The sequence below is a fragment of the Microcebus murinus genome, chromosome 10 (genome assembly GCF_040939455.1).
Source record: "Microcebus murinus isolate Inina chromosome 10, M.murinus_Inina_mat1.0, whole genome shotgun sequence".
NCBI lineage: Eukaryota > Metazoa > Chordata > Mammalia > Primates > Cheirogaleidae > Microcebus > Microcebus murinus.
In genome coordinates this window covers 73,795,531-74,054,380 of record NC_134113.1, presented here as the reverse complement: position 1 = coordinate 74,054,380, position 258,850 = coordinate 73,795,531, and the positions used below count along the sequence as shown (strand labels likewise).

The 258,850-nt window shown below is 40.1% G+C and overlaps 1 protein-coding gene, 3 non-coding genes and 2 pseudogenes across 5 annotated transcripts; 1 reads left to right on the top strand and 5 right to left on the bottom strand.

The window, feature by feature from the left end:
- Positions 1 to 11,160: 11,160 nt before the first annotated feature.
- Positions 11,161 to 11,301, bottom strand: LOC142873481 (U4 spliceosomal RNA). Its single transcript, XR_012921511.1, has one exon. It is a non-coding gene; the product is annotated as a U4 spliceosomal RNA (small nuclear RNA).
- Positions 11,302 to 44,015: 32,714 nt separating this feature from the next.
- DENND5B (DENN domain containing 5B) lies at positions 44,016 to 225,769 on the bottom strand. 2 transcript variants are annotated; one of them, XM_076007508.1, is made up of 22 exons: positions 225,437 to 225,769; positions 149,452 to 149,517; positions 146,435 to 146,544; positions 133,332 to 133,998; positions 113,863 to 114,050; positions 106,496 to 107,032; positions 103,636 to 103,867; positions 98,663 to 98,813; positions 93,465 to 93,558; positions 88,130 to 88,261; positions 86,521 to 86,673; positions 84,958 to 85,036; positions 78,248 to 78,329; positions 68,673 to 68,801; positions 66,285 to 66,406; positions 62,637 to 62,782; positions 59,535 to 59,653; positions 57,953 to 58,140; positions 53,386 to 53,468; positions 52,742 to 52,868; positions 50,579 to 50,753; positions 44,016 to 49,110 (listed from the first exon to the last, which is right to left on the bottom strand). In XM_076007508.1, exons 1-22 carry the CDS (start codon positions 225,561 to 225,563, stop codon positions 48,927 to 48,929), a joined length of 3,891 nt encoding a protein of 1,296 aa, XP_075863623.1. In that variant the 5' UTR covers positions 225,564 to 225,769; the 3' UTR covers positions 44,016 to 48,926. The 2 variants fall into 2 exon arrangements, with proteins under 2 accessions (XP_075863623.1, XP_075863624.1); XM_076007509.1 differs by lacking the exon at positions 149,452 to 149,517.
- Positions 225,770 to 237,612: 11,843 nt separating this feature from the next.
- Positions 237,613 to 237,729, bottom strand: LOC142873498 (U5 spliceosomal RNA). The gene has a single exon (XR_012921520.1). It is a non-coding gene; the product is annotated as a U5 spliceosomal RNA (small nuclear RNA).
- A 6,020-nt stretch (positions 237,730 to 243,749) lies between these two features.
- On the top strand, positions 243,750 to 243,843 carry LOC142873564 (uncharacterized; annotated as a pseudogene).
- A 471-nt stretch (positions 243,844 to 244,314) lies between these two features.
- Positions 244,315 to 244,421, bottom strand: LOC142873524 (U6 spliceosomal RNA). The gene has a single exon (XR_012921544.1). It is a non-coding gene; the product is annotated as a U6 spliceosomal RNA (small nuclear RNA).
- A 1,909-nt stretch (positions 244,422 to 246,330) lies between these two features.
- LOC105862288 (large ribosomal subunit protein uL23 pseudogene) lies at positions 246,331 to 246,808 on the bottom strand (annotated as a pseudogene).
- Positions 246,809 to 258,850: the final 12,042 nt, after the last annotated feature.

Below are 258,850 nucleotides of genomic sequence, written 5' to 3'. Positions count from 1 at the left end.
CCACCATGCCCAGCTAATTTTTTCTATATATTTTTAGTTGGCCAATTAATTACTTTCTATTTATAGTGTGTGTCTCACTCTTTTCAGGCTGGTTTCGAACTCCTGACCTTGAGCAATCCTCTCGCCTCAGCCTCCTAGAGTGCTAGGATTACAGGAGCCACTGCACCCAGCCAAGTATTTTAAATACTTGCAAACGAGAAAAAAAACTAATACCTCTCACTAAAATATGAGCTTAAAAGCGGAGATTTTAATCTTATTCATTTTTGTATTCCAATGCCTAAAACAGTGTACAGCAGATAATGGATTCTGAATAATTGCTATAAAATAATTAATGGAAACTTTCAAATTTATTATAAGTTTATTTTGAATCAAAATAACTTTAGCTTACAATTTTGCATTTGGCCTGAGTTTGGAGATTATATTAATCACTGTGATTAATACGATGGCATCCCTGTCCTTATCATAATAGAAATGAATAGACCTACTAACTGTTCCTGGGCTTCTATTGGTGGCATATTGGGCCCTAAACATAAATTCCTATCTTCTTCTTCTTCTTTTTTATAGACGGGATCTTGCTAGGTTGCTCAGGCTGACCTGAAACTCCTGGGTTCAAGCAATCCTCCTGCCTCCATCTCTCAAGTAGCTGGAACTACAGGCACATGCCACCACACAGGCAGGGCTACCTACTTTCTTTCTAAAGAGAATTTTAACCATTGCCTAGGTTGTCTCAAGTACTTATTTGGTCTATGACAGATCCTCTAAGAATAATTTCAAATTATTATATGCCTCTGAAAGTATGAAAATTGCAAGTATCATAATATTTTTTAAACTTCAATTATTGCTTACAGGAGTGTGTGTGTATAATTTTAAAATGTACCCTGAATGCTTTTTGCTTGAAAGTTTATGTAAAGAATATATATTGTAGGCCAGATGGGGTAGTTAATGCCTGTAATCCCAAAACTTTGGGAGGCTAAGACAAGAGGATTGCTTGAGGCCAGGAGTTTGAGACAGCCTGGGCAATACAGAGAGACCCCACCTCTACAAAGAAAAATGTTTTTTAATTAGCTGGGCATGGTTATGCATGTCTGTAGTCCTAGCTACTCTGGAGACTGAGGTGGTAAGATCACTTGAGCCCAGAAGTTAAAGGTTACAATGAGCTATGATCATACCACTGCACTCCAGCCTGGGTGACAGAGCAAGACCTTGTCTCTTAAAAAAAAAAAAAAAATTAAAAAATATATATTGTAATCCAGTGATGGAATAAACTCAAATGTGCAAGCAATGCAGGATTTGCAGTACACTGTTCAGATAAGAAAGTACCTGGAAGCTCTAGAGCTACTGAGTTAATATCATATAGCAAGACTTCGCTGCTGTCAAAGTAGAGGTCAAGAAGTAATCTGGGTGATTTTTGTAGGAAGGGTAGCAATAAAATCCTTAAAGAGAAATTTGAATTCCTTAGAGTCTTTTTTTTTAACAACCACCTGCTATTTTTGAACAAACAGGTGCATTCCAAAGGTTCTTTTGTTCATTTTGTTGCTTAAACATGTTGTTATGGCTGGCCCTACCCAAGGCCAATAGCTCATTTATGGGCTAGTTTAAAGTACTATTGCCTAAATTGCACAAGTGAGTTTTTCATTTAGAGAAAGAGAAAGAGAGAGGAAGGAAGGACAGGAGGGAAGGAGGGAGGAAGGAAGGAAGGAAAAGAAAGAAGAAAGAAAGAAAGAAAGAGAGAGAGAGAGAGAGAGAGAGAGAGAGAGAGAGAGAGAGAGAGAGAGAGAGAGAGAGAGAGGGAGAGGGAGGGAGGGAGGGAGGGAGGGAGGGAGGAAGGAAGGAAAGTATAATATATAAATCTGGATTGCAAGAAATTGAATTACACCATGAAAGGAAAATATCAGAGTATTTTTAAATGACTATAGTACTATATTGAACTCATAAGTTATCAAAAATTTTGAAATTGAAAATATAGCTAAGTAGCCAGGTACTCTGGTTAAGCCAACTACTTAGATTACAATATATTGCCTCACTGTAGAATATCCCTAATGCATGAACATTTTCATTCCTTTAGCACATATTTAGTAATCATAATTGTGTGCCAGATAGTGAAATCATTTCCAAACTAGAGGGGCTCAAGCCTCCTCACCTCTTCTATTTGTTTCTATATAATTCTACTTGATTTGCTACTTTTTATTTTGAAGCAGGGTCTTGTCCTGTTGCAAAGGCTGAAGGGCAGTGGCAGGATAATGACTACTGCAGCCATGATGACTGCAGCCTTTTTTAGAGTGGAGGCCTCACTATGTTGCCCTGGCTCATCTTGAAATCCTGGCCTCAAGCAATCCACCTGCCTAAGCCTCCCAAAGTGCTGGGATTGCAGGTGTGAGCCACCATGCACAGCCTACTTGCAACTTTTTCTTCTGTAGGATGCCTTGCCTCCTTTTGAGACGTCATTATTGTCAACAACTTTAGAATTTATTATAATATTCTTGGAATGGAAGATAAATTATATATAAACGACTGAAAAGGACAATTCTTGCTTGGTAATGGAGGATATTATCGGCAATTTAATAATGTTTGTAAGGACAATTCAAACTACTGATGGTTTTTTTAATTGAAGGCTGATATCGTCATCAAAGGCAGGTATGAAGAAGAATTACATAAAATCCTTTTTCTGAGCCCAGGAAAGAGCTGATTGTTATTATTAAACATTGGGTTTGGCTCCTTACTGGGTAATAGCTATAAGACTAAACCAAGAGCTCTTCTCCTCACACCAAAACAAGTACAGTATTTTGTTACTTATTTCTTTAAATCCCCTTGAACTTCAAATAGCAAGTGATCAGAGCAAATCAAATAATTTTATGCTATAAGGTGTAGAATTGGTTACGCCACCTAACATACCCCAATCCTCCAACATCAGTTGGCAGCTGCCAGAAAAAGTTATCTATTACTTAACCAAAATTAACTTTTCAAATTTCTGAACTTAAAAGACTTAAAGAACTGTCATAAACTTACTCTTAGAAAAGAATGCCCTGAATTTATAGAGATTTCAAGCTTTATAGTAGTATCATGACATTTGAATAGCATACATCATTTTTTTTTTTGAGACAGAGTCTCGCTTTGTTGCCCAGGCTATAGTGAGTGCCGTGGTGTCAGCCTAGCTCACAGCAACCTCAAACTGCTGGGCTAAAGTGATCCTTCTGCCTCAGCCTCCCGAGTAGCTGGGACTACAGGCATGCGCCATCATGCCCGGCTAATTTTTTTTGCTATATATATTAGTTGGCCAATTAATTTATTTCTATTTTTAGTAGAGACAGGGTCTCGCTCTTGCTCAGGCTGCTTTCGAACTCCTGATTTTGAGCTATCCACCCGCCTCGGCCTCCCAGAGTGCTAGGATTACAGGCATGAGCCACCGCGCCTGGCCTCAAGACACTTTTATAAGCAAAGATACCAGCCATTTAGTCCATCCCTAAGGAACTGAGGGTTCTGGGAATTTAACCATGTCAATGCAATCTTTTTTATACTAACTGAAGAAATATGGATGCCCCTTAAAAATTTTTTTAAATTAGGAAACAAAAAGAAGTCAGAGGAGCCAAATCAGGAATGTAAGTTTGGTATCTAGTGATTTCCCATTGAAACTCTTGCAAAATTACACTTATTTGCTGAGAGGAAAGAGCAGGAACATTGTCATGGTGGAGAAGGACTCTCTGGTCAAGCTTTTTCCCTGGTACTTTTCTGCTAAGGCTTTGGCTGATTTTCTCAAAACATTCTCATAATCAGATGCTATTTTTCTTTGGCCCTCCAGAAAGTCAACAAGCAAAATGCCTTGAGTATCCCAAAAACCTATTGCCATGATTTTTGCTCTTCACTGGTCCACTTCTGTATTGATTAGACCATGTCCACCTCTTGGTAGCCATTGCTTTGATTGTGCTTTGTCTTCAGGATGGTACTGGTAAAGCCATGTTCCCTCTCCTGTTATAGTCTTCAAAGAAATGCTTCAGGATTGGTCCCACTTATTTAAAATCTCCACTGAAGGTTCTGATGTCATCTGCAACTAATCTGGGTACAAGAGTTTTGGAGCCCATCAAGTGGAAAGTTTCCTTAACTTTAATTTTTCAGTCAGAATTGTGTAAGCTGAACCAATTCAGATTAGACATCTAATCGCTTCGTGTTGGCTATTGTTCGTGCTGTTCATCATCAGGCCTCTTCAGGTAAGACATGAACAAGATTAATTTTTTCCTTGCAAGTTGATGTGGATGGTCTGCTGCTACAGGCTTCCTCTTCAGTATAATCTCATCCCTTCTTAAAATGAGTTATTCATTTGTAAACTGCTGATTTCTTAGGGGCATTGTCCCCACAAACTTTTCATAAAGCATTAATGATATCAGCATTCTTCCACTCAACAACCACTTTGTTGTGGTTATAAAATAATTAGCAAAACAGCTTACATTTGTATTTATTTTCTATTCCATAATTTTGCCCCATGTTTTTTTTCTCTCAAAATCCATTCCTTTAAAAAATAAATCTGTTGCAGATGTGTAAAAAAAAAAAAAATACAGGCCGGGCGTGGTGGCTCACGCCTGTAATCCTAGCACTCTGGGAGGCCAAGGCGGGTGGATTGCTCGAGGTCAGGAGTTCGAAACCAGCCTGAGCAAGAGTGAGACCCCATCTCTACTATAAATAGAAAGAAATTAATTGGCCAACTAATACATATAGAAAAAATTAGCTGGGCATGGTAGTGCATGCCTGTAGTCCCAGCTACTCGAGAGGCTGAGGCAGCAGGATCCCTTGAGCCCAGGAGTTTGAGGTTGCTGTGAGCTAGGCTGACGCCACGGCACTCACTCTAGCCTGGGCAACAAAGTGAGACTCCGTCTCAATTAAAAAAAAAAAAAATACACTATTAATTCTGTATTTGTTCTCTCTTCAATTTTAGCAGAATTCATGTTGCTCTGATAGGGGCTCTTTTCAAACTGATGTTTTATCCTTCTTACTGCCTCAAACTAGATTCTATTCAGACACGCTGCAACAAGTTAGTATGAGTTTATTTGGCTGCAAAAAAGTTTTTACATCCACATCTAGGTTTTTCATCATACACATTTTCTATAAATTTTTGAAGACCCCTCGTGTGTGTGTATAAAGTTAATATATTAATATATACACACGCATGAATGAATATCATGCGTTTGAACATACATAACAAATGATTGCAAAGAGACATACCATAGTGCTAATCATAGTTACTTCTTTGAGGATAGAAATGAGAAAGAAAGTGGGAGGAGTGACTTTAATTTTATATGATTTTACCCTCTTTGTACTTTTATGGGCATCAATTACTTTTGTAGTATAAAATATTTTAAGACAGAAGAACACCTATTAAAACACATGCAGCACATTAGGAATACAAGCAACATTACTAAAAAAAGGTGTCTGTTAGTTTAACACATGAAATACTGAGGTAACTGTTAGCTTCTTTCCTTCTCTTCTTCTTTTTTTTTTTTTTTTTGAGACAGTCTGGCTCTGTCACCTGGGCTAGAGTGCCATGGTGACACACAACTCACAGCAAGCTCAAACTCCTGGGCTCAAGCGATCCTCCTGCCTCAGCCTCCCAAGTAGCTGGGATTACAGGTCCAGGCCACCCTGCTCGGCTAATTTTTTGTTTCTATTTTTAGTCAACCCGCTACTTTTTTCTATTTTTAGTAGTGATGGTATGTTGCTCTTGCTCAGGTTGATCTCAAACTCCTGACCTCAAGCTATCCTCCCTCCTCAGCCTCCCAGAGTGCTAGGATTACAAGCATAAGCCATTGTGCCCAGCCCACTGTTAGCTTCTTTTCTTTTTATTTATTTACTTATTTTTATTTATTTATTTTTGAGACAAAGTCTCACTCTGTTGCCCCGGCTAGAGGCCTGCAGCATCAGCCTAACTGACAGCAACCTCAAACTCCTAGGCTCAAGCAATCCTCCTGCCTCAGCCTCCCGAGTAGCTGGGACTACAGGCATGCACCACCATGCCTGGCTAATTTTTTTCTATATATTTTTAGTTGGCCAATTAATTTCTTTCTATTTTTTTAGTAGAGTTGGGGTCTCATTCTTGTTCCGGCTGGTTTTGAACTTCTGACCTGGAACTATCCTCCCACCTCGGCCTCCCAGAGTGCTGGGATTACAGGCGTGAGCCACCTCACCCAGCCCCACTGTTAGCTTTTTGAACCCAAGATTCAGATCTTGGTTTGGCAGTAGCTAGTTATATAAATAGATATAAAACCAAGGAAATCATTAAAGCTCTTCTTTCTTTCCTCTACCTGGAATTCCCTTCCCCTCATCTTTGAATATTTAAATCCTACCCACCCTTCAAGGCCTCCCTTGAAATACCAGCTCAATTTCAGACATAATCATCATTTATCGATTGCCAGCTCTGGATCCAGCATTACGCTGTGCACTCCCACGTGTTTTATCTCATTTCATTGTTTAAAATCTTCATAATAATCCTCTGACATTGACACCAGTCTTTCTCATTTACATATGAAAAATGGGCCTCCCCTGTTAAGAAGCTTAGTCATGTGTCATAATTTAGCGGTGCAGGTGAGATAGATGTGTCTCTTGACCTGGTTCCTTCTGGATTCATTCTACTTTACTCCATGGACTTTGCCCTAATCTCGCAAACAGGAAGTAATATTTTCCTGCTTCTAACTCTAACACGTTGTCAGCCTCTTAAAGTACATATTAATTTCTACTTTATATTTCAGTTATCTGTGTATAGCCTCATGTCTCTTTATGAGAATGAGAGTCGACTCTAATAATTTCAATCCTTAAAGGGCATAAAAATCACCTGTGAATTTTTTTTTTTTTTAGAGACAGAATCTCTTTCTGTCACCAAGCTGGAGGGCAGTGGTAAGATCATAGCTCACTGCAGCCTCAAACTCCTGGGCTTAAGCAATCCTCTGGCCTCAGCCTCCTGAGTAGCTGGGACTGCAGGTGAATGTCACCTCCCAGCTAAATTTTTTTAGATTTTTTGTAGAAATGAGGGTGGTTGTGGTAGGGAGTATGCGAGTCTCATTATGTTGCCCAGGCTGGTCTTGAACTCCTGGCTTAAAGAGATCCTATGCCTCCGCCTTCCAACGCACTGGGATTACAAGCATGAGCCATCATGCCTGGCACATGTGAACTTTTAAAAAACAGTTATGCCACAGACCAAAAGAATCAGAGTGTGCTATTGGTGGCTGGTTATCTGCAAATCTAAACCTTGCAGGAACCAGGGCCTGTGCCTCATGCCTGTAGTCCCAGCACTTTGGGAGACCAAGGCAGGAAGATCACTTGAGGCCAAGAGTTTGAGGTCAGTCTGAGCAAGAGGGAGAAGGCTAATAGAAAAATTAGCCAGGTGTGGTGGCTTGTGCCTGTATTCCCAGCTACTTGGGAGGCTGAGGCACGAAGATCACTAGAGCCCAGGAGTTCAAGGTTGCAATGAGCTATGATCATGCCACTGCACTCTAGCCTGGGTGACAGAGTGGGACCTTATCTCAAAAAAAAAAAAAAAAAAAAAAAACCCAGAACTGCCATTACTGGAAGAAAATCCAAGTGTTTGAGTATTTGAATACTGGGGACACCATGAGGATCAGGTGATTTAAGCTATGGCAAGCTATAGGGTGGACTGTAAAGATTAAAGGCCAGTCAAAGGTGTGCTCATACACACCTGAGATGTTAACATAGAGACAGCCTTGAGGGATGAGGACAGGCTCATCTGGTCATTCCCTTAGGCTAGAAGCTGCCCTTTCATGATGGGTCCACTCTTCCTTTTTCTTTTTTGAAGGTCACCCTAATTTTATCCAGATTACACCTGCTTAAAAGTGTTTATGATAGGCCGGGCGCGGTGGCTCACGCCTGTAATCCTAGCACTCTGGGAGGCTGAGGCGGGTGGATTGCTCAAGGTCAGGAGTTCAAAACCAGCCTGAGAGAGACCCCGTCTCTACTAAAAATAGAAAGAAACTAATTGACCAACTAAAAATATATATATAGAAAAAATTAGCCAGGCATGGTGGCGCATGCCTGTAGTCCCAGCTATTCGGGAGGCTGAGGCAGTAGGATTGCTTGAGCCCAGGATATTGAAGTTGCTGTGAGCTAGGCTGACGCCATGGCACTCACTCTAGCCTGAGCAACAAAGTGAGACTCTGTCTCAAAAAAATAAAACAAAATAAAAAAATAAATATCAGAATAAGAAATCTCACTGGAAATTTCACCAAAGATGTTGTATAGATTTGACTTGAAATGGATTTGCTTTTATTACGTAGGGATAATAGAGCTGACCGACAATTGGTAGGGTATATGCTTGAGTTGTTTTTCATAATGTTCACAATAAGAATCACTAATATTTTTTAGCTAGGCTCAGTGGCTCACGCCTGTAATCCTGGCACTCTGAGAGGCTGAGGCAGGAGGATTGCTTAAGGTCCAGAGTCCGAGACCAGCCTGAGCACGAGCGACACCCACGTTTGTACTAAAAATAGAAAAAATTGGCCGGGCATGGTGGTACATGCCTGTAGTCCCAGCTACTCAGGAGGCTAAGGCAAGAGGATCTCTTCAGCCCAGGAGTTTGAGGTTGCTGTGAGCTAGGTTGATGCCATGGCACTCTAGCCCAGGTGACAGAACAAGACTCTGTCTCTAAATAAATAAAACTGGAGGCAAGCAGATCACTTAAAATCATATTCTTATAATTTATGCAAAATATCATTAAGGACCATAACTGAGTAAGGATGAAGACTTGGGAGGTTTTTAAGGAGGGAAAAGAACAAGGACTTGGTTCTTGACTAAATCCATATGATGGAGAGCAACAAGCCTAGAATAATTGCCACGTTTCTAATTTGGATGGTTTCTCACATGAAGAGTGAGAAAACTGGGAAATGAACAGGTTTAGGGAGGAAGATGATCAGATCTGAATTGGCAAAAGGGAATGAGAGAGAACAGAAGCTAGAGAGGGATGAAAAGTCAAGTTTTGGAAGTTTCTTGTTTGTGTGCTTGTTCTGTTTTAGTGTGTGAACGACTTAAGCACCTTCATGGGCTTGGACACAGGCTTGTATTTTATGCCGCATCGTAGGAGCTCAATAAATATTTGTTGAAAGAATGGAGAGAGTCAGTGAGAGGAAGAAATTGGAGGTAAAGAGGGAGAACAAGACTGATAAAGTGAGGTCCTGGTTAAAAAATATACACACACACACACACACACACACGCACACGCACATGCGCGCAGTGGTGTCTTAGTCCCTTCAAGCTGCTATGACAAAATACCCCATAATACTGTTTGAAGCAGGTGACAATCTGTAGTTGGCAAGTTTTTCCACCCTGGCAGGACTCAGGAGTTCTAGAGTCAATAGATTATTGGATAGGTGGGAGAGAGGATATGAATACAAAGGAGCAAAGGATGTTAGAGTGTGGTTTAAACAATCAACCATGCTATTGGAATTAAAGAAGTGAGAAGGATAGGGCAATGTGGTAGGCTAAATAATGGCTTCCAAAGATATCCTAATCCATGGAACCTCTGAATGTTACTTTATGTGGCAAAGGGGACTTTGAGGATCTGATTAAACTAAGGATTCTGAGACAGGGAGGTTATCCTAAACTATCTGGATAGGCCCTAAATATCCTCACAAATGTCTCTATAAAAGGGAGGCAGAGGGAGATTTTCCTACAGGAGAAAGAGAGGGTCATGTGATGAAACAAAGAAAACAGAGATTGGAGTGATGCACTTTGAAGATGGATGAAGGGGCCACAAGTCAAAGAATATAGGTGGCCATTAGAATCTGAAAAAAACAAGTTAATGGACTTCCCCTCTGAGTCCTTACAAGGGACCAGCCCTAAAAAAATAAAATGGGGCCAGGCACGGTGGCTCATGCCTGTAATCCTAGCACTCTGGGAGGCAGAGGCTGGCGGATCATTTGAGCTCAGGAGTTGGAAGCCAGCCTGAGCAAGAGTGAGACCCCATCTCTACTAAAAAAATTAGAAAGAAATTAGCTGGACAACTAAAAACTATATATATATATAAAATTAGCCGGGCATGGTGGTGCATGCCTGTAGCGGAAATATGTATCTTTCAGGATTTTCCAGAGAAACAGAACCAATAGGAAAATATTATATATATATATATATATATATATATATATATATATATAATATATACATATGAGATTTATTTTCAGGTTTGGCTCAGGTGATCGTAAAGGCTTACAAGTCTGAAATTTATAGGGGAGGCCAGTAAAACAGATACTCAGAATTTACACAGGAGTTGATACTGCAGTCTTTTTATTTATTATTTATCTGTTTATTTATTTATTTATTTAGAAATGGGGTCTCACTGTGTTGTCCACACTGGAGTGCAGTGGCACGATCATAGCTCATTGAAGCCTCTACCTCCTGGGCTCAAGTAATCTTTTTGCCTTAGTATCCTGTGCAGCTGGTACTACAGGTGTGCATCACCATGCCCAGCTAATTTTTTCTATTTTTTGTAGAGATAGCATCTCACTATGTTGCCCAGGCTGGTCTTGAACTTCTGGGCTCAAGCAATCCTCCTGCTTCAGCCTCCTGATGTGCTGGGATGACAGGCATGAGCCACTGGGCCCAGCCTGATATTGCGATCTTGAGGTGGAATTACTTCTCTGGGAAACCTTAGTTTTTGATCTTAAAGTCTTTTGTGGGGACTCACTCAGAACCCAGAGTCGGTATAAAGATTATTTTAAGCTGAAGACATTTGAGATTCAACAGATACAGAAGGCCTTATTGGAGCTACACTTATCTGACTAAAAGCAACTTCTGGGAAATCAGGCTGCCATAAATTCCTCTTTAGGGTGGGTCTACTCCCAGAAGGAAACCTCCCCCAAATTGAGTAAAACTTACCCCACATTTCTTCTCCAGGTCAGTTATATCCCTGAAGGAGATGGAAAGACCACTTATACCTGACAGACAAACATTATCACAAACTTTTTAATCTCTTGTTTGTTCTCCTGAAAGCCCATTTATCTTTCCAAAAAGTCATTTGTTTTCCCATAATTGCCTTTCTCTCCCTCTTGTTCACCTATTAGATGATATATAAGCCCCAAATTCTAGCCACCCCTTTGAATTCCTCATCACTGAGATCTCGCATGTGTATGACATTGCATCAGTGAACTGTTCTTTTTTTTTTTTTTAACTCAGCCCACATAGGGACCATCAAAAATTACCAATGTTGACTATATTGCAAGTCATCATGGTGGGATGTTGGGAAAAATTTTCAATTAGCAATAATCGAGCCTCTGCTAAACCTCATTGGCTATGATAGTGCCACTGTGCAAAGGTAAGTTAATTGTTCTTTTCTTTCTTTTTTTTTTCTTGAGACAGGGTCTCGCTCTGTTACCCGGACTAGAGTACAATGGTGCGATCATAGCTCACTGCAGCCTTCAACTCCTGGGCTCAAGCCATCCTCCTGCCTCAGCCTCCCAAGTAGCTAAGGCTACAAGCATATGCCACCACCCCTGGCTAATTTTTCTCCCCTTAATGTGTCCTTTGTGAGTTTAATTTGCAGCCCCTAGACACTGAATCTAAGAAGACAGAGGAAAAGTCTTCTACCCCCACACTTTCAACTGACCCACCCACATTATCTTTGATAATCTCCTTTAAAGTAAACCACAGCTACAAAATACCTTCACAGAAACACCTGGATTAGTGTTTGATTAAAGGGGGCACTATAGCCTAGCCAAGGTGACATATGAAAATAACCATCACACAAGGGAAAGGAAGAATTAAGCATGCCCACCAAAAAAAATTTAAGAACACATTAGCAGGATTTGGTGATTTGCTGGATATGGAGGGAAGGAAAAAAGGAGGTGCAAGGTTTTAGGCTTAGGGGCAATATTTTGCAATTATCCATTCGCATTCTTGCCTTGTCCTACCTTTGACAAGTGCATGCACTTTTCTAACTGCTGGTTGGGGTCAGGGATGCAATGTGTGGCAATGTAACAAAGGTTTGCAGAGGGATCACCAGTAACCTTGGCCCTACAGGTGTGATGCTTAAGGTAAAAGTAATTCCAATGGAAGTATTACCCTGCCTGTTATAGAGAGATCAGTCTGTGGCCCAAGAAATGAATAAGCAGTCTCTCCAGGATGGCTATATCCCTAAAGGAGATGAAAAGACCACTGATAGGAGAAGAAAAAAGAGCAAGAAATGATGTGAAAAAATTATTTGAAACACGAGAGAATTATCACCTTCCTCCGGGCAGTGACCCGCAGACTGGTTAATGCACTTGCTTTAATCAATTGAAATTTAAGCAATTAGTATAACCTTGACCACAGGTTTCTAAGCTTTCTACATTTGACATAAGATTTATTTACCTGGGTTGGTATTTTCCCAAGTTTCATTTCTATTTTTATGTTTGGGTTTCTTTCTAAGTGACACACGGGTACAACTTGTAAATTATAAGCTTGGCATTTTGGCAACTTTAATAACGAAAACCTGAAGCATGAAGATCAAAAACCCCGCCTGGCCAGATTTTAAATTGAGTCTGGATGCACTTCACTTACTCTGTTAGACTGGTGACTTGTTGCCAACAGAAACTTAAAGAAGCGCTTTCTGCAATTAACATGTTAACTATCATTAATGGTTTTGTTTTCTCTAGACAAGCCAACAGCAGGCGTTGGTTTTTAGTCTGGATAAACTGGTTCTGAGAAGTGAAAAGCACATGTGCTCAGGAAAGAGCCTAGGACCAATGAGTCTAGCTGCAAAGTGGGTTTTACCCCTCCAAGGTGAATTGAAACCTTGAGCTTAGAAGCCAACATGACAGACTTTCATTATTGTGTCAGAAATGACTGGTGACACAAGCTTTATAGCATCCAGTCTAAACCTTACTAAAGGTGCAAACCTATTTCTGTAGCCCCTAGGGCGCCAAGCCTCAAATGCACCCACAGCTCCCCAGCTCATGGCTTCATCTTCTCCCCAGAGCCCTCACTTGCTTCCTCACACTTTCCTCAGGGCGGGCGGTGACCGACCAACTGTGCTACATTTCAGCTGCAGACCTACAGCTAAGGTAGGGGGCAGGGAGGGAAGGAGCTAATGTTTGCTAGTGGCCTCCATTCCCAAGCACTTTATCCACTTGATCTCTTTTAATCTGTCTTATCTCTTTACCTCACACCATCCCTGGGAGCTAAGTATTATGATCATCATACGCTTTTATCACTGAGCAAAATGAGCTTGAGAGAAATGAAGTCACACACCCCCGTTTCACAGCTCCAAAGCGATAGAGGTAGGCTTGGATCTGGGTCCTTCTCAATCCACAAGTGGCAGGTTGAATTAAACTGCGTTACAAACCAGCATTTCCCCTACTTAGTTTAAACCGAGTAATTTCCTGAGGAAGGGATGCCTCTCCTCAGCTTGTCTATTATTAAATGTGTGTGGAGGAGACAGACAGCTTAACCTTAGTAGACATTTTCCAATCTTTTTTTTTTTTTTTTTTGGAGACAGAATCTTGCTCTGTCGCCCCAGCTAGAGGACAGTGGCATCCTCTTAGCTCACTGCAACCTCAAACTCAAGCAATCCTCCTGCCTCAGCCTCTCAAGTGGCTGGGACTACAGGTGTACACCACTATGCCCAGCTAATTTTGCTATGCTTTGTAGAGAGGGGCATCTCGCTCTTGCTCAGGATGGTCTCAAACTCCTGGCTTCAAGAGATTCTCCTGTCACCTCTGCCTTCCGGAGTGCTAGGATTACAGGTGTGAGCCCCCTACCCCACAATTCGTTTTTTGCATTTTTTTTTTTTTTTGAGACAGAGTCTCACTTTGCTGCCTGTGCTAGAGTGCCAGGACGCCAGCCTAGCTCACAGCAACCTCAAACTCTTGGGCTCAAGTGATCTTTCTGTCTCACCCTCCCGAGTAGCTGGGACTACAGGCATGCACCACCATGCCTAGCTAAATTTTCTATATATTTTTAGTTGGCCAATTAATTTATTTTCTATTTTTATTAGAGACGGGGGGGGGGGGTCTCACTCTTGCTCATGCTGGTCTCGAACTCCTGACCTTGAGCCATCCTCCCGCTTCAGCCTCCCAGAGTGCTAGGACTACAGGCGTGAGCCCCACACCCGGCAATTCGTTTTTTACTTAGTACAAACAAGGGAGAATCAACATGGGCTTCTGAACTGTCCTTACACTTTCCAAAGGACATTGCCCATCTTCCATTTCTAATCTCCTCAGTGTGGTGGGAGAGAGACGGGCCATTGGATAAACGGAGCGCTGGCTGCAGTTGGGGGACGTCGGTAGGCACAGCAGCCTAACAGGAGATGGGGTCATGGCTCACAAGGTCCCCAGCACCAGGATGATAGGACGAGCTGCCAGCTCCTTTCCAACACCAGCACTAACACATCACACAGCAACATGCCTTTACCATATCCAAGGGGATCCCATACCCACGGTCTCATCCAAACTTCAGACACTGTTCTCAGAAATAAAGTTGTGGGAAACTTTTATCTTACCACCACCCTGTGTGCTGGAACAAGAAGAGTAATCCTATCAGCCTGTTCCTGGCTAATTGCAGTTAATAAACGCACGATTCCAGTCTGAGTGTCCACGAGAACCAGATTGTTTCTCAGTCTCACCTGAACTTGTGAGGACGTGAGCTGAATAATGTGGAGGGACAGTTGGTCCGTGGAAGATTCCCAAGCGATGAGCTCAGGGAGCTCGCAAGTGCCTTTCAGACATGGTGGTTTTCCCACCACTGCATTGAGGAAGCTCTTGACAGGGCCATGAAAATCCGTTTGCCAAAGCCAATACGCATTCTTCCATGCTCATCACACTGGACTTGTCAGCAATTGTACCCAGCAACTGCATGGAATGCCGTCCTCTGATCTCAGGCCCTGGGCTCCTTCTCATTCCATACTCTCTTCATCTATTCCTATTTTTTCCCCCAGTGATTTGCAAATTCAAACCACCAACCCAGATCTTTCATATATCATATGAGACACATGTATCCAACTAGTGTTTACCGTCTCCACTTAGAAGTCCCACAGGCATCCCAAACCTAACATGTCAAAACTGAAACAGTCTTTGAGCTTCCTTGCCCTTATGAAACGTCCTTCTCCATTATTTCTCCACCCAATTAATGGCCCTAGCAGCTTCCAGAAGCTCAAGCCAGTAACCTTGGAGCCATTCTTGACATCTCCCTCTCTGTCACCTACCACATCCACACAATGTCTCCTGTCATCAGTTCTACCTCTGACTTCTATCTCAAATCCATACTTCTCTGCCATCACCTGGTCCAAACTATCATCTTCTTTCCTCCAAACTATTATATATAAACTCCTAACTGGTCTCTCTTGTCCTTTTTCAGTTAATTCTCTCATTTTCTTTTTCTATTTCTTTTTTCTTTCTTTCTTTCTTTTTTTTTTTTTGAGACAGAGTCTCACTCTCTTGCCTGGGCTACAGTGCCATGGCATCAGCCTAGCTCACAGCAACTTCAAACTCCTGGGCTCAAGTGATCCTCCTGCCTTAGCCTCCCGGGTAACAGGGGCTACAGGCATGTACCACCATGCCCGGCTAACTTTTTTCTATTTTTTTAGTTGTTTGGCTAATTTCTTTCTATTTATTTATAATTCTTTCTTGCTCAGGCCGGTCTCGAACTTCTGATCTCAAGCAATCCTCCCACCTCAGCCTCCCAGAGTGCTAGTATTACAGGTGTGAGCCACCACATCTGGCCTAATTCTTTTTTTTTTTTTTTTTGCAGGTAATTTGAACATTAATTAAAATTTCTAAGCAGCTTTCCATTGCACTTAGGATAGAATCTACTCCTTTTTATCTTTTTTTAATTTCTCTGTTGGGGAATTGAACCCCAAGAATCTAGAATCATTACATAGGGCCTTTGCCCATCTGTCTAGGCTCTTTTCAAGCCATTCTCTTCTTTTCCTAACCATACTCCAGCCACACTTCTCTTTCATTTAGAGCCCAGCTCTTTCTGGCCACAGGGCCTTTGCATAGGCTATTTCCTTTGCAAGGAATCTTCCCTCCTGTTGCCTTCCTTACCATTCTCCTCTTCAACACACTAGTTGCCTGGCTGCCTTCTACTCCCCTTCAAGTCTCCATGTTCTTTCCTCAGAGAGGCCTTTCTTAACCTTTCAATCTAAACTGAGTCCTCCCTAACCATTCCTTCTCATAACTTTTCCTTCATAATATTTACTACAATTTGATATTACACATTTATTTTATTTATTTTTTATTTTTTATTTTTTGAAACAGAGTCTCACTCTGTTGCCTGGGTTAGAGTGCTGTGGCATCAGCCTAGCTCACAGCAACCTCAAACTCCTGGGCTCAGGCAATCTTTCTGCTTCAGCCTCCCGAGTAGCTGGGACTACAGGCATGCGCCACCATGCCCAGCTAATTTTTTCTATTTTTAGTAAAGACGGGGGTCTCACTCTTGCTCAGGCTGGTCTCGAACTCCTGACCTTGAGCCATCTGCCCACCTCAGTCTCCCAGAGTGCTAGGATTACAGGCGTGAGCCACCATGCCTGGCCATACACATTTATTATTTGTATATTTATTTGTTCAATATCTTTTTTCCTCACAGACAGAAAGCTCCATGGGAGCAGAAATCACGTCTTTTGTGTATCACAACATACCCACCCATGCCCACCAAAGTGCCTAGGACACAGTAGGTCTTTAATAAATGCTTGTTGAATGATGAATAAATTCATGTCCTCCTGACGGGGATATTCTACTGTGAAACTAGACCTCAGAGCCTGATGCCAGTGAATGTTTAAGTCAGCGTGTGCAGCTCACCCTTGCCAGGATCCTAGGCTCACCAACCAGCCTTGTGTAATTTGCCTTCTCATTTAAATTCAAATAGCCTCAGGTGCCACAGGGGCATCACTGGGTCCAGCTGAGCTTGAACACCAAAATTCCTGTTTGGGTGCCCCCCTACCTAGCCACACCCCAAGTATGTCTCAGGGTCCACTTCTTCACCCAGCCCCTCGGCTCCTCTGGATGTTTTCCTTCCCCAGGGACTCTCCGCGGCCCTTCTCAAGTGGCAAAGCCCTTCTGGACCCACTTACTGCTGCGTCTCCTTCCTCTTAACCATGCTACTCGTGTCTCCTAGGACTCTTTCCCTTCCAAGAACCTAACTCGGACTGCTTCGAGCACAAAGGAGGCCTGATTAGTTCTCGTAACCCTTGGAAGAGCCAGCACCCAGCCTTGGGGAGAGCTGGGAGCAGGAACCCCCAGGCCATCTGCCTGGCTTTTGCTGTCTGCCTCTCAGCTCCTCTCTGCCTGTCGGCTTCGTCTTCTCTTACTTCAGACAACTTCTCTTCAGGTATTCGGGGACATGGCTGCGGCAGTTTCAGGGTTTCATGTGCAAGTCCCGCATCCCAGACAGGAAAAAGCTTTCCTCCACCAGCTCTCCTGAGAAAAATCTGAGGGCAGGTCATTCATTGCCCAGTCACGTGCCCGGCTTGGGTTCCATCTCAGTCCTGTGTGGCCATGGGTGTGGACTCGAAGGTTGGGAAGGGTGAGGAAGTGTCTCCCACAGGAAGGGAGGAAGGAGGTGCACTACCAGAAGAAGAGAAAAAAGAGTTTGAAGCGACATTAATAACATGTCCACTGTACATAGTGTTTGTAGAAATAATGAGGCTCGCCCTCTTTAGAGTTGAGTGTTTCTATTAAATGGTCTTCATTGTCAATTTGTTATTGCAGCAAATGGAAGAATGCAGGATGTCTAATTTCTTATTACTACGTAATTTATTTTTAAAATATCTAAGTGTATCCCCTATAGTTACTTCTACATTAATGCTCTAGTGTAAGACCTTGGTAAAATTAAATATCAGTGTTTGTGTATCTGTAAAAAAAAAAAAAAAAAAAAAAAAGGAGGGGGGAAAGGGCATTTATTGAAACCTTAAAATTTGTACCCCCATAAAATGCCAAAAAAAAAAGAAAAAAAAAAGAAAGAAATAATGAGGCTGCCTTGGTGGGCAAAAAAGATGCATCCTAACCACAGGTACCTCAGAATGTGACCTTATTTGGAACTAAAGTCATTGCAAATGTAATTAGTTAAGGTGAAGTTACATTGGAGTAGAGTGAGCCTTTAATGCAATATGACTGGTATCCTTTTAAGAGGCAAGGAGACACAGAAAGACATGCAAGGACGCCATGTGAAGATGGAGGCAGTGATTGGAACGATGCATCTCCAGGCCAAGGGACGCCGGATTGTCAACTGTCACCAGGAGCCAGTGCCCTCAGAAGGAACCAGCCCTAGTCCAGGCGAGGTGGCTCATGCCTGTAATCCTAGCACTCTGGGAGGCTGAGGCAGGTGGATTGCTCAAGGTCAGGCGTTCGAAAGCACCGTGAGCAAGAGTGAGACCCCGTCTCTACTATAAATAGAAAGAAATTAATTGGCCAACTAATATATATAGAAAATTAACCGGGCATGGTGGCACTTGCCTATAGTCCCAGCCACTTGGGAGGCTGAGGCAGCAGGATTGCTTGAGCCCAGGAGTTTGAGGTTGCTGTGAGCTAGGCTGACGCCAGGGCACTCACTCTAGCCTGGGCAACAAAGCGAGACTCTGTCTCAAAAAAAAATATAGAAAGAAGTTAATTGGCCAACTAAAAACATATAGAAAAAAGTTAGCCGGGCATGGTGGTGCATGCCTATAGTCCCAGCTACTTGGGAGGCTGAGGCAGGAGGATCACTTGAGCCCAGGAGTTTGAGATTGCTGTGAGCTAGGCTGACGCCACAGCACTCTAGCTCGGGCAACAGAGTAGACTCTGTCTCAAAAAAGAAGGAACCAGCCCTGCTGATACTTTGATTTCCAGCCTCCAGAATTGTGAGAGAAGAAACAGACGTCTGTTGTTTTAAGCCACCCAGGTAGTGGCACCCAACAGCCCTAGAAAACTAGTATTCCATCCCTTTCTGAAGTCTGAAGGGCCATTTGTCTCCTGGGCTCAGAACCACATACTGTTTCTCATGAAACCTCCCCCTAGTTTCTGACTATCCCTCATACTCTGTGGGCTTCAAAATCAAGTTCATGAGTCTGGAAGGAGAAGCTGATGCCACCATCCTTGTGTCTGCTCTGCTGTGCTCATTTCTCTCCTCCCTGTTCCCAGCCACCACGCCCCCCCACGCCCCCCAGACACAGAGCTTTAACTTTGGCCAACGCAGGGACACATCGCTGTGGCACGGCACTGCTCCCTCACTAACGGGAACAGAATTCTTCCATTATGCTGACTCCATACCTGGTAAATTGGGCACTTATGTTTCTCAGTGGAAATGAATAATTTGGCCTTCTACTTTAGACATTCTCATCTTTGAGCTTTGTTAGTCAGTATCCAAGTTCTTTTTTTTTTTGAGACAGAGTCTCCCTTCGTTGCCCAGGCTAGAGTGAGTGCCATGGCGTCAGCCTAGCTCACAGCAACCTCAAACTCCTGGGCTCAAGCAATCCTCCTGCCTCAGCCTCCCGAGTAGCTGGGACTACAGGCATATGCCACCATGCCTGGCTAATTTTTTCTATATATATATTTTAGTTGGTCAATTCATTTCTTTCTATTTTTAGTAGAGATGAGGTCTCGCTCAGGCTGGTTTCAAACACCCGACCTAGAGCAATCTACCCACCTCAGCCTCCCAGAGTGCTAGGATTACAGGCGTGAGCCACCATGCCCGGCCTAGTATCCAAGTTCTGTTAACTTTGCTGTTAATTAATTTAAGATTATGAACCTGCAAAGGTGAAGGCCAACCTTGCTGGGGGGTGTCTAGCAGAAGGCCAGATGACACCTGTCTCCACAACATCACCTTGTTCCTATCCACGGATCAAATGGATTCGGGTCATAACACTCTTTCCTGCCCGCAGACCCTGCCCCTCAGTCCTAACTGAGGATTTAGAACAAAACGCCGCTGTTTCCCCACTTTATCCCTAAGGGCTGCTCTGATTTTCTATTTTATCTTTATTTTTATCTTACAGAAAGTAAAATGCTCCCAACAGATTCACTCTACTGTTATTTAGTGATTGCTTCAAATTCCCAAGAATACTTGTCCTTGGGCATAATATTCTCTGTGCCACTAAGTAGTAACGAGTGTCTGTTTGTGTGCGTGGACGCTTTGCTTCAAATGAGTTGCTTTTACAACGTGATAACCTTGTGCCATATGTTGGGCAAATATCTTGGCCATAATTCACAGGCAACTGACACATTAATAGATTCTCTGCCGGTTCCTATTGTGGGGACTCTGCGTTAGTGGCCTTTGTCTCCCATGGATCTGACAGAGGGGGCAGGATTAGCTTGCCGATGACGCTCAGAACACAAGTGACCGGGGATTTCGTGAAAACAAAGCCAAACAAACGAAGCAGCTTCCAGGGGCACCTGGCTGAATAAATTAAACGTGATTGAATCCTCTCTCATAACGACAACAGAAAGGGAGGTAAAATAGGCCTTTCCTAATGAGTTTCTTTACAATCATGTGCTATTTAAAACTTGCTATTCCAGGAAAGCAACAACTGTGTAAAACTACTTTGGGTCTTTAAAGCTCTGTAAAATCTCTGGGCGCAGGGAGGCATTTTGCACACTTCCTGCGAGCATAGTTATCGGACAACGTTGCTTCAAAGCCGGGGCGGGGTGGGGGGCTGGCAAGTGGACCCCACGCTCTCCTCCTCTTGGCCTGCCTGGGTTCCTAGTGGCCACGGGCGGATGGGCTCATGCAGGACACACTAAATGTGCAAGAAGGGAAAAGACGGAATTGAAGTAACAAACTAAAAAGTTTTTGCCTGAAAGGAGAAGAAAACAGCATCAAGGTTTGTTACTGAGCTTGGCATAAAGAAATGCTGCCGTCATTGAAACAACCATCACCTCTGGTCACTTCACTCTGAGTTGTCATTGCCAGCCAGCACGAGGCACCCAACTGCAAAAGTACAAAGGGAAAAAACACTTTTCTTTGCTTCGTGAAAATGAACACATAGAGGGTTACAAGCGTGCCCTTTGGAAAGGTGAAAGTCTACAGAGTGCGAGTGTAATGGGGTCACAGTCGTCCAAATAGAAATGCCCCACAACCTGCCACTGGGCTCTCCTCCTCCTATGAGTGTCCGTCATCAGAGTCCCTCCTTTGAAATACACAATGAAGCTGGCAGTGGAGGCTCCGGAAGAATTAGGGTTAAAGTATACCAGGATTAAAATGTTACTGAGGAGTCAAATGGGTAACTGAGGTTAGCATTTGCCCATTAGGACATTGAAGTCGACCAGAGAAAATTAGCTACTTGTGTTGGTAGATGTAAGATGGATGTTTAATTTCTGTCTTTTTTTGAGACAGAGTCTCAATCTGTTGCTCGGGGTAGAGTGCCATGGTGTCAGCCTAGCTCACAGCAACCTCAAACTCCTGGGCTCAAGCGATCCTCCTGCTCCAGCCTCCCGAGTAGCTGGGACTACAGGCATGTGTCACCATGCCCGGCTAATTTTTTCCATATATTTTTAGTTGGCCAATTAACTTCTTTCTATTTTTAGTAGAGATGGGGTTTTTGCTCTTGCTCAGGCTGGTCTCGAACTCCTGAGCTCAAATGATCCTCGCGCCTCGGCCTCCCAGAGTGCTAGGATTACAGGCGTGAGCCACCGTGCCCAGCCTGGTGCTTGATTTCTTATGGGATCAGGGTACCCAGCCCAAACAGGACGTGACCAAGGGTCATTTAGAGTAAACAAAGCAGGCGAAACAGCAAGAGAGGGGCAGAGAGGCAGCATGTGTGGGGAGAATACTTCCTGAACACACTCCAGAACACTGTAACTACTGCTGCTTCCTACGCTGTATACTTCAACAAATTAATTACATTTTAGGAGCCTCAGTGTCCTCATCTGTAAAGCTAGGGTGCTAATACCACTGTCCTAGGACTGCTGTGGAAGGTAATATTAATAAAATATATTGCCTGGGTGCGGTGGCTCACGCCTGTAATCCTAGCACTCTGGGAGGCCAAGGTGGGTGGATTGCTCAAGGTCAGGAGTTCAAAACCAGCCTGAGAAGAGCAGGACCTCGTCTCTACTATAAATAGAAAGAAATTAATTGGCCAACTAATATATATAGAAAAAATTAGCCAGGCATGGTGGTGCATGCCTGTAGTCCCAGCTACTTGGGAGGCTGAGGCAGGAGGATCGCTTGAGCCCAGGAGTTTGAGGTTGCTGTGAGCTAGGCTGACGCCACGGCACTCACTCTAGCCTGGGCAACAAAGCGAGACTCTGTCTCAAAAATAAATTAACAAATGAAGAATAAAATAAAATAAAATATATCTGTAAACATGAACACGTGAGACATAGTGTGCACTTTAAAACATAAACTTCCTCCCTGCTTTCTTCCGAAATAAGACACAATTGTCAAGGGGAACAGGTAAAGGAGGGCAATTGGGCACCTAAGGAAGGTTTTGGAGTGTGGGCAAAGTTAGTGTTGGCTACTTTAACTGATTAATAAAAGGCCTTCTTCATGTCACTACTATAAACAGTGCTCAGCCTCAATGGGGGTTTTTTTCAAACTTTTCCTGTAAAGGGTCAGGTAGTAAATGTTTTAAGCCTTGCAGTAAATATTTTTACTCACTATTGCAACTCATCTCAGACATTGTGGCAGAAAAGCACCCACAGACAATACGTAAATGCACGAGCATGGCAGTGTTCCAATAAAACTTTATTTATGAACACAGATTTGAATTTTATATCATGTTTATGTATCACAAAATATTATTCTTTTTAAATTTTTTCCCCAACTATTCATAAATGTAAAAACCATTCTTAGCTCGTGGGCTGTATGAAAACAGGTGGCGGGGCTGGATTTGGCCCATGGGCTGAAATTTGCTGACCTTGGTTCTGGACACTGGATTATTTTCTTCACGTTCATTATCTCCTTTAATTCTCGTCTCAACCTGATGAGCTAACGTCAGGAAAGGAACTCATTTTACACGAAAGGAAACTAACCTTGGGATCAGCCGTGTGACCTTGGGCAAGTTTCTTAGCATTTCCCAACCTCAATGTTGTCATCTACCTTGCAGGCTTAGTATAAGAATTAAATGAATTAAGACATAAAGCACTCAGAATAGCGGCTAACACGTAGTAAATACCTAATAAATACTAACGGCTGCTTCCCCAAGCATTAAAAACTCTTCTGCAACACGATTTTTAATTACAGCATAGCATTCCACATAGACTTTCATGATTTGTTTAACGAAGTCTCTAATGTTGGACATTTAACTTGTCCTTTATTTTCTTACTCCACTGAAACTCATTATTATTTTGTGAAAATTATTTTTAGAGTAGGGATAAATGAAAAATTGTTCTTAATGCCATCACCCAGAGATTATAACTATTGTTCTCATTATTATATGTGTTTTCCCAGGCTTATTATTACCTCTAAGTAAAGCTGGGGTGGTAGTGTACATGCTGTTCTGCAACCTGAATTTTCACTATCCTAATGATAAAAGGTCTTCTCAACTTCTAAGATCCAGGACTTAGAATTGCTGGTGTCTGTCTTCTATCATCCTAGTTTAACTTCTGTCTTCCCACTGTCTCACACCTATTCCCATATGGGAGACTGTGCTGACCATCTGGTCCTCTTGGCATTATATTTCTTACTGTAAAACTACAAACTGGCAGCTGGCTTGCACATCAGTCTCTTAGGAGTTTGGTTACTTTTAGCTCCTGCCGTGAGTCTGGGTGGTCACCTCAGCTGCCTTAGCAAAACAGGGGGCTTGGGGATCTCCAAAGCTGAGAACTTGGGCCTTATGACCCAAATAAAGTAATGCAATCCTGGCCGAGCAGCCATTCAAAGCCAACCAGCCTCCTTCTCTGACAACTCTATTTTCCTTTCTTTAAGTGCCATACCAATTATAAGTGATGACTAGTATTTATCATTTAAAATGGCAAACAACTCTAAATGGCTGTGGTGGAGGGCAAGTTCAGACATTGTTGCCAGAGACTGGCTGAAAGTGGAAGCCCCTTTGGAGTATTATTTGAAGTGCTGACTTTAGTTATATACAACATCAAATCACCTCTCCCACTGTCCAAATAGCCTTTATACTTCTTCTTCCTGTTTATGTTATCGAGCAGTTAGAATGGGGAGACTTTAGAACTCAAATTTTGACCTGCTCTTGATTAAGCCTTGGTTTACAGACCTAGGGTAATTTTTCACATTGTTGAGGAAAAGTTGAAAAGTTGTAATAATGGATTTTCTGTGGCTATACAAACGTCTATAGTTGATTTAAATTCCTAAAAATCTCAACATAATGTGTTTAGCTTCTCTTCTGATTATGCTTTGAGTCAGGCACTAGCACACACTAGACCATAAACGTGACTGATTTGAAAAGACCACTGAAATCCACCATCTGATATTCTGCCTACAGTGTCCACTCTGGGCAATAAAAAGAAATTTGGGTGCACTTAATGTATGAAGACAAGTGTTTGTTGATCTGGAAATGAAATGAGATATGTGGGTCCTAGAAACCCATCCATCTGCTGGTAATGGCAGAATGTATGCAGCTAATGTTAGCCGTACACAAAAGCCTGCTCCCAGTGACCTGGGCACTTCCCTTTCATCTGCGACAGGGACAGAGCAGAGACACAGAGACCTTAATACAAACATGAAAAACACTCTACCACCTGGGAGTCAGTGGCAGGTTCAGGCACATCCATTCCTCTGGCATTTGAGCAGCTGGTTTCCACAGCATTAACTCGGAACAACAGGGGTAAAATAGTCAGATTAAAAACCAATAAAACAGTAGTTTCCTCCTATCACCCCCAACCTCCTCCTTCTCCAAAACAAACAAAAAACTGAATGTGGCACTTTGTCAGCTAGATATCAAAATCCTCTTTTGCTTTATGTGTGTAATTCCAATGAAAAATTAGGAGGATTGTTAAAGTCTTTTTATTTTTTATTTTATTTTTTTTAATTTTTTTTAGACAGAATCTCACTTTGTTGCTCAGGTGAGAGTGAGTGTCGTGCGTCAGCCTAGCTCACAGCCACCTCAAACTCCTGGGCTCAAGCAATCCTCCTGCCTCAGCCTCCCAAGTAGCTGGGACTACAGGCATGTGCCACCATGCCTGGCTAATTTTTTCTGTATATATTAGTTGGCCAATTAATTTTTTTCTATTAGCCGGGCTCAGTAGCTCACGCCTGTAATCCTAGCACTCTGGGAGGCTGAGGTGGGCGGATTGCTGGAGGTCAGAAGTTCGAAACCAGCCTGAGCAAGAGCGAGACCCTGTCTCTACTATAAACAGAAGGAAATTCTACTTAGGAGGCTGAGGCAGGAGGATTGCTTGAGCCCAGGAGTTTGAGATTGCTGTGAGCTAGGATGCCGCCATGGCACTCACTCTAGCATGGGAAACAAAGCGAGACTCTGTCTCAAACAAAAAAAAAAATTTCTTTCTATTTATACTAGAGATGGGTCTCACTCTTGCTCAGGCTGGTTACGAACTTCTGAGCTCCAGCAATCCGCCCGCCTCGGCCTCCCAGAGTGCTAGGATTACAGGTGTGAGCCACTGCGCCGGCCTTAAAGTCTTTTTAAAACACTCGAGAGGAAGCATTTATTGAACACTTACTACATGCCACGTGTTGTATTAATAATATCTGTGGTTTGATTTCATCTCAGAACTATTCTGGGGAAAAGCTTAGCAGCAGCCCCTGAGGATGAGGCTCACAGGATGATCAGGTCACTAAACCAGGGCCAAGTGTCATCAACGGCAGGGCTCAGATTAAAACAGCTCTCCCAGCCTTAGGCCGGCTCCTCCCCACCGTCCGCTACTGCGCGTCTGCAGCACGGCTGTCGGGCATGTGCAGCCTGCTTAGCAACAGTGGGCAGCTGAGCAGAAAGCAATCGCAGGAGGCAGAGCCAAGAGGAAAACTGCTGAGAGCACGGAGTGGGTGGAGAGGGCAGGAGCACACACCGCAGGGTGCAGTGTTGTTTAGCTTCCTTTTCCCTCAATAGGCAGAGGTGTGTCTCCCAAACCTTCACTCCCCCTGCTCGGGCACAATGGACTTGTTGGTTGGGGGACGACGCTGGGAAAGTTGCCTCCGTGGTGGTGAGGTCCCAGGGCCACCACTGTGGAGTACGGCAAGAACAGGGTGACAGGAGTCACCAGGAGGACACACAGGAGAGCGAACCAGAGCCCACCTGTGATCTGTGGGAGGAAGGTGACCAAGGGCTTTCTGGGAACCCAGACGTGGCACTTTCTTCAGACCTCGGGGTTTGGGCAGAGATAGTGCATGGCCCGTGGGCTGAGTCTCCAGAAAATGAAAGGCTTCGTTTTTTTGGTTTGTTTTGTTTTTGCAGGGGCTCAACGGTTGGCTGGAAATAAAGATGGAGGAACTGGGCAGTTCAAAGACAGGGACTGTGTCCCCCCCCCCCATCCCCACCTTTCATTCAGAAAAGACACAAAGCTGTGCCCCGAGGGTATGTGTGAAAGGAGCGAGGACTCCACCCAGCCTCCTCCAGGAGCAAAGTTAGGCTGTGGGCCTGGTGTCTTTCCGGGTGCACGTCTGCGCATGCGTGTGTGTGCGCGTGCGCACGCTTGCTGCGTGCTCCAGGGTGCGTGTGTGGGCTGTGAACGCAGGAGAGGTAGAGGGAGGGGCAGGGAGGGAGGTGGCCCAGTAGAGATTTGGTTCTAGCTGGGCTGGTCTAGGAGTTGCTGGCTGCGCTTTGGGGCAACCCACCGTAGCCAGGAGCAGAAGAGGACTTCATAGTCCTGAGAAAGAACGTGGCGGCTTCCTCCCCTTCCTTCCTTTTCCCTACTGAGCCTACCATTTGGGGGCAGAGATGTGGACATATCTCTCATAGTCCAAGGGCTGTTGGCTGGGTGACAGATGGAAACACCATTGGCTCTACAACTCCAAAGGGCGCTGAATTTGGCGGGGAGGCAGGCAGGGGTCCAGGGGTGGTATTTGTCATCTATGGCTGGGTAATGAATTAACCTAAAGCATAGCAGCCTAAAACAACAAATGTTTATTATCTCACAATTTTGAGGGGTCAGGAATAAGGTTGTGACGTAGCTGGGTGCTGCCTGGCTGAAGGTCTTTCCTGAGGTTGCAGCTGGGGCTGCCATCTCATCTGAAGGGTCAAGAGTGGAGGGTGTGGTGGCTCACGCCTGTAATCCTAGCACTCTGGGAGGCCGAGGCGGGCAGATTGCTCGAGGTCAGAAGTTCGAAACCAGCCTGAGCAAGAGCAAGACCCCATCTCTACTATAAAAATAGAAAGAAATTAATTGGCCAACTAAATATATATGTTAGCTGGGCATAGTGGTGCATGCCTGTAGTCCCAGCTACTTGGGAGGCTGAGGCAGGAGGACTGCTTGAGCCCAGGAGATTGAGGTTGCTGTGAGCTAGGCTGACACCACGGCACTCACTTTAGCCTGGGCAACAAAGTGAGACTGTCTCAAAGAAAAACAAAAACAAACAGTGGAGGGCCCAATTTCAGGCTCCCTCACGTGGTTGCTGGAAGGGACTCAGCTGCTCACAGGGTGTGTCTAGAGGCCTCTCTCTGCTCTTTCTTTCAGGCCCTCCCCACAGGGTAGTTCACAACCTAGTGGCTGACTTTCTGCAGAGCAAGCGAGAAAAAGCCCCTAGAAAGAGGCAACAGTCTTTATATAACCTAATCTCAGAAGTGACATCTTATCACTTCTGCAATGTTCTATTATTCAGAATTGAGTCAGTAAATCCAGCCCACTCAAGGGAAAGGGATTACACAGGGGCACGAACACCAGGACTATGTATCATGAGGTCACTGGGGGCCATCTTAGAGACTGTGTGTCACAGTATCCAAGCCATGACCTGAAGAATGACCAGTTAGCCAGGAGAGAGGGAAGGAGGGCGCTGGCAACTGGCAGGGAGGAGTGGCAGCTGTAATTCAGTGTGGCTGAGCAGGGAGAGGTTCATGTGGGCAAAGATGTGTGTGGAAAGGCCAGCAGGGCCCAGAAGATGGGAGGTATTTCACCCCAGGTTTGTAAAGCTAGACTTTGGAAGCATGGGGAACCTAAAGCTGGAGGCTGAAATTTAAGATTTAGATTTAGACAGATTACACTGCTATGGGGAGAAGGAATGGAAGGAGTCTTTGAGCAGAGGCAAGCCAGTCAGGGGAGTGTGAACTAAAGGAGTGCCTGGAGGTGCAGAGGAGCAGGCTGTTAAAGAGCTGGGGCTAGGCCTGTGGCTCACACCTGTAATCCTAGCACTCTGGGAGACCAAGGCAGGAGGGTCATTTGAGCTCAGGAGTTCAAGACCAGCCTGAGCAAAAGCAAGACCCTACCTCTATTAAAAATAGAAATTAGCTGGACAACTAAAACTATATAGAAAAAATTAGCTGTGCATGGTGGCGCATGCCTGTATTCCCAGCTACTCGGGAGGCTGAGGCAAAAGGATTGCTTGAGCCCAGGAATTTGAGGTTGCTGTGAGCTAGGTGGATGCCACAGCACTCTAGCTCAGGCAACACAGTGAGACTCTGTCTCAAAAAAAAAAAACAAACTCTTGTTAATTGTCATTCACCAAAGAAAGCCCAAGGCTGCAGCATGGTGGCTCACACCTAGCACTCTGGGAGGCTGAGGCCGGAGGCTTGCTTGGGCTCAGGAGTTGGTGACCAGCCTGAGCAAGAGTGAGACCCCATCTTTACAAAAAAAAAAAAAAAAGTAAAAAAGAAAGCCCAAAATATATTGCCAGAGAGGAGAGAGGAAAGCCAGGAATCATGGGAAACCAGGAGAGGCCATGGGGCAGTGGCAGTGACAGCACCACAGGTTAGGTGAGGATTGAAAGGGGATCAGAGAATTGACCCCCATGGTGGGGGACATAAGGGAGAGTAAAGGAATATTTTCCAGAAACGCAAAGCATTACTTAATATTTTAGAAGTTAAAACTGCCATTTTTGAGCTCCATTAAAAAACAAACAAAATGTAGGTAAGCATTTGTTGGCTTATTTATTTATTTTTAGAGACAAGGTCTCTCTCTGTGGCCCAGGCAGGAGCGCAGTGGTGTGATCATAACTCACTGCAGCTTCCCACTCCTGAGCTCAAGGCCTCTTCCCTCCTGGGCCTCCCAGAGTGGCGGGATTATAGGCGTGGGCCACCGCATGGCGCCCGGCCTGCACAGACATTTAGACCATAAGTTCCCAAAAGTCCAGCTTTGTAGCAGCAAATCACCTGAGAGACTTTTAAAAATATTCCAGGTAGGTCCTGGCCCTATAAAATTAGTCTCTGAAGGGTAAGGCACGGAAAACTGTATTTTTATTTATTTATTTATTTATTTATTTACAGAGTCTCACTCTGTTGCCCAGGCTAGAGTGAGTGCGGTGACGTCAGCCTAGCTCACAGCAACCTCAAACTCCTGGGCTCAAGCGATCCTCCTGCCTCAGCCTCCCGAGTAGCTGGGACTACAGGCATGTGCTACCATGCCCGGCTATTTTTTTCTATACATTTTTAGTTGGCCAATTAATTTCTTTCCATTTTAGTAGAGACAGGGTCTCACTCTTGCTCAGGCTGTTCTCAAATTCCTGACCTTGAGCGATCCTCCCACCTGGGCCTCCCAGAGTGTAGGATTACAGGTGAGCACCCAGCCTGTATTTGTTTTAATGCCAAGTGATTTTTGAAGTGTGACAAGGCTTTAAAATTTTTTTTTTCTTTTCTGTTGGCTTTTATTGTTACTTTTAATTGACACATAACAGTTGTACATATTTATGGAGTATAGTGTGATGTAATGTTAGATTAACATATAGACATATAATGTGTAATGATCTAATTGAGGTAATTAGCATATCCATCACCTCAGAGGGTTTTGACATTGCTAATTTAAACCTCTAAGAACGACCAGTTTATATATTATATTATTAAAATATTTGACCTAGCCCTTTTAGAAGAAATAAAGTGACAAAAAAGGTCATAGGTTGCTAAGGCATTAGAAGCCAATTGTTAAATTGAAGACTTTTTTTTTTTGAGACAGAGTCTCGCTTTGTTGCCCAGGCTAGAGTGAGTGCCGTGGCGTCAGCCTAGCTCACAGCAACCTCAAACTGCTGGGATCAAGCAATCCTCCTGCCTCAGCCTCCCAAGTAGCTGGGGCTACAGGCATGCGCCACCATGCCCGGCTATTAAATTGAAGACTTTAATAGGAAATCTAAAGCAATCAAGAAAATAAACTTCCCACAAAGTTTAAAAAAACAACTACAAAACACAGGCTGAATGTTTATTTTTTTTAAAATGCTGATGGCTACTATAATTAGGACTGTAAATCGAGTTGAGAGTAAATGAGAGCTAAAATAATAAATAGAGGTGTCTGTGAACATTGGTAAATCAGCATCTTCCAGGGTGTGGTTTGTACAAGAACCGGGTGGGTAAGTGCAGAGGGGGACAGCTCCCGGCTCTGAATGGGTGAGAAGTCTTCATTGTTTCATGAAGCCTCCCAGCTGACCACCACCCTCTTCTCCAAGAACATGCCAGAGCTACACTGAGAGCAGTTTTCCAGCCTGAGTTGCACGACTGCCTCCATTTCCTCACCATGCTTCTTTGTTGCTGGAAGTTAACTTTGATTTTCAAAAGTTCAATTAAGGCCCGGTGCAGTGGCTCACGCCTATAAATCCTAGCACTCTGGGAGGCCAAGGTGGGTGGATCACTCAAGGTCACGAGTTCGAAACCAGCCTGAGCAAGAGCGAGACCCCTGTCTCTACTAAAAATAGAAAGAAATTAATTGGCCAACTAAAATATATAGAAAAAATTAGCCGGGCATGGTGGCACATGCCTGTAGTCCCAGCTACTCAGGAGGCTGAGGCGGAAGGATTGCTTGAGCCCAGGAGTTTGAGGTTGCTGTGAGCTAGGCTGACGCCAGGCACTCTAGCCAGGGCAACAGAGTGAGACTCTGTCTCAAAAAAAAAAAAAAAAAAAAAAGTTCAATTAAAAGCCCCTTCCAAGTCCTCGGGGATCCCTGGCCATATAAGCTCCACAACCAAAGTCTCTAGAGCTTTCCACAGGCCTCTTGCTCACTCCCCCCTCTCCAGGCTGGCAGGCAGACCCCTGGGAACCTGTCTGCCACCTCCTGGAAATATCCTGCAAAGTCCTCTGCTTGCCCCTCCCCCCTTGCCATGACTTTGAGTTTAAATAGTTTTCTCAGTTCCCCGTTTCCTTGTAGTTTTGAAGATAAGTATGCAGGTTTTTCATTTGTTTAAGAAAATTTACTCTCCGTCAGGAAATGAAAGCAAACACAGGGACACTGGTAAGTCACAGCTCCTCCCCTCCCAGCCCTAGCTCAGGGTCAGCCTCCCCAGCGAGGCTCACATGCTTTCATCTTAAGGCCAAAGCACGCCAAACAATAGATGTCCTTTGGTGTCACCACCCCGGGCAGATGTGCCTAGTTTCATTGGTCTTCTCTGGACTCCTTAGAGTGTTTCTTCAAAATTAGTCCAATCTTGATCTAATGAGTCCCCAAAGAGATGCAGATAAAATGAGATACCATTTTTGTTTTATCAAGAGGGCAAGAAAATAAAAATTAAGCCAGATAATACCCAGCATGCTGGGGAGCTGACTCACTTTTGTACTGCCGGAGGGGTCTGCATCAGGAGCCTTAAATATGTGCATACCCTTCAACCCGGTAATCCCATTTCTAGGAAAATATCCTGAGGAAATACTCAAGAGGTGCAGTCAAGGATTTATGAACAAAGGACATTTGCTGCAGAGCCATAATTGAGAAAAACTGGAAAGGATTTACATACCTCCCAGGTGGGGCTCGGCTCCACAAATCCTCAGGTATCTCTAAAATGGAATGGGGAGCTCCAGTCATGCAGTCATCCATGCGACAAGTATTCATTAAGTACCTACTCTGCTGCATTAGGCTACTGGCTGGGTAAACAAAGCAGGTAAGTTCCCAGTCCTCCTGGAAAATGAAGTCACTAAAATTCATGATTTTCTAAAGCAATTGAAAACCGTTCACATTAATTTAGGGAGGCGGGTGACACACATTATCAGTCTCTCAACCTCTCATCCCCCTGCCGTGAAGTTACCAAACTCAAATAATTTTTCCTTTGGACACTCTCCAGTTCGACCTCTCTTTTCCTTTCAAAAGCAGATCTTGTGCTGGGCACAGTGGCTCACACCAGAAGCCCTAGCACTCTGGGAGGCTGAGGTGGGAAGATGGCTTGAGGTCAGGAGTTCTAGACCAGCTTGAGCAAGAGAGAGACAATCCCTCCCCCCATCTCTACAAAAACAAATTAGCAGCTACTTGGGAGGCTGAGGCAGGAGGATCACTTGAGCCCAGGAGTTTGAGGTTGCTGTGAGCTATGATGACCTCACTGCACTCTAGCTGGGGGGACAGAGCCAGACCCTGTCTCAAAAAAAAACAAAAAAACAGATCCTAAAGCTCTGTAATCTGGTAACATCAGAAAGAACACCAATGTGGAGCTCAGATTGGTTTCTAGTTCCAAGAAGCTGCAGGACTTTGGGCAAATCACATCACCTCTGGACTGTTTCTAATCAGAAGGGCTGGACCAATCTTTCAGGTCCTTTGAGTCCACAATTTTTGGCTCTATGATGGAACCGCCTATAGATAAGGGAGTCTGAACCCCAAATAAAGGGAGAAGGACTGGGAAGTCCTGGAAGGTCTGGAGGGTTTCTGGACACACAAAAAATGCAAGGGGCCACCTAGAGCAAAGCAGAGTGAAAGTATGAGTAACCACATAGGCCATGGGTCATGAGCAGGGGAGAATCCCACAGGCCCAGTCCCAAGCAGCTCCCTGCACTCTGCTCTTGTCCCCCTGAGCAGACCCCAGGCTCACAGCCAGCGCCCGCAAGCATACTCGTCTGTCCTTCCAGGGGCTACTTAATACTAAATAGCAATGAACAATTATTGGGTGCTGGCTCGGTGCAATGCGTTATATAACCAGGCGATTTACTGTTCCCCGGCTTTCACCTTCTCATAATAAAACTGTGAGGGCTGTTTTACTATTCCCATTCTTCTAACGGCAAAACAGAGGCTCAGGCAGGTTACAGAACTTAGGAGAAGGGAAGTGATAGGGCAGTTGCCACTTTTATACTAGCCGGTCATCCTCTTTCTCTCAAAGGGCCCGTCTCCCATGTGACCCCACTTCCCTGCTGCAGAACCGGCAGCACAGGAAGGGTTGGTAGGTTTGTTGACTACCTGCCGGGAGACCGGGAGGAGATAAGCCACAAGCACGCAGGTCAGCCGGGCTGCACAAGTTTATGAATGATCTTAGAACCCACTGCGGCGCTCGGCTTTCGTTGGGTAACCGCCCTTCCCCCATTAGGGTGAAGGGTCGCCGGGGAACCGGCTGGGGCACCGCGGTCCCCGCAGGGACAATGAGAGTCCCCGCCCCCGCCTGGGAGAGGCGCAATTTGCAAGTCAGAGGAGCTCAGGCTGGGGACGCCTGCCCGGTTTGGACTCTGATCACTGCAGGAAGGATCTGCTCTGCGAATTTCCTGCGACCTGTTGAGGTTTGCAGCTCGCGAGCAATAAGGAGCCTTTTACGTTAATGTCCACTGAACGCAGGAACCGGAAAGGTTGAGTGTCAGCGTCCTCTGGGCTCCCTGAAATTGCGCAGGAAAGTGTGCACGTGCGCGCGCGCAGGTGCATTTACCCGGGGAGAATGTTTGCGGCTTTCCTGGGATTCTCAAAGGGATTTATAGCTGCCCAAAGGTTAAGAACTTCTGAGACAAGTGTGATAAAGGAGGAGCAGTGCCGCAAAGCCTGCGTGTGGGGAGGATGACAAGGAACTGGGAGTGGGGGTGGGAGGGCAGAGGTAAGATTCTGCATGGAGGCAGGATTTTTTTTTAGGGGGCAGGGCACGCTAACATTTTTTGTGTTTTTACTGTGCGCCAGACATTGTTCTAAATTAAATTATATGAGGATTAGTTAATTCTTGCAACAACTCTCTGAGGTAAGTAAGATGATTATTCTGGCTGTGTACATTTCATTCATTTAGTAAATATTTATCGACCGCCTACTGTGTCTCAGGCGCCCCTCCCAGAGCTGGGGATACAGCAGTAAACAAAACAGTCAAAAATGCACCTTTTGTGCCATTCGTGCCATGTGAATGACAAAAAATAAGAGGAGAAAACAGGATATACAAGAATGCAAGTGATGAATCCAAAGGCCTCGGCTTTGGAAACTTTAACCCCAGGCAGTGTGGTGCTGGGAGCTGTTTTGTCAACTATGACATAGGAAAACAAAAGAAGGAATGGATAATGAATTTAAATAATCAAAAAACTAAAAATTTATGTGCAAGAAAAACACCAAAAATTAAGAGGAAAATGAGAAAATTTCCACATCATGTAACAGGAGATGAAGAATTAATAAGTTAAACATGTTTTTGAACTAAAAGTCAAAACCAAACATGCAAATTAAAAATGAAGAGATCTGTAGTCCCAGCTACTCGGGAGGCTGAGGCAGCAGGATTGCTTGAGCCCAGGAGTTTGAGGTTGCTGTAAGCTAGGCTGACGCCTCGGCACTCACTCTAGCCTGGGAAACAAAGCGAGACTCTGTCTCAAAAAAAAAAAAAAAAAAGAAGAAGAGATAGCTGAGTGAGATGGCACCTGCCAGTACTCAGGAAGCTGGGGCAAGAGGATCGCTTGAGCCCAGGAGTTCAGGAGACCAGCCTGGGCAACATAGGCAGACCTGTTTCAAAAAAAAAAAGGTTGGACAAAGATGAATTACAATAATAATTCAGAAGAGGAAATACGAATGCTCAATAACTTTAATGCTGACTTTCCGAATTATCATCAGAACAATCCATTTATTGCTTAGGTTGGTAAGAAAAAGCATTTCCTTAGCTGAGTCCTGTAAGAGGGAGAAGGAAAAAGTCTGGATATTGATTGAGATTTTGAAGACTGCTCTAGGGCAGGTCTTTCTGTGGTGCGGGACCTTGGTTAGGGTTGAGTAGGATCATGCTATCATGGTTAAGAATCAATGGATACAGCTAGGCAAGAATTTTGAGGGGAGGAGTTTAGAAGCAAAGATGGAAGTATAAGTTTTCTTTCTTTGAAGGGGTAAGTGTCATATGCAGTCTTCACACCGGGCACTTGTTGGGGTTTGTCTATATTTCTCTGGCCTGCCGGTCAAGGCTGGTTTCGAACTCCTGACCTCGAGCGATCTGCTGGCCTCGGCCTCCCAGAGTGCTAAGATTACAGGCATGAGCCACCGCACCCGTCCTAATTTACAGTTTTTAAAAAGACTTTATTGGCTGGGCGCAGTGGCTCATGCCTGTAATCCTAGCACTCTGGGAGGCCGAGGCCAGCGGATCGCTCAAGGCCAGCAGATCACTCGAGGTCAGGAGTTCAAAACCAGCCTGAGCAAGAGCAAGACCCGTCTCTACTATAAATAGAAAGAAATTAATTGGCCAACTAATATATATAGAAAAAAAATTAGCCGGGCATGGTGGCGCATGCCTGTAGTCCCAGCTACTCGAGAGGCTGAGGCAGGAGGATCGCTTGAGCCCAGGAGTTTGAGGTTGCTGTGAGCTAGGCTCACGCCATGGTACTCACTGTAGCCTGGGCAACAAAGCGAGACTGTGTCTCAAAAAAAAAAAAAAGACTTTATTGAAGAATTGATTTGTAATATATTGCACATATTTAAAGTATACAATTTGCTCAGTTTGACATGAGTACTTACCCATGAAACCATCACCACCATCAAGATAATGAATATATCTGTCACCACCATAGTTTCCTTCTGCCTTTTTGTCATCCCAGCCCCCAGCCCCCCTCCCAGGTAATAACTGATTAGTTTTCTGGCACAGATTAGTTTGCATTTTTTGCTTGATTCCATACAAATGGAATCCTATAGTATGTATTTGTTTTGTTGCCTGGCTTTATTTTACTCAGAATAATTATTTTGAGATTTATCTATGTCACTGCATGTATTAATAGTTTATTTCTTTTTATTGCTGAGCAGTATTCCATTGTATGGATTTACCACAATTTATCTACTCCTCCATTGATGCTACTGTAACCAGCTCCATGAACCCCTATATGTTTTTTTTATAATCCTCTCCCTAGACTAATTACTGGACCTTTGAGTTGTTTCCCAGAAATGATGGACTCCTGGCCTCAAGTGATCCTCCCACCATGGCCTCACAAAGTGCTGGGATTATAGGCTTGAGCCACCACAGGATGGATTTTCTACAACACAAAGGAGTTGAGATCCTTAATGCCCCTGGTCAGACTTCCTGACTCCAAGATTCACTGCCCCCTACAACCAGCCCCCAATGGAATGGAACCAGCCCCCTCCTTTAAAAGCCCATGATGTCCCTTAGTTGGACAGCCAGGTTTAAGGCAACTTCTGTTCTCCTGGCAAGACTTCTATCCTATTAAAAATTCCTTTCTTCCTTGGCACTCTGTTGTCTCAATAACTGGATCTAGACTGAAACCCTCTTGTGGTTTCCACAATGCTTGGGTTGATTTCAGTTTTTTGGCTATTACAAATAAAACTGTGATGAACATTTATGTGCAAATATTTGTATAGATGTATGCTTTTATTTCTCTTTGGTAATTAATTATCTAAGAGTAAATGGCTGGATCACATGTAGGTGTTATGTTTGAACATGCAACCTTCTGATCTGGACTCACATGTACTGCCATTGTGCCACGAGTGCTCCTCAGTGTGTATGTTTAACTTCAAGAAACCGCTGAACTGTTTTCCAAAGTGGTTTTAATATTTTACATTCCCACCAGTATCTGATGATTCCTGTTCTATATAATCACCAACATGGTATTATGATCAGTCTTTTTAATTCTAGCCATTAAAAACAATTTTTTTGAGATGGGGGTCTCACTATGTTGCTCAGGCTGGCCTCGAACTCCCAGGCTCAAGTGATCCTCCTGCCTTAGCCTCTCAAAAGTCCTAGGATTGCAGGCATAAGCCACAATGCCCAACCTGTATTTTTAGCTTCTTAATTTAATGTGGTGAATTATATTGCTTAATTTTTTTTTTTCCGGACAGAGTCTCACTCTGTTGCCCAGGCTAGAGTGCTGTGGCGTCAGCCTAGCTCACAGCAACCTCAAACTCCTGAGCTCAAGCAATCCTCCTGCCTCAGCCTCCCAGAGTGCTAGGATTACAGGCGTAGCCACCGTGCCTGGCTAATTTTTAAAATGTTTTTAAAGCAACTTTGCATTCCTTGATAAACCCCACTGATGTCATTAAATATCATTTTTATTTATCACTAGATTTGAATTACTAACATTTAAGAAATTTTATATATATATTCATGAGGATTATTGGTCTGTATTGTTCTTTTCTTCTAATGTCTCTGTCTGATTTTGGTATGATTATTGATCTTCACAAAGAACCACTTGGTGTTTTCATTGATTTTCTCTTCTGTTTTTGTTTTCTATTTCATTGATTTATGCTTTATTCTTTATCATTTTCTGTCTTCTAGTTTCTTAAGGTGGAAGCTTTTTAAGTTGATTTGAGGCAATTTTTTCCCCTAACATAGGTGTTTAGTGCTATATTAATGTCCCTTCATGAGCTGCTTTAAATTCATCCCACATATTTTGACGTGCTTTCGTTCAGTTCAGAATAATTTCTCATTTCACTTTTGATTAATATTTTGACCCATGTGTATTTCTAATTTCCAAACATTGGAGATTTTCCAGAGATATTTGCTATTGATTTCTAATTTAATTCCATCATGGCCAGAAAGCATACTTTGCCTGTCTTGAATCCTTTCACATTTATTGAGACTTGTTTTATGGCCCAAAATATGATTAATCTTGGTAATTGATCTTTGTGTACTTGGAAAGATATGCTTTCTGCTGTTGTTGGATAGAGTATTCTAGAAATGTCAATTTGGTCCAGTTGGTTGATTGTGTTTTTCAAATTTTCTCCAGTGATTTTCCATTTACTCTTTTAATTGTTGAGAAAGGGGTGCTGAAATATCTTACCATAATTAAGGATTTGTCTTTTTCTCATTGATACCATCAGGTTTTTCCCTATGTATTTTGAAGCTTTTTTTCCCCCTCTGCACCCAGGATAGAGCACAGTTGTGTAATCATAGCTCACTGCAATTTTGAACTCCTGGGCTCACGTGATCCTCCTGCCTTAGCCTCCCAAAGTGCTGAGGTTACAGGTGTGAGCCACCACACCTGGCCTGTGTTATTTTTATTAGGGTGTAAATAAGAAATCTTGGGAAAGTTTTGGGGCATTTAAGAACACAGGTTATGGATAAATAAATGATAGACCTCAGGATTATATTAGAGAATAGGGAACATCTGACCCATACGCCAGCTCTAATTAAAGTGACTTAATTTTTAGGCTTTGCAGCCCAGATTAATTGCTCCATCTAGGTGACAGCATGTATTTTAATCAAAATATAGTGCATGTCAGGACAAAGAATCAAAAGAATTATCAAAAATACTAGGTTGGGAGTCCACTTGCTCAAGTCTTCTTGGGTGAGGCTCCAAAAAAAAAAATTAGGTTGAATCATATGGAGTTGTCAACATTTGCCTTTGACCTACAAAAATGGCAGTTCCCCACAAAGCAAGGATGTTTGTTCATTATAGTTTGTCAGGAATAGTGAAAAATTGGGAGTAATCTAAATCTCAAACAAATAGGCCGGGCGCTGTGGCTCACGCCTGTAATCCTAGCTCTTGGGAGGCCGAGGCGGGAGGATTGCTCAAGGTCAGGAGTTCGAAACCAGCCTGAGCAAGAGCGAGACCCCCGTCTCTACTATAAATAGAAAGAAATTAATTGGCCAACTGATATATATATATAAAAAAATTAGCCGGGCATAGTGGCGCATGCCTGTAGTCCCAGCTACTCGGGAGGCTGAGGCAGAAGGATCACTGGAGCCCAGGAGTTTGAGGTTGCTGTGAGCTAGGCTGATGCCATGGCACTCACTCTAGCCTGGACAACAAAGTGAGACTCTGTCTCAAAAAAAAAAAAAAAAAAAAAAATCTCAAACAAATAAATCATGCCACATCCATATGGCAAAATGAAGATCAATGTTTTAGAATATTATTTAATAACTCACTCTCTTTATGTTCTCATGAATACATGATTTAATATCGGTTTCATGATATTACATTCCATTCCATCTGTATACGCTGGCAACTCCCAAATTTATATCTGAAGTCCAGATACTGCTCCCCAAATCCAGACTTATTCAGTTTCCTGTTCACCATCTCCCCTTGGTGAGATCTTATCAATATTTGAAACTCAACATGTCCACAACAGAACTCCTGATTATCTGGAGGAAAACCTTTTGGAAAACCTGTTTTCCCACATGCTTACCTTCACAGTTAATGGCAATTCTAGCTGTATCCTTCCAGCTGTTCAGGCTAAAGTCCTTGGAGTCATTCTTGACTGTTCTTTCACTCGCCCCCTACATTCAATCCACCAGGAAATTCTCTGGCTCTAGCCTCAAAATATACCCAGCACCCAACATTTTTTACTACTTCCATTGCTATCTCTGTGGTCTTCTTTCCCTGAGATGGCAAAAGCCTCTCAAGCTTATTAACTGCAGTCAATCAATATTTTAAAAGGTAGTGATGAACACTGTATACAGTAGTCCCCCCCCTTATTCATGGGGTACCGGGCGCAGTGGCTCACACCTGTAATCCTAGCAGTCTGGGAGGCCGAGGCAGGCGGATTGCTTGAGGTCAGGAGTTTGAAATCAGCCTGAGCAAGAGCGAGACCCCCATCTCTACTAAAAATAGAAAGAAATTAATTGGCCAACTAAAAACATATAGAAAAAATTACCCGGGCACAGTGGCACGTGCCTGTAGTCCCAGCTACTTGGGAGGCTGAGGCAGGAGGATCGCTTGAGCCCAGGAGTTTGAGGTTGCTGTGAGCTAGGCAGACGCCATGGTACTCTAGCTCGGGCGACAGAGTGAGACTCTGTCTCAAAAAAAAAAAAAAAAGACCCCCAATCTGAAACCTCAGATAGTACCAAACCCTATATATATAATACTATATTTTTTCCTATAATACATACCAATAGTAAAGTTCGATTTATAAATTAGGCACAGTAAGATATTAACTACAGCAACTGATAAGACAGAACAATTGTAACAATAGGCCTGCATCACTACTCTCATACTTTGGAGCAATTAAGTAAAACCCCAGCCCTGTGATACCAGGACAGTTGGTGCGATAACCTAGATGGCTACGAAGTGACTAACGAGTGTGCAGTGTCAATAGGCTGGAAAAAGGGTCAGTCCTGTCCTAGGTGGGACGGAGAAGGACAGCATGAGATTTCATTACACAGAGCAGCGTGCAATTTAAAACTTATGAATTATTTCTGGAATTTTCCATTCAGTATTTTCAGACCTTGATTTTCTGTGGGTACCTGCAACTGTGGAAAGTGAAACCGTGGATAAAGTGGAACTACTGTACACCTGGACCAAGTTAAAACAAACATGGCAATGTCTGCTCTGACCTAAACCACGGCCTCATAAAATCTGGAGACATTTGCCTTATCTCCTCATCATCTTCTCCAGGATTTTCCCACTTTTCCCTCCCTTGCTTCCTTCTTGACTGTAAGAACTACACCGTTCTTGGCAGGTATCAATTTATTGCCTCTTAGCTTTGTATCTACTCCGCCCCCCACTCCATTGCCTGCTCAGCGACACTGGAGCTACCCTGTGGTAAGTGTCTCTCCTTTGTCAGCAGAATGCAATGGAGAGGCATTGGACGGGGAGGAGCTTCTCTGCCTGGTTCTGGAATGTTCCTCTCTGCAGGCTCCTGCAGCACGTAGCTCCTGGCTGTCGTTATACTCAGCAGCCAGCCTCAGCCAGCACCCTGGGACAACCTGCAGTGAATTTTACTCGTGTAGCATCTCTGCACGGATGGCTTTCCTGGCAGCCCACCGCGGTGGCTTCCCAGCAAGTTCTGGGGTATGTCACTCCTCATGGATGCCTCCTTGGCACCTGACAGCAGGTTCTCCAAACAAGTCCCACTGGTGCAACATCTCAGTAAACTTCTTTGCCATCCGGCAGGCCGTGGTTGTGCCCTAGTGGTCTGGCTCAACCTGAAGGGGAGCGGCTTTCTCTATGTATGCTATTCTTCTATCCTTCACAATTTTTAAAATTGCTTGGCAACAAATCTGCCATTATCCCAATTTCTTGTTATTGTTTGTGATAATCTCATTTGCCAACTTGGCTGGGCCAGGGTGCCCAGGTATTTGGTTAAACATTATTCTGGATGTTACTATGAAGGTGTTTTTTGGATAAGATTAATATTTATTTTATTTTTTTTGTTTTGAGACAGAGTCTCACCTTGTTGCCCAGGCTAGAGTGAGTGCCGTGGCGTCAGCCTAGCTCACAGCAACCTCAATCTCCTGGGCTCAAGCAATCCTCCTGCCTCAGCCTCCCGAGTAGCTGGGACTACAGACATGCACCACCATGCCCAGCCAATTAATTTTTATTTTTAGTAGAGACAGGTCTGGCTCTTAGCTCAGGCTGATCTCAAACTCCTGACCTTGAGCAATCCGCTTGCCTCAGCCTCCCAGAATGCTAGGATTACAAGCGTGAGCCACTGCACCTGGCCAAGATTAACATTTAAATTGGTGGACTTTCAGGAAAGCAGATTACCCTCTATAACGTGGGTGGGCCTCATCTGATTAGCTAAGGCCCCAATACAGGGGTCCTCAAACTACGGCCCCGAGGGCCACACGCCAGGTGTTTTTGCCACCGCTGCCTGTCCTGCTTAGCAGCCGACTTTGTCCCTGACCCACAGTGCGCATGTGTGGAATGTGCACCGCACTCTCCAACGGCCCTCCAACGGTCTGACGACAGTGAGCTGGCCCCCTGTTTACAAAGTTTGAGGACCCCTGCTTTAATATAACAAAGAGTGACTCCCCACCGCCCAGCAACCTAGCAAGAAGAAATTCTGCCAGCAGACTGCCCTTGGACTCCAACTGCAACTCTTCCCTGCTCTCCAACCTGATGGCCTACCATGCAGATTTTGGACTCCTCAAGCCTCAACTGTGTGTGCCAATTCCTTAAAATAAATTTCTCTTTCTCTTTCTTTCTCTCGTTGGTTCTGTCTCCTCTCATTGGTTCTGTCTCTGGAGAACTCTAATACATAATTCTTTACATTAAACTACCCCTGTTCAAATTGTTGTGTGGCTTCTGTCTCCTGATTGGACCCTGACAAACACATCATTATTCTCCCCCGAACTTCCAATCCATACATGCAACTGCTTACTCAGTATCCCTATTTCGATGTCTAACAGGGGTCTTAGAAGCATTTCAAACTCATATGACCAAAAGCAAGCTCTGGATGCTCCTCCCACAAACTTGTTTCTCTTACACCTTTTCCAATTTCAGTTAAAGGCCACTCCATTTTCAGTGAGACCTTCCCTGGCTAATCCATTCGTAATTGTAATCTATCTCCCTGCAGCCCCAATCATACTTTCAATCCCTCTTCTTTACTCTTAATAATATCTACGTACTATAATAATTATTATTATTATTATTTTTTTTTTTTTACTTTTTTTGAGACAGAGTCTCACTTTGTTGCCCAGGCTAGAGTGAGTGCCGTGGCGTCAGCCTGGCTCACAGCAACCTCAATCTCCGGGCTCAGCGATCCTACTGCCTCAGCCTCCCGAGTAGCTGGGACTACAGGCATGTGCCACCATGCCCGGCTAATTTTTTGTATATATATTTTTAGTTGGTCAATTAATTTATTTCTATTTTTGGTAGAGACGGGGTCTCGCTCAGGCTGATTTCGAACTCCTGACCTTGAGCAATCCACCTCAGCCTCCCAAAGTGCTAGGATTACAGGCGTGAGCCACCACGCCCAGCCTGATGTGCATTTTTAAACTGCTGTATACCCATAACCTAAAGCAATGCTTAACACATAGTAGATAATCAATCCGTGTTCATTTGCTGAATCAATAAATCTTTGCCTTCTATTTTTACTATGGACCTAATCATTTTCAAATTACATACTGATCATAGTTTATGGATTAAAAATATTTTTGCTTCTGTAGCTTGTGTTTTTCTCTTTTAATGGTATAGTTTGATGACCAGAATTTTTTTTTTTCTTTTTAGAGACAGGGTCTTGCTCTGTTGTCCAGGCTAGTGTGTAGTGGTGTGCCACCATAGCTCACCACAGCCTTGAATTCCTGGGCTCACGTGATCCTCCTGCCTCAGTCACCTGAGTAGCTGGCACTATAGGCATGTGCCACCACACTTGGCTAAATTTTTCTTTAGAGAAGGGGTCTTGGCTTTAAATTTTTCTTTAGAGAGGGGGTCTTGCCCTAGCTGCTCTTGAAGTCCTGGCCTCAAGTGATCCTCCCACTTTAGCCTCTCAAGTTGTTGGAATTACAGGTGAGAGTCACCACACCCAGTGAGAAATTCTTAATTTTAAGATAAATTTATCATACTTATCCTTTATAGTTGGTTTTAAGTGTCTTATTTAAGAAAGTTTCCATTCTAGGTATGGTGCCTCAAGAAAAAGTAATTGAAATAAAAAAAAAAATGAAATTTCCAAGTTCATAAATATAGTCCATATTTTTTTTTTGTAAAAAACTTTGCTTTGCCTTTCACATTTAGGGTTTTTTGTTTGTTTGTTGTTTCTCATGGCCTGGAGCCCTGGATGATAGTTGTTGTTCTTTCGTTTGTTTTGTTTTTGAGACAGGCTCTTACTCAGTTGCCCAGGCTAGAGTGCAGTGGTGTCATCACACCTTACTGTAATCTCAAATTCCTGGGTTCAGGTGATCCTCCTGCTTCAGCCTCCTGAGTAGCTGGGATTACAGGTACACACCACCACACCTGTATAATTTGTCTACTTTTTATAGAGATGGGGTCTCACCATGATGCCCAGGCTAGTCTCAAACTGCTGACCTTAACTGATCCTCCTACCCTGGACTCCCAGTGTGCTAGTATTATAGGCATGAGCTGCTGTGCCCAGCCAATATTTAGGTTGTTAAGCCACCAAGAATTGATTTTTCTTTATAGTGTGTGAGGTAGGGTTCAATTTTTTTACCCCTTCTGGATGACCAGTTCCTGAGCAGGTTATATTTTTACTACATAATGGTTTTATTTTTATCTCTTTGCCTTCTGAAGTCTCTTGCTCTGTGAAACACTCAGTACCAAGATTCTACAATAATGAAGCATAAACAAAGTATCAACCCCACAGTTTTATTTGTAAAGAACAAAGCATGAAAAGTCTTATTTAAATGTACTCCAAAACCTGAAAAACCCACGTCAGTTTGTCTGATATGTATGTTAAAGTGCTTCATATCACAATACTTTTTAAACTTTATATTGTGTTCAGATGAGAAAAAAAATCCAGTTCTGATGCATTTTGTTAACAATACAAAGAAAAACAATATAATTTAAATGCAGAAATGCTAACTTTTAAAAATGATACAGAACATACATTTATACATGGTTCAAGTGTAACACAGAGGATTTTTTCTATGTTTCACACCCTCATTTGATTGACAACAGAAACTTCTTACTATACCTCTCTACTGTTAACAAGATTTGGTGTTCAGAATAAAGACTGGATCCACACAAGTACATTCAAGTAATTGGACCAGGCATGATTCCCGCCTACATAACCCAAAGATACCCTGGATCCCTTCAAATGGGGAAAAATCTTAGTTGATGAATTTTTTTCACTGTAGTAGCTTAATGTGATACCTTTCTGAAGCCAATCTTTATCTTGTCCTTGAGAGGACAATCAGCTCTAATAAGATTTTGGAGAATGAAGTTCTCCTTTGTTACTTTTGATCATATTACATTAGCAACCTCTCCAAAAAGCTTGGCATTCAGTTGATTCAAGAGATTTATAAGTGTATTTTAAAAGGAATAAGGGACCTACTAGTTTATTATTCTTTTCTGTCTATTTAAGCTAAATGGTAATGTAATAAATACTTATATAAGAAACAGAGACTTCAAGAGACACAGATGACTTGGAAATAGCATTCACTTTATAAAAGTAGAGAAGGGCTCAAGACTCTCAATCAGTGAAGGTACGTTAATACTGAAATATAAATAGCTAAATTTCAGACTGTCCTCTCAACATAGTGAAAAGGAAAACTAGTTTCTGTAAACATCACAGAAAATACAGTTCCTAAATGAAAAATCTATTGAAAAACCATAATTTTTAGCAGACAGAAGGTATTTCACTATGAAGAGCTACACTCCCAATGCTGTCAAAGAAATATTTCCCTGGGGATCTGATGTCCTCGTCTGTTGCCTCATGTTTCAAAATATTTTAGGGCTGTCAATATATACTACACATAGCTGTTATGTATAGCCTTTTTTCTTTTAAGAAAAATTTCATCAGATGTGCCACACTGGAAATGTTATGTATAGTCTTAACCTTTCTTTGTAACTTAATTTACATACAACAGTGCATTATTGCCAAAAAAGAAAATAAGAGCAATTCAGTATTTCCCCTATTATCATTAATATAGTATGACAGAAGTTCATGAAAATGATTGTTTCTTAAAAAACCATGTTAAAGTAATTAACACAGGGTTTAAAAACGTAGAAAAATGTGTGAAACATTTAAAATAAATTTTAGAGGGAAATCCAAACTTTTCCAAATTCTAGGTTTCCTACATCAAATTCTCATTCCCAATGGGAAGTAGGTGGGAGTATTTATTTCTGTGCTCCCTAGCAGCCTTTTCCCACCGAGAACTCCATTTTACTACTTCACACTGAGTCTCATTTTTAAGGCGCTAATGACTTCTGACCAGGGCACAGATCTCACACGTGATACCAATATGGGTACAATGCCACTGTGTTCACAAAGGGTGAGATTAGGGATTTCAAGACATATGAAAAACACTTGGGGCCAGGCACAGTGGCTCACTAAGCCTATAATCCTACCACTTTGGGAGGTCAAGGGGGGAGGACTGCTGGAGGCTAGGAGTTCAAGACCAGCCTGGGCAACATAGTGAGACCCCATCTCTACAAAAAATAGAAAAATTAGCCAGGTGTGAAGCCATGTGCCTGTAGCCCCAACTATTCCGGAGGCTGAGACAGAAGGATCACAGGAGCCCAGGAGTTTAAGGTTGCTGTGAGCTGTGATGATGCCATTGCCCTCCAGCCCATGAAACAGAAAGAGACCTTGTCTCAAGAAAAAAAAAAAAGTAATATTTTTGGCAATATAATTTTAAAACAATTTTTTCTCAAGCTATTATTAAGCAAAAATACTAAGTATGGTCCCAGGCATTTACTTTTAAGTTATTTGGAGTAAAATAAATTAAAATTTTGATTTTTATTTACTTCCACTTTGAGGTGTGATCCTAAGGCAATATATTAATTTAAAAAATTACCATAGCAGAAAGGATACTTCTATATGATGGTCCTTCCAAAAGTCAGCTTAAAAGGTTACATATGTTTATTCTAAGCATTCTGCTACTGTTGTGTTCACAATATTTTGGTATTGACTCAGAGACAATTATAAGCCACATAACAACTAAGCCTTATTTCTTTATAATAGTACTTCTTACGTGACCTTAAACTCAGCTTAAGCATCCTTTTTAGTCATTAAATTTGGATCCTAAGGAATGTTGCTTCCAAATATTAAATATATTCTGAAAGGCCAAGATTTACCACCATTGGGTATATTCCGAAGAATGGGGTGTAGGCCAATCAGGCAGCTAACAAGGAGGGCCCCAGGTGTTCAGAGCATGGTGGCATCACTGGGGCCTAGCATCTGAGAGGATGTGTCAGTTCTGAGGTGTCCTTTTGTCAATCATTTCACTGTTATAGTCATACTACACAAAGTATGAAGATGATACTGTAGGTATTTTTTTTGCATTACTTTTTAAAGTAATAATTTTATTCACAGGCCTCAAATCCAATTTTGCTCCCAGTTTTTACAACAGATATAATTCCCAATAACTTCAGAGCAATGTGTTAAAATGAATATAAATCCTTTTAAATGAATGTTAATCCTTATTTCCTGCCTGTGTAGATGGATGAATAAAGATCCAACAGTAGAAAGAATGCCTAGGTCAGTCTCACGCAGCCTGGTATAATAAGAAACCCATGAATTCTAGACCCTTTGTTGTCAATGACCAGCTGTGGGGTGAGGGTAAGAATTTGATCTCCCTGATCCTTACATGTTTCCATCTATAAAGTGAGAAGGCTGGACTAGATGGTGCAATTCTAGCATACTAACCTAAGTGATCTCTCTGGTTGCCCATGTCAGAAGCATGCTCTTATGAAAAAGATAACAAGAACGAAGAACGAAATCCTGGGCTGAACCACTCTATAGTAGGGGCCCAGTGTGACACGAGTTCTGGCGATCCACTGTGATAGACTGACAATGTCCCTGGAACAGCCACACCACTGTAGACATACTTTAGCTTTAGGCAAACAAGTCTCTGGTCTACCCAGGTCACCCAGAACCATCTTTTTAAACCATTTCTATGTGTTTCTAAATCCAGCCATCAGCTCCCCTTTTCCTCAAGTAGGAAGTCACATGTTAAAAGGGACTGTTTCTTGGCTGAATACAGTGTTTGATAAAGGGAGTGAGGCACTTGTTTCATTAGTTTCTTCCTCCAAGAAATAAAGGAAACAACACTGTTGGCAAAAGCCCAGGACCCTCAGACTGCACACGGATTCTGGGCTATAGCTTCGCTGCTCAGCCACAACTAAGAAAAAAACCTGGAGCTCTGCTGAGGTGATTTTGCTGCTAACAATGTGCAAATGCCTAATTAGAGTTACAGGACCTACCAGAAGATGAAGACTTAAGGTAACTAGCCTACACTACATTTAACTGAAATTCTTTATAAAATAGCAAACTGGAAAGTTACTCACACCTTTTGGTCTTTCAAAATTGTTGCCTCTTGCTTTGCTTCCATTTTGTCAGGCTGTGCTGCAGTGGCTTTTAACTTCTCTGGGTCAGTTGTTTTACATTATTACCCCTTCTTACAAAGGAACATAAAGCTTGCTCTGAAACACCCAGAAAGGGTTCATTCTTTCTCTTTCCTTCTGTTATTTGCATTATCATGGTCAACAAATACTTTCACAAAAACATTCCAAGCCACCCAGAGCCCTCCTCCTCCTCAGACATTCCTTCCATTTCCTGAGGGGGGATGGGCACGGATGGCGGGGGACGACTGGAACCTCACAAAGACAGGCCTCTTGGTTACCCTGAAGAGGTAAAGGCCACTGCAGACTTTAGATGGCCAAATTAAAAGTACAGAATCAAATTGCTGCTTGCGGTTCTTATGACTATGAGTCTAACATTTTGACATTCACATTTCCCCAAAGTACCTCAAATAACAAAAATAAAAATGCCAAGAATGAAGTTAGTCTAGGCTAATCTTTCCAAAGTGTAAAGAAGTTATAATCCCACAATTTAACACACTTCTCAGGGCTTTGTGTGTTCTCTTTCTAGTTCAGCCAAGCTCCTGGGGTCTAGTATTTAAAATACTTGAATTATATCTTCATTTTGTGCCGACTTAAAAATTTATCCAAAAGACTGGAAAAGTGACTCACAATGCAAATGTATAAAACAGCTTTTAACTTAAAAGATACCAGTGAAGACTACCCATACAGTAGGTAAAGCTGTATACATTCATGATACAAAGGATCAGACACCAGGATGGATGGCCACACATGACAATGCTCTCTGGGTTCCTTTGTGATACCTGGGTGGAAAAAAGGCCCGACTGGGTTGTACTGTATTTACATGTTTACTGGCTTCTTCCTGACTAGCACCACTCTTCTCCCACAACCCCAACATTGTGAAGCTACTTATTTTAAGTCACAGGAATATTCAATCTAAGAAAAGCATCTTATTAGAGTAATATAATTTCTTAAAGAAGATAGCGTATTTACAGACATCTAACACATGAAAATACTCTATTTTATACTAAATTCTGGTTCAAATGAACTACAATACAACATTTTGCCTTGTCTGTAGAGGGAGGATTGTTCAGATTGGGGCATAAGGTGGGCTGCCCCCTCATAGTGACTCTCTACTGTCAGACAAGCCCAAATCGGTTCCCATAGTTGGGGAAGGTTTAGGAGCAAGGTTTGGACTGAGAGTTTCTAGCCAGTTGGATTACACATCCACTCCTTTGATGAGTGAGCCTTCTAAGACTATGGTGAAATCCTGAATGGTCTGCAGAATCCGGATGAGGGAGTTGACGGTCATGCGGTCTCGCAGGAGGGCGCTCTCCTCATACATTCGAGTAATGGCAGGACACTCGGCCAGCAACGGGATCCACTGTGGGAGCAGGCGGTCCCTACAGACCCAAACAGAAACAAGTCCTGAGCACTCTGGCCTCACTTGCAGGGCAGGGCACACAGAGCCGTGTTCAACTGGGAAGGTGTGGGGCTGGGTGGCACAAAATGTGGCTATGCGGTCAGGAGAGAGAAAACCAAAGCCAAGAAGTTGGATATTTACTGGCGAAAAGACAGCAATGAGACAGTGTAAAGCTAAAGAGAAAACCCATTACATTCTAAAAGTATATTACAAAATCTACACACATTAAAGACATTCTCTATTCTGATTTTACTACCTTTAAAAAGAAGCAGAATGTCATTTTCTATGTCTTTTTTCTATAGGACCATTATTCTATGGCAAGGCATGCCAGAGTATACTGACCTTTTAGAAGAAAGACTACATTAAATAGTAGGGATTTGCATTTTTTTTTTTTTTTTACTTATACAACGTAATAAGGTAAGGAACAAAATCAAAGCAGAAAAAATATTAAGTAGGATTGTATAAACCAGAAGAAGGTTTGCAGTGGTCTAATAAATCACAACAGTATAGAGATAAAAGGAGATAAAGATCATGCTCAAAAGGAACTTCAAAAGCACATCTAAAATTGGGCCCCTTTTATTAAGAAGAAATGCAGAACTCAGTTCTGTAAACCAGCTGTTTCAGGATGACAAAATCTCACATCTTCAATGTTTCCTGATCAGACTCTGACATTGGTAATCTATTGCTGCGTACCTAAGACATCTTTATTGCGCATCCCCAACCAGGCCATCCTGAATCTCAGTTTTGGGATCTCAAGGTTTAGGAAAAAACAAATAGTAAATGGATAACTTAAAAAAAAAAACAACTTCTAATGTCTGTGTGTTTCATTTTCTACAATGCTGATAGCTACTTTAAAATTAATGGACTTTATAGCTCCTATGTATCTTTTTTTAAAAACAAAAGGGTAGGAAATAGTCTTAAATAGAAGGTGACATTTATATAGCAAGAATCTATTAATTGTTATTAAATTTAAAGCAATATGGTGCTATATATACACTATACAAGGTCTACATAGTAAATACATGCACGTGCATATGTTGGTGTGTCTAATTATCTACCAACCTTCCTATTACCTATCTATCTACCTTTGGAGCCAGTACAGAGGAATGACTGAGAGCTGGGCTCTGGAGTGGGACTGGATATGACCTTGGGAAAGTTTGCTAAATTACCTTATCTATTTTCTCATCTATAAAATGGGGAAAGCAATTGCTACCCCATGTAGTGGTGGTGGTGAAGTGACGGGAATATTAAATGAGATAATATAGGTAAAATACTTAGAAGACTGCCCAACACATATAAGCACCCCAAAAGTAGTAGTCGTCTAATAAAACTTAGAATGAAAGAAACCCAAGTGAGAACTTTGCAAGGGGTGTAATCTGGTATAACCATTTTTGGATTCCTGTTCAACATGTAACAAAGATAGAGAAAGTAAGAAACTGGCTTTGTACCGTGTTCCGAGGCAAACTAAAATCTGGAATTTGCCATCCTTCCCAATGTTCCTGGGTGCAGTATTAATAGCATTTACATAGTGGCAGAAGGTTTTGCAGGATGATTTCTGAATAAGGACATCATCTTCATTGTCTATAATCTGGTCAGTTGTTTCAAAATAAGCCACTGCTCTCTCTGGGAAAGGAAACCAGAATCATATCACAATACATGTCAACACTTCATATATAGAAAGATTCATCACTTAATTTATTCTACAAACACTAACGATGCTTTTCATTATAGCTAGTCCTGAAGCCAAAATCATTAGTTTATCATTGATTTCAGAATGAATTCCAGAGTCCATGTTTCATGGTAGACCAATATGCTCCCAGTAATTTATTTTCTAATTTAGACTGCATTCCAGAAGGCTGGAAAGTTTATTCTCTTCAAAATACCTTAAGAAATGGAAATTGATAAAAAAGAAAAGAAAAATAGAAGTTTCTATTAAGAATGGAAACTTCTAGAAGTAACTAGCAATGACATGTTAGCCACTGAGATGGCACCCTGTGTTCTAGTTATATTAATAGAATGACTGGATAACACTTTGCAACACCTGAATAAGTAAAGGTGAGGAATAGAATTGTAAGTATACACATAACAGAGGCAGAACAGTAAGATTCTAGGCATTCCAGAAGAAAAAAAAAATCAGTCCTGGGGGCCTAGCTCTGTCAACTCTCTTTTCTTTGCCTAAAAATTTTGAGTTAGACAAAATCAACCACTTCATCTAGGTCTTATTTACAAAACACAAAATGATTAATTGCCTTTTTAAAGAAACTGGGAATTCTAGAAGAGCTGCATACCAAAAGAAAGATTACAGGCTTAGCAGGCTAGAGAAGCACAAATAGAGCTTTCTGTGATGATGGAAATGTTCTCTAGCTACAAGGTCCAATTTAGTAGCCACTAGCCACAGGCAGCTACTGAACACTTGAAATGTGGCCACTCTGACTAAGGAAGTGAATTCTAAATTTGATTTAAATTAAATACATTTAACTTTAAATAGCCATGTGTGGCTAATGGTTACTAAATTGAACAACATAAGAGCTAAAGAAATCTTTTAAAAAATAAATTGTATCATATTATTCCTCAGGCTCAATGGCTTCATAATTTCATTCAGGATAAAGGTCAAAGACCTTTCAGTGACCTAGAAGGTCCTACACAACATGGCCCCGGCACTAGACCGCTCCTTCCCTCAATCTCCTATTCTCTCTCCCCCTCACTCTGCTCCAGTCACACTGGTCTCCTGTGGTTCCATGAAGAGGCCAGGCATGCTTGCACCTTGCGGCCTTGGCGCTGGCAGCTCTCTCGGACTGGAGTGCCCTTCTCCCAGATATCCACATGGCTCACTTCCTTACCTCCTTAAGGTCTGTGCTTTAATGTCACCTTGACATTCAGTGGAGCCTAAAACCACCCCACTTAAAAGAGCACTCACTCCATTTCTTTTTACACTGCTCTATTCTTTTCCAGATCAATGATCACATTTCTAACATATATATCATATGAATTACATATTTATTATATTTTTATGTATTTTTTGTTCTCCCACCTGTACCAGAAAATAGGTTTGTCAACCATAGGGATTTCTGTCTGTTTTGTTTACTGATCTTGAGCATCTAGAAGACTGTTTGGAATATTGTATACAGTATAAATATTTGTTGAGTGAATGAAAAACAAAGATAGTGCTTATTTGATATATATTTTTTAATATTTGTTTTGTTTTTTTGAGTCTTGCTCTGTTGCCTGGCCTAGAGTGCAGTGGTATCATCACAGCTCACTGCAATCTCAAATTCCTGGTTTCAAGCTATCCTCCTGTCTCAGCCTCTTGAGTAGCTGTGAATACAGGCACAAGCTACCATACTCTGCATATTTTTCTGTTTTTTGTAGCAACAGGATCTCGATATACTTTATCTCACGTTGGTCTTGAACTCCTGGCCTCAAAGTGATCCTCCCACCTCGGCCTCTCAAAGTGTTAGGATTATAGGCACGAGCGACTGCACCTGGCCTGATATTTATTTTTAAAAACAGATCCCTTATCATTAACCTTTATTCACTCAAAATCATGGGTCTTTGAGTTTTCTAAGAAACATTTCAATGATCATATAATAATATACATCCGCATTATTTACCTATGAAGTCCCAGATGAAGACATTCTTGTGAAAGATGCGAGCGGATCTGAACCCGTGGTGGAAAACCTGCTCAAGTGCTGCGACCAGGCCATTTTCTCCACAGAGTAGCACTGTGAGGCTCCCTCTCTGTGGAGCATAACACACAGGGACAATGAAAAATCTGCAGCATCTATGTCTAAGAAAACACTAGAGAAGCACGTGTTGAGGGGAGCTGTATGACACATTTTTTTTTTTTTTTTGAGGCAGAGTCTCATTCTGTTGCCCAGGCTGGAGTGCCGTGGCATCTGCCTAGCTCACAGCAACCTCAAACTCCTGGGCTCAAGCAATTCTTTTGCCTCAGCCTCCTAAGTAACTGGGACTACAGGCATGTGCCACCATGCCCGGCTAATTTTTTCTATATATTTTTAGTTGGCCAATTGATTTCTTTCTATTGTTAGTAGAGACGGGGTCTCGCTCTTGCTCAGGCTGGTCTCGAACTCCTAGAGTGCTAGGATTACAGGTGTGAGCTCCCGCACCCGGCCATGAAGCATGTTTTTACAGCCACTAGGAAATAGCTCACAAATGAAAGTTAAAGCACCTCATACTGCCTTGTGTATTACATATAAAAGTATTTTTAAAAATTCGGTTTTATAGTCTGTAATACCTCTTTTTCAGGTTTGTGAAAATGTTTCACAATATTGTTCACAGCTTCTCCAATTCCTTCTTGGATCTGCCCAGCGTTGGGTTCTGTAAAATAATGAACAGTGGTTGCATTCTCATGTGAGACAAATAAACCAATGTACCAGAGGATATCAACTGTGTCTACCAAGGCAGAAAACACATCACCAGAGCAGGCTGGCTTTGCCAGTAGCTCCGTGAAACTTGCTTCTGGCCAGTTTGGTCAAGTGGGAGGGATCTTGGCACGATGGAAAAGAATCCGAGAGCCCTAGATTCACAACATCCTAGCGTTACCACTTGCAATCTGTAACTCTAGCCAATGTTTAACTTCCTCTGTGTTTGAGTTTCCTCAGCTGAAAACAGGGAAAATGCACACCTTACTGGGAAAACTGAATGAGCTACAGGTGTCAATCACCTGGCATGGTACTTGTCATAAAGTACTAGCAAGACCCCAATATGAGGAGTGAGGTTGGGAAGAGGCCCAACACCACTCCTTAGATGTTCCCTTACGTTACCTACCTCCAGCCGCTTAGTGGCCATAGAACAAGGCTTGTGAAGCTATGACTGGCTAACCTGGGGTCTGATGCTTTGCTGTTGTGTTTAAAATGAAGGGAAGATGCCAGGTACTCTGTGGCAACCCAGCCTGAAGCCTAGAACTCCCTCTCTTCCTGGTTAGTCAGTCTATCTCAGCACTGCTTTCTTCTTCTAGCCAGCATTTGTTAATCTAGGCACTGTCCTGAGCGACAGGTTGGTGGGCTGCTTAAATGTGACCTAATCCACTTTTGTCCACCAAATCTCAAGAATGATTAAAAAATAAAAAAGGTGGTAAACATTTTATCCTCTAGGATCAGAAGAAGTAACAAGAGAAAAAGTATATATTTTGGTGGACTTTTTTTTGGAGACAGAGTCTCGCTCTGTTGTCCAGGCTAGAGTGCAGTGGCATCATTGCAGCTCATTGCAACCTCAAACTCCTTGGGCTCAAGCGATCCTCTTGCCTCAGCCTCTCTAGTAACTGGGACTACAGGTGTGTGCCATCATGCCTGGGTAATTTTTTTCTATTTTTAGTTGCCAGCTAATTTTTTTTTTTTTGAGAAAGAGTCTCCTTGTGTTGCCTGGGCTAGAGTGCCATGGCATCCGCCTAGCTCACAGCAACCTCAAACTCCTGGGTTCAAGCAATCCTTATGTCTCCCAGAGTGCTAGGATTACAGGCATGAACTGCTAAGCTTGGCCCATCCCTGAGTCTTCAGTCATTTAAAATTTTCTGCTTGTAGGCTGGGCCACTGTGGTGCACACATCTCTACTAAAAATAGAAGAAATTATCTGGGCATGGTGGTGCACACTTCTAGTCCCAGCTACTCGGGAGGCAGAGGCAGGAGGATTGCTTGAGCCCAGCAGTTTGAGGTTGTTGTGAGAGTGATGCTAATGCCATGGCACTTTAGCCAGGGTGACAGGGTGAGACTGTCTCAAAAATCAATCAATCAATCAATCAATCAATCAATCAATCAATCAATCAATCTTCTGCTTATTCAGTGAGAAAAGAAAATATAACCAAAAATGTGGGCTATAGGCTGGGCCCAGTGGCTCATGCCTGTAATCCCAGCACTCTGGGACGCCCAGGTTGGCAGATCACTCAAGGTCAGGAGTTTGAAACCAGCCTGAGCAAGAGTGAGACCTACTAAAAATAGAAAAGAAATTAATTGGCCAACTAAAAATATATAGAAAAAATTAGCCAGGCATGGTGGCGCATTGGTAGTCTCAGCTACCCAGGAGGCTGAGGCAGAAGGATTGCTTGAGTCCAGGAGTTTGAGGTTGCTGTGAGCTAGGCAGATGCCAGGGCACTCTAGCCCGGGCAACAGAGTGAGACTCTGTCTCAAAGCAACAACAACAACAAAAAAACGTGAGCTATAAAGGCCTCTCAAAACAATAATACCCTATGAAACTGGAGTGATTCAGAAATTGCAATAATTTAGATGAATTAGCTGAAATCTACTTTTTAATTTTAAATCAGCATAATTAAAATTCACCATACAATAAAAGTCATCAATTTTAAGTATGCAATTTGATGAGCTTTGACAAATGTATAATCACGTAATCACCACCACAATCATCATACAGAAAATTTCCCTCATCCCCCCAAATTCCCCTATGCCGCATTTTAGTCAATCCCCTTCTCCAGCTCCCATCTCCTAGCAACCACTGATATTCTGTCTATTATTATTATATTGCCTTTTCTACAATTTAATACAATCATATAATATGCAGTCTTTTGTTTCTGGTTTCTTTCACTTAACATAATGCTTTTGTTATTCGTTAATATTGTTAGATGTAACAGTAGTTCATTTTTATCTATTGCTGAATCATATTCCAATGAGTAAGATGTACCACAATCTGTTTATCCAGTCACCAGTTGATGGATATTGCAGTTGTTTCCATTTGTGGCTATTATGAATAAAGCTGCTATGAACATCTGTGTACAAGTCTTTGTGTAGACGTACATATTCATTCCTCTTGGGTAAATATCTAGGACTCAGACTGTTGGGCCAAGGGTATGATAAGTATACATATATCTTTATAAATGACAAACTTGTTTTTCATTTTGCATCCCCTCTAGCAATGTATGAGCTTTCCGCTGCTCCATGTCCTTACCAATAATTGGTATTATCAATCATTTTAACTTTATACATTCTAGTGGGTGTGTGGTGTGAAGTTTACTTCTGAATGTAGAAAGGAATTATGAATCAAGGGAATAATTTGAACAATAATAGGGCAGATTTTTAGACTGTATCATCCCAGTAGTTAGTATACCATCATGTCCATTTGTTAGCACATGATCCCAGAGTGCTAGGATTACAAGCATGAGCTCCCACACCCGGCCAAAACAAAAGAAATTCATTCTCTCACAGTTCTGGAGGCCAGAGGCCAGAATTCGGTATCACTGGGCAAAAATCAAGGTGTCAGCAGGGCTGTGCTCTCTGGAGGCTCTAGGGAAGAACCCCTTCCTTGACTCGTTTGGCTTTTGGCAGCTATTGGCATTCCTTGGTTTGAGGATGTATCACTCCAATTCTGGCTCTGTCTTTACATTGCCTTTACCTCTGTGTAAGTGTCTGACTTTCCTCTGCCTCCCTCTGGTAAGAATACACGTGACTGCATTTAGGCCCACCTGGGTAGTCCTGGATGATCTCCGCATCTGGAGGTCCTTAACACAACTACAAAGATCCTTTTTTCAAATAAGGCAACATTTACAGATCCTAGGGGTTAGGATTTTATATTCTTGGGAGACATTATTCAGTCTACTGAAGTCCATATTAGTATAAATTAGAAGTTTATTGTACTACTAAAGATGGCACGCAAACATAGTATCCTATCCATAAAACTCACTCCTTTATAGTATTTTGTTTCATCATTCCTATAGGAAGAAAGTTGGGGGGAAGAGATAGAAAGAAATTTTAATCTCTTAGAATAAGAGGTACCACAAAGCCAGATACAGCTATCTAGGAGTATTGTAATATATGACTGTTTTATTCCTCCTTTCAGTTTCAGGTAAAATATTTATTCATATTGCCACAGCTTACTTAAAATAGCATGCAGGATTTTTTTTTTTTTTTTTTTTTGGAGCCAGAGTCTCACTTTGTTGCCCAGGCTAGAGTGAGTGCCATGGCATCAGCCTAGCTCACAGCAACCTCAGTCTCCTGGGCTCAAGCGATCCTTCTGCCTCAGCCTCCCGGGTAGCTGGGACTACAGGCATGCACCACCATGCCCGGCTAATTTTTTCTATGTATATTAGTTGGCCAATTAATTTCTTTGTATTTATAGTAGAGACGGGGTCTTGCTCAGGTTGGTTTCAAACTCCTGAACTCAAACGATCCACCCGCCTCGGCCTCCCAGAGAGCTAGGATTACAGGTGTGAGCCACCACGCCCGGCCAGGATTTTTTTTTTTTTTAATTAGATTTTAACATCTAAACTCTTCAGGCTTTTGACTGTTAATGTCTTACCTTTATTTTTATTTTTTTTGAGACAGAGTCTCGCTTTGTTGCCCAGACTAGAGTGAGTGCCGTGGCATCAGCCTCACTCACAGCAACCTCAAACTCCTGGGCTCAAGCGATCCTTCTGTCTCAGCCTCCCAAGTAGCTGGGACCACAGGCATGCGCCACCATGCCCGGCTAATTTTTTCTATATATATTAGTTGGCCAATTAGTTTCTTTCTATTTATAGTAGAGACGGGGTCTCGCTCTTGCTCAGGCTGGTTTCAAACTCCCGACCTTGAGCAATCCGCCAGCCTCGGCCTCCCAGAGAGCTAGGATTACAGGCGTGAGCCACCGCGCCCGGCCTGTCTTACCTTTATTTTTTCCCCTTTACTCCCTCCCTCCTTTTCCTTGTTTGTTTTTTTCCACTCCTTTTTTAAAGTCCCTTCTCCTAAATTAATTTTCCTCAACTTTCTTCTTTTTTAAATCTCCTTACCACAATTCATTAATGCAACTGTTTTCTGTAAAATGGTCACATGAAGCCTGCAACATTGGAGGCACACTGGAAAATAAAAAAGTCAACTACTTACTAGTAGTTTTTCCTGTCAGTGATGTGATGCTCAATCTCCTGGCCACAGTGGGCGATTTCTGCTGCGGCGGAGTCCTACACTGCTTTACCAGGTCCTCATCCGATGCTGTCGTCATCAGTTCTCCAATAAGAATTCTCTCCAGGCTCCCGTCGTCAATGCCTTTCCCCAGCCATCTCCCACATGGGAATCTGGTAGGACAGAACAAAACTTCCGAATCACCAATTTGTTTTTACTAGTTTCAATCAGACTTTTAACGATGGCACCGTGGGGAAGCCCATCATTTTAGTGCCTGTGGGTCATTTATGAAAAATTTCAAAATATAGAAAAGCAGAGAACAGTATATTAGACACCCATATTCTTTCTTATCACCTAGACACTTAACATTTTGTCATGTGCTTCATTTTTATTTTTTGTTGAAGTACTTTAAATTAGGACACTTTATCTCTAAAAACACTTCATTACAAATCTCTAAAATATAAGGACACTCCTATATAGCCACAAATCGTTATCATTCCCTTCATAATTCTTTAGTATTTTCTTATACTTAATCTGTATTAAAATTATCGGGTTAGTTTGAAAGAATATTTTCAAACTAGATATTAATGTAGGAGTTAAACCACAGAAAAAAGAGGAGAATGTTCTCATAGAGTAACGCTGGCTGTAACTAGTAGAATCTAAAAGATCTTTCCATCTTACTGAAATTATTTTAGGCTTCCTTTCTCTTTTCTCCTGAGAGTTATACCAATCTTTTCAACACTTACGGACTAAGCATTGGCAGCAAAGGCCATCTGTTTTTTTAAAAAATATTTTTTGGGGCAATTTTGTATTATTTAAACAAAAACAAAACAAAATAAACCCCAAAAAACCAAACTAAACTTCAGAAGGCAGAAGAGCTTTAGAAAGAAAATAATTTCTTTTTTTTTTCTTTTTTCTTTTTTTTTGAGACAGAGTCGCACTTGTTGCCCAGGCTATAGTGAGTGCCATGACTTCAGCCTAGCTCACAGCAACCTCAAACTCCTGGGCTCAAGTAATCCTTCTGCCTCAGCCTCCCAAGTAGCTGGGACTACAGGCATGTGCCACCATGCCCGGCTAATTTTATATATATATATATCAATTAATTTCTTTCTATTAATAGTAGAGACGGGGTCTCGCTCTTGCTCAGGCTGGTTTTGAACTCCTGACCTTGAGCAATCCGCCCGCCTCGGCCTCCCAGAGAGCTAGGATTACAGGCGTGAGCCACCGCGCCCGGCCAGAAAATAATTTCTTAAACCTTTTCTTTTTTTTTAAACAGAGTCTTGCTCTGTCACCTAGGTTGGTGTGATCAGAGCTCACTGTAGCCTTGGACTCCTTACCTCAAGGGATCCTTGGCCTTGCTAATTTTTCTTATTTTATTTTTTTGGAGAGACAAGGTCTCACTATGTTGCCAGGCTGGTCTTGAACTGGCCTCAAGTGATTGTCCTACCTCAGCTTCCCAAAGTGCTGGGATTATAGGCATGAGCCATGGTGCCTGGACCCTTAAACATTTACTTATCTGAAAAGTCTCAAAACAAAGAATTATGAGCTCCCAAGGCCATTTACTTACCTGTATGTATGTCCTGTGATTTCATTTCTGACCATGACACAATCCACTAGCCATTTGGCTAACAGTCCTGAGTTATCGTGACCAATCTGAACAGTGGTCAGCTTCCCCAAGTTCTGGCACTGTGGGGACAGGACCTTAGGTTATTCAGTAACCGATCCCATCCTGCTACCTCTCAGCTTTAGTAGGGGCACTTTGGTTCCATCTAATTTAACAACTACAGAGACCCACCCTGCAAAATGTACTCAGCTATGTACTAGAAAAACATATTTACATGTATTTCTCGCTCTCAGGGGGCTCCCAAATAATGAGACAGGAGACATATGGACATTAACTACCAAATGAGGTGGACTGTACAAGTGCTAGACTAGAAATATAAATAAGTGCTGGAAGAATGCTGGGGAAGTAACAGTTACATCTACTTGGGAATCCCAGAAACATCAGTGAAACTGTGATTTGTGCCTTGAAGGATGAGGAATTTCAAGAAGTAGGAAAAGGATGCTATTTAGATTCAGTTACAGAGAGGTCAGTAAAACAACTATCGATTTATAAAATCACACACTGAGAGCCGGGCGCGGTGGCTCACGCCTGTAATCCTAGCACTCTGGGAGGCTGAGGCGGGCGGATTGCTCAAGGTCAGGAGTTCAAAACCAGCCTGAGCGAGACCCCGTCTCTACCATAAAAATAGAAAGAAATTAATTGGCCAACTAATATATATAATATAAAAAAAAAATCAGCCGGGCATGGTGGCGCATGCCTGTAGTCCCAGCTACTCAGGAGGCTGAGGCAGGAGGATGGCTTGAGCCCAGGAGTTTGAGGTTGCTGTGAGCTAGGCTGACACCACGGCACTCACTCTAGCCTAGGCAAGAAAGCAAGACTCTGTCTCAAAAAAAAAAAAAAAAAAAAATCACACACTGATATTTTTCTGTTTCTAATAAAATACTAAGGCAGAAATGACTTTAAACCTTATCTACTAGAAGTTTTTGAAACTATTGCAATAAAGGCATAGTTATCAATGTTCTTAACTGGCCCTTTGTGGACAAGTACAAAATAAAGCAATGATAATAGGAATAGTAAAAATGAATGTTAATTAAATTCTGGCTTTTAAAATCTGATAATGAAAATATCACAGACTCTAACTAACTATGTGCCGGATGGGAACATCAGAGCTGTGAGTTCTTTCTTTCTTTTTTTTTTTTTGAGACAGAGTCTCACTCTATTGCCCGGGCTAGAGTGCTAGAGTGCCCTGGCGTCAGCCTAGCTCACAACAACCTCAAACTCCTGGGCTCAAGCAATCCTCCTGCCTCAGCCTCTTGAGTAACTAGGACTACAGGCATATGCCACCATGCCTGGCTAATTATATATATATATGATATATATAATAAATATATTTACACACACACACACACACACACACACACACACACACACAACATACATTAGTTGTCTAGCTAATTTTTTTTTCTTTTTTTTTTTTTTTTTGAGACACAATCTCGCTTTGTTGCCCAGGCTAGAGTGAGTGCCCTGGCGTCAGCCTAGCTTACAGCAACCTCAAACTCCTGGGCTCAAGCCATTCTCCTGCCTCAGCCTCCCGAGTAGCTGAGTCTATAGGCATGTGCCACCATGCCCGGCTCATTTTTCTATATCTGTTAGTTGGTCAATTAATTTCTTTCTATTTTTGGTAGAGACAGGGTCTCGCTCAGGCTGGTTTTGAACTCCTGACCTTGAACGACCCGCCCGCCTTAGCCTCCCAGAGTGCTAGGATTACAGGCGTGAGCCACCAAGCCCGGCCTGTCCAGCTAATTTCTTTCTGTTTTTTTAGTAGAGACGGGGGTCTCGCTCTTGTTCAAGTTGGTCTCAAACTCCTGAGCTCAAATGATTCGCTCACCTCAGCCTCCCAGAGTGCTACAACTACAGGCGTGAGCCACAGCACCGGGCAGAGTTCTTAAAGTACTTTACTTTTTTGTATCTCAGTAAGGCATCACAGTGATCCAGCTGAGGGATGGCACCTTTAATTAGTTGTGTAGCAGAGACAGAAAGAAGTAGGCAGATGTGAGAAAGAGAGCTTGGAAAAAGCAGTGATGGGATTTAGAGATTGTTTTGTTTTGTTTGAGGCAGAGTCTGGCTCTGTTGCCCAGGCCAGAGTGCCATGGTGTCAGCCTAGCTCACAGCAACCTCAAACTCCTGGACTCAAGCGATCCTTCTGCCTCAGCCTCCCGAGTAGCTGGGACTGTAGGCATGCGCCACCATGCCTGGCTAATTTTTTCTATTTTTAGTAGAGAGAGGGTCTCACTCTTGCTCAGGCTGGTTTTGAACTCCTGAGCCTCCCAGAGTGCTAGGATTGTAGGTGTGAGCCACCTGGCCAATATAATGTAGTTTATGTTCCATAATTCGTAGGGGAAGAAAAGCGAAGGGTTTTAATCTTTTATATACAAAGGGCTGCGAGTCCACTGCATGGATAAAGTCAAAACAGGCTCTTGGGAACATGAGAATGGAGCACTCAGTTTAGTACTACTTTCCTCCTGAAACACGAGGAGGTATTTGTCTTCTTTCTGAATGCCAGGATCAACCTGCATGTGAGGTCAAACACATGGAACTATTTCTTCAGGTAAGACCTGAAAACTGACTATAATACTGAGAGGCATTTTTATAGAATCACCCTATAAATGTCACCATGTGGCCTAAAATCCATAAGCATGGATATCAGTTCTCTTGTACTTTTGCCAAAGGATGGCCAGGTTCCGGCAGGGAGCATTTTACAGGAGGGAGGAGAACCACTGTGGGAAAAACATTTATTTCAATGTTCTCTGGTTGGCAGGCTCTATGCTAGGTTCTGGGAATCATGGGATAGGACTGGGTAAAGCCTCAAAGCACATCATTACAAGCGAAAAATAGAGTTTAACAATGAAAACAGCAACACTGAAAACACAAAACAAATTAGTATAAGCTGCTTAAGACAACTTCAGGCATATAATCACAAAAATGATCCTGCATGCTTGAGTGTTCTTTTATTTGATTCAAGGAAAAATGAAAAATAAAAACTGGAATCCTTCTGTAAAACTACATATGACACTTTCTAGTGAGGAAAGTATTAGCTGAGCCTACCTCAAAAGTCATTTCAAGGAGGTTTTTGGGAATCTGCATTATTCCTGTGTCTCCTAGCTCTCCTGATACACAGATCCAAGGGTTTGATGTGATGATAGCATTGCTCAGTTTTTTGATTGGGATAATCACTGATCTATATGGAATCACTAAAAGAAAAATACAGAAATTAGTGAAAAATTACAATAAAATTCTCCTGATAATAAAACATATATTAAGAACACTGTTGGTTTTCACCAATAATTTGATTTTTATGATCTAGTAAGATGTACTAACACAGAAAGATAAGATTGTAACCTCTTCCTGTCTAGAAACAGGTCTGGTTCATAAACCACAAGTCCCAATACTTGTGGTAGTGGTTTCCATAGCATATACATCATCGTGTACCTATGACATATATATCAGCATTAAATTTATAAACAATCTCAAGCATTGGCATCAGAATACCTGAGGACATGAACATTAACTATACTATACAGTGTTTCCATTGCTTAATATTTTAAAAATTTAATTTTGTATCAAAATCAAGTACAAATGAACATGATTACTGATACTGATGTGGTTTCATATGAAAAGAAGGGAGGACGACTTCTTGGACAGTATCATGTTGTTGCTCATTTTCTTGGGCAATGCTTTAAATCTGCAGTCCCCAAGCCCCGAGGACCAGGCTGCAGAGCTCCCCCACCCCGCCTATGGAAAAGTTGTCTTCCACGAAACTTAGGAAACTTCATCTGTATTTGCAGCCACCATCGCTTGCATCACCACCTGAGCTCTGCCTCCTCACCTCCCTCATGGTGGAAAAACTGTCTTCCATGCAACCGCCCCAGTGCTAAAAAGGTTGGGACCATTGCTCTAACGTGCTGCACTTCACAGCTTTCCCATCCCAGGTTTACAGCACAATTTGCAATGCCAAGAATAATAAACAATTTGTGGACATACCATCAAGTCTACAAACCACAACTTGGGAAGCTATTAAGAGGGCCCCAGGGAAAGAGTCAAGATGTGCAAACAGATCTGTGTGAAACCTTTTTCTTCTCAGGCTTTTTCAAAGGCAAACCACTAGGTGTCACTGTCCCATCACTGTCCTTTGGGCAAGAAAGTTGAACATTTTGTTCTCTCTTTTAAAAAAAGGTGGCTGGTTTAAATACATTAGTACATTTTGGCTATCAGAGCTATACTTTATTTATTTATTTAGAACAGAGTAGAATCAATATTTTTTGTTGGTATCCATGAGATTTCTGCTCATTTGGTCACAAGAGGAGATGTTAGAAGCCCTCCTTGAAAGATCTACATGTAAGATGAAAAACATTTACTTATATCAGTTAGGACCTGCGTTCTGCTGCAAGTATCAGAAACTTGAAAACTAGTAGTTTAAACAGCTTAGTAATTTCATTTTTCTTACATAATAAGAAATCATACTGGATAAGGTACAGTAGGGTAGAATCAATACTTTTTTTTTTTTTAATAGGGTAGAATCAATATTTTTTGTTGGTATCCTTGGGATTTCTGCTCATTCAGTCACAAGAGGGGGTGTCAGAAGCCCTCCTTGAAAGATCTACACAAAAGATGAAAAACATTTACTGGACAACGTGCCCAGATATAGCCTCACAACATGAACTCATGGTTCAGTGTTCTCTTAGAGTAGTAAAACGAATGGGATAAATGGTTTCTCTGATTTTGCAAAAGTGACTTTTTTTTATGTTAGGTGAATAACCTCCCTTTCTATCCTTTTATTTTGGCTGAAGGAAAGGAAAATGTTAGAGGAAAGGCCATACTTTCATGGTTTAGTAATCATCAGAATCAAATGGTTTTTGAAACCGAAAGCAGAAGAGGTTAGCATTAAGACTTTATTTTAGGTGCCAGAGGCTTCTCTCATTTCTTGCATTGATAGGATTAGAAAAGCTGCAGAAAAGGGCCTGTTTAGGGTCAGCAGTTCTGTGCCTGCAAAGGGCCCACGGATGCACAACAGTGATTTCATAGTTTGAACATAAAAAAAGCAATATTATGAAATTCAAACAAACTTTTCATGAAGAATTCCTCAAACTGAAAGTTACTCAGATGATGAGAAAGCTACAAATACAAGGAGGGTCTTAGGAATCCTAACAACTTCTGTTGCTATTTCTTCTCTTTTAAAAGTATATATAACATCTTAGATTCTTATGCCTGCAGTAACCTAATAAATTATTAGTAGCTTGACAGATACTGTAAGTTGGCCCAATACCCATTCTAACTCCCTTCTTCCTTGTCTACTTCTACCAGAGACTGGAAAGCAAAAACCTACACAGTCCTGGCCAGTGAAATGTGAGTGATGTTTACTGGGATGTTTTGAAAGATTATGTTTTTCTAGTAGATTCTGCCCCTTCCTCCTTGGCATTCCTTCAGAACTTCTTCCTGCTAGAAGATGGCTTGAGAACAGCCATCTTGAGACCATGATGTGATTAGCACACATAAGGATGCCTAGGAGGAAAGGGACAGGCCTGGGTCTATGATGGCATTGCAGACTACCTTGAGACTTCTTATTATGTAAGAAAATGAAAACACTATGCTGTTTAAACTACTGGTTTTCAATTTTCTGATACTTGTAGCTGAACATAATTTTAACTGATATAAGTAAAATTTTTCAAAGTAAGGAAGAGGACCCACTGCAAATAAGAATTAGTAATGGTAGATGGAATAAATGCTAGAATTCAGCTTTCTATAAAAAAATACATCTCCAATCAGCATTTTCTCCCAAAGTTCAATGATGTCCACTTATATAAGTTTATTATTATCATACACTGACTCTTTGAATTTATGTGTTTCAGTTAAGATATTAGAACATTTAATAAAATATTCCTTTTAACATCTATGATAGGTAACATTTTCCATTACAGACTGGGTTTCTTAGCAAACAGACTCTGAGTCAGATATCAGCATGCACAATACTGCCCCTAGGATAACATGTGAGGATGAAAGCAGGACTGGTTGTGGGAAATGTTGAGCTGTGATGCAGTCTCAGTGAAGTTCTCAGCTGACCCTTTGGGGAGCCCTGGAACAGCCCTTTGTTCAGTCACAGGATGCTGGCTGGCCCTGGCACAAGGGATCACCTCTGGTAAGGCAGTCCTCTTCAGTGAGGTTCTCCCCACAGACTGACAATCGAGGGCTTCTGGCAGCACTCCCAGCAGCTGGGGAATAGCCTTCATTCCTAAATGGAGATCTGGGGGTGCGTCACAGCGCCCACCTGTACTACAGTGTATCTCACTTTTTTTTTTTTGAGACAGAGTCTTGGTTTGTTGCCCAGGCTAGAATGAGTGCTGTGGCATCAGCCTAGCTCACAGCAACCGCAAACTTCTGGGCTCAAGCGATCCTCCTGCCTCAGCCTCCCGAGTAGCTGGGACTACAGGCATGCGCCACCATGCCCGGCTAATTTTTTCTATATATATTAGTTGGCCAATTAATTTCTTTCTATTTATAGTAGAGACGGGGTCTTGCTCTTGCTCAGGCTGGTTATGAACTCCTGACCTCGAGCTATCTGTCCGCCTCGGCCTCCCAGAGTGCTAGGATTACAGGCGTGAGCCACCGTGCCCGGCCTCACTTTTAAAAATACAAATGCTTTTATTCTATTAGTCACCTCAGTAACTCTTCACTTAACAGTTAATTCTCTAGACTTACTGATAGTAGTGAACACACTGGTGAAGCAGAAATAGTCCACAGCATTGAGGGAAAGAAGATGGTAAAGAAATTGTTCTCTTTCTTCTTCACAACGTAGAAAAGCATAACGCTTATAAAGCTTCCTAGGAAAGGGAAAAACAAACACAAGACAGTAGTATATTTCTCATTATGTCTTTTTTTGTATTTGAAATTTTTTTTATGTCTTGTTTAAAAATAAACTCTTTTAGAGAAACAATGAGTAGAAAATTTAATCTTACAAAAATTGATAATTCAAAAACTTTTTTTTTTTGAGACATAGTCTCACTGTCACCCCAGCTAGAGTGCAGTAAGCAATCATCATAGCTCACTTAAACCTCGAAATCCTGGGCTCAAGCGATCCTCCTGCCTCAGCCTCCAGAATAGGTGGGACTACATCCATGTGCCACCATGCCCGGCTAATTTTTCTATTTTTTGTAGAGGTGGGGTCTCGCTCTTGCTCAGGCTGGTCTCAAATTCCTGAGCTCAAGCAATCCTCTCGTGACGGCCTCCCAGAGTGCTAGGATTAGAGGTGTGCGCCACCTCGCCTGGCCTCAAAAGCATTTTTAACCTAACTATTATAGTAGTTAGAGAAATTCTATCCCTATGAATCTATTTTATCTATCAAACTAAAGTGATGACCAATGTTGACAAAGAGGCCATGAATAGCCATTCTCACAACTGGGGACTGAAAAGTTCAGGAAAGCATTATTGGTAACAATTTTTTTTTTTTTTTTTTTTTTTTAGAGAGAGGGTCTCACTGTTGCCCAGGTTGCAGTGCAGTGGAATGATTATAGCTCGCTGCAGTTTTGAACTACTGGGCTCAAGTGATCCTCCTGCCTCAGCCTCCTGAGTAGCTGGGACTACAGGTGTGCACCACCACATCCAGATAATTTACTTTTATTTTTTGTAGAGACAGGGTCTCACTGTATTGGCTAGGCTGGTCTCAAACTCCTGGCCTCAAGTGATCCTCCTGCCTCAGCCTCCCAAAGTGCTGTAATTACAGGCTAGCACCCAGCCTGGTAACAATTTTACACCAGTCATACCCCTTGACTCATTAGTTTAACTTTCAGGACTCAGTTCTAAAGATGCAATATGAAATGGGAGCAAAGATTTTATTAAGCACTTACATTTAAACACTTTTCCAAGTGTCTTATAATTATTAATATATTTAAGGTTCATGACTACTCTATGAGCTAAGTCTATTAACATCATCATTTTATAGATGGGGAAAACAGAAATACAGAGAAGGTAATTATCTTGTCCAAAGCCATTCAAATGGTAAATATTAATAGTAAAGGCAGTATTTGAAGACAGGCATTGAGACTTCAGAGTTTAAACTCTTATAGTGAAGTCAAATGTATGATACATTGTTCAGCTATAAAAAAGGGTACTGAATTACAGATATAGTATAATCTTAACTAAGAGAACATGAATAGAAGAAAGTATAGAAGAAAACACAAAATGCCTAGTATTCTTCTTTAGAGAGGATTATAAATGATTATCATTTTCTTCTTTGTACTTCGGTCACAATGGCATGAGTGACTTTTATAACTGGGGTGAAAAAAGTCAGTTTTAAGAGAACAAGATCAGGTTCACAGGCTGTATGTCATATTGCATTCCTTAAAAAATCCACTCTTTGGACACTAACACTCATTCTGAAATGCTCCAGGAATAAGAAATTCAAAGGTGATTATGTACAAATGAAAAACTACAAAAAGCACTGAGTTACCATGAGGGGATTCTAATAAACTGTCATGCTTGAGGTCTTTGTTGAATTCTCTGCATACCTTTGCTCCTGAGAACTCAAAGTCCTTAGCCTTCAAATTAGCATTACTGTACATATAAGGGCAATGTATTTCATCCAAAAGGATTTCTTGACTGAGTAATGAGAAACTACCAAAAAAGTTAACAATTAATTGACATGCATGTGATTGGTTTTCTGGCTCTAAACTAGTGGATATAAGTATTGGCAAGACTCTCAGAAGCAGTGCTTTACTGTGGACGCCCCATCCCACTTCTTTTTTACTATGCTACTTGAGGTTTTGTTGTGATTTTTACAATATGAGATAAGGTTTATGTAAGTTCGCCTTATCTTTTGGATGTTACTGTCAACTTGTGTGGACTATTTTTTTTTTATCTGAGTATAGTAGAGCAATCTGGCCTCTGGCTATGAAATTTGTTGTGTCCTCCCAGAAATGAGCACATATTATGTCAAGACAGAGTTTCTGAAGCACATGCCTGTTAGAAAAGAATGCATGTGCACAGGAATCAGCACTTCATGGTGAAGAAGCCAGTTTGTCAGCTTCTGCAATTTGGTTTGCAAGCACATAGGTCATGGAAACAGAAACGTATCAAAAGGCAATATCTTACTTGGTGAGTGGTTGGTTAGAGAGCAACTGTTTGAGATGTTGGGACAAGAGCTTCTTTTCTAGAGATAATCTTATCCATGCCCGAGCTCTTCCGACATCAGTCTTGATCTCACTCATGTTTTGAATATGCCTAAAAAACAGTGGCAACAGCAAAGATGCAGATCCTATGGATAACCCAGAACTAGAAAAGAACTAAAGAGTTAACAGTACTGGGCACACAATAGAGTTCTTTTATACTTAGAGGAAACAATGGGTAATATACAACTTATGCTGATTAAACCTTAAAAGGTTCCATCTGAATCATGAATTTATTCTTGCATCAGAATTATGATTACAACACAAGCACATGGACAACATCGTAAGATAAAGCATTTAATACTTATTCACTTGTTCAGGCTTTATTATGTCCTTGTTGCAGACTCAGAGATACCTGCTAATAGACACTGGTTTATTCCTGACCCTCAAGAAAATAAAAGTAATAATAAAACAGGCTGAATATTCGAGTTTTTATTCAAAATAATTGTTCTATAGTTTAAGTATCTGCCACAACTTTTTTTTTTTTTTTTTGAGACAGAGTCTCGCTTTGTTGCCCAGGCTAGAGTGAGTGCCGTGGCGTCAACCTAGCTCACAGCAACCTCAAACTCCTGGGCTCGAGTGATCCTTCTGCCTCAGCCTCCCGGGTAGCTGGGACTACAGGCATGCGCCACCATGCCCGGCTAATTTTTTTTTTTTATATATATATCAATTGGCCAATTAATTTCTTTCAATTTATAGTAGAGACGGGGTCTCGCTCTTGCTCAGGCTGGTTTTGAACTCCTGACCTTGAGCAATCCGCCCGCCTCGGCCTCCCAAGAGCTAGGATTACAGGCGTGAGCCACAGCGCCCGGCCTGCCACAACTTTAATCTACTGAATTATTTTTCAAGTTGCACTAGACAACATATAGAAAATATGAAATCTTACTTTCTTTGGCATTAAAGAAGACAAGCCATACTACATTAACAATCCTCAAAATTTGAAAGACTTCAAAAATTGTGTGGCCATACAAAAAAAACTGTGGCCAAACTTTGATTGAGTATTATATTTATGTGTAAATTAGTATTCTGTGTAAAAGTCAATACAATACCCAGAAGGGACTGAATTTATCTTCCTAAATGATTTCCTTTCTCGGGGAAAGGAGGATCAGGCAGGGACGGCAAGCCTGAGGGATAGGCTCTACAGTGAGTCACTGAAGTCTTTGTTACTGTGAACCACCATTTCTTCCTTCAATTTTTTTTTATGTTCAGAATGCTGCATCCTGGCTGCAATAAATATTGCAACAAACCCTTTTCTCTGATGATTGTAAGCATTCAGAATAAGAAATATCCTCACTGCAACACACACACACATATTCTTTCTTTTTTCTTTTCTCTTGGTCTCTGAATCTGAAGATGTAGGTCCTCAACACTCAGTGCTAATATATGATCAAACATGCATGATAAACAAGATACAAAAGCATATCATATTACACAGAGACACTAAAAACAAGGCAGAATGAGGAGATAAAAGAAAATTCTGTTGCCATTTTTGTGGGGCTTAGACAACCTCACTTCACCTCTAGGAATTTTCTTCAGAATTCATGACAGACTCATTTTTTAAAGAGATAATACCATCACATGTGGTCACGAAATGAAGAAAGCTGGTATCAAGCAGGACTCCTCTTGGATCCTGGTTGTTACTGGTGGTGGTGATACTGGTGGGGCATTTGGCAACCCAAGCTGGCACTTCCAGTATTAGCCTCTTCAGCAGCACTGGCTGTTCCTCAACCCTACAGATATTACTCAAATGACATAGCTGACTGAAAGTAACAAGGGAGAGTACTCAGCATTCACCACTTAAAGTTTAACAGTACTTACAAGGTACTCCCCGTCAGTGTAGTGCCAGGTTAGAGCTTACATGATCCAGGATCACCAAGTTGAAACGAAGTGTATTGACTGAAAATGAATCTATGGGGCTTGATAAGTACTTGTGTTATGGAATCTTTCCCTAAGTATTCTTCCTACTCTACAATATCAAAATCCAGTTAAATTAATTTTATCTGGCCTTATGTATCTAGGACATGGTAGGTAAAGAATGACAAAGTAGAAAATAAATATAATTTGAAAAAAATCTGTGTTTATGGAAAATAGGAAAGATCAAAATATATAAAGTAAAACCTATTTTAGGTAGTAATCAGTATTTCCATCACAAAAGTATTTCTATTAGGTTTTTTTTTTAGAAGGGACATGGGAGTTGGAAGATGAAGCTGTTGGACTCTTCCCCTCAAGCCCTTCTGAATTACTAGCACTAGGGAAATGAACCCACCTAAAATATTACCTTCTTAATGTAATTCCTTTGTTAAAGAACCTTCTTTTTTTGGGGACACCATTTCATTAAACAACATCCCAATATTAAAGAACCTCTAAAAGCTCAAAGAATATAGCCTGAACTGCTCAGGCTGGCATTCAAGTCCTACTATCTCTTGATCTCAACATATATTTCCAACATTATCTTCTTATTAAAAAAATATACCATTCCAGGACATCTGTTTTACAAGGCTTTGCATTCCATTACCTGATGTACTTACTCTCTTCCAGCTTCCCTATTGGATTGTATTCATATTTAAACTCCTAACTTCTCCTAGAAAACTTTCCTTGACCATGATAGCCTTCAATGACTTCTCCAATCTATGAATTTCTACAATCCAATTTCCTACTTAGCATGCACCACTGACTACTTTTATCATTTTCTTTTGGCATATGTTGTTCTCACCTGACATAAGCTCCCCAAGGACAAAGAGACCAATGCTTCATTGTATCCTTCTTTGAACCCTACAGGGCCTACCATACAACAGGCACACAAACAACTCTGTTGCTTTGTAGATCTATATCTAATTTTATGCTTTAAGACAATGTATGTATTCTGTGATCATAAACTTTAATCCAAACCCATTAAAAATTTGTTGTGTAGTTATACCATTTGAATCTGTTTTTGAGATATTATTATGGCATTGAGTATAATAACTGCAAAAGTATTACTTGCAAAATAGAGCCTGTTAATTCACAAAAACTCATTTATAACATAGTTTAAATAATTACTTGATTGGTTTCTAACCCTGGTACAAAGCTTACTAATTTAGAAAAAATTCTATGACAGTCTGACCATCACAATAACTGGTGAGAGAGAGATCATTGTTTCACTTTTTTTTATTAAAAAATTTTTTTAGAGATGGAGGCTCACTATGTTGTATAGGCTGGAGTGCAGGAGCTAGCTATTCACAGGTGTAATCTAGCACTCTGCAGCTTTGAACTCCTGGCTCAAACTCAAGTGATCCTTCTGCCTCAGCCTCTGAGTAGCTGGGACTACAGGCATATCCTGGCTTTCTTATGTGTTCACTTTTAAAGATGAGAAAACTGAGATTCACTGAGGCTAAGTGGCCCACTCAAGGTCACAGAGAGAACAGATATTATCCTGAAGATGCCACCCCTTTTCTACCAATCACTTCTTCCTGGCACTCACAGTCTCAGAGAAGCTCCCATTCCATAAACCCAGAAGAAAAAACTCCAGGTATCCTGACCTCAAAGCACAAGCCCCACGCTCTAGTCCCTCAAGTAGAACAGACTGTATAAGCAGCACTTGCCTGATTTAAGTGGAGCCCACCACATTTTCTCTCAGAAATTTGGAATCTGAACATTGGAAAACCAAGTTAGTTTTTGTTGAATGCTTAAAATAAGAAATGATGTTAAAGCCAGGGCTTGGGTGATCATGTGCTCGATAAAGCAGGAAAGGGAGGGAAGAGAGGGGAGGAGGGAAGATGCAGCAAGTGTGGAGGGAGAAGCAGAGACGATTTGTTTCTAGTGAGACAGGGAGAGCAGCCTGTGGCAGCACTGCTTCCAATCTAGCCAAAGTTCCTGTTCTTGGATTCTAGAAAACATCCTTACATACCTCCAATAAATCCTCCTTTTAGCTGAAGCTACTTTGAATGGGCTTCCGTTCCCTAAAGCCAAATGTTTCTGACTCAGGGAATGGCAGCACTTCAATCTGAACCCACATTTCCTGAGTCCAACATTGCTGCTTATTTCACTGACTCACCAGTGAAACCTAATAAGGTTTATTAGAGAAGTTAAGAAATTAGCCATCTTTAAGTTCACATGCTGTGCAGTCATAATATTCTTCAAAATATTCCTTCCCAAGAATATCAAAGTCAATCATTTTAGGCTGGGCTTGGTGGCTCACGCCTGTAATCCTAGCACTCTGGGAGGCCGAGGCGGGCGGATTGGTCTAGGTCAGGAGTTCGAAACCAGCCTGAGCAAGAGCGAGACCCCCATCTCTACTATAAATAGAAAGAAATTAATTGGCCAACTAACATATATAGAAAAAAAATTAGCCAGGCATGGTGGCACATGCCTGTAGTCTCAGCTACTCGGGAGTCAATCATTTTAGTGACAACTTAAAATTAAACTTAAAATTAAGACAACTTAATTTTAGTGTCAAATAAAGCCAGATGCTCATAAGCACTTGTGCATATGTTATTTATAAAAATATAAAAGAAAATATTCCTAGGATTTACTCAGACGTCCTATTCATTCAGTTAATATTCAGAGTATTTGTCCTTAGATTATAGTACTCACAATCTCTTAGGTCATATAACGTTCTATTATGGCCCTCATCATTAATTACATTTTGTTATTAAGCAAAAAAGTCTGTTTGAACAGCTACATGATATGTGCATTGCTCCTCTGGAAATAAATTGCTAATAATGGTAACACTGTTATGACAGTGTTATGTGTAGATAATGTGTACAATTATTTACTGTCCCCAGTCTTTCTCTTTAGAGAAAAAAAAAATCATTCCATTAATATTACTGATGGTTTGGTGATACTTAACACCTATGAAGGCCTTGGGAGGTCTTGGGGATTGAGATACTATGAAAGATATTAGTTTTTTGATATGTCTGTCTTGGAGTCATGCCAGCTGCTAAGAACTCTCAACAATCAGGAGGACTCGAAGTATCTACACTGCCAGTGTCTTTGCCTTAAACTTAGGAAGACAGGAGGTACCAAGAGAAGCATGTATCTGACAGAGAATATGGACTCAGAGAGGTAGACATCTTCATCGTTAGAAGATAAGATTTCTATAATTGTCCAAGTTGGAAAAAACAAAATTTAGAATATTATTTTGGGTGTTTTTTGTTTTTGTTTTGTTTTTTGAGACAAGAGTCTTGCTCTATTGCCCTGGGTAGAGTGCAGTGGGGTCATCACAGTTCACTGCAGCCTCAAACTCCTGGGCTAGAGTGCTATGTTAATATCTTGCATAACCAAACTAAGATAACACTGGTATACTACTATTAACTAGACTAGACTGACTTTACCAGTTTTCCCTCTGGTGTCCTTTCTGTTCCAAGAACTGACATTGCATTTGACTGTCATCTCCTTACTCTCCTCCAACCTTTAACAGTTCCTCCGCCTTTCCTTGTCTTTCGTGACGTTGAAACTTTTGAAGAGTTCTGGTCAATTTTTTTTTTTGGAGATGAGGTTTCATTATATTGCCCAGTCTGGATTCAAATTCCTAGGCTCAAGCAATCCTCCCTCCTCAGCCTCCAGAGTTAGTTGGGACTACAGCTGTGCTTGATTAGATTGAGGTTAAACATTTATAACAATAATACTGCAGAAGTGATATACTCTTTTCATTGTTCACATCAGGGGTACATGGTATTGATTTGTCTTATTACTAGAAAGGTTGACTGTGTCTGCAGGTACAGGTCTGGAGAAAAAAAAAAAAAGAAAGGTTGACTGTGATCATTTGGTTAGGGTGATGTCTGCTGGGTTTCTTCACTATTAGGTTACTATTTTTCTTTTCTTTTTTATTTTTTTGTAGACAGGGTCTCACTCTGTTGTCAGAACCACGGTGCACTGGCATGAGCTCAGTTCACTGCAACCTCAAACTCCTGGGCTCAAAGCAATTCTCCTGCCTTATCCTTCAACTAGCTTAGTACTACTATAGGCATGTGCCAATGACATCTGGCTAATTTTTTTAAAAATTTTTTTGTAGAAATAGGGTCTCTCTGTGTTGCCAGGCTGGTCTTGAACTCCTGGCCTCAAGCAATCCTCCTGCCTTGACCTACTAATGTGCTAGGATTATAGCAGGCATAAACCACTGTGTCGGCTTATTTTTTTCTTAATAGTAAATAAATTCTTGGGAGAGACACTTTGAGATTATGTAAATATCCTGGGTTTGCCTTAAACTTTCAACTACTATTTTTTCTACTTCATTCCTCTACATTTATTAATTGGAGCACTTATGTAAAAATGAGCTGTCCCATTCCTCCCATTTATTTATTTATTTTTTTGAGAAAATAATATCAAAGAAATTAATTCTTTTTTAATATTGGAATAGACTCATGGATATTTATTTTATTTTATTTTATGAGTTATGCTCCAATTCTATCATTATTTCTTTTGTTGCTCAAATTGTTCCATCTTTAGCCACTGGCAGCTTTTTCAGGTTGGCTCCTGTATCCTTTTGACACGACCTTATCATTTTCTGAGTACTTCCTTACTTTCTAACTCCACAAGATACACGAGGCTCATCCTATATTTTTCTTACCTCAGCCCTGGAATCATCCACTTCTCTAGGGAGCCCTGATTCCTTTCATTAGAGACAGAGAAACCAATATTGGGTGTAAGGTGTGCTCACTGCTACTAGGATAGTACTATTTCTAGGCCCTCACAGTGCAAAGAGCTTGGAAATAAACCAGTGATTGTCACAGGCAGGGAACTGGAAGAGGAGATGATTAAAAAGAAGTAGCATGGGGGCGGGGGGAGAAGTAGCATAGGGACTTTTTAGGGTGATAGAACTGCTCTATATCACAATTGTGCATTTGTAAAATCCACAGAACTACACACCAACAAAGAGTAAATTTTACTGTATATAAATTTGGGAAGAACAAAAGAGCAACCAGGATGCAGAGGGAAACAAAAATCAAATATAAACTGACAAAACAACCTAACTATATTATGAATGAATAATGTAACCACAATGAAGGGAAGGGATAAAAAAGAAAAGAACTAACTCTTAAGTTATAGAAAACCGTATTTTGACTAGATACTGAAAGGCTAATGATAAAGGAAACTAGAGCTGCACACAAGCACTGTGCTCCAAGGTAAACTTGTTTCTCACAGTGGTATGGGTTAGCAATTCAAAAACGACTTTGTGTTTATACTAGGGCTGCACAAATAAGTAAATATACTATAGATAATGAGAGGCATGTTTCTCACAATTGGAGAAGGAAATTACAAATAAGGAAATGGTGAAGGCTAGCATGAATCCCTGTTGAATTGGAATCAGAGATGCCATCATAAACTCATGGTTTAAGATTTATGTGTGTGTGTGTACACAGAAGAATATATATGCATACATATAAAGACAAACAGAAATTAAATATAGACATATATAGACTCATGCAGTATGCAGGAGTTAGTAAACATACATATATTTCAGGCCTGTTTCAGGTGTTTTATATTTATTAACTCATTGAATCTTTACACCAACTTTTTGAGAGAAGCATTATTATTATCCCCATTTACAGGTGATAAAATTGAGAGTGTAAGAAATTGCCACAAGCTACACAGCTAGTGAGCAGCAGAGCTAAAATACAAACCCTTACAGGCTGGTTCTGAAGCTCAAAGTCTTTTTCTTTTGTTGTTGTTCTTTTTTTTTTTTTGAGACAGAGTCTCACTTGTTGCCCAGGCTAGAGTGAGTGCCGTGGCGTCAGCCTAGCTCACAGCAACCTCAAACTCCTGGGCTCAAGCGATCCTCCTGCCTCAGCCTCCCGAGTAGCTGGGACTACAGGCATGCGCCACCATGCCCGGCTAATTTTTTCTCTATATATTAGTTGGCCAATTAATTTCTTTCTATTTTTAGTAGAGACGAGGTCTTGCTCAGGCTGGTTTCGAACTCCTGACCTTGAGCAATCTGCCCGTCTCGGCCTCCCAGAGAGCTAGGATTACAGGCGTGAGCCACCGCGCCCGGCTATTGTTGTTCTTTTAAGATACTCTCAAGAAGCCCAAGGTCTTAACCAACGCGTTATGTGGATTGCCTCTTACCAAGTGAGGAGAGTAAATCTAAGCAAGACCTCCCTCTTCCCCAAGAAACTAACATGAAGTAGATAAAAGTAATTTAAGAAATTGAAAGGAGCAGGGTAGCCTTATGTGATGTGACCATCCCCTAAGTAGGTTTCAGGAGTTTGACTTGAGGTCACAACTGCAAAGCTTTCAGCAACCATCACCTTAATGTGATGGCTACTGTGAAATCACTGCAGAGCACATGTGGGTTTGTTTCTCTTAAGAAAACTGGGATTATTTTCTCCTCATAAGTATCCTTCTTATGCTGACGAACAAAAGGAATTATAGGACAACATTTATCTACCAAGGAATACTAACATTTAAGATATAAATTGATTCACATGACAACCACCATTCAGTGAACTCAGTATGAGCCAAATATTTCTTTAAACTTTTGACATGCACTGACTCATTTGACTCTCATAACAATCCTATGAGATAGGTCCTGTTTCTAATCTATATGAGAGATGGGAAAACTGAGGCACAGAGAAGTTATGAAAATTGCCTAAGGTCACACAGTAAGTGGTGAAGCCAGGATGTGTTATCACTATAGTATGCTGCCACTCATAAGAATTATACTTTGTTACAGTTGACTAAGCACTGTACCTAAAGTATTTAAAAGAAAAAAGCCTCTGCCTTCCTTAACCAATAAATCCATTTTAGATATCTTGATGCCTTCTAAAGATTTCTTTCTTGCTTTCTTTTTTTTTTTGAGACAGTCTTGCTCTGCCCCCTGGGCTAGAGTGCCGTGGCAGCAGCCTAGCTCACAGCAACCTCAAACTCCTGGGCTCAAGCAATCCTTCTGCCTCAGTCTCCCGAGTAGCCGGGACTACAGGCATGCGTCACGATGCCCAGCTAATTGTTTTTATATATTTTTAGTTGTCCAGATAATTTCTTTCTATTTTTAGTAGAGACAGGGTCTCACGCTTGCTCAGGCTGGTCTCGAACTCCTGACCTCGAGCAATCCTCCCACTCTGGCCTCCCAGAGTTGCAAGGATTACAGGCGAGAGCCACCACACCCAGCCCCTTCTAAAGATTTCTAAGACCAGTAACCAGAAGTGATAATTATCAGATTTGTATTTACTTCAAACTAAATTTGCCTGAGAGTAATTTTTCTGCTAAGTAACCTGTCATTATTTGCAGATTTTTTTGTCTGTATCTATGGCAGCAGGTATTTCAGGTAGTTTTAAAAAACTGAACAACAAGTTTTAAAATAGTTTGGAGATGCTTTAAAACTCTTCTCAGCTTCCTCCCTTTGGATTTAATGTCAGGAAATAATACAACAGTATAAAAGTAAAATAAACAAAATTATAAAAAGTTCTTTCTTCAGAATACATACGTAAAAAACACACATACCCATAATTATTTGAGCAATTTAGGTGAAAGCCATAAAATACTTCAAAGTTATTACCATTTGCTAACATATATAACAAATACCTCATGTCTTGAATAAGAGAGACCCTGAGTGTTGGCAATATAACTCCTGAGTCAGATTTTCTTCTTTCTGGTCCAAGGGCAACTATGTAGAAAAATATCAGCAAAGTATTAGAAAACAATCTACATGGTTCACATTCTATAAATAAATACTTTGAAACTGCTGATAAGAACAAATTTTAAAGACAATAGAAAAGCTCAAATTCTTTTTCCTGAATGTTGCTACTTTATTAATACAGTAAATTAGCTATTTTCTTTCTAGTTAATCTGGGGCTATATTTAGAAATTTAAAATGAATCATAAAAGCCCACCTAGCAAATAATGCAATGTGTATAAATTTTGGCCATAAGGACCAGTCATTTTCTAGTTATTCATTATAATAACAAAAAACCCCTACCAACATTAAATACTGTTTTAAAGTATTTTAATAAATATTATCACAACTAATTAGAAGTATCCTTTGAATTTTTTTTATATTAATTTTTCAAATGAAGAAACTGAGGCTCAAAGAGGTTAAGAGATCTGCCCAATCGTATACATTTATTATAAGAAACAGAGTGTTCTGGTGTTGTGTCCAGTGGGCTTTCCACTCATTACAGATGACTTTCTGGCTTCTAGCTTGACTGAGAGGAGGGTGCTGGTACCATTAAATAAGACAGAGAGAACAGAGAAAGCCTGACAGGTACAGTAGGGAGAGGTGCTGAGATAATGAGTTTGTTTTAACACATGCTGAGTTCCTACATCCATCTTTGGATGCCTAGAAACCAGAGCTGGAGAAAGAGATTTGGGAATAATCTGCTAATGTAATAGGTGAATGATGACACAGAGTTAGGCCAATAGTAGATGCTGCGGTTTGAACTGTGCCACTACAAAGATGTTAAAGTCTTAACCCTTACTGGTACCTCTAAATGTGATGACCTTATTTGGAAACAGGGTCTTCGCAGTTGATCAAGATGGGGTCCTTAGAGTGGGCCCTAACCAATGTTACTCGTGGCCTTGTATGTAAAGGGGAAATTTGTACACAGGGACAGACACACATAGAGGAAAGACAATATGAAGACAGATGGAGAATGCCATCTACCATCCAAGGAATGCCTGAAACTACCAGAAGTTAGGAGAAAGGAGTGGAACAGGTTCTTTCTCACAGTCCTCAGGAGGCTCTAACCCAGCCAACACCTTGATTTTGGATTTCTATCTTCCAGAAATGAGACAATAAATTTCTGTTGTTTAAGCCACTCAGTTTGTGGCACATCATTATGGCAGACCTAAATAACTAATAGGATAGTTTATTACTGACTTTGGAAAGAAGAATTCAGAAGCCTGTGAGTAGAAGGCAGATTAGGGATTAAGAAATGAAGCCATAGCTTTTATCTAGAGATCTATAATAAAATCTAAGAAAACACTAATAAAATCTAAGAAGGTTTTCATGATGTCTACTCCAGCCAGAAGAGAATTTTACAAGCTATTTAAATGTATACTTCCATTACTATTTTTTTTTTTTGAGACAGAGTCTCACTCTGTTGCCCAGGCTAGAGTGAGTGCCGTGGCGTCAGCCTAGCTCACAGCAACCTCAGACTCCTGGGCTCAAGCAATCCTGCTGCCTCAGCCTCCCAAGTAGGTGGGACTACAGGCATGCGCCACCATGCCCGGCTAATTTTTTTCGCCGTCTCGGCCTCCCAGAGTGCTAGGTTATGAGCCACCATGCCTGGCCGCCTTACTATTTCTTAATTCAAAATACTCAAAATACAATAGGCCACTTTCTCCTTCAATGTCAAGATTCACGAATTTTTTCTTTACATTTTTTTTTTGTTTTTTGAGATAGGGTCTCGCTCTGTTACCTGGGCTAGAGTACAGTGGCATGATCATAGCTCACTGCAACCTCAAACTCCTGGGCTCAAGTGATCCTTTTGCCTCAGCGTCCCAAGTAGCTGGGACTACAGGTGTGCAACACCATGCCTGGCTAATTTTTCTAGTTTTTTGTAGAGATGGGGTATCACTCTTACTGTAAGATACTGGGCTATAAAGACAATAGACACCTTCCAGCTTCTGTTTACTGCTTGTTTGCTAACCGCAAGGCGTTATGAGTACATTATGAGATGCAGAAGAAAAAAAGAGCGCAGAAACCCGAGTCTCTCAGCTAGGACCCAGAACAGGTTAGAGCCTATCAGGGGCAGGATAAAGTAAAAATCACTGTGGGGGCAGATGCATGACCAGTGTGTAAACAACTAAATTATAAAAAAGAGACTAACACAAAAAAGAGGGTCCCTGCCCAGAGAAGAGGCCACTGCGCTGGCACTCTGGGGGCTCGGACCCTAGCTCGAGCTAGACAATAAAACTCCTTTTGATAATTACAGCCTCAGTGACTCTGTCTCTCTGTCCTGCCACCTCGTGAATCTCAAATATAACATTACTCAGGCTGGTCTCAAACTCCTGGGTCTCAAGCAATCCTCCAGTCTCAGCCTCCCAGAGTGCTAGGATTACAGGTGTGGGCCACAGCATCTGGCAAGATTCGTGTATTTAATACTTGGCCTCAGGAACTCCCTTTGTATATCTGCTTGAATCAATGCTACTATACAGAGAGCAAGTTTGTAGAAGGCAGAGACTGTATATATTATTTTTTTTTTTTTTTTTTTTTTTTTTTTTTGAGACAGAGTCTCACTTTGTTGCCTAGGCTAGAGTGAGTGCCGTGGCGTCAGCCTAGCTCACAGCAACCTCAGACTCCTGGGCTCAAGCGATCCTTCTGTCTCAGCCTCCCAAGTAGCTGGGACTACAGGCATGCGCCACCATGCCCGGCTAATTTTTTCTATATATATATTAGTTGGCCAATTAGTTTCTTTCTATTTATAGTAGAGACGGGGTCTCGCTCTTGCTCAGGCTGGTTTTGAACTCCCGACCTCGAGCAATCCGCCCGCCTCGGCCTCCCAGAGAGCTAGGATTACAGGCGTGAGCCACCGCGCCCGGCCTGTATATATTATTTTTACAGAACCATTTACAGACAATAGGTAGGTAACTAATTAAAAGAAAACTTCTGTTGAAGACAGGATGATTGAAGAATGACTCAAAACTCCCGGGCTAGATCCAGAATAACCATTTAAAAGTAGCATTTCCACCCCCTTCTGTGCTCTATGCCCACCCCTTGCCAAGTGATTTAAAAATCCATTTACAGTTTAGTAGAAGAACCTTGTCTGAGGGGGCAGGCTTAAGAATTCACCAACATTTTTAAAGATTGAAGCTTTTGGGTGATACGTCAATAACAGTCCTTGTTCTAGGACTAGCTGCATTCTGAGATTCTTTCTCAGAAACAGGACTTCAAACTACTAGGTGCAGGGATCACTAGGTCAAATTAATACAATCTACACATTATGGTCCTCTTGCCAAGACCGATCCTTTCCATTCCTCTGTAACTCTTCAAATGTCCCTGTTTAGTGCTGCTTCTGAAGGATAGTAATTATCTATGATCAAGTCTCACAGTGGCTCCATGCTAGTAAGAATAGTGTCTAATTGGTGCGCATGGTGGTGCACACCTGTAGTCCCAGCTACTCAGGAGGCTGAGGCAAAAGGATCACTTGAGCCCAGGAGTTTGAGGCTGCAATGAGCTAAACACTAAATAGTGCTGTGAATCTCTAAGGATCTATCCTTAGTATGACAATGCAGACTGTTTACTACCATTAATTAGAAAGCTTAATAACTGGCAAATAAAAAGTACTTTTTGCATAATTAGAACACTGTATTGTTTCTCAAGAATGAAATATTTCTTTTTTAAACTGATGTTTTTTTTTTTTTTATTTTATTTTATTTTTTTTTGAGACAGAGTCTCACTTTGTTGCCCAGGCTAGAGTGAGTGCCGTGGCGTCAGCCTAGCTCACAGCAACCTCAAACTCCTGGGCTTGAGTGATCCTTCTGCCTCAGCCTCCCAAGTAGCTGGGACTACAGGCATGCGCCACCATGCCCGGCTAATTTTTTTTTTTATATATATATATTTCAGTTGGCCAATTAATTTCTTTCTATTTATAGTAGAGACGGGGTCTCGCTCTTGCTCAGGCTGGTTTTGAACTCCTGACCTTGAGCAATCCGCCCGCCTCGGCCTCCCAAGAGCTAGGATTACAGGCGTGAGCCACAGCGCCCAGCCTAAACTGATGTTTTTATACATATTTCACACTCTCATATTTTTATGTCTTAACTTCCTGGGCTGAATCATCAGTAGTGTTAGAGCAATGTTTATAAAATCCACCCCTCCAAACAGACAATAAACTTTAATTTCAAAAGCTACATGGCTTAATCTTGAATTATGATCAGTAAAATATCTCACTGTTCACTCTTACATCACTAGCCCTTCATCAACATTTGGAAATGTGGCACAGAGAGTAACTACATGAGGCTTTGACACATTTTATATTTCTTAGCCTTGACTTCAGAGTTTTGCTGGTGCCACAACTGACTGAAGGCCACTGCAAACAGCCAGGACTCTGATCTCTGAGTGAACCATTCAACATTTGAACAGCCACAGCCATGAAAACTGCTGGTGTTTCCCAGCAGCTGCCCATTCTAACAGCTGGACAAGCCAATCCTGGTGGTGCGTGCCGTAGTCCTGGCTACTCAGGAGGCTGAGGCAGGAGGATTGCCTGAGCCCAGGAGTTCAAGGCTACAGTGAGCTATGATCATGCCACTGTACTCTAACCTGGGCAACAGAGTGAGACATCATCTCTTTATTGACTAAAGCGCTAGACATAACTCACATGCCTCATTTGGAACAAGAGCTGAATGCTTTCACCTCTCTGCCTTAACTGAGCTTGGCTTTCCAACATTTTACCCTACAAATGGCTATTTCTTCCTAGAAATTTATTTTTTTCTAATTAGAGTAAGCTGCCTTGGTTATGGTCTTATGATCTGAACAGCTATATTTTCTGTTAGAGACAGTTTTAGGGCATATGCCAATGCATTTTTACTTTAAGAGAAAAAGGGACAGAGGAGATAGACACTAGAGAATGCTTTTAAACTTGATCTGAATCTGGAAATACAGTTACAGGCCGGGACAGCAGAACCTTGACATTCTGGTTAGAGGAGCTCCAGGGCAATGTAGCATCAAATTCATATTCCCAGCTGTCTGATTACATAAATTTAGAAATTAAGTTTCCAGGCCGGGCGCTGTGGCTCACGCCTGTAATCCTAGCTCTTGGGAGGCCGAGGCGGGCGGATTGCTCAAGGTCAGGAGTTCAAAACCAGCCTGAGCAAGAGCAAGACCCCGTCTCTAATAAACAAATAAAAAAAAAAAAAAAAAGAAATTAAGTTTCCAACAATAAACCCCACATTTAGGGTAGTACTGTCCTCTAAGAGCAGTGAAGGAAAAGGAATTAGGAATGAATACATCCTAATTCAATCATGTTTGCAATGTATTACTTTATTTATTTTATTATTATTATTTTAGAGAGGGGGGTCTCACTATGTTGCTCAGGAGGGAGTGCAATGGCTATTTACAGGCACAATCATAGCTCACTGCCACCTTGAACTCCTAGGCTCAAGCAATCCTCCTGCCTTAGCCTCCCAAATAGCTGAGACTACAGGTGTGCACCAACATGCCAGGCCATTATTTCTTAAACTGGTGGTTGGCTTATGAGTTTTTAAAAATATTACTTTTTTTACATTTCTGAATGTCTAAAATAATCCATAATTTTAGAAAAGGTTCCCAAATGGCTGATTCAATATAATACATTGTATCTCTATTAGCTTCCTACTGTATTGCTTCTATTTTTTGTGAAATAGATGGTTATTTTATATAAAGAAAAACAAGCTCCTTATGAAAAATACACAGTAGGTATAATATTTAGCTTAAGTAACCCTACATAATTCTAATTAGTTAAAAAAAGGTGCCAGACATTTCTAACATATTTTCTATAAACTGAAAAATTCAAAAATCCTAAAGACTGAGACATATATACATATTTTTCCCTGAAAGATAATTAATGATGTCATAAAACTATTTTTTAAAGAAAATAATCAATATACACCAAATCCTAATACTGGTGAGAGTAAGGAATACTTGTATGGTCCTTTACGATTCACTGAGGATTTTCACGTTACCTTACTTGATCAACATGACAGCTTTGGCACAGCTAATATTTTTCCTATCTTATATACATGGAAGCAGGAGATCAGAAAAGTCAAATGGGCCGGGCGCGGTGGCTTACACCTGTAATCCTAGCACTCTGGGAGGCCGAGGCGGACAGATTGCTTGAGGTCAGGAGTTCGAAACCAGCCTGAGCAAGAGCGAGACCTCGTCTCTACTATAAATAGAAAGAAATTAATTGGCCAACTAATATATATAGAAAAACTTATCCGGGCATGGTGGTGCATGCCTATAGTCCCAGCTACTCAGGAGGCTGAGGTGGGAGGATCGCTTGAGCCCAGGAGTTTGAGGTTGCTGTGAGCTAGGCTGACGCCACGGCACTCACTCTAGCCTGGGCAACAAACCGAGACTCTGTCTCAAAAAAAAAAAAAAAAAAAGAAAGGTCAAATGACTTTTCCCAGGTCTCACAGCTAGTAAATAATATTGCTCCTTCTACATTACCCCATTACTGGCAAGATGGCGTAAGTTTTAGCTTGAGAGAGAAAGAGATCAAGACAAGCACTGATACAGTATTGCCATAAAATATTGATTCTCCTCAATGCCCAATGCTGCCAGTTTTACAGAAACAATCAAACTAATGATCTCTCACCTGGTGATTCTGCAAGGTGCTCTTGCTTCTCTTCTCTGTCCTGAAATTGAATTAGATGTGACCACAAAGCTGACTTCCCCTGAAAGTACAAGGCATACAAAAATGTTCATTTTATAAGAAATAATTAATCAAAAAATAATTTCTCATCAAAATCATTCATATATTCTTGTATATTCCTGGATAGAGCTGGAGCCCATTCTATTAAGTAAAGTATCTCAAGAATGGAAAAACAAGCACCACATGTACTCACCAGCAAACTGGTATTAACGGATCAACACCTAAATGGACATATAGGAGTAACATTTATTGGGTGTTGGGAGGGTGGGAGGGGGGAGGAGGGGATGGGTATATACAAACACAACAAGTAAGATGTGCAACGCTTGGGGGATAGACACACTTGAAGCTCTTACTCAAGGTGGGAGGGGAGGCATGGGCAACATATGTAACCTTAACACTTGTACCCCTATAATACGCTAAAATGAAAAAAAAAAAAATTCATATAAAAATAGCCATTTAGAAGTTTGGTGACACAAGCTCATTCACTCCAAGCTGTGTGACATTCTGAGCATCTCTCTCAAAGTGTTAATGAAGGTCATCCTTTGCCTCACTGAGAAGGCTGGCAAGAATCAGGGGAAGAGAAGCAGCTAAGCAGAAGGTCAGAAAGGCAGACATAGAGATACCTGATGTCAGCTCAGGCCTTACTTATTTGTATGTAATTAAGGCTGTCTACACTGGTCACATTAAGTAACCATGGAAATAAAAGGCTCCAGCAGGCCAGGCGCGGTGGCTCACGCCTGTAATCCTAGCTCTCTGGGAGGCCGAGGCGGGCGGATGGCTCGAGGTCAGGAGTTCAAAACCAGCCTGAGCAAGAGCGAGACCCCGTCTCTACTATAAATAGAAAGAAATTAATTGGCCAACTAACATATATAGAAAAAATTAGCCGGGCATGGTGGCGCGTGCCTGTAGTCCCAGCTACTCGGGAGGCTGAGGCAGGAGGATCGCTTGAGCCCAGGAGTCTGAGGTTGCTGTGAGCTAGGCTGACGCCATGGCACTCACTCTAGCCTGGGCAACAAAGTGAGACTCTGTCTCAAAAAAAATAAATAAATAAATAAAAATAAAAGGCTCCAGCAGCACAAAATGTGTTTGTGTACATATCCATATGCAAAATATGTTTAGATACATACAGTGGAGATGAAGGGAAAAATTGGAGTAAGAGGAGAAAAAGAAAAGAAACATGCACACATCAGGAAAAAAATCAGAAAGGGAGACTAAAGAGACAAAAGTAAAGAGAGCATTTGAATTTTCTGCCCTGAATAACTTAAAACAGTATAGAACTATTAATTCTGGCTAGCAGAATTTTTTCCTGGAGAGTGCCAAATCAGACATTTAATGGAATCTCAGTCTCTGCATTTAATGGGGATATAGTCTCTGCAATGAATGTGGCAGACTTCTAATTATCCTGTGACAAAGAAACATATCATTTTTGACATCTTTTCCTCCTTGTTACATTTCTTAACAGGGCTCCCACCTGGCCATGTCACCAGGACCTCCTGAAACTGTTACCTGCTTGACTTGCAAGCCATGGCTCCATATCCTCTCCAGCAGGTCACAGAGGCTGGCAATCAAGGTGTTCTCCTCCAAGCCGGTGATGTTTGCTTCTCCATGGCCTAGTTCCACTGCTTCATGTCCCATCTTTTCCACCAGCATGCGTTTTGTCTGAAAATGTCACAGGTGGTCACAAGTTAACCCAGCAGTGAAACCAAAACCCAACAAGTCAATTATTGGAATAGGAGACCTGGCTTCTCTTTACGATACTTTTAATTGTGTATTTTTAATCACCTTGGGAAAAATATCTTTTTAATCTCTGTGGTCAACTAACTGGAGTAATATCATCTATATTTTACTATTTTGTTAAAGAAATGGAGTTTGACCAAAGAGAAAATAATATACTATTTATAAAGCATCCTCTATATTTAGTTTGACTGTACTTAGGTAAAAACCACAATATAAATGGGCAGTTCTAAGTTTTTTGAGAACTCTAATTTGTGAGTGAACCAGGACTCTTTTTTTCCCCTTCCTCTTTTATTTCTTCTTTTCTCATGAGTATACACCAAAAAATAGAAAGGAAATAAGTTTCATGTAAGATAATTTGCATCAGTCTTAGCAGTGCTTATAAAATGTATGTGAGAGAGGACCTAGAATGTTTTTTTTTGAAACAAAGACTCACTCTGTTGCCCAGGCTAGAGTGCTGTGGTGTCAGCCTAGCTTACTGCAACCTCAAACTGCTGGTCTGAAGTGATCCTCCTGCCTCAGCCTCCTGAGTAGCTGGGACTACAAGGCATGTGCCACTGCACCTGGCTAATTTTTTCTATTTTTAGTTGCCTGGCTAATTTCTTTCTATTTTTAGTAGAGATGGGGTCTCACTCTTGCTGAGGCTGGTCTGGACCTGACCTCAAGTGATTCTCCTGCCTCGGCGTCCCAGAGTGCTAGAATTACAGGTGTGAGCCACTGTGCCCAGCCAGGATCTAGTTCTTTTAGGCAGTTCCTCTAGTTCCTTTTCTGATTCACCACTACATACTGATGCTGAAAACAGTGCATTTATTGAACATGCAGAGAAGGTACTTAAGAAATGACTGTCAAAAAAATGAATGAAATTATTGGCTAAAATGATGTTTTTGAGTTTTGTCAGTTTATACTGCAATCTCTGACAATACACAGATAATCCGAGAGGAGATTTGGTGTGCAATATATACCACAACACAGCTAAGGTCTTTTTCCTTATGGGTATACAAACACACACATGGGCACAGATAAGGCTGTACATAGGTATATACACAGACACAAAAAATATGTTGTCATTCACATAAGATGACAACATTTCTGACACAACCTATGGGTGGTTTAATACATCTGTCCATGTTGGAGAATAGGACAGCCATGGCTGAAAAGGTGAAAAAAACCATGCAGGGCTCCCATGTCATTGATTCTGTGGGCAATGGAGAACCCACAGAGGTTCAATACCTCAGTAAAGAGCACATGAACTCTATGTCACAGTAAACATTTTCTTCTAGGAAAGTTACAGGCTCAAATGGGGGTTGACCTGGCTCATCTTAGCCGCACACGTGGTGTAAGCATGAACACACTCTCTCTGGTGTCAGTGAGTCATACATACCTTCATTCTACATTCTTTTAATAAGCCTTCTACAAATTTCCAGTTGGTCTGTGCAATCACTGCTGGAGACAGGTCTGACAGTTTGGGTTGCCTGAGGTTTTTCCCTAAACTTCGTGCCTCTTGCATATATTTCTAAAAATTAAAGAGTATTTTTAATGCATAAACATTAGATATCCTTCTGATCTTAACTGACACAAACATGTGCAGGAACAAACAAGATGCAAAAAGGCCATAAGTGTATGTGTATAACAGCAATAAAGATTTAGTGTACCAAAAAGCAGAGGACACTTGTACTCCCTCCACAACCTGTTAATAATGCCTGTGAAAAAGAGGGTGACAGAAACCCCATTCAGTTAAACTCATTCAAAATGAGATGAAATTTCAATTAGGTTGGTCTTTTTAATGGAAATACCCAAGATAGTGATTAGTCAGGACTGTGGTTGGGATGCAAACATTTAGGTGTCTCGATTATAAGTCCAAGGTTCTGCAGGAACCCAGTTGTCTCCAGGTCACTGGTTTCCTCCGTTCCTCTTCCCATGCAGCAAGAAACCGAATATGCCTCTAGCTTCTTGGGCAGCACTTGCCAACCTAACTCTGTGTTCTATAATCAAGTAACAACAGTAAAAATCAGGAGGGCTAGAACCTGGTTGTAATTAATTTTATGATCTTAGGCATTAACAACTATTTTTGCATCTCAGATATTTGCTAAATGGGCATAAAACATGCCCATCTACCTCATAAAAAGGCCATAAGATCACTCTGAACAGTGTGATGTGCTCCAAATGCAGAAGGCCTCTTCTTTCTGTGACATGGTCACTAAAGCCCTTTCTTGCCTTGTTCCATAATCAAGAGAAAGTGGGACCATAGTGTTACTTTCAGAGTCTGTGGCAACTGAGGTACCACAGAAACCTACTCCAATGTTCCTGAGCTTTGGTTGGTGAATTTCCACTTAAAAAAAAAATCACTACACGTGAATAGTACAAGACACATGTTCTCTCTTCTTTCTATGCTATCTGTAAATGTCTGTCTAGATGCCTTATCACAGGGCACAATCCCCAAAAGGTCCAAGTGTCTTAGGACCATATTTAGACAGTAACTGCTCTAAATTATATAGTAAAACTAGCAGTTTTGTGTGTGTGTGTGTGTGTGTGTGTATGTGTATGCGAGAGAGAGAGAGAGAAAGAGAGAGACAGACATTGAAAGAGAGAGAGAGAGAGGGAGAGAGAGACAGAGACATTGAGATCGCAAGCCAGCACATCCTCCCACGGGTACATATGTGAAATTTATCCTCACTATCTTACGAGAACTTGGTATTGTAAAAAAACATTTGTAAAACCCTTTGCATTCTTTAAATAAAAGGGAGTTTGTACATTTAATATAGTTCCCCTTTAGAAGAAGAGTAATCTGCTAAATCTGGTACAAATATAAAAATTCCCACTGATTAGGAATTCAATTGATCAATTTATCTTGTTAACAAAATTATGTTTCTTTTCTAGCCCCATAATTTTAAGGAAAGATTTAAAAACCAAATGAACTCTGCAGGCATTTTGTTCCCACAGCACTTATGTATAACTTTTTGCTTCAAATATCTTTTTTTTAAATTTTTTTTATTTTGAGACAGAGTCTCACTCTGTTGCCCGGGCTAGAGTGGCGTCAGCCTAGCTCACAGCAACCTCAAACTCCTGGGCTCAAGTGATCCTCCTGCCTCAGCCTCCCAAGTAGCTGGGACTATAGGCATGCACCACCATACCTGGCTAATTTTTTATATATATTTTTAGTTGTCCGACTAATTTCTATTTTTAGTAGAGATGGGGGTCTCTCTCTTGCTTAGGCTGGTCTCGAACTCCTGAGCTCAAAGGATCCTCCTGCCTCGGCCTCCTAGAGTACTAAGATTATAGGCGTGAGCTGCCACGCCAGGCCTGCTTCAAATACTTTAAGATGGTCACAGAAGGGAAAAGAAAGAATGAGAGACAACTATTATTAATAGGGAAGTTGAATGAAACAGGTTTATAGAAACATTCTGAAGGTTAGTTTTTAAGTAAATATAGGAAATGAAAACAGTTTCAGAGAAATCAACCTGACATATATACAGGGCGGGGACTCTACATAAGAATATTTCCATTTCCTGTTTTCTCAGTTTGTACTAATGTTATCCGGAATAGTAAATACTAGAGATAAAAGGTTAGTGAAAAACAAACATTAACTGTTAAATGTTTAAAGGACTCTTTTTCCCCTAGCCTCAACTCTTCTATCTTTAGGACTTGTGCAAACGTAGAATCACTACAAGACTCAGTTCTCCAGAAGACTTAAGGATCAAACTTCGCTTAGGAAGAAATATACTGGCTAGAATAAAAGGAGTGTGGGATATGGTTAGGCAAGAGGTTGGGAAGAAACTGTTGGCAATTCTCTTTTTTCTGAAATATATGAATAAGAGTAACTTTTTTGAGATGGGGGTCTCACTAACTCAAACTCCTGGGCTCAAGTGATTCTCCCACCTCAGCCTCTCAAGTAGCTGAGACTACAGGTGAATAACACCATACTCAACTTGAATAACTTTTTAAAAGGTAATAATTGGATTAAAAATGAAACACTGTTTAATGTTATGTGCTGTTTTATATAAATGAAAACAAGCTAGATGGGGGCTGTCCTTAGAGTGACCATATTTACGGAGCACCTAGCACATCCGGGGTGGGTATAGTCATCAGCCAACAGTGGACCCCACAGGCCATGTGCAAAGTCTCCCGAGCATCTCTGCTGGAGACATGGAACTAGCAACATTCCATGGTCACACCCATAAGGGAAACAGAAAGTAGCAAGAGACATCTCTTCACAGCATGAAGGGAGACTGCCTCTGCATGTTGCAGAAACAGAGCAAAGCCTTTAAAGTAAACAAGTGATGATAAAAATGGCAGCTGGGGGAAAAGATGTATTTTAAGACAAAAAATGGAGGTAAAAGAGACACCTTTCACAAGTAATGTTTTTATAATAAAGTCCATTTCTCTACAGAGGGAAACAACCCCAGATTTCTTCTCAGATTACTACTTTGCTCATCTTTATTTTTGTCAAAGACAAAACGAACAAACTACTAGGAACTATGTATGAAAATATATCCTATTATTCGATAAACACTGAACTAACTGCTCGAGTACAGGCTTTACCTGAATCTCCTAATAAATACCTTATCCCTTAACTGATGTTCAACTTATGAATAAGACCATTGTAAAATTAAATACATTTAGGCTAATCTGATATAATGGGGGGAAAATATAAGCATCCTCAATTACTTGTGCCCTCAAGTGAAAAACCTGTTAGTGTGAGCTGGTAAGGAGGGTATGTGGGAGGAGTACTGGCCTGGAAGTCAGGAGTCCTGGGCTACACGCCTAGCTCTACCTTAGTGTGTGCCTCTGTGTGCTTTTTAACTCTGAGCAAGTCTCTCGGACTTCAGTTAAATCGTGTCAAATTGGACATGATGACCTCAAAAGTTCCTCTTAGCACTAAGAAACTATATTGATGACTGAATTTTCTGAACACATAAAATACAGACCAGGAAGAGTAAATTAAAATGCTGTGGAAATAAAACACAGCAAAAGAAAAACTGTTTGAAATGGAATCACTTCTGCGCTTCTGGAAAATGCTTAAATAAAGGGGAGTTTGTATATTTAATATATTTCCTCTTTGGAAGAAAAGCAATTTGCTATCGGGGTACAAAAAAAAAATCCCACTGATGAGAGATGTGAATGATCAGTTTTATATGTCAACAGCATAGAATCACTCACATTAGTACACACCATCACAAAAAGGCACCCAACACAATAGGAAGCAGAGAGCAAAATGGAGAGGCCGAGTTCCCATCACCAGGTGGTGTGAGGCATTCTAGAGCTATGTGCTATGTGCACTCACACATAGTGTATCACTCAAGTAACAACAAAGACAAGATTGGGGAGCAGCCGGTAAACCACTTTCGGGCAAAGGACATACCAGGCAGCACTCAGAGAAGGATTTTTTAGGAAGTCGTGCAGGAGGAGGTAGACCCTGATCCCACTCCCAGAATGCCATGGAGTTCTGACAGACCAAAAGTTCCGGGGAAGGCTAAGAGGATGGAGAAGTGCCAATGACAGAAAAGCAAAAAGAAAAGGATAGGGAGAAAGAGACAAGCAGAACAAGCATGCATATATGATAATATCACAGCAAAAGGGAAGGGGAGAGAATATGGTAGCAAAAGAAAAGCACTAAACAGGTGATGCTTTAGTTCTTAAGAAAATGATTAAAATCATATATTAACATGTATGAACACATTAACAAAAAAAATAAATGTTTGGAATGATGTTTTCTGCTTTATTTCTATACATTTGAGTTTAGAAAACAGATAACAGGTCTTCTGACTATGGTTTTTTTTTGTTTTAGCCAAATTCAGCAGTGGGAGGTTGTATAACCAATTTTAGTAACACTAATAAGTTCTGATAATCCACTATCATGATTTTTCTGATCAAAAGAAATAATAAAAACTTATTTATAATTATTCATTTGTATAATTATGGTTCTATTTTCAAAGAGTACAAATAAACCATAAGGAACTTAATTTAAACATAGTTTAAAAACACTTTTAAAAGTGGTTTGAGCAAACCAAGAAGAAAGCATAGGTAAATACGTCTTTACTTACTATAATTAAATTATGCCTGAAACTTAGAAATGTCTACGTTTCTTGTATGAGTTTTTCTCCCTACAGGAGACATACTGACTAGCAATTTATCCTAAACCTAGCCTTTACTTGATGTAGTACACAGAAAGACTTGTTTTAGAGCCTTATTTTAGAAGTATGAAAATTACAAAAATGGAAAAAAGGTGTTTTCTGCTATAAGCCAGTACAAAAGGACTAATATTTTAAAATATAACTGAACCCTTTTTTATCTGAGACAGAGTCTCACTTTGTTGCCCAGGCTAGAGTGAGTGCCATGGTGTCAGCCTAGCTCACAGCAACCTCAAACTCCTGAGCTCAAGCAATTCTACTGCCTCAGCCTCCCGAGTAGCTGGGACTACAGGCATGCGCCATCATTCCCAGCTAATTTTTTCTATATATATTAGTTGGCCAATTAATTTCTTTCTATTTATAGTAGAGACGGGGTCTCGCTCTTGCTCAGGCTGGTTTCGAACTCCTGACCTTGAGCAATCCGTCTGCCTTGGCCTCCCAGAGTGCTAGGATGACAGGCGTGAGCCACCACGCCCAGCCTCATTTTTTAAGAGAACACAAAAGAACCTACATAATGACATCTGCTGGGTTAAACATGCCTAGTTCACGGCTCTTGCTTCGAGGCACCCAGGAAGGCAGTCCACATACCTCCCTCAAGTCGTTGTCCAGCCCAACATGCTCTGAATGCTGGCGAAGGCGTTCTTTCCTGCGCTGTGCTGTGGCACTCCGACTTACCCAGCGACTGAAACAAACAACCAAGTAAGAAAAAAAGTGGTTCTTATCTTTAAAACAGAAAGGATTAACTGATACAAAAGACTGACAATACCTATTTTTCAATCAATTCTTTTTAAAATATATAACAGCTTTATTAAGATATAATTAAAATAACATACAATTCATCCAATTACAGCATACAAACCAAGAGTTTTTAGTATATTCACACACATGTGCAGCTATCACCAAAATCAGTATTTTTTTTTTTTTTTTTTTTTGAGACAGAGTCTCGCTTTGTTGCCCAGGCTAGAGTGAGTGCTGTGGCGTCAGCCTAGCTCACAGCAACCTCAAACTCCTGGGCTCGAGCGATCCTTCTGCCTCAGCTTCCCGAGTAGCTGGGACTACAGGCATGCGCCACCATGCCCGGCTAATTTTTTATATATATATCAGTTGGCCAATTAATTTCTTTCTATTTATAGTAGAGACGGGGTCTCGCTCTTGCTCAGGCTGGTTTTGAACTCCTGACCTTGAGCAATCCGCCCGCCTCGGCCTCCCAAGAGCTAGGATTACAGGCGTGAGCCACCGCGCCCGGCCCAAAATCAGTATTTTTAAAAACTGAGGTTAAAAAAGGCACAGTATCAATACACTTTATATATCTGTATATATAATAAATCAGATCTTAATTGAGTTAGTACTTGATTATATTAGACATGTAATAGGGATGCCTTGACTTGCTCAAAGTAAATATTATGGATGAATATTTTTTTAACACAAAGGAGAGTATTTTCAAAATTCATAATTTAGAATTACTTAATTCTAGTGCTCTAAAAGAACCATAGAAATGTATAGAGTTTCCAACTTTAAAAAAATTATTATTTTTTTAAGAGATGAGGTCTTGCTATGTTACCCAGGCTGGGTAACATAGCAAGTGACTATTCATAGGCAATGATCACAGCTCACTGCAGCCTCCAATTCCTGGGCTCAAGTGATCCTACCACCTCAGACTCCCAAGCAGCTGAGACTACAGGTACGTGCCTTTACACCTCGCTTCAAATTTAGAACTTTTTCTTTTTTTTTGAGACAGAGTCTCACTTTGTTGCCCAGGCTAGAGTGAGTGCCGTGGCATCAGCCTAGCTCACAGCAACCTCAAACTCCTGGGCTCAGGCGATCCTCCTGTCTCAGCCTCCCAAGTAGCTGGGACTACAGGCATGTGCCACCATGCCCGGCTAATTTTTTGTATATATATTTTTAGTTGTCCAATTAATCTCTTTCTATTTTTAGTAGAGACGGGTTCTTGCTCAGGCTGGTTTTGAACTCCTGACCTCGAGCAATCTGCCTGCCTTGGCCTCCCAGAGTGCTAGGATTACAGGCATGAGCCACCATGCCTGGCCTCCATTATCTTATACATTGACCCCCATGCCTGATTACACTGGCTCTCCTGTGCCTTGACTCCCACTTAGGACCCTTCACATTTTCTCTTTCTGTTCTGACCCTAAATCCTGTGCTAAACCACTAAAGTACTCCCACACTAGCACCTTCTCCTTTGTAATTATCTTCTCTCTCTTGACTTATTGGCCTAGATGAAGACCACTCTCTCTCTTACCTGCTTTCATACCTTATAGACTAGTTCCTGATTTCCCTCATGACTGCCCATGAGTCACTTACCTGCCCTTTATCAACTCTTCCTCACTCCCCTCAAAGACCCCCATTAAGTACCACTGCTCAACTGATGACCCATCCTTGCCTACTACCTCTTGCCCTCTACTGAAATGAGGCATACACACAGATGTCTTCATCTTTCTTTTCATCTCAAAGTATAAACTATATTAGCCAGAGCTCAAAACTATTTCTTCCACCTGCATTCTTTTAAAAAGATTTTTATATTTTATTATTTTATTTTATTTGTTTTATTTTGAGACAGGGTCTCTCTCAGTCACCCAGACTGGGGTACAGTGGCATAATCATAGCTCACTGCAGCACTGAACTCCCGGGTTCAAGTATCTTTCCGCCTCAGCCTCCCAAATAGCTGGGACTACAGGCACAGACCACCATACCTGGCTAGTTTTTAAATTTTTTTGTAGAGATGGGGTCTGACTATGTTGCCCAGACTGTTCTTGAACTCCTGGGCTCAAGCGATTTGGCCTCCTAAAGTGCTGGGAGTGTAGGAGTGAGTCACTGTGCCTGTTCCTATCTGCATCCTTGACCAATTGCCTCTTTCCTTTTTCAACTTGCTCATTAGTCACCTCCTTTGCTGTATTGCCAATTCTTCTCTCTCAACTGAATCCCCTCAGCTTACAAGCATGCTGGTCTCCCTCTTGGCCCTCTATAGTGATGTGTAAATCTCTTTCTTCACTCCTCTCATGTAAAAATTCTTACAAGCATTTTGATGTAAGTCTTCTACTTATTTACCTTTAGATCTTCAATTTATAAGTCCTTCTTCTGAAAATGCCATCCACAAAGCCACTGAAACCCCCACATGCCAAAGCCAATGGCCATTATTCAATCCTTAGCTTATTCTAACTCTCTTCTATATTTAGTACTGCTGATCACTCTTTCTACTTTAAAACTCCAGCAATTTTTAACTACCTTGGTATTTCCAATGGGATAAGGCTGCTCACCTTTGAGACTTTGTCCAAGAAGTGTTTTTTTCATAACCCTTATCATTATCTGACACGTTACTTATTTTACACATTACTTTTTTATTGTCTGTCTCTTTGCACTTGAAAGCAGAGATTCTTGTTGTTTTGTTCATTACTAAACTCCTGGTGAATAGGACAATCTTCACCTACATTTGGAGTTTCATAAAGATCTGCCAAATGAATGAAAGAGCAATCTAGTGCTATTAAAGGGAAATAAAAACTGTTAAACTAATAGTCTACCAAGATCAGAGTGATTCATATAATTAGGTTACTTTATAAGAAAAAAATAAACTAATGACTAATCTGTTCTAATGGAAGATTCTCATAATTCTCATCTACTTCTGAAAAATAGGATACTGTATCTAGAATCATGATGTGGAAAGTTTGAACCCTCACAAGCATCAACATATCTCTGCACATTTTTTTTTTTTTTTTTTTTTTTTTTGAGACAGAGTCTCACTTTGTTGCCCAGGCTAGAGTGAGTGCCGTGGCGTCAGCCTAGCTCACAGCAACCTCAAACTCCTGGGCTCGAGTGATCCTTCTGCCTCAGCCTCCCGGGTAGCTGGGACTACAGGCATGCGCCACCATGCCCGGCTAATTTTTTATATATATATCAGTTGGCCAATTAATTTCTTTCTATTTATAGTAGAGACGGGGTCTCGCTCTTGCTCAGGCTGGTTTTGAACTCCTGACCTTGAGCAATCCGCCCGCCTCGGCCTCCCAAGAGCTAGGATTACAGGCGTGAGCCACAGCGCCCGGCCATCTCTGCACATTTTTAAGTTCAGTGTTTACAAGTAGCTATAGCTCTTTACTAGAGGTTAAAACCCTGAAAACTAAGGTAAGTAAGATAAAAATTTCAGTCATTAAGGCCAGGCGTGGTGGCTCACGCCTGTAACCCTAGCACTCTGGGAGGCCAATGCAGGAGGACTGCTTGAGGTCAGGAGTTTGAGACCAGCCTGAACAAGAGTGAGACCCTGTCTCTACTAAAAACAGAAAAAAATTAGCCGGGCATGGTGGCAAGTGTCTGTAGTCCCAGCTACTCAGGAGGCTGAGGCAGGAGGATTGCTTGAGCCCAGTAGTTTGAGGTTGCTATGAGCTAGGCTGACGCCACAGCACTCTAGCCCAGGCAACAGAACGGGACTCTGTCTCAAAAAAAAATTCAGTCATTAGTTACTGGCTTCTGTCTTATAAGCAGCTTATTAAATTCTAATAAACTTTCTCCTCAAGACTTTAGTATAAACTACAGCAGCCCTAGGAAACTAATACAGATAGTACAAGTGTAACTTTTCTAAATTCCATTAGATACAATTGAAATTGCCCTTCATAAAATAAAGGGCTGCAAGGTATCAAGTGTGGTAGGGGCCTAAACTCTGCAAAAGTATATTCATAGTTAAAAAAATAACCAGCCATTGTTCCCTAGCTTGCTTTCCTATAATTGCTTACTACTCAGGAGTCACATAACTGATGATCATAAGATTCGTAGCTTTCTTAATTGCTCTCATAGATAACATTACCATTGTGAAACCCAAGTCTGGTCTTTGAGATATCTTCTAGACCCTACATTCCATGGACCAACTAACCCAACCAGACCATACCAAGGAATTGACTCAACTAGTCTTGTGTCCCCCCGCCCCCTGCCAGGAACTGACTCAGTGCAAGATGACAATTTTTACATCCCCATGATTTCACCCCAACTCAATCAGCAGTACCAGTTCCCTAGCCACTCCTCATGAAGCCATCCTTGAAAAACCTAGCCTCAGCTTCATGCCTGCAATCCTAGCACTACAGGAGGTGGGGGCAGGAGGATAGCTTGAGCCCAGGAGTTTGAGACCAGCCTAAGCAAGAGTGAGACTCTGTCTCGAAAAAAAAAAGAACCCAGTTGGGTGGTAACATGATTAGCATTATATTTAAACATGGTTATTTAAAGTATGACTATTCCCAAATGTACTTTATTTGAAAAAGAAAAAAAAAAATCTCCAGACTCTGGAATTTTTTTTTTAAATTAAAAGACTCATTCAAGGCCGGGCGCAGTGGCTCACGCCTATAATCCTAGCACTCTGGGAGGCTGAGGCGGGCAGATCGTTTGAACTAAGGAGTTCGAAACCAACCTGAGCAAGAGTGAGACCCTGTCTCTACTATACATAGAAAGAAATTAATTGGCCAACTAATATATATAGAAAAAATTAGCCGGGCAAGGTGGCACATGCCTGTAGTCCCAGCTACTAGGGAGGCTGAGGCAGCAGGATTACTTGAACCCAGGAGTTTGAGGTTGCTGTGAGCTAGGCTGATGCCATGGCACTCATTCTAGCCTGGGCAACAAAGTGAGATTCTATCTCCAAAAAAAGGACTCATTCAAATGCATTAATGCAGTCTTGAAAAAAGTAATCAGATAGATAAGATGTTTAATGGTTAAGCACTGCGCAATATAACTGCAGAGCATCCCACCCTTCATTCATTCTTTCAACCAACCACTCAAGTGAAGAACATGCTTACTTGTTATTGGTTGGTCCTGTTGCCAAGACGTCGGACTGTAACTTTGGAAAGAACCCTTGCTCATATTTGCCTTGACCAATTTTCATATCAAGTAGATGTGGATGGATTGCAGTGTGATCCATTTTCATTAGTCTCTGCTCAATTGATTGGGCTATAAATTAAATTTGTAACAAATTAGAGACATTTAATTGCTACATTTTCAAAAATCATGCTTCCTCCACTCATACGCTTACAGAGAGCTCAGTCATTCTGACACTCTGATAATAGATTTTTACAAAGACTCTTCAGAAATCATTATCATGTAAGTATAAAAAAGGTTAATTTGGGGTAAATATTGGATGATTAATTTTCATGGTATTGTTTTCCTTTGTCAAAAGCAGGGTTGAAAAAATCCTTAAGTCAGTATTTATAGTTTCCCTTAAGTAGGAATATTCTTACATGAAAATATGGTTTTACGTACATTAGGCTGGGTGCGGTGGCTCATGCCTGTAATCCTACCACTCTGGGAGGATGAGGTGGGAAGATTGCTGGAGGTCAGGAGTTCAAAACCAGCCTGAGCAAGAGCAAGACCTCATCTCTACCAAAAATAGAAAAAAATTAGCCAGGCATAGTGGCACGCCTGTAGTCCCAGCTACAGGAGGCCTCTGAAGTAGGAGGATCTCTTGAGCCCAGGAGTTAGCAGTTACAGTGAGCTCTGATGACACAACTGCATTCTACCCTGGGTAAAAACATGAGACTTTGTCTCAAAAAAAAAAAAAAAAAAAAAAAACACCAAACAAAAAAAACTCCAACGTTAAAGAAAATGATGACAAAATATTTTTCTTCAGCTGAAAGACAATGTAAAGGGAAGGAAGAAGCAAGCACAGTAGTCTTATTGTTTTATTTCCTTGTGCAAAGAGCTATTAAATATTCATGGTTCTCCATCTGTAAAACAAGGAACTGTGTTAAGTTTATTGCCTCACTTTTAGCAACAGTCACATTCCCATTAATAGGAGTCATTTAGAAGTGTTTATTAGATCTAGAGGGTAATACAGAGAAAAGTTAAAGAAGTCAAATAAGCAGGCATTTAGAAAATGTCCAGAGGATAAGACACTGGCCTCTTGAAGAATAAAATAGGTCAAAGTTAAAACATTTCTATTTTAAAACCACTTAAAGTAAGGGATGTTGAAGATGTCTCAAAGACCCAAGAAACAATGATCTATTAATATTTCTCAGCTAAAAAAAAAAAAAACAAAAAGACCCCCAAATCTTTTTGTCAACTGTATTGTCAAGAGAAAATACAATATTTGAAAAGAAGATTAGGTCTCCAATCCTTTGTGTAGAGATTACTAAAAAAAGAATTGTGCTTGTGTAATAAATAGGAGCTGCTAATCTTCTGACTTAGAACAGGTACCTTTGTAAATATTTCATAGAGTCAGTTTATTTTGCCCCTTTTTAATACTCGTAGATTGAGTCCTGCTGGTTATTCCCCATACATATTCTATAGCTTTTCTGGAGAGGAGGTTTCTGTCCATGTTCCCCACTTTTGTCAAAAGAACATGCTTAATGCCATTTTATGTCAGATTATAAAATGGGAAGCCAATTATTTGTGATTGATAGTAGTACCAAGGGATACTTTATGGAAGTTACTACTGCCCTCTATGACTTAAACATCAAAATATTAAATATAAACTTTAAGTGTCCTTAATGTTCCCTCATAGCCCACATGAATTTATCCAAAACTGTCTTGAATTTCATTACATTTTTAATGTATAACTTGTAACTTCTCTTAAAACACAGTCCATATGTTCTATGCTGGGCAAAATATCCATGGCAAAAGGATGTCATGTTTTTTTTTTTTTTTGAGACAGAGTCTCGCTTGTTGCCCAGGCTAGAGTGAGTGCCATGGCATCAGCCTAGCTCACAGCAACCTCAAACTCCTGGGCTCAAGCTATCCTTCTGCCTCAGCCTCCCGAGTAGCTGGGACTACAGGCATGCACCACCATGCCCGGCTAATTTTCTATATATATATTAGTTGGCCAATTAATTTCTTTCTATTTATAGTAGAGACGGGGTCTCGCTCTTGCTCAGGCTGGTTTCGAACTCCTGACCTCGAGCAATCCGTCCGCCTCAGCCTCCCAGAGTGCTAGGATTACAGGCGTGAGCCAACGCGCCCGGCTCGGATGTCATGTTTTAATGTCAAATGATATTTAACTTTTAACAATGTCTGCAGGCTTTCCACAACTGTATACTTTCTATGCTGTGTAATATTTATAAAACATAATTAATGGACAGTTTAGGAAAAATTATGCCTAGATTCATGGCATGAATTCTCTGAAATCCCTGCCAATTTTATATTCCATGAAATGTCACAAAATTCCATCTATGCCAATGGATGCTTCTATCTTCATGAAAGGGGAGGAAAAAAAGGAAGTGTAGCTTGAGTTTTTTCATTGAATTTAAAATGACAGAGAAATTCATCTGATATTGAGTTGTTCTCCTTTACCTGAGAAGTTTTTTAGAAACAAAAATCATGATTCACTCCAGGGTTTATATTGAAAGCTGCCACAAGGAGCATAATACAATGCTATTTTTCAGTGATTATATCACCAGTGAATACTGAACATTCAGAAATTATTAAATGCCTGCTTTGAAAGCTCAGGGGTCTATTGTTAGATTTTCAAGGGTTTGTGCCAATATTCATCTGCTGTGATTGGTAAGGAAAAAGAAAACCATATTACTATCAACTTGTCTTTCTGCACAGAAATTGTAAGGTTCTGGTGCCATAATATCAACAGCAGATAGCCTATGCCTAAAGAGTTCACCTGTAAATCAAAATTCTTCTTGGTTAGAGGTAAAACAAAAGCAAAAGCACAACAAAAGAAAAAATATATACAATAAGAATCCAACATCAACAACAACATTCCAATCTTTATAGCTTTTTTTGTGGGAGAAGACAAACTTATCTCTTAAAAGAAATACCTGCATCATTTGTGATAGGCAGGCATAGCCACAGTCAGCTATCTCCTCTCTCTTTTAAAAAAAATTCTTGGTAAATTAAGTTCCTGGAAGACTCCTGCTTTAGCCTAATCATTTTCATATATTTTAAATCCACAATTGTACATTTTCAAAAAAGTATTATATAATATCTGTTACAACAGTGGGAGTACCAAACTCTCTCAGAGGCTGAAAGGAAATCTGTCTAATTGGAAAGACTTTCTGGCAGCACACAAATTAAGGAACCAGTGTTTAGCTCCATTTAAAAAATTCTGTCAGGAAGGGAGAAATGAAAATTTCCCAACAAGGCATTATACTATTCATAAGGCTATTAAAGCACCGGAAGTCATATTATTTTCTGAACAAACACGACAATTTCATTTCCTGAAAACTTAATTTCCTGAAACCCAGAGGTAATTGCCACTTCCTGAAGGCGCTCTATCCTTATACTGGGGAATACAACAGGGTGAAGTTTCAAGAGACCTCTACAGTTATATAAAGGTATCATTTACATATTTCCTTTCTTAAATATGCTAAAACTGCAGCATCACCACTCCTGACTTTGATCTATTTAAGTAAAGTAGGAAAGGCCAGCAAATAAGCAAGGCAGAGCAAAGAAGCTCAACATTTGCTGCTTCCTTTTTTCTGGTGGAAAAGTTGCTCTCAAATATCTTCTACATTTGAAGGAAAAGAAATAAAACGAAGGGGCACCCAGATAATAGATATCTGTCTATTTGGGAAAGAACAGGTTAGGAACCAGGCATAAATGTATAAAATTGAGTGAATTGATAACATTTTACATATTTATTTATTGGATGAAATAGCTAACATGGTATTAAGGCTTCCAATCACTAGCTATGAAACCATAGGCAAGTTACTTAACCTCTCAGTATTCTCAACTGTAAGAGGAAGACAGCAGTAATAAAACAAAATAAAAATAAGTGTGTCTTTATTCTCTCGTTGTTAAAAGCAAATGTAACAATGCATGAAAAACATCTGGTATAAGGACTGGCACAGGCTGGGCGTGGTGGCTCACACCTGTAATCCTAGCACTCTGGGAAGCCAAGGCAGGAGGATTGCTCAAGGTCAGGAGTTCGAAACCAGCCTGAGCATACACAAGACTCTGTCTCTACTAAAAATAGAAAGAAATTAATTGGCCAACTAAAATATATATAGAAAAAATTAGCACGGCATGGTGGCGCATGCCTGTAGTCCCAGCTACTCCGGAGGCTGAGGCAGGAGGATCTCTTGGGCCCAAGAGTTTGAGGTTGCTGTGAGCTAGACTGACGCCACAGCACTCTAGCCAGGGCAACAAAGTGAGACTCTGTCTCAAAAAAAAAAAAAAAAAAGGACTGGCACATGGTACTATGTAAATGTTGGCTATTAATATGATTATTTATTTAATGGACTATATTATACTGCGAGACAGACTGGCCAAGACTCATAATTCTCTGACTGAGGGAAAAACTGGTGTCAGAGTTGGGGGAACCTCTAATTCAAAGGCAAGAATCCAGAGATTTAATTTCAGTAAGTGAAGCCATTATAATTAATGGCACTACTAAAGTAAATATACTATTTTCATTACATAAATTAAGAAGGATCTCAGATAAGCTAATAATATTTTAAATGACTACCTGTTTTCATAGATAAAGAGAAAAGAGGTGAGAAGAGGAAACACACTGGCAAGATAGAAATAAACACTTTTTCCATTAAGGCAATACAGAGAATAAAACAAAAAAACATAGCAACCTTCTAGTTATAGTTGATTCAATTTATTATTGCTTTTCCTTTTCTGACTAAGGGAAGAGGAATGTCAACTAGGAATAGGGACTTATAGAAAAAGAGAGAAAATTATATTAAGCACTTCTTCCTATAGCACCAGGATTAGCCATAAAGTTTAAAACTGAAAATTAATTTTGTGGCATATAAGGCTGACAATATGTAAAAATAAATGATCATGAATTTTAATTTAATTTAAAAAGGCATGGCAAACGTACCTGCTTCTTTTAAAGTGCTACATTTCTGATATATAGATGTCCGCAGGGTGGGTGCCCTTACATTATACAGCCTTATCTTATCAATCCGAGAGTCAAAGACCCGAAGCAAAGGATCTTTCTCTTCCCATTGAGACATAATTTTATTATCAATAAAGGTGGCAAACATCTGTGTTTCAATGAAGCGTGAAAGAAATGGCAGGTAAGGCTCAGGCTGGTCAGACAGAAAGGAAGCCTGTAAGGAGATAATTAGGAAAACATTAGTGCAAAGAGACCATTTCACTATTACATGATAAGTCTGAAAATTATGTTGCTAAGATAATTCTTTTTAAATTTTGTAACACACAAAACTGACACTTGAAGTTCAAAATTCTTCAAAAATCTACTCCTTCAGTCTTCTAAATTCAGAATTTAGGTCACTTGGGTCTTTAGCACTGATCTTACCTTACAGAACTGACTTACATTCTGATCCTTGTGACCATTATGTAGAAAAGTGGGCATCATTAATGAAAGATGGTAGATAAGTTGCTATACGACTATCAATCACCCACTTCACTTACCATTTTGATCCCTTTCTCCAGTGAGCTGTAATTTCTTTTGATCTCTATTCCTAGCCTATGTAATGTATTCCTAAGCCATAATGCAGGGAGATGATTAACTGATACAGTAATGATATATACATTAGCAATAACCTTAAAAACGACAACATGGAATCTGTGCTTATGGGTAAAATCTTTTTGTTCTTCAAGTGGACATTTTTCTAGGCTGTATGAGTGTTAACTCAAGATCAAACTCCTTCCAGGCCTCAAGTGATCCTCTTGCCTTGCCCTCCCAAAGTGCTAGGATTTATAGGTGTGAGCGACTGCACCCGGCCCATATTTATCTTTCATTTTGAAATTTAGGAGGCCTTTTAAAAGCTTCCTTACAGAAATCCATGTATTGAATTTAACTACTTCCATAGTGCAGATGTTTACACATAAATCCATATAATCAGAGAAAAGAGACACAGTCATCTCTAGAAATCAGTTCAACTCCTCAAAAGGCATTTTATAGATAAACATTAATTTTACTTTTTATAGATAAATAGGCTTGTTTTTTAAATAGGCCTGGCTTTTGATGTTCAGACCCTCAAGGTTCAGACCCAAATATCTGGCTTTTGATGTTCAGACCCTCAAGGACTATAACATTTAAGGTCAACAAAGATTTGGCTTGTAGGACCAGTATGTCCTACAAATATTCCTAGTGAAAAATGAGATGATTACAAGCTTTGTGGAATCTAACATTAAACTTTCATTTCTTTAGGGGTTATATAAAAAGAATTTCATTTATAGTTTGAAGCTACATAAAGATTAAGGAGGAAGAATATATCAGGGCTTGATTTAAATAAGAACTTGAATTGCCCTAGGGATAAACCATGGATGTACACAGAGCTCCAAGCTGGAAAAAGTGTGGAAAATGGTTAAGCTTAATGAGAAAGGAATTTAGAGGGAATACATTTGGAGGAGTTAAGGCTTCTTAATATTAAAGAAGTCTTCTCATACATAAAGTATAATACATCAGAACTTAAGTGTTCAACATGCTATGTTATCCTTCATCAGAAAAAAAAAATCTGATGAAGTCATAAATTATCTTTTATACTATGCATCTTTACACAGATTTTTAATTACTACTATTTGTCAGATGTTCCAAGATTGTAGATTAGTCCCTTGAAGTGTATCAGCCCCTTTGGGAGGCTTTTCATGACACGAAGAGGGCACTTAGCAAAAGCCATGATTCATTGTAACAGCAGCGTTGGGATGATGTCTCGGCAATCACAGAGGCAGGGGATTAAACCATACCCTGGTAATCTAAAAAAGTTAATGTACATCCATTCCTAAGTGCTTTTGTTTGAAAAAAAAAATCTGGGGGAATAGGTGAAGAAAATCTGGCAGAAGAATATAGTAAACTTTAAAAAGAAGCTAAAGCTGGTGTCATTTTCTATCTTCCCTTTCCAAAAACACTGTAACAGAGTCTTAGACTTATAGTCATAAAACCTAGTTTAGTCACTCTTTTTCTTTTGATCCTAAAAAGAAATCAAAAATTGGCTTTTGAAACTAAACTGTTACCTTTATATAGGCAAGATGTGACTTCTTTATAGAATGAAGACTAAATGAGTTTTTAGAAAAGGAATAGGCCTCTCATTTAACTAGATTTCATCATAAAATAAGAGTAAATTTAACCCTTACAAAGTCAGTGTTAACAGATTTGAAAACTTGTGAAATTTAACAGTTTCTATAATTGCAGCATCATCAAAATATGGAAAATTTTAAAATGAGATTATAGGTAATATAATATGCAATTTAATGAGTGGTTTAATGAGCTAGCTGATTTGTTTTCTTGTGAAATTATTTTATATAGTGTAAAATACTGGTAAAGAAAAGTTCTTGGCCAGGCATGGTGGTTCACGCCTGTAATCCTAGCACTCTGGGAGGCCCAGGCAGGCGGACAGCTCAAGGTCAGCGAAACCAGCCTGAGCAAGAGCAAGACCCCCTCTCTACTAAAAATAGAAAGAAATTAATTGGCCAACTAAAAATATATAGAAAAAATTAGCCAGACATGGTGGCGCATGCCTGTAGTCCCAGCTACTCAGGAGGCTGAGGCTGAGGCAGAAGGATTGCATGAGCCCAGGAGTTTGAGGTTGCTGTGAGCTAGGCTGACGCCTTGGCACTCTAGCCCGGGCAACAAAGTGAGACTGTCTAAAAAAAAAAAAGAAAAGTTCTTAATGGGATGGAAGAGAAGAAAATTTTTTGTTTAAAAAAGATTAACAAAATCAATAATGTAGCCCATTAACAACCACAAAAAGGGAAATTCTGATTCTTTTTACTTTGTCAAAGTTCTGCATTTGTTCCCGGTTGGTCAGCCAGGATTCCATGTCCTGGGCAGTTTGAATCACAAACGCTTCATAATCTGCAAACATCTGTGTAAAGCGGTTAGCAAAGACCTCTCGGAGCTGTACATTGAGCTGGTAGTCCCTTAGTTCTGCCTCTTCACATTGCAGTTTTAAGTCCTTGTCTTTTTCACCCAGAGAGGCAGGGAGATCCATTTTTTCCACAGCCACACCCGTCCGTTTGGCCAGAGCCTGCAGACGTGCTATGGTTTCATTGCCCTTCAGTAACTCATACATGCTGATGTTATTAGTGGAGACATTGCCATTCTTTTTGTCATTAACCAAGTCTTTCAGGACTAGATTCTTCAGTTTGGTGGCACTCTCACTGCAATGTAGGCTGCCCTCAGGAGGGATCCCAAATTGAAGAAGAACTTCAGACAGCTCCTGGATAAAATCTACTTTATTGGGGAACTGTGGAAATTCTTCAGGCAACTCAATGAAATGGTTGTCAATATCCACGAAACACAAATTAGCCTGAAAGAAAAAAAGAAATACAAAGGTTCAAAATAAAGGAATTTTATGTTCTAAAATATTCCTGCCAACTATTACAAACAAAAGCATACAGTTCACTGCCTTTTATGTTAACCACCTCAAGATGCAGAATTTTTTACTCTTTAAAAATAATTTCTTTTGCCAGCATTTTACCCTATGTCAATATTTTATACCATATTTAATATATATAAATAATTTTCTCTGGGTCCCAGCAATTTATTATCATCTGAACATGATTCTCTAATACTTGGCATTTATTAGGCATTCCTAATGAATGGGTAAGGATGCCCACTTAGGAATGCCTAATAGATGATACTATTTACAGTATAATGCTCACTCAATGCACCTGAACTTTCTCTGCCATTCCACTGCTCTAACAAAATATGTAATTTAGAATTCACAATTGTTAAAAATTAGCAGCTGTAGTACCCCAAAATAGGATGAAATTGGCAAAGATCAATCCAACTCACAGATAATCCACAAATTTTTACTTTACCCAAAATTAGCTAAACCTCCTGGACAGCAAAAGCATTTAAGAGGTCACTAGACAAAAAGCAGGAGGCAGAGAGAGGTGGTGAAGATAAGTGCTTTGATAACTACAAATGATTAACCCTTCAATAATTAAGAGTTGACTCAGAAGATATTTTTGAGTTAAGAAAAAGAGGTAACAAATTAGAGCAGATTTATTTTTCAGTTTGCTTACACTCTAGATTTGGAATTTATTTTGAAGAAAAAGACTTTTAAATAATTTTCATGTACATATAGAAAATTCAAGAGGCCAAGCATCTGCATAAAATTCTCATTATCCCTCATGTACCTGATTGTAGTAGACTCCAAGCAGTATTTTAATTTTACCATCCATAGTCTCTCAATCAGAACTAGGTTGTCAGCAAAAAAGAAGACTGTGCTCCTAGAAACTCCATGTTTCTCTCCCTGTCTCATCCACTCCTAGGTCACCAGGAGAGCATTCATACTGTCCCTCTGATCCGGAATGGCAAGGCAAGATGAAAGGTGAAAGTGAACAGTTGGTTTTTTTCTCATTCCTACTCTTCATGTCAGATGCCAATGAGCCAGAAGTATAGTGAAGTTACAAATTAAGCTCAATAAAAACTCAAGATTTTCTCCCATTCAAGTCAAATAATCAACAATGATTCCTACAGCCTGACACAACCTTTGAATCCAGCCCTTTAATTCTGCAGATAATGAAATTGAGGCCTAAGAAATTAGCTTACTTCTTGGCACCTGCTCCAGATGTGCATCCTCAGTCTGGTGGCCTATGGCATACCCCCTTCTCCTGTTTTTCCTCATCTCTTTTGTAACTTTCTCTAAATAAACTAAGAGCTGAAAAGTCATCTTTTGCTGAAGACAGTAGTGCTGTCTACAGCTTTCTTTAAATTCACATCTTTGTATGTATCTTCAGTCTCAAGATACATTGCAAGGTTTAATGGGAGAAAGTAGGTCATCATAATTCAAATGGATAATTCATTATCTTTAAAAATGGAAGAAAAAAATTGACTAACTTTCTAATGTAAATGTTAACCAGTAACCTCCCAGCACTTAGATTTTGTACTGTCCCCTTCATTTATGATTTTCTGCTATCCTTTTCTATCTATCCCTTTCCTCCTCCCATGAAAAAAGAAAATGATATATTTTCTGAAATTTTAAAGCTTGTTTTGCTCATGAAATCATTACTAAGCTGCCAGTATATTGCAAGGTGGGAGGGCCAGAACCACAGCTACTGGCCTGTCTCTATGATCCCACAAAAGTCTCTTATATTCTCCTGTATCTGCTTAGAAGGGTTCAAGTTGGGGCTTTGATTACCATAAAGCAGAAACAGAATATACAAACTTGTATTATGCAAATTTACTAAAGAAAACCAAAAGGTCCTTTCTCTAAAACAATCAAGAACTCTGTACAATAGGGCGTTCTGATAAGTTGCTTTCTCATTTTTAACACTATTGATTTTTTTTTCTTTTTTTATGAGACGGAGTCTGTCACCGGGCTAGAGTGCAGTGGTGTCATCATAGCTCATTGCAACCTCCAACTCTTAGGCTCAAGGGATCCTCCTGCCTTAGTCTCCAGGGTAGCTGGGACTACAGGTGTGCACCAACACATCCTGCTAGGTTGTCTATTTTTTGTAGAGATGGGATCTTGCTCTTGCTCGAGCTTGTCTCAAACTCCTGACCCTCAAGCAATCCTCCTGCCTCAGCCTCCCAGAGTGCTAAGATTACAGGCGTGAGCCATCACACCCAGCCTAACACCACTGAATTTTAAAAATTGTATCAGAAGGGCGCAAGTATTACATACATGATAACAAATTTACTCAACATCTCAATCTGACATTGTTTTAGGACTAAGTATTTCTACCATTCAACACTGCCCATAAGCCTTCACAATATGTAATTACTTTCAATTAAAAACAATAAAAGTTCAATCAAAACGAGAGAACAAAAGCTTAATTATCTCTTCTGTCATGAAGCCTTCCTTTATCTCTACCCTAAAAGGAATTCTGATCTCCTCTGTATAGTCCCTGTATATTCTCTGTTCATTCACTCCTTTTATTTTATTATTTTTTGTTTTTTTATTTTTTGGAGACAGAGTCTCGCTTTGTTGCCCTGGCTAGAGTGAGTGCCGTGGCGTCAGCCTAGCTCACAGCAACCTCAAACTCCTGGGCTCAAGCGATCCTCCTGCCTCAGCCTCCCGAGTAGCTGGGACTACAGGCATGTGCCACCATGCCCGGCTAATTTTTTCTATATATATTAGTTGGCCAATTAATTTCTTTCTATTTATAGTAGAGATGGGGTCTCGCTCTTGCTCAGGCTGGTCTCGAACTCCTGACCTCGAACAATCTGCCTGCCTCGGCCTCCCAGAGTGCTAGGATTACAGGCGTGAGCCACTGTGCCCGGCCTTTTTATGTTTTTTAAATCTGTGTTACTGATATTTGTTTTTAGTTTTTTTTTGTTGTTGTTTGTTTTGTTTTTGAGACAGAGTCTTGCTTTGTTGCCCAAGCTAGAGTGAGTGCCATGGTGTCAGCCTAGCTCACAGCAACCTCAAACTCCTGGGCTCAAGCAATCCTGCTGCCTCAGCCTCCCGAGTAGCTGGGACTACAGGCATGCGCCACCATGCCTGGCTAATTTTTTCTATATATATTAGTTGGCCAATTAATTTCTTTCTATTTATAGTAGAGATGGGGTCTCACTCTTGCTCAGGCTGGTTTCGAACTCCTGACCTCAAGCAATCCGCCTGCCTCAGCCTCTCAGAGTGCTAGGATTGTGTTATTGATATTTGTAAATGACTTTTTTAGAAAGCAGAAATCACCTCTTATTTATATCTTGATATGCCTATTGTATACTACACAAATGATGTATGAGGCAATTGGTTAATGAAAGAACAACCTCTGAGGAGATAGTCTTTTCGGGGAAATCCCAAAACTGTAGGCAGGAGCAGCATGTATCCAGCAATATGAGTCTAAGGCAGCTCTATTCACGTTCCATGAGTGATCTAGCTTCTCAGTGTCTTAAGGAACGCCAGTGTGAAAGTAAGCCAGAGGAGAACATTTAAAAGATTCTCTCAGAATCTCAGGGCAAGATGAGACAAAAAGTGGCAAACGCAGTTCTGTTTCAGTTTTTCTCTTTTTTGTCCACTCTACACTGTAAAGATGAGTAAGAATGGTAGAAAGTGTGGTACCACTCTATGCAATTACTCTTCAGTGCCAGGTCCTTCCACCCTCATTCCTACTAATCCACTCCCTAAAAAACAGCATTCTAAATGTCTACTTGTGGCTTTATCATTTTGGAATCATGAGGATAGTGAGTGGGTGGTTAATTATAAGTCTATGTAGTTACATTAGCTATCTGTAACAACCAAAATCATACCTTCTTAAAATAATCATTGCATAAACTTGTCATTTTTATAATTACTTTTAGCCATTATTTTATTGTAGAGTTTTCAGGGAAAGAGAGAGGGAAGTATTACTAGTGAGTGCATTTAAGTCATTTTTTTAAATGACTCTTTTTATATCCACTTCCTCCTCAAAATTACATGAAGCAGATTATTTCATCTCATTATAAAATGATACCAGAGTGAAGTGTTATACTGTTTCCCTTTTCTTCTAAAACAATGATGCACTAATTTATAGTTTTTACACAGAAGCAATGCTATTTTTCACAGCTGATTCAGGTTATTTCATATTATTCTACTCTATAAATAGATGGGTATGTGTATTTGTTAAACAGCAATGAACTCATCACTGAAAAATTAGAAAAATCACAGACATTACTGCAAGAGCTTTTAGAACCCTTAAGTTTATCTTTAGAATCAGAGGATATGCACAGAGACAGAAAAATTTCCTAACTACATATATGTCAAGGTGGCATTTAAGAATTTCTCAATAATTATTATAATACTTATGCAAAAATGGACAGACAATATTCCTACATCTAAATGAACTATCTTATATCACTTGATTAACACAAAAGATAGATAATATATTCAACAAGAAACTAAAACATGTCATTGTTTAAACCTTCAAAACAAAATGCATTTGGCTAGTCTACTTCTTTTTCCTTAGAGATTTAAAGGATTTACTTATTTGAGCCAAGAAAATACTAGATTAATTTAATAAAAGAGAAAAGAAGAAAATTCCAGGAATAGAGAAAAGAGGGAGGAAAATACAGAAAACATGCATAAGCCCCAAAAGAACAAGACAGCCTGCATGTATGTTTTATATGATCTGCATCTAGCTATTTTTTCTTAAAAAAAAACAAACAAACAAAAAAAAACATTAATTTTGGTGGGGAAACTAGTCATTATAAGTAAGCAATAGTTGATTACAAAAATCATTACCTAGTAAAATGTCTGTGGCTTAGTATATATTTTAAATACACTTATTAAAATGAGAATCTCTATGGGAAATAAGAACAAATAAAAGTAAAGCTCAGGGGCTGGTCGCCATGGCTCACACCTATAATCCTACCACTTTCGGAGGCTGTACTAGGACGACTGCTTGAGGCCAGTTTGAGACTAGCGTGAGCAACATAGCAAGACCCCATCTCTACAAAATAATAAAGTTAGCCAGGAGTGGTGGTGTACACCTGTAGTCCCAGCTTCTCGGGAGGCTGTAGGAGGATTGCTTGAGCCCAGGAATTTGAGGTTGCAGTGAACTATCATGATGCCACTGCACGATAGCCCAGGTGACAGAGAATCTATCTCCAAAAACAAAAAAAAGAGTGAAGCTCAGCCTGAGAGATTTTATTAACGAAGTTGCTAATATTTAGTAATATAATGTAATTAACCATTTAGGCTTTTCAGTAGGCTGTAGCACTCTCATCAATATTTCTTTCTTTCTATCTATCTATCTATCTATCTATCTATGTATCTATCTATCTATGTATCTATCTATGTATCTATCTATGTATCTATCTATCTATCTATCTATCTATCTATCTATCTATCTATCTATCTATCTATCTATTTGAGACATAGTCTCACTCTGTTGCCCAGGCTGGAGTGCCATGGCATCAGCCTAGCTCACAGCAATCTCAAACTCCTGGGCTCAAGCGATCCTCCTGCCTCAGCCTCCTGAGTAGCTGGGACTACAGGCATGCGCCACCATGTCCGGCTAATTTTTTCTATATATATTTTTAGTTGTTCAGCTAATTTCTTTCTATTTTTTTAGTATTGACAGGGTCTTGCTCTTACTCAGGCTGGTCTTGAACTCCTGAGCTCAAACGATCCACCCGCCTGGGCCTCTCAGAGTGCTAGGATTACAGGTGTGAGTCACCATGCCCGGCCCAATGTTTCATTTTAAAGGCTTTATATTCTAATTCTGAGTACCATTAAAAATAGCTAAAAATTAGAGGCCAGGTGTGGTGTCTCACACCTGTAATCCTAGTACTTTGGGAGGCCGAGATGGGAGGATTGATTGAAACCAGGAGTTTCAGACCAGCCTGAGCAATACTGAGACCCATCTCTATAAAAAATTAGGAAAATTAGTTGGGCATGGTGGCAAACGCTAGTAGTTCCAGCTATTCCGGAGGCTGAGGCAGGAGAATCGCTTGAGCCCAGAAGTTTGAGGTTGCAGTAAGCTATGATCCTACCACTGCACTCTAGCCCAGGCAAGTGAGACCCCACCTCCCCCCTCAAAATAAATAAAATAAAAATTATATTAAAAATGCTTTTAAGAATTCTTGTTTATTTTCTTCCTAAATAACATTTGAAAATACAAGACACAGAAAGTGTAGTAACCTTAAGGAGTCATAAAAGCAAGGGGTTAGAATTTTTATCTCAACCACCAAGCCAAGTTGATATTCAGAACAGGTTGATAACTGGCCTTATGTCAGAAAACACAGAATAGTAAAGTATTCGATATTTTCCTTTATCACTCGTTTGTTGAAAGACGTTGCTTTTCATTTGGTAGAAGTCAAAAATCAAATTCACCTCAATTAATATAATGATTTTAAAGGATGTTAAAAAATGAGCTGTACTGCTTAAAAACAAAATTTATAATATGAAGAAAAGACATGAAATGCTATTATAATAATAAAGCAAAGATCATACTACTATTATTCCATCTTCACAAACGTATAGTTGTGAAAATCTGCCATTGTTTTGCTTTGAACAATGTTTAATTAATGACTATGTTATAGTAACCATTACGATTCACAATCTGCATTCTTTGGCCCAGGCTCTCTACTTGGGAGAATGAGGAGAGTCAAAGACACAAGTTAGACAAAGACAATGTTATCTAACACAAGTAGCCTTGACCTAAATCAACAAACAGCAAATGTTTCATCATTCATTTTAAGTTTTACCTCTTGAGGAAGTTCTAGTTTAGAACGGTCAGTTCCTTCTTTTGACTGAAGGCCCATCAGATAAGGGACAGGAGCATCAAGAAAATGTAGCAGAGAAGCAGGGAGGATGGGTACATAAACATGCTGCCATTGAAATGGGAACAAAAGTGTGGTGATGCCTTCCGCCACAGTCATCAGGCGTTGATAATCTGCACAGAACAGGGAAAAATGGAGGGGAAGAGTCCAAGTAAAAACAATCATTGCAATAAGCTTGAAAATATCAATTTCAAGAAAAAAAGTTCTGTGTTAAAAATAAATGTTTCTTTATGATCATGCAGAAAATAGGTCAGTTCTATTCCACCATAATTAAAGAATCAAATAGTTTCATTTCAATGGTTTTAAGGAGCTGTGGGTAGGTGGGAAACATCATCACACTCTTCGCTTCTTAAAATCACTGGTTTGTGAATTTACATTCCCTTAAAGTGTGGAGGAATCAAGAACTAAAAAAGTTGCTCTTGGCCACTTATCCCATTAAAAATGTGCAAGATATAGTGTACTGCTACTGATCAGTTTTATATACATGCACACTTATACAATCTCTAATTCAGAGGCTCTTTTTTCTTGTACAGTATATTTGATCATTGATATAGCCTTTAGTTAGTTGATTATATTTATTTTAGCCCTCATTTTGTGGGTACAAGAAATCAAACATACATGCATTCACAGTCACACTTCCTATATGTAACCCCTAACTGCAGAACTATCACATTTAGGGATAAAAAGTGAGTTACCATAAAACAGAAGATTTTTTTGTTGTGTTTTGTTTACATGAATTAATTTATCAAAACTAAAAACTATCTACAATATTAAAGTGGTCTTTTAAATCATTCTGCCATGGATGCTTTATATTAATACTTACATATGTCAACAATCCTTTTTTTTCTCTTTTTTTACAATCCTTATTTAAAACTTTGGAGGCAAGCCATGCTTTAGAATTCAGATTTTTTAATTTAGAAAAGTAATATGGTACATATACCACATATATGAACTATCTATGGCAGTACCCTATAATCAAATACATTAATATTTCTGTAGCAAACCATTTGAGTGTCTCTGTAGGACAGATAATCAAAGAATATGAATAGGGTCATTTTGGTTCAGGTCTGGTTTCACTGACAAATGGATTACAAAAACAGGTTTGCTTTTCAGTATTTTCTGGATTTGAGAATTGAAGATAAGGGGTTATAGGCTTGTAATAATCTGCTCACAGAATTCATTGTGCACAAATATAGTAAAATCTGAGGAAGATTTTGGGGGAATATTTTTTAAAAGTTTAAGTAAAATGATCAGATATTACTTGGTTCACATCAACTCAAAGAACACTTGACCAAGCACAAAAAGAATGTTTTCATTTAAAATTTTTTGCGTCATTTTATTATTTATTTATTTTTTGAGACAGGGTCTTACTCTGTCATCTAGGCTGGAGTACAGTGGTCTAGTCATAGCTCATTGTAACCTCAAATTCCTGGGCTCAAATGATCCTCCTGCCTCAGCCTTCCAAATAGCTGGGCCTATAGGTGCAGGCCATCATGCCAAGCTAATTTCTCTCTCTCTCTCTCTCTCTCTCTATATATATATATATATATATATATTATATATGTATATTATATATATATATATTTGTAAAGATGGGATCTTGCTGTGTTGCCCAGGCTGGTCTTGAACTCCTGACCTCAAGATCCTCCCACCTCAGCCTCCTAAAGTGCTGAGATAACAGGCATAAGCCATCATACCCAGCCTCATTTTATAATTTTTAAATGCCCTTAATAGTTTATAATGGGATTTTGGTAATGAATCATAAGCTATCCATAGCCCAAATGTACTTAAAATTTTCCTTATTTCACTATTAAGGCTCAGATTTTAGGTGAAAAGTTGTTTACAGGAAACTTCTAAAACACATACCAGGTGGCCTGAAGGGTAGGGGGTCAGTGATATGAGCACAAAGAGCTGACCCAGTCACCTGGGATGGGGATACACACATACAGAGCTTCAGCTGAGACCCTCAGAAAAAGCTGGGCAGAGACAACTGGTACTCTCTGTGGAAGAGAGTGGGGTAGTGGTCAAAGGAGATCAGATAATCAGTTTACCTACAATTCTCCTAGTATTAGGCAGAGATGTATGAACTGTAAAAGATGATGGTCTGTTATCACAGGAGTTGGGGTGGGCATAGGAACCTGACTGAAACCTCGGGAGTCTATTTGATGGCTCTTAGAAACTGTGCCCTTACTGCAGTTCTGCACTATCACAGGATTCCATTATGGCACTTGCCCCATGCTACTGTCTCTTCTCCAGTTAGGGTTCCCTAAGGGAAGAGTGCTATCCATTTTCTCCGATTTTGCCTATAAAGCACAGAGCCTGGTTCATAGCCAGTGCTGACTAAAATTTACTGATCAAATTTACTGATGTTGCTAAATGTTATATTATTCTCCTCTAATGTTCAACATAATCCTAACAAAATACAAAAAAAAAAGAAAGAAAAAAAATCAAGAGTAGGAAGACAGACTGATAACTAACTATAAAAAGACCAAATCCAAAGTGTCCTTAGATTTTACTCTGTGGCCTCCATTTCAACCAAAGATTGGGGTCTTTTTTATTTTTGTAACTTCAGTATTTGGCACAGTATCTGGCATATAATAGAGGCTCAAATAATATTTTTGAATAAATAAATGAATTAGTGGGATAAGAATATATAATTTTGATGGATATCCATAACTTAAATAGACATGCTTAGATTTTATCCACATGAGATTAAAGAACCACTAATTTTTCAGTAGGAGAATATGGTAACTACTCAAAAAAGAAACTTCACTGAAAAATTATACTTCTTGGGAGATTCTGTATGAATCCCTATATAAATATGTTCAGTTAATTATGTGCATGCCCAGGCACATTATAAGAAAAATCCAAATATCTGTTTACTAAGGCATGGTTATTGTTCATCATGCAGAGAATTGTTACCAAGTGACTCATTCTAACTATGCATTAGTAGACCTTATAGGGATCAGAACTCTTAGAAATAAAAATCACATTTTAACATTTTAGCCCTTCCATATTAAAATGAAATGTAAAAGTTTTTTTTTTTTTTTTTTAAAAACAGGGTCCACTGTATGTTGCCCAGGCTAGAGTGCAGTGCCTGTTCACAGGTTCAATCATAGTACACTACAGCCAGGGCTCAAGTGATCCTTGTGCCTCAGCCTGTTGAGTAGCTGGGATGACAGGTACACTCAACTAAAAAAGTAATGATCTTAACAATAAGATATATTACAGATGTCCCAAGGCCCTTCAGAGTAGGAAGGATGCTCAGGAAACTTCCACAGCTTTCTGGAAGTGACCAAAGAATGAAAAGACTCAGTGTTGTTCCACCAGGAAGATGTATTCCACACATCACTCCTGAAGTTTGAGAACAGGGTCTACTGAAAACTGAGAGGAAAAAATATAACTGCATATTCACTTCATTTAAATATTTTATGATTTGATGAGTGGCCAGTTAGCTCAGTTGGTTAGAGTGTGGTGCTAATAATAAATATTTTATGATTTGATATTAAAAATGTACAGTATGTCCTCTGTAGGTGAGCTATTACAAAGATAACTTGACTGCTCCTGTATATATGTGCTAACTTTTAAAAATCGTTATTAGTTTTACTATGGGTTTTTATGGAGTTTTATTGTCACAAAAATAATTCCATAAACTATTATCAGAGTTCTTTTGGGGGCGCACTGTTATTTAAAGATTAGTTTTCTAAGACAATAACTTCCTAAAAAGAAGTAAATGTTTCTACCTCAGCTAGCTTCTTCTTTTTTTTTTTTTTTTTTGAGACAGAGTCTCACTTTGTTGCCCAGGCTAGAGTGAGTGCCAAGGTGTCAGCCTAGCTCACAGCAACCTCAATCTCCTGGCTCAAGCAATCCTTCTGCCTCAGCCTCCCAAGTAGCTGGGACTACAGGCATGCGCCACCATGCCCGGCTAATTTTTTCTATATATATTAGTTGGCCAATTAATTTCTTTCTATTTATAGTAGAGACGGGGTCTCGCTCTTGCTCAGGCTGGTTTCGAACTCCTGTCCTCGAGCAATCCGCCCACCTCGGCCTCCCAGAGAGCTAGGATTACAGGCCTGAGCCACCGCGCCCGCCCTCAGCTAGTTTCTTAAAAAAAAGAAACCCTAAAATTAAAATCTAGGTTTTTAAATAGAAATACCTTTTTTACAACATTAAATGGGAAAACAGTAACTACTTAATAGCTAACTTAATAGCCCTTAAATAATTTAATGTGGGGGTATATTCTTTCTCCAATCCCTTGCCTACCTTCAACTTTGAAATGCCTTACTTAGGAATATTTTTTTTTTTAAAGGAGAAGATTCACTTGTGCTTAACAAGTTGGGTATATTACTCATTGCAGAGAGCACACCTTGGGGAACTGTAACATGTTTTAGTGAAGAAAGAAACTACTACAGGATTTGGGCTTTGGATGAATAATTTTGGGCAATCTAAGGAAATGGTGACTTGCTTTGGATTGGGAGCTGTCAGAAATCAGGGCAATTCTATGACTGAGTATATCTCAGTAAATCTGATTTATAGGGAGGGTACACTAAAGTGGGAATAAAGCTGTAATTGGTTAGGAAGTAGCAGTTACTGATTTCATGAGAGGAGAGATTTGGAATTTCGTGGGTTGCACAGTGATCTTGCTTGATGTTCTTGTGATGTTACGTCCTACAAGAGAACAACATGGCTTAGTTGTGAACATCAGATCAGTCTGTTGTAACAGTCACATTACTCTATGAGAGCCAGATCAGTTCCTAGACAGCAAGGTCTTTTTCTTTCTCCCATCCAAGTACTAACCAGGCCCGACCCTGCTTAGCTTCCGAGATCAGACGAGATCGGGTGCGTTCAGGGTGGTATGGCCATAGACTCTTTCTCAATTATAAGGCAGACACAGGTGAAAGGCTCAGGGTTTTAAGCAGTCAGATCCTGTGCTAGTTATCTATTCATTGCCACTCAGCTCCAAATTCACTCAGTGTATTTTCTTTTACAGTGAGCACAATGTTAAGCTTTGCCAGTAGAGGGCAATCGAGAGACACTGCAGGAGAGAGCTTCTCTTCCAGGTTCCAGAGTGCAGCGCCTGGTGTTCTGCTTGTTTGTGCTACTGTTATACTGTTGATCAGTGGTGGAGATATGTGAAGACATCCAGTGGTATGCTGCCGCAGCCACACGCCCAGAGTCAAGCGTCCCTTAGCAAAGTAGCCCAATGTCCACCTTCCCATAGCTCTCTCAACACAGACACTGCGCATTCGGACTCATACAGTGGTGCCCTGACTTTTGTGGGCCTACTCACTAGCTGAAGCTCACTTGTGCTTCAGAGGTTTGTTTTCTGCTTGCCTGGTGACTGAAGACCAGCTCTCATCCACATAACTCACTGATCTTCTCCATACTTCGCAACCACAATTTCTTCAATGAGGTGTGAACCCCAGCCTTGGGAAATAGATCCCCTCTTCCAAGCTTGTCCTTTCTTGAGTATCCTTCAGCATTTTATGTCTTTATAGTTACTCTCCTATTATGGCTTAGTAACACCTCATATTACACTGCTCTGTTTAAATTACTGTGGTTTCTCTGCCTCTTGATTGGACCTAGGCTGAAAGGCACAGGGTTTTAAGCAGTCAAATCAAATCCCTAGCAGCTTGGCTACTTTCTTTACCATTGGTGGGGGAAATGTTCAATCTCCCAGAAAATACAAAACTTTCTACTTGGGCTATTTTCTTGCTTTGGTCATGGAAAACACCATTGTGGGAAATGAAAAAAACAAAAATTACACATTTTCTCCCCTTCTACTAGACATTAGACTACTTGCTGTACATGGTTCATTTTTCCTTCACCATAATTCCACCCATTTGTTATGGGTGTTCGACTTCTATTCTTCCAGTTCCATATCCTCTTCAAGATTGGTTGAAATATCACAGTCTAATAATGAAATTACTTAGCAGAAACAAGACAATTCTTTCTAACTGAACCAAGAAATAAAATAAAAGGTAAAGTTTTCTTCTTTAAGCATGTTTTAAAAAAATTTAAGTATTTTGGGAAAGTCTTTTTTTCCATTGATACTCAAAGTGATGAATATGTAACAGGATTATTTTAATTTTAAGACAAGCTTCAACATGGCATACAAGGCTCTTCATAATTTGGCCCTTGTCTGTCTCATTCCTTATCACCACCCCATATACAATCACATCACTGCTTGTAGTTCATGTACTGAATGGGGTATGTTTTCACATGTCCCTTCCCCTTACACTGCCTTGCTAAGTTCCACTTATTCCTCAGGCAGCTGTTCTCTGGAAAGCCTTCCCTAACACTTATCACTCGAGTCCCTCCACATGCTTCAATAGTACCCTATCTTTATTTCCATCACAGCAATTATTCATTTCATGAAAACTATTTCAATTCTATTATAATTATCTGTTTGCGTGTCTCTTTTCCCTAATAAACCATCACTTCCTAGAGAGCAATTGGCTGTATTTTTAACCTCAATATTTTTCACATTCAACACAGAGCCTAATACATGGTGACTGGCCAATAAATGTGTTGAGAAATTAATATGTTAACATCTAAGGCATGTAAAATAAAACTTTTTACACATTAAAAAAAATTACACTTGACTATGTTATACAATGAACTATACAGTGAAAGATTTGCCTAACAGGGGCTCTGGCAAAGAGACCAAGTTTCAGCCCCCCTGCCACAATGTCTACCAGGACCACCAGGGAGAATATCATCAGCAGAGGGGTCCAGGTCTGGAGCCGTGGTTGGTGGCACAGGAACCATGGTAGCTCAGCACAGGCACTGTGTCTAGCAAGGTTTATGCCCTGCTAAATACTGCTAAAGGAGATGTGAAGCTGGTGGTGTCTAGCACACCTCTGGTGGACTTCCTGGTGCAGGAGAAGGATTACACACCTATGATCCTGGATACACTGCCTGGTTATTACCTGAACCATGCTGAGGTCTCAGATCCATGCATAATTTGGCTCATCTCCCTAGCTGCACAGAAATTCATCTGAGATGTTGCCAACAATGCCCTACAGCACCACAAAATGAAGGCAACAGCCTCTGGCACCTCCTAAAGCAAGAGCAAAGACTGTAAGTACTCTAATTGTGGAGGACTTGACCCCTGCCCTCAGTGAGTATGACACCAATGTAAAGCTGCCACACCATGTCACCTGAGTCAGCCAACCTATATGTGCTTGTCGGTTTTTGTAATAAACTTTATTGCGACCAAAAAATACCAAAGAAAGAGCTAATGACAGACTAAACACAGGTAAAAAGAGAATAAACTGGGAGACAGATATAGTGAAATCACTCAGAATGCAGTACACAGATGATGAGATAGAAAAAGAGGTTAAGGGACATGGAAGGGCCGGGTGCGGTGGCTCACGTCTGTAATACTAGCACTCTGGGAGGCCCAGGCGGGTGGATCGTTCGAGCTCAGGAGTTCAAGACCAGCCTGAGCAAGAGCAAGACCCCATCTCTACTAAAAAATAGAAAGAAATCAGCTGAACAACTAAAAGTGTGTGTGTGTGTGTGTGTGTGTGTGTGTGTGTGTGTGTGTGTGTGTGTGTAAAAATTAGCCAGGCATGGTGGCACATGCCTGTAGTCCTAGCTGGGAGTCCCAGCTTGGGAGTTCCAACTAGGGAGTCTGAGGCAGGAGGATCACTTGAACCCAGGAGTTTGAGGTTGCTGTGAGCTGGGTTGACGTCACAGCACTCTAGCCCAGGCAACAGAGCGAGACTCTGTCTCCAAAAAAAAAAAAAAAAAAAAAAAAGACATGGAAGATTGAGCTAGAGGGATTAACATGTTTAGAGTTTCAGAAGGATAAAAAAAGAAAAACTGGATGGAAGTAATATTTATTTATTTAGAGTGTTATAAGAATTTGAGTTTTAATAGAAAAATCTTTATTTATTTCAAGCAATGCTCATGTTCCTTCTAATCCTTTCTCTTCTTCCTGCTGAAATATGAATTTATCCAGACAGCACCATTCATGGTATTTACATGCTACCCCTGGCTCCAATGGCTCACTTAGTGTCAATTCCGAAATCTTTAGGATTAGTCACTGGATGAATCTCAGTAGGCTGGGGTAACATTGCTGCAGTCATGGTGCTATGATGGATGCTGCCTTGCTTCTGTCTTTGGCACTATTTGTATCTTGTGCACACCTCCTTCCAAATTTATGTGCTTATATATAGCCTTCTGAACCCTCAATGCTGGCAGAGGCAGGTCTAAGGACATCTCCAGGATCAAACTGTTTTCATATGTTTCTTCTGATAGAACCAAAAGTAAGATAATCTGATGCCTGGACTGAGTTATTTCTTTTTGACACAAAGTTATTTCACTCTCTGCAAGTTTATTTAAATCTTCATTCTCACCATTCTGCAACTGCTCAGTCTCCTGCAGTTCCTGCTCCTCCTCACTCAGTAGTTTGGCCACCAACACCAACTCAGGCCTCCTGAACTACAACTGGACTTCAGACCCAGCCTGGCATGAGGAAGGTCCACAAGGTCCCAAATTGGGCAAACAGCTCCTCTAGGAGTGGGCTACCAGCTTCAGGGCCAGAGGGCTGAGCAGACAGCCCAGCAGGCCTAGAGACACTGAGCAGGGCCCCACAGAAGTTGGGACCACTGGAAGCAATATTTAGAAAGATAGTTGAGAATTTCCCAAAGTTGATAAAACACATTAACTCTTGGATTTCAGGAAACACAATGAATCACAAGCAGGACAAATAAAGAAAGCCTTATTCAGACAAAACACAGTCAAAACAGAGAACCACCAAAGACAGACAGAAAATCTTACACATAACCAGAGTGAAAAGACAGATTTCTGGCCAATGAATGACAAGAGTGATTGTGATAGCTGACTTCTCAACAGCCACACTGGACACCAGAAAATAGAAGGATATTATCCTCTGAGTACTAACAGAGAAAAAAACTTCTAATCTATAATTTAACATCCAATGAAACTACTGTTCAAAATAAAAACATTTTCAGATGAACAAAATCTAATAGAGAAATCCACCTCAGGGAAGGAACTTCTAAGGGTATACTTTAGGAAGAAGGAGACTGATTCCAGAAGAAATATGTAGGATATGAAATAAAATGTGAATTTTCAAAAAATGTAACTGTGGGTAAATTTAAACAAAACCAAGTATATAAAACAAAAATGTCTAAGTTGAGAGATTATTAAAATTCTGAACAACCATAACAAGCCAGCCATAATAGGGGAGACTGGAGTTAAAGCATTTTACAATGTCTGTATTTTAAAGATTTTTATTGACATAAGACTAATATTTCTTCCCTGGAGATGGGACAGATCAGAATCATCAACTGTAGTTGAACACCAATTGTCTGAAGCTGAATGGCCTCCCTTTAAAAGCTCTGTATTTCTGCTTATTATTAGGCTGACAGCATTTCAGACAGGAGTCTCCATCCTCCTCCTTTGCCGGCAAAAGTAACAAACTTCTCTGTCCTCCCCCCTCCAAAAAAATGACTAAATGTTCATGTTAAAATCTCAAAATTTACCACTAAAAAAGAGAAACAAAGCATATAACATCTAAACTAACTGAAGAAGAAAGACTGCAATGAGAAAAAAACTTCAATAAATTCAATAAAAGGAAGAGGGGGGAGGGAGAAACGCAAGACAAATGGCCCAAATAAATCAGCATTTAAAAATTTCTAGATCTGAATGATAATGAAAATACCAAATATTAAGACTTGTGGGATCAGCTACCATAGGATTCAAATGCTCAAGGGGGGGGGCAAAGAGAAAGGTTTAATGAGCCCAAAGGAAGTTGAAAGAATAATAAAGACAAAAAAACAGACATTAATAAAGCAAAGATACAATATCAATGAAAGTAAAAGCTGGTTCTTTAAAAAGAAAATTGACACACTCTGGGTAAAAATAATTTAAGAAAAAGAGAGAAGGTACAAATAAATAGGAATGAAAAGAAGGACAAAAGTGCAGATATAGCAGAAGTCAAGAAAATAAGAAAGTATTATTGAGACTGTATGCAGGTAAATTGAAAGCTTAAGAAAAATATTCCTAGAGAAAACAGAAGTGAACAGAAATTATTCAAGAAGAAACACAGGAGCTTCCAGGCTGCTGAACACATAGAGGTACTGGGAAAGTGGTTTGCTTCATGAAGCAGGCATAGAAGCTCTGCAGCCCTTTCATAGGCTCTATACATCTCTTCCATTTGGCTGTTCCTGAGTTGTATCCTTTATAGTAAATCAGTTAAGAGTTCTGTGAATCATTCTAGCAACTTATCAAACCTAAGGGGTAGGGATGTGTTGGGGAACCCCTGAATTTGTAGTCAGCCAGGAAGAAATGTGAGTAGCCTGGATATCACATTTGTGGCTGGCACCAGAATGAGGGCAGTTTTGTGGGATTGAATTCTTAAAACTGTAGAGTCTGACATTAACTCTGGGTAGTATCAGAATTGAACTGAACTGTTAGGCATCCAGTTGGTATCAGAACTGGTAGGTGCCGAGAAGGAAAGAACCTCTCTCATTTGGTGTTAGAAAACACCTCTCACTTGGTGTCAGAAAATGTGGGATTTGCTATAATGGCTCAGGCTCATGGTAACACATTTTGGGAAAAAAGAAGATGAAAAGGGTGGGGAATAGGGAACTTTTGATTCCTGGTTGGCCATGTGGTCATTCATGGTATGGAGCAGCAGCTGTGCTGGGATCACTTACTAAAGATAAAAGTTACAAAGGAATTTAAAGATGGATCTAACACTCCAGGAATTGGTTCACTAGATATACAAGGAAATGTAAACCAATTAAAAAACAAAGTAAAATATAACAGCCTTTGCTTATTATTTTATGTAAGAACCAAAATGAAATTAAAAGAGAGTGCTAGGTCAGACCCTTGATGCTGGACCAAGCTCATATTTAGCTGGTCTGAGCTTGACCACTAACCTCAAAGCTACCCCTAAAGGGAAAAATTATATAAGAACAATAAAGAGTACCCCTAAGACTTCTGGTCACCAAAAAGTAAGTCCGCATATGGAAAGGGCAAAGCCAAGAAACTACAGAAATGAGGGATATAGTGTAAAGTTGTCTCATTTTGTAGATAACTATCATTAGCTTCCTGAAGAATCTTTATTAGAATAACAAATTTAGGGGCAGTATCTTTGTTTTGCTTTTTTTTTTTGAGCCAGAGTCTCACCCTGTTGCCCGGGCTAGAGGGCCGTGGCGTCAGCCTAGCTCACAGCAACCTCAAACTCCTGGGCTCTAGCAATCCTTCTGCCTCAGTCTCCCTGGTAGCTGGCACTACAGGCATGTGCCACCATGCCCAGCTAATTTTTTCTATGTATTTTTAGTTGGCCAATTGATTTCTTTCTATTTTTAGTAAAGACGGGGTCTCACTCTTGCTCAGGCTGGTTTCAAACTCCTGACCTTGAGCGATCCTCCCGCCTCGGTCTCTCAGAGTGCTAGGATTACAGGCGTGAGCCACTGCGGCCTGGCAGTATCTTTGTTTTTAAATGCTGCAGAGTGGAAGAACATGCTTTGGTTGACACAGGACCCACAGCTCGCTATGGAACAATCCCAGATGGCTGCATATGACCCAGACACACAGGAGGTATTTTCTTCTTTTTAAATCTATCTTTCCCTCCCTCCCTCCCTTTCTCTCTCTCTCTTTCTTTTTAATATGAAGGGGGGGAGGTTCAATTTCCTTTTTTTTTTTTTTTTTGAGACAGTCCCACTCTGTCACCATGGGTAGAGTGCAATGGAGTCATTGCAGCTCACTGCAACCTCAAACTCCTGGGTGCAAGGGATCCTCCTGCTTTAGCCTCCGGAGTAGTTGGGACTACAAGCACAAGCCACCACACCTGGCTAATTTTCTATTTTTGGTAGAGATGGGGTCTTGTTCTTGCTCAGGCTGCTCTTGAACTCCTGAACTCAAGTCATCCTCCCAGAGTACTAGGATTACAACCATGAACCATTGTGTCCAGCCCACAGGAGGTTATTTCCAAGGGTACTGCTAGCTTTAAGGACTGGATAAAAGGCTGTAAGGTCTGTTTACCCTGAAGAGGGAAACTTCCCAATTCCTCCTATCAATGCCAAATGGAACACTCCAGATGAAGCAGCTGATGTGCTTTGTATACAAGCCATGTGGGATTGCCTTTATGGTAATTGGGATGTTCACCCACTGAACATGCCTGTTACCCAGGTCAAATGCTGTAGTTAAAGAGGCTTCTTTCACATGGGCACTTCATGTAACTTTACTGCTGCAAAACTGAACAGTCTGAGAACCCTTATCAAGTTTGCTACCTCTCATCTCACAGATGCTAATAAAAAACATTACCTTAATTAATAAAAGAATGTGGAGATGCTGAGGGGAGATTCAAGGGGCTTGTTTCAGCAGGGTGGAAATTTTTTAGTGGTTATTAAAAAGTGGGGCAAATAAAACACACATTAATGAGAATGAACGAAAAAAAAATTTTTTTTTGAGACAGGGTCTCTCTCTGTTGCCCAGACTGGAGTGCAGTGGTACGACCATAGCTCACTTCAACCTCCAACTCCTAAGCTCAAGTCATCCTCCTGCCTCAGCCTCCCAAGTAGCTAGGACTACAAGCACATGTGACCATGCCCAGTTAATTAAAAAAAAAATTTTTTTTTATAGAGACAGGGTCTTGCTATGTTATCTAGGCTGGTCTTGAACTCCTGGCCTCAAGTGATCCTCCCAAAGTGTTGGGATTACTGAGATACAGGCATGAGACACTGTGCCCAGCCCAAAGGTTTTACTATAGCACTATCAAAGGTTGTTTGACTTACAGGGACCCTTTGCTAATGACGGTTTGCTAACATTAAAGGGCCCAAACAAGTCCACTCTATTTTCCCCAGTATAGAGAAATTTAAAATTGCAGGAGGGCAAAGATTATAACAAGAAACATGACCTGAAATCACTTGGGACAATTGTCAGGCAGATTAATTGAGATAAAGGCTGACAAAAGGGCCATGGTGCCTTGGCTTGACACCTTGCTGGGGACCCAAAACCTAATGCACACCAGTGATCAGGGGTGGAGAAGTTTCTGGGACTCCTTTACTCAGGATCCTCATACACTGTGATACCAAAATCTGTTGGTGAAGTCTTCACACAGGCTACAATTAGAATGATAGAACATAAAAATGTTAAGGTTGATAGGATTAAGGTGGACGTTTGAATGAAACTGGAATGTTTAAACAGGCTTTACCTAAATGTTTTATGGGAATGGATCTTATGACTAGCGAACACTTCCCCTACCTAGTACTATAAAACAGAAAGTGTGTAAACCCATCCTTCTAGCAACATTAATTGGACATGCTAAATGGGAATGAATAAGATTGCCTGACGTTACATAGCATAGAACAGAATCTGGAATGCTGGTACAGACAAATTCTCTGTATAACAGCCCTGTGTGGAGCACAGACTAAGCTTACGTCAAAAGCCTGTGAGTGCCTTCCAGTGACAATTATTGTGGTACTGGACTAGAGAATTTCCATTTGAGGGGCAATTACTAGCTTGCAATCAGATATTAATTGCAAGTGTCCCTATGACTTAAGGACATAAAATAATCTTGAAACTTAAAATATCCCTAATATCTTGGGTGATATTAGAAAAACACTAATGGTAGATGGCAGTACCCAGAAGCATTCCATAATGAAATGGAAATGGTTTATGCTGGGTTTTATTACCAGAGGAATGCAAGGAGACTCTCACAAGCAGGGAGCCTTTTTTCCCCTAGGAAAAGACTTTGAAACTGGGTGAGAAGCTACTAGATTCTATTGTCACTTGGACAATGCCCTATAAACAACCTCTCAACTGGCCAACAAAGAACTGTTAGGTTTACAGATGGCAGTGCCAAGGTGAATGGGTAACATTCTGTTTGGAAGGCACCACTCTAATCGAAGAAGGTAAAAACAGATCAGCTCAGTGGGCTAACTTGCATGTTGTTTTTCTATCAGTGATGGAAGAACTGAACGATGGTAAAAGCTCCTATGTTTGGGTTTTACTGACTCATGGGCAGAAGCCAATGGGCTAGCCATATGGTCAGGTAGACAGGCAATGGAAATGAGGACCATTAAAGGGATACTCATGTCAGGTAGGTTCCATACAACTATCTCGACAGTCCCAAATAAGGTCTACCTTACCATTTTAAAAGTATCATGAATAATTTAAAAAATAATATTAAGATTCTATTTATTATAAAAGAAAGCTAACATTATAAAAATACTGGCCGAAGCTGGTCAAATTCTACTGCTTTTGGAATGCAGGCCATGGGAACCCACCACTTTCTGCCATCAAAATATCAGGTTTGGTTTTATGATTTATAAACTCCATAACCAATAAACTATGATGTCCACTTGAGCATGACTAGCAATTTGTGAATGGAAGACTCCCAATTTCAAGGAGCTTCCATTTTCTAATAAGGTTAGTTCACGCATAACTTACAAGAGGGAGGAAAAGAAAAGGAGAGGAGCACTGCAAAGGCACACAGTCATGCAGTGTGGTGTGGGCAGTGAGTAACTGCTTATTTCCATTGTGAAGAGCTAAAGGAGACCCAAAAATATTCCTGAGACTTTAATTATTGGTATCAAAAGTTAGACAGTGGTGTTTAAATTCCCTTGTCTTTTATTCCTCCACTATTCCTTTGAAAAGAGAGTCATACTCTGATCTTCCCACTATCCTCCTCCAGGTATTTCCAGGCTGTAGAATAAAAGCACTCTTTTCTGATCTGGGTTCCTAGAAAAGCTTCTACCTCCCATGTGTATTCTCTACCTAAAATTTCTAGCTAGTTATCACTGCAAAGTGACTGTGATGTACACATTCTCTAAATAACAGACTGAATCTGTTTAAATGGGCTGTGGACCAGAATTTCAAATCAGTCTAGAAGGACATTTTCATCACTGAAATTCATCTACTATGATTCACTTTGGGGTTTCATGGTAATTGTTCAGCACTTGCAATGTTTTTAAATTTATAGCATAGCTTTATCAGTGAATAAGAAATGAAGTATCTTATGTTATTAAAACCCGCTAACACTGAGTCAGGAGGAATGAAGGAGAGCACCAGAGTACAAATCAACATAATGACTCATTTCATTCATTTAAATGTCTTTCTCTAATGGGAGAGACATTGTCAGTGTTAAAATCTGCATTTACACAGAGCTTTCATTTTATACTCTACAATCATTTAGCATGATACCTTTATAGCAGACCTACTGTGCAAGTTAAGAATTTAAATATAAATATTGAGACAGATAAAGAAAGGTTAAATGCAGTGTCCAATACAGTTGACATAGTGGTTAAGTACTCTGGAAAAAGACTGATCAAAGCCCAATTCTTTAGTGGTACTTACTAGCTGTATGATTTGGGGCAGATTACTTAGCTTCCCTAAGCCTCAATTTCCTCCTTGTTAAAACATGTATAGCATATAAGAGTACTAACTCATTGTTGAGAAGATTAAATGTTGGGAAAAGACCCAAAATGTATGATACATTTTTGTAGTACAATTCCTGATATAGAGTTATTTTAGTAAATGGTTATAAACTTACTGTATGGCACGTGTGTGTGTGTGTGTGTGTGTGTGTGTGTGTGTGTGTGTGTGTGAGACACTTTAAATTTTCTTTTTAAAAAATCTAGTTCTTTAATCTCAGGATTCACACTGTTCTTCTAGGCATTCAAGCAAGTTACCATAAAAATACTCAGATGTCCATAAATGCTTAGTCTTCTTCATTTGAAATGGAAACAAATCAGCAAATATTAATCAACTAAAAGTTCTCAACAAACAGCAAAAAGATGAGAGCTCAGAACAGATCACGAGCAGACAAGTAGTGAGACATAAAGTGCTATTTAAAAGAGGAAGTGTGATAATGGAAGGGTTTTTTTCTCTCTTCTAAAAAAAGCATGGCACAATATAAAAGAACATTTATTAGGTTCTCAACTGTGGAACAAATATCTTGACTATTTAATTTTAAAAAGTTATAGGTTAAATGCAGTGTTTGTCGAACCTTCACAACTCAAGATAAGCATAATTTATAAAGAATTACATGAAACTAATAAAATGAATAGTAACTACAACGTCATCAGCTATAATTTAGCCAGTGCCAATTATACTCTTAAGTATTTCGTACAGATTTTCTTATTTCACCTTCACAATGAATCAGTGGAGAGGGGACTCTGAAACTGTTATCCTTAGATAGATGAGAAAACTGACTCTCAGGAAATTTATGTAACTTGCCTATGGTTACAGTTAGTAAGTGACAGAGCAAAGATCTGAAACCATGATTGCTATGACTTCGAAAACCAACATTCCAAGCCAGGTGAGGTGGTGCATGCCTGTAGTCCCGGCTACTTGGGAGGCTGAGACAGGAGGATCACTTAAGCCCAAGAGTTCAAGGCTCTGATCACACCTGTAAGCACCTACTGCACTCCAGCTTGGGCAACACAGCAAGACCACATTTCTAAAAACTAAAATAAGAAAAACAAAACCCCAATATTCTTTCTAACCCAAACTGCTTCTCTAAGCAGAACATTAGGAAATTGATCTAAATGGCCGTTAAAATTCCTTTTAAGTCTAGAATCTAAAATTCTTTTTTCTGGCCAGGCATGGTGGCTCATGTCTGTAATCCTAGCACTCTGGAAGGCTGAGGCAGGTGGATCGTTTGAGTTTAGAGGTTGGAGACCAGCCTGAGCAAGAGCGAGACCCCGTCACTAATAGAAAGAAATTAGCTGGACAATTAAAAATACATATAGAAAAAAAAATTAGCCGGGCATGGTGGCGCATGCCTGTAGTCCCAGCTACTCGGGAGGCTGAGACAGTAGGATTGCTTGAGCCCAGGAGTTCAAGGTTGCTGAGCTAGGCTGATGCCACGGCACTCTAGCCCCAGCAACTAAGTGAGACTCTGCCTAAAAAAAAAAAACCTTTTTCTAATGGGCTAAAACACCTGAGAGTATTACACTCCAAGCCTCTGCCCCTTCTAGATAATCTCCAACTCAGACCCCTTTCAAGAAAAAGTAAGAAACAAAGAGAGAGGCTGGGCATGGTGGCTCATGGCTGTAACCCTAGCACTCTGGAAGGCCAAGTTAAGAGAATAGCTTGAGCCCATGTGTTCAAGACCAGCCAGAACAACATAGTAAGACCCCAACATAGTAAGACAACATAGTAAGACCCCATCTCTACAAAAAAATAGAAAAGTTAGATGGGTGTGGTGGCATATGCTTGTAGTCCCAGATACTTGGGAGGCCGAGGCAGGAGGAGCGCTTGAGCCCAGAAGTTTGAGGTTGCAGCGAGCTCCTGCACTACAGCCTGGGTAATAGAGCGAGACCCTATCTCAAAAAAAAAAAAAAAAAGAAGAGAATTACTTAAAGTAAAAATTTTCAGATACAGAAAGATGATACAAGTAATGATGAGCACTACAAAAGTGAGCAAAAGAAGAAAGGAAAGAATTTATTTATTTTTTTATTTTTTATTTTTGAGACAGAGTCTCACTTTGTTGCCCAGGCAACAAAGAGTGAGTGCTGTGGCGTCAGCCTAGCTCACAGAAACCTCAAACTCCTGGGCTCAAGTAATCCTTCTGGCTCAGCCTCCGGAGTAGCTGGGACTACAGGCATGCACCACCATGTCCAGCTAATTTTTTTCTATATTAGTTGGCCAATTAATTTCTTTCTATTTTTAGTAGAGACGGGTCTCGCTCTTGCTCAGGCTAGTTTCGAACCCCTGACCTCTAGCAATCCACCTGCCCCGGCCTCCCAGAGTGCTAGAATTACAGGCATGAGCCACTGCACCGGCTGAAAGGAAAGAATTTAGATAGGCCATTAGAGAAGAACATCCTGACAACAAAAGTGAGACACTAGAACGTATTATCAGAGAACATTATGTAGGATAAACTGAAGAAAATACAACCTCGTGAACGGCTGTCAACACACAAATAGTGTCAACATACACACAAGATGGGGAAGTACAAATATAGCCTACTTGGCTCAGCCTTGCTTATAATTTAAAATAGAAAAATAAAAAAAAGAAAGTGGTAAAATAAGCTTGACGGCAGCAGTCAGGAGATTGCACTATAATTCTGCCAGCCTAAACACAAGTTAGCAAAATGCTAACCCAAATATTTGTGTCACATTTTTCAAAGAATTCATCAATGCACAGGTACCATCTTATAATTTCCTTCAATCCACTACCCATTAAGACATAGCATCTCTATTTCCCCTATAAATTCATATTCAGATGAGAACCAGTATCCTAGTCTAGGCTCGAGTCATGATGAGTCTAGGCTCATCATTGCAAATGTACTGGTAAAAGAAAACCCTAAGTTTGTTAGTTTCTTAAGTATGTGTTAGATGGAAGAACTCTGAATAAAAGATACCACATTGATCCTAATGAAGGCGATAAAAAATAAAAAAAAAAAAAAAAAAAAAAAAAAAAAAAAAAAAAAGATACCACAAAGATAACTTCCTTCTGAGATTTAAAAAAAACATAAAGACCACACATGTACATACACACAGCTCTGGCAGTAGTGTTAGATCTGGGAAGGTCACATCTGTCTCATGCCTGCTCACCTTCTCTCACTCATGTAAAATGCTCCCACAGGCAAAGACCCAAAGTGACTACCTCAGGAAGAGTCAATAATTGCATTTATCCCTTTTCAATGTCACTTGAGTTTTGATGTGAACCTCTACTAATCTGTAAAGAATGGTAAGTCTACATGTTTCTGGTGGTAACAGGATTCTTTCACCCTCATTATGAAAAGAAATAAAATTTCTTTTTTTTTTTTTTTGAGATAGAGTCTCTGTTGCCTGGGCTAGAGTGAGTGCCGTGGTGACAGCCTAGCTCATAGCAACCTCAAACTCCTGGGCTCAAGCGATCCTTCTGCCTCAGCCTCCCGAGTAGCTGGGACTACAGGCATGCACCACCATGCCCAGCTAATTTTTTCATTTCATTTTTAGTTGACTGGCTAATTTTTTTTTTTCTATTTTTAGTAGAGACGGGGTCTCGCTCTTGCTCAGGCTGGTCTTGAACTCCTGAGCTCAAGCAATCCTCCCGCCTTGGCCTCCCAGAGCTAGGATTACAGGTGTGAGCCACTGCGACCAGCCTGAAAAGAAATAAAATTTCTTATGATGATTATATATTATCAGGAAAAGAGGGCCATTTCTATTAAAAAATACATATGCTCAAATCAGTCAAGTTAATACTTTTGTATTCCTTCTTGTTTCTCTCTGCAGTCAATGCCACCTCAAAGAGAGGCATTGTTTCAGCCTTTGGTCCCACTCATATCTGCTCCATTTACACAAAACGGAAAAGACCGTAACCAGTATTTATTTTGTCCTAGTAATATACTCCATAAAAATACAGTAATTGGGAGCATAAGTACTTGTTTTTGGAAAACTTAAAATCCAAGGAAGACCTACCTTGTGAGTAGAGAAGGATCTGCATCTCCAAAAGAACACAGGTAAATACCTGTACCAGGTTCTCTAATCCCAGGAGCTCAAATGCCTCTCGAAGGGGATAATCAGAAAGGGGGAGTTCATTAGGCCCAGGCCTCTGGCAGATGACAGGTTCATAAACACCATAAAATTTCAGTGATCTCCCTGGAGGTGGAAGAGGTACCTCATAAAGAATATTATGGATATAGCTCTCAAGCGGCAAGGGTGGAGGCTGCTGTGAGGTAACTGCCTTGTAAAGCTGGATGAGGAATTTCTTGCAGGCCTGCATGAAAGGCAGTGGTGTGATCAAGCATATACTTTTGGAAACGTACAAGGTGTCTCTGCTGATATCATAGGAGTTATATCGCTGGAGTTTCAAAAGGGAAGTCGTATCTCCCTCATCAATACTGCTTGCCAGTGAGTCCATGCTGCAGGAGGATGAAGCATACACGCTGCTGTAATGCTCAGCGTTGTGCATCTGGTAGAGAGTCTGCATTGCTGTGCAGATTTGTTTGCTTGTAACTTCTTCATAAAAAGTGAGAACAAAACCATAGGTGCGAGAACCATCTTCCCTGGTAATTATAAATGAGTGGAACTGAGGATCTTTATTGTCAGTTTGTGTTCTGAAAGACAGCCCTTTAGGCATACACAACTGTGGAGGAAGGAGAAAAAAAGCATGAAAACACAGTATACTAATAACATCAAACCAGAAAAAAGTTTGTTTTTTAACATAACCAGACTTAAAAGGACAGGTTTTATCAAGATTTAGTATTAGCAACAGCCTTAAATTAGAAATACATTGTAAGTTCCTCATGTTCATGTAGATAAAATTATTCCTAAAAGAAATATATACACCAGGGAAAAAGCTTTACTGTGTTATATTACATGTAGGGGGCTTTACGAACAAGATGATCTTTGATTTAGTTTCGCAGTAAACCTCTAACCAAGCTGTGACCTTCAGCAAGCTACGTAACATCTCGGAGCCTCAGTTCCTTTGTCTACAAGTTGCTGCATTAATGACTTGAGGTCACTTCAAGTCATTTGCAAAGACACTTCACAAACATTTAATACTTAAGTACTACTTTTATAGTAATGATGATAGCATTTCCAAGGACCAGGGAAGTAAGAGAAGGCTTATTTAATACATGAAAAAAACGTAAAGATTATTAAAAACAACAGTATTGCTATTTTGAACAATATGATACTTTATCTTAAATAAATTTCGAAAATGCAAAGCTTTTAATTTACTAAAGCAGAAGTATAGAAACAAGATGTTTGACCTTATCTGCAGTAGAGATTATGCTCTAAGTCTTGGGAACTACCCACAATTGTGTCAAGCTTGGGAATAAAATTACCAGAAAAATTAAAGAAGCTGCTAAATTTAAAATGATTAAATGCAAAAGAAATTAAAACTAATTATTTAAAACATTTCATATAAAAGAAATACAACAAATTATAATTTGAAACATACTAAGGAAAATAATGCATTGTAATCATCCTAACATAATCAGTATTCATATTTATATTTACATTTGTATTGCAATAAGCTTTTTTTTTTTTTTTTGAGACAGAGTCTCGCTTTCTTGCCTAGGCTAGAGTGAGTGCCATGGCATCAGCCTCGCTCACAGCAACCTCAAACTCCTGGGCTCAAGCAATCCTCCTGCCTCGGCCTCCCGAGTAGCTGGGACTACAGGCATGCGCCACCATGCCCGGCTGATTTTTATATTATATATATTAGTTGGCCAATTAATTTCTTTCTATTTTTATGGTAGAGACGGGGTCTCGCTCAGGCTAGTTTTGAACTCCTGACCTTGAGCAATCCGCCCGTCTCGGCCTCCCAGAGTGCTAGGATTACAGGTGTGAGCCACTGCGCCCGGCGACAATAAGCTTTTTGCATAGAAATAATTTAACCATGTTATTACACTACGTTTTTCTATTTTATTTTTTTTGCAGATTTAATAACTGATCAAGTACAAAATTTAGACGGTTTCCCAAATCCCCACATTACCAAGAAAACACAATTCACCTTAAAAATTACACATCTTTCATTCAAACTATCAAAAAACGCTTAAGTATCTTTATGAGCTAGGCTCTATGACAGTAATATAATGGTGAGAGAGACAGACATGGTCCCTGCTCCTATGGCGCTTCTAGTCCAATAAGGATGACAGATGATGAAAAAACGTAAACCATAAAGAAAAGGACTATGATAAGGTAAATAGGGTGCTGTGGAAAAAACATAGCAGGAAGATGTAAATTAGAAAAGAGGGGCTACCAGAAAAAAATGAAGTCCAAACTGAAACTGAGGATTAGTACAGGTGTTAGTAAGATAAAGAAGAGCCTAGTCAGGACAACACGTGCAAAAGCCCGGAAGAAAGAACGTGAGAGTTTGGGGAAGTGAAACAAGGTCAGTGTGAGCGGGGCACAAAATGCAAGGTGGAGGTGAGAGAAAGCAAGAGAAGTAATTAGGGAGTAGCCCAGGAAGGGCCTTTAGTGAGCCATGTTAGAAGTCTGAGGACAATGAGAAGCCTCTGAAGGGTTTTTAGCAGGGGAGGGACAGAATTAATGTACCTCTTAGCATATCAATCTTTAAGCACTGAAGGTGAGTGGTTTTCAAAGGGGTTCCAAGGAGAGAGCAGGAATGGGAATGCTCAGGGCCCTGGGAGGAGTGGGCAGACCCGAGGAGGAAGCTGAGAGGGCCAGTGCCCCTCCTTCCCCTATGTACATTCCACTTTCATTTATTTTGTAGAGTACGGTTCTGTGTTAAGATTTCAGGATTCCCACTGTGTAAAAACAAACTCTCGATGGTGAAACAGGATCAGTGCAATTAAATTCTCACTGAGCACGCATGTGGGTGGGTGCCCTGACTGCTCCTCAGAGCCACTCAGACCATGGTCCTTCCCTTCTCCCTAAAAATCCATGGCTTTGAAGTCATGTCATCAGATTATACCACCACATTTTGGCCCTCTTTTCTATCCAAGCTAATTTCCTGAGCAATTTTTTCTGTGATTTTAAATATACTCTGTCAACTACCAAATTTACTATCTCAAGAACTTGACTTTTCACTCTATGAAAAAGACACCTGCACTCGAATGTTTATAGCAGCACAATTCACAATTGCAAAGATGTGAAAACAACCCAAGTACCCATCAGTACAAGAGTGGATTAATAAAATGTGGTATATGTATACCATGGAGTACTATTCAGCTATAAGAAACAACAGTGATATAGCACCTCTTGTATTTTCCTGGCTAGAGTTGGAACCCATTCTATTAAGTGAAATATCCCAAGAATGGAAAAATAAGCACTACATGTATGTACTCACCAGCAAATTGGTTTCACTGATCAACACCTAAGTGGACATATAGGAATAACATCTATTGGGTGTCAGGAGGGGATGGATATATACATACATAATGAGCGTGATGCGCACCAACTGGGGAATGGACAGGCTTGAAACTCTGACTCGAGGGAGAAGGGGGGCCAAGGGCAATATAAGTAACCTTAACATTTGTACAGTCATAATATGCTGAAATAAATAAAAAGAACTTGACTTTTAACTGAATAACTACTTGACATTCCCATAAAGATGTCTAGTAGGCAACTCAAATTTACCATGTCCCAAACTGAAGTCCTGATTTCTTCCCCTAAATGTTTCTCCCTATTTCAGTCTTCCCTATAACTCCATCCATCTACTTTGGCCAGGACAGAAACCTTGGCGTTTCAGAAATCTTTGACTTTTCTCTTTTCTCACTCCCACTGTCCACTGTCCAATCCATCAGCAAATATTATAAGTTCTACCCTCAAAAATATCTTCATTCACGAATTGCTTCTACCTTTTCTCTTACCACTTTAATTTAAGCCACCCTCTTCTCTTGCCTGGATGACTGTCACATCTTGCTAACCAGACTCTCTGCTTTTACTCTTGTCCTTTGTAATCTATTCCCCACATAGCAGCCAACATGATCCTTAAAAAAATATAAGTGAGATCCTGTTTCTCTCCTGAAAACTCTCTAATGGCCTCCCATCACACCTAAAGCCAAAGTCCTTTTAATGGTCTACGTGGCCTTCCATAACTTGGCCCCAGCAACCTCTCTGCCCTCATCTTGTACTACTCTTTATCTTACCTATTCTTCTCCAGCAACAATGGCACATTGCTGTTCTGTGAACATACCTCGCATGCACCTGTCAAAATTTGCTGTTCACTCTCCTAGCAATTGTCTTCCCTAGGGAGTCACATCTGCTCATTTCCTATAGCAGACTGTATTTTCTTTTCTTTCTTTTTTTTGAGATAGGGTCTCACTCTGCTGCCCCAGCTAGACTGCAGTGGCATCGTCATAGCTCACTGCAACCTCAAACGCCTGGGTTCAAGAGATCCTCCTGCCTCAGCCTCCCAAGTAGCTAGGTCTACAGGCACATCACCACACCTGGGTAATGTTTTTATCTTTTGTAGAGACAGGGTCTCACTATTTTGCCCAGGCTGGTCTCAAACTCTTGGCCTCAAGCAATCTTTTCACCTTGGCCTTCCAAAGTGCTAGGATTACAAATGTGAGCCATCATGCCTGGCCCAGACTGTATTTTCTAAATATTGCTCCAACAGACCGAGCGTGGTGGCTCATGCCTGTAATCCTAGCACTCTGGTAGGCTGAGGCGGGAGGATCACTTAAGGTCGGAGTTTGAAACCAGCCTGAGCAAGAGTGAGACCCGGTCTCTACTAAAAATAGAAAGAAATTAATTGGCCAATTAAAAAGATACAGAAAAAATTAGCTGGGCATCGTAGTGCATGCCTGTAGTCCCAGATACTCAGGAGGCTGAGGCAGGAGATTGCTTGAGCCCAGAAGTTTGAGGTTGCTTTGAGCTAGACTGACGCCATGGCACTCTAGCCCAGGCAACAGAGTGAGACTCTGTCTCAAAAAAAATTGCTCCAACAATATTTCTAGTTTCACATGTTCTTCCAGAACCTTGTCCACCCACCTCTCCTTGAACCTAGGTGGGCTGCTGAGAGCACCAGGGATTGGCAAACTTTTTCTGTACAGAGCCAGATAATAAGGCTCTGGGGGCCATACAGACTTTGTCACAACTACTCAAGTCTACCACTGTAGCATGAAAGTAGCCACTGACAACACATATATAGACTTTGTTCCAATAAAATTTTATTTATAAAAACAGGCAGTTAGATAGATTTGGCCTGGGGGCCATGTTTGCCCACCCCTGGCCTAGTCAAGTAAAATGCAATAGCAATGACAAGTGACACTGAGTGACTTTTGAGGCTACACTAAAAAAGGCAATATGGCTTCTACCTCCCTTTCTCTCTCTGGCCATATACCTTAGGAGCCCAGAACATATAAAAAGTTTGGCTAATCTGAAGTTGCCATGCTGGACAGATCATATAGAGGGAGCCTCCTCCAGCTATATTCCTAGACTAGGGGACAGACCTATGAGTGAGCTTTCAGATAATTCCAGTCCTTAGTCTTTGAACTGCCCAAATTAACACTGAGTAGAACAGAGGGACTGCCCACCAAATCTACCAAAATTATAGATTTGTAAGCAAAGTAATGATTTTGTTGCTTTAAATTAAGGGTCAGAAAACTACAGCTCTCCTAAGGTTTAAATGTATGTGCCCCTCCAAAATTCATATTTTGGGACTTAAATCCCTGGGTGATGGTATTAAGAGGTGGGGGTCTTTTGGAAAGTGATTAAATTATGAGAGTTCTGCCTTTGTGAAAGGACTACTGCTCTTATAAAAGAGGTTGAAGGGAGCACCCTAGTACCTTTTCTCCCCTTCTGCTCCTTCTGTTACGTGAGGACACAGCATTCTATCCCTCTGAAGGACACAGCAACTAGGCGCCAACTCTGAAGCAGATTAGGTAGGCCCTCCATCAGACAGAGAACCTCCCAGCACCTTGATCTTGAACTTTCAGCCTCCAGAACTGTGAGAAATAAATTTCTGTACTTTGTAAGTTACCCAGTCTCAGGTATTTTGTTTTAGCAGCAGGAACAGACTAAGATAAGCCCTTAGGTTAAATAAAATCTGCCACTTGTTTTTGTAAATAAAATTTCACTGGAACACAATCACACCCATTCACTTATGCACTGAGTATGCTTTTGCACTACAACAGCAAAGCTGAGAACTGTAGCAGAAACTGTATGCTCCACAACACATCAACTATTTGTTATCTGATTCTTTATGAAGAAAATTGCCAATATCTCTTTTAAGCCACTACACGGTACAGTGATAAACTGTCATGCAGCAATAGATAACCGAAACACTCCCGTATTTCCCTTAAGTCTCTGCATAGATACTACCTTAGAGAGGTCTTCCACTACCTTTCCATAAAAGATAGTGTCCTCCTCGTCCTTTATTGGCCATTAAAATCTCACTTCTGTGAATAGTCTTTATTGTGTGGGGAAGCCATTTAAGTCTTGTACCATTGTATACATATGTCCATTATATATAGATACACATTACTAGTATTTCATAATTCTGTTTGATCTCTAGATTGCAAGCTACTCAAGGACTGGTACTATACTTCAATAACCTTAAACGTTTAAGAGTTCCACAAATGGAACAATATACTATTTGGGGCCACAACAGATGATGACAAGGATTTAAAAAAAAATTAAGAAGCTCAGCATTAGTATGCAGCTAAAATGTCTTTGTATTTCACATCATCAAATATGAAACCTGCAAAGAACTAAGATTTACTTAATTCTTTTATATACGTCAACAAGAATTAAATTACTATGTATATTTGGATAGAATAAGATACAGACCTAATTAAAACCCACAAATCTTGGATTTTCTAAGGGAAAAAAACAGTTATTCCTAGTCTTGGGAATAAATGCATAACAGGAGGCTGTACCAGGATCTTTTCATAACTCCACCTTCAAATTAAGGTTGATTTCATCATAACAAAAAGTCAGTGAGTTGCTCTGCTGATAGTATCAATGAAAACTCATCTGACACATTTAATGTAATCAATAAAGATTGTAGAAGGGATGATTTGAATTACTCTTGCTCCAGGCTAAGCTCAAATTTGTTTAGCATAGTGCATGGTACATAAGTATTTGCTGAATGAATAAATGAATAAACAAGAAAACAAACAAAAATAACAGCTGGGCGTAAAGGGACAGATGCAGTTCCTCTCTTGATCCAGTCTGTAGTTCTCGTTTTTCCATCAAGTAGGCAATATAGAAACATAGTGACCTCCAAAGTCAACATAAAGATTTAATTTAATTGATAGGCTTTCCTGTCATCATAAACCAAGAAAATCACAGCTCAACTGTTTTTGAACAGCTGCCAAATATTCCCCTAAGGGTTTGTAGCTTTCTTGAGCACACATTCAAACATTTACAGGAAAAGCTTGCCAAAAGTTGCACTCAAGTGAAGAATGACTTTTTATGCTACAGATAACAGATGTAAGAATTTTTCTTAAATGCTCTTCCTACAAATCAAAAAAAGTAAGAATTATATTTCTAATCTATTAGGAAACCATGAATTGCAAAATGCTGTTGTTTATCCATATTTAAAAGATAGAATTGTTGTTATCTCAGGAACTATAAGATAGTATACTTTATTTCTCAGAAAACCTGAGATATAAATCAAGATCTGCTTACCATAGTGTTAAATATCCTTATTAGCCCCATAACGTTGCTATCTACTAACAACCCCTCCCCAACCCGCCTTTCCCACAATAGAACAACTAAAAATTTGAGTTGTCATTGCCGATCAGATTACCACTGGTAACCAGAGCACTTTAGCCAAGGTAGGCTCACAGTGCCATCTGTGTACTTCTTCCAGTTTGAGTAACCAAATATTCTTACCTCTCTGGACTCTTTCAGGCAGTTTGGCTAAAATTCTAATAATTCCTTTTCTGTATTCTATAGCCTATGACTCCCATAGCCTTTCTCTCATTGAACAAATACAGTCATGTGCCACATAACCATGTTTTGGTCAATAATGGACTGCATGTAAGATGATGGTCAGAGCAATAGGCTATATACCACGTAGCCTATGTGCACAGTAGGCTATACCATCCAGGTTTGTGTTACGTATACTCTGTGATGTTTGCACAATGATAAAGTCACCTAACAATGCAATTTTCAGAATGTATCCCTTTGCTTAAGTGATGCATGACTGAAAAAGAGAAATTATTCAGAAAACTCTCAAAGAGTTGGTCAGTTTGCCTTTTTCTATCTTACCTCCTTTTATAAGCATTTATTTTATCTTATATATTACATTAGATCTTGGCAAGTCAAAAGACAAATATGAAAATAATCCCTTCTTTCAGGGAGCTAACAGTCTAGTAGGAAAGACAGACATATAAACCAATAGTTACAAAATAACGTGATCAGTGCTGCTATGGAGTATGTTCAAGATGTCATAGGAAAAGAAAAGAGAGAGCAGTTAACTACTTGTGCTTAAGATATGGTTTTGCAGTGGAGGTGGCACCTAAATAGACGAGAGGGAAGGGAAGTAGTATAAGCAAGTAAACATTCCTTCATTTATTCAATAATCTGAGTGTCTACTATGTGCAAATCTAGGGATACAGCAATGAGTAAGAGAAACTGTTCCTGTCCTCATGATGCTTACATTATAGCAGGAGATACATAGTTGATTACTAGCTTTTAATACATAATTATTTAATTGCAAGTGGGACAGGTGCTACAAAACAGATACAAGGGGCTAAGAGAATCTAAGGGGAGCTGACTGAGTGTTGAGAGGGTGGTGGAAAGTAATGGCTAGGGCTGGCTTCTCTGAGGAAGTAACGTTTAAAGTGAAATCTGGAGGATCAATAAGATTTCACTTAGGTAAAGGAGAAGTGGAAGAGCTTTCTAGATAGAAGCAACACCATAAGCAGAAGTTACAATGGAAAGAATGGAATGGGTAAGAGCAGAAAGCCTGTTAGATAGTTACTGTAGAGTCCAGGTTAAGAGATCTTCACAGTTTGGACCAGGGTGGGTGTGTGGAAACAGACAGAAGTAGACAGATAATTGATTGCATATGGGAGAGAACAAGAAAGTGAGAACCTTTCAAGTAGGATGCACAGATTTTTTGCCTAGGCAACTAGGTGAATAGTTGTAACATTCACTGACCAATTCAGTTTCAGATGTGTTGAGTTTGATATGCCAATGAAATATTCTAGCTGCAATGTAAAGGAAACAGTCTCCCCCAGCAAAATGGCTGGATTTGATTCTTTTTCTTTTTTAAAAGATAGGGTCTCACTCTGTCTGGTGTGATCACAGCTCACTGCAACCTCAAACTTCTGGCCTGAAGTGATCCTCCTCCTCAGCCTCTTGAGTAGCTAAGACTACAGGCAAGCACCACCATGCCCAGCTATCATTTCTATGATTCTCTTGTGAGACATGAATTTAAGCCACCACACCCAGCTACCATTCCTATGATTCTATTGTGAGACATAAATTTAAACTTAACTCAAAATGAGGGCTTATTTTCATTCTAATGTTAAACCTATGAATGCAATTTGGGATTATCCATTTCGAACTCAAGTACTTGCTAAGTCAGCAAAAAGTATATATGGCCCTTTTTCCTTTGAATTTTGCAAGCTGAGCATCTGAAACGTTTCTTCAGCCAAACTTTTACCCTCTACTCTTTGCTCATCATTCAACTCTACCCTTCCTTGTGATCAAAGTAAACAGCAAATTATAAATTAAGAGCTTTTTTTTTTTTTTTTTTTTTTTTTTTTTTTTTTGGGACAATGCAATGAGTGCATAAATTAAGAGCTTTATAGTAATTAGTTATTACTCTTTAATGACTTGAAATACCATATATCAGATATTTCATTTGGGACAGATATACAAGATAGGATCCTTATAATTCATATAACTTGCTTAAAAAGATATTGACCATGTTTTCTTCCTAAGAATTCCTAGGTACAATATATTCTTAAGAAGATTATCTTGGCTGGGCATGGTATATCATGCCTATTGTAATCCCAGCACCTTGGGAAGTGAGGCAGGAGGGTTGCTTGAGCACAGGAGTTCGAGACCAGACTGGGCAACACAAGAAGACCCCACCTCTACAAAGAATAAGAAAAATTAGCCGGGTGTGGTGTGTGCACTTATAGTCCTAGCTACTTGGGAGGCTAAGGCAGGAGGATTGCTTGAGCTCAGGAATTCAAGGCTGCAATGAGCTATGATTATGCCACTGCACTCCAGTCTGGGTGAGAGAATGCAGCCCTATTTCTAGGAGGTAGGGAAAGAATAAGGCATATGTATTAAAATATTATATAGTCATGAATTCCAATGTGCAGATTACCTTGAATAGATCTGAAAGTAGAGTGGGGGACCTACAGCTCTGTTTGTGATGCTTTGTTTCATTTAAAACAAAAGGTACATCACGCCTGTAATCCTGGCACTCTGGGAGGCTGAGGCAGGTGGATTGCTCAAGGTCAGGAGTTCAAGACCAGCCTGAGCAAGAGCGAGATCCCATCTCTACTATAAATAGAAAGAAATTAATTGGCCAACTAATATATATAGAAAAAATTAGCCGGGCATGGTGGTGCATGCCTGTAGTCCCAGCTACTCGGGAGGCTGAGGCAGCAGGACTGCTTGAGCCCAGGAGTTTGAGGTTGCTGTGAGCTAGGCTGACGCCACTCTAGCCTGGGCGACAAAACGAGATGCTGTCTCAAAAAAAAAAAAAAAAAAAGCTACAGATTGGAAGCAGATATGTCAATATTTACATATGTTAGTTCTGAGTGATTAGTATATGACTGTTTATGGTATTGTTCATTCTGTTTATGATGCTTCCGTTTTTTCATAAAAATCTTCAGAATCAGCAAACAATTCATAAAAAGCAATTAATTCAGAAATAATTTCATTTGTCTCTTGCATTTATTTTCTATTTTATTTGTACTGAATTCATATACATGGTATTTTTTAATTTAACAAAGTTCATTGCTCTGGGTACTTAATTTATATATGAAATTATTGACCTTTATTCTAAGCAACATTTTTGCTTATTAGAGGAATGACTGATATTACAGAATGTGATGACTCACTGGAGTGGGATTTTTGCTAAACGCAAAGCAAAGCTTTATACTTTTAGGTGGGAATAAATTATAGCTTCATATAAATGCACTTACTAATAAATCACAGAGGAAATTAGGGGCAGTAAATCTATGACCCAAATGCAGATTAGTTTAATGGGATGCTTTTCAGAGTGCAAGCAAATCCTTTTAGTTTTGTAGCAATAAAAAATGCTATGTGGTATTCAACCATCAAAACATAAGCCTTTGCATTTGTTCTTCAGAGTAAAACTTTTGCCACTTACATATAATAACCTCAGAGGCAAGGGATAAAGAAATTATCAAAGACAGATCAAGGAAGCTGATAATTACTTTAAAGATGAATGTTTTACAGATAGAGGGAAAAGCTACCATGGATATCTTACTATTAACATATTCAAATGATTAAAATGATTAAAAGAAAGAAAGCACATCAAATGTGGCACTTAGTTCCAAATGACTTTGAATTCATATTGTAGGAAAAACATACTTTTGGACACCATTCTGATTTCTCACAGAATAATTTATACTTTGAAATATCTTACTAATTTAAGAAGACTAAGTATTATAATCTATTCACATTCTTATCTATTTTTCCATTGCCTCATTTAAACACTGTTTTCCTTAACACCTTTCTATTAATTTGCTACATAAGCAGCTGAGGAATTATTTTTTATACTGCTGTTTGTTGACTATTTTAGTCAAATGCTTTTCTAGGCTCTTCCAGGTTTCATGAAGATAACTAACAGTTGTGTTCTACTTAATATCTATAGTACCATCTTCACCAAAGATGATGCTAGACATCCACAGTATTAACTTACAGAAAAGTGGCATCTCTGATTATTTTGGTATTAAGTAACAGTTTAGTAAAATAACCACATTGTGCTCTGCAAAGAATCGAAGTCAAAGTGCCAAGTGCTTTAGGCATCTGTCCTTACAAAAAGCACCATGCTATCCCTTCCCTGGAGCAAGCCCAGGCTGGAAAGGGTTTACTGTGATACAGAAATACCACAAAGGGTCCAGTATGATCCATAACATTTCTGATGCAGATCAAAACTAAGTTATGTGGTTTTTCTTTTGGGGAGACAGTATGGCAGGTGGGAAAAAGCATGCAAGAGAGTAAAAATGATCTGGATTTAACTTCTGAGCCTCACTGGATAACTTTGGGCAAATTACTTAACTTCTGGGATATATAAGAATTCTCACTGGGTACATGTAAACATGTATGTGAAATAATATACATAAAGTACCAAGCAGGCATCTACTAAATATTAATTTCTTTCCCTTAGATTATCAGGTCATAAAGGAGTCTTTCTGTCTTTTGACGCTACCTTTAAAATACTCAAAAAGAACTACACCTATCACAGTGTCACAGTCCACCTTTAATCATTTCTGTATCTACCATGCCTGAGCTCTGATTTGTCCCCTTTGTAAATTATGTAGTCACAGTTGATGGAGATCTAAAATACTATCCAAGCTTGTAAGAACCCTTCCTAAATAATCTGAAAACTATGACCTACTTAATTTCTAAAAATCTATAAAGAAGACTTGTAATCACCACTGGTAACTCATTACATTAATTCACATTCCTTATAAACAAATCCCTACTCATGTTTAAGTGATATATTTAAGTTTCATTCCATCTTTATATTGTTTGTGAAAATGACAAATGACAAGCCTATCATATAAGATCCCTTGAAATATGAAAACTGTCACCAGGCTCTTTCCATCAGGCTCCTCTCAGGCAAACAAAGTAATCACTGTTTATCAAAGCTTCTATGTATTGACACAAACCCGCAATTCAGCTTAATAGTAGGCAACTAAAACAGGCTTTGAGGGTCTACTGTCTACATTTATTAGCTGTGGGAACCTTGGGTAAATAACTTAATTTCTGTGAGCTTCAGTTTCCATATCTGTAAAATGAAGACAACATTGTATTAATATTTCTTATAAAACTGCTTACAGGATAAATGAAGTAATATTGAGAGTCAAAATAGAGTCACTATCTTTTTCTTAATAAAAGGCTAAAGAGTGAATGAAGAGGAAAAGAAAAACACATACCATGTTCACTGCATCTTGATCAAAAGGGTTCCATTCTATATTCTGAGGATAGTGGGCGAGAACTTTGGATTTGAATGTTCTTCTCAAAGGACTCTGGTCAAAATTTTCACCTACAACAAATAATTAATATTTAGTTAATATCTAGAACTTTTTTAAAAGCATGTCATAGTTTTATATTTACTTTATAGATATACTGGCTGATAATACAGTAATCTAACAAAAATAAAAATTAAAAAAAAAAGAAAAAGAAATGGACTAGGGAAAAAATTTTAAAAAATAAAGAAATCTGATTCAATTTCTACCTCTAACAGTCTGAGTTGTAAAATTTCCAATGGACAACTAACTAAAACTTAATAAGAGATCTGCACTTAAAACTTTAGAATCTAAATTTTAAAATCCTGGCTAGAAAATTGATATTTAAAAACAAGATGTGATAATATAATTATTACTGTAACTTAATTATTGTCCTCATTTCAATATGTGGTAATAAAAACCTATATGAAAACATTTAATTAACCAAAGAAATATCTTGAATTAAGTTAATCACACTTTTTATGATTCTGAAATGTTATACACAGACTTAGAGCTGCAGTGCTCAAAGAAGGCAATTTTGCTTAAATTTCCACAAAAATCTCTGATAAGTGCGACTGCATATCCAGGTTCTTAAGTAATAGAATTAAAGAATTAGAAACATCATTGCTGAGCTGTCTAGTTTAGTAGGCAGAACACATTAAACACAGTAACCTTTTAAAACAAATGAGCTATTATAAGCCAAATTTATTACCTGTCAAAATTCTGGAAAGATAAAAGTAGGCTATCCTTTATTATATTAATACATAAGAGGCCAGGCACGGTGGCTCAGCCTATAATCCCAGCACTCTAGGAGGCAGAGGTGGGTGGACTGCTCAAGGTCAGGAGTTCAAAACCAGCCTGAGCAAGAGCGAGACCCCATATCTACTATAAATAGAAAGAAATTAATTGGCCAACTAATATATATAGAAAAAATTAGCTGGGCATGGTGGCACATGCCTGTAAGTCCCAGCTACTTGGGAGGCTGAGGCAGCAGGATTGTTTGAGCCCAGGAGTTTGAGGTTGCTGTGAGCTAGGCTGACGCCATGGCACTCACTCTAACCTGGGCAACAAAGCGAGACTGTCTCAAAAAAAAAGAAAAAGAATACATAAGAAATTTAATAATAGCTGTCAGATCAGTATATTATTTCCTTGACCAAATTAATTCCCGTACGACCTGTTATCTCCAAATGCTTTAGTTTCATAATATATTTTAATGTAGATGGATCTTAAATTCCCAATGTCAAAAAGTTGGGATCAAGAAATTAGAAGATCTTGAAGCAATTTCATTGTCTCCTGTGTTTTTCTACTTTTTAAGTCCTAATTAAGTGCAAAATACTAGCTGTTATAGCAAAAGATAAATGCCACTTACTAGTATTTGTACAATTGAAAATATCACAAAGCAATCTGATTTCTGAGTCACATTTTGAAATCTAATTAGACTCAGTTTCTATTTTGGGTAAAAATATGAAAAGATAGATACTAAAACACCTCTGAGTGCAAAAGTTAACAGATCACAGGAGGGAAAAGTCACACTCAAAACTCTTGCTAGAAACTGCAATATAAAATATGCAGAACTTTTTAAAATAAGAACACATAATTTAAACATATTTGCTGAGGCAACTAAGCTACTGTTTCTCATTGAAGTCCTTGGCTGATGATTATTTTCCTTTAGATTCCTCTGACTTATTTAGGCAAATACTCTATCTCTATCTTTCTACCTCACACACTTGCATCTACTAACAGTTGAGAGCTTTCACCTCTAGAAGAGAAACAGCCAATGCAGCTGAAGAAAGATTCAAGTTTCAGAACTGTTGACTTGAGGAAGGATAAATGGTGTCTTTAAGCTGATACTAGATTTTCATGTAAACATTAAGAATTTTTAGATTATTTACTTTTTTATTTTTTAAAAAAAGGTTGTATTTCACTTCACTTGAAGTCCAAGGAAAAACAAAATTAAAATTCCCTCCTGGTTCTAAAAGTCTATATTGCTGAATGTGCTATTGACATAGCAAAAGGGTATCCTCATATACTACACAGGCATCAAGAAACTCCCTTCCTCATCTATCCTCAAATACCAGAAACACTTGCTTTTATCATCTATAAATGTAAATAAAATATTAACTATTGCAGGAGCAGAAGAAACAGCACACAACCCATGATACAACTTTTTGCAACACTTACCTTTTCATGAATTGCTGTCTGCTTATGGTTAAAATAGTAACATTATCTTTATTCATATATCAAGTTATTAATGGGACAGGAGATAAATCAGAAAAATCATGACGGTACCGTTCTCAGTATAATTATTGTGTTAACTAAGGCATATCATAATCTCTTGAGGCATAAGGAATCAACAAGAAAGAGAAGGAAACCACCTCCACAGAGATATAATTTTACAAAATCAAAAAAACCCTATAGAACAGTAACACAAACCTAACAAAAGAAAAAACCACCACCACCACCACCACCACCACCACTAGCGCCGTCACCGCCATCACCATTACCACTTCTTATTAGACTGCCAAAAAAAGAAGAAAAAAGATCATTTCTACATATACAGCTGTCTTGGCAAATATTATTTTGAAGGAAAAGGGGAGAAGAACCAATTATTTAGAATATCCCTGCTACAACTACATATCAATTTAACTCCAAGTAATATTGCTAAATAACCTCCTACTAAATTTAAGCTGCAATTAAGCCTTTCCTCCTAAGAAAGTAAAAATATCTGCCAAGAGAGCTTAAAGACTAGCGAATGCATTTTTTCAAGGCTTGAAGCAAATGAGGTCTTTATGAAAATTAAGATACAGATAAGAGAACAGAAATACAAAATAATACTGCTAAGTTGTCAAAACAAAACTGAATAAAGACACATTTATAATGGGCTTGGGGTGAATTAAAATAATGATTTCTAACACCCCATCCTTTTTTTAAATTTTTATTTTTACCTGAAGTCGTATTTGCAGCATCTTGGCTCTTGCCATGACGATCTGCTTCTAGCCATTGGTACAAAACTACATAATGTAACAGAAACAAAAAAGCTTTATGAACAAAGAAACAAAAACAAACAAAAAGCAAAACATGACCTTAAAGAATGGAAAATGAGAATAAAAAATTAAACAAAAGCAATTAAACAGAAGACATTAACACCAATAGAGTATAGCTTAATGTCCATGGAATGTAGCTTATAAGCTATTAGTAAATAAGAAAGCAAAGAGAATAGGTAATTTTAATGAAATAAGTGAAATGATACTAAACATCTATAAGTTATTTCCATGGGGAAAAGCACACATATTCTTATCTTAATGCTAGTTTGAAAAGAAGTATCAGGAGAAAGCTAATATTTCTATAGACAGATATAACACAGGTTGAGTATCCCTTATTCAACATGTTTGGAACCAGAAGTGTTTTAGAGTTCAAATTTTTCCAGACTTTAAAATATTTGCATTATACCTACAGGTATAATCTGAAATCTGAAAATCCCTAATGTGAAAATCTGAAATCTGAAACACCAGTCATAATGTTGGTGCTCAAAAGGTTTTGGATTTTGTAGCATTTTGGATTTCAGATTTTTGGATTAGGAATGCTCAATCAGTAAAGTATGACAGTAAGACTATACGATCAACTTTAAAAATTACATCCCAACCACTGTGTACCTATTAGAATGGCTAAAGTACAAAAAACTGACTATACCAAATGCTGATAAGGATGTGAAGTGATAGGAACTCTCATTTGTTGCTGATGGGAATGTAAAATGGTACATCTATTTTGGAAGACAGTTTGGTAATTTCTTACAAAGTTAAACATAGTCTTATCATAGAATCATCAGGAGAAAAACATCAAATTCCAAGAGGAGCAATCTATCATATACCAAGTACTTGTCACAACTGTCAAGGACATCAGAAACAAAAAAGTCTGAGAAACCATCATAGCCAAGAATAGCCTACAGAGACACGACAACTGACATAGATGGGATCCCTAGACAGAAAAGGGGCATCAAGACCAAGCAAATCTGAATAGAGCATAGACTTTAGATAACAATAATGTATCAATATTGATTCATTAATTGTATAATAACAAATGTACCATATACTACTATAAGATGTTAATGATAGGGGAAACTGTGTGTGTTGAGAGAAAGGGGATACATAGGAACTCTATTAATCTCAATTTTTCTGTAAATCTAAAATCGTTCCAGGAAAATAAGTATATTTTAAAAACTAAATTCCAATATTTAAGGTAAATACACATACATATATTATATTCAATCTTATAAGTAAGCTACCTTTTGTGCTTCTCTATGGAAATACAAGCTGAAATTTGCTCTGTACTGAGATCCCATTAAATCAATTATCTTCAGCACTATTAACTATGAAGTGTCAATGCTTAGAGGGAAGTTTACAACTATAAGGACACAGGCTGATAATAAATTCACAATAGAGCTCTGTAACTGAACAGCTTTGAAGGGTGTGAAAACTTCTGGATGTCAGGAGTTTAAGGCAACAGAGAGCTATGATTGTTCCACTGCACTCCATCCTGGGCAACAGAGTGAGACCCTGTCTCTAAAAAAATAAAAATTTAAATTTAAAAATTAAAAAAAACACCCACAACTACTGGATATCTCTTACTGGTTACCCAGATGTCTATAACTTTTAGACATCTTTAAAGAGATGGCAGAGTTTTTCCTTTAAAAAGTCAAATAATGATAATGTCAGGTATCAATGGCCAGAAAACCTCCTATGCAGACCCCCAGGTCTGAACGATCCCAGGATAATAACAATGGCTAAGCTTCTATTCTGGGGGGCTATCTACATATAGGTATTGTGAGAGCTCTATGTCCCAAGCAAGGTTTGCAGAAACTTTTCATGCCCTCACCCCACAAAAACAACAACAAAAACAAAGGGTTGGGAAAGTTGCTTATAGAACTCCTGAACTGGAAGAATAAACAAATCACAAATGTCTAAGGGCACCCTGAAATCATCAAAGTAGTTATTTGGACCTCTAGGGACAGCCAGGGCTGTGAACTGACATCCACTCTCACGGACAGAAGGCCCCAAAGAGATCTCCAAACAAACATCCAATATGCAAGGTCCCTGGCTGAGGGGGCTCCAATGAGCACACAAGTACACTCCTCCAGAGACATACAGAATACTAACACTTCTGGGAGACAAACAATTGGTATAATTGGGACTACCTTGAAAGAATTTGTGAAGTAGACCTCACTCATTAAACATATACTACAGGTATTTTTCCTCTTTCTAGTTTACAGGAATGACAACTACCATTAGAGGAGAGTAGTAGGAGAGGAGAGTAGTGGTACACCATGACACAAAAATCTCCCTATTTGGAAAAGCAAGTGTGAACTTTACAATGGACACTGAAAATCACTTTTGCAAAATTGAGTCACAGGCTGGGAGCGATGGCTCATACCTGTAATCCCAGCACTCTGGGAGGCTGAGGCAGGCAGATCACTCAAGGTCAGGAGTTCAAAACCAGCCTGAGCAAGAGCGAGACGCCTGTCTCTACTAAAAATAGAAGGAAATTAATTGGCCAACTAAAAATATAGAGAAAAAATTAGCTGGGCATGGTGGCACATGCCTATAGTCCCAGCTACTCGGGAGGCTGAGGCAAAAGGATTGCTTGAGCTCAGGAGTTTGAGGTTGCTGTGAACTACACTGATGCCATGGCACTCTAGCCTCGGCAACAGAGTGAAATTCTGTCTCAAAAAAAAAAAAAAAATTGAGACACAAATTAGGGAAACTATTCCATTAACTGGTCTAACAATTCTGGCCAGCTTCTATCTTAACCTTATATTCTGCCCTGCTTAATATGAACATTCTTGGCTACATTCAAGTTATCACCAGGAATATTTACCAATAGTTCCAGTTACTTCATATAGCCCTAATTTCTGGTTTTATCAGAGAAAGCTGAGACAAGAAAACCCAAAAGTCTTTCCAGGTTGCCTCCAGATTAAAAGCCCAATTAACTATAGTTTAAATAATTCAGAAAATTTCCAGTAAAATAAGTACATCTGCTTTATGCAAAGCTATAATGTGAATCACAATTAGACAAAATTTGGATTTCATAGTCTACTTTATAGCACATATATTTAAAAAGATAATGTATAAATAAAAAAGCAATGATTGAGGGTGGAGGCAGTTTTTTACTTAACATACTAGAATGTACATGGGCAGATATGGAAAGACTGAAAGACTGAACTTCAAAAATTTCTCAATCCTCATAAAATATCTGAAACATGTCATAGTAAAGGGGTCTGCTACTATGTTTGCACATGACAGTAGAATGCCAAGAATACATCTCTTCTATGTGAACAGAGATCTGGCCTTTTGTTAGCTTCATGTTTCTTCCCAATTGGCACTGGAAGTTGGGACCCCACCCCCAGCTCCACACCACTGATACAGGTTTCTATAGCCTGTCCACGGGGATGGGGTTGCAAGAAAAGAGATATTTGTGAAATTTGTGAAACTTGGAGCTACTTTTCATCAGCCTGAGCAGCGCTGTTACATATTTTTTCACTCACTCCCTTCCCCAAACCTTCCCACTCCAAGGACCCCAGCAAGTTAGTTCCCTCCCTCACTATCCATTTCCATCACAGCCTGTTCTGACCAAGGTCTTTCTCCACACAACAAGGCCAAGTCTCCCAATATTTCCCTAGCCTACTATTCCTAACAAATAACCACAAAAGTCTAGATATTTTAAATTAAGTTTGCTTCTGGGTAGGGATCAAATGACTAGTTCCTGCCAATGAAATGTGAGCAGAAGCGATGTGTGTCACTTCCAGGACGAAGCACACAATCTGTGTTCTGCTATCTACGAACAAAATGCAAATGAGGCCTTGCATGATGGAACGTCACAAAATGGAAGAAAATTGGGTCACTAAATGTCTTTGCAAAGTAGAGTCTTTCCCCCTTGGCCTACATTGGACTAAATGTGAATGAAAAATAAACTTTTATTACCTCAAGCCACTGAACTTTGGGGTTATTACAGCAGTTAGCTATTTATGTGTTTCTATATTAGCCCAAGTTTTTATTTATTTTAGTTTTGGCTTTCTGACAATAATACTAATCCCTGACTATACTGTGCCTTCTACTGCTGCAGCCCCCAATCCCCAGACCACAGCCCAGTACCAGGTCTCCACCTGTTAGGAACTGGGTAGCATGCGCATCACTGCCTGAGCTCCGGGCACTCTCCACACACCCCCAAATCCCCTTCACTCTCCACCCATCACTGGAAAAATTGTCTTCCATGAAACCAGTCTCTGGTGCCAAAAAGGTTGGGGACTGCTGTACTGGTACCACTCTACATTGCTTATTACATGTTTAAATATGTAATGAGTATAGTTCATCAAATATAGGACAATATTCACCCATGTTTTATGGATGTTCTCTACCTTGCATAGAAGAATCCACACATCCACTATACTAAGCTACTTACCAAGACCACAGGTTCTAACCCACTCTTAGTCTGTTAACCTTTCTAAACACACAACTTCCAAATCCAATGAGCCAACTTGCAGGTCTAGGCTGATGATAGTCGTGAAAGGAATCAAGCAAAAGAACCTGGAGGGATCCCTGCAAATCCATTGACTCTACTGAGGAATATTCAGTAATAAAGAAAATTAAATCCTGGTAATCTTAAAAGTTAATTTTAATTAATATTTTAGTATTAAATCATCAACAATAATTCAATAAGTTTTGAATTTTTAAGAAATTCACAGTATCTTTCCTCCTGATTACATCAAATTTAAAGATCTGTGGTGTATTTGGCTAACACTCAATAAACTTCAATTACTGAAATTTATTCACTGAAAACCATAAGTATACAATAAATTAATAGTTACAGTGTTTCAATTCCAACTGGATGTACTGCAATTCTATTCTCTCACTAACCACCCAAAGTGAGCACACACCCCACAAGTTAAAGAGCAGGATCCCCAATAAGACTGCCCTATTTCAGACACCAGGCACACTTTGGGGGTCCCCAGGCTACCTGCACTTCTGACAGACTGGCTATAAATGAGGGTTTCCACAACCTCTCAGGTTTGCTAATTTAGTAGAACTCAGGAAAGTGCTATATTTAAAATTATAGTTTTATTACGAAGGACACAAATCAGAAGGACCAGCCAAATGAAGAGACACACAGGGCAAGGTCTAGGAGACGTACAGAGCTCCCATGCCCTCTTCTTGAGGAAATAGGATGCTTCACCCTTCGCCCACACACACATTCATCAATCTGTTCACCAACAAGGAACTTCCACTGGAAGTTCCAGTGTCCAGAGTTTTTACTGGGGCTTCATTACATAGGCACGACTAATTAAATTACTGGCTACAAAACTGAACTTCAGCTCCAACTCCCTCCCCTCTCCAGATGCCAAGTTGGTACAAAGTCCCTCTGGAGACAGCTCCTACCTGAAGCTGTTCAGGGGCCCATCATTAATCACCTGATCAACACAACACTCCCATCACTCAGAAATTCTAAGGGTTCTAGAAGTTCACAAACCCAGGACAAAGACCAAATTCTTTTTTATACCACAGTATTAGGCACTGTGCAGGCTATCATCAATCATAGAACACAACAGTAGATTATTTGCTTGCAAAAATAACCTTAGCAATCAATCCAGGATCTAGAGTTCCCGGATAATGAGGAATAAACAAGGTCTTTGCTCCTTAACCCATGTTTGTCATACTATCTCTTTTCTAATATAAGAAAAAACAAACTTTTAAAAATCATTAAGTATTATAACCAATATCATGAAATTCTAAGAGGAAAGGGTCCATAATTTTTAGATTAATAATCAAATAAGTTCCATGTGGTCACTAGTGCTTAGTAAATAATTTTTACTATTCTGAAGAATATCTATAGAATTTTCAAATAATAATTACAGCCAAGAAAAGAAGGTTGTAGTTTTGGCTGACTATGCTGGCCTAGTGGCCTACGGTAAATTATAATTCCTTTTAGCAAAGGTTTCCTCATATACAAAATATAGATTATTTTATTACTAAATTAAAAACACATTATTAAATATCTATCTTAGGCCGCGCGCGGTGGCTCACACCTGTAATCCTAGCACTTTGGGAGGCCGAGGCGGGCGGATTGCTCAAGGTCAGGAGTTCGAAACTAGCCTGAGCGAGACCCCGTCTCTACCAAAAATAGAAAGAAATTAATTGACCAACTAAAAATATATATAGAAAAAAATGAGCTGGGCATGGTGGCGCATGCCTGTAGTCCCAGCTACTTGGGAGGCTGAGGCAGGAGGATCGCTTGAGCCCAGGAGATTGAGGTTGCTGTGAGCGAGGCTGATGCCATGGCACTCACTCTAGCCTGGGCAACAAAGTGAGACTCTGTCTCAAAAAAAAAAAAAAATATCTATCTTGTACAAAAGTTATTTATCCAATATATCTCTGGGAAAGTATATTATTATTCATGTTATATTTTGTTATACAATATAACAGAAATCTTCCCTATTACTAAAGAACATATTCTTTGCTAAAGCAACACCAAGAGATCCACCCTTTACCTTCAGGAACAAAAGAAAGTCATTTCTATTAAAATATTTATAGCTGATAAATAATGCCACAAAGCAAGAGTTCTAAGATGATTCAAACTGAAACTTTCCAGCTGCATGACTCAAGCACTGAGTCATTTGCTCAGAGGTAAAGTAGATCTTTCCCTCCATTTCCATTAATTACTTTTTGCTGCCAATACTCTCACCAAAACAAATTATAAGGAGTCAAAAATACAAATAACTCAGTTTGGCTTACATGGAACAGCAACTGACTTACACAATACCACTTTCTTCCTCTTACTCACTTAAAAAAATATCCTACCTAAGAAATCAACAAAGTTCTCTAAAGAAAACAATAAATTACAAGGTGAGGAAGGGGGTATATTTGTTTTACCAACGTAAAACATTACATTACATCCTGCTTCATGGTCTATGAAATTATTCTAATGTGAGCAAATAGGGCAAAAAATGTTAACAAGATTCACTGGGAAAGAGAATCTTCCTGTAAGAATAAAACAGAAGCATTATTACTCCAACAATTACCCGAAGCTGTTGGTAGCTAGAATGGCTGAGTTGATATAATTATTTATTAAGCAGAATGAGTATCTCAGAGTGTGCCATTTTATCCAAAGGCCTTCAAGACCCTCCCCTAACATGTTCAGTGAAAGCTAAAAGATACAGGGTTTAAAATGATAACGTGGTTCTGCAGTCCTGAAACCCTGCTTCACATACATCAGGAGGACAAAGTGACCTAGAAGATAAGTAGACCTTCCCAGTTCTACAAGAGACTGTGATTCCCAAATCTACTAATACACACACACACACACACACACACACACACACACACACACACACACATATATATATATATTTTTTTTTTAAGAAAGAAAAAAGTGAACTCGGGGGGGGGGGTGCCATTTTAACCACTTTCTGAAGTTTTCAAAATCAACATAAAACAAAACAACAAAGAAGGAAAAAAATAGGGTGAGGAAAGCAGAATTTTCCTCTTCTCTATGGGAAAAACGAAGCTTCCTTCCTCCTTCCATCAGAAAAACATAAAAGAAAATCTTCAAGATGATTTTTAGCCTTGAGTTTCAATTCATGATTCTCACTACTCACTAGGAATCTCCACTTGTTATCCCACTACCATCAGCCTCAACTTCAACACTTCCTCAGCTGAGTTCATCTTTTCCCTCACAGCTTTTCCTCTGTTGACAGTGCCACAATTCATGTAGCCATCTAAGTATTACTGTCTGTTTATTCATCCTTGAAGAGGAGTTAACTTAACACTAAAAATATTTCCATCAAGAGAGATACAGGCTGGGCACAGTGGCTCACACCTGTAATCCCAGCACTTTAGGAGGCCAAGGCAGGAGGCTTGCTTACGGTCAGGAATTCAACATCAGCCTCATCATGGACAGACCCCATCTACACTAAAAAAAAAAAAAAAAAAAAAAAAAAAAGAAGCCGAGTGTGGTAGCATGAGCCTGTAGTCTCAGTTACTCAGGAGACTGAGGCACGAGGATCACTTGGGCTCAGGAGGTCAAGGTTACACTGAGCTATCATCATGCCACTGCACTCAGCCTGGGTGACACAGTAAGACCCTATCTCTTAAAACAAACAAAAAAAAGGATACAGATTCACTATTTTTGCTCTAGCACTTAGAGTATTATCTGGTACATAGCTGGCATATCACACTGACTCGGAATCATTCTAGATGTCCAGATTTATATTCTAGATTTCTCCCTGCCCTTACCTGGATGTCCCTCGTTTTTCCTTCCATATGAAAATGGTTACTAAGTTTTACAATTTGTATCTCCTTAGTATCTCTTCAAATCAGCCTTTACTTTCCATTTTCCCAGGTACTTTCTTACTTCTGAGCCTCAAGTCAGCCTCAGGTATTGCTACAGCCTTTTAACTAACCAGTCTCCCTGCCATACATTGTATTCCCCTTCTAATTCATTTGTTTCATCCATTCATTTATTCACTCAACAAGTATTTACAGGGCTTGATGAACAACTAATGCACTATTCTAGTCTATTGGGAGATAAAAGAACAGTAGACTGTATCTTCCAAAGACAGCCAAAACAATATCTACTGTTCCACCTGCTCTTCTAAAATTCCATCAGGAGTTGAAATCCATGTCTCCTGCCCTTAAATCTAGAAGGGCCTTTGTGGCTGCCTCAAAGAAAGAGTACAAAAGAAGTGATGCCATGTGGCTTCCAAGGCTAGGTCATAAAAAATGTCCCGGCATTTCAACCTTGTTCTCTTGGGACCCATGTTCATGTAGCATGGTCAGAATTCTGTGAGAAGCCAGGCGCGGTGGCTCACGCCTGTAATCCTAGCACTCTGGGAGGCTGAGGCAGGCGGATTGCTTGAGCTCAGGAGTTGGAGACCAGCCTGAGCAAGAGCGAGACTCCATCTCTACTATAAAATAGAAATAAATTAATTGGCCAACTAATATATATAGAAAAACTTAGCCAGGCATGGTGGCACATGCCTGTAGTCCTAGCTACCCGGGAGGCTGAGGCAGCAGGATTGCTTGAGCCCAGGAGTTTGAGGTTGCTGTGAGCTAGGCTGACACCACGGCACTCACTCTAGTCTGGGCAACAAAGCGAGACTCTGTCTCAAAAAAAAAAAAAAAAAAAGAATTCTGTGAGAAAGCCCATAAGGAAAAGAACTGAGGCTTCTATCGCATAGCTCCCAGCTGAAAGTGAGCAATAGTTTGTCTACCGTGGAAGTAAGCCACCTTGGAAGTGTGTCTCCTTAACTAGTTGCCCCTAGTTAAGCCACTCAGCTGATACCACATGAAGCAGAGATAAAACAAACCCACCACACTCTGCTCAACTGCAGACCTGTGACGAGCAAAATAAATGACTGTTCTCTGACCTATTTTTCCAGCTTCAATTTCTGAGGCTCCCATATTCCCCCCACACACCTGGCTCTTTAGCCATAACAAATGACTTGCAGTTCTCTTTAAGTACCATGTCCTTGCTAGGCTTCTTGTGTCTGAAATGTCTTCCCCATGTATTAGCTTTCTATTGTCCCCACAGCTGAGCAGCTTAAAACACCCACATTATTTCACTTTCCATGGCTCAGCTGATTCCTTTGCTCCAGGTCTGACAATACTGAAACCATCCTGTTGACAGGCTGTACTCCTTTCTGGAGGCTCTGGGAAAGAATCCACTTCCAAGCTCATTTAGGTTATTGGCAAAATTCATTTTCTTGTAATGGTAGGGCTAAGGTCCCTGTCTTCTTGCTAGTTGTCAGCCAGCTGCCCTTAGCACCTATAAGGCCTCTTGCATGTGGCCCCCTACAACTCAGGTCAAACTCTTCTCATACTTGAAATCTCTCCAACTTCCTTTCTGCCATATCTCTTTTGCTTCCTCTTCCTTTCATTTTTTTTTTTTTTTTTTTTTGTCCTCCAGTGAGAGGGTCTCACTCTGTTGCCCAAACTGGAATCCCTGTGGTGGAATCACAGTGCACTGTAGCCTCAAACTCCTGGGCTCAAGTGATCCTCTAGGCTCAGCCTCCTGAATCGCTGGCAATAAGCATGAGACACTGTGCCTGGCTCTCTTCTGCTTTCTCTTCTGTACCACCTGAGTTTTTCTGCTTTTAAAGACTCATATGATTACACTGGGCACACCTGGATAATCCAAGAGACTCTCCCTATTTTAGGGTCAGCTAATTAGTAATCTTAATCACATCTGTAATGTTCCTTCACAGCAGAACCTAGAATGCTCTCTGAATGAGTACCCACCTAGCAGACAGGAATCCTTGGGGACATTTCTAGAATTCTGCCTACCATATCCCTCCCTCCTTGTCTGCCTACTGGGCTCCTAAACATCTTTAAGAGTCTACTTAGAAGCAACCTCCTCAGGGAAACTTTCCTTGACCTGGACAGGAGGAGTTTCTTCCATAACACTATAAAATCTACAAATTAGAACAGATTATTTTTATGTTCCAACATTTAAAAAGTTCCATGAACTTAATTTTTAAATGAACCACTATCATACAAACATTGTACTAAACACGTATTAGCTGATGTGTTAACATAAAAATTTTTCATGACAGCAAGGTTCAGGATAAAGCATTTCACTTCCTTTCTTGGTTGGCATATGATGTGTGAATATAACGTCTTTTTTTTTTTAAGGAGATAGAACTGTGAAGTTCTTGGAACTCTGTTCTCATAATTGCTATGCATATTGCTATCTAGTTACCATATTGCATCAACACTGTTCAATTCTCTCCCCTCCTTTACTCTTTAAGCTCTTTAAGTATTATTCATCCTTATATCCTCTACATCTACTTAATACTGTGCCTGGCACACATGCTCAATAATGTCTATTGAATAAATGGATAGATGAATGGAAATTATACTCTTAGGTCTGAATTATATACTCCAAAATTTGTAAGACTTATTTAAAGTACTGGTAGCTGTGAAAATGATTCATTTCAAAACCTTGACTATATAAACTAAAATTTAAGGGATAAAAATACTATTTTCTTTAGAACATCTTATTTCTTTAAAAATTAGTGTTGGTTTGTAAAATAAAATCTAATGCCTACCTTATTCAAACATAAGGATATAATTATTGCATCTGATGTCCATCATGGTGTCACATGGTCAGAATTTTATTATCTTTGGTTTTGAATCCTGTATTTCATAGCTCTTTTTTTTAAGTAAACTTAGTTTTTAGAATGATTTCAGAATTACAGAAAAATTTGAAAAATAGAACAGAGTTCACATATGCCCTATAACCAGTTTCTCCTATTAGTAACATCTAACATTAGTATAGTACACTCATTACAATTAATAAACCAGTATTGGTACATTATTATTAACAGAAGTCCAAACTTTATTCATATTTTCTGAGTTTTTACCTAAGGTCCTTTTTCTGTTCCAAAATCTCATCTCTGCTACCATACTATTAATACATTTAGTAGTCATGCCTCCTTAAGTTCTCCCTGGCTGTAACGGTTTCTCAGATGTTCCTTGTTTTAGATGACACTGATAGTTTTGAGGAATATTGGTTTAGGTATTTTGTACAACGTCCCTCAACTGGAATTTATCTGATGTTTTTCTCATGATAGGACAAGGGATATGGGTTTGGAGGTTAGAAGACCACCCCCAAATGGCAAAGTGCCATTTTCACTGCATCATATCAAGGGTATGTGTTGTCAATATCGCTTATCACTGATGATGTTAACCTTGATCACCTATCTGGCTGAGAAAATGTTTTTCGGGTTTCTCAACTGTAAAGTTCCTCTTTTTTCTTTCTTTTTCTATACTGTAATCTTTAGATGGAAGTGACTATACCTGGCCCACATTTAAGGAATGGATACTCCACTTGAGAGAGAGGATCTACATAAATTATAAGGCATTCTTCTGTAAGGGAGATTCTTCTCTTCTCCCCAATTTATGAATTTATCTGATCATTTATTTATATCAGTATGGACTCGAGGTATTCATATTTTGAAAGTATACTAAAAGATATATTGAATATACTTTTATTTTTTATTGCTCAAACTTTTCCAGTTTTAGCCATTGAGAACCCTTTTAATTTGGCTCCTGTGTCCCTTTGACATGCCCCCATCTCGGTGTTGTATGTTTTATTTTTGTTTTGTTTTTTTTTTTTAGTACTTCCTTATAAAGGTATAAAGTGTTCCAGGCTCATCTTATATAGTTCCTGCCCCATTTCTAGACATCAGCCATTTCTCCAAGGATCCCTTCCTCGTTCCTTTAACTGAGAATGGTATGAGAAACGAAGGCCTGGGTGCCAGGTGTGCTTATTTCTGCTGGGGTGTCACTGCTACTAGGCCCCTCACAGGATAACATGTTTTTACTTCTTACCTAAATATTCAGAAATAAGATAAAGTTGATAATACAAGTTTATAAATAAAAATTTTTAAATCCTTTATAACAATAGTTTGTGAAGTATTTGTTCCTTCTAATAAAATACTTTCAGCGTTTGCCTCATATTATGACAACTCCTTTTCCCTCCACTCTACCAGCCTACCTCTACAAATTCCTCAGTTCTCAACCTGGAAAGGCAATGGGATATGTGGTTTTCAGCATCTCTGTTGCAATCTCTGCAAAAAAGATGCCAAGTCTATTTTTACAGAATTATTAGTTCCTGGTTTGATAAGTTTTGTGTACAAATATACTTCCAAAATAGGTTAAACTCAATGCAAATAACTTTACTCCATACTGCCACATTTCTAAAGATTTCATGAATCTCAGCTATTCCAGATGGAGGAGACAAGAACTGTGAGCACACACTTTTGTAGAATTCTTGTACTTCTCAGAATTTTAAATTTTAAATAGTCTGAAATCTTTCAAATCCTAAATAATTTAAGGTTTATTATATAGAAAGGTATTTTAAAGAAGAAAAGTATTTCCTTTCCCTAGGGTCACAGTCTATTTTCACTATGTTCTTTCAGCAGCACTCAGACGATAAGTTACTTCTACAGCTCATGAATGGGGTTTGCCTTGCCCCATTTTCTTATCTAAACCTGTACCCTCATAATTTCATTTCTCATGAACTTTTTTCTTTTTGGTACAGATGAGGGTCTCACTATGCTACTCAGGCTGGTCTCCAACTCCTGGGTTCAAGTGACCCTCCTGCCTTGGCCTCCCATAGTGTTGGGATTGAGCCACTTGAGCCACTGTGCCCAGCCCTCTCATGAACTTCATGATTCAAGTTGTCCAAACTGAAGCAGCTTCATAGAGGCCTTAGTTTCTACCACAATATCTTTTGTTAAAAGCCTTCCCCTCTGGGAGGCCGAGGCAGGTGGATTGTTCAAGGTCAGGCGTTCAAAACCAGCCTAAGCAACAGCAAGACCATGTCTCTACTAAAAGTAGAAAGAAATTAATTGGCCAACTAAAAATATATAGAAAAAAATTAGCTGGGCATGGTGGTGTATGCCTGTAGTCCCAGCTACTCAGGAGGCTGAGGCAGAAGGATCGCTTGAGCCCAGGAATTTGAGGTTGCTATGAGCTAGGCTGATGCCACGGCAGTCGAGCTGGGGCAAGAGAGTGAGACTCTGTTGGGGGCATCGAGAGTTAACTGTAAAACAGCCTCACAGGCAGGTCCTTCAGGAGCATTTCGATCATAGGAGATGACAGCTCAACGCGTGTTATAGCCCCAAGACCTTCAAGTGGGATGAGATGTGGAGGCCGAAGACAATGATATTAATGATGCTGACCCTGTGTAGACCTAGGCTAATATGTGTGTATGTGTCTTAGTTTTCAACCAAAAATGTTTTAAGAATGAAAGAAAAATTAAAATTTTAAAAACAGAAAAAAAGCTTATAGAATAAGGATATAAAGAAAATATTTTTGTACAGCTGCACAATGTATTTGTGTTTCTTAATAGTTTTTAATTTTTAATTAATTTTTTAGAGACAGGGTCTTGCTCTGTCACCCAGACTGGAATACAGTGGCATGATCATAGTTTACTACAGCCTCCAACTCCGGGGCTCAAGCAATCCTCCCATCTCAACTTCCTAAGTACCTAGGACTACAGGCGGATGCCACCGTGCCCAGCTAATTTTATTTTTTGTAGAGACAGGGTCTAGCTACATTGTCCAGGCTGGTCTTGAATTCCTGGCCTCAAGGAATCCTCCCACCTTGGCCTTCAAAAGTGCTGGGATTACAGGCACGAGTCACCAGGCCTGGCCTGTATTTGTGTTTTAACTTAAATCTTACTACAAAAGAGTCAAAAAACTAAAAAAATTAAAAAGTTTAAAGAGGAAAAAAGCTACAGTATGCTAAGATTAATTTATTATTGAAAAAATGATTTTTTATAAATTTAGTGTAACATAATGTACAGTATTTATAAAATCTATAGTTAGTGTACAGTAATATCCTAGGCCTTCACATTCACTCACCATTCACTCACAGATTCATTCAGAACAATTTCCAATCATGCAAGCTTCATTCATTCTAAGTACCTTCCCTACAAAGATGTACCATTTTTTGTCATTTTTACTGTACCTTTCCTATGTTTAGAAACAAAAATACCATTGTGTTACAACTGCCTAACATATTCATTCATGTGTTCATTTATATATATGTGTGTATGTGTATATATACACACACACATATTTTTTTTTTTTTTTTTTTAGAGACAGGGTCTTGTTCTGTCACCCAGGCTTAAGTATAGTGGTATCATCATAATTCACTGCAGCCTTGAATTCCTGGGCTCAAGCAATCCTCCCACCTCAGTCACTTGAGCAACTGGTACTACAGGCATGTGCCACCACACTTGGCTAAATTTTTAAATTTTTCTTTAGAGACAAAGTCTTGCTATGTTGCCCAGGCTGGTCTTGAACTACTGGCCTCAAGTGATCCTCCCATCTTGGCCTCCCAAAGTGCTGGGATTACAGGAGTGAGCCACCACACTTGGCCAGCCTATAGTATTCAGCATAGTAACATGCAGTACAGGTTTGGAGCCTAGAAGCAGTAGGCTACACTATATATATAGCCTGGGCATGTATTAATACTAAGCTACACCATTAAGGTTTGTGAAAGTACATTCTATGATGTTCACACAACAAAACTGCCTAATGACAAATCTCTCAGAACATATCCCCATCGTTAAGTGACACATGACTATAAATGAATAATTATGATCATGGGCTAGTTGAAAGAACATGGGATTGCTCTTGACTTTGTGTAAAGATTTTTATCTTGTTTGTACAAGTTCTAGAATAATAGTTTTATAGTACTGTAAAGGTAATTTAACAAAAATTTAAGATTTGTAATTATAATTATACTAAAATTATAAACTTATCATTATTATTATTGTAGCAATATTTGTTTCTTTCAGAACATGATATAGAAATATCTAAGAAATAACCAGGGAAGCTACATTGTTAATTGTGTACTCCTACAAGACAATTTCAGATAGTTATAATTTTGTAGATATACTTACATAGTGGGTAAATTTATTGTCATAAATGTTTATTAAATTGTACTTCTGTGAGAGAATATAGTAAGTTAAATCCTTTCAGGATAATTTCTAAATGACTTCCCATTTTGTATGAATGAATGAATTAAAAACCAATGAACTTGAACTGTGTTCAATTATTATATATGATGAATAAGTAGATTGTGATTTAGAAAAACAATATTACATAGAAATACTTTTTCCACAAAGATTAAACTTATATACTCATTCACAACACAATTTAACTGATAGTGAATAGACTTCAAAATTCTGTATTACGAACCAACATATACATTCAGTTCTTGCTATGAGCTTAGCCAAGCATATTAGGAATACAGAAAAATTATCAATAATGATTCTTCCTTCAGTGCTTACAGAAGAAATTCTTCAAATGGCAAAAACTCAACTGTTGAAGAGAGATAATTACATCACAAAAGAGAGGCTTTACCCTATATTTCTTTTTTTTTTTTTTTTTGAGACAGAGTCTCACTCTGTTGCCCGGGCTAGAATGCCGTGGCCATATCAGCCTAGCTCACAGCAACCTCAAACTCCTAAGCTCAAGCAAGCCTACTGCCTCAGCCTCCTGAGTAGCTGGGACTATAGGTATGTGCTACCATGCCCAGCTAAATTTTTCTATATATATTTTTAGTTGGTCACTTAATTTCTTTCTATTTTTAGTAGAGATGGGGGTCTCGCTCTTGCTCAGGCTGGTTTCGAACGCCTGACCTTCAACAATCCGCCCGCCTCGGCCTCCCAGAATGCTAGGATTACAGGCGTCAGCCACCGCACCCAGCCTTTACTGTATATTTCTAAAGAATTTAAATATATGCATTAAAGCTACTCTTTCAAAAAAAATATGCTTATACTTATTTTTCATGAAAATGTACAGGTATAAAAACTAAGTATACAGGTTACCCTTGTTTCTTGTGCAGGAGTCCTGAACTTGCTCCTTTTGATAGTGACTAAAATATGTCATTTATTTATATTTATTTGCTCTAATGATACACACCATATTCCATGCACATCACACCTAAAATAAGCCCAAGCCATGAAAAAAGCTTTGACCTGTGATTTATTTTTTCTACTTTCTCATTGCATTTGATCTTTCATCATGGATGATCTTAATCTCTGCCATTTATTTGGTTGTAGAAAAATATACTATTATAATGTGCTGCTCCAAAACTCTGATAGAGGCCGGGCGCTGTGGCTCACGCCTGTAATCCTAGCTCTTGGGAGGCCGAGGCGGGCGGATTGCTCAAGGTCAGGAGTTCAAAACCAGCCTGAGCAAGAGCGAGACCCCGTCTCTACTATAAATAGAAAGAAATTAATTGGCCAACTGATATATATATATAAAAAATTAGCCGGGCATGGTGGCGCATGCCTGTAGTCCCAGCTACCCGGGAGGCTGAGGCAGAAGGATCACTCAAGCCCAGGAGTTTGAGGTTGCTGTGAGCTAGGCTGACGCCATGGCACTCACTCTAGCCTGGGCAACAAAGCGAGACTCTGTCTCAAAAAAAAAAAAAAAAAAAAAACAAACTCTGATAGAGGCAGGGCACAGTGGAGCTCACAGCTATAATCCTAGCACTCTGGGAGACCGAGGTGAGATAATTACTTGAGCTCGGGAGTTCGAGAACAGCCTGAGTTAAGACCCCACCTCTACTAAGAATAGAAAAACTTAGCTGGGCATGGTGGTATGTGCCTGTTGTCCCAGCTACTCGGGAGGCTGAGGCAGAAGAATCGTCTGAGCCCAGGAGTTTGAGGTTGCTGTGAGCTAGACTGACGCCATGGCACTCTAGCCCAGGCAACAGAGTAAGACTCTGTCTCAAAAAACAACAACAAAAAAAACTGATGGAGTAACTAATTTTCATTAACACCAGTCTATTCATGAGCTGACTATCTGACTTGTATATTATTTCTCTCCTTTGTCTCCTATGCTGCTCAGCTTTAAGACAGTTTATTTTTCCTTTTGTAATTAAAAAGCATTTCAAACATATAGAAAAATAGAACAGAAATAATGAACACCAGTGTGTAGATATCTTCTGCCTAAATTCAACAAATGTTAACATTTTACCATTCCTCCAGCCTGAGCCTAAAGTGGACTATGAGTAGTTAACACCCTAATTACACTACTCTATATCCTAATTCTGTATTGGCTTTTGCTGCTTTTGTCTTGAAACATAAGGTAAAAACCATCTTAGACGACAATGAAAAGTATAGCACAGTACTGAATTAGAGGTGCACAGAAATATGAGTTAATAAAAGGAAGGATCTCTCTTGAGTCACACAAGCTTCAGTTTAACAGCTTTAGTTTTACTAATGGTTGTATTTGGAGGTTGGTCTGTAAAAGAATTCATTTCCCATAGGAACAATATTATAAGGCACGTATCCACAAACTACAGCCCGTGGGCCACATGCGGGCCACCTAGCACATTTATCCGGCCCTCTGGGTGTTTTTGCCTCTGCTGCCTGGCCTGCTTAGCAGCCGACTCATCCCGAGCCCACAGTGCACTCTCCAAGAGTCTGAGAGACAGTGAACTGGCTCACTGTTTAAAAAGTTTGAGGACTCCTGTTAAGGTGAGCAACTCTCCTTGTTTCCCTAACCCTAAACTAGTAGGGGTGCTTTTATTTATTTATTTATTTTTGAGATCTTATCAAATTTAACACCTAATATCAGCACTATATTACATTAAACTAATTTAGTTTTAATAAACCTTGGAAGGTCTGGATTTGACCATTACAGCCAAGTAGATTCTGAAAGTGACTCCAAGTATGAATCTGCTACAAAAGTTTAGGATAGCTCAGGTTCATGTTCATATCTGGGAAACACACCTTCCTCAGCCACACTCAGGAAAGAAATCTTCTACACTGTGAAGGCTTCATCCTTATCTCCCTCCCTCCCTCCCTTCCTTCTTTTTCTCTTTCTTTCTTTCTTTTGTAGGGGTGCTTTTAATGACCCAAGATTGGGATCTGGGAAAGGCAGAGGAGAGAGAGGGACAGAGATCAAAGTTCAGAAGTTCCAATCCAGAGCTGATGATGGGCTGGGAGATGAAACACAGAGACCTCTGGAGTCTAAGAAGTCCAAAGAGACTTCAGAGATCATCACTACAGAGTTTACCCTTCACTGTGCCTTTCTCAATCACACGTTCTTCTCTATATTTCAAAAACCTGTTCCTTCCCATAACTCTTCTTACCCGCAGCTATGTACTCTGCCAGTTCAGGCTACAGAGGGGCCTCCTTTCCCTCAACTCAGCCTGGTACTGTTGTGATGAGAAGCCAGAGGACCCAAGAGAGGATCTGTGGGCGGGCTCTGCAGTGGGAGCAGGGCAAAGAGAAAAGAGGTAGGGTTAAGGGAGCCTTGTAAACTGAAGCTTTGGAAGTCAGAGGCCCCTTACATTTAGGTTCTTTTTACACGGTTCATTTTCCCTCCTCATGTAGACTGGAAGTCCCACTATCAGAGATTGCTATATGAACACATAAAATCTGATTCAAATATCTTAGAAAATAACATTGTATAAATGAATAATTCATAAAATGTTAGACTTGAATAATCTTAAAGAGATTATGAAGCCCATCTCTCTCCCCTCTGTTATTTTACATTAGGAGGACATGGATGCTCAGTTATATGATTTGCCTAAATTGAGAGTTAAAGACAGAGCTATAACTTGAATTAAAGTCTCTAGAAACCCAGTCTCAAAAATGGTGTCCTTCACTGTTAAATGTGTACCCCTGCACCCTTGACCAGGCCCAAGGCTAAGCATGAGGCACATACTCAATACATATGGGCAAAATAACTTTTCTCAAATCTAATATGTGAACTTTGAAGCACTATTCAAATACGTAATTTTTTACTAGGATTGTTAGTAAGCAAATCTTTCAAGTGGCTTTTAATCAAGCTTTTTTAGTACCGTATATTATCTTCCCTTCTCAAACTAACTTAAAATCACCTGATTTCCACACTCACTACATCATATTCAACTAGCATATTTAGTTTTCTAATTTTTTTAATCCTTTTTGCTTTGTGCTGTGCTAATTTAACCTCATCTTGGTAAACAAGAAAATGGTCCTCCTTTGACAGACTCTAGCTGCAGCTACTGCAGCTGGCCTGTATGCAAACCAGTTTTGTTCATTCTTTATGCTGGCAGGGAGTCCTGCCCTCTGTTTTGGGACTAAGCAGCATTAAACCTGAGTCGGAAAGGTTGCTGAAAGCAGCCCTAGAGCAAGGCCAAAGGAAGGAGGCTCTTCAGGAAAGGGATTAAGACAAATGCAGCAGCTGTGTAAAAATCTATGTGTAGTTCTGTTCATGAGAGTAAAACTGGGACCCAGCTTCCTTTCTGTGCTTTGGCACAGAAATGACTTGTAAAGGGAATATTGGGAGAAAAGAGATGCACCACGCTCGCTGAATTTCTTTCTTTCTGAGTGCTTGGTGACTAGCCAGGAAATGCTACTAACTTCAGATGGTTGCAACTGGGAAAGAAAGAAATTTGTTACTCTCTGAAGTTGAAAACACTTCATGACTTTTCTTTGGGTATCTTGTGAGTTAGAGAGCATGATGTTCTATAAGATGAACCTGAGGTATAAGAAACATAAGACTCGCCTAACAAGACTGAGCAGACATTAACAACTCTGTCTAAACACTTTGTTAAAAGGATAAATTCCTCAACATCAAGTGATCAATACTGGAGTGGGTTTTTTTCCTACTTACCTGCTGGATTCAGTTTATACCTTTCAGTGTATTACATTCATTTTATACTAGAACTTGAATAAGAATAAAATGTACTCGATCTTTCAATCCCATTACCTAGTTTAAAACATCACAAGTACCCACACCAAAGGAGGCTAATAGGGTTCCCTAAATACCACCAGAGCTATGGGGCTGGTACAGAAGTCAAAAAAGGATAGTACATTTTTGTCTGATCATATTAATTCTTGAACATATGTTTGCTTTTTGTGTATCTGCTCACATAATTCTCTCATTAAATGACTAGTAAGTCAGTAACTGCAACAGATGTGCATGTGCAGACTGAGTTTTTTAATAACAGCTTTACTGAAATATATTTCACAGATGCTAAGATTCATCCTTTTAAAGTATACAATTCAGTTGTTTTTCATTTATTCACAGAATTGGTGCAACCACCACCATTTAATTTTAGAACATTTTTGTAACCTTAAAAAGAAACCCTGTACTGATTAGCAGACAGACTTTTTGATATAGTGACCATGCCTCACTTGCTAGGTGTGTTTGTTACCTATGCAGGCATTTCTTGACCTTTGTCAATTAGAACATGGCAAAAAATTTGTATAGTGTTTAAACAACACATGAAAAGTCTCATAAAATGTTTTTCAAATACTTTTCTCTAGCCCAATCTTACCCAGCTTGGGAACCTTCACTGCAGAAATAATTTATTTGCAGAAGAGTTAATAAACATTATCCAATATAAAGATTTCAAAATTAATTATGACATCGTTTCCAGAAATCAGTCCCCTACAGATATTGTGTTATGGTTCTTCCTAATAAAATCAACCATAAGGTCCTATAGCACTATTTTAACCTTGTTTCCAAAATAGGAAAAACAATTTTGTATTATTACAGTTCCATACACTTATAATGAATTAAAATGAAATAACTGCTAATCAAACAGCTAGCATAAAAGGAAGATTACTGATCTGAAATAAACTTAGCAAAGAAAAAAAAATAATGTGAGCCATATATGATTTAAAATGATCTCATAGCCACATTTAAAAAAAACAGTAAAAAAAAAAACAGGAAAAATTGTAATGATATATTTTATTTAACCCAATGTATTCAAAATATTGCTACAACATGTGATTGATATACAAAAATTTTAGTGAGAATATTAAGTCTTTGAAATCCGATGGGTTTAACATATCTCATTTAGAACTAGTCAAATTTCAAGTTTTTAGCTGGGTAGCTGGGTGCAGCACCTCCTACCTGTAATTCCAGCACTTTTGGGAGGATTGCCTGAGGCAGGAGCTCAAGACCAGCCTGACCAACATAGCCAGCTCCCAAACCCAACTACAAAAACATAATAAGTTTCAAGTTCTTAATACCTACATGTGGCTAAGTGACTGCCATATTGAGCAGTATAGCCTTAGATTGCTGAAGTTAGTTTCTCTTTCAATTCATCATAAGAGACTGTCTGGATACAAAGATGCCAAGGGAGTAATGCTAGTTGAATAAATTAAGTGTGAAAAACAAGAGGGAAGGTTATATCGACATTATGTATAGTAAATTCAGAGATAAAGCATTAGAACTCCACTGTATAGCCTGCAGGATGTGCAGATGTCAGACATTCATTTTAGTATTAAAAACTCTATCAATACTTATTTTTGGGGACTGAATTATACAGAATTAAGAAAAATGATAATTAGAAAATCAGTTTATTATTTTTCAGTTAAATTTAAAAAATAGTTCCATTTTTATTACACTATGCTGTACAAGATGCCTACGTAAAACAAGAAATGTGGTTTGTTTGTTTGTTTTTTCCCAATGCCTTTTCTACTCCTGTATATCCTGTGTCAGTAAAGACCACCACCATCCAAGCTAATTAGTGAACTGATTAATTCACCAATTACTCCAGTGAATAAATTCTTGGTTCCTCCTTCTGCTCTTAACCCATTTAACATAATCCTCTGTGATGCAACCTGCCTCTCCATCCTCATGCCTTGCTTGAGGTACTCATCATCTCTTGTCCAGATTATTCCAGTAGACTCCTATCTGGTCTCCCTATCAACCAGTGTCCACACTGTGGCCACATGCTAGTCTGATCATTACAATCCTGTGCATAAAATCCTTCAGTGGCTCTTTATGGCTGGATAAAAATCCAAATTTCTTAGTTTGTAATATAAAACTTATATCTCACCCCTCTTCAGTTCCATTTACTAACCTTCCTCTTCTCCCACCCCATCTTTTTTGTTTGTTTGTTTGTTTGTTTGTTTTTCAGACAATCTTGCTCTGTGGCCCAAGCTAGAGTGCTGTGGCGTTAGCCTAACTCACTGCAACCTCAAACTCCTGGGCTCAAGTGATCCTCCTGCTTCAGCCTCTTGAGTAGCTGGACTACAGGGGCACACCACCACACCCAGCTAATTTTTTTTCTATTTTTAGTAGAGACAGGGTCTCGCTCTTGCTCAGGCTGGTCTTGAACTCCTGAGCTCAAGCAATCCTCCCACCTCGGCCTCCCAGAGTGCTAGGATTACAGGCATGAGTCTTCTCTCCCATGTTAGTGATAGTAAATTACTTGTTGTCATACTCCCACCCCTTTCTGCCTTTACAAATGTTTTTCCCTCAGTTTAAGACATCTTCCCCTCAATCCTTGCCCATTTACCAAACATCTGCTCCTAGTGCAGTGTTACATTGTCAATGAAATGTTCCCCATTTCCCATGAGGAAAAGTTAGACATACTTCTGTAAACTTCCATTTACAGCATCTTATCACATTGTGCAGTAAGGCTAAAATTAGAGTCAATTATCCTTGGAAATTTCTTAGGAAAGCACGGTCATGTCAGAAATTGAAATTTGCTGTACTATGCAGTCTTAAATGTATATACCTTTCTTTGTAGTTGGGCAGATCCCAATTTCATAGATGAGGGAAATAACATAAAGTTTGTGACTGGTTCAAAATTTTAAAACTAGTATTCTTAGTATGTGCCATAATCATCAGGGCCGTTTTTCTGCTATCTTGTTTTTAAAAAAAATTGACTGGGATACTAAGAACTAAGGAAGTTATTTTTTTCTTTAACTTTGCTTCTATTTCATTCTATACCCATCCTAATCATTAAGATAGATGTTCTTCTGAACAGACTGTTTTTTACTTCCTCACATATGTCTCCTCCCTCTTCCACACCTTTTAGGTCAAGAAAAGTGGCAGTTCATTCTTGAGACTATGGAAGGTGTTGAGGATGGGTATAGCAAATTTTTTTTAAAAAACCTGTAAGTCTCCAACAACTTACTGCACTGGTTTAGTTCTTACCTGATCCCAGTAAAGTATCTATGACAAAAACATCTAAATGCCTTTCCGTTTTTTTAGCAGGAAGGGAATGAGGCTTGCATGCAAGCTGCAACTTCCAGTTTTATTCTGGGTGGCCTTAGCAATTTGTACGTTGTTCTCAGGTTTGGAGTGGTTCCATGAAACTGCCAAGCCTTGTTATAGGGGACCAATTTGGGAGATTTCCTCAGAATGCTTACCATCCTTAGAATGCAAGGGAAGGAAAGATAAATCTGATCTCTTTTTGCAATTCTGCAAGATTTAGGGAGCTAACAGGTGAGACTGGGATTGTTCAGGCCATCCCAATGCTAACCCGACCCTGGCATTTAAGTGGGAATGCAGTGGCCCCAGTGTAAGGCAGCATATCTCTTACAGCATTCCACCAAAAAAATGTTATTTCTGAATGAATGTTTGGCCATCTTATAAGTCTGTTTTGCCATAATTTTATTGTTCTTTGTTTTTCTGAAAATGAACTTTTCCTTTAAAAATTATATGAGTTGTACAACACCATGAATGTACTAAATGCCACTAAACTGTACACTTTAAAATGGTTGACTTTGTTATATAAATTCTGGTTCAATTTTTAAAAATGAAATAAGTTAATGACAAGAAAAAGACTGCAGGATTACCAAAGTCATTTTATTTTCCTTCATTTGTGTACATATGACACACCTGGTTCTAGAACATTGCCCAGGAATAGATCTTGAATCCTAAGACTGCTGTGATGGGCTTTGAGAGAAAAGATTATAATGTCAGAACGCTTAGCTTCTAGGATGTGATTAAGCTTATTTTGTTCAACAGTAAAGTGGTATCACAGCATTCTTTCTAGCATATTAAAGGAAATGAATCCTAATTAACACCTGTAATATCTCAGTGAGGCTCCTTGTTGTCTTCTAAGTGAAACCTACTGAGCCTTTGTTTTTAATCTCAATAATTTTGGGTCATGTCTTAGAAATGCTGGTGGTAGAATTCAAGTGGTAAGGATAAACTAGTGCATGTAATAAGAAGAAAGTTGGAAGAATGCATAGCAGTAAACACAAAAAAATTTACAAATTATCCTAATTTTAATGAAATTATCTTTTATTAGGAAACTCTAATTTACTCCCTTGCAGTAAAATGTCTCAAAAGATGACTGCCAACAATTCTTCCCTTCCCTGCATGCCCGGGCCACTTCTTTCATCAGGAGGAGTCTATTTCCCTCCCACTGGGCTGGCCTTCCGCCTTGCTTTAACCAGGTGAATATGGCAGAAATGTCAATTCAACAGTCCTAAACCTAGACCTTAAGAGTCTTGGTAGCTCCTATTGTTTCTATCTTAGAATCCAGCTATCATAAAGAAGTTTGGGCTAACCTACTGAATAACGAGATGACACGAAGAAGTGGGTAGAGGCCCACCTGGCCCCAAGCCATTACAGTCACCCAAGTCAAGTGACAGAAGCCATTCTGGACATCCAGCCACATTAGTGACCTTGGCTGACACCATGTGAAGCAGAACTGCCTAGACCACCCAGAGGATTCAAAGAAATTCTCATCTCATCGATGATTTAATCCACTATGTTTGGGGTAGTCAGTTACACAGCAATAGATAATTGATATATCCCCCACATAACCTAACCAATTTTATTCTAGAACCCTAGATTTAGAACTGGAATTGTATTTCTGCCAGTAATAAACTGACCACTTTGATCCCCAAAGAATATTAAAACTTCTAAATGGAGCACTTTTATAACTTTCAAAACCAAAAGTCCTTATATCTGATGAAAGATTTATCACCAGGATATTTATAGAACTCCTATAAATGAATAATAAAAAAGATAATCCATTTTTTAAAAAATGGATGAAAAATCTGAACAAGAGAATATATATGATATATACATCAGTCGATAAACCAATAAAAAGTGCTCAAGATCATTAGTCAGTAGGTAAAATACAAATTAAAACCAAATTGGGGCCGGGCGCGGTAGCTCACACCTGTAATCCTAGCTCTCTGGGAGGCCGAGGCGGGCGGATTGCTCGAGGTCAGGAGTTCGAAACCAGCCTGAGCAACAGCGAGACCCCCGTCTCTACTATAAATAGAAAGAAATTATTTGGCCAACTAATATATATACAAAAAATTAGCCGGGCATGGTGGCGCATGCCTGTAGTCCCAGCTACTTGGGAGGCTGAGGCAAGAGGATTGCTTGAGCCAGGAGTTTGAGGTTGCTGTGAGCTAGGCTGACGCCATGGCACTCACTCTAGCCTGGGCAACAAAGTGAGACTCTGTCTCAAAAAAAAACCAAATTGGAACATCACCTCATACCCACTGGAATGATCAAAATTAAAAAAACTTACAATATCAAGTGTTGGTGAGGATGTGGACCAAGTGAAACTCATACATTGTTGGTAGGAGTATAAAATGGTAAAAACACTTTAGAAAACTGCTGGACAGTTTCTTTCTTCCTTTTAATTATTTTATTTACTTTCCCCACCCATGCCATTCTGGGCAGTTTCTTATAGAAGTTAAACATGTACCTACCCATACACTTATAATTCTACTCCTAGGAAAGCATATATATTTACAAAAAGATTTGTATGGCAGCTTTATTCACAACAGCAAAAAACTGGAAACAACTCAAATGTCCATTAACAGGCAAATGGAAATGCAAACTGCACTATATTCATTCAAAAGAACTCAGCAATAAAAAGGAATGAACTACTGATACAACAACATGGATGAATTTTAGAGATTCATCTTTGTTGAGCCAAAGAAACAAAAGATTCCATAGTAAGTTCAAGAACTAATCTATGGCAACAGAAATCAGTACAATGGTTGCTTGGGTAGATAGAGAAGGAAGAAAATCTATGGTGTGATAGAAATGTTCCTGGGTGCTGACTACACAGATACATATATACTTGTCACAATTCATTGAACTGTATATTTCAGATGTGTACATTTCACTGTCTGATTTATAACCACAATGTTTTTTTAAAAAGGCCTTTATATATCACCATTTTTTACTTACTTCTAATGGGTTTACAGATTAAATATGATATAATTGTCTGGGCACGGTCACTCATGCCTGTAATCCTAGCACTCTGGAAGGCCCAGGTGGGAGGATTGCTTGAGCTCAGGAGTTTGAGGTTGCTGTGAGCTAGGCTGACGCCATGCCACTCTAGCCCAGGCAAGAGAGTGAGACTCCATCTCAAAAAAAAAACATGATGTAAGATAGGTCTTTAAGGATTAAAAAAAAGAGGCCTCTCTGAAGAAAGCAAAGGAAGTACATAGCAAGTTTTTTAGAAGACAGAGGAAAATTATTTTTACGGCTATGTATCATAAATCTGGGGTAAATGAATAAAACATTAAGCTCTGTAGACACAACAAGAATCAATCAACAAGGTAGTTCAATAACCTTGATATCTGAACCAAAATATTTTTGGTTTACGAACTTGCTGTAAAACAAAAAAATAATTCCTCTAAGAGTGATTGGCTTTTTAGGGATTCAGATTTTTCAACCTTTTAACAAATATTTATTTAATAGCTTACATGAGTAAGACATTTTATCAAGTGCTGTGAGAAACATAAAGCAGTGAAGATTCCCAAATTCAAACTTCCATAGTACTATCTAACAGAATTTATTCAGTATTCACATTTAATATATGCAAGACTGTAATGACTACTACATTCAGCAAATTCAACAAAGTTACTGTACTATCAGCAATCCGATGCCAGTTTAATTTACACAACAATCTGTACAACTAGTGCATGAAGCAGACAATTGGGATTTTTCAGAATATATCTTATTTATCAAATGCCAATCCAACAGAATTTCTGGACTACAAGAGTGACACTTAAAAGAACATTTTTTTTACTGCAATAAGATACAATATCTGCTTTTCACCAAACTTGCAAACTAGGTTGAAAGTAGAAGTAAAAAGAATTTTTACTTCTCCTTAAAGCCATAAGACCTATATAACTTTAACGACAAATGACTGATAAAGAATATTAATGCTATGCAAGATTAAAGCAAGAGATTACTGCTCATGGGGCCTAGATTACGGTGAATTTAGAGTCTTGTCTAGAGCAATTTCACATCTCATTACAAAACTTCATTATCCCTAACATAAATCATTTAACTTCTTTCTGTTCCAGTGACCTTATATGTTCTTTTTTTTTTTTAACAAAAGTTTTAATAATTAGAAAAAAAAAATCTTAAAATGCAATCTGTGTTCCTGAGGTCCACATTCTCTTCTGCATGACCAGGCTTCAAATTTTCAAAATTGGTTGATATACTCACTAATTTCCTCTTCTAAGGAAGCCCATCCTATCCATTTTACCATTTCTTAAGAAACTGTAAAGAACTTCCACCATCCTATTCTCCATTTCCCCAAATTCAATAATTCAAAACATTCATTGAGCACCTATTTTCGGCCAAGCATTAATACTCTATATTGTAGCAATAGAGATACAGCAGTAAATAAAACACAGTCTCTGTCTCACAGAATTAATATTTTAGGGGATGTGTTCCAGTTAATCAATGTGCATCTTAAAATCTGCCACCTCAGTTCAACACAATGCAGTGTAATTATTCTGGACACAACACACAACTCATGTAACCTAGGAGTCACACCAAACATTTTTATTTTTTACAAATTAGTCATATTACTGAGTTATATTGAGATTACAGTCAATTAATTCATTTTTAAGGTGAATACATAATTATATACGAAGTATAGACTAGGAACTAGGAATACAACAAAAGAGTCTACTCCTGCCCTCAAAAACTATGGAATCCCATAAGGAAGACAAACAAGGAAAACAATTAGACTAGTGAAATGAGTGTCATAAAAGACATATCTGCAATGTGCTAGGAGAACACAGAGGACAAGTACTTAACTGAGAATATACAGAAACTTCTCTAACCAATCTCTCCTTAAATGACAATGTGGATTGAACCAATGCTCTCTGTTTCCCTTGTAAAATACAATGGCTAGTGTTTAAAGGAGGCCAAATGCTCATGGCCAATGGCACTTCTACTTCTCCTACTTGAATTTGATACCAAGAGCCATTCTCAACCAGTTTATGCAGTTGTACATGCTGTTGAATTCATGATTTAATTAAATTTAAATAAACCTATGAAATATGATTGAAAGAGCTGTAATTTCTATGAAAATGAAGCTGAATATGTATATGGACAAGCTGCTAAAATAATAAAACTGCTGTCTAAATTAGATGCAAGAAGACAAAGGATTAGTGTAGGAATTCATAAAAATCTAGAAGATTTTGCACTCACTCTTTGAAATGGCTTTAAATTCTCACTTCGCTTTAAAGAAACAGAAACAGGCCGGGTGGGGTGGCTCACACCTGTAATCCTAGCACTCTGGGAGGCTGAGGAGGGAGGATCACTCAAGGTCAGGAGTTCAAGACCAGCATGAGCAAGGGCAAGACCCCGTCTCTACTAAAAATAGAAAGAAATTAATTGACCAACTAAAAATATATAGAAAAAATTAGCCGGGGATCGTGGTGCATGCCTGTAGTCCCAGCTACTCTGGAGGCTGAGGCAGGAGGATTGCTTGAGCCAAGGAGTTTGAGGCTGCTGTGAGCTAGGCTGACGCCAAGGCACTCACTCTAGCCTGAGCAACAAAGCAAGACTCTGTCTCAAAAAAAATAAAGAAACAGAAACAAAAAAATCATAGATGATTCATTATTTATGGGGTTTATGTAAGAAAGACCACAAAAATTAATCAGCAAATCCTTATTCGAAGAAAAGGTCTTGGTCCTAAAACAAGAGATTGATGAGGCCCACATATGTATGTTTTAAGAAAATATGTTTAGGCCGGGCGCAGTGGCTCACGCTTGTAATCCTAGCACTCTGGGAGGCTGAGGCGGGCAGATCACTCGAGGGTGGAAGTTCGAGACCAGCCTGAGCAAGAGTGAGATCCCATCTCTACTAAAAATAGAAAGAAACTAACTGGCCAACTAAAATATATACAGAAAAAATTAGCCAGGCATGGTGGCACATGCTTGTCCCAGCTACTCGGGAGGCTAAGGCAGAAGGAATGCCTGAGCCCAGGAGTTTGAGGTTGTTGTGAGCTAGGCTGATGCCAAGGCACTCAAGTCTAGGCAACAGAGACTCTGTCTCAAAATAAAATAAAAAAAAGAAAATATGTTTAAAATATGCATGTACCTTTTCTTTACAGTTTATCAGACTTTGAATTAATTAGTACAGAATACAGTGGGAAAAAAGATGTCAACTGCACCAGTCTCAGAAGAGAGAAACAAGAATGCAAAGAGGGTTTTCAGGCTGTTGCTATGTGAGAAGTGATTAAACTCTTAAGTCTGAAAAGGTGAAAGCTAAAAAGGGCTATGACACAAGCTGATAAAATTATCAATAATATGAACAAAGTAGACCTGAATTTATTTACCAAACACTGACATGCTGGGATAAAGGTAGCCTTTAGCAATGCAGTTTTTTATTGGTACAAAATCATCCCCACTAGAAAACAAGTGCTATGAAAAACAAGGACCTTGTCTGGTTTTGCTCACTGATCTGCCACTCTGACAAACAAGGACTAGAACTCCTGAAATGAAATAGGCCCTCAATAATTATTTATTTAAGGCTGAATGAATCAATTGAATGAGCTGGCCACAATACTGACATTTACAAAAGAAGGAATAGTCTTGAAATTTGAGCAACATAAGCTTAAGATAAGCAGAGGACAGTGTGACTTGACACATCAAAAAATAAATGTAGAGACCCAGTTTTCCATCATCCTCTCTTACTCCCTTCATGGGAACCCTACTCTCTAGTTTTACTGATTCTCTCACCATTTCTCAGGCCTTATTCCTGTTCTTTTGCTCCCTACCATTCTCCTTTCTTAGTCTATTAAAATTCTTTTGTTGTTGTTGAGATAGAGTCTCTCTCTGTTGCCTGGGCTATGGTGCAGTAGCATCACCATAGCTCACTGCAACCTCAGACTCCTGGGCTCAAGTGACCCTCCTGCCTCAGCCTCCCGAGTAGTTGGGACTACAGGCTTGTACCACCTCGCCCGGCTGATTTTTTCTATTATTGGTAGAGACAGGGTCTCACTCTTGCTCAGGCTGGTCTCAAACTCAGATCTCAAATCAAACAAGGATCACGCCTGTAATCCTAGCACTCTGGGAGGCTGAGGCGGGAGGATTGCTTGAGTTCAGGAGTTTGAGACCAGCCTGAGCAAGAGTGAAACCCCATCTCTACTAAAAATAGAAAGAAATTAGCCAGACAACTAAAAATATAGAAAAAATTAGCCAGGCATGGTGGCACATGCCTGCAGTCCCAGCTACTCAGGAGGCTGAGGCAGGAGGATTGCTTGAGCCCAGGAATTTGAGGTTGCTGTGAGCTAGGCTGACGCCACGGCACTCACTCGAGCCTGGGCAACAAAGTGAGACTCTGTCTCAAAAAAAAAAAAATGTTAAAAACATAATTCTTGGCCGGGCGCTGTGGCTCACGCCTGTAATCCTAGCTCTTGGGAGGCCGAGGCGGGCGGATTGCTCAAGGTCAGGAGTTCAAAACCAGCCTGAGCAAGAGCGAGACCCCGTCTCTACTATAAATAGAAAGAAATTAATTGGCCAACTGATATATATATAAAAAAAAAATTAGCCGGGCATGGTGGCGCATGCCTGTAGTCCCAGCTACCCGGGAGGCTGAGGCAGAAGGATCACTCAAGCCCAGGAGTTTGAGGTTGCTGTGAGCTAGGCTGACGCCACGGCACTCACTCTAGCCTGGGCAACAAAGCGAGACTCTGTCTCAAAAAAAAAAAAAAAAAAAAAAAAAAAACATAATTCTTGGCCGGGCGCTGTGGCTCACGCCTGTAATCCTAGCTCTTGGGAGGCCGAGGCGGGCGGATTGCTCAAGGTCAGGAGTTCAAAACCAGCCTGAGCAAGAGCGAGACCCCGTCTCTACTATAAATAGAAAGAAATTAATTGGCCAACTGATATATATATAAAAAAATTAGCCAGGCATGGTGGCGCATGCCTGTAGTCCCAGCTACTCGGGAGGCTGAGGCAGAAGGATCACTCAAGCCCAGGAGTTTGAGGTTGCTGTGAGCTAGACTGACGCCACGGCACTCACTCTAGCCTGGACAACAAAGTGAGACTCTGTCGCAAAAAAAAAAAAAAAAAAAAAAAACATAATTCTTACACAACAGCATACTCAAAAAAAAAAAAAAGAATCAGTGAACATGAAGACAGGTCAGTTGAAATTACACAGAGGAACAAAAAAGAGTGGAAAAAAACCTATGGGAATTATGGGATACTGTCAAGTGACACAACATGTGCATTTGGGGTATTCCAGAAAGAGCAGAGAAAAGGGCATAAAATTTATTTAAAGAAAGTTTCCCAAATCTGGAGAGAGAAATGAACATGCAGATCCATGAAGCTCAGAGAACCCCAAGTAAACTATAGAGATCTTCAAGACACATATAACCAAACTCACACAAAAGACACAGTTTTGAAATTTAATCATATATGTACTACCTATTCAAAAACTATTTTTAACCCCCACCCAATACCACTGCTGAAAGAGGAGCCACTAGTTAACAGTTTTCTGTTTTTAAAAGCTTTTAACAAATGACCATAATGGTACCAGGGCATTAAATCTATCCCAATAGATTTCTAAGGCTCTACTGCAGAAACGTAACATAATACTCAAAAGCTCTGGCTTTGTTTCTAGCTGCAGGACTGTAGGTAAGCTTCTTAATCTCTTACGTAAAACAGGAATAATGAGACTGTACCCTTAATGGTAATTAAAATGCATTACCAGGTGCTCAGTAGAGCACGTAAGTAGTAGTCAATCCTACTAGACTCCTGAGCTCCAAGAGAGCACAGATCCTTTATTTTGTTTACTATTGTATACTGGCAAGTACCTGGCACATAGTAGTAGTCTCCCAAATATTAGTTAACTGATTAATGTCAAATAATTGACCTCACGGTGTGAACCCTATTTTGTACTCTTTTAGGCTTTTTACCTTTGTCAAGTTTAATCCCTTTATCAAAATAAACTTCAAGAAAAAGAATGTTACTAATGACATGGCTTGCCATATTCACCTAATGAATGTATTTTAATGGATTTTGTGGAATCAAAATAAACATCCTCAATCTTTTTTTATAAAAATTTTTGTTATTTTAATTTTAAAATTTTTTTTTTTTACAACAAACATCCTTAATCTCTTAACAGTTTTTCCTCTGCTCAAAGGTAGAAAAGGTCATCATCAGCTCAAATCCAGACTCTATTCTGACACTGAAAGTTCATCAAGCTGCACCAAACTTGTCACTTAGACCTTGCAAAGTCACAGTCCCAATTCTTGCTTTGAAGGTCCCACAACCACTTACAAGTAACCCAAATGTGAATAGAGCTCCTGATTCATTCCTGCTCATCACCAGGCCCACCTTGAGGCCAGTCTCCTTGTCAATCTCCTTCATCAGACCAAGATCTTCAAGGGCTGGTGATTTGTTTCCTTCCATCACTGTATTCCCAACTTTATATAATGTCCTTTATGAAATAGGCATTTGATGAATGAAACCTTGCATTATTAACTTTGGTTTCCTATGTGACTTTTGGCTGATGAGCCTCTAAGCACCTCTGATATTTCTTTTGACTCTCTCACAACATCATTAAGAACTTCAATATATATTCAGTTGAAAAAAAAGAATGGGTAAAACCCAAAAAGGTCCCAAACACAAAAGGGAAGGAGAGACAAAAACAAGCTAAATAATTATTTTCAATTTGGTTCCGTTTACTCAGTGTTCACAGAAATTCATGTTTTCCTTAATTAAAAAGTTCCTAATACTTTTACCAATAGACATAAAAGTTGATTCAAAGTTTCTTCAGCTCTATACCCAGTATCAAACATTTAAATTGTACTATGTGTTAATAACTGTTCTTAGCACTCATTTTTATTAGCTCATTAAATTCATAAGTGTGTGTTATGCTTAGGAACTATAGTAAACTATTTTGCCCAGATGAACTCTTTTGGACCAGGAGTCCCCAAACCCTGGCCAATGGCCTGTTAGGAACCAGGCTCGCACATCACCGTCTGAGCACCAACCCCTGCCTCCCATATTCGTGGAAAAATTGTCTTCCATGAAACTTGGCAACTGGAACTGGGCCGTACAACAGGAAGTGAGCAGCCAGCAAAGCTTCATCTGTATTTACAACCGCTCCCCATTGCTCGAATCACTGCCTGAGCTCTGCCTCCCCTCCCACACACTCCCAATCCCCTACCACCTCCATGAAAAATTGCCTTCCATGAAACCAGTCCCTGGTGTCAAAAAAGCTGGGGGGACTGCTGCCTTGCCCTGGCAAGAATCACTAATATCGTATCCAAATTATCCCTATAGGTTTACTTTGAAGTTTGATTCACAAGTGTGACTTCCATAAGAACAGTCTAGAAGTTCTCATCCCTGGTATCATACCTAGTATTACATTCTTTCCAAAATGAATTTAAGATGCCCATTCAGTCCAAAACTCACTTAAATATTAGATAGATCCTGCAACTACCTTGACCTCTCCAGCAGAAAGTGACCTCCTACCTCCACTCTACTCACTGTAATAGACAACCTGGAACTGTTCTTATAAAAGCAGAATAGAAAGATACTTTCAGACTACTCGTTTGTAGATATGAAAGTCTTCACACAGTCTTGAAAGAATTATTTCATTCATCTGGTTAATGTTTATGGAGTCACTCACTGTGCTGTGTACTGGAAATACAATAGATGGGGGAAAAAACACAACAGAGGATAAGAAACAGATGCCCGCTCTTATGAATTTCCAGTTTGGGGAGAAGGCTGACATTAATCAAAAGATTACAATTATGAATATATAGCTATAAAGTGAGATAACTCTCCGAAGGGAAGAAATACAGTTAGATTAATGCTAATTAAAATAAAGAGGTGGCATGGACTACTCTGGGATGTCACTGAAGGCTTCACTGAGTGAGAGATGCTTGAATCAGGGTTTAAAGAATAACTATGAAAGATTGAGGGGAAGGAATAAGTAAGGAGCATTCCAAAAATCTAAATAAGCCCAATGTGTCTTAGAGTGCAAAGACAGGGAGGAAGGTGAAATTCAAGGCTAGAGAAGCGGGCAAGGCTTGCTAACATGTTTAGGCTAGAGCAGATTTCAATATAACAGTGATGGAAAAATCACTAAAGTGGTTTTAAGTGGGGTAGAAGAGATGGGAGGGGCTGAATTCCCATTTTGAAAAGATAATTCTGGTAGAAGTATGGAGAACAGATGGGAGGATGGTTAGAATGGACTGGCAGAAAATTGGTGGGTTATGCAGTAGTTAGCTATGGAGGTGGGAGAATGATGAAGAGAAGTGGATGGATTTGAGATCTATATACGAGATAGAACTGGTGGTACTTGAGGATAAAATTAGATATAGGAGATGGAGAAGAATGAAGTATTCAGGATGACTTCTAGGTTTCTGGCTTTAGCAACTAGTCTGATTGTGGTACTAACTTATTTAAAATAAGGGAACACTGGAAGAGGATCTAGTCTCAAGTGAAAGACAGCATTCTCCACCTTAGCTACATTGAGAATTATTTCGCTGACTAAATATTATTTTACACAATGAGAGAAAAGGTTACTATAGGACCAGAAGACCTAGGATCATGTTCTGGGTTCTGCCATTACAAATGGGACTCTGATTTTAACAAATCACAATTTTTAACATCAGTCTTCTGAGGCTTATTTCACTGACTTGGGCTACATCATCTTCAGTTCCTTCTTAAGGTTCAGAGACTTAGAGTTTCCACAGTCATTGGATAATCATCCTTATGATCTAGTTAAAGAAATAACATGTAAAATAAGTTTACAGTAATTATTAAATATTATCAAAATATAAATGCTTAGATTTGCCCTCCTATTACAGCTGGGCCTCCATATCCATGGGTTCCACATCTGTGGATTTGACAAACTTCAAAAATATTCAAAAAAAACCAAAACAATAAAAAATAACATTATGACAAAAAAACATAATACAAATAAAAATGCATTTTAACAACTATTTATATAACATTTACATTGTTATTAGGTATTACAAGTAATCTAGAGATGATTTAAAGTATATGAGAGGATGTGCTTAGTTACATACAAGTACGGCACCATTTCATATAAGGGACCTGAATGTCCATGGATTTTAGTATCTGATAGGGGTCCTGGAATCAATGCACTGCTCCCACCAGATACTGAGGGGAAACTGTACTCTTCTCTGATATGAGATCTAGATTTATTCTAGATGATGAGTACAATCACCTTTTTTAAAAAATATTGAAAAAATTTGTTGTGGCCCAAAAAAGGTATTTTGGTACACAATACTTCAATGATTTAATATAAACCGTGGTTCATAAAGATGCTAAACTGCTATATAAAGTTTCCACACATTTTGCAATATAAAATGTTAAGAGTAAGATGATGTAATGGGTAGTGTTATTTCTTATACTCCAGATCATTAGTTTGCTTCTTTCAGACCTCACACCAAGGACTGTCTTTTTATAAAAGTAACTCATATCTTCTGCTTCTTGGCATATATTCCTTTTCAAAGTTTACTATAAGGTATGTAGCTTATAAAATTTTATCTGAAAAAAATCACTAGGCTATTAGCGAGGTTTAAGAACAAACACACTATGCTAATAAATTTTGAAAAAGGTCAGAAATTAGTTAACAAGCTAGTCCTATCAGAAACTATGTTGTTATATTATGACAATGAAAGAGAATATAATATCAGAAATAAACAAGTTGGTGGGGAAAAAATGAGAAAGCCCATAGACACTAGTATATGTAAGTATTTAGCATGTAATAAAAGATAATCAGAAGACAGCAAGAAAAGGAACATTTATTTAATAAATAAGGACTAGGCCATGTAGCTGCTTTTTGAAAAATAATCTACTCAGATCCTCATCTTATACAAAATAAATTCCAGATATATCCCAATCTACTCTCTATATGTAAGATACAAACAACATTTAACAAATAATTTATATTTATTTAACATGTAACAATATATAACTTTTTTTTTTTTTTTTTTTTTTTTTTTGAGACAGAGTCTCACTTTGTTGCCCGGGCTAGAGTGCCGTGGTGTCAAACTAGCTCACAGCAACCTCAAACTCCTGGGCTCAAATGATCCTACTGCCTCAGCCTCCCGAATAGCTGGGACTACAGGCATGTGCCACCATGCCTGGCTAATTTTTTCTGTATATTTTTATCTGGCCAATTAATTTCTTTCTATTTTAGTGGAGACGGGGTCTCACTCTTGCTCAGGCTGGTCTCGAACTCCAGAACTCAAACTATCCACCCGCCTGGGCCTCCCAGAGTGCTAGGATTACAAGCATAAGCCACCAACGCCCGGCCTTTAACTTTAACATTTAATTAAAATACATTTTTTTTTTTTTTTTTTTTTTTTTTTGAGACAGAGTTTCGCTTTGTTGCCTAGGCTAGAGTGAGTGCCATGGCGTCAGCCTAGCTCACAGCAACCTCAATCTCCTGGGCTCAAGGGATCCTTCTGTCTCAGCCTCCCAAGTAGCTGGGACTACAGGCATGAGCCACCATGCCCGGCTAATTTTTTCTATATATATTAGTTGGCCAATTAGTTTCTTTCTATTTATAGTAGAGACGGGGTCTCGCTCTTGCTCAGGCTGGTTTTGAACTCCTGACCTCGAGCAATCCACCCGCCTCGGCCTCCCAGAGAGCTAGGATTACAGGCGTGAGCCACCGCGCCCGGCCTTAAAATACATTTTTAAAAATAAAATCATATTCCTGTATTAACCTGTGTGAAAAAAAGAAAAAGAAAAAAAATATAAAAATAAAATCATAAAAATATTTTAGAAGATATTACCAATAACTATCGAATCTGTGAATATGAACAGAGTTAAATTAAAATAGCAATGAGGCTAGACAAGATAGGCTCATGCTTGTAATTCTAGCACTTTGGGAGCCCAAGGCGAGAGAATGGTTTGAGGCTAGGAATTCAAGACCAGCGTGGAAAACCCTGTCCCTACAAAAAGCAACAAAAAACAGCTGGGCATGGTGGTGGCACACACATGTAGTCCCAGCTACTCGGGAGACTGAGGCAGGAGAATCCCTGAGCCAGGAGTTGGAGGCTGCAGTGAACTATGATCATGCCATTGCACTCCAGCCTGGGCAAACAGAGTAAGACCCTATCTCTAAAAATAATAATAATAATAATAATTAAAATAAAACAGCAATGAGAGAAAAATGAAAATATTCATTCAACTACAAAAAGATTTAAATCTTCCATGCATCAAAAAGAAAACCACTAGCTGGCCATGTGGCTCAAATTTGGCTATAGTGGCTCACAACTATAGTATAGTATCAGAAAAGAAAACCACCAAAAGTCAAAAGACAAAGAATATCTGAAGCTTGAAACAACCAGACATTATGTACCTCTTAATAGAATGCACTATGAATTATATAGCACCACTAATAAAATATTCTTACCAAAACAATATTGAACCTAAATCTAATTAAGCCTTTGGAGGAAAGTTGATAAGAAATCCAGGAGATAGAGAAATAAGAAACCGCAAATAGAAAAAAATCCAAAATACATTCCACAGGGCAAATAACCTGGTTTCTTAAAAAAGTCAAAAGCATAAAAATAAATACAAAGGGAAGGGAGACTCTTGTTTGGATCCTTATCAAACAAGAAAACTTTATAGCTAGTTTTTAGACAACACACTCAATACACACAAAAGCTTCATTCAGAATAAACTAAAAAGTCCTTATCAGAACCTACTATCCCTGGGATTTTAACCTATGAAAAAGGATCAAATAAACTAAAAAATTCATATATAAAAAAGATGTCCATTTCAACATGACTTTTAACAATGAAAAATTATAAGTGACTAAAGAATGCTAAGCAAATTAAGGCATACCCACAATATAATAAACAGCCTTTAAAATGTTTATAATAATGAATAGGATGTATAATAATGAAAAGTATATATTTTACAATGTTCAGTGAAAAATCAGGATAAAAGGATATATAAGGTAAGAAGAAAAACTACATAAAAGCACATTAAAAACTGAAAAACAATACAGTGAAATATTAACAATGGTTAACATTACTAATAATGGCTAGGGTTTGCACTTCCACACTACTTTTATTTTTTGTTTACTAGTTTTCTTTAATAACCTGACATTATTTGTGATTTTAAAAAAATATTCTCAAATTAGAAACTACATATGTGACCCAAATAATAACTAATCTAGACAAGTTAGCTTCATATGAAAGCATATTTATTTTCTTCATATCAAAATATTATTTCCCAAACAGGCTTTCATTCTATTACCAATTTTTGATCATTTTCCAAAATCCTTACCAAAACAAAGCTCTCAGTTATATTCTTTCTCCATTAAATTTAACTACTCCCTGAATAAGACATATTTTAGTGACAATAAAATTTTTATTTCACAGAGTATAAAATTACTCTGGATTTAAAGCAACATTATCACCCCACCTCAAATAGACTCATGGAATAGTGAAAATGTTTGTTGAATGTATACTTTCTGTATACTACTTTCTTTGTCCCATAAAAATATGGTAATATTTGTTTGATATTCAACAATAGCAATCAAAAATTTATTTATTTTATTATTATTATTATTTTTTAGAGACAGGGTTTTGCTCTGTTGCCCTTGCTTGAGTGCAATGGCATGATCATAGCCCACTGTGAAGTCAAACTCCTGGGCTCAAGTGATCCTCCTGGCCTCAGCCTCCCAAAGTGCTGGGACTACAGGCATGAGCCACCATGCCTGACCTCAAAAATCTATTTTGAGTTTACAATCTGCAAAGTGAATTTCCAAAAATATCATACTAACATTCAAGTTTAATTGGCACAGACATATTTGCAATGTTTAACAGAAACAAAGAGCCTGGGACTCACACATGGGGAATGGCAGCTCGGAGTTTCTCTCTTTCCAGCAAATGTGCTTCATTTACTGTTATGCTTTTTCCCTCCAGACAGTTTCTCTCAGATCACTGCCATGATCTGGTTGCTTCCTATCAGACGAGATAGTACTAAGGATCCTGAGCCTGTTAGTGACCCTGAGAGATTCACATTTATTTTACTTTTTTGTTTTTTTAATGTACATTTTTAAACATGAACCTAAAGCCAGAGAATAAGGGAAAAGTAAAATGAACCCCTATGTACCCATTACCCAGCTTCAACAATTATCAGTATTTTATCATCTTGTTTTATCTATTCCCCCTGACTTTTTAAGGGAAGGAGTTGGCACTGAAACATTTTAAAACAAATTTTAGACATTATCAGATGAAGATTTCTGGCTAGCAAACTTAAAACTTGTAAAGACAATTGATGTCTTTTGCTAAAATTTAAGATATTAAAAATATTTAAAATTAAACATTAAAAAATCTTAAGATACTAAACTTAATGTCTAACATAGTTCAAATTAGAATCTGACTTTTAGAGCTAGAAGGAAGCACAGATGTCATCTAATTCCTTGCTATTCAAGTTGTGATACTTGGAGCAGCAGCACTGTCATCACCCAGGAGCTTGTCGGAAGCACAGGATGTCAGGCCCAGCCTAGGCTTCCGAATCAGTCTCTTCAGTTTCACAAGATCCCCAGGTGACTGGTTTGCTCATTAAAGCTTGAGAATTTTGAGTTGAATCTACTCCCCTCAGCTGAGAAATCCAAGACCAAAACACGTTAAGCGACTCTCCCACCAAAGCTAAAACCCAGAGTATCTAAGACCAAGGTTTTTTTTCCTACTCACCAGACATACTGCCTCTTGAAAAACTTGACTACATCACAAGATATTTTTAAACATACATCTAAACACCTTGGACTTTCACATCCTTCCAGAAACTAGTTCAACTAACAAGTAGGTAAATTTTCCATATGATAATTTTTTTTTTAACTCATGAGAGCCTGACATTTTCTCAAATATTGTAATTATGTGCTGGAGTGGAATCTGTAAATTAATTAAACCTCTTCCTTCTTTGGGTAAAACAACAGACCTTTTCAGCAAGTGTTCATTCAAAGGACCAATTTAATTAATTAATGGCTATGTATTTTTCAAAGATCAGAACTATAGTCTTCTTATGCAGAGACTATATTATTTGGTACACCTGAAAACTTGATCCTTTTAGCACAGAATCAATAAACATGGTACTGAAAACCAAAATTATTTTTTAATTGTGACTTCTGTAAGTTCAGAAATGCGAGATAAAATCTCCTTTTTTTGATATCCAACTCTTCTTTTTTTGTTTTGTTTTAGAGATAGAGTCTCACTCTTCTTTTTTTGATATCCAACTCGTTTTTTGTTTGTTTGTTTTCTTTTAGAGATGGAGTCTCACTCTGAAACCCAAGCTCGAGTGGAGCAACATGATCATAGCTCACTCAATTCCTGGGCTCAAGCAATTCTCCAGCCTCAGCCTCCCAAGTTGCAGGGACTTCAGGTACGCACCCACCATGCCTGGTTGCTGTTTTTCATTTTTTTAGAGACAGGTTCTCACTATGTTGCCCAGGCTAGTCTCAAGCTCCTGGCCTTAAGCGATCCTCCTGACTCAGCTTCCCAAGTCCCTAGGACTACAGGTGAATGCCACTCTTGGGCAACCAAGTCTTTTTGTTATGGCAAAAAGGTGTTGCCTTTTCCCCTTAATTCTAAGAACAGGAATCAAATTATGAATAAAACCTAAAATTAAGATTTTTTAAATTATTTTAAAAGGCAAATGTTATTACTGTAATTGTGATATCTATGTATTCTTTAGAAGATTATTACTTTCTTTGGTCCTATGGGTTTCCCTAAGAAGCTATTCAGAATTCCAGAAGCTTTGCAAAAAAAAAATATTTTTGAGACAGGGTCTCCTTCTGTCACACAAGGTATAGTGCAGTGGTATAATCTCAGCTCACTGCATCCTTGATCTCCTGGGTTCAATCAATCCCCACACATCAGCCTCCTGAGCAGCTAGGACTACAGGCACATGGCACCATGCCTGGCTAATTTTTTTATTTTCTGCAGAGACAGGGTCTCATTATGTTGCCCAGGCTGGTCTAGAACTTCTAGCCTTTTGATCCTCCCACCTCAGCCTCCCAAAGTCCTGGGATTATAGGCATGAGTCACCAGATATAAAACCATCCTCATATAGCCAACTAATCTTTGACAAAGCAGACAAAAACATACACTGGGGAAAAGAATCCTTATTCAATAAATGGTGCTGGGAAAACTGGATAGCCACATGTAGAAGACTAAAACAAGACCCATACCTTTCACCTCTCACAAAAATCAACTCACGCTGGGTAATAGACTTGAACCTTAGGTGTGAAACTATTAGAATTCTAGAGGAAAATGTTGGAAATACCCTTCTAGACATTGGCCTAGGCAAAGAATTTATGAAGAAGACCCCAAAGGCAATCACAGCAGCAACAAAAATAAACAAATGGGACCTGATCAAATTTAAAAGCTTCTGCACAGCCAAAGAAACTGTCAAGAGAGCAAACACACAACCCACAGAATGGGAGAAAATTTTTGCAAGCTACACATCTGAGGCTGATAACTAGAATCTATTTAGAACTCAGGAATATCAGGAAGAAAAAAATCAAACAACCCTATCAAAAAATGGGCAAAGGACATGAACAGAAACTTCTCAAAAGACAGAATAAAGGCCAACAGACATATGAAAAAATGCTCAACATCTCTAATCATCAGGGAAATTAAAATCAAAACCACAATGAGATATCACTTAACTCCAGTGACAATGGCCTTTATCAAAAAGTCCCCAAACAATAAATGCTGGCTGGATGCGGAGAGAGAGGAACAGTCCTACACTGCTGGTGAGACTGCAAACTAGTTCAACCTCTGTGGAAAGCAATATGGAGATACCTCAAAGCGATATAAGTAGATCTACCATTTGATCCAGCAATTCTACTACTGGGCATCTACCCAAAAATTCAAAAGTAACTTTATAAAAAAGACACCTGCACTCAAGTGTCTATAGCAGCACAATTCACAATTGCAAAGCTGTGGAAACAACCCAGTGTCCATCAATTCCTGAGTGGATTAATAAAATGTGATATATGTACACCATTGAGTACTACTCAGCTTTAAGAAACAATGGTGATATAGCACCTCTTGTATATTCCTGGATACAGCTGGAACCCATTCTACTAGTGAAGTATCTCAAGAATGGAAAAACCACCGGGCGCGGTGGCTCACGCCTGTAATCCTAGCTCTCTGGGAGGCCGAGGCGGGCGGATTGCTCGAGGTCAGGAGTTCGAAACCAGCCTGAGCAAGAGTGAGGACCCCCCCCCTCTACTATAAATAGAAAGAAATTAATTGGCCAACTAATTTATATATACAAAAAATTAGCCGGGCATGGTGGCGCATGCCTGTAATCCCAGCTATTTGGGAGGCTGAGGCAGAAGGATTGCTTGAGCCCAGAAGTTTGAGGTTGCTGTGAGCTAGGCTGATGCCATGGCACTCACTCTAGCCTGGGCAACAAAGTGAGACTCTGTCTCAAAAAAAAAAAAAAAAAGAATGGAAAAACCAACATCCCATGTACTCACCAGCAAATTGGTATTAACGGATCAACACCTAAGTGGACATATAGGAGGAACATATATCAGGTGTCAGGAGGGTGGGAGGGAGGAGGAGGGGATGGGTATATACAACCAATCGAGTAAGATGTGCAACGTTTGGGGGATGGACATGCTTGAAGCTCTTACTCTAGGGGTGAGGGGGGGCATGGGCAATATATGTAACCTTAACACTTGTACCCCCATAATACGCTAAAATGAGAAAGAGGAAGAAAAGAAAAGAAAAGAAAAGAAAAGAAAAGAAAAGAAAAGAAAAGAAAAGAAAAGAAAAGAAAAGAAAAGAAAACTATTGTTGGCTGGGCCCAGTGACTCACGCCTGTAATCCTAGCACTCTGGGAGGCTGAGGCGGGCGGATTGCTCAAGGTCAGGAGTTCAAAACCAGCCTTAGCAAGAGCGAGACCCCGTATCTACCATAAATAGAAATAAATTGGCCAACTATATATATAGAAAAAATTAGCCAGGCATGGTGGCACATACCTGTAGTCCCACATAAGTGGATTAATAAAATGTGGTATATGTATACCATAGAGTACTATTCAGCTCTAAGAAACAATGGTGATATAGCACCTCTTGTATTTTCCTGGATAGAGCTGGAACCCATTCTACTAGTGAAGTATCCCAAGAATGGAAAAATAAGCACCACATGTACTCACCAGCAAATTGGTTTCACTGATCAACACCTAAGTGGATGATATATAGGAATAACATTTATCGGGCATTGGGCAAATGGGAGGGGGCAGGAGGGAATGGGTATATAGATACATAATGAGTGCTATGCACACCATCTGGCGGATGAACGCACTTGAAGCTCTGACTGGGGGAGGGGGCAGTGGGGGAAAGGCAATGCACATAACCTAAACATTTGTACCCCCATAATATCCTGAAATTTAAAAAAAAAAAAATCATTCAATCAAGTACACCTTAATTCACTAGTGAATGTCATTTGGAACAAGTTTTAATCCCAGATGAAAAGTGAAAAGCAAACTTTCTACCATCCTCGTATTGATGAGTAATCCCTATCAGAGAGTAAGGGAAAATAATCAGTCTTCACTATATTAGTAGAAGACCTAATGGCAAAATAAGCTACTCCATAAGTTATTTTTCCTCAGCAAATCAAATTCAAAGACAAGCTTAAGAACTGGGAACACAGAATGGAAGAAGAAAGGACACTTGCCTTCTAAGCCATATTATAGCTCAAAATGAGGCCCATTAATCTAATAGGAAGTATCAGCAAGGATTTTCCATCCGCTAAACCAGTATCTTCTATCATTCATTAAGATGTACTGCTTAAACACATAAAGTAGTTAAAACACAAATATATTGGAATTATCTCTAGGCAAAGAGTAAAACCCAAGAAAAATTTTAAAATTCTACTATGTCCAATAGCTGGTCATTTTCAGAATTTACAACACTAATATATTATTAGCAGTAAGGATATTTTGCCTACATTTTGTTTCACTGTTTAACTTAATGAAAGTGTAACAGAAATGTAAGAATCTGACGGTACTTATTAATATCAGTTTAGCAATTATATACTTGAAGTTTAATCAAGGATTTAAGAACTTCAATGAAGTAGTGAAAGGAATAACATCAGGCATTAATCCATCAGCTAAAGGGTCAATTGTGTTCACTCTGACCTTGGGTTTACCACCAAATGGAAAATTTTAAGAATTTTGTAAGGGAAGAAAAAAGATACTCTGAGTACTATGGCCATCCCTCTTTACTGTTCTAATCTCCATTCCTTCAAAAAAAAAGTACTTAGCAATTTTTCCCCTAAAATTTTTTTTCCTGGTACATCACTTTGACTATACCCCTAAAATGTTTTAAACATGCTTACTGATACAGTCTTAATATTATTAAAGCATCCATGAACTGTCATTGGCCCTCTCTTCCTCTTCTCTACCTACATTCTCTCCCTTGGTGATCTTATCTAGACTCAAGAATTTAAATACTCACATCTATGCTTTACAATGCCAGCTCAGTCTTTTAACTCCAGACCCATACATCTAACTGCCTACTTGAGGAGGCTATCTTTCAGGCATCTCAAACTCAGGATGTCCAACACTGAATTCCTAATCTATTCCACCCAACCTCCAACCTATGCAACTCATAGCCTTCCTTCACTTAAGTTAATGGAAACTCTATTTTTCTTTTCTTTTCTTTTTTGGAGACAGAGTCTCACTGTGTCACCCCAGGTAGAGTGCAGTGATGTCACCATAGATCACTGCATCACCTCAACCTCAAACTCCTGGGCTCAAATGATCCTCCTGCCTCAGCCTCCTGAGTAGCTGGGACTACAGGTACATGTCACCATGCCCAGCTAAGTTTTTCTATTTTTGGTAGAGACAGAGTCTCACTCTTGCTCAGGCTGATCTTGAATTCCTGACCTTAAGGGTTCCTCCCGCCTTGGTCTCCTAGGATTGTGCTAGGATTATAGACATGAGCCACCACACCTGACTAGCAACTCTATTTTTCAACCTGCTGAAGTTCAAAACCTTTGGAGTCATCCTTGATTTTTTTCCCTTTCTCACATACCCCACTGTTTGGTAATGAAATCCTATTGCTTCAAACTCTAGATGTATGCAGAAATTGACTGCATCTCACCACTTCCACTGCTACTATCTGGTCTGAGCCACCATTACCTCTTACCTAAATTACTGTAGGCTTCCTAACAGATCTCCCTGCTTCTACTCTTGTATCCCTACAAGTTAGTCTTAATACAGCTGCCAGAATGATGCTTTTAAAACTAAGTCAGAGGTTTCTACTCTGTTAAAATCCTACAATTGCTCCCCCATCTCTCTAAGAGTATAAAGCAAAGTCCTTTCAATAATATAAGGCCTTCATGAACTGGCCTCCTGTGATCTCCTCTATTAATCTTTCCCCTTGTTCATTCTCCAGGCTCCTTGGGGTTTCTTGAACTCACCAGCTAACTACCACGGCCTCCCTGAGAGCCTCTGCTCTGATGTTCTCTTTGGCATACTCATCCCAAATATCCACTTGGTAACTCCCTTACTTCCTTAAGTCTTTGTTCAAAGATCACCTCTCAGTGAGGGCTACCCTGCCACCTTATTTATTTATTTTATTTTATTTTATTTTTCTTTTTTTTTTTTGTTTTAAGCTGTTACTTCTGATGGAATGCCACCTTATTTAATATTGCAACCAGCCCCCTTCCCCCCAAAAAAGAATAACCTACCCTTAATGAACTGATCTGATCTACCAAAGACTGTGGAAGAAAGTACTAGAATCAGAGGGTATATTTCCACAAGAAAATGGAACAGGAGAATAGCTGACACCGTTTGTCAAGACCCCAGTTATGTTTAGGGATTTATAACATAACGAATGCATCTATATGCTAGGGATGAAGAAAAGAAATCAGTTACCAAAAGGGATATAGACTCAGAGGCCCTGAGTCACAGATAAGCAGCTGTGGCATACTCACGTAAGAGTCTCAGGGAAAAAAGCCCACAAGTTAAAGCACAATAAATCAGGACAGGCGTGGTGGCTCATCCCTGTAATCCTAGACTCTGGGAGGCTGAGAGGGTAGGATCACTTGAGCTCAGGAGTTTGAGGCTAGCCTGAGCATGAGCAAGACCCCTCCACCCCCACTCCTGTCTCTACAAAAAATACAGAAATTAGCCAGGTGTGGTGGCTTAAATTTAAGCCACATCATTCATTCAACAAATGTGCAGTGGGCATCTATTATGTTCACAGCACTACTGTACTAGGTGCTGAACAATTATAAATATGAATAGGTTACATTTATTGAGTTCTTCCGATGTACCCAGACACTGGACATTATTTCATTCATTAACCCAGCAACTTTGAGCTAAATACATCCCTGTTTTAGAGATGATAAACTAAGGCTTCAAACGTTTAGGACACAAAACTAGCAAATGGCAGAGCTGGGATTTAATCTCAGGCACTTTCACCTCTAGGACCCGTGCTCTTGACTAGTATGCTAAACTATTTAACATTTCCCTCAAGTAGCTTCAAGTCTAGAATGCAGCTTAGATATCATATTAATACACCTAGCCAGCCCTACCTCATTATTATCCAAAAGTCTACCTGACAAATAAAAGTGTCAAATTAAGTACCCACAAGTAAAGAGTGCACACATTTTATATTACAGAATTACTCCCCAAAGGACAAATTGAATTTTAAATAAATAAATGGTTTACAGTTGTATATAATCTGTGCAGTGACAGGAGTTTTATAAGAAAAATAAAATGAATACAATAATAAAAGAAACTAATTACTAATTTTCAGCCTCTTTCTTTCTAGTATAAAAAAGCTGCTCTCTAATATCTTCAATTTAATTACTTCAGTAACAAGACTTCTAAATCTATCCAACTCGTTTCTTCCTAACACATGGGAACAAAATCAGGTGACTTATATAAAATGAAATACCATTTTAAATATTTATCTAGAAACTGTTTTTACAAATTCTAAATACTTATGCAGAAAAGGCTTCCTTCTGCCCCTAAATAAAACTTCCTTTTGCACAGTAAATGCACCAAGCTTTGTGAGACAGATGGACAGCCTGCAAAGCCTACAAATCCTTTGTTTAAAAGGCAGCCAATGGGTCCTATTGACCATCAAAGTCAGCCAGGTTTCTGGGAAGCACTGACCCCAATAAAGCCATAATGTTTCTTTATCTTGCAAAGCCAGCGCAGATAAAGGAGTCAAAGCTAAAAGAAAAAAAGCAAAAGGAAAATTAAACATGAAAATCCATATCATATAAATTTGTGACACAAAAAGCCCATATTGTTTAACACTGCCATCATAATGTTAACCTACAAAGAAGAAAAGACTGACTCCATTCTGTTTTTAAAATCCATCACACAACTATGTAAAATCTCAGCAGTTATTATGAACTCAAACTGCTAGCCTCCTTCGAAAAAACATGAGGGTTCCCTTCCCATGTCAAACAGGGAACTAATGCAAGATCATACTTTAACAGTGAAGACAAAGTGGCAAAGTTTCTTCTTAAAACAAAAGTAGGAATAACTACTTTTGAATCCCAAGTTATTAGTCAGTATAAAAGAGTCTTATGAGCTTTGAAAGGACTTTGTAAGATCAATTTTCAGAAACTTTTTTTGAATGCTAGATAGTAAGCCTATAATCAATGATCTGAAGTTAATTTTTAAAAATAATTTATTTATGATCTCTTTTGATCTACATCCTAAATGATTTCAAGAGATCTCTTAGAAATTAATAAGAAACATGCAAATGCCTTTTGTAAATAAAAAAAGTAAATTTACTTTTAATCTTAAGTTCTCTAAATCAAAAATCAAATTTCTTTAATGAAAATGAAAGGTACTGTTTAATGATTTCTAGAAGAGATTCATAATTTAGAGCTGTTTAAAGTATTATAGGTATATTAAAACAAAATAAACTGTAGTGATTACTCTAGCCATTGTTTGTGCTCCTCAAAAACTGCATTATTTAATTTGCTCCACAGCTTATTTTGCAGGAGAATTTGGGTATCCAAACTTTTCCGTGAGTGCCTACTATTTACTGATAACATCCTCAGCAATAAGGAAACAAAACAAGGGTAACCCACTGCAATTCCAGACTGGCTACTGGGAGATGAGACTATGTGAGGATCTAATGGAAACAAGGCAGGAACTGTTGGAGCCCATGAATATTTCAAAAGAATAATGAAAAAGTGTACCAGATGGGTTCGCCTGCAGCTGGCTAACAACTAAATTTCTGACCAAAGCCAAATGCTTCCTTGCATAATTTATCAAGCACTTTTCAGTTCCCTTCCACTACCACCCTTCTCTTTCATTCTTTTTTCCCTTTTTTGAAGAGCAATACCACCATCACTTCTCTTTCAAGTGGGATCATTCTAAAAGAAAAGAAAAGAACACCTGTGTGCCCTGCAGAGCTGATTTGGAAGCATAAGAATCCAGGTGTTATTACCGAAGCAAAAACAGACAAAGGAAGTGCTATAAAAATCTAACCATTCTTTTTTAAACAAAGTCGTTTAAAATAAACGCTAACTGCCAAGGGTTAGCAATGGTATAAATAAAAATCAATTCAGCTTAGCAATGATAGGTGACAATTCATTCTTCCCAGAACACATTGGGCCCTGCCTACCTCTTCCAACATTCTAACCCAGAGGTCCCCAACCTTTTTGGCACCAGGGACTGGTCTCATGGAAGACAATTTTTCCACAGATCAAGGATGGGGGCAGGGGTATGGTGGGGTCTGGGGTGTGGAGCTCAGGAGGTGATACACAGCCTGTCCTAACAGGTCATAGACCAGAAGAGGGCCACAGCCTCAGGGTTGGGGACCACAGTTCTAACCTATATTCTAGATACAAAAGCAACTGAGTTCACTTGTATTCTCATATTCTATTAACAATAAAATAATATTTGAGCATTTACTATATGCCAGCCATTGTTCTTAGTATTTAACAAGCATTTAACCCTTATAACAATCCCAAAAGGAGGTAAGGTACTATTATTATTAGATAAAGAGAATCTAAGTAACTTTCCTAAGGCAGTCTGGCTTCAGAACTCTTAAACTTTGCCATATTGCAATTCTAAAGATAGTAGATCCATATTATTTCTTTCAACAGAGATTGCATCAAAATCCTGCCCACTACTATAGCTTTGGTATACTATATTTAAAACCACTGCTGAGGTGGGGCGAGGTGGCTCACGCCTGTAATCCTAGCACTCTGGGAGGCCGAGGCGGGCGGATTGCTCGAGGTCAGGAGTTCGAGACCAGCCTGAGCAAGAGCAAGACCCCGTCTCTACTAAAAATAGAAAGAAATTAATTGGCCAACTAATATATACAGAAAAAATTAGCCGGGCATGGTGGTGCATGCCTGTAGTCCCAGCTACTCGGGAGGCTGAGGCAGGAGGATTGCTTGAGCCCAGGAGTTTGAGGTTGCTGTGGGCTAGGCTGACGCCATGGCACTCACTCTAACCTGGGCAACAAAGCGAGACTCTGTCTCAATCAATCAATCAATCAATAAAACCACTGCTGAAGATTGTAAGTCAGAGGCTTAAAAGCTTTAACATTGCCAAAATCAGCGTGGTAGCCTCCGAGATGAATTTCAATGATGCCTGCTTATTGGTATTCACAACCTTACATAGTTCCCTCTGACAGTATATCAGGGTTGGTCTGGGTGACCAATAGCATAAAGCAGAAATGATGAAATGTTACTTTTGAAATTAGGTTATAAAAACTTCAGCTCCTGTCATGCCCCCCCACCCCCTTCCTTTCTCTCTCTCTCTGATCACTTGCTCTAGGGTAAGCCACCAGCTATGTCATTAGGACTTACAGGCAGCCTACAGACAGGCCTAAGTGGTGAGAAACTGAGACCTGCCACACAAGTGAGCTTGGAAGCAGATTCTTCAGACATGGTCAGGCAAGAGGTGACTGCAACTTCATGAGAGACTGAGCTAGAACTACCCAGCCAAGCTACTCTGGGTAGCTACCCTCAGAAACTATGTGAGATAATAATGTTTGTTGTTTTGAGTGCTAAATTTGGGAGTAATTTTTCTGAAGCAATTGTTAACTAATACAATCAAGCAGTCTTATTGATAGGCTTATTTAAAACAAAGATGTTAAAAGAAAGAACAGTCCTAGATTTCTAAATTAAAAGCTGAAATAACAGCCAGGCACGGTGGCTCGCACCTGTAATCCTAGCACTCTGGGAGGCTAAGGCGGCAGATTGTTTGAGCTCAGGAGTTCGAGACCAGCCTGAGCAAGAATGAGACCCTATCTCTACTAAAATAGAAAGAAATTAGCTGGACAACTAAAAATATATAGAAAAAATTAGCTGGGCATGGTGGCACATGCCTGTAGTCCCAGCTGCTCGGGAGGCTGAGGCAGGAGGATTGCTTGAGCCTAGGAGTTTGAGGTTGCCGTGAGCTAGGCTGATGCCACGGCACTCTAGCCTGGGCGACAGAGTGAGACTCTGTCTCAAAAAAAAAAAAAAAGCTTTTTTTTTTGAGACAGGGTCTCCCTTAGTCGCCCAAGCTAGAGTGCCATGGTGTCATCATAGCTCCCTGCAACCTTAAACTCCTGGCTAAAATGATCCTCCTGTTTCAGACTCCCTAGCAGATGGGACTACAAGTATAAGCCACCACACTCAGCTAATTTTTCTATTTTTTGTAGAGACAGGTCTTGAACTCCTGGCCTCACGCAATCCTCCCATCTTTGCTTACCAAAGTTCTAGGATTACAGGTGTGAGACACTACACTCAGCCTAAGAAAAACTTTTATTTTATTTTATTTTTTTTTTTTGAGACAGAGTCTCAGTTTGTTGCCCAGGCTAGAGTGAGTGCCGTGGCGTCAGCCTGGCTCACAGCAACCTCAATCTCCGGGGCTCAGCGATCCTACTGTCTCAGCCTCCGGAGTAGCTGGGACTACAGGCATGTGCCACCATGCCCGACTAATTTTTTGTATATATATTTTTAGTTGGTCAATTAATTTATTTCTATTTTTGGTAGAGACGGGGTCTCGTTCAGGCTGCTTTCGAACTCCTGACCTCAAGCAATCCTCCCATCTTGGCCTCCCAAAGTGCTAGGATTACAGGTGTAAGCCACCACGCCCGGCAGAAAAACTTTTATTAATACATGTGCAAGTTATATTTATGGATGATGTTCAACTACTGTATCCATTAAAAGAAAGGAGTACATCTATTGAGTCTTTTTACACTTATACTGTTGAGTCCTATTATGCAATCTTGCTTAACATGGATGCCTCTGGTGAATTACATGAAGATAATTTATTCCTAAAACAGATGGGCAACCAACAAATTTTGTAATTCTCATGTGTAAAAGGGCCCAAAGTTAGTCCTGTTTTCATTTAGAATGTAATATAGGTTAATGTGCATTAGGTTTATTATTGTTCCTTTTAAGTAAAAATGCCCTTTCTATCAGATTAAAGAGGTGGGCTCTTCTACACCTCTTTACACATGAGAATGGTTAAGTTTTTCTAGAAATGTCCTCTGTAGTGAAAGGGGCCTGGATCTGGACCCAGAAGAAGTTGTGTTCTGGTTCTAATTCTACCACTAGCAATGCAAATTTAGGCAATTCATTTAACATCTCTGAACATGACTATCAACTGCAAACTAGGGACTGTATCTGACTTACTTATAAACAATAAAAATATAATTCAAAGCCGGGCATGGTGGCATGAGCCTGTAGTCCCAGCTACTTAGGAGGCTAAAGCAGAAGGATTGCTTGGGCCCAGCAGTTTTAGGCTGCAGTGGGCTATGCTCACACCTGTGAAGAGCTATTGCACTCTAGCCTAGGCAACACAGTAAGACCTCATCTGCAAAAAATAAAGTAATATGTACATAATTTGAAAAATACCTTTTACTATTGTTATTAAATCAAGTGAGATTAAAAGGCAATAACATAGTAAAAGAGAAATATATCAAAGTTCAGAGTTAGGTGTATACTCTAAGATTAATTTAAAAAATGTCACAGAACACAGAGAATACCTCTGGAAACATACACAAGAAAGTGGCTGTCTCTGGAGAAAAGAACTAGATGGCTGGAGAGAGGGATGAAATGATGTATTTTTTAACATAATCTTTTTGTATCTTCTAAGACTGATATTACATGAATGCGTTATCTGTTTTTAAAATAATGAAGAAAATTAGCTGTCAGTAAAAAAAGGACATAATGCCTGGAATGTTTTTGACTGTCTAAGGGAGAGTTCCAGAAATGCCTTAAACCTTATCAAAGTGTCTAAGGTTTAATCCAAATCAATTATGATAATGAAGACATAGCTAATACTTATTGTGCAATTACATCTTGCCTGGCTCCATAGTAAGCCCTACATTATCAACCCACAGCAGGTAGTTCAACACCAGATTCTTCCATTCAGCTAATTGGAATACAATCCTTTAGAGTAGTACGAGATGACCACAACATTCTAGGTAAGAATGGCGAGAACCCAGTGCAAGCACTTGCAGACATTCAAACTGGTTATAGATAGGTATGTGCTATACAAACTCCAAAATATTAAGGAACACATAGTTTACTACAGTATGTGTACTCCCATTGCAATGCCCTATTCCTAAATAAAACTCATTGTCCTTTAGAGAGGCTATTTCTATTTGTTATTTAGGCTAACAAATCCAACATACAATAAAGTCACCAAATTCAACTGACTGGTCTATCCTATCTCCTATCCATTCCCACCTTCTTTATTCCCACTGCTACTACTCTAATTGAGACCCTTTCTCTCTAATTTGTCTTATTGAACAGATTCCAAATTGGTTTCCCACTTGAAGTCTCTTTCCAGTTTAATATTTCATTCTATGCCTTTCATCCACAGTGCCATTTCCTTGTTTAAAACCTTTCAGGGCTCTTTTCTGTCTTTCAAAGAAAGGGCCCTCTTCATAGTCTAGCATTCATTAGAGTAGAGAACATAGGTTGAGCATACCTAATCCAAAAATCCAAAATATGAAATGGTCCAAAATCTGAAATTTTGTGAGCACCAGCATGACCCCAAAAGTAGAAAATTCCACCTCTGATCTCATGTGACAGGTGCACAAAATTATTAAAAAATACTGTATAAAATTACCTCCAGGTAATGAATAAGGTATATATGAAACATAAATGAATTTCATTTTTAGACTTGAGCCCCATATCTAAGATACTTCATTATGTATATGCAAATACTCCAAAATCGGAAAAAAATCCAAAATCCAAAAAACTTCTGGCCCCAAGCACTTCAGAGAAGGGATTACTCAACCTGTATTGGGATTGCTTCCCAGCAGCCACTTCCCTCCCTCTTCCAATGTGAAGCAGCTATGTGGTTTTTATTCCAAACTAGTCTCTAAGCAATCAGTTTAATCCTATCTTACTTGCTACACTGATTTGTTCAAGCATGGGCCACAGCAGAAACTCAGACTTTTGCTTCATGACAAGGTGTGGGGGAGGAGGAAAGTTAAATCTCTTCTAGGGAAGGCATGTGAAGCCTGAACTCCTGAAGCCATTTCATCACCATTAGGGAAGCCACTGTCAAGAAAAGTCAATACGAGGTAAAGGTAAAGCCTCAAGAACTGCAGTGAAATGGAGCTGGAGCTCTGTTTAGATTACACCTGAACACATCATCCCCCCAAAAAACTCTTTTATATTATGTGAATCAACCAAATTTCCTAGGTCCTCTTTGACCTACAACCACAAGCATTCTAACTGATAGAAAAATCCTCCAAAAGCTGATTTGACCCCTCTTCCCAAGTCATCTCTCACTCTATGAAATGTTTAAAAAGCAGGCTAGTCTACATACTTCTTTTATTTTTTTTTTTTTTTTATTTTTTTTTTTTTTTTTATTTTTTTTTTTTATTTTTTTTTTTTGAGACAGAGTCTCACTTTGTTGCCCTGGCTAGAGTGAGTGCCGTGGCGTCAGCGTAGCTCACAGCAACCTCAAACTCCTGGGCTCAAGCAATCCTGCTGCCTCAGCCTCCCAAGTAGCTGGGACTACAGGCATGCACCACCATGCCCGGCTAATTTTTTGTATATATATTTTTAGTTGGTCAATTAATTTCTTTCTATTTTTTTTTTAGTAGAGACGGGGTCTCACTCAGGATGGTTTCGAACTCCCAACCTCGAGCAATCCGCCCGCCTCGGCCTCCCAGAGTGCTAGGATTACAGGCGTGAGCCACCGCGCCCGGCCCATACTTCTTTTAAATATGTAACATATACATCTGGTTCTGGAAACAAAAAGAGATCTAGGCGTAAATAGACCCTTCTCCATGGTTTGCTCTGACATTCTTTTGTGACTGTGTTATAGTCTCCAAAAATTTTTAAAGAGCCAATGCCAGTCACAGCACTTTTTAGAAACAACTAAAATTCACCTCAATTCAACTCACCCCAAAATATAACTAAAAAACACCAAAAAAAAAAAAAAAAAGCAAATACCACCTCTGTAGATAAGGCTTTTTTCTAAATGTTTTTTTCTAAAAGTTTTGTTTCGTTTACTCAAAAAAATTTAGAAGGCACTGCCATTACTAACAAAAATCATATTCATGTTCAGTAAATTGATAGGTTTAAAGAAAATGAGAAATGCACATTTGTCCTTGCCTAAGTTTTCCAATTGCTATGACAAATATCCCTTTTCTTTGGTATCTTAAGGTCCTTTGTTTGTTTGGTTTAAACATTTGAAACTCATGATAAGTATGTTTTAGGAGGAAAGTCATTTACAGAAGGGGTCAGAAATCTTAACTTCCTCACAGCAATATGGTCTGGGAATTTTAAAAGCACCAACAGCCAAAACATAGCAAGACAATCAAAAGATTGTCCCTGTTCTTATTATTCTGCTGCATGAAAAGGGAAACTTCAGGCATTCTCTGAATTCTCAGCAGCTACTGCCAGCACTGATCCTGAAATGTTTACATAGCCCTTACCATGGCAGACAGGAAGAGAGCTGTGAGGGACAAGTGTCAGCTCTACTGGTACTTCAAGATTCAGCCTCCCTGACCGGGCGTGGTAGCTCACGCCTGTAATCCTAGCACTCTGGGAAACCAGGTGGGCGGATCGTTTAAGCTCAGGAGTTCGAGACCAGCTCTGAGCAAGAAGAGACCCAATCTCTACAAAAAATAGAAAGAAATTAATTGGCCAACTAAAAACATATAGAAAAAAAAAATACTCGGGCATGGTGACACATGCCTGTAGTCCCAGCTACTCGGGAGGCTGAAGCAGGAGGATTGCTTGAGCCCAGGAGTTCGAGGTTGCCATAAGCTAGGCTGATGCCATGGCACTCTAGCCCAGGCAACAGAGTGAGACTCTTGTCTCAAAAAATAAATAAATAAAAAGATTCAGCCTCCCTAAAATATTAATATTATTCTCTCCCAGCAACCTACAGGGAGACATCCAGATTGCCCATCAAAGGTTTCTTTTACCATCTAAGCAGATTTCCACTCTCCTATGGGACAAATAAATCAAATTCCCAGTAAGACATAGATCAGGAGTTTATCTTGTTCCTGAATTGCCTCTCCTGCTTACTAGCTTTCCCTGTCCTCCCATCTCATGTCACTAGTGATTTCCCCTTCTTTTTCCATAACAGAAAAAAAATTTTAAATAGACTATTTGAGCTTTACACCCCTTAGATTCAAAGCTAATCTTTTCCTATGTCACTTTAATTATTGATAGAGGATTTTGGTAAAAAAAAAAAAAAAAAAAAAAGTGTTGGAAGTACTAAGGATTTAATTTCTATCTCTAAAAGTAAACACCTGAAATAGACAACTCCATTTTATATAGCCATTCACTCTTTTTTTATTGAGACAGGGTCTCTAAAAGTTAGTAGGAAACAAAAAATTTAAAACCACAACTGTTATTTCAAAATCTAACCCCCTCCCACCTTTTTTTAAAATGAGGTCTTGCTCTGTCACCCAGCCTGGAATGCAGTGGCGTGATCACAGCTCACTATAACTTTGAACTCCTGGACTCAAGAGATCCTCTTGGCTCAGCTTCCATAGCTAGGACTACCAGCACGTGCCACCATGTCTGGCTAATTTTTTTTTTTTTTTTTTTTTTTTTTTTTTGGTAGAGAGGAAGTGTCTCTACTATGTTGCTCAGGCTAGTCTCAGACTCTAGGCTCAACTGATCATTTTGCCTCAGCCTCTCAAAATGCTGGAATTACAGGCTTGAGGCACCTCACCCAGTCCATTCACTCTTTTAATCAACTATCTACTATGGTCTTTACATATGTCACATACTAAATAAGTGGCAATGACTTGAACCAAAATGAAAATCTTACTGGGTTTTTCAGACTATTACTCAGTTCATTTAACCACAATAAAATGGTTACTCTGGCTTCTAACCAGAAATCAGAACTTCTGTTTTTTGTTTGTTTTTTTTTTAATTTTGCCCCTGTAGAGTAACAGGTGATTGTTATTTTCTTTATGCAATCCTGTACTCTGCAGTTTTAAAAACTGAGCATATATTACTGTGATAATTTAAAAGCCACAGTTTTGTTTTGTTTTTTAAAAGCATTTATCATGTTTTATTATTTCAAACCAATCATTTTATTTATCCTCATTCCCGATGAGTAGCAAAAAAAGGTCATGTAAACCAAAGTCCTAAACCTTCATTATTATAAATCTTTCTGACAGTGTATAAAACAGACATCCCTCAGAAAGTCTCATTAAAATGTCTGAAACAGAGCAAATGCTTAGTTTTCTGGATAAACTTGAAGACAGGATATAAACAATAAAGCACACAGAAAATCTCCAAACCCTTATTTTTGTCACTAATTTTACTCTCATTCCCAAAAAACTCTTATACGAGCTACTAACAAAAAGGCAAATTAAATGAATTCATCTCCTTTTCTCTGTGCCTGTTTTCATTCCTACTCTATTTCAGGATCTGATAAGGTGTTTAAAAAGTGTTAGCTTGTTCATTATAAGATGGTTAAAGTGCTGATTCTCTCTGAAACTATTCAATTTGCTGCTCTTGTATGACAGACACCCTCTGAATCCAGATTTTAACTTCTCATACTTAAAGAGACAATAAATCGGGAATAGTTGAGTCTCTCTCGGGTTTCTTTATCCTAGAAAGTTCTAATTGGTAGCCTCTCGCTATGTAAGCAACTTTACTTTATAAAAATTTCCAAAACATTTTATTCCAAAGAAAATACATATTTAGTCATTCACACACACAAAAAAGTTAGTTACTATTAATGGAAATACAATTAAATAGATATTTTGGACAGGAAAGTATTAAAGAAGAAAAAGACTTTTTAAAGAAAAAAAATTTACAAAATTCATTCCCACAATAAAATTTGGATGTTCAATTCTAAGAACATCTTTTTTCTTTTTAAAAAAAAAAATATAAGTAAATTTCTAAATTAGTTTATTAATTTATTTATTCCACTATTATCTTACCACTGTACTACTAATGTATATAACTAATGTTCCCTAAGAACATCTTTTAGGGAAGCTTAAAGCCTGATGCTGCTGTGTAAGAAACCTGAGTAGACTAGAGAAAGGCTCAAAGGCCTATAATCTTGTCACAAAGCAGCAGGGTGAAAGGGCAGAGGTCAGGTAACAGGGGAACAGGGTGCAAAATAGTTCCCACACTTGAGAGAAAACTGTATCTCATTATTTCAGAGTCATTTAAAAACTATTCAGTTGTGTTTACTAAAATAATGCAACCATATACACTTTCCTTTAAATCCCATGGCAAATTTGAATATTATGAAATAATTTATTTTTAAGAACAAGGAATTTAAGAAGTTAAAGTTACTTCTTTCGCTCATACTTGAAAAAACAAAAACAAAAAAAACCACCAATCTGTCACACACACATACCAGTGCTTCCGCTGTCCCTCAAAGACTTTCAGATAAAAGCTGTCACCTGACCTATTCAATAGAGGTCAATAAGGCACAGAAATAAATACTAAATGTGCATACATGTAAACAGACATTTCATGTTAAGGCCTCTGCTCCATAATGATTCAACAGGTAATTTCTACTTCATGACCTATATCCACATTCAGAAAAGGCTAAATTCTTACTCCTGCTTAGAAGAGATTTCATTCTAGGGAACAGTGAATGTAATTTTGTTAAACTTTCAGGAAATGGGCTCAACATTTGTGAAGGAGACTTTAAAATGACTCCATAGGCTGGGCGCGGTGGCTCATGCCTGTAATCCTAGCACTCTGCGAGGCCGAGGCGGGTGGATTGCTTGAGGTCAGGAGTTCAAAACCAGCCTGAGCGAGACCCCGTCTCTACTATAAATAGAAAGAAATTAATTGGCCAACTAATATATAGAGAAAAAATTAGCCAGGCATGGTGGCGCATGCCTGTAGTCCCAGCTACTCGGGAGGCTGAGGCAGAAGGATCGCTTGAGCCCAGGAGATTGAGGTTGCTGTGAGCTAGGCTGACGCCATAGCACTCACTCTAGCCTGGGCAACAAAGGGAGACTCTGTCTCAAAAAAATAAATAAATAAAATAAAATAACTCCATAACTTCTCCAGTGAGCAATTACATCTGTGGGGGCTTTGAGTTCCAGGGCATTTGTCTAGATATCTCTGTACCATTTCTTGTACTCTAACCACAAATTTTGTGTTCCAAGTGGAAGAGGGGTGAGACAGACATCAATGAAATCAGTAAAAGCGAATTATGGCCAGGCATTGTTGGCTCAAGCCTGTGGGAGGATGACTTGAGCCCAGAAATTGGAGGATGCCATGAACTATAATCATGTCACTGCACTCCAGCCTGAGTATCAGAGTGAGTCCTCATCTTAAAAAAAAAGAAAGGAGTTAGGGATAGAGTTTGGAATAACAGGTATGGTTCTAAATTTTTTGTTTCCTACTAACTTCCACCCTTCAGACACCTAATACTTTAATTCTACCCCCATTGGGCCTTTCTACCAGGGACAAGATGGCTGACAAGTAATTCACAGTAAATGAGGCCTGTCAGTTCTTCACCATGAAGAAGACAAGATTTTACAAACAGTTTGCAAGTATTTAATTAAAATCAGATTGTACCTAGGGCTGCCAGTGAAAAAATAAGCACTGCCAGACAGGAGTGAGAACCACCAAATAAAATAACCTATTTTGGCATAATCACCTCAACGGTATCAAGGCCTGTGTTTTAATAAACTGTGAAATCACAATCATTTTTCTCATGAATAATGGCACAAAACAAATGAAGTCAAATACAAAAGCTCATTTCCCTGGAGCTTAGCCAGAATATTTTGAAATCCAGACAAGTTTATTTATTAAGAAAAAGAATACACTTGAGACAGGAGATGGAAAACAGTTTTAAACAATCTGTTATCTTGTTACCTCAGCCATTTAAATTTGCTTAAAAGTTAGAGTTAAACTTAAAGTGAAACAAATTAACCTATAAAATAAAAAACACTGTTGTCCTAAAAGTGAATCATCAACAAGTTTTAAACCTATAACCATCCCTAAATTCTCACTGCTCTAACTCTTCTCATTAAAGTCAACATCTCATTCTCATGGAATTCCATGAGAATTCTCAAGGAATTCCAACTGATATGTTGGTGCTGATTCTTAGGACAAGAGAGAACTTCGATGTCAGGGGATTATACAAGAGTATGTTGTTATGCCCATCCACTACCCACCCTCAAAATAATTCATGTCTCATCTGCCCAGAGAAAACAATTCCTTCTTGCTATTTTAGTCACCATCTACAACAAAAGGGAAAAAAAATTGATATAGATTTAATATATAGAAAGAATATTGTTAGTCTAACTGACTGTTCCTGTTTTCTCAAAGGACTATGAGAGAAGGAAAATGAACATTTTGCCAAAAGAATATTTCTTCTTCTACTGGTTTTTATAGAAAATGAACAGCCAAAACAGCAATAGGAGGTGGCTTCATGAGGACTGAGGTGAAAATAAGGGTGATCTCCAAAGAAGGGATGGGGGGGAGTACAAAAGCCTAGTCTATGAGCAATTGTGTCAAGCTGTACTGAGGAACTAATACTATCAGAAACTTAATGGCTGGGTGTGGTGGCTTATGCCTGTAATCCTAGCACTCTGGGAGGCTGAGGTGGGCGGATTGCTCGAGGTCAGGAGTTCGAAACCAGCCTGAGCAAGAGCGAGACCCTGTCTCTACTATAAAAATAGAAAGAAATTAATTGGCCAACTAATATATATGTATAGAAAAAATTAGCCGGGCATGGTGGTGCATGCCTGTAGTCCCAGCTACTAGGGAGGCTGAGGCAGGAGGATTGCTTGAGCCCAGGAGATTGAGGTTGCTGTGAGCTAGGCTGACGCCACAGCACTCACTCTAGCCTGGGCAACAAAATGAGACTCTGTCTCAAAAAAAAAAAAAAAAAAAAAAAAAGAAAATTAACTTACATATCATTTCTACACTAATGTTTTCCCAAACTATAGGATAATTCCCTGTGTTAAATAAATGAGAGTGTGTTGTACTAGAAAAGAGCAAGACAGGGAAGGGGCAAGAAAACAATCTGCAAAGCAGAGAAACCTAGATAAGAGACACAGGCAAGAGAAAATTATGCAGAACAGGTGGATTTTCACCAGAAGGCCTCTAGGATCTAAACACACTACCTAAAAATATCTTTAAACTGGGTTTCACAGTTTAAAATCTAGAGGTCCACAACTATATTTAAGGATTCAGCACTTTAGTCCTCACCGCAGGATAGAACTTAAAAGATTCTATAATCCTAAAATTATAATTCCATCCCATTTTTTATTGTACTCTATAGTTTAAAAGCTCTTTCCAAAACACTGTCACATTTTATAATTGAGAAAAGTATCTAGAAACAACCTAGCTCAGCTTAAGTGTTGAGAAACACACTCCCATGGTGTCCTCAGATAATGCACAAAATATTTTAGAAGACTAGAAGGAAGAAAAGAAGTAATGCACAAAATATTTTAGAAGACTAGAAGGAAGAAAAGTAGGAATATCACTACTTTTGCAGTGATATTCCTAAAAGCCTTTGTGAATATGTGGAAACTATTCACAGCTCATCAGTAACAGGAGCTTAGCAGTAGCATCAAAAAAAAAAAAAAAAAAAAATAGGGCTGGGCACTGTGGCAGCATCACTTTTGGAGGCAGGAGGATCGTTCAAGCCCAGGAGTTTAAGGGTGCAATGAATTATGATCCCGGCACTGCACTCCAGCCTGGGAAACAAAGCAAGACCGTCATAAAAAAAAAAAAAAAGAAAAACAGATTTCCCATTATGTATTGGGCTATGTGTAATTACTGGTATGATGCATATAATGCCACCTCTTTCTCTCCTATCCAATAAAAGCACATAGGAATGGAACTGAGTGAAAATGACATCAGTAGAGGCAAGATCTTGAATCCATACCACTTAAATGTTAAAATATGTATCATTTACAACCTCAATATGTCTCCTATTGTTAGTAATTCTTGTGAGCTAACTCATAAATAGCAGGCCCATTAATGTGTCACCACTCAGCAGTTGAGGACAGCTGGTCTGAAAGACTTGGAGGGGCAGCAGAAAATAAAGGAAGAGGGCTGCTTTGGTGCTAGACTGCCTGGGATGGAATCCCTGCTATGGCCTTTACTGTCTCTATGACTTTGGGCAAAACTCACTAAACCTCAGCCTCCTCATCTATAAAATGAGGAAAGTAATACCTTCAAGTTATTGTGAGAATTAATGCTTATAAATCACAAATCATAGTTCATGATAAATGAACTGATAAAAATGTTAGCTATTTTCATAGCTTTATAGTGTAAGGGTGATTTCCTAGGATTACTTCTGATAATAATGCTAGCATCTATCTTTGAAAGTCATTTAAAGACAGTATTATTTCAAAATTAGCTTTCTGCACCAGTGACATATATAAGTTTACAATAGAAAAATAAAAGGTACTCAAGAAGTTCACATTAGTAAAAATATTAAATAGCTACAATATTTAATTTAGAATAAAGTTAGTAAAAGTTATGGATTCTTGGGAAAACTGCAGGATGTCTGAGAAAGCAAATGCTCCATGCTCTTCTATCCTTGTGATGTGCTGTCTCAGCAGCAACACTTCCACTTCCATTCCTAGAATTCTCAGCTCTTACCTCCTCACACTCAGCTAGCCACACCTGCATTTCATCTAAAAAGTAATGGGGAACGACAGTCTCACACCGAAAATTGTTGGAATCTCTGGCCAACAGGACATTAAAAAGTCAAGCCTTAGGCAGAACAGAACATTATAAAACACAATAAAGTCACCATGTAGGCCGGCGCTGTGGCTCACGCCTGTAATCCTAGCTCTTGGGAGGCCGAGGCGGGCGGATTGCTCAAGGTCAGGAGTTCAAAACCAGCCTGAGCAAGAGCGAGACCCCGTCTCTACTATAAATAGAAAGAAATTAATTGGCCAACTGATATATATATAAAAAATTAGCCGGGCATGGTGGCGCATGCCTGTAGTCCCAGCTACCCGGGAGGCTGAGGCAGAAGGATCACTCGAGCCCAGGAGTTTGAGGTTGCTGTGAGCTAGGCTGACGCCACGGCACTCACTCTAGCCTGGGCAACAAAGTGAGACTCTGTCTCAAAAAAAAAAAAAAAAAAGACACCATGTAAATGGAAAAAAATATAAAGGATTAGAACTTTATAGAAACAGAAAAAACTGTCCTGGCTGGACGATGCCCAAACCTGATGTGGGTATCCATGAAGAAGGAATCTATAAATGCAGTTTCCTAAGATACTCCTTTAAAACCACAAATGAAGCTATAAGCTCTCTTTAGTATTTAATACAACCACTTCCTGAAATTTCATAAGGACCCTCTATTTGTGTGCTCACTGCTTGGCACTAGTTTATAAATAAATAAGACATGCTATTTAAAAAAGACATTGCTATTTAAAAAAAAAAAAAGTCTTGCTGGTACCTGCATGCTTGCTTGCATACAGGTGATTAAAAAAAAATAAGGTTAATTTTATTTACCATACCTTCTTTTTGTATTGTTGTTGTTTTTTGTTTTGTTTTGTTTTTTGAGACAGAGTCTCACTTTGTTGCCCGGGCTAGAGTACTGTGGTGTCAGCCTAGCTCACAGCAACCTCAAACTCCTGGGCTCAAGCAATCCTTCTGCTTCAGCCTCCCAAGTAGCTGGGACTACAGGAATGCGCCACCATGTCGGGCTAATTTTATATATATATATTTTTAGTTTTCCAGCCAATTGCTTTCTATTTTTTTAGTAGAGATGGGGTCACGCTCTTGCTCAGGCTGGTCTCAAACTCCTGAGCTCAAACCATCCACCCGCCTCAGCCTCCCAGAGAACTAGGATTATAGGCATGAGCCACCACGCCCAGCCTACCATACCTTCTCTCTCTTTTTTTTTTTTTTTTTTTTGAGATGGGATCTCATCATGCTGGTCTCAAACTCCTGGACTCAAGCAATCCTCCCACCAAAGCTGCCAAAGTAGCTGGTACTACAGGTGTGTGCCACCATGCCCAGCCATATCTTATTTCAAGAGGAATGGAATAGGCGAATAAGTTTTATAGACAAAAGAAATTTTATTAGCTCTCCACAAAGCTGATATATACCTTTTTTGAAAAAGCAAATCATTTACCCACTCTCTTGCTTTTTCATCAATCTCAAACTTCTCATTTTTAAGAAATTCTAGCTTCCATTGTGGGGTTTAAGAAACCCACACATAAACCAAATATACTAACTTTTATTGTCAGTAACAAAAGGAAAAGTGGTATTTCCATCCATATCAAATTATCTCATTCAATTACTCAAACAATCTATTTGAGTTCCTATTCTGAGTCAGGCACTATTTTAGTCACTGAGTATAATAATAAACAAGAGAGACAAAGATCCTGCTTTCCAAAAGCCAACAATCTAATGGGAAAGACTGACATTAAAAAGTAAATAAATGGCTGGGATCAGCAGCAGCTCATGCCTATAATCCTAGCACTCTGGAAGGCTAAGGTGGGAGAATTGCTTGAGGTCAGGAGTTCCAGACCAGCCTGAATAAGAGCAAGACCCCATCTCTACTAAAAACAGGGAAAAATTAGCCGGGTGTGGTGGTGCACACCTGTAGTCCCAGCTACTCAGGAGCCTGAGGCAGGAGGATCACTTGAGCCCAGGAGTTTGAGGTTGTAGTGAGCTACAATGACACCACTGCATTCTACCCAGGGCCACATTGTCAGGTACTAACAAGTGCCATGAGGAAAATAAAGCAGGGTAACTGACAACAGTGAGGCAGGGAAGGGAGGATGACCTGGGAAGGCCTCTCCCAGGAGGTAATACTTGTGCAGAAACCTGAATGATGAGAAAAAGCCAGCCTTGCAAAGATCTAGTGCTGCACTGTCCAAAAGGATAGCCACTAGCCTTAAGTGGCCATTAAACACTTGAAATGTGCCTAGTCCAAATTGAGATATGCTATAAGTATAAAACACACTGAATTTTGAATATTTAATAAGGAAAAAAAATCATTAAAATCAATATCACCTGTTTCTATCTTTTCTAATGCAGCTACTTGAAAACTTAAAATTACAAATGTGTCTCACATTATATTTCTATTGGGTGATGTTAATCTAGGAAGAGGAATCAGGGGAGAGAATAGAAGATGAACAGGCCATGAGACAAGAAGTGGCTTTCTATGTTAAGGACCTGCAAGAAAACCAACATAGCTGGAAAAAGTGATCCAGTCAGAAAATGTTGGAAAAGTGAGTAAGCAGACATCAAATTATGAAGAGCTTTGAATCTTATTCAAAATACAAAGGAAGCTACAGGAGAATTTTAAGTAGAAAAAATTATTCTAAGATCTCACCAGCTATCATGTGGAGAACTAGCAGTATCATAGATACAATAATAATCTAAAGATTATCTAGTATGGTAATTTCAGACAGGGGCCCTGGGGTCCCTAAAAGTCCATGTAGATAATAACTGGGAATCCATAAATTGATATTATTATTTCAAAAAGATGACCAATTCTCTGGTATACTTTAAATCATCTCTAGATTACGGATAATACCTAATAAAATGTAAAAGCTACATATTATAAATAGTTGTTATGCTATATTGTTTACAGACACCTGTTAAGACTGGGCTGAAGAGCTCCACTGGCCCCCTCCCCTCAAAAATTGTCTTCCATGAAACTTAAGAGGGGGGTAGGGGAGTAAGCAGCACAGCAGGAGGTGAACAGCAGTAGGCAAGGGCAAGTAAGGTGAGGTGGCTTCTTGCATTACTGCCTAAGCTCCACCTGTACCCCACACCCCTCCCACTCCAACCCTAGATGGTGGAAAAATTATCTTCTGTGAAACCTGTCCCTGGTGCCAAAAAGGTTGGGGACCGCTGATTTAGGGAATAAGAATAAAAAGTCTGTACGTGTTCAGTACATATACAACCACTCTTTATTTTTTTGGAATACTGTATTTTCAATCTGACATTGGTTGAATCCATGGATGCAGAACCCACAGATACAGAGGGCCAATTATACATGGTATATATCAGGTCTCCTGTTCTATGGCATTGAGGATTAATATTTTTAAAGAAGATAAATCTAATTGTTTTTGTTTTTTTTTTACTCCAAAGGTGGTATATTAAGAACTCATTTATCTCACTTAACCCCTTTCGAGACAGATGAGAACACTGATGCCCACAGTTGTCATCAGTGACAGACCAGGACTGGAATCGCAGCTTCTGTCTGTACATCAGCTCTAATTACTACACTCACTGCCCTGCCAGTCATGGTTTCACAAGAAATCACACAGATTCCTTTTAAAAACAATAATCTTACTAAAGGACAAGAAACTATTCATGCATTTTTAAAAAAGAGAGAGAGATAAAACCCAGTAAGAAAAGCAAAGAAGTTTAAAAAAAAAAAAATTGAAAGTGTGCCAGCCTGTGCAAGAGCAGAGACCCCATTTCTACAAAAATAGAAAAAATTAGCTGGCACACGCCTGTAGTCCTAGCTATTCAAAAGGCTGAAGTAGAAGGATCCCTCAAGCCTAGGAGTTCGAGGTTGCAGTGAACTATGATAACACCACTGCATTCTAGCTCAGGAGACAGAGACCGTGTTTCAAAAAAATAAATAAATAAAGGTTGAAAGTGTAGGCTGGGTATGGTGGCTCACACCTGTAACCCCAGCACTTTGGGAGGCCAAGGTGGTAGGGTCACTTGAGGCCAGGAGCTCAAGACTAGCCTGGGCAACATAGCGAGACCGTGTCTCTACAAAAAATATGAAAAAATTAGCTAGCTGTGGTGGTGTGCACCTATAGTCCCAGCTACTTGGAAGGCTACAGGAGGACTGCTTGAGCCCAGGAGTTTGAGGCTGCAGTGAGCTATAACTGAGCCACTGCACTCCAGCCTAGATGACAGAGCAAAATCCTATCTCTTTAAAAAAAAAAAAAAAAAGTTGAAACTGGTATTTTTATAAAAGCCTTATATTTATATAGTAACATCTTACCTTTATAAATATTCATTGATAAAAACAAAGGTAACATCAAATATATACTCTTCTAACTTTTTTTTTTTTTTTTTTGAGACAGAGTCTCGCTTTGTTGCCCAGGCTAGAGTGAGTGCCGTGGCGTCAGCCTAGCTCACAGCAACCTCAAACTCCTGGGCTCGAGTGATCCTTCTGCCTCAGCCTCCCGAGTAGCTGGGACTACAGGCATGCGCCACCATGCCCGGCTAATTTTTTTATATATATATCAGTTGGCCAATTAATTTCTTTCTATTTATAGTAGAGATGGGGTCTCGCTCTTGCTCAGGCTGGTTTCGAACTCCTGACCTTGAGCAATCCGCCCGCCTCGGCCTCCCAAGAGCTAGGATTACAGGCGTGAGCCACAGCGCCCGGCCCAACTCTTCTAACTTTTTGATGAATGAGGAAAGGAATTTATGCAAGAGAGTGCTGGCCACAGAAGAGATTAGGCTAGGTCATAAAGGTCTGACCAGTAGTATCTCCTTTAATATCTTTCCTATATAAAGAAGATAAAATATAATCTTGTTTGACTATAAGGTTACCCATTTGGGATTTGTGTACTGGTAGATTTTACAATCTGTACGATACAGCATATGTTATTAAGGAAACGGCAAATACAGTAGTTATGAGCATGGATGGCTTATGTCAGACAACTTTCAATCAAGGTTTCTCACTTACTATATGAACCTAAATGAAGTACTTAAATTCTCTAGCCTCAGTTTCCTTGTCTATAAAAGAGAGAAAACAGTGCATACCTCCTAAGGTATGCTGTCAGTATCAAATGAGGTAATGACTATAAAGCATTTTCCACAGTGCCTAGCATGGGGAAAGCATGGTATAAATGTTATTTTATTATTACTATCTCATTGTAGATTTTTACAGAATAATGGATGTACCCTATATATATTCCATAACCTGGCATACTGTAATCATTTAACATTAAATAATCCAAAATGTAATAGGTAGTTATGACCTTACCAAAAACAAAATTTAGGTGATTATAAAACAAAAGTGTTAAGGATGTGGGCATTATGGCACATGTTTCCTAAAGCACCTTACACAGGAACTATCTCCACCCTCCAGTAAATTGTAGGAGAAGAAAATATTTTCTTCCGTATGGAGCTTTATGGAAATTATGACTAACAATGCATTGTATTCTAGACATTTACTTTTATTACCCCAAGAATGTCTGTGACCAGCAGTGGAAATACAAGCAAAAGGATATCCTCAGAAATTTTATTAATAGAATAGTCTGTCTTAATGCCTCAGCAGCAGATAGAACTTGCACTCCTTCAGCCTCCCTTCTCTTCCTCTGTCCCTGTTTCTTTCCCTTTTTCTTACTGTCTTCTCCACCCGCAAAGACACTACATCTCTCTCCTCCCCTCTTTGGTCTTTTCATTCTCTATGCTGGTGTGTCCTGCATTAACAAAATGGAGCATACATCAGAGCTCTGGGGTTATCACAGGGAATCTAGCTGTACTCACTATTGGGGCAATTTTATGATAGAGTTTTATTTCCAGTAGATTTTAAAAATCAAATTATCACTATACCATAGCAACTAGACCTCAAGTCTTCTTTGACCTTACTAGAATGGAGGCTAATCCTTGTATTATTCCTTCCTCAGCTCCCCAGTTACCAGGCCAGACCTTCCAAAACCCCAATAATCTACTGCGGGCCAAAGATGTCAACAAAGCTAACCAACTGCAGCACTACCACAGTGGTCATATCATGGTAGGGAGCTCCTACCCCACCCAAGCCTGTACACCTGGCCATTGTTTTTAAAAGACATACTTTAGCACACTCTTGACTATGACATTCAGTCTGGAATAAGGGTAAGCCTGAAATGCTTGCTGAATTTAAGTCAACCTCATCTGTTTCTGAACTTAAATAACTATGGGGCATAGTACTAGAATCACTATGCACTAGCCATGTGTGACTACTGCTGGTCAAATGTGATCTGAGAGGGCCCTGAATCTCTCAGCCTCAGTTTCTTCTCTAAGGTCCTTTTCAGAACTATTGCGGCATGACACTCAGTGTCAACTAAATTTTGTACATATTTGAATTTAGACCAGTGGTCAGTGGTCCTCAATCCTTTTGGCACCAGGGACAGGTTTCATGGAAGACAATTTTCCACAGACTGGGGGCAGGGGGGGTGGGGGTACAGGGGCTATATTTTGGGATGATTCAAGCCCATTACATTTATTGTGCAGTCAAACCTCTCCGCTAATGATAACCTATATTTGCAGTTGCTCCCCAGCGCTAGAATCACTGCCTCAGCTCCACCTCAGATCATCAGGTGTTAGATCTCATAAGGAGGATGCAACCTAGAGCCCTGGCATTCGAATTTTACAGTAGGGTTCACGCTCCTAAAGAATCTAATGCCTCTGCTGATCTGACAGGAGGCGGAACTTATGTGGTGATGTGAACGATGGGGAGTGGCTATAAATATAGATGAAGCTTCACTCACTCATCCCGTTGCTCACCTCCTGCTGTGTTGCCTGGTTCCTGTAGGGGTCCACTGCAGGAGGGTTGAGGACCATAGATTTAGACCATGCCTTCCACTGCCTCTAAGCTCTTCTGGAAACCACACCCAATACAACCAAAACTAAAAATAGCTAGAGAGGCCAGGCGTGGTGGCTCATGCTAGTAATCCTAGCACTCTGGGAGGCCGAGGCAGGAGGATCACTCAAGGTCAGGAGTTCGAAAGCAAGAGCAAGACCCCATCTCTACTAAAAATAGAAAGAAATTCATTGGCTAACTAGAAATATATAGAAAAAATTAGCCAGGCATGGTGGCGCACGCCTGTAGTCCCAGCTACTCGGGAGGCTGAGGCAGGATTGCTTGAGCCCAGGAGCTTGAGGTTGCTGTGAGCTAGGCTGATGCCACAGCACTCTAGCCCAGGCAACAGAGTGAGACTCTGTCTCAAAAAAGTAATAAAAATAAAAATAGCTGGAGACACCAAGAGATCTAAACAAAGATCTGTGGCAGAGATCTTATCTATCAGACTTCAACAACTATTAGCAGGACTCAATCCAGACTACCATGAGAACAATTTAAGGACATTCTGGTCATCACAAAATTGGGAGACTCATATGTAAACTTATATTCATTCACTTATTAAACACTGTGTATTGCATATAAGGCACTGTGAGAGAGAGGCAAAGTCCCTTCCCTTTTGGGAGGCTTGCATATTTATGTTACTTAAATACAGGCATAATCATGCTTTTCATTTTTCCACTGCCCAAAAAATTCATTGCTGTAAATCAAGCTATATGTATTCCTACAGCTAGGTCTTAAAGGAATGAGAACCAAAAAAGAAAATATCAGGCCAGGCTTAATGGCTCACCCTTGTTATCCTAGCACTCTGGGAGGCTGAGACAGAAGGATCGCTTGAGGTCAGGGGTTCCAGACCAGCCTGAGCAAGAACGAGACTCTGTCTCTACAAAAAATAGAAAAAATTAGCCAGGTGTGGTGGTGCACACTTACAGTCCCAGCTACTCAGAAAGCTGAGGCAGGAGGATTGCTAGAGCCCAGGAGTTTGAGGCTGCGCTGAGCTGTGATGATGCCATGGCATTCTACCCAGGGCAACAGAGTGCAACTCTCTCTCTCAAAAAAAAAACAAAAGAAAATTTCAAAATGATGTCTGCCTTCCTTCACATTAACCAACTGCATTATTTACCTCCATTTATACCTTCTTTCTTCTATATGCAAGAAAGAATCCAGGTTTATTGTTTGTTTTTTAGAGACAGGGTCTCACTCTGTCACCCAGACTGGAGTGCAGTGGTATCATCATAGCTCACTGCAACCTGACCTCCTGAGCTCAAAGGATCTCCCACTTCAGCCTCTGCAGTAGCTGAGACTATAGGTATGTAGCACCACACCTGGTTAAAAGAATAGTTTTGAAATCCTTAACATTTAATGGAAATTTACACATTCCAACTTTAACATTTAAAGGACATTTTTGTTTATGAACAAAGTGCATCCTGAAAATATATGGTGAGAAGAAGCACAACAGCTAAGATGTGGCAGAGAAAGGACAATAGGTATTATAATACCAACATATCACTATATACATGTGAACATTCCCCATAAAATTTCTAAGTCCTCCATTTTAAAATATACTTTTATTTATATATTTAAATTATTTTCAGCTATTAAGAGATCTATTTATTTGAGATGAAAGTAGTCTTTTCCATTGTTGTTAAAGTTGAGTTTTACTGGGAGGAGTAACTAAAAACTATCTGAAGCCTTGATAACTTTTATGAGGTCTTCTCTATTTAACTGTTACTTCATCATATGGTATGTGTCTTTAATTTGATTTCAATGTCCCACCACCAGCAGAGGGTGAATTCTAGGAACGTGCATATGTTAAAAAAAAGTCTAGGCCGGGCGTGATCGCCCACACCTGTAATCCTAGCACTCTGGGAGGCGAGACGGGCCCATTGCTCGAGGTCAGGAGTTTGAAACCAGCCTGAGAAAGAGCAAGACCCCGTCTCTACTATAAATAGAAAGAAATTAATTGGCCAACTAATATATATAGAAAAAATCAACCGGGCATGGTGGCGCATGCCTGTAATCCCAGCTACTCTGGAGGCTGAGGCAGAAGGATTGCTTGAGCCCAGGAGTTTGAGGTTGCTGTGAGCTAGGCTGACGCCAGGGCACCCACTCTAGCCTGGGCAACAAAGTCAGACTCTGTCTCAAAAAATAGTCTATAAAGCCAACTGGTAGAATTTATGTTTAACAGAAGTCAATTAAGACCTTCCACAGGCAGGGTGACATCTTGTTAAGAAAGTGGGATACAGATAGATCAGTTCCAGAAAAGCAAAATAGAACCTTAACTATCATTAGCTCTCAAATTTATGTAGCAAAACAGAAACAACCTTCTGGCTAATTTGCCTAACACAGTTTCCTCATCCCCAAATGTAGCTCTATGGAAATATTCAAGATTGTTAGTAGAGAACATGACACTACATGTTCCTGTGTTCCTCCCACGTCACCATCCATACTCTTTAATCTTCTTGGTTGTTTCCTCCTCATACTCCCTACTGCTGCTACACATTGGAGTGCCCCCAGGACTCAATCCTTCTCTTTTCTATCTATCTATACTCACTCCCTAGGTGATTTTAACTAATTACATGGCTTTAAACTTATATCTACAGTCCAGACCTCTCCCTGAGAGATGACTTATCTACTTGACATCTCCATTTGAATGTCTAATGGACACTTCAAACTTAACATGTCCAAAACTGAACTAATCTCCAGTCTGCTTCTCCATCAATCTCCCTATTTTAATAAACAAAGAAGCTTATGTGTTCAGTCCAAAAATATTGGAGTGATCTTTGATCACTTTCTTTGAATATAACTACCATATTCATAGAATTCATTAATATTCACACATTTCATCAGCAAGTCCTGTTGGCTCTACTGTCAAGATACATCTGACTCCTTCCTGACACTTCACCAAGCCACTGACATCTCTCACCTCAAATAATGAAAGAGCCCATCTACTCACCTGCCTCTACCTTTACCCCGATACAGTCTATTTAACACGGCAACCACAAATCCTTTTAGAAGATACATGAGATCTTATTATTACTCTGCTCAAAACCTCCCAGAGCTTTCCGATCTCAGAGTAAAAGCCTAACAAACGTCTATGACTCCCTACACAATCTCTCCAGCCCTTTCTCTTTCATCTTATCTACTATTTCCCCTTTCCTCAGCTCCAGCCACACTGGCTTCCTTGCTGTTACCTGTACAAACTAGGCACTTTCCCACCTCGGAGTGTCTGTACTTGTTTCTTCTGCCTGCAATGCCATTCCCCCAGCCAATCCATATGGCTTGCTTCCTCACCTCCCTCAGGGCTCTGTTCACATGTCACCTTCATCGTGGGCCCTTCTCTAACCATCTTATTTTAAATCACAACCTCACCATCCCACTACTCTGCTGGCATTCTCCTAATCCCATTTCTCTATTTTTCCTCATAGCACTTATTAACATCTGACAAACAATACACAGTTGGCCCTCTGCATCCATGGATTCCAAATCCACACATTGAATCAACTGCAGATGGAAAAGGTAGTTAGGCCTATGATGGTTTCATCTGTACTGAAGGTATACAGAAGTTTTCTTGTCATTATTCCCTAAACAAAAGACTATAACTGGCCAGGCATGGTGGCTCACACCTGTAATCCTAGCACTCTAGGAGGCTGAGGCAGGATGATCACTTGAGGTTAGGAGTTCGAGACCAGCCTGAGCAAGAGTGAGACCTAGTCTCTACTAAAAATATAAAGAGATTGGCCAGTCAACTAAAAATAGAAAAAATTAGCTGGACATCATGGTATGCGCCTGTAGTCCCAGCTACTTGGGAGGCTGAGGCAGGGGGATCACCTGAGTCCAGGAATTGGAGGTTGCTGTGAGCTAGGCTGATGCCACGGCACTCTAAGCCCAGGCAACAGCGCAGACTCTGTCTCAGAAAAAAAAAAAAAAAAAAAGAGTATAACTATGATTTACATAGCATTACAACGTCGTATTAGGTATAAAAAACAATCTAGAGATGATTTAAAGTATATACAAGACTGTGCAGGCCAGGCGTGGTGGCTCAAGCCTCCTAGCACTCTGGGAGGCCGAGGCGGGCGGATTGCTCGAGGTCAGGAGTTCGAAACCAGCCTGAGCAAGAGTGAGACCCTGTCTCTACTATAAAGAGAAAGAAATTAATTGGCTAACTAAAATATATATAGAAAAAACTAGCTGGGCATGGTGGCGCATGCCTGTAGTCCCAGCTACTTGGGAGGCTGAGGCAGCAGGATTGCTTGAGCCCAGGAGTTTGAGGTTGCTGTGAGCTAGGCTGACACCACGGCACTCACTCTAGCCTGGGCAACAAAGGGAGACTCTGTCTCAAAAAAAAAAAAAAAAAAAAAAAGACTGTGCATAGGTTACATGCAAATACTACACCATTTTATAAAGGACCTAAGAATCCTAGAATTTTGGGTGTGGAGAGGATCCTAGAACCAATCCCCCATGGATACCAAGGGATGAGTATACGCCATTATTTGTTTGCACTAGAATGTCCCCAGTGCCTAGAACACAGGCTTCACATAGAGGCTTTCAAAACTATTTGCTGAATGAATGAATGATACTGAAATATTACCAGGCAAAATACATTACCTGAATACATCAAGTATTATGAAAAGCAGAAATCCCAAAACCCACAAGGACACAAAGTATTGCAAAAAGAGATACTATAGTCTGTTTCTAAAAAATGCATTAAAATATAATTTTTTACTGTTCAGTTTTGTTAAAGGCATTTGCACTGTGCCTAAAGAGTCCCAGGTCACACCTATAAGGTGTTTTGGCTTTAGTAAGCAAGTGGGAAAGAGAAAAATACAGGCTTCCTTTCATCAGTCACCACTGACAGAAGGCCTCCAAGTGACCCTGGTGCCACAAATGTTTAGGATGTTTACGGAAGAAGGGATTCTAGAAAAATAAGATAATCCCTTCACCAATCTCTAAAGAGAATCTCTCCAAATCTTTCTGTAGACATTTTTTTCTAACTTCACATCCCTTAGCAAGGCCATTCTTAACATGTAGATGAAATCTCAGTGGAAGAAACAACATGATTACATAATTACACATACAGAAAAACCTGGTACTCTATTATCTCTTTTTAAAAATTTTTTTAACTAAAACTAGACTTACAGTTCTTATTGAAAATGTCTTGCTGTGAAGCTGAGTTAAGAGAAAAAAATGCTCTCTTAGCTAAGATGTGGGTTGACAGATACTGTATTTTAAGGGTGAAGTTTTGTCTACTAGCGTTTATTATTTAATACATTCTTCCCAGTTCCTCCCCCGCCCTGAAAGGAAGAGAAAAACCGGCACAGTGGTGCAATCGATAAGGAATTCCACGTCCAGAGGAAGCTGTTCTGAAAGGCTATACCCTAAGTGTTTAACACTGACACAGATAAAGTTCAGGCGGTAGATGTCACTTGTCTCACCCATTTAACAACATCATCATCAAGATTCAGATCCCACGGAGGCAAACAGAAAGAAATAGGCGTGGAAAATGAAATCAGTCTTTTCTCCCCGGCGTCCTCTCCACACTGCGCACTCCCCCCCGCCCACCAATCGCCCTTTAAAGGCCCCTTTTCCCAGCGTCGGTCCCCCGGCACAGCCCCGCACTGCGCCACCCAATCAGTCAAGAGCAGTGACCGGTGCCCCTCCAAGAAAACCCAGGCACTAACACACGGTGCGCCAAACTGAGGGGGAAATACCCCACTACTTAAACTCGGGAGCAGCGTAAGCAGTGTCAACAAAGCGCCGTGCCGGGTCCCGAGCGTCCAAAGGTCCCCTGCCAGCTCCCGTGACACTGCCAAATCGACAAGATTCCAAAAGGTGACTCGACCGTCATCGCAGAACCCGAGGCGGGAGGCGGCGCTGACCGGGAACAGTCAAGGATGAAGTCCAGCTCAGCCTCCCGCCGCGCGCTCGCCGCGCACGGCCACCACCGCCTCGGAGGGCGCCAACCCCGCCGGCGGCCCGGCGGCCTCCCGCACCCCCTCCCGCGAAGCAGCCCGAGCGCCGCGTCACGCGCGGGGCCGAAACTTCGCAGCCCGGGCGGGAGGGGTAGGATACAGGGGACCGCCGCAAGGCCGGGCAGTCAGCGCGCCCAGGGAGTCACTGGCCGGCCCCGCGCGCAGCTGCGGGCCAAGGGGCCTGCGTGCCGTGCGGGCACCGTGCCCTCGGGGCCGCCCCCGCCCCGGCCCCCGCGCCCGTTATTAATAACCCAGCGCCCCGGAGGCGAGAGCCCCCCGGCGGCGCGGCGCCGGCGGAATCAGCAGCGCGCCCTGCACGCGGAATAAATAACAATGTCATTAAATCGCCGCTCGAGCGCCCGTTCGGAGGGAGAGCGGCAGCGGGAGGCACCGCCAGGGGCTGACTTTGTCTGGAACCCGCACCCCGCCTCCCGCGCGTCTCCCGCGCCGCCGCAGCCCGGCCTTACCCGCCAGCTCGTCGGGCTCCAGCCCGCTGTCCGCGTCGATTCCGCACAGCACGAAGTAGTGCGCGAAGCGGCAGGCGGCCGGGGAGGAGCCCGAGCCCGGGCCGGGCGCCGCGCCGCTCCCGCTCATCCCGGCCGCGCTGCTCCGGCGGCCGCCGCTGCCGCCCGGGAAGCCTTCTGTGGTGACTGCTGCGGAGGCTGCTGCCGCCGCCGCCACGGCTGCGGTCTCCGCGCCCGTCCTACGGCGACACCGGCAAGCCCATGGCCGCGCAGCCACCGCTTGCCACCGCAGCCTGGCTCCTCGCTCGGCGCCGGGGAAGCGGCCGCGGGCTCGCGCCCAGTTGGTCCGGATCCCGGCCGCGGTGGGGGAGGGGCGGGCAGGGGGAGTGTCGGCGTGAGAGGCTCGCGCCGCCGCAGCTGCGCTCGGGAGCCGGGAGCCGCGGCGTCTGGCGCCCGCGGGTCAGCTGAGCGGCGCTCGGGCTGTGGGAGCGCCGGGCGGACGGGGGCGCCGGGGACCGGCGCGTGGGGCGGGGGCGAGGGGGGGCAGCGCGCTCGCGAGGGGCGGGGACGCGCGCTTCGGCCGTGCGCGCGCGCCCGGCGGCCTCTGAGGGAGAGCCGGGCGCGGGCCGCGTTCGTGCCCTCCGGCCCCGGCTGCGGCATTGGGGGCGACCCCTTAACACACCCCCGGCCGACCGATAAGAGGGCTAGCCTTAGAGCAGCATTCTGTCTTCTCAAGGGGATGTTACCCATTGTAATTAAAAAAAAAAAAAATGAAGCTTTGGGGAAGGTTAACAACCTCTGTGAGGTCATTTCCCACAACTGGTCTGGACCGTCATCTTTTAAACTCTGCCCTGTGCAGGTGCCTATCTCATTTTAAGATCCTAGTCCTTGAAACCTTCCCTCAGCCCTCACCGACCCCCCCATTCACAAGCCATCCTTCCTCAGTGAATTGGTGACAACGGTGAAGGGGAACAAACACAAAACAACTCAATATCCACAGTCTCGAGACTTCTAAAAGGACTGTAATATCCAATGCCCTCTCCCCCCCCTTCTGAAATTTATCCTGACATTTTCCAGGTCAGTGTAAAGTAGCCAAGGCGCTCCAGTTCTGCAGCTCTGTACGCATTGGATGTTATCTGCTCTCCCCGCACGTACAACAGGAGGCTGATAAGGCAACAGGAATTAGACCCTGAACTCTGCTCCTCACAAGGGCACGGCTTTCTTACCCTGCTCAACTCTGACCTTTCACTCTGCAGAAGGAGCTCAGCAACCGGTTCTTTTTCCTTTGAAAGATGGAAAACTGAATCCCTTCCATCTCCATATGGCCCTCCCTTCCACACCCCTGCCTGCTCATTCCTCTCAGTATTGGAGGGGAGAGGGGTTCGTGAACACCACTGGTAGACACACAAGCAAACCTTCCAAAGAGGTGGACCGAGAGAACCTCAGTTATTTGACCGAATAATGTTCTTCTTGGAAGATATGTATGCATGCAAACATCATGTAGTATAGTTTGTATCCTCACTTTCTTTCTTCAATTTTGAAATGTAAGAAGAATCAAGAAATCTGGGTGAGCCACATCCTGGGTAATTGACCTTTAGCTCCCATTGCACACTGCACTTCTGGAAAACACTCCTAATGATTTTTCTGTGTCATCTTTGCTGGGTTATAAACACAGAGCACGAGTTGTACGCTCTGGTTCTTTAGATTGCCAGTATCTAGCAAAACCCTGGCCCCAACTAGCCTCTCAATTATTAATTGAGCGATGACAGAGGGATGGTTATCTAGATAGTAACAGATTATTGATGGTACTAGGAAAATTCATAAACTTCGATATCTGTAACATATTTATGAACACATGTTAATTACTGTTATACAATTAGTGCTTTTCCTCGCATAGAAAGTGCTGAAATGCACAAAACAATTTCACTAGTAGGGAAAGAAGAAAGTGGCTGGGTGTATATATATATGGGTCTCCTGATTGTCTTTGGTGGTAACTTCTTGAAGAATGTCAGATTCTAGGCTAATCGAACAAAACACAATAGAAAGCTAATTTACTGTTTGCACCAGCCAAGAGACATGTTACCTTTTTTCATCTGAACAGTAACTGGTTTATGAGACTGTAAGCTCTGCATTAATGTTTTTAAGATTAAAAAAAAATTGAAGCCATAACAAACAGAATGCATGCAATTATATTAATCTTATCAAAATAGACAAAATTCCTAAGATCTTTCCTAAAACTTTCCAGGAAATAGTTACACATTACAAGACTAAACACTAATTTGAAAATATCTGGATTCTTTTATTGTCACTTCAGAATGGCACTGCATAGGTATATTCTGCATTAAGCTGTAATGATTTGTACCCCCATAATATGATGAAAAAATAAATAAAAAATAAAAGAATGTGGTTGTTTAAAAAAAGCTGTAATGAAACAAAGTTGAAAGAATATTCAAGAACTAGCTATATATCATTAATGGCATGCATGTTCTCTAAAATGACAGAAGTAAATTAGCTAAGTTAACAAAAATGACTTAAAATAAATCTTCTAAAATATTTAAATTGGGTTGAGAGGAGAGATCATATCTGTCTTCCCATGCTAAGACAATGTTTGCCAACAATCATTAATGTAACTATTCAGAACCCAAAACATTCATTAGATTTCATTTTACTAGTAGTTAGAGTCACCATGTGTCACCAGGTTAGCAGGGCTCAGTCAATCCCTCACTCCTCTGTTTCTTGAAGCAGACCTAGCCAGGGCTCAGCTACTCCAAGCATGCCATGCCCTCCACTTGAGACTTTACCAAGTCTCTTTACCACCTCCACTTTACCTCTTTACCACCTGCACTTGAGAGTCCTTTGGAAATAGCAGATCACTGCTCAGATACTTAGAGCATTGCTTTGCATTCTGGTGTCATTCTTTGTGCATTTTTTGCCTGAATTGAGACCTTGCAGTGGAGGCAATAATCCATTTATTAATACTTTAATCTCGAAATAGCACAAAACATGCCAAACTATCGCAATTCTAACAAAAGGAAATCTTGACTGACATTTTCTTCTGCCAGGGTTTTAGCTTTCTGGGAAAATCTTATCATAATAAAAGGTTATTTAGAAAAATCAATAATGATATTCCATCATCATAGTTTCAGAAAAAGGGTTAGTTCATGCCAATAAGAGTTTTGTAGCAAAACAGCTGCCTCACAATTTTGCATAAACTCTTACTACCGTATACAATGAGTCTGGTATTATCAAGAATCTCCTATATGTAAGTCATTGTGCTAATGCTTTGGGAATATGAAACTATGAAAGGTATGATCACTCTTCTTCAGAAGTTTATAGTCTAGTATGAAGAAACATATTTTTGAAAAATAATTAAAATACCAAAAAGAGAATAACAGGTAAAATGTGGTATATTCCATATGACAGATTTTAAAAATGATATGCTGTTTAGTGAGCAGAGAGGTCACTAAGTCTTAAGGAATTCTGTAAGATAGTGTGAGAGTAGTAGTATTCAAGATGGACTTACAAAGAGGAATAGGAATTCACCAGGTAGATGAAGGGAAGGAGACATTCCAGGCACAGAAGAAATGATTGAGGTATAAAACGTGTGCAGAGGACAGTAATTCAGTTTGAGTCAGAGCATGAATGGCCTTGAACACTAAGCAGGGGAGTTAGACTGTCCCCTAATCTTATACCTACCTTGCTAATACCTGAAAGATAGTCTTAGCGAGCTTAAAAAAAAGACTTTTTAAAGGGAGCAGTTTTAGGTTCACAGCAAAATTGAGAGGAAGTTACAGAGATTTCCCATATATTCCCTGCCTCTTAATGAGCTATTAGCAAGTTTACCACAGAATACTTGAGATCACCTAAGCCAGCCCCCTTATCTTACAAATGAAAATATCTAAATCTCACAGAATTTTGGTGATTTATCCAAACACACATTTTTGGTGGGAGAACTAGTAGCAAAGCCTAAAAGACTGGTCTATAGAACACCTTAAAGGCCTTTTTCATTCTAATGTCTGTAAATCTATGAAATCTCTTTACTTAAATTGACTAATCTTTCTCCTACATGCTACTCACAACTTCTTTTCCAAGACGCTCTTTGGAATTTGGTTATTATTTTTTTACTTTTAGAATGGAAAGTTTTCAAATGTACAGAAAGAAAACATAGAATAACACACACTTATATACCCATGTACTCATCACCTAGTTTGAATATTGGATTCACGTGTTTTTTACTGAGTGAATGAAACATATCATTTCTTTCTTTCTTTTTTTTTTTTTGTTTTTGTTTTTTGAGACAGAGTTTCACTCTATTGCCTGGGCTAGAGTGCTGTGGCGTCAGCCTAGCTCACAGCAACCTCAAATTCCTGGGCTCAAGCAATCCTTCTGCCTCAGCCTCCCGAGTAGCTGGAACTACAGGCATGTGCCACCATGCCTGGCTAATTTTTTTCTATATATTTTTTAGTTGGCCAATTAATTTCTTTCTATTTTTAGTAGAGACAGGGTCTTGCTCTTGCTCAGACTGGTTTCAAACTCCTGACCTTGAGCAATCCACCCGCCTTGGCCTCCCGGAGTGCTAGGATTACAGGCATGAGCCACCGCCGTGCCTGGCCGAAGCATATCATTTCATAACATTTGTCAATATATCTGTTTGTTTTTATCCTAAGTTACACATGAATGCTTCTTCACCTTCTCAATGAAATCTTCTTTTTCCCTTAAAGCTCACATAAAATGTCCAACACCAGTTCCCATTTGTTATCTAGACCTATTCTCTCACATTTGTTTTTTTAAGAGTACTATAGTATAGATTCTTATGTAACTGTTTTCTCAGGATCCCCTTTCTCTCATTCCCTCCAAATTGTTCTCTCAGGAGCTAGAATGGTATGCTATAACTTCCCACACATGTCTCCTCTTCTCCCAACACAGTTGATTGGTCTAGAAGGCTGTGGCCCAAGCTGGGTTAATGAGCTAGTTCCCTGCGGTTTTTGGACTTAGGGCCCAGAGAATTGAGGTAATCTCTCTGCAGGTGGACAAAGTTGTCAGGACATATCAGTGGTCATGTTTCTATTATGGGAAAAAAAGATAGTCAGCAGTGAGAGAGAAGAATGGGGCTGACACTCAGCAGAGAAGAGATACAAAGTAAGCATCCTCTGTTATCAGGCTTTTTTGCCTACACTAATTTAAATTGGGATTCTGGCACTTGCAATTGTAGCCAAAAAACAAATGTATGTGATTTGGCCTGGAGGTTATCAATAGGAAGATTCTGGGCAAAACCTTCAGGTTACCCCTCACTAAAAGGCATTAAGACCACTCTAAGCATTCTCCCAACCCCAAATTCAAATGACTTTAAAGGAAGCCCTAATTCTCTGTATGTTTTCAAGTCTCTATATAAATACATAAACCTATAAAAACTAATTGTACCTTATCTATTTATTGAAATAATACCAAAACTATATCAAAATTTCATAAACTTGTTTTTTCTCCTATTGGTACTTTGTGTTAACAAATATCAATGTTAAAATGGCTGTAATACATATATATCTGACAAAGAACCTTTATCCAGACTATGTTAAAAAAAAAAATTCACAACTCAATTGTGAAACCAACAACCCAATTTTTAATTTATTTTATTTTATTTTTAGAGACAGGGTCATGTTCCATTGCCCAAGCTAGAGTGCAGTGGCTGTCGATCATAGCTTGATACAACTTGGAATTCCTGGGCTCAAGTGATCATTCTAACTCAGCCTCCCAACTAGCCAGGACTACAGGTGTGTGCCACCACACTCAGCTAATTTTTTAATTTTTTTAGAGACAAGGTCTCACTGTGTTGCCCAAGCTGGTCTCAAACTCCTGGCTTCAACCAATTTTCTTACCTTGGCTTCCTAGGGTGGGATTATAGGGGTGAGCCACCACACCCAGACAACTCAGTTTTTTAGATGTGCAAAAGATTTGAACAAACACTCCACAAAAGTAAATATAGAGATGACTGATAAGCACAGGAAAAGTTGCCCAACATTACTATTCCAACATGTAGGGATGGAAAGAATCAGGAATGACTAAACCACATCAGGGATGATAAAACCACGAAAAGATACCACTTTATGTACACTAGAATGGCTAAAATTTAAAAGACTGACAACACCAAGTATTGGAGAAGGTGTATCTATTGCTGATGGAAACACAAAATGATATAACTTAGAAAAGAATTTGTTAATTTTTTGTAAAATTAAACTCACACTTAACATATTTCCTAGCAAATTCCACTCCTATGTATTTCCCAAGAGAAATGGAAACATATGACTATAAAAAGATTTGTTCCCATGAAGTTCACAGCAGCTTTATTCATAATAGTCCCAAACTAGAAATAAGCTGTGTTGGTTATTAATTTGTTATCTCCCAGGTTTAGACCCACCCTTTTTTGGCCATTTTATGTTACTGAAGCCAGACCCTGTACACATTTCTTCTTTGCCATGTCAGGCTTTGTCAAATTGAAGGAGCTGGAGGGACACAGCAAGATGAAATCACCAGGAAGGCATTTTTCTTCTGGGTTCTAGTCTTTCTCCCATGTTTTTGTTTTTTTTTTTCTTTTTTGAGACAGAGTCTCCCTTTGCTGCCCAGGCTAGAGTGAGTGCCATGGCGTCAGCCTAGCTCACAGCAACCTCAAACTCCTGGGCTCAAGCAATCCTGCTGCCTCAGCCTCCCGAGTAGCTGGGACTACAGGCATGCGCCACCATGCCCAGCTAATTTTTTCTATATATATTTTAGTTGGCCAATTAATTTCTTTCTATTTATAGTAGAGACGGGGTCTCGCTCTTGCTCAGGCTGTTTTCGAACTCCTGACCTCGAGCAATGCGCCCGTCTCAGCCTCCCACAGTGCTAGGATTACAGGCGTGAGCCACCGTGCCTGGCCTCCCATGTTTTTATTCAATGGAAGTACCAATGCCTGGTAGCGCTCGCCTCTGCAGTCCTCACTGACCAGTTCCAGGCACAGTCCCAGGCCGTGCCCTTCCCACTGTCATGTAGGCTGCTACTACATGCCAGCTGCAAGCCACCCATATCATCTGGAAACCATGGACCACCTGTGGGCCCGCTCCAGCCTGTGTCCTTTGGCAAGTTTCTTCACTAGTGACAAGCAAGCTGTGTGTGACAGTGGTAGCCATGCCCTTTTCAAAGAGGTCTGAATCAAAGCCTTGTGAAGGATGAGGAGGATATCCTCTCCTAAATCCTTAGTTCCTTCAGGGTCCACTGTCCCTCACCCTACTTGCTACTTCTTCATTCTTTAGAGTCCTCTTTTACTCCTTGCTGTTGTTAACCACCTTTTATGACCTAAAAATTATATTAAATTTTCCTGTTCAAATTACCGGTTTCTATCTTCTGATGATACATAACACAAGAGTCCATCACCAGACAAATGGAGAAATAAATTGGTCTACTCATAGCAAGGGAATACTACTCAACTGGAAAGAGGAATGAACCACTGATGCATGCAACAGGGTGGATGGGTGGCAAAACTATGCTGAGAAAATGATGCCAGAGACAGAAGAGTCCACAGTGTTATTATTCTACTTAATGTGAAATACTAGAATGTACAGGAAGCAGATCAGTGGTGGTGTGGGGCTGGAGGTGGGGTGACATAGGGAACTGACTGCAAAAGGGCAGAAGGGAACTTCCTGGAGTGATGAAAAATTTTATATCTGGATCGTGGTGGTGATTTCAAGTGATCCTCCCACCTCGGCCTCCCAGAATGCTAGGATTACAGGCGTGAGCCACCCTGCCCAGCCTGATATTCTTTTTTTTTTTTTTTTTTTTGACAGAGTCTCACTCTTGTTGTCCCAGCTAGAGTGCCGTGGCGTCAGCCTACCTCACAGCAACCTCAAACTCCTGGGCTCAAGCAATCCTTCTGCCTCAGCCTCCCAAGTAGCTGGGACTACAGGCATGCGCCACCATGCCCGGCTAATTTTTTTCTATATATTTTTAGTTGGCCAATTTCTTTCTATTTATAGTAGAGACAGGGTCTCTCTCTTGTTCAGGCTGGTCTTGAACTCCTGAGCTCAAATGATACGCTCGTCTCGGCCTCCCAGAGTGCTGGGATTACAGGCATGAGCCACCGTGCCCAGCCCCAGCCTGATATTCTTAATGAGTAGTCCAAGAGGTCAAGTGTTTGTGAGTGGCACCTCAGAATACTCAGGACATGAACAATTATAATCAAACAGGGCTAAGGGGCTATGCCAGACCCTAGTCCCAGCTCCCCTCAGTAGGTGTGATAAATATCAAGGGAGGGTGCTAAGGGGTTAGGGTGCTAAGCCTGTGCTGATATTGACAGCAGAAGTTGAATGTGACAGTCAAACTTGACATCCAAGGTCAGCCACAACCTCTAGATAGTGTCTACACGGTCAGCAAAAGGAGCCATAAGATTTAGTTGTTGCAAAAGGTGATAGAAAGGAGGATGCAGCACATTTGGCATTCAGAAGTCTGAGCAAACAGTCAGCCTCAGGAACTCTATCAAGGAGTCATAGACTCTTCAGTTGGATTCAGAAGTCAAGAGGGTTAGTGGGTTGAATTGTGTTCCCCAAAAAGATATGTTGAAGTCCTAGTCCCTGGCACCTGTGAATGTGACCTTATTAAAAAATAGGATCTTTGTAAATGTAATTAAGTTAAAGATCTCAAGAGATAGAGATCCTCTGAATTTAGAGTGGGCCTAGGTGTCCATATAAAAGAAAGAAAAGGGATATTTGAGATACAGAAACACACAGAGAGCATGTGAAGACAGAGACAGAGACTGGAATGTTGTTGCTACAAGCCAAGGATAGCCAAGAGTTGCCTGAGACACCAGAAGCTAGGAGAGAGGGATGGAGTGGATTCTCCCTCAGAACCTCCAAGCCAACGCCTTGATTTCAGCCTTCTGGTCTCTAGAACTGTGAGAAAATAAATTTCTGTTCTATAAGCCACCACAGTTGTCATAATCTGTTGTGGCATCCCTAGGAAACTAACACAGACGGCAACTGGCAAGGGCCCAGTCTGAGAAAGGAACTGGAGGCCTGGGTAGGTTACCAAAGCTGGACCCAAGATACAAGGGACTAGGGGCTCCTGCAGAATGACACCTACATAGAAAGTAGGAGCCCAATTCTAATAACCTGGGCACAATGACAAATTCTAAATAGAAAAGGCAGGAACTGGACTTGGTAGAAGGTCTAAATTTGAAGCAGAAAATAGGGCAGGGATAGGTCTTAAAATCAATATCAAGTGTCTATCTCCATCTATGGGAAAGAAAAGCCCTAAAGAGTCCAGAACCTGAAATACACTATTGGGGTTTTTGAGGGGGTTTTTTTGTTTGTTTTTTGAGACAGAATCTCCCTCTGTTGCCCCGGCTAGAGTGTCATGGCATCAGCCTAGCTCACAGCAACCTCAAAATCCTGGGCTCAAGCGATCCTCCTGCCTCAGCCTCCCGAGTAGCTGGGACTACACGCGTGTGCCACCATATCCAGCTTATTTTTTTTTATGTAATTTTAGTTGGCCAATTAATTTCTTTCTGTTTTTAGTAGAGATGGGGTCTCTCTTTTGCTCAGGCTGATTTCGAACTCCTGACCTTGAGCAATCCTCCCTTCTCAGCCTCCCAGAGTGTTAGGATTACAGGCATGAGCCACCGTACCTGGAAGATAGGACACCAGCAGTTGGAAAACAAACTCTGTTACTAAATATAGACTCTATTACTGATAAAGCTGATTTGAAGAAAGAGCTTTGGACCTGTGCCAACATGGTTTGCTGCATTACTCTCCATCCTGCCAATCTCCTCTTCCCCCTGGCCAGACCCCAGCACAGCCCACAGAAGGGGATATTTGAGCCTGCAGAGCATCTACATTTCCCAGTTCAGTTTTGCTGTCCTATATAAGCCCCAGGTGGAAAGAAAATAGCTGAATCTCCAATGCTTGCAATCTTTCATTATTAATATATTAGCTCCATCCAGTGAAAGGCCATGAAGACTTTGCTAACCTACCAGTCAGCCAGGGCAGGGTGAAGTAGGGGTCATGAGTGTTACTGTAGTAGATGTCCCTCTATATGGAAACATTAGGCAGGAGGAAAGGAAGTTCCTCCCTAATAAGTGGTTGTTTAATCAAAATCCATTCCCTCCTCCTTGGTTGTATAGCACTCATGTTGTCCAGGCGGGATTAGGTTTACTCCTCGTGGCTTTATGAACCTATGTCTCTTGTAAGAGTTACTGATTCAGGGATGAACAACTATCCTGAGCTGGTCTAATTAGTATGAAGTTCAGGACTTTTATTTGATAATTGGAGAAAGGAACATTCTTTTCTCACCTTGGTTGTAAATAAGCATACAGTCCTGAGAATTACTGGTAGCCTTACTAGGAAAGCCAGGCTGAGGATGAAGCCAACACACAGAATGGGACAAAGCCAAGAGAATCACTGAAAAGCAGATTATACTATAAACTCTGGCTCAAATCAGTCAGGAAGCCTACCCAATATCTGGAATTTTTCAGTTAACGTGAGCCAATACATTCCTTTTATTGTTTCAGCCAGTATGAGTTATTTTCTTTAACTTGCAACTAAAACTATACTCTCTAAAGAAGGGGATTGTTTCTAGGGTCCCTTCTAGTCAAAAAAAAAAAAAAAAAAAAAAAAACAAAACTTACATTCTAGGGCTCACACCTATAATCCCAGCACTTTGGGAGGCCAAGGGGGTAGGATCACTTGAGGCCAGGAGGTTGAGACCAGCCTGGGCAACATAGCAAGACTCCATCTCTATGAAAAATGTTTAAAAAATATTAGCTAGGTGTGGTGGTGCACACCTGTGGGCCCAAATACTTGGGAGGCTGAGGCAGGAGGATCACTTGAGCCCAGGAGTTGGAAGCTGCAGCAAGCTATGAATGAGCCATTATACTCTAGCCTAGGCAAGAGAATGAGACCTCATCTAAAAAAAAAAAATTAAAAAACCCAAAGAAATATATAATTCCATATTCTGGAAAATGTCCCAGAGTTATGTCTTGTTAAGTATGTGACAATGATATGCACTAGAGCTTTAGCAACTAAGGTAGGCTACCCTGGAAACCAGCCCATAAGATGAGGAAGAAATCTTAGCAGTCTTCTGCAGAAGGTATTTTCCTGGGTTAGCTGGATTCCTTCTTACTATATCAAAATTGAAAATATAACAATAGAATGCAGATTTTCTATCAAAATTTAGAATACTCTTACCCTCTTATTTATCAATTCTGCTGCTCAGAATTTCTCTTACAGAAATACACAAGTATAGAATATGTATACAGTGACGTTCCCTGAAATATTGTTTATTATATTAAAAAGTGAAGACAATCTTATTTCTATCAATAGAAAATGGTTAAATAAATTCTAGTATTATCTATATGATGCTGAGAATGATATTGTGCTTGTGGAAAAAAAATCTAATATATGGTTGAATGGAAAAAGCAAGAAAAGAAAAATACATAGTATGATTCTATGTTGTGTTAAAAATAAACTATATACATATGTTTGTGCATAAGAACATCTGAAACCCACCAGGAGTGGACGCAAAAAAAAAAAATCTGAAAATCTTCCATTTTTTATTTTTCATATTTCTGTACTGTTAAAAATTTACAACAGGCATCTAATGCTTTTTGTAATTCAAAACCTTTCTCTTTAAAGTGTGTGTGTGTTTCTATGAGAAAAGATGATCACCATTGTGAATTATGGTTATTCTTTCTTATGTAAATAACTCCAACTTGTGACTATTATAATGACTTATCCTTGAGACTAATTTGAATGACTATACATATATTCATGTGTGCATATATATACATATATGCACGAAAATTCATTCATTACACAACAATTCTCATTGAATGCCTACTATACACCAGGTAATGTTCTAGGGATACGACAATGAATAAAAGTCCTATAGATATACAGTGCTGTACACACAGAGATCCAAAATAGTCTCAAGAGTATAAATAACTGTGAATATGGAAATGAAGCAAAGGATGTGTGATTTTCAATCATCAAAAAATTTAACTTGGCTATTCATTGATGAATTTGATTGCATGTTATAAATTTGTAATCTTTCTCCATTTCATCTAAAAACCTTAATGTTGAAAACATTCTATTGGATAGCCGAATAATAAACAAACTACCAGTCTTGATCTGGGGGGCTATATATATATATATTTTTTTAGCTTTGCCTGAGCAAGACCTCAAAAAATTTGGTTACCAACTCATAACTGCTTCTCTCCATGGAAATCTTCAGTAAAAGGCGAAAGATTTGTTCATTCTGAAGAGAAACCCGAGTATGATCTGGGTATATTTTGGATTCAGCATCTTTAGACCCTGGCCACATGCCAGAATTTGAAACTGAGTTCTCTGTTCCAGACTTCACATACAATTTCTAACACCTTTTTAAATCACAGAACTCTCATTCATCTATTCTCTCCCACTTTGAATTCAGAGGCATTCATGATTGGTCCCACGCAGTTTAGTATTGTATTATTAATTATTTCAAGTGTATTCATTGTTTTAGTCTGTTCGGTCTGCTATGACAAAATATCATAACCTGGGTGGCTTATAAACAACAGAACTTTATTTCTTCCTGTCTGGAGGCTGAGAGGTCCAAGATCTAGGCACCGACAGATTCAATGGCTAGTGAAGGCCAGTTTCCGGTTCATAGATGGCACCTTCTCACTGTGTTCTTCTCCCATGGTGAAAGAAAAGAACTTGGCTGGGCTTGGTGGCTCACGCCTGTAATCCTAGCACTCTGGGAGGCCGAGGTGGGCGGATTGCTCCAGGTCAGGAGTTCAAAACCAGCCTGAGCAAGAGCGAGACCCCGTCTCTACTATAAATAGAAAGAAATTAATTGGCCAACTAAACATATATAGAAAAACTTAGCCAGGCATGGTGGTGCATGCCTGTAGTCCAAGCTACTTGGGAGGCTGAGGCAGAAGGATCGCTTGAGCCCAGGAGTTTGAGGTTGCTGTGAGCTAGGCTGACGCCATGGCACTCACTCTAGCCTGGGCAACCAAGCGAGACTCTGTCTCAAAATGAAGGAAGGAAGGAAGGAAGGAAGGAAGGAAGGAAGGAAGGAAGGAAGGAAGGAAGGAAGGAAGGAAGGAAGGAAGGAAGGAAGGAAGGAAGGAAGGAAGGAAGGAAGGAAGGAAGGGAAAGAAAGAAAGAAAGAAAGAAAGAAAGAAAGAAAGAAAGAAAGAAAGAAAGAAAGAAAGAAAGAAAGAAAGAAAGAAAGAAAGAAAGAAAGAAAGAAACTAGCTCTCTGGGATCTCTTTTATAAGGGCACTAATCCCATTCATAAAGGGGGCCAGCTCCATAACCTAATCACCTCCTAAAGGCTCCACTTCCTAATACCATTGCCTTGGGGGTTAGGATTTCAACATATGAATTTTGGAGAGACACAAATATTCAGACCATAGCATTAACCTTTTCTTCCCAACTTGTGCAGCCAAGAGTTTCTAGAAGTCAGAAACTGTTTTGTCTTTCCCCACAACCACACAACAGTTTATGCTTTCAGAAAATTGATGGGTTAAGTGCATCCCTCAGCTTCCTGAACAAAGAGCATGCATCTATTCTAAAAATAGAACAAAGATCCTCCGTGCTTTTCAGTCATAATCAATATGACCATTCATGAGGCAATTATTTTAAATTTAGCAATTTAGCCATAATCCCATCATTGAACCAGGCTTGAAATCTTAAAGAGAAATTTGAGGATGTTTATTTGCCTTAGCTCCTTTCTGAGCAACCGTCATCCTCCGAGCTTATACTCCCCTCCACAAGCATCATTTCTAGGGAGCAATACAAGCTTACATAATAGTCTTTGGAAAACATTTGCAAAGCACCTATTCTGTTTTAGGAAAACTATGGACTCACTCGCCTCTGTATGTCTCTCTTAAGAATTCTTCTCCTATGACTATTTCCTTTAACTTCAGACTCAAACAATAATTAAAGGTGGCAAGAAAGATGCTGGGAGAAAAGCCAATTTAATTGTACTGTGGGGATAATTGTTTCTGACTTCCAGCTTGCCCATTGTGATTTTTTGGAAGGGAAAAAAAAATTAATACCAGACTCCAACAATCTTCAAACAAGTGAAAATTATAATCTGGTGGGTTCCTATTTAAAGTAACAGAATCCAAGGCAACATAAGAGGCTTAATTTTCGCTATGCATGTTATTAACTAAGAGTAGGAGAGAGCATTACTTAGTAGTGAAGAGCCAGGAACATGAATCAACCATTTTAGACTTATACTCTCATTTCTTCAAGATTTGAGATGGATAAAATAACTTCATCTCCCTATATTTAGCTTCTCTGTCCTTAAGTATAAGAAAATTCTTTACCACTTCACAAAGTTGTTGACACTCTAGGCTTAAAAAAACACCAAGCTCTTCAAAGAGATCAATTTGTGAGTAAATGACCCTACATACAAATGTAATCTCAATTAAATTTTTTTTTATTTTTTAAGTTGACAGATAAAATTGTATGTATTTACCATATACAGCATGATGTTTTGAAGTATACTTACATGGAAGAATGACTAAATCTGGCTAACATATGCATCACCTTTAATCTCAATTTACACTGGGGCCACCATACTTTTCAAAAGTGAAATTTTGCATGAACTTGTAGTCCTAGAAACTCGAGAGGCTTTTCTTCTGTTTGATCTAGCCTAAAAAAAAAAAAAAAAAAAGAAACTCGAGAGGCTGAGGCAGGAGGATCGTTTTAGCCCAGGAGTTTGAGTCTAGCCTGGGCAACAGAGTGAGACTCCCAGCTCCAAAAAAAAAAAGTGAAATTTTATTCTCAAAGGTAGGTATACAGTTGGCCCTTGAACAACACAGGTTTGAACTGTGTATGAGCATGGGTCTGCTCATATGCCAATTTTCTTTGCCTCTGTCACCCTGGGAGTCACCAAGACCAACTGCTCCTCTTTCTCTTCCTCCTCAGCCTACTCATTCCCAAGATCATGAGGATGAAGGCCTTTATGATGATATGCTGCCACTTAATGAAGAGTAAATCTAGCTCACAGCAACCTCAAACTCCTGGGCTCAAGCAATCCTGCTGCCTCAGCCTCCCGAGTAGCTGGGACTACAGGCATGCGCCACCATGCCCGGCTAATTTTTTCTATATATATTAGTTGGCTAATTAATTTCTTTCTATTTATAGTAGAGACAGGGTCTCGCTCTTGTTCAGGCTGGTTTTGAACTCCTGACCTCGAGCAATCTGCCTGCCTTGGCCTCCCAGAGTGCTAGGATTGCAGGCGTGAGCCACTACGCCTGGCCTGATTTTCTTAATAACATTTTATTTTCTCTACCTTACTTTATTGAAAAAATACTGTGTACATATACCTTTTTTTTTTTTTTTGAGACAGAGTCTCACTTTGTTGCCCAGACTAGAGTGAGTGCTGTGGCGTCAGCCTAGCTCACAGCAACCTCAAACTCCTGGGCTCAAGCAATCCTCCCGCCTCAGCCTCCTAAGTAGCTAAGACTACAGGCATGTGCCACCACACCCAGCTAATTTTTCTATTTTTAGTTGTCTGGTTAATATATTTTTATTATTTTTTTTAGTAGAGACAGTGTCTCGCTCTTGCTAAGACTAGTCTCGAACTCCTGAGCTCAAACAATCTGCCTGCCTTGGCCTCCCAGAGTGCTAGGATTACAGGCGTGAGCCACCACGCCTGGCCTATACATAATACTTATAACATACACAATATGTGCTAATTAACTGTTTATGTTATCCATAAGGCTTGTGATCAAGAGTAGGCTATTAGTAGTTAAGTTCTAGGGAGTCAAAAGTAATATGCAAAATTTCAACTTCACAGGGGGTTGGTTCCCCTAATCCTCACAATGTTCAAGAGTCAACTGTAGGTCAAATTATACATTCAAAAAATTTTTTTCTTGCACTAGTAAATACCAGGTTGACAGGATTGAAAAATTAAATACATTTGTTTGGGTGCAGCGACTCATGCCTATAATCCAAGCATATCGGGAGGCTGAGGTGGGAGGATCATTTGAGCTCAGGAGTTCAAGACCACCCTGGGCAACATAGTGAGACCCCATCTCTACAAAAAATAGAAAAATTAACCGGGCATGGTGGTGCATGCCTGTAGTCCCAGCTCCTCAGGAGGCTAAGGCAGGAGGATGGCTTGTACCCAGAAGTTTGAGGTTGCAGTGAGCTATGATGATGCCACTGCACTCTAGCCCAGGAAACAGAGCAATACCCTGTCAAAAAAAAAAAGTTAACATTTCACACATCTTTTCTTGATCTCCTTAGGTTTTGTAAATGTCATTACATTTATGTTTGTGATTAAATTCTTATATATATCATATAAAATAGACTACTAAAAATTCACAAAAGAATAGTTTATTTCAACCTATAAAAATGAATAGAGAAAATATTAGGCAACTCTCAGACATATGTTTTGAAATTTTAAATTATTAAGAACATAAGGCCGGGCGCAGTGGCTCACGCCTGTAATCCTAGCACTCTGGGAGGCTGAGTCAGGAGGATTGCTTGAGATCAGGAGTTCAAAACCAGCCTCAGCAAGAGCGAGACCCTGTCTCTACTATAAATAGAAATAAATTAATTGACCAACTAATATATATAGAAAAAATTAGCCGGGCATGGTGGTGCATGCCTGTAGTCCCAGCTACTCTGGAGGCTGAGGCAGAAGAATTGCTTGAGCCCAGGAGTTTGAGGTTGCTGTGAGCTAGGCTGATGCCACCCCACTCACTCTAGCCTGGGCAACAAAGCGAGACTCTGTCTCAAAAAAAAAAAAGAACATAAAATTCAAGCTTAGACTACTCACTTAAACCTTTTTATAAATTCTCTTTCAACAAATCCATTAGAGTTATCTAGAAACTGAATCCAGGCCAAGCATGGTGGCTTATGCCTATAATCCTAGCATGTTGGCAGGCCAAAGCAACAAGATCTCTTGACTCCAAGAATTCAGGACAAGCCTGGACAACACAGTGATACCTCAGTCTATGCAAAAAGAAAAAAATCAGCTGGGCTTGGTGGTCCATGCCTATAGTCCCAGCCACGTGGGAGGCTGAGCCAAGAGGATCTCTTAAACCCAGGAGTTTAAGATTGCAGTGAGCTATGATCCTGCCATTCGTACACTCTAGCAGCCAAGGGACAGAGGGAGAACCTGTCTCAAAAAAAAAAAAAAAAAAAGAAATGGAATCTATCTTAAGAATATCTTACTTAGGGATATATACTATATAATGTATAGCTAGAAATTTTAAAATATTGTGGGGCTACATTTTCAACATTGTTGGGTAAAAGGTGAGTTCTGGAGACCCCTCTATGGCAGCATATGGCTGTCTTATAATAAAGAACTAAGCTGATAACAGAATTTAAATTGTTTTTGAGACAGAGTATCACTATGTCGCCCTGGCTAGAGTGCTGTGGTGTCAGCCTGGCTCACAGCAACCTCAATCTCCTGGGCTCAAGCAATCCTGCTGCCTCAGCCTCCCAAGTAGCTGGGGCTACAGGCATGTAGCCACCATGCCCGGCTATTTTTTTCTATATATATTAGTTGGCCAATTAATTTCTTTCTATTTTTAGTAGAGATCAGGTCTCACTCTTGCTCAGGCTGGTTTTGAACTCCTGACCTTAAGCCACCATGCCTGGCCCAGAATTTAAAGTTTTTAACTTAAAAAAAGTATTACAGAAGGCCCTCGTGACTGACGCCTGTAATTCTAGCACTCTGGGAGGCCGAGGTGGGCGGATTGCTCAAGGTCAGAAGTTCGAAACCAGCCTGAGCAAGAGCGAGACCCCATCTCTACTATAAATAGAAAGCAATGTATTGGCCAACTAATATATATAGAAAAAAAAGTTCGCCGGGCATGGTGGCACATGCCTGTAGTCCCAGCTACTCGGGAGGCTGAGGCAGAAGGATTGCTTGAGCCCAGAAGTTTGAGGTTGCTGTGAGCTAGGCTGACGCCATGGCACTCTAAGTCTGGGTGACAGAGTGAGACTCTGTCTCAAAAAAAAAAGTTACTGAAAAATGGAGACCTTACTAAGCTAATATCTGCATTTAGACACTAAAACATTATCTGTTTTGTAATGTATTTTAAAATGTTATCACTAGCTACAGGCAGGCAGCAGCTACACAAAGGTAGCAATTAATGTGACATTAGTTGAGCGTTGAGGCCAAATTAGAGGGAATTATTTACTCTCATTGCTGTGATTGGACATGTAGAGGAGGCACCCAGAAGCTACTATAGAAGAGGTTATGGTTAAATACACATTACTTTTTATATTCATCTTGAAATGTACAATTTCACAAAATCCTTTCAAGAAAAACAACCCTAGTGCTAGCATTGGCAGCACAGATACTAAAATTGGAATGACACAGAGAAGATTAGCATGGCCTCAGTGCAAGAAAAAGAAAAGAAAAACAACCCTAAAGCAAGTGAAATACAGAGAACAATCTACAATCTTGTATCCTGTGTGTCTGTTTTTGAACAGCAGCCATAGGCTCCAAACATTGGATAAATATTGAACTCTTAAACTTTTTATTATGAAAATTTCCAAAGATACACAAAATAGAAAGACTAGAATAATGACCCCCTAAGTATCTATTATCCAGATTCAACATTTTTCAACATATGGCCAATCTATTTCATTTATAGCCCCACTACTCCTACCTCCTCCTCACTAGATTATTTAAATTAACTGTTGGGTATCAGAGCATTTCACCAGAAAATACTGCAGTATGTATGTCTAGGAGGTTAAGACTTTTTTCCAAAGCATAATCATAATGCCAGTGTTACAACTACAAATATGAACAAATGAACACCTTAAGATCACATAACATATAGTCAGTACTATTAAAAGTCTTAGTTTTAGTTATAGTTACATAGTTTATTTATTTATTTTTTTATGGAATGCTTCATGAATTTTCATGTCATCCTTGCACAGGGGCCATGCTAATCTTCTCTGTATCTTTCCGATTTTAGTATATGTGCTGTCGGAGTGAGCACACATAGTTTAGATAATGTTTAGTAGTAATACAAAATGTTTCTGATTGAACTCTACAGGAATCCGAATTTTTGAGTTTAATTATTTCCATGTAATACTTGAATTGTTTTGTTGTGTTGAAATTCCATTAAAATGAATTATCTTATATATCACATTCCCATGTTTGGTAGATTGGTTGGTTGGTTTTATCCAGGGACTAGCGTAGCAGCAAGTGGGTTGGTTGTAGGACAGGAAACTGAGCAAAACTGAAATCCAACTTCTCTGCTTTTGAAAATAACGTTTCTGGACAGAAAAGAAGGAGCAATACATTGACATCCTCCTTGCTAAAAGCCATGGCTGACTTTCTACTGCTTTGCACTGCTGCTGTTCCACTCAGTGTAAAACTACTGAAATTCTTCTAAAAATGTTGGTAACTAGATACTACCCTGGCACTCCCAACCTCAACCTACCCGGTACATTCCCATACTCAACCCCTGATTTCTCTGTCCCGGGGCTAGAGCAGGGCTGGGTGCTGGTGAGGAGCTCTGCCAGGCCCTTGGCAGGCAAATGCCCATTTGGTCTCCCTGGCTGGCCAGCCTGCCACCCCACAGACCACTTTCTGTGGCTATTCAAGAGAACCACAGTGCACACAGGGTACCAAACTGGTTGTTACATATTTTAAGTATCCCTTTTACCTAAAGCCTTTTATGATTTTCTCTTGTTTGGAAGTTTAGGTGACTTTATTAGGGCTATTGGGATGAGCGTGGACTGCAGAGTGAGATTGCTTCAGATCAAGGTTTATGTCTGTCCCATGTTCTAGGCAAACTCTAAGTCCCAGTGATCTCATGTGTCCAGTGAAGATGATGATAATAATATCTACCTCATGCGATAGGTGGGAGGATTAACTGAGATCCTCTTTCAATGTCCAGACATCGAAATTTCCCATACAGAATTCTCTATTTTCTCTGCCAAACCTGCCAAAGCTACTCCTCAAACAGTTCTCCCCATTTCAGCTTGAGGTAGCACCATTCATATTTAATTAGATCTCAAACCAGAAGTCATTCTTAATTCTTCTGTTTTATATTTTTTATTTTTTTTATTTTTTAAAAAAATAGTTTCCATGGTCCTTTAACTTCATCTCTCTCTCTCTCTCTCTCTCTCTCTCTATATATATATATATATATATATATATATATATATTTTGGGGGGTGGGACAGAGTTTCACTTTGTTGCCCAGGCTACAGTGAGTGCCATGGCGTGAGCCTAGCTCACAGCAACCTCAACCTCCTGAGCTCAAGCGATCCTCCTGCCTCAGCCTCCCAAGTAGCTGGGACTACAGGCATGTGCCACCATGCTTGGCTATTTTTCTATATATTTTTAGTTAGCCAATTAATTTCTTTCTTTTTTTTTTTTGAGACAGAGTCTCACTTTGTTGCCCAGGCTAGAGTGAGTGCCGTGGCGTCAGCCTAGCTCACAGCAACCTCAATCTCCTGGGCTTAAGCAATCCTCCTGCCTCAGCCTCCCAAGTAGCTGGGACTATAGGCACGTGCCACCATGCCTGGCTAATTTTTGGTATACATATTTTTAGTTGGTCAATTAATTTCTTTCTATTTTTAGTAGAGACGGGTCTCGCTCTTGTTCAGGCTGGTTTCGAACTCCTGCCCTCAAGCAATCCACCCGCCTCGGCCTCCCAAAGTGCTAGGATTATAGACGTGAGCCACCACACCCGGCCCATCCAGGTTTATATTTTTGTAACTTCTTGCCATTGTTTTTAGCGTTTTAATTCTCATTTGTATGTTAAATAAAAAAATCTTCTTACCTTTTAACTTTCTCACTTCATAGTTTATGACCTATAATAATCATCTTTTATTTTCATATTTTTTAAAGATGAAAAGATATATATATATTTAGAATTAGCCAGTTGGACTCGGTTTAGAGGATCCCAATATTGTTCGCAACATCCAGAGCATCATAATCGGGAGCCAGTCGAATGTATGCCTTCTTCTCTCTATCAGGCCTAATCAGGGTGTTGACCTTGGCCACATCAATGTCATAAAGCCTCTTCACAGCCTGTTTGATCTGGTGCTTATTGGCTTTGACATCCACAATGAACACAAGTGTGTTGTTGTCTTCTGTCTTCATGGCAGCCTTAGTGGTCAAGGGGAACTTGATGATGACATAGTAGTCAAGCTTGTTTCTCCTCGGGGCACTATTCCGAGGATATTTGGGCTGCCTCGGCAGCAGCCACAGTGTCTTTGGCTGCCAGAAGGTGGGTGATGTACCAATCTTCTTTGTTTTGTGGCTGTGGAGGCCTTTTAGCACTCTGGCTTCTTGGCCTTCAAAGCCTTTGCTTTGACTTAGGCTTTGGGAGGGGCAGGAGCTTCCTTCTTTGCCTTCGGCGCCATCTTGTGAAAAGTTATTTTCATATTTTTATTCATTGATTTTGTAGGAGAGGAAAAAGGCTTTTTTCCCCCCTCTATCCTCCCAGGTTCATTGGCTGGGCCTTTGAATCAAATTTATAAGAAACACACACACACACAAAATCCAGGGGCATTCACAAAGAAATGAAACTTAAGAGTCTTTTCTTTCAAGAATGAATGCAACCATTAATATCTACCCACCAGAAATGGGGTCTATATTCAAGATAGATGTTAAATCCAATCACTTTGTGCCAACTCCATCGCTATCACCCTAGTTTGGCAATCCTCAAACTTTTTTGGTTTCAGGATCCCTTTACATTCTTGGAAACAACTGTGAACTCCAAAGAACTTTGTTTATGTGGGTTATATTAATATTCATCATAAGTATTAGAAATTTGGCTGGGCTCGGTGGTTCATGCCTGTAATCCTAGCACTCTGGGAGGCCAAAGGCAGGCAGATCGTTTGAGCTCAGGAGTTCGAGACCAGCCTTAGCAAGAGTGAGATCCTGTCTCTACTAAAAACAAATAATAAAAATAAATTAACCAGACAACTAAAAATAGAACAATTAGCTGGGCATGGTGGCAAGTGCCTATAGTCCCAGCTACTCTGGAGGCTGAGGCAGCAGGACCACTTGAGCCCAGGATTGCTTGAGCCCAGGACTTAGAGGTTGCTGTGAGCTAGACTGATACTATGACACTCTAGACTGTGCAACAGAGTGAAACTCTGTCTCAAAAAAAAAAAAGAAAAAGAAAAAATTAATGAAATAAAATTATCAACAAAAAACTTTTTAAAAGTCTATAACATGTTAACCACCATTTTTAAAATGTAGCCATATTTTTAAAAATTAGAAGAGTGGCATTACTTTACTTTCTTGCCAATCTCTTTAATATTTGGCTTAATTTTTTTAAAAGTTAGGTTTTCATATTTACTTCTGCATTCATAATCTGCAAATCACATGTCATGTAGCTTCTGGAAAACTCTATACTCATGAAAGAATGAGAATAATAAAGGCAAGTAATGTCTTAGTGTTACTATGAGAGCAGTTTTGATCTTGCAGACCCACTAGTATGTCTCAGAGATTTCCAGGGTTCCCCAGACCACACTTCTGAACATGTTTTTTAATTGAGATATAATCCACATACCCTAAATTTTACCCTTTAAAGATACACAATTCAGTGGTTTTTAGTTATTCACAAAGTTGGAAAACAATCATCATTACCTAATTCCAGAACATTTTCTTCTTTCTACTATCAGTCATTACCCATTCTCCCTCCCACTAGCCCCTGGCAACCACTAATCTACTTTCTATTTCTATGGATTTGCCAATTCTGGACACTTCACATAAATTGAATCATGCAACATGTGGTCTTTTATGTTTGGCTTCTTTCACTTAACATGGTATTTTCAAAGTTTATCCAAGTTGTAACAGGTATCAGTACTTTGTTTCTTTTTATGCATGAATAATATGCCATTATATGGATATATCACATTTTATTCATTCTTTGGTTGATGAACATTTGGGTTGTTTGTTTCTCCCTTTTGGCTATTACCAATAATGTTGCTAAGTACATTAGTGTACAAGTTTTTATGTGGGCAAATGTTTTCAGTTCAATGGGGCATACACCTAAGGGTAGGTGTAGAACTGCTGGGTTATATGGTAACTCTATGCTTAACTTTTTTTTATATATTTAACTTTTTGAGGAACTCCCAAATTGGTGAGGCCACACTTCAAGAAATGCTTCCCTTTTCTTCTGCTTCCTTCTTCTAAAAAATAAAAAAAAGAAAGAAAGAAATGCTTCCCCGGCCTGAGCAGCCCCTTCTACTGCCCAGATTCTTGCAAGAGTTCCCTGACTAGTTTCCCTGATCCTACCCCAGAGCTCAGGCAGTTGTTATTCCACCCACCCCCCAGAGCCATCCTTTTAAGAGCTCACCTTAGAGTATATCACTCCCCAGTGTAAAACCCTCTAATGGTCTCCCACGGCACACAGACAAACTCCCAAACTCCACCATGGCCCGAACATGGTCTAGTCCCTGCCTACCTCTTTGAATGCATCCCCTCTCCACCCTACCCCTTACTTCTGGTGGTCTAGCTCCTGGCCAGCTGCTTGCACACGTACCAAGCTCCTTCCAGCTCCTCCCACCTCCGGGGCTTTTACCTTACTGTCCCTTCTCTCTGGAATGTTCTCCCCTCTCATCTCTGCACAACCAACTCCTTCTAATCATTCAGATCTCTACTCAAAGGTAATCTCCTTAAGGGGCTGCCTTGATCCTCCCATCTAAAATAACCACTATAGTACCACCAATCACTCCTTTTTTTCCTTTTTTTTGAGAGATAGTGTCTCCCCATATTGCTCAGGCTGGAGTGCAGTGGCTATTCACAAGCACGATCATAGTGCGATACAGCCTTGAACTCCTGAGCTCAAGCGATCCTCCTGACTCAGCCTCCTAAGTAGCTGGGTCTACAAGTGTGCACCATCGCACCAGCCTTCCAATCGCTCTTTTTTCTTTTTTTTTTTTGAGACAGAGTCTCACTTTGTTGCCCAGGCTAGAGTGAGTGCCTTGGTGTCAGCCTAGCTCACAGCAACCTCAAACTCCTGGGCTCAAGCGATCCTCCTGCCTCAGCCTCCCAAGTAGCTGGGACTACAGGCATGCGACACCATGCCCGGCTAATTTTTTCTATATATTTTTAGTTGGCCAATTAATTTCTTTCTATTGTTAGTAAAGACAGGGTCTCGCTCTTGCTCAGGCTGGTTGGCAATCCGCCCGCCTCAGCCTCCCAGAGGGCTAGGATTACAGGCGTGAGCCACCGCACCTGGCCCTCCAATCACTCTTTATCCCTTTATCTGGCTATATTTTATTCAGAGTATTATATTGTTTACTTGTTTGTTTAGTTGTTAATTTTCAGCTCTATGTCCAGTTCCTAGAACTCCCACACCGTAGGGCTTCAATAAATATTTGGAATGAATGCAGTAGTAAAAGGCAAAGGAACATCACGTTCCAGGTATCTATTGCTACATAACAAATTATGCCAAAACTTAGTGACTTAAAATCACCATTATTGAGAATTAAGTTAATGAATGTCTGTAAAGTACAGGATAATGCCACATACTAATTGCTAGATAAGGATTTATTAAATAAAACACCACCCTGAAATGTTAATTCTGTTAAATAAAAATTATAGGAGCCCATTGGTTTGGACTCAGCTCCAACAGACAGGACTAAAAATTAAATGGGGGCCTTGTGCAATGGCTCACGCCTGTAATCCTAGCACTCTGGGAGGCCAAGGCAGGCGGATTGCTCAAGGTCAGGAGCTCAAGGTCAGCCTGAGCAAGAGCGAGACCCAGTCTCTACTATCCCTGTCTCTACTATAAATAGAAAGAAATTAATTGGCCAACTAATATTTACAGAAAAAAAAAATTAGCCGGGCATGGTGGTGCATGCCTGTAGTCCCAGCTACTCGGGAGGTTGAGGCAGCAGGATTGCCTGAGCCCAGAAGATTGAGGTTGCTGTGAGGTAGGCTGACACCATGGTACTCACTCTAGCCTGGGCAACAAAGTGAGACTCTGTCTCAAAAAAAAAAAAATTAAATGGGGTCACCTATCCTAAAGTTCCAAGTCACCAAACCTAAACTAAGCTGTTATCTGACCTTCCCAGAAAGCAAGAGATAGAGCCCATTTCCCAAACAGGCCAGTGTCCATCTTCAATCAGCATGATAATGAAGTTCCCTCTGTTTTAATCCTACACACACACACACACACACACACACACACACACACACAAAGGTAGGGGAAGTAACTTGATGTTAACTTATCAGTTATTTTTCTATTGTTCTGTCTTCCTGTCTCTGACTTACAAAAAAAAAGGAGCTTTGGTATGAATAATACATTCTGTTCTTTGCTTCTGCTTTCTCCACCTTTCTCTCTCCATAAAGCCAACCCCTTCAGCTCTGCTCCTTGGAACACTTGCTCTGTTTTATAGAATGACGTGTTGCCTGATTCTAGAGATTCTAGAATCACACATAAAGCCAACTGAGATCTTTAAATCTATTGTAATTTTGTCTTTTGACAATTCTAAGAACATCAGTAATTGCATTTTATCAACGAGTAGATAGACGCATCCCCTTTTTTAAAACTTCCCAAAAGAGGCCGGGCGCGGTGGCTCACGCCTGTAATCCTAGCTCTTGGGAGGCCGAGGCGGGCGGATTGCTCAAGGTCAGGAGTTCAAAATCAGCCTGAGCAAGAGCGAGACCCCGTCTCTACTATAAATAGAAAGAAATTAATTGGCCAACTGATATATATATAAAAAAATTAGCCGGGCATGGTGGCTCATGCCTGTAGTCCCAGCTACTCGGGAGGCTGAGGCAGAAGGATCGCTCGAGCCCAGGAGTTTGAGGTTGCTGTGAGCTAGGCTGACGCCACGGCACTCACTCTAGCCTGGACAACAAAGCGAGACTCTGTCTCAAAAAAAAAAAAAAAAAAAAAAAAAAAAAAAAACTTCCCAAAAGACAATTGCCTAAATCAAAATAGTTCAAAATAATTTATCAGGACAGGGCCAGATGCAGTGGGAGTTCAAGTCCAACCTGGGCAACATAGTGAGAACCCCAACTCTAAATACATAAGGAAGCAAAAGAGTTGGAATGGATATATGTTTTTGTTATAACCAGTGAGTATCAAGAAAAAAATTATTTACCAAGACATAATCTAAACCATTCCCTCATTCATATTTTCTGTAATTATTAACTATATAAGCACAATTAGTGGTCATGCCAACTAATCAGATATGCTCTTTTTGTAAAATTTGTTATTACAGTTATTTAATCAGACTTTCTTAAGACTTTGACCTTTATGCACTTTTACCTTCCTTAATAACTCTTCAAAAGAGCCCTTGAAAAAAAAAATGCAATGACTGGCAAGTTAGGGTAATATTGGAAAGCAAGGCCTGTTCAAAGGTTGGATTTAATTGAGTCGGAGGTTCACTCACAACTCGGAGTGTCATAGTCCCAGGAAGGCTGGTTAAGTTCAATGCCACTCTAAGAATTTCACTTGCAGTTTGGTAAGCATAGGCTATTCTAGATTCCATACCTCTTTACCTACAAAACACTGAGTCCCAAGGCAAACATTAGGCTGTAAAGAGGGGAACCAGAATTAATCTAGTTTTTGTTTGTTTGTTTGTTTGTTTGTTTTTTAATTTATTAAACTTCACTCTTTTCTTTTTTCATCTTTATTTTTTTATGAAAATAAAGGATAAAGCTGTGGATTGGTTTGTTTTTTGAGACAGAGTCTTGCTCTGTTGCCCGGGCTAGCGTGCCATGGCATCAGCCTAGCTCACAGCAACCTAAAACTCCTGGGCTCAAGTGATCCTCTTGCCTCCGCCCCCCCGAGTAGCTGGGACTATAGGCACACACTACCACACCCAGCTAATATCTTTCTATTTTTAGTAGAAACAGGATCTTGCTCTTGCTCAGGCTGGTCTCGAACTCTGGACCTCAAGTGATCCTCCAACCTGAGGCTCCCAGAGTGCTAGGATAACAGGGGTAAGCCACCATGCCCAGCCTAATCTAGTTCTTGTCAGAGTATTCTAGGATAAATCCCCAGGCCAAATTGCCACTGACAGTTTTAGAAACTCTGGATAGGATGAATTCATTATGGTAAAGATTAAAATATCACCTTATAGCTTTTCAAAGCATTTTTCAGCCTTATATCATGAACAGTCTGAGAAACATCATAAGACTAACATAGTAATTATTGCTTCCATGATAACCAGCATTCCAAAGATAAGGGGTCAAAGCAGGTTATCAATTACAAATAAGAATATCTGTGTGGCCGGGCGAGGTGGCTCACGCCTGTAATCCTAGCACTCTGGGAGGCAGAGGCAGGTGGATTGCTCCAGGTCAGGAGTTTGAAACCAGCCTGAGCAAGAGTGAGACCCCGTCTCTACTCTAAATAAAAAGAAATTAATTGGCCAACTAATTATATAGAAAAAGTGAGCCGGGCATGGTGGCGCATGCCTGTAGTCCCAGCTACTCGGGAGGCTGAGGCAGCAGGATCACTTGAGCCCAGGAGTTTGAGGTTGCTGTGAGCTAGGCTGAGGCCACGGCACTCACTCTAGCCTGGGCGACAAAGTGAAACTCTGTCTCAAAAAAAAAAAAAAAAAAAAAAAAGAATATCTGTGGATCCTCTGACCTGGAAGTTTCTGGGAATCTGAGTGAATTCTAGGGAAAACTGTGGGTCCCCTTTGCCTTCCCTGTACTTATTCAGCACATGTGTCTGCCAAATACTGAGCGCTGACAATTAAAACTTTAATTCTCGGCCGGGCACGGTGGCTCACGCCTATAATCCTAACACTTTGGGAGGCTGAGGCGGGCGGATTGCTCAAGGTCAGGAGTTCGAAACCAGCCTGAGCAAGACCCCGTCTCAAAAATAGAAAGAAATTAATTGGCCAACTAAAAATATATATACAAAAAATTAGCCGGGCATGGTGGCACATGCCTGTAGTCCCAGCTACTCTGGAGGCTGAGGCAGAAAGATTGCTGAGCCCAGGAGATTGAGGTTGCTGTGAGCTAGGCTGACGCCACGGCACTCACTCTAGCCTGGGCAACAAAGTGAGACTCTGTCTCAAAAATAAATAAATAAATAATAATAATAATAAATGGGAAAATTGACAGCAGACAGAATCTTACCACATCAGTGCAGACCTCCCCTCCCCACAGAAGAAAGCTAGGCAGAACAACTATCTAGCAGAGCCCTTCCCAGATTCTTACCCACAAAACTGCATGCAAAATAAATTAGTTGTATAGGTTGAGTATCCAAAATCCGAAATGCTAAAAATCCGAAACCTTTTGGGCATCGACATGATGCCACAGAGGAAAATTTCACACCTGACCGCAGGTACTAGGTCACAGTCAGAAGGCAGGCACACAATACACAGTTTATTCAGCATCCCCAAGGGGAAAAAGACCCTCCAAGCCCCCTTTAGCCGCCATGTATGTTTTCCTCCCACACTCAGATTCCCCCATGCAAGCATTCCCACAAGGAAAAATAAAATAACTCTTTCATGCACAAAATTATTAAAAATGTTATGCATTAATAGAATCACCTTCAGTCTATGTGTATAAGGTGTATATGAAATATAAATTAATTTCATGTTTAGTTTGGGCTCCATTCCTAAGATATTGCATTGTCTATATACCTAAATATTCCCAAATCCAAAATATGAAACACTTCTGGTCTCAAGCATTTTGGATAAGGGATATTCAACCTGAGTTAAGCCACTAAATTTTTCAAGTTACCTAGTATAATAAGTACTCGAAACATAGATCAAAAGATAAATTTTGGCCGGGCGCTGTGGCTCACGCCTGTAATCCTAGCTCTTGGGAGGCCGAGGCGGGCGGATTGCTCAAGGTCAGGAGTTCAAAACCAGCCTGAGCAAGAGCGAGACCCCGTCTCTACTATAAACAGAAAGAAATTAATTGGCCAACTGATATATATATAAAAAAAAATTAGCCGGGCATGGTGGCACATGCCTGTAGTCCCAGCTACTCGGGAGGCTGAGGCAGAAGGATCGCTTGAGCCCAGGAGTTTGAGGTTGCTGTGAGCTAGGCTGACGCCACGGCACTCACTCTAGCCTGGACAACAAAAGTGAGACTCTGTCTCAAAAAAAAAAAAAAAAAAAAAAAAAAAAAAAAAAAGATAAATTTTCTTTTCCCCAAACACCGTCAAGAGTTTTCCGACAGGAATGAACCGGTTTATGCAATTTGCAGTGCCATTAGATTCTCTGCTTTTCAAGGTGCAAGCCTTAGAAGGATTTATCCCTGTACTATTCTGAATTTCTTCATGTAAGGTAGAGCAATAATATCCAACTTTTTGGAGGGAATTTAATTTTGCCTCTCTTCTGAGTAGTTGACCCCTAACTCCGGAAACCTTCCGCTCGTTTTCTTATCCTCACCAGCTCTAGTTTCCCTCGTTCTTCCTTCTTGTTCCCCTACTTTAAGCTCTGCTCATCTCCAAACAAAAAAATAATTCCTACCCTTTATCCACTTTGAACTTAAACACAGGAAGCTTTTTGAACCCACTTGAAGGAAGGCACCAAGAAAGGCTGAAGTGTGTGTGTATAACTGCATTAAAGATAAACACACTCTATTAATAGATTCAGAAATTCATTCAAAAAACTTTTTGAGCACCTATTATGTGTGAAGGATGTTGATTCTCTTGGGTAGGATTCTGAGTGCCCAGGGATAGGAAACTAACTTAAATTGGATTAAGGCGAATGGGACTCTATTGGCTCCTGGAATTGGGGCCTGGTCTCGGGAGAAGCCTGATTCAGACGATGTGAAGGAGAAATGGACTTCTCTGTTTCTTGGCTGAGTCCGTTCTTCTCTGTGTGCTGGTTCCATCCTCCGGCTCCAGGTAGTTGGTCTAAGTAGCGGCTCCAGCCTCACAGCCCCTTAAGCTCAAGTTCAACGGGAAGGATAGAGGCACATTGTTCCAGGGAGCAGTAAGACCTGGGATTCGATGACTGGACCAGCTTGGACCTAGTGCTGTTTCTGAACCAGTCACGGTGGCCATGGGTATGAAAATGTGATTGGCTCAGGCTGGGTCGCACGGTCCACCTTTGGAGCTGAGTCAGCTTTATCTGGAGTTTAGGGACGGAAAGTGGGAAAGGGAATTCTCCTCCGAGCAAAATAGGAGTACTCTGTCCAGGCTGCAGTTGCAAATCAGCACATCCCAGCCATCTCCCTCCTACTCCTATTCACGAATTCCCGCAGACATAAATGAGTTAAGAATAGTAGATCAGGCCGGGCGAGGTGGCTCACGCCTGTAATCCTAGCTCTCTGGGAGGCCGAGGTGGGTAGGTTGCTCAAGGTCAGGAGTTCGAAACCAGCCTGAGCAAGAGCAAGACCCCCATCTCTACTAAAAATAGAAAGAAAGTTAATTGGCCAACTAAAAATATATAGAAAAATTTAGCCGGGCATGGTGGTGCATGCCTGTAGTCCCATCTACTTAGGAGGCTGAGGCAGCAGGATTGCTTGAGCCCAGGAGTTTGAGGTTGCTGTGAGCTAGGCTGACGCCACAGCACTCTAGCCCGGGCAACAGAGTGAGACTCTGTCGGGCAACAGAGTAAGACTCTGTCTCAAAAAAAAAAAAAAAAAAAAAATAGATCAGCTTATTTGACCAAATACTGCATCCACACCCACTCCCCTCTTTAATCAATGTCTCTTCTCTAAGAGTCTTGTCTTTAAACGCACAATTCCCGTTGCTTCAGATGCCTTTCAGCGCACTGGGAGCAAGGATGTTTCTAAATGGTTTCTGGCTTCTCCCACAAGGTGCCACAAAATACCCTTCTCTACCGGGACGAGCAGCCTCCAGGGGAAGGAAGGAAACCAACTGACGAAAAGCGGCTTCGTTTCTCCCACCTCTAGGAAAATACATAATTAGAACCTTCCAAGATGTAAAGAAAAAGGGCCAGATTTAGATTTTCAAATGCGGAGTGACGTGTATTTTTACAAAGTGAGGGAGTTGGATCGGATAACTGACTCAGGTTCCTTCTCGTTATTATAGGATTCTGTGATTCATATCCTTCCTTTTAGAACAGCAGTTTTTGTTTTGGTTTTAACAAGGCAAGAGGGCACTGGCTCCTGAAGTAGCAGGAAGGCTCCTTTTCCTCTTAGGGAAAGAGGAAAAGGGAAGGACACGGGGAGGGTGAGAGACAAACGTCACCCATTTCCCGGTTGCAGTTGTCAGGTGGCTGCTCGTCACTCCCCACTTGGATTTTGAGCATTTTCTCAAATCCTCAGAATTAGTTCAAATCATCTGCTTGTACCTGATAGCTTTATTCCCTTGGCTCTCGAAAGGGATAGTAGACCAAAGCTTGACCGCTCAGACCCTGGCAGGCACATCTACTTAACAAAGACGTTCTTGGGGGCTGGGGCCGGGCTAGGGGACTCCACGGTCATCGGTCATCGCTCAGGGTCTGCTCCATATACATCCAGGCTGGCTTCCAGGAAATGCAGCAAGTGGCAAGAGTGACAAGACTGCCCAGCTCTATTGCTGAGTGAATGAGCGGCCCTCAAGCTGAGTCACTGCAGAACCAAGGGCTAGGGAAAGGAGGGGAACAAATGAGAGGGGTGGTGTTCTAGGTGCAGGCTGGTATAGAAAGCTCTGCATCACACAGAAGTGGAAACCTAATGTAAAGAAAAAAAAATAGAAAGCCCTGCAGCACCAGCATTTGGATTCTTCCACAACAGGCGAAGTAAGCAACACAGGAAAACACTCAGACGTGCAGGGAGGCAGAGAGAGGCCTGCAGCGGAAGTCTGTCAGTGCACGGCATTGCAACGCCAGCCAAAGGCAGGAACTCCAGCAAAGCTGCAAGAAAGAGAGCTGTGGGCCCTCAGCAGCCTGTGGAACAGGCATGGCTTGAACCGAGTGCGGTTTCAGTGTTAGTGCTGATGTGGCCTCATTTTAAGTTTTTTTTTGAGACAGAGTCTCACTCTGTTGCCCAGGCTAGAGTGCCGTGGCGTCAGCCTAGTTCACAGTAACCTCAAACTGCTGGGCTCAAGCGATCCTTCTGCCTCAGCCTCTCCAGGAACTGGGACTATAAGCAAGCACCACCATGCCCAGCTAATTTTTTCTATTTTTGGTAGAGACAGGGGTCTCATTCTTGCTCAGGCTGGTCTCGAACTCCCGAGCTCAAACGATCTGTCCGCCTTGGCCTCCCAGAGTGCTAGGATGACAGGGGTGAGCCACCACGCCTGGCCTTATTTTAAGTTTTATTTCTCATTGATTACTTATAGGTCAGAGAACCACACAAGTATGGTACCAGGCAGCTGACTGTCCGGATTGTCACAGGAGCCACAAATAAATGAGTCTCTTTCCCTAGTCCCTTCTTCCATACAGTCCTGCCCCTCTATATAAGGACGCAGAAATCTCTAGAAATCATAAGAAAGCCTGTATTTCATCCTTTATCTGGAATACCACAATTTGGGAAATAGGAAATGTGTAATTTGCAACCTAATAAAGTCAAATTTGACCCTGGTAGACAGTGAAAGTTAAGAAACCGGCCGGGTGTGGTAGCTCACACCTGTAATCCTAGCACTCTGGGAGGCTGAGGCGGGCGGATCGTTTGAGCTCAGGAGTTCCAGAACAGCCTGAGCAAGAGCGAGACCCCGTCTCTACTAAAAAAAAATAGAAATCGGCTGGACAACTAAAATATATATGGTGGCGCATGCCTGTAGTCCCAGCTACTTTGGAGGCTGGGACAGAAGGATTGGTTGAGCCCAGGAGTTTGAGGTTGCTGTGAGCTAGGCTGACGCCACAGCACTCTAGTCCAGGCAACAGAGTGAGACTCTGTCAAGAAAGAAAGGAAAGGGAAGGAAGGGAGGGAGGGAGGGAGGGGGGAAAGAAAGAAAGAAAGAAAGAAAGAAAGAAAGAAAGAAAGAAAGAAAGAAAGAAAGAAAGAAAGAAAGAAAGAAAGAAAGAAAGAAAGAAAGAAAGAAAGAAAGAAAGAAAGAAAGAAACCCTCCTCCACCCTTCATGTTCTGGAAAATGGCTTACTGCAAAGACACACCCCTTCTTGATGACTAAGATTCACGGATGCCCCTCTTGTTTACCTATAGGAAGACTAGACTCAGACCCTTAAAATTCTCTTTCTTTGCCTGACAAATGATTAACTGAACCGCTTGTTCCAACTGATCAAATGGAGCAAAAGGCTTGTTAGCCAAACTTTGATAGAGCTTCCCTCCTTTCTCCGGGCCTCTGAACTTTGGCCCACCCTGGGCCTGAGCCAGCACGCAGCCCCTGCGGGGAATAGGCCGGCCTCGGGGGCAAACGCTCTCTGATCTGCTCTGATCTGTTACTTCCACCCCACTTTCCCACAGCCGGCTCATCCTAGCCTTGTTTACTCCTTGTCACAGGAAAACTCTTTTCACCTACCCCTTGGGAGCTTGCAGACCTTCTAGTCGCAGCATTTTCCTATTGCCAGAGTTCCCCACCCCCTGCAATAATCCTTTTGAATAAGTCTTTCTTAGTAAACCCAA

Coding starts and splice junctions, on each gene's coding strand:
- DENND5B (XM_076007508.1), bottom strand. CDS start 225,563: ATGAGCGGGAGCGGCGCGGCGCCCGGCCCGGGCTCGGGCTCCTCCCCG. Junction 149,518..225,436: donor GGAGCCCGACGAGCTGGCGG/GTAAGGCCGGGC, acceptor TACATTATGTAG/TTTTGTACCAATGGCTAGAA. Junction 78,330..84,957: donor GCACCTTGCAGAATCACCAG/GTGAGAGATCAT, acceptor TTTTCTACATAG/TTGCCCTTGGACCAGAAAGA.